Below are 277,391 nucleotides of genomic sequence, written 5' to 3'. Positions count from 1 at the left end.
TCCCTGACATTGGCATGGGGGAAGCTTTCAGGGTCAAACTGGACTTGCATATTCTCCATCCCCTTCAATTCACAGAGCTTTCTACTTTTTTCTTTTTTTCAGAGCAGCCTCTCTTATGAATGATGAGTTTGGTGTGATTGAGAGCTGCCCAGAAGCACAGCCACGCTCTCTTCCTGTGACACAGAGCACATGAATGTAAGGTTTGGAGATCTTGTTTGTGACTTTTTAAAAATGCACTTCTAGTGTTTTGATAAGCCTAAAGCCTTAGTCTACAATCATGTACATGAACTAAATCTTTGAACTCGGAAATCCTCGCTGTTAGCATCTCCACTGTATTTGGAAATTAATCTTGTTAAAGCCTATGATGTTGTGTTTCCTGTATGTCTAAATGTAAAGATGCAACCTGGCCCATTAGACCAGAATGTGGAGCCGAAAAAGAAAGAATGGCTGGGATGAAGCGAATTTCTGCAAGTCTCTGCTCTCTGCACCTGGGTAGGAAGCAACAGACCTGGAGGTAAGTGGAATGTGCACCACTTGAAAATCTGCTATAGGGATCAGTGATACTGGGAACTTTAAAAGAGCTATTGAGCATTTGGATGAGCAGAGGACTTGATAGCTTAATGGTCAGAATGCAGCTCTCTGGAGACTGGCATGCTAGAATGAAGTCCTTTCTAGCTCTGCCTGAAGCTAGTGGGCTGAAGGGAGAACTGCCATCAGTACTAAACGTCCAAGAGGTGCCTCTCTGGCTCTGCTAAACATCTGGGATGCAGGGGCGATAGAAGCACCTGTTGAAACAGTGAAGGAAACACGGGTCTAAGTGCATCCTGATTTCCCTCCCCCTGTAATACTCCTGAGGAATTTTATCTTATGCAGAGAGAAATCTTTGCCCTGCTCCATCAGCTGTTTCCTCCTCCCCTGCCCCCATGAGAGCTCCATCCACTCAAAGGCCAAGTTTAACCCTGAATGACTTACCCAATCCCACAGTGAGGCAGGGGCTGATGTGAAAATAAACCCACTAGAACAGAAGACTTCCAGTTAAATACTTGCTCTTGCTATAAGTATTAGATCACAAGTCCTAACTAAGGCAACATTCTTTCCAGAGCTGCTGATTCAGGGTTGCATAAGTGACAGAAATATAGGAGGTACCAAAAACATACTCTATAAGCTTTCCAATAAAAATAACCAGAAAAGCTATTTTAAACAGCATACAATATCACAAGTACCAGAGAAGCTTTATGCTTCATTGCCATCTTCCACTAAATTTAATTTGAGATATTGATGGCCATGGACAATTACTTCAAAGTCAATTCTCCAAACCATTCATCTTTTTCTCCAGTGTACTCACTGCTTGTCATTTTCTTTTGCCATTCTTATACCTCCAGCTTGCCTGATGGAAGCTGTCTGTGGTTTGTAATGCAAACCAAATGTTCCTTCTATGTTTCATTTTTTTCCCCCAAGCTTTATTTTTCCAGCCTTAAATCTTAAAAGCCCAAACTCGAACTGTCTTCTGCAAACAAAATACATGATCTGAGCTGTAGCCATTTGGTTCAAATTTTTGGTTGGATATTAATCCAAGCATTTACAAGATACAAATAATTTGATGTAGCTCCCAGATTGAATGCAAATGCTCTGCTGTTAACCAGACAGTAGGAAATACAGGACTTTACTAGCAAGAACAAGATGAGTTTTACATTACCAAGTGCTAGCAGCATCCTCTTTTAATCTCGATCTTGCATCCTAATTTAATCTAGATCTTTTGATCTTACTCAGATTCATTGCTGCACAGTGCTATTAGCACTGAAGTATTGCAGATGTCTAGGGTTTCCCCACAGCAGGTAGAGCTAAAGATTTGGAAGTTTTCTAATAAAGAGTAAGAAACTCCCAGAGAGTAGCATTAAAAAATGATAATTAAAAAAACCCTAATGATAAAATAAAAATTTAAAAGGAGGAACTTACAACAGCGAGGCAGACAAACCTGACTCCTGCAGAAGGCTGTTCCTCTTCATAGGCCTGGCAAAAAAAGACACAGTGAATAATTGAAAACACACTCTCCTGGTGCCACGTGACTCAGTTTCAGTAATTGTGCTCAGTACATTGGAACGGAGCTATTGTTTCCTAATTGAGGAAAATGTCAGCAAGGCTAGATAAACAAAAGCAATGGGATGCAGTATTGGGGAAGCTGTTTCCAGCAGGCTCCCAGCTACCCAGACATGGCAGCATTTAAGGATTTTGTGCCATTTGTTTTCACCCATCGCTCTCTGGTCCAAGGTTTGATGGGTTCAGGCATGTTGAACTCACCTGAGGTGAGTTGGGGCAACAGCAGAGTCTGTGCTAATCCAGTGAAGGTTTTCTGTTGGAGGCTGAGATGGCAAGAAAGTTTCTTGTATTTTCAGCTGATATTTTAACATTAAGCTAGTAAGAGTTCTGTAGACAAATTCTGCTCCAGGAGCAAAACATAAGAGGTGCAACTTTTGAATGCCAGGCCCCTGTATTGTTCACCATGAACACAATCTCGTGGATTTCCCAGTTCTTAAATACTTTCCTCTTTATGGGCTAGACTGCAACTTTGTGATCCCACCAGATCAAGGACTCAGAAAATTGTTGTTTATCACACAGATCATGTCAGTCCCCACCTGCTGATCCTCAGTTGTGCTCAGAAAGACAGGTAACAAAATTGCTGCAAAAGCCTGCTTGCTCTCAATGAGTTCATGTGATAACATGCATAGGGTGTTTGTTAGCTTGAAAAACAATCCATAAAAGAAAACATTGTATCTGAAATGGTTAATGTTTGTTTATTGAAATAGTCAGGCCTCTTTCAAGTGTTCTCACAAACCATAAATCTCATGCTTTTCAGGAAAATGTAATCATAAACCTGGCCCTGTCTGGTCATAGAAATGGTCAATATGAAAGTGCTTAGGTACCTGCTGCCCTCTGTGTTCTGTGTCTTGAATGTTCTGGTTTTATTGCTCTGTCACTAACCTTGCAAAGGAGAGAGAGGAATTATGGAAGAGATTTAAAATATTGCATGGAGAGGGGCTCATGTTTGGTCATCCTATGGCTTCTAGGTAAAACATAGACTGTAAAGACAAATATCTCTCCCATGAGAATGATTCCATACTGGGAGAAAAAGGGAACATGAAATCTCTGCTCTGTACAGTGTCTACAAGAATCCCGGAATACTCTGTCCATACAATTTTGTTTTAAACATGTATCGAGAGAATTTGACATAATTTTCCTGACATCTATGTCATTGGGATATTTGTTCCTCAAAGAAATCTTGTCTAAAGGACAGAGGTTTTACCTGACTCACTGGTTAACAAATGACATGGAACATTACCCAACTCTTTCACAAGAACAAAGCTTTGGCACTGAGTAGTGATTAACAATTAGGAAGTAGCTTTGCTGGAAAGGAGGAGAAATAGGGAACTGATTTTTTATTTTGGGGAAGAGTTTGTTACTGTATTTGAAGAGAGAGCACAGTGGCCTTGTACATAAAATGGGGTTTTATATGTAGTGCTAGTACTGTAAAAAAGAAATATCAACAAGGAAGCAAAGCCACAGACTGTTTATCACTTTACTGTCTTTCACTACAACACACACATGTTTTTGTTTAGCAATAGAGAACTCATTCACACAAAATCTCAACAGTCCCTGAGTTCTGATCCAAGCTGATTGAGCTGGAAGCTCAAAAGCATTGGAAAGCTTGCTTTATTTCTTCCCATTGTCACATGCTTTTGCATTTCCTGACTATGGGCTGAATAATGTAGTCCCTAAGCCACTGGGAGTTTTGTTCATTCCAAGTCTGGGCTTCTGCCAGGGCCAGCAGCAGAAACATAAATATCACAAGGAGGGGCTGTTTGTTCATGTTGCTTTACTCTAACCTTTTCAGTTTTTTTCCATCTTCTCTGTACAGTAATTGTTCAGTGCCCAGTGGTGAACAGAAAAGCAGGTTTTTAGAAGCCATGAGGAAAAGGAGAGGGAGAACCTCTACTGTGCCTGCCTCTTGCATTAATGGTATGCTTTGATATTGGATACTATGGTCAATCTTCATTACTTAGCTCAAAGGTATTGTAGCAGGAAAAGGGCAATGAACACTGATCAGAGGCTGGAATTTTGTATTAAAAGATTGAAATTATGTGGACTCCCCTATGTAGAAAGGAACTACATTGATAAAAGTTTATGAGATAATAGGAAATATAAGGCAAATCAGTGTGGTTTCTTTATTTCCTTCTCATGTGAGGTACAGGAAAAGAATGTGGTAAAATAAAGAGTGTTCAAACAAATAAAAGGAAATACTTAAAATCTAAGCCATAATGAATGTGTGGAACAAGAAGGCAGCAGACATCATGAGCACTTCGAAGTTAGCTGTTTTGTCTTTGATTTCAGTCAGAGATTTTACCCCAAGAGGCGAATTGATGAAAATACATGCCTGTAGTTAAAGGGAATAGCATACAGAAGGGGCAGCAACTCCTGCTCCAGAATGAAAGTCAAACAATGCAGATTACAGGTAGAATGATACTCCTGCTATGGGATAGTTACCATAAAATGGAGTAACTCTTATGGTATCGGAGTTAGGATCTACTGGCAGTGAGTAAAGGCATGAGAAGAGCCACTGCACTCAATAGTTATGGCAATTCTTTTCTTTTGCATGACTAAAATCTGGATATGTCTGGAATTATAGCACATACAAAAGCTGATCCCTCTTTTCTCTAAATTATTTTCCACATACACAGGTTTGGGTACTAGAGGACAAATATGCAGACTATTCAGTACTAAATATTTTGCCTGTTGCTACTGGTGATAACCTTTTTCAAAAAGGAATGTATAAATTTAAACAGGACATTAGTACTGGGCAAAGCAGATTTAAGTCATGATGGAACAGCCTCAATCCTGATCTCTACCCAACCCCAAACACTGCTTGTGTTCCTATGAAAGCAAGCCAATAGCTTGGAGTGTTCAAGTTTTTTCCTGTCCTTACATTGTTCAGCAAACTGATAATTTACTTTTGCCTTAAACAGAGCCACAGTTTTCACATTTGCCATGTTCCAGACTACAGTTGTGTTGCAAAGGACAATCCATCCTCTCACTGCTGCTGAGCCAGGCTGGATTAGTCATCTCTGTCTTGGCTTTCATGACTTTCCCACTGCCCTTCCATCCATGAAAACATTGCTACATGGCATGTTGAGTCACCATGTTAGCCCAGCTCATCCAGTATCCTTCTCCAGCAATAACTGATAGCAATTGTTTTAAAGGGATTAATTTAAAAAAATCAAGATAGAGCTTGCTTTTAGGAAGAGTTTCTGAGTACCTTGGTACAGTAGACTGGCACTATGAGGTTTTGTGTATTTATTCCAAAATGCTTGGATATATCATGATATGATATGATATGATATGATATGATATGATATGATAGTCTTGTTTTAGCAGAATTTACAGCTGCCCCATCTTGGATAAGTATTGCATAATGTCAAATTAGGTAAATCTCTTTTTAATACCTTTCATAACTTAGTACCTAATTTATGCCAGGAAGTACGAAGATATTTTTTCCCTTCTACACATGAAATGAATCCTGTGTAATAGAACTGTAATTTATCCATTTCTGGTTCCCATTAAGCTTTTGATTTCAAAAGTATGCACATGCAATGAGTTTCATGTGTTACATATAAATGTACTTCCTTGTAATTGTTTAAAATTTGTTGCCTCTAAGATTTGTTCAGTTCTTGTACTAGGAAAAATATTCTGATCTTCACATCTCAGTGGAATACTTTTGTCATTGATCTCTGTACTGATGTCATCCTCTATCTTCTGCATACTTTTATCTTTTTGTCTTCTGCCCGTCCTTCCAGCCTCACACTGTTTTTATATGTTTGGAACTCTTCCTTTTGCTTCAGATCCTTTTTGAAAAAACTCACTTCCTTTTGTGAACTTTATTACCTGACTATTTTATGATAGTATCCAGCTCTGCAACTTCCTAGACTATTTTCAAGTGAATTGCTTTCCTGTGAAAGTTCCTAGACCGTGTCTTGCCAGAAACATTTGTGTTTCATAACTGGCACTCTCACTCTGTGATTACTAACCTCTCTTGCTGCAGTGCCCCAGAGATGAGCAGTGAAATACTGCCATGCAAGAGGGTCTAATAGTAAGTGTACACCCATAAAAAGTTTTTTTACCTCATCTTGAGAACAAATCCTTGAACTCCATAAAGAATATGTTACTTTATGCATACAATGCTTTGTTTACAAAGTAGACCATGTGATTTACAGAAGTGATTGTGTTAAGAGTGTGTGATTGAAAAAGTCGAGCACTGTGAGTCTAAAATTTGTTGGCTGTAGCCATGGAGAGGTGCATGAGGATAAAATTGTACCCTTTCAGCTAAGTGTTGTGTGCTGTATTTTTATTTTAATATTTTTATAGTGTGTACATAGACTGTGTGGGACATTATGCTGGCCTTTGAGAAACACTAAATATTTATGTCAGCTATGAAGCTGCTAAATATCTAGTGTTGAAGGAAATGTCCATCTCTTTTTTTTAAACCATTGACCAATACACAGTTTATAACTTAATGCAGCACCAGAGTAGTAAAAGCATTATGTGAGCTCTCCTGTATGGAGTCATTAGAATTTAAACAAATATTTTTAAAAGTTATGCCTTTACCTTCTTTCCACATAATGCTCCTTTTTCATCTGGCTTAGTATTTCCTTTAATTTATAGTTCCCTAAACTGTAGGCATACATAAAGGCCCCTTTAGGCTGAATGAAAGGAGAATTATCAATAGCCAAACTATGATTTATAAGGAAAAAACCATAAACGGCAAAAGAAAACTGAATTGACTCTACCTACAAAAATTATTCAATTAATTTCTCTTTATTTTTCATGATTTCAGTTAAAAGGTGTACTTAGACCTGCCCTTTTTTAACCTGCTATTGTGAATTCACATTGGATTTTGTCATATTTGTTGCTGCTGCCTTCTTTACTCCTTGAACAGATGTGAATGAATGGAAGTACTGGAAAGGTGAATATTCTTAGTCCACCTGAGAACCAGTGGCAGAATTTATTCCATATTTCACACTCTGGACCAGGCACCACTTGCTCCAGCAGTCTGATCCCAGGCTCACCAGAGCCAGGGGCTTGTCATCTCTTAGCACTTCACAGGTAACAGGCATGGTCCTCTCTGGGTGGCTGGGTTGGTTGGATTGGGTTGTCTGTGAGGGCTTTTTGAGGGGGAGAAGGTATTGCAGAGTGTTTTGGGGTGTTGTTATGGTTTGGCTTGGGCTTTTTTTGTTGTTTGTTTGGTTTTTTTTTCAGTTAGCTTTGTCAGTGATTGGTGATGAATTACACAACCTCTTCTCTTGGATACTGGTGTCTGAATAAAATGACTTTACCACATTTGTAGAGTTGTCATATTAAGCACAAGGCTTAAGCAGTAGCTATTTCTGAGTATTTGTCATCCCTGGAGCTTGGCAGAGGCAAAGCTACTTAACACAGGCTGCTTCTTAGCTCTGCCTTAGAAAAGGCTTGAGGACCCTTCACATTTCTGCTGCTGTGCCTTATCTCTAAGGTTGTGACAATCAGAATGAAGCTGAGCAGACAGGTTTTGTTTGTGCTGTTGAAGATAACAGTATAAAGTTCCAATGGCAGCTCTCTTTTTTTTTTTTTTTTTGGCAATACTATAACTTTTAACACTGACTTTAGTGGCAGTGCATGCTACATATGTCACTCACCATCATTACAGAAAAATCAGGGTATTTTACAGGTTTCCCATGAGGATACCAGTGTAATATAATCTGGCACATAAATAGGTCCCTGGTAAGGCACAAAAACATGATCTTTCTAGTGCTTCATGGGATCTGGTGGTGATAGATGTGATAAATGATGCTGGGGTCAGTTGCAGCATCCCAGCCAGTCTAGGATTTAGTGTCTGTAGGAGATTACTTTGCTTCCACATTTTGAAATCAGCCTACACCTCCAGAGCAGAGCTTATCTAATGTTAAGATGTTTAGAGCTAGTGGCTGAGAGATCTCAGCTGATTCCTGATATTGGGTTTTGGTTTTTAAACAGAATCAGTTCTCAAGCCCAGTAGTTGTTGTTCTAATTAGCTAGCATGATTAACCTGTTAAAGATAAAATCTTAACCTTTAATTTGTACTGATGAAAATAATTCCTACTCTAGCTAAAACTTGTCTTTAAAAATAAGCACCAAATCTGAATGTAAAAACATTATTACACCAGTCTTGAAAACTTGCTATATACTCAGATTGTTATGCTGCTTAGTTACCATTTCTTTTAAACATCACTGTGTCCTCATTTGCCTTTATTCTGTGTTGGCCCAAAAGAGCTTCACTATTGCTGTTATGGCACAGTAAATAGTTATGATCACTTCCTCAGAATTTTTTATGAACATGAGTAGGAGGACCATGGAGTGAAAGGAATCATGGAAGAGCAGCTATAAACTGGATTGTGGGACAGACTTTGGGCCTCCAGACCCAGGGCTGACTTGTGAGCTGACTCTGTGGAAAGGCTGGAGACACTCAAAGAGCTGCTGTGAAACATGTGCTGAGGTTCTGCACAATCCATCTCCTAGAGCAGCCTTGGTGCACCTGGCCACTGAATGACCCCAACCCTGCAGCACAGATGTGCTCAGGGAAACAAATTTTCAGGTGTTCTTTTCTTATGTATGCTCATTTTTGATCCAGACAATACCTGATAATGATTTCCATAAGAACTGATGCTATATTCTTTGTCTCAGTTGGATTTCCCAAAAGAAGCAGCCCCTTCTGGGATTTAACTCCCAAGTAATTGTCCAAAATCATGTTCCAACACAAAAATATGACCACCAATATTACCCAGGATTTTCTTTCTCTGGTTCTTTCTTTTTTATTTCAACACCTTTTAAACTGATTATAAATGCTGTCTTTTTATTCATTGACTGGATCTTTAAAGACTCAACTCAAATAACACTCAAGAATACCCAGACCTTTGAGGGTTGCATAAGCTGAGGGTTTTTTTCTTATTTCTATCTTAAGGAAAGGACCCTAAATACATAAAATACGTATCAGAAAAGTGTTAAGAGTTTGACAATATCAGTTTAGGCTCAGCATTAATCTTGAGCAGAGAAGTAAACTACCCATAACTGAATCTTACCAACCACATCTAATGGACTATAAAGCAGTAAAAATCTGCCCCAGCTCCTTTTTGACTGAACACTCTAATTGAGTCTGGAGATCTCCTTCCAGCTCTGATGGTGACCCGCTGGTTTGACCCAAGGTTTGCTTTCCTCACTTCTAAATCCTTGTCCTCATCAAAGAAAGAGTGTTATGGCTTTGTGGTCACCTTCTTTTCTGGATGTGTGGGGTGAGAATTTCTCTGATGAAAAGTACTGCAAGATAAATAAGTGTTTGTTGTTTGTTTTTTTAAAGGGATGATGCACAAAATAATTAATAGCTAGAAACATTCTAATTCTTAGAAAACAACAAGAATTTGCTGTTGTCAAGTAATGATATCCTTGCAATCCACCTCCTGTTAAGCAGAATCTACTACATACAAAGCTTATTCCATATGATAAGGCATGCAAGCTCTCTCACAGGGTGCAGTGTGTGCCACACTGTAATACAGAGAGCAGAAATATTATAACAGCAGGAGGCAAATAGAGCAGCAGATCACAGCCCTGGTGCTCTCTGAGAGCCAGGAGATGTAAAAGTAGAGACCTTGCCTGTCAGGTCAGTCCTTCAGCACAAATGGAGGCAATTTGACAGCCCCACAGCTTCCTGCCAGGCTGGTACTGTGGGGGAAGAGGGGAGGGTTTTGTCCCCACTCCACCCTGGCAGCAATCCTGCTCCAAACCCTGCAGTGACTGCGTGCCCCAAGGCTCTGCTGGCCAGGAGCTGGGTGCCAAATCTGGGCTCCCCAATCTGGGCTCCCCAATCTGGGCTCCCCAGTCTGGGCTCCCCAGCTGCACCAAGCAGGCTGCACTGACAGCAGGGCCAGCACAGCACCTACACCCTGTGCTGCACCAGCCTGCACCTCTTTCTGCGGGCTCACACTGCCTCAATCAGTCACTAATGAGGCGAAAAATCACGGATCCTATTAAGTGAACGCTGCATTAATAATGCTGGCAGGGTTTCAAGTCTACAGATGTTATTTATAATACATGACTAAACAAATACGTATTCCCTTTGAGACTCAGACTCAGGAGCAATTTACTGATTTCCTGTATAGGCTAGTTCATACAGAGATTTGAGTAAATACTGCATTTGAATGTCTTGCTTGGATCTATGCTCTGGAACTGTAGTAGACAATCATATTAATGTTCAATTTTAAATTTATTAGAAGATTTATTTTGAGATTATTAGATACTGGCCCTATCTAGTTCTCATGGAGGAATATATTTTTCTGTATTGCTTCTTTAAAGAAAAAGAAAATATTTAAAGAATATAGCCTTCAGTTACACAGCACAGTGGAAATGAGTAGAAAGGTTAAAGAAAATTTTGGAAAAAAAGGGACTTAGCAGAAGCTTAAAAAATGAATTAAAACCCCATATTCTCTCCTTTGAGGAGTTTTGAAATTAATTAACCTTATTTATGAAATTTAATTGCCAATGAGATATTTTGTAGTTTTAAAAATGTTCCTGAGTAATGAATCATTTGATCATTATGTGATTTTGTTTCCTTTCTGGCTCTTATAATATTGCAGGTATACAGGGGCCTTCAAAACTGAAGAAAGCTGTGAACTCACAGAGGTCTCTGGTCCACTCTGCAGGCTTTTACATACATCAAGAGAAAGAGGAAAAATATTTTACAGCAAACCAGAAGTGTCCTAAATTAAGGTACTCCATGAAGAGGATCTTTGTTTAATTCATAATGCTGATCATTGATCAATAATAGTTTGTTTCAAATTTCTCAGACAATTTAAAGACAAAGTGGTGATAACAGTGAATAGACAGACAAAAACGTAATTTGTGACATACCTCTTATCTGCTTATTCTTCTCTTTTAAATTCTGAAATTAAAACCAGTTGAAAATACATACTGACATGCAAAAAGAGCTGACTGCATGATGACTAAATAATGTGCTATAAAAATATCACTTACCATTGACATTGCCAAGTATCTTCTTATTTAAATCTGCTATTATCATGTCTTCTTGGATATGAAATACGCAGCAGAGTCCATTCCCAGTGTGTTAAATACTTGAGAAAATAATAAATGCAGTGTAACTCCACAGTGTTTGGATATTTGACTGTAACTCCTAAGCATTCAAAGTGACTACTCAATATAACAACTTTTCCTCTGCAGAAAATGCCTTGCTATTTGCCAGCAAATCTTTAATGCTTTAGATTGGGTATTTCCAACTACCGCCCTACTTGCTAGGCAGATGTGTATAAAAGAGATGTTATTTCACTGAATCAACCACTGAGATCGTAACCCTTTTCCTGTACCACAAACAGAAATATAAAACCTCAGACTTTCCTTTTGGACTTTTACTGACTTGTGTCTGTTGTAAGAAAGCAAAACACAACTAATCCGAGCGCCAGTGTATGGAAAATGTGTTAAAACGTTTTAGATCATCTCACTGCTTCTCATTCCTACAATTCATTGGTTAACTGGCTCCTTCTGTGTTTATGTAGTTGCATGGTACAAATACAACACCTAAACTTCTCGCCCAAAGTTGAAATGATTCATTTATTACTTTTTACGCCACCCCCAGGAAAAAAAAAAAAAAAAGAAGGAAGAAAGAAAACACACAGTGCTCATTTAACCCAAGTGAGTGAAAACGTCTTTCATAAGGTCTGTAAGGGCTTTGGGAGGTTTTTCTTTGGTGAATAAAGTCTGTGTAGTGGAGTGAAGAGTTTTGTCTGAGGATGGTAGAATTTAGGCTAGAGCAAACAGACAAACTAGGATCCTCTTGCTGTGAGAAAATAAGATAACAGTAAAGGAGGTGCAAATGTTATTTATTCATATGAGATCAGTTGGGATGGAGTCATTGTTTTGAGTGAAGGCAGGATCAAGAGAGGAGGTATTTTTGTGAGTGTAGTGAGTGCCTTGCTCTCTGAAATTGTATCAATATTTATTTAGGTCCTTTGGTGAGGTAATTACCCTAAATAGATAATACATGGCTTTCCCTCTTCTGGGTGCCTATAAATATTAGTTAACTGCATTAATTACAACCACAATGGGAAAAGCACAAGCAGAACAATGTGAGGGCCATATTAAGAAGTGGAAAACAGGAATAAATGAAGACATTTCCTTTGCTTCTTTTTCTGTAATGCAGAGAATGTGGCTATGTGATAAGGCACTCTTCCATAGGATGTACCACCCTGATTTCAGATACTGCCTGTGGATGCAGCCCCTGTGAGACAGAAGGGATTACAGTGGGTAACCCTTGTTCTCCCAACAGCTCTGATGGGACAACTACTCTGCCTTCATTCATCATCCTCTCTAGATGGACATTAGAATTAATCAGGTTCTAGCCCTAACAGCTTGTTTCAGGACCACAGCTGGAATCAGCATGTCTAGACTGATTTATTCCTGGCTCTCAGACCTATGTGCATGCTACTATTCCATATGCTTCCTGTTAAAGGGGTAATAGTGCCATTTCACAGCTTAACTTCAGTATTTCTTTCTTCCTCCCCTTTTTATTCTAATTAGATATTATTTTGCTTATGTGAGAAAATGTCCTGCCCCTGCTCTGAAGCAGGTCAAACTTCCAGACAAACAAAATAAAGTTCACAAAGGAAGCAGTTAAATTTTCTGACTGCCTTCACTGTCACAGAAAATGCTAAACACATTTGTAAGTTATATAAAACTGTGTAAGTTCATATTTTCCTCTCCTGGTTTCACAGCCCAGAACAGCAAAAGGACCTTGTGACATCTCTAGGCTCTCAAGAGTTTAGTAATAAAAATAAAAATAATCCTGGGCAGAAAACAACACTCTACACCCTGCTACTGCTGAGCAAATGAGTTTCCCATTTTCCTCACTTATCCTCAGACTAAACAATGTTAAATTTACAATTCTAACATCTATTTATAGCAGGCACTCTACCCTAAGAACCACAGAGGTTGGTGTATATCATTGTCCTTAATCCACAGGCCAGCTTTCAACTTGGCTTGTCACGTAATTAGCAGAGAAATCTCCTGCCTTAATTAATATCTCAGCAATTTATGCACATTTATGCACTAAGGCATGATAAAGCCCCAAGGTGGGTGGTGTGTGTAGGGGGTGGAAGGGGGTGTTCATCTGCTGTGAATTAACCTCTGATTGAAGTTATTCATGTTTACTGTGAGTGGTAACTGATAACATTAACAGCACCATGGGCTTCTGCTGGGGGTCTGCAGAGTCTGGGAAGTTCCTGTGGGCGCTGCAGGGAGGGAATTCCTGGGGTCTGACTGTCAGGATTACCAGAGCTGTGAAAGCAGCAGAGGGTAATGTGGGGATGTAAGTGCAGGGGCTGAGGGGAAGGAAGGGATTAAAGGAGGACAGAATTCAGTTATGGTGCTAGGCTGAATTTGAGCAAGTGGGTAAGGACTGAACATAAGGTGTTGGGTATAGGCATCAGCTGAGCCAAAGCTGGGTAAGACCCAGCACTGAATTGGGCTCTGCAGTGAGGTTCTGTGACGAGCTGACCCTTTGCATTTTTCTCTAGAGCAGCACAGAAACTACATTCAGGCCTCGTGCTCAAAAGCAGCTCATCCACAGTCTGTATGTCACTTTTTTCAGTACATAGGACAAAGGGACAAATATGCTCCTGCTAACATTTTTTGCAAACTCAAAGACTGAGAAATAGAGAAGTTATTTAGAAAAAAACCCCTTGATTTGAAGAATGTCATAATGTTGATACCCTTTAAATATCTTTCACTTTGTACTTTATCAATGTTCCTAAATCTCATTTAATTTCTTTTTCTAGGTGATTCCCATTTCTTTTCATGTAACGAAAGCAAAATAACCTAATCTTAAAATGAAGAATACTTTGTTGATGTATTTGGTGGCATTGTTGTTCTTTCCAGTACTATTCTTCAATCCATCTTTAATATAGCTTGACATTTTGTTTGCTTTTTTTGACCACTAGTGTGCCCTGAGTAGAAGTTTCCATTAAACTGTCTGCAGTAACGCCTAGATCTTTTTCTTGAGTGATTTTGCAAACCATCAAGTGTATATGAGTAGTTCAAGTTGTTCCTTTTAGTACACATTACCTCATGCTTGCCTACACTGAATTTCAGCTACCATCTTTTTTGGTCGCTTCTTTTAAGCTTTTTTTTGTTTTGTTTGCTCTTGGGGCTTTTTTTAAGTCATGGCTTTTTAAAATGATCACATAATTCCCAATTATGCTGTCTCTGCTACTGAATGCTTCCTTTCCAGATGAGTAGCAAATAGATTAAATCAACCCCATTTTTGGTGTAGGTTTTAGGATCTCTACTTGTTAATATACTTCCCAGTTCAAAATAACCATTGACTTGTATTTTTTAATTTAGTCTTCATAACTTTCTGAGTCATAATATATTTCTTAGTCCTCTGCTATTCTTTACCTTTAGACATTTTATGACATTTAAAATAAACAACTAGGTTATACCCCTAAGATTATATGTTTCTCCATTATTCTAATGTCTGTTTAAAAGAATTTAATCATAATTGGCTGTTAAAACTCTATAGGGACAAGTACAGGCAGAGTAGCTAAAACCAAAGCTAGAGTTTACATAGAGGAGCAGAATGGCAGGACAGAGGAAGTCAAAACCTCAGTTTGCAAGAAGTCTCTTTCAGCCTCTCCAGATCAGTGTGGAATAATCCTCTCACAGCTGAATTCAGAAAAACAGCTCCCAGGTGCTCCTAGTCTACCTACTGAGCTCAAGCCTGCTCTTCTGTGCCCAAATGTCCTCTCTCCATCTTCCCCTCCCTGCCTGCTTGGCCGCAGTGGAACAGCTTGTTCTGCTCTCAAACTGCTCAAGCAAAGAGAAATGGGAGCTGGAGTGGGGTGTGAGGATGGAACTCTTTTCTCCAGCTATCTCCAGGCCACCCACCCTCACTGAGGTCTTGGATGCAGCCTTGAAAATGGATGCATGTGCCAAAAAGCATCAAGGAAGAACAGGATCCTTACTGCTGAATAAAGCATTAAATGAGCACTCCATGTCCAATTCTGGCATCCACTCATTTTAGCACAGATGGCAACAAAGTGGGAAGAGTTCAGAAAACCATTATAAGAAGTCTGAGGACCGTGTTTTGCAGTAAGAGACTAAAGAATTTGTTTTATTTTCTTCCAGCAGATTGTTGCAAGGTGATGTCTTTCCAGTCTGTGTATATACCAGCATGAGGCAGAATTCAGAGCATGGGAACATGAAGGCAGATGCAGTTGAATCACAAATATGGTTACACAGAAGTTCATCATTAAGGTAATTAGAACTTCCTAGAATGTGTATTCTGCTCTATGCAGTTTATCACAGCAGTGATATACTGGTTTTGGAAAAGTGGCTCATCTCACCTCAACATTTAATACCCTCCTAATCAATTTTGGGAGCTACCTTTCTGTTCAGCTCTTTTTTCGAAAGCCTGCTCAGTTCATTCATATTTTGCATTAATGACTGGAAGAATGCAATGCAATTATTGGTAATATCAGGTGAAATTAATTCACCTCACTAATGGTTTGCTTTCTTTACCTAAGGGAAGTTATTAATTGTAAGTTACTATGTGTTGTCCTGATTGTACCCAACATAGAAATGTTACGTAACATAACGAAATGTGAGACTTAAACCCAATACTCTTTTATTCCATAACCAGTGGATTTATCATACCAGTACATTTTTTACAGTAACAGGAACTGTATGAGACAAAGTGTTTTTAACTGTGCAAATGTGAATCCTCTTTGATCTCTAAAATGCTCTTTCAAACAAACTTTTTAGCTTCAATGCACAAGGGAGAAACATATCAATACAAAACTTTGTAGACTGTTTTTGAAGAATATAACTGTGGCTATATTTGTCTACTAAATTGTAATGATCTTTTTTTATTTCTGTGGGGAAAATAACCTAGGTTCACCTGTAGAAGCTTCATATCATATTGGATTCTCCACAGGGAGAGGTAGTTCTGCAAGTTTAAATATATTTTGAAGAGCTTTAGTTTGTCTTCTCTTTCTCTGTAAATTTGATTTCATGATGTGTTTCTAAACTCTTTAAGAACTCCTTTATTGCTTATCATTTCAGTTTCAACTTCATTGTCCCACTCTCAGGAAACTTACCAAACCAATTCTATGTTGAAGAACATAGAATTCCAGGTGATGAATATTCTCTTCATAACAGTTACACAGGAGGACTGTTCTCAATTACACTGCTCATTTGCAAAAATTGCTGACCTACCCTAGCATGATAAAAAGCTGTCTTTGGTAGAATACCTTCAAATATATCTGAAAAATTATTATAGAGCATTTATACCAATTCTGACATATTTTGTTATAACAATAACATGATATTATTGCAAAAAACCTAAGATTATAATAGATTACATGGGCTGACCAAAAATCCTTCACCACTTGTTAGATTTTATGTAGTGCTTAACTTCTAAAACCAAACAGCAAATGGTTGTGTCATGTAAGAGGCCAAATGTGTGGTAGAAATTGACTTTGCCTCAATTCTTTCCGTGATGAATGAACATTCTGTTCTCAGAAATAATTGCTTGGATGAAAAGGTCGCACACATCAACCGTGGAGTGCAATGGTTACTCCCCAAATCCTTGTTAAGCTAATTTCATAGGAAGCAGGAATTTGTGTTGGTGTTTCTGAATGCTGTATAAAGCCCAGTGTTGAGAAGAAACCATTCAGTAGTCTCAAAGTGTGGCACTGTTTAAAATCAGTTAACACTTACAGACAAAATTCCATAACCGCCCAACACGGCACAATTAGTTGATATATGGTTAGATATTAATTAGCAAGGGGCAGATAAAAATGTTGAATTTCAAGTACTTCTGGAAGCACCAAAATTTTCAACAAGCAATGAGAACAATAAGCTATGTTGTATCAGAGGTCATGCATGTGATGCCATACAAGGGTCATGTAACTATTGAGATAGCTACATGGATTCCTTTTAAACAGATTGTAATTTGTTTCTGAAAAACAGATTTGGAGAAAAAATACAAGATCCAGGGAACTTGTGTCTGGATAAATTGATAACTTAATTAAAATTATTAATTTGATTAATTCAACCTGTGGAACTTGGTGCCATTTGAGAGCAAGTATAGGCAGACATATTTTATGGAAAACTTTGGAATGCCAACATACTTAAGAACAATGAAAATTTTTTCTTTGTAATATTTCTTTGTTTTTTCTTATTAGCCCCTAATAAACATCCACAATCTACTTCTTACTACCTTTATGAAATGCCTATGCTCAATAGGGGTAGTGATGCACAGATATAGCAAATGAAGGGAGGGCACATGATAGACACATGAGGAAATGCAGAGCAGAACACCATTACCTGTGGTAGGGAAATGGAAAGAGGTTTGTCTTCCTTTGAAACAGTGACTGGAGATACAAAGCTCAAGCAGAGGGGATTTTTGGTTTGGCTCTGTTTTTACCTCTGCCATGATCACTGAGTTCCAGTGTTGCCATAAAAATAAAAAACAAAGCTAACTACTGCTCCTTACCTGAGCTACAGCAATTTACCATCTATGTAAGAAATGAGCCCAGGCCCATATTTATGATTATTATCTATTAGACATCCTATTTCACAGCAGGGATAAACATGAATTTGTAATGCCATGCAGCTGTGGGTGGCTGTCTAGGTGATTACCATGGCTGACTGCTTTTTTCAAGAGCTTGCCAGGCCAGAGCTAGCTGCATTAAAACTCTAAGATTTGCAGTTTCATACTCAGCCCTTCCCTTTTATCCTGATTGGCTTTCCCTTCCAAGGCACCAAAGCAGGAGGCATTCTTCAGCTGCCTTTCAAGCTGCCATTCTGTCCAAGAATTTGAATGCTGTTGGTTTCAACTGTGCCTGCTTGAGACACTTGAAATGTATTCAACTAATGCCACAGCAACCTGACTAAATTATTAATGTAAGTTACTTTGATTCAAGAACTAAAAATGTTTTATTGTCATAAACATTTCTTACAATATGGTGACTTTTGGCAGAATTCCTGATTTGATCCAAAGTTGGTATTTCAATAAGAAAATCTTAAAAGTAAATTTCAGCTGCCATTTTGGCAGCAAATTCACAAAACACAGTGAAATAAATTGGGAGCTTATCATAGAAATTACGCCAACAAGGTTAAAAGTTGCTTTTGTTTTAATTATGAATAATTGACCACAAAGTGATCTAGGTCCTCTGCTCAGTATGTTCTGGAGAGAATTATCACCCTGACTGGCTTGGAATGAACAAAGAGTGCTGCTCAATATGCTGGGCCATCTTTAGGCAAATTTTTAGTTTCTCTGTAAGACTGTGAGTAGAATCTGAGAAAGCAGAAAGGGGAATGAAAACAGAAAGGAAAAAGGGTGCATGGTGAAACAATAGCTAGAGTGTTATTCTGAATAACAGAATATCAGAATAACACTCTAGCTATTGTTTCATCTCCATGTGATGCCATGGAGCCATCCATAATCAGACCTGAATATGTCCCTGACCACCATAGATTACACTGAAAGAACTAATTACTTCAGGTAGCTTCAAAAGAAACCAGTTAATTCTCTTACATAAGGAAAATTTTTTCTCCTGCATATGCTGTACTGGATGTGATTTCTATGTTAGCATAAAAGTTCCCAGAGTGTGTATGTGTACATAGCAGAAATTCATTTATATTTCTCTAGAAATGTTTATTTTCATGGCACAGTTACATTCACTGGTTATTTTTCAGACTATAATACATCTTGGGTGTTCTGGCTAAACTGATGCTGCCAAAATTGTCAGCAAAAACACCGGAAAAGCTGATGAACCTTAAACTTTTCCCCAAACAACTGTTCAGTTGTTTCTTCAGGATATGGAAGACACAGAAAGTCCAAGCAAGAGGAGAAGTAGGAAACCAGGGAGGAAGCATACAAATTTCTGTCTAACATGGTCTTCAAAAACCTCTGTGTTTGATCTTTTAGACACCCTAAAACCCAGTAATTAGCATTTCAGGAGTTATGAGAGATTTGAATATAAAGGAAAGGTAATTCAAACTTCAGTTCAGTGCTCTGCTTATTCACTAGTTTCTTGCTTTCATTTTGCTTAGGAATTTAGTATCTGTATAAATTGTACCAGTAATGTTTACAGAAACATCTAAATTTGATTTTTGAAAATTATCTTAGACCAAGATCTCTAAGGATATGTGGAACATAATTCTTGGCAATTTTAACATGAAAAAACTGAAGGAACAGTTCTTCAGTCTCTCAGGGCTGGTGTCTCTGTTGCAAATGGGACTTGTGCTAAGAGTTGGTTAGGTATTTTTAACTTGTATGCCATATAATTAAAAAACCTAAATATATGCATAAAAATAAATACTACCATGGATAATTCTTATTCCCCTGTGTGGGTTTGTCAGACCCACAGGGACAGCACTGTGGTTTGTGGGATGTTCTCCTAGCAACTCCTACTAACATCAGAATTACTTGGGCAGCTGAATCTTCATACCCCACACTAAGAGTTTGCTACTTGGCACTACTTTATGTGCAGATTTCATTTGCCCATATCTCTGGTTATTTGCACCAGGGTTACTTCAGTTCCTTGTCATCTTACAAATGCTTTTAATAACAGCTTTATGCTATTACTTTCTGAGCTTCTCTGCTGTAGTTCTTTGCATTTGGAAAAAAATGATGAAGATGAAGACATGGTCCCTGCCTCAAGGAGGCTATAATTAAAACAAGACCAGCATTATAGAAACATATATTCTAGCTGGCCTCTAACTGGATGGTCTGTTTAGTTTTGTTTTGACGTATTGTATGAAGCAGCATTTAACAGATGTTGGGAAATTAGCTCTCTGAGTTTCTTGTATAAACTTAGAGCAGAGATTCATGTGTATGAATTAATTTCATCACTAAATGTGGGCATTAATGTCATCAGGCATTTTTAAATGTTTGGGCCTATTCTGCTGTACTTTGCGTCCTCCTTGCCAGAAAATATAGAAATTTCTCAAGAGAAGGTGGCTTAGTTGTAGCAATACTTTCTAGCACCAAACTGACAATTTTCTTCTGTTGAGTCAATGTTGCCTTGTGCAAGTCCAGCAGTGGGAAAAAAGGGAAGAAAAGTGTCAATTGTTTCATTGCATACCCTCTGCACACAGTGTTGACCAAAAAAATCCCCCAAAACCCCAGACTGGAAGGGTCTCCCTGTGTCTTGCTGCCAAGTTATCCTTCTTCTTGTCAGTAATGTTAATTTATCATGCAAATCCTGCAGTTTATATCCTTATGGCTGCTCATATCCCTGCTGTCACAGCAAGGTGACAGATTTTCCCACTCCTCCTCTTTGCCAGGAGAATGGAGCATTGAGGATTAGATTCCCTTTTACAGCTTCCAGGGCAAAGTCAAACCAGCATTAAGGGGGGAGCTGACAGAGCAAGGCTTGCCCCTCTGTGCTGTGTTCAGGCAAGGTAACAAGGCAGGTAAGGTAGAGAGTGGATACAAGATCTGGGACAAAATCTAAAACAGAATATAGTTAGAAGTGTAGCTGACACAGAGATTTCATAATTTTCTGACACAGAGATTTCATAATTTTCACCTGTATTTAATGTATTTTGCATATCATATCTGTATTTTTTTTTAATTTTGCGGCCTCCTTAGCTTAATTTTCATAGATTGAAGTCTTAAGTGTTTCTAAAACAACAGCTATAGTTTTAAAAGATCATTTCACACCCACCCCACTCAAATTACAACAGACATGCAATATTAATTTAGGGCGAATGGGCACAGATGCTATCAAAATCACCCTCTTACCTGCCAACTCCACCAAATTTTCCAGTGCTTGGATATTTTCTTCCACTGATGTGTAGAATCTTATGGTAATGTTCTCTCTGCCTTTTTCCCCCTTAGATGTTTTAGTCAGTTACTAAACCTGCATATGGCTTCCTCCTCTATCAGCTGTCTGAGCTAAAACAATACTTTGTGACAATCACTGAACAGAAAAGCAGCTCTGAAGACACTGATGTGATTAGGTGTGAGGCCAAGAACTTGTGCTGAGTGCTGAAGAGCACTTTATAACCACAGTAAATCAGTACATTTAGGCTAGACAACATGGCAGAGAAGTGATGTGATGTGAAATATGAGCTGGGGAAGAATGTGCAAGAGAGGGAAGTGAAAAGGCATATTTGAACTGGATTTTCATTTTCCAGCGTTAAGTGTGAGTTAACCAGTCAGCTTTTCTTTGCTGACTCTGAGTTCTCCTCTTTACTTCAATACTGTGATGCTAACACCCAACAGCAGAGCAAAACGTGCAGATATGAGCACTCTCTGTGCCTCAGGCCTGTGAAAAGCTATTGTAACACAGCACTAAATTTGGACTAATGCACCCTGGCCCTCAGCAAGGACTAATAGCTCAGGATCAGCTTCATCCTAACAGCTTTGAGCTGTCTGGGATGGAGGCAAAGTGAGTTTTATCTTCCCACAATGTACTTTGTGGAGCTATCCATATTGGGTGGAATTTGGAAGAAGCATTGAAAGCTTTTTAAACACATACACCTACAAAAAACAAAGCATTGCAAAGGAGGGAAACATCACTGCCCTTATTTCATGATACACAGTATTAGAACAAGAAAAAGCAACATAGTGGTCAGGTTTGGGGTGTGGTTCAGGTTTCCATTGCCTTATCCACCAGAAATATTGTGATTCTAACTAGCAATAGCAGGATTGTTCATACTCTCCACTAATATTCAATCCCATAATTCTTTATAATAAATCCTGTGTTTATCAGCATATGGATAAATTACAAACCCTACATTGCACTCTACACAGCTTGATTTTTTCCTAGTTTAATACCTACCGAATAAAGGTAGGTATAGAATATATATAATATACATATATATATATATATATATATAAAAAATACCTAAATACCTACAGAATAAAAGCAGAATTATGTCAGTCTGTTGTGAAAATGGGAATAATTCTAATTTCTGTAAATTGGCAAAAGCAATAACAGTAGCCCTATAAAAATATGCACTGCTTGTCACACATGAAGTTTAATATCTTTACAGAGAAAGTGAAAGAAGAAGCTCCTAAGTTCCTCTAATTATGCTTTTGTTACAAATTACTTAATGTTCTAATTAATATAAAGTTGATTGAATGCAATACACAACTCCCTGTGTTGCTCTGTCTACCTTTGTGCTTAACTTTATTTTCCAGAAAGATGATATAACATTAATGACATATCCCAGCCTAGAATTCAAGTCTGTTTTAACTCGGTTTCCTTCTGTGGCATTGTTTCAGGGACTCGTTTGGATTTTAACATCTCAGGCTGTTTTACAGACATGGCAGGAATTGTTCTGTTTATACGTTGTGCTGCCATCGTGTGGACAATATTAAGAAGTGCAAAAAGCAGCTTTAAAGAAATTGGGAAACGGGTAAATATCTGTATTTGTTATCGTGAATTAGATTAATTATAAATATATATGACATTATATAAGAGCTATGCAAAAATATGTGGGTTTAACACTGCTAATGGAATCAGGAATATTGATTCAATCCTGTTTATTTTCAGCTCAAGAAATCCTTTGCAATGAGCACGAAGCGATCAAAATACACAAGTCTCCAAGCCACTTTTAATCAGCACCAAATTCCAACATTACCTGCTTTTTTATTCATTTCTGTATCTTTTTATCTCTTTGTTTTTCCTCCTAAGTCTTTGCAAAACTTGTTTTTGTACAGAGTGCACTGCTTTCCTTCCACTCACACGCACAAACACTCACTCAGAACATCAGCCAGCCCAGGCACCCTGCCCACACAGTCCTCATTCCTGCATGAGTTTACACGAAGCTTCCTTTCAGAAATGGTTTTGGTCTAAAGCCTCTTCTTGTTTCCTACATTTGACCCAGAGTTAAAGAGACTTAGAGTGGAAAGAGCTGCATCTAATACCAGTAAAAGTCCAATGGCCAAATTAGAAAAACTACAGTGCATTCCTGCAGTTTAAGTCTTACTAAAATTAAATACCTATGAAACTTTATCTACTAAACTTTAATATCTATAAAATGTAAGTAGACTTAGGTCAATCCATTGTGAAAATGTGCAAATTTTTACCTCTGAATGTTGGATTATGAACAGACCCTCTAGAAAAACATCACAAATCGTGGTAATTATGCTTACATAGAAAATGAAAGGAAAAAGTGAAATAAGTTCCTAAAGATAATTTCCTCTAAAACAGCCCATCTATAACAGGTAAAGGTTTACACACAAAAAATGTGTGATTCTAAAACTGTCCTATGCAGTACAGTCCCTCAAATCAAAGCAGCATGTCACAGCAGCATGTTCCGCCTGCTGCTCTGAGATCCTCTATGCCAGATGCTGCAGTCTGCTGACTTAATTTATACTGAATAAAGGTAAAGCTTTGTAAGCCTTGCCTGTGGGCTTCAAACAGATTATTTGGGAATAGAGCTTAAAAAAATGTTTGGACCAATCCCTTCTTTTGTGAATGTTTAGTGGGGTTGTTTAGGAAAACTTAAGAAGTTTTAATTACCCTTTATAATCACTGAAGATCTTTGGAATCTTTTATAAATGGGTATCAGTGTAGCATTTTACTTGAGTTGTCACTCACTTGTGCAGAAAGAGCCTGCTCTTGTGGTACAGTAGGAGATGAAATAAATATATGTTTAACTAAATAGATATAATGGAATGCCATGCAGTAGAAGATTCTCTGTGATGCTTTTTCAGCTTCTATAGAAAGACAGGTAAATCTATGCAGTAATGACCTCTATTTTTCCAGGTATTTGCATTTTATACTTGGTTGATTTTGTTTTTAAGCAAATGTGAGTTTCAGCTGAAATTTCTACCCTCCAAGGCCTTATTTTTTTTTTTTTCATGTGGATATTCTGCCATCTAATTAGGTACAAAGATAGATTACAATATTCTGGATAAATTTACAGCATATCATATTTGTTTTCTGCTTTGGCTTTTACTATAATGAAACTTGTGGGTGCCTAATTTTCTTTGACAATTTTACCTTACTCTCAAACTTGTTAGAAATTACTATGGATTGAAAAATGCTGTGGGTGAGAGGTAAATGGAACATGTTGATGCATGGAAAATGTTTTTGTAATCTCTAGTCTGTATCACTGTGCTCAAGTTCTTGATTATTTGATATTAAAGTGCTTAGAATACATGGAAAAACATTAAAAACTCAATTTATATCCATGAATTAGAAGATAAACTCTAGGTTAAAAAGTCTCATTTGTGATTTAATAATTGGCAATATTGTGCTAGAAGGAGGGTGGAACAAATTCAACAACCAACTTTCTTTCAGATGAACTTTAAATGTCAAAGTGATATGCGTGTGTTTGGTTTTCAGTGTTTTGGAAACTGTCCACTCACCCTTTTAAGAATTGTGACACTGGTTTGGCTTTGGAAGAATTGGTTAAGTATACTCTGAGAGGCAGTAATTTAATGAAAATCTATTAGGTTTTCTGGATTCTGACAACTTTTGTCATTGGTGAATGTGAAAATGGAAAATGGAGCCTTTCCTGATTTACAATTTTTTCATGTTGCTCATCAAACTTTAAGAGTTTTTTGCCCATTATAACCTTGATGAGTTAATGAGATTATGCAATATTACTAATGACAGACTTTAATTTCCATTTTTAAAATAAACATCTCTAAAACTAAAATATAAACAGAAAGAAACAATAATCAGTCTCATCAACCTCTCCTGGCTGTGGTCTTGAGCTTTTACATCCTCTGCCTTTTCATTAAACTAATTTATGCTCATACCCTTCTGGGAGAGCTTTGGGTCTGTCAGGCATTGTACCATCTCGAGGACCAGGATTTGCTGTAATTATCTCCCAGTAATTCTTATCTTCTTCAACTTTGCGGGCATCAAGATAATTGTGACAAATTACTTCAAATTCTCTTCCAAAACTAGACCTGCAAAGTCAAAAGAGATGGGATAGGCAGGGAGAATTAATATATATACAAATTCAGCAAATCTTCATTACTTGTGAATTGTTTGAGACTTTCTCATTTTTCTCTTGGTATACTCAGAAATATCACCATGCACTTTCAAATACCAGAAACTTAAAAGAAACAAAATAACCCACTTGGTTTCCTATGAATAATTTAGGAATCCAAAATAAATGCCATCTTTCTAGCCCCAGCAGAATAAGGCCCTGATAGAACAACAAAATTTGTAAAAGCTGGTTATGCCCTCATCCTCACTTCTCTCTGACTGAGGAGGATTCTGGCTACTTAACAACTTCTTCAGCCTCAAACTTTCAGACCTTTCATCCTCAAAAACCTTACACAAATCCTCAGTCAGGTCTTGCTAAGAAGTTAATAGGAAACATTGGTGTACTCCTTAGCCTAATCAATATTAATTTAATGCATATGTATTAACTGAATTGAGAGATTAACTTTGTTTTGTTGAGACATTGATTCAGATGGACATAAGCATCTAGAATTTTATGCACTGTGATTTTATTTAGTTCCCTTGTTCTTTACACTTCTTAGTATATAATTTTATTCCTCCAAAATTAGTTCAAACAACTGACATTGTTCAAGATATTCAAAGGGAGAACCACTAAAAAACTAGAGAACACTAAAAGAATGATATGATAATGAAAAAAAATCCAAAAAACAAAGACTGATCCAACTGCCTGCAGCAACCCAGCAGCACGTTACAGCCAATAAGTAAAATAAGGGAAAGGAGAACGGCATTTTCTATTATTTTCCATTTCCTCAGTGTGTTCCTAAAGCACTTCTCTGGTTCCTCACAGTAATTCTTGATGCTGGCCCATCACTGTGCACACCCTGCCCGTTGTAAGTTACTCTTACCACACACAGAAGGTCCTCGGAACAGCTAAGTTGCGGTTGGTGTAGCAATGAGTAATAATAATTTTAGTTTCTGACTGGAAAAAAGAGAGCAAGGGAAGACACTTGACAAACATTTTTAAACCAGAAGTGTGAATAAAGACTGTCTTTAACAATTAGTTAACTTTGACTGTGTTTATTAGTGAGCTTATTCATGTAAATGAGTCTTAGCTCAAGGCTGTGAAGGAGCAATTGTATTTGTGATACTCTGTTGTACACCAGCACTTCAGGGAGGCCAGCAGTCATCTGGTACAGGAAAATAGTGTATTTACAAAAGCTTGAAAACATTTGGAAAATCATCCACTTATTCAGATGCCTTGAGAATTTTATTAGACCTTTAATGTACAGGACCTTTCAGTTAATTGCATCTCCAAATATTGGAAATGGAATTTACTGTCTCAAAAGGCCTGAAAAACAGGTAAGTTATGCACCCCCCAACATTATCATGTCAAGCTTTGAAAATTTCTGATGAGAAAAACTGAACAAGTCAACCTCAAAATGAACAGTAGAAACAAATATTTTTATAAGCAGATTCCTAATTAAAGAAATTGTTCCTTCCTTCTCCCCCTTCCTAAAAGTAGAGGTTAGAACTGGCATAACTCACATAAATATGTGAATAAAATCAACATAACATTTTTTCTTAGTAGTCCACCTGTTTCAATTAAATTTTCATAACATTTCCTACAGTTTTAGTTTCTTACAGGAACTGGACATCCTTCGTGTTCGAGACGCAGTTGTGGATCCAAGGACTTTGCTTGCCAGAAAGTCAAATAGGAAAGCTCACCTGTCAGAAATACTTTCTGAAGGCGAGATTTTTGAGCAAAATCTCTAAATGTTTTGTGGTCACTTGCCAGATAAAACTGTAAAAAAAATATATATATATTAAGGACAGTATTAATGTAAAAGAAACAAGATATGTAATTTTGAAACATATTTTTGAACAAAAGAACTTTTCTCTAGGCTCCTGATAGATCAGTCTTCCCAGCTAAAACTGTGCAGGCAAAACCCATAGGATAAATTCTATACTGCTGATAAACTCATTAAGTAGTTATTCTATATGCAGATTTGTGAATACTAATTTAAAATTGAATTTACATTCCAAATATTTTTATTTCACCAAAGTGATTGTTGAGAAGTTTTTCAGAACTTTTTCAAAGTTGTGGTAATTTATCTTGAGGGCATATGCACGTGTAATGCTTTATTTGCTTTTAATTTGCAGCAGGAAAGAATGTTCCCTTTTAAAATAGAAATAGAAATCTGTTTCCTCAGAATGATGGAAGAGTGCATGAGTTTCTATTCCTACTATAGATTATCTTCATAAGAAAGGAAATCTTCTCATTTTGGAGTTTCACAGAATATTGTGAGTTGGAAGGGACCTACAAAGATCATCAACTCCAACACCGAAGTGAGTTGTTCAAAGTGAAAAAACCCTAAAATCTCCTTGAAGAATTCTTTCATGATTCACAATCTAATTGTGATTTCTTTTTCTTTCCCTTTTAGATTTCCTTTATTCAGTCATTCTGGCTAACAGCCCCCTTGGTCTGCACACCTGACCTCAGGTAAGTAGCATAAACTTTCTTTTTCTTATCTTGACCTATGCACAATTCTGAGCCTGTTCTGTAAAACTAAGAAATTGCACCGGTGTACAGCTTTATATATCTATTCTTAGGGAAGGATTCAATGCACATTATCAGTACATGCTACCACTGCCATTTGTAACTTTGGTGCCTTACCAGTTTGTCAGAAACCCCTCCTTTTGTCCCAAGAAGGAAGTTCTGCCCATATCGAAGTGGTTCACCTACTGCACTTCCATCAACACTGTTAAAATTGTAAAAAGGGAAAAAAGGTACATTCAAATATCAGTTTCACTATTGTTTAGGGGTTTTGTCTGTTTTGGTGTGCAGTTAGATGTTGCTTTGTGACAAAATTTTATGCTGTTTACCTTTTAAAATAGGTAAAATATCTTAACCTAAGGCAGAGCCTTTGACTATCGAGCAGGACCCTGTTCTTTTGTTCTATATATTTGAGAGAGAGAATATGTTGGATTTTTTAGAACCAGAACCATGTCCACTTCATGGAAAGCAAAAGCAAAGACACATATTTCTGCTAGCAGGAGAGTGAATATTAATACTAGTGATATTTGGACATATTTTCTCTGCAACTGGAATAAAAACAGCTGCAAATGTATCATTTTATTACCAAATGATACAGTGAACTTCATACTGTCAAGTTCACCTAAGCTGATTTAGAAGTCCTTGGAATTAATCAGAGTAATATGCAGGATAGAATCAAGCTTAATGCATGATTGAAGACTCTTTCTTAAATAAATTAAATTTACTCATATTCCTTTGTATATTAGCAAACTTCATTGTGCATTTCTCGAAACAAGATACCTAAAGCTAAACTAATAATTGAAAATAACTCCGAATAAAGCAGCAGACCTTACAATACAGAAAGCATTTCGACCTATGGGGTCCACCCTCTTGACGGCACTGAGTCCACGTGAGATCTGCAGGGGCTCGTCCGAGTACAGGGACACTTCCTCCATGTCCACAGCCAGGGTGACATCGCCGCGCAGCTCGGGGTCCCTCTCCTCCGGGGGGGTGCAGTCCGGGTTCACGAGCAGCACGGTGTCTCCAAAGTGAACAAATCCATCAGAGGACACTGACAGCTCTACCTAAATGAGAATTCACGCGGTACTTTACAGAATTGTCCGAACCTAACATCATAAATATTTTAGTATATAAATTCTGTATCATTGTTAGTGCATGAAGAACAATAACAGGAGTTATGCCACTCTGTGGGGGACATGGGGAAGTGGACACAACCCTCTTCAAAAAATTACCTTCTTGAAAATATTCTCTTTAAGCCTGGCTAATCTCTGTACAAAAAGTTGTCCTTTCTCTCTCTTACGGATAAAATCCTTCAGGAGGTCCTGTCGGCAAAGGAGAGAGGAGCAAATATGTTATCCAGCACCCACAATCTCGGCTTTAAAGTGGATTTAGGGAGCCGGGGGGCAGCCCAGAGCAGGGGGGCGGCGGTGTCCGGGGACGGCGGTGCCTGGGGATGGATGGCAGTACCCGGGGATGGATGGCGGTACCTGCTGTGCGATCTCGTCCTCCAGCCAGTTCCCGACGCGGACCCCGAGGCGGTAGGAAGCCATGGCCGGGCCGGGCCGCGTCCGGCGTCGCCATAGCGACCGCACCGCGCCGCGATTGGCCAGCCCGGGGAGGGCGGGGCGGCGATTGGCCAGCCTAGAAAGGGCGGAGCCGCAATTGGCCAGCCCGGAGAGGGCGGGGCGGCGATTGGCCAGCCCGCGCCAGGCAGGGCGGGGCCTGCGCGGCTCTGAAGGCGGAGCGGGGCCGTGAGGGGCAGTGGGGTCATGGAGTGTTTGACAGGGCGCAAGAGCGTTTAGATCGTCCCGTCCCACTGAAAATCCAACACTGCCAGGTCCTCCCAGAGCCATGTCCCGAAGTGCACGCGTCTTTTAAATACCCCCGAGCGTGGTGGCTCCAGCACTGCCCTGGCAGCTCGTTCCAGTGCTGGCCAGTCCTTTCGGTGGAGCAGTTCTCAGTGTGAGCTCCGCCAGGGCAGCCTGAGGCTGTTCGCTCTTGTTCCAGCACTTACCGTGTCGGTCTGTCCGACAGAGCAGTGAGAGCAGCTCAAGCCTTCTCGGGCACTCGCCTTTTACACTACATATTAAACAAAGAGGTGCACCAGTTTAACACAATAAATCAGTTCGTTATCACTGCACTGTGATTGAATCTATGTTGAAATCACCTTAAAATCACCTCATTTCAGCCCTCCCCTGCCGTGGACAGGGAGCCCTTCACCAGAGCAGGGATCTCCAAGCCCCATCCAAGCTGGCCTGGAGCAGCCACAACCTCTCTGAGCAACCTGTGCCGGTGTTTTACCACACTCATTGTGAAAAACTTCTTAATGTTTAGAGGAAGTGAATGTATCAATTGTAAATGTTTTGTTTGTAAATGTTTTGCTTTGTTATTATCTTAGTTTGAAATCTACAAGGCAAGTTAAGCTAAGTGACTATGCCCATGCCCTGTGTTTATTTTCCAGATAGGCTAAGCCTATGATATTCAGAGAAGGTGTAAATCCTTGCACAACACATTTAATCCTTTTACCACTGTCACAGTTTTCGTGCAAGCTTGCTATCATAAAGTTTCAATGCAGGACAACTTACAAAGATGAAAAGAAAATTGTTTTTTGCATGGACAGCTGGGCTACGTCTTATCATCAGGCAGTTTTGACAGTAATTCACGTGAAAACTTGGCACTTTCCTGTTTGTTTTGTAACCCAAGAAGTTATCACTCAAAAAGTTATTTAGCACATCCCAAACTTTCAATGACCAAATTCTATCCATTTTTGTTCAAATAGCACCACTCAGTGTTCAGTTCTAGTAAGTGACACTTCCCTACACCTAGCTCTGTTGCCAGCAATGCTGAAACTGTAATTAGAATAAGGAAGAAACTTCGTTCATCTTAGCTAAATGCCAAAAGACAAACACCTTTTTCTTGTTTCAGAATTAAGCCCCTTCAATCAATATTCAGTAATAAATCATTGTTATAAAATCATCTCTTATGCTTAGCTGTGTCATTAAGAGCAGGTGCACTGTCTTGCTGTAGCATATATAGAATTCACAGCAAGCTTCCATAGTTTTGTAGCCTTTTGCACTGTCTGTATTTATTTACTTACACATTCTGATGCAGAGAAAAGTATCTGTACTACAATGTAGCTGTGTACAAAAATGTCTCCAAGCATCTCTTAGCAGGATTATGCTGAGTATCCTTGTTACCTGGAAGGATTTAATTTCTGATTACATAGTATTTCCTGTAAACAAACAAAAAGAGCTCCCGATAAAGATGTTTGAAAATTGAACATCTTCCCTGCAGGAAAGTTTACAGGCTGTTCAACTCAGCTCAGTTTCCTTACATGCAGATAAAATCTGTGTTTACTCCTAACAGTTGTTTGCTTTATTAAATGGTGTGAAGAAAAGCTGTGCTTGTGAAAGAATTGATCTGTTTTGTGTGTCAAGTTATGCCAGAATACAAACTGACCAGAATTAAAGGTCTATGTGATTTACTATGTACAATAATATTGCGGGCGTTTGTTTTTTGGTTTTTTGGTTGGTTTTTTTTTTAAGTCATTGTTAAATAAAATTTTAGCCAGCTACTTTCAGAGACTGTTCTACTGTCTGGAGTTGCACATATTTTACCCTTTTAATCTTCTCTTTTTGGTTTTTTTTTGTTTTCTTTTTAATGAAAGATAACTAGATTGTTGAGAAGACCCCAAATAGCACATAGAGCTATCTATGCCATTAGTTTACATAAAATGCTGGGCTGGTTAGACTTTTAATTGCCTTAAGCTTGTCAGAAATGTGTGAGTTAGAACATGTTTTAAATACTTGAAATTATAAATGCATTGGTAAATGTCAGTACTACAAATTATCATGTGTGGTCCAGTCTGGCTAAAAGGGCAGGGTCTGAATGGGTGTGAATGTATATTAAGTTCATGAAAAATTAATGTGATCTTACTTAGAGAAGAGCAAAAAATACTAAAACTAAGTCATCAAATCATGCACATGTTGGATGTGAATGTTTTTATTACCTGCCTTTTCTGCCTTGGGAGTGTGGCTATGGGGGTTTTTTCCTGTTTTCTTTTTTCCTTTTGAAATTTGTGAGTATGCCAAATTTGATTAAGAATACAGACTAAATAATATTGCACAGGAGTAAAACGTTCTCTGGGACAATTTGTCTTCTTTCATGTTATTATTTTACACTAGCATTATTCCGACACATGCTATGAATCAGTTTTCTTTGCTGTTATTAGGTTTCTGGCTATTAAAGTGATTAACCTACTTGTTAATAATTTAACTACAGTTTCTTATTCTGACCTGTGCCCCAAACACTCCTCTGTTCACAGAACAAAAGGAATTAAGTAGTTTTTGTCATCTGATTTAAGGATTGTTGTTTTGCCACTTGTGGGGATGCCTCCCCTTTTGGCTGTGAATTCAGTGTGGAGTTTTCCTGTGATGATTTTTGCTGGGAAGCAGTGAACCTGGTCACGGTACATTATTTTGTGAAATGTAGCAATCCATTAAACTGACCTTTCAGTCTGTCGTTTACAAGGAAAAGGAGCAGGATTCCTGTGTGCCGTATTGGCAGTAAGTTTGCTGATACAGGTATACATGAGTGGAAATTTACTCTTTTATCTGGTAAAAGATATCCAAAATGAATATAATTGATAATTTGGTGGTTTATAACCAAAAGATTATGCTAGAGAAGGAAGGAAGGAGAAGGGAATAATTTTCAATGTGTCTAAGACTACTAAGACTAAGACTAGTAGTAGTAGTAGTAATAATAATAATAATAATAATAATAATTATACTTGGCAGTTTGTTTGGATTGAGTTATCCACATCTCCATGGTGTTTTCTACTGGTTTCTAATTTAGATTTGTAGAGAGCATTTCCCTTTAGAGAAATTGTATAATGAATATTTTCTCTTCAAATTAAGCTGTTCCATCATGACTGACTGTGCAAGCTATTTGAAGATTTTCTCCTCTTCCTGGCTGAATTCCATTCAGCAGATGGACTTGAAAGACCACTAGAGTTCTGTATCTCTCAGAAAAATATTGTCATTCCGCAAACAGTAATTTATGAAAAGAATATAGAAATTTTAAAGTATGTCTTCAAGAAATAACACTGTATTTTTCAGAGATCTGTATTAACTCTGAATCAGCTAAAATACTTTCATCAGCAATAAATAGTTCAGTGGGAGCAGAAACACCATTAACAAAGCTCCATTGCTTCTTGCATTTATCTCTTTGCAGGACTGTGCATCATGTATGTCTGCCCTTAGGCAACTTAAAAATGCCTCTTTTCCATGCTGTGGAGTATTTCTTCAAGGTGTCTGACCAGAACAATGAGACTGGCAATGCCATTGGGTGCAAAAAAGTCTCAACTGACTTCTTTTAGGAACTGCTTGTTTGGGACCTGCTTGAAGAGACTTGAGATGTTCACCCACTTCCAAGGTATGGAGTGCATTGCATGTGCTGAGCTGCAGAGTTCTGTCCTCAGAACAGGCACTGACGCAAAATCACTGTGGCTGAGCTGTGGTCCTGCTATAATGGGTGGAAATCAGCTCACTGATCTATTAAAACTTCAGTCTCCATGAATACTCATGCTTGAGATTTTGAAATCTGCTTTCGCTTGGCAATTTTTGCATGTAAAAAGCAATAGCAAGATTATCTGTAGAGAAAAAAAAAAAATAGCCCTGAGCTCCATGACTTAAGCTGACTTTGACTGTGTGGGTTGTTCAGGCAGAAAGTCCTGCCAATGTGGACACACTGCTCCTGAAACTGGAAGGCCACATTTCTGCACGGCCTCTTGTGACCCAGATCATTCTGTCAGTTCCCACTTTAGGGCTATCTATGGATAGTGCTCAGAGTTGTCTTTGCTTCCCTTTTTAGCCTTGCCTGCAGCATTATTCCTCTCCTTTATTGTGAATTGCCTGTTGGATCAATCCTTGCCCTGTGATGTCACTTCACACAAGTGATGTCACTTTCCTCCTTTTGGGTTTTCCTTCCCTGTGAGGACAGTGTTAAAAAAAGAGACCAATCTGTTCCCTTCATTTTCCATGGTGCAAACATACACTCCAGTCTCGAAGCAAAATAATGATGTACACAAATAACACTGGAGATAGAAGTCACCCTATCTTTGAACATTTCCTAAATTTGTTTGCTAGAAACTGTATCCCACTGGCCCCCATGAGAAGCTTATTTGTGGTAATTAAGGTTTAGAGATAAGGAAATTATAGAGATCACAATACTTTGTTCCACATGAATCTGTGTTACATAAAATGAGCTGTCTAGAAACAGGAACAGAAACTGATTTATGTATTTATACCACAAAACATGAATCAGTTAAATATTTCTGGCAGAGCAAAAAGGAACGTGATGAGACTCTTTTGTCCTGAGGGGGAAAGAACATGTGTATTGTAATTGTTTTTAACATTTTCTGCCACCATTCTGCTATTTATGGTTTTGAATTGGCTGACCCTACTCTGGCAGTGTATTTATGTCAGACATCACGGCCTACAGAAAATATTTTATATGTCTGAAGACCCTGGCAACTGTTCTAATTTGAGGCTCAGAAGATTTTAGCATTTCTGTGTAACAATGGGCTTGTAAATTAGTGCTGCTTAGTTGGTGGCTTTTATTTGAGCTGTGGGAGAGAAATTGTTGCAATGTAATGCGGAGGATGCAGCAAATGGATGGAGCACAAATAATGGAATAAATAAGAAAATTGCAAAAATGATCATTGCAATGTACAATAATATTCAAAGTTTATTTGCTAGTCCAAACTTTAAATCTAGACCATTAATTCCATGAACACCTGTTCTGCAGAGAAATAACTTTCTTGCTGAAATAACTTTCAAGTATTAGAAAGAGTCGTCCTGTATGTACTTTTCAGTGGACTGGAATAATACAGAATGGGCCATTTTTAATCTGAATTTTAACAACAAGCAAGTAAAATGGATTAGTGTAAAAGCAAGGGCTGAGCTCTTTACAAAGGAGGCAGAGTATCTGTTCTGTGTGCAGGAACAGTATTTTTGTGCTGCTCCCCTGAGGTCTCTGTGATCACACAGAGCACTGGGGGCCTGTGCTTCTCTCTTAGGGGAGATCCTGGAATTGCACTGGCATCTCTTAGGTATAGGGAACTCTTGGTGAAAGTTCAGAATAAATTGTGTTTAAAATGTGTTATATATGTTCATTAAGGTAATCAAAGAGCAGCTTACCCTTCTCCCTGCTTCTGGCAGCAGAAAGCATTTTCAATAATATATCAGAACTAATTATGAAGATCACCAGACCATAAGCATTGCTATTATTTAAACTTTTGAGAATCCATCTTGGAGGAAGGAAGCAGACACACAAAAGAATGCATAGAATCATCATAATCCATACAATTTGTTCATGTCTTACTCCCTAAGAAAGTTTATGATACTCCCTATCATCTTGATAGGAGTTACTGAGGAGAAAGCAATATCAAATAAATGTCAAGGCTACTAAGCTTTTTAACTAGGGCTTTCACATGGAAAGAGAAACCCCAAATACAACATTTGAGCAATCTTAAGGAGTAGTAGCTGCAGCAAACAAGAAATTAAATAAAAAATTAGTGACATAAAAACTAATGAGTTATATTCAATAAGAGAAAAGCTTAGATAGATTTTCTTCTTGTTGCAGGATACACCACTGATGTAAGTGGACTGATATTTGCATAAGATGATTATCAAAGAGGAAATTCATTTGCATTTATATCTCCATTTTGTGTAGTCTTTTGGCATAAAAAACGGTTCTCTCTCTTAAAAAATCCATGTGGTGATAGAGTTCTCTGTGGAGAACAATCACTAAATCCACACAGAACTTTTTAGTCTCTGTTGATCCTGGCAGCAGTCTTTGGCAAAACTTAAAGCAGCAATGGTGTCTTACAGAAGACTTGCTTGATTTCCCATGATGTAACAGGGTATGTAAATGATTCAGTAGAGTCAGCTTTGAGATAAAAAAATTCTGAATGGACATGGTCATACAGGGACTCAAATTCCAAGGCTTAAGAGTACAAATGTGCAATTAGTATGACAATGCAGGATTTTATGTCAAAATATTAGTGAAAATGTAAAATAAGAAACATCAGGGAACTGGTTACATTAACAAAGAAGTTTCATGTGAAAATTTAGGCCACTTGTATATCATATGACTTAGGAAAACAGAGAATAAAATCAGAAAGGAGAAAGGTGAATCAGCCTTGGGAGACCAGCTAGATCTGAACAGTAGCTATAAGGAGAGAGAAAAGTTTGCCTCTTAGTGGCTAGATGGAGAAGTAGGTGACATTCTCCTGATTCTTTCAGACCTGGAGCATGAAGGGTCAAAACTGACCATTGGGTTCTGGTTGATAAGGAATGCAATGGTGACTTTATGGCAGAGAAGGAATAATAAAATCAGAATATCCTGGGTTGGAAGAGTTCCACTGGGATCATTGAGTCCAGCTCCTGGCCTGCACTCCAGAATCCCACCATGTGCCCAGGGGTGTTGTCCAAGTGCTTCTTGAGCTCTATCAGGCTTGGTGCTGTGACCAGTTCCCTGGCTAGGCTGTTCCAGTGCCCAGCCACCCTCTGGTGGGCTGCCCAGCCACCTTCTCCCCTATATTCAACCTGAGCCTCCCCTGACTCAGCCTCACGCTGCTCCCTCAGGTCTGTCACTGTCACCAGAGAGAAGAGAACAGTGCCTGCCCCTCCTCTGCCCCTTGTGGGGAAGCTGTAGACAGCTGCATTCTAAAGGAGGCTTTAGAATTAACATAATTTTGTTCCTTCTCTTGCTCTCTTGTCTTTCATGGTCCTGCACTCCTCAAATTCCATTTATTTTGCTACCTCTCAAGTTGTTTTCTTCATTTATTTTGGGGTTTTCTTCATTTATTTTGGGATTTTCTTTTCCCAGTCCTCTAGTTCATAGAATCTGTCAGGGCTGCTTGGTCCTTTGGGAATTAATAGGCTCTTCTGATGAGACTCTACTGTTACAGGTATTTTTGCTGATATTAATTCCTGTAGGTACTTTCTGAGTATCATAGATAGTGTTTGTTAATTTATCCATTATTTTTTGTAAGCACCTTTCTCTTTTCTTCTCTTGTGTTTGTTTGTTAAATCCTGAGTAAAAGGTACACCACAATATAATTGAAGGGCAGGGCCTTGATCTGTTCTGCAAGTTACATTGAAAATCCTATGGCTTTTTACATATTTTTTATAACTGTATCTTATTTGGGAGTGCTTTTGTAACACTATTTCTGTAGCAAGCATCTTCTGTTGGCTACATCCTTCCATATTACGGAGTATGAAAGAGTCTAAAAGCAGCAATGATTTGTGGAAATTAGACATGGCCTTTCCCAAGTTGCAGGTACCTGGCATAGTTGTGTGAAGTTTGGCTGGCTTTATTCATAACAAGATTATATGCTTTCCTACTTTCAGTAAAAGTCTTTCTATTATACAGTCCTGCATTGACTTATAATAATGATTTTTAAATCTGTTTTTGTTCCTCAGAAATGTGTGTGAAGCCTTGCCAAGGGATAAAAAAAAAAATGAGAAAGCAAACAAACTGAATAAGCACATATCTACAGAAGAAATGGTTGCAGCTGAGAGTGGCTGATTCTTCTCTCTGTGAAATGTCAAACCAAGTCCTGCAAAACAAATTGTTAGAAATAGCCTTGGCTATTGCAAACTCATAGCCTAAGCTGATCAAAGTGTTGAGCTTCAGTCTGTAAAATCATGAAGGATGATTCTGTTCCCTACTGCAGGAAAATGTGCTGGAAGCCTGGCAATAACTGGTGCTTCTTAATTTTTATTGTATGGCATCTTTTGTGCTGTTATGAATCCTGCACGACCCTAGTTAAATTTGGAAAGCTGGAGGACAGCTTTGCTGCTTTAATAACTTCTGCTGCTCCTGTAAGAGGTTTATATTTGCATGCCAATTTAGCATGCTTAATTTGCTGCTTAGGTTCCCTGTTCTCATTGTTTCACATATCCTGGCATGAACTCATTTAATTTGTTCCTTTGTTAGCCTGTGTCCAGCTGATGAACTGCCAATCCCAGCAAAGGTTATCAAATGTAACAAAAATTGAACTAGATTTTTTTTTCAGGAAATAAAGGAGATATTTGACTGTGATATCCTTCTCACTGTGATGGCAGATAAATGCAACCATAATCTGCTTATAGTGCATAGCTGTGTTTACTTCAAAGAACTGAAAATATCTTAGAAAATATAATCTTATAGTTATTTCTGTGGTCCAGAATGCATCTCTACCAAACTCCAATGAGTGTTCTCTCAGCTTTCATCCAGGAGAAGATGAAAGCTAAGAGACTTGTCCTGTGAGGAAAGGCTGAGAGAATTGGCATTGTTCAGCCTGGAAAAGAGAAGCCTTTCAGGCTCCCCTTCCAACCATTCTATGATTCTGTGATTTTGATGTTTTCAAACTGAGGTTGGGCAGCATAGAGGACCAATTCTGGATTGTCATCTGTACATTATAATGTCAGCTCTTAGAGCTGTAACAACTTCCAGCTCATGCCTCAGAGTTCCTCACATCTTGGAGAAAATCAGAGTGATGGGTACACTGGATAGCGCATGATATGCCTGGGAGACATTTGAAAATATTCACTTTACTGATTTTTGTTGGCAATTATTACAATGATTGTTGAGACAGGCCAGGAAAATTTTCTTGGTTTTGCCAGGTATAATAAATTCACTTTTGTGTTGCCATTTTCAGCACTAGGATTACTTGCAGGCTTGGAAAGAGAAATGAACTTCTGAGAAAAATATTTTAAGGACAGTTTTGTTTGAGTAAAATTCACAATCAGTGAATATTTTAAGACAGGCATTTCAGTGCAGCACGGATAGGTGATATCCAGGGCTGTACAGATTTTTTCTGTTTAACTGGAGTAAGATTGCTTATATGCTTATGACCAGTCATTAGTGCAAAAAGGAAAAAAGGCAATTTAAAGCACTGAAATTAAAAACATCCTTATGGTAGTTCATGTTGTCCAGACTCTTATCTGTAATGTTTTAATGCTTGTCACTAGAAGCAGCTTGTTGGTAGCAGATGGAATTTTTTGGTGGCTTTACCATTCTTTTCAGCAGCAAGTTATTCTCATATATTTCTGTGTTGTCCTAATCCTCAGGCTTTGCCACAGTAGTATCCTGAATACTATATTTGTATTTTTTTTTTAAAGTACTGAGGTGCAGTTTTTACCTCAGCTGTCTGGGCAGCACAAGGATCCAGAGTCAGGGCAGGCACTGGAGGTGATGCTGTGTAGACACGAAGGGTAAAGACAGGAAGTTTGGAGGGGGAAGTTGAAACCTGTAAATGAGATTCAAGGAGGGAATGAAACATGATGAGTGTCAGGCAAAGCAAATGATAATTCCAGCAACCTTGTGGACACAATGGAGAACAAGGCTGGAATTCAGGAAGGAAGAGGAGGCAGTGAGACAGAATGATTTTTTTCAATGTGGTCAACAGCAAATTGTACCTCAGTGCTTTTTTGGTTTTGGTGGTAGATATGCTAAAGTACTCTGACCCTCGGAAATTGATTTGCTCTGCTTGTTACACTGATTATTTCTACAAATTTGCTGCAGGTAGGAAAAGGAAAATGTTTTCCAGTGGCAGTCAGTCCTGCAAATAAGTGTTATGGCACCACAATGTAATTAATGCCAAATGTGTCATCATGCCTTAGTCTGAAAGGAATTTAGAATGGATGCCTGTTTTCTTAATGAACAAAATACCATTTCACCCTAATTAGACTCATTTTTTACTGAGGACAGTGTTTAAGTTGTCTCAGCTATACCTTTCTCTTCGGCATTCCTGCAGTCTGTACCACTGATCCTTTGGCTGATGTAAAACTGTGCATGTGGGAGACATTTAATCTGGGGGCAGGACTAAATCTAGTCCAAAGAGAAAACTTAGAAAAGTACATTGTGTAAGCATAAAGGCCAGAGAATATATTGCTTTGACGTACTGATACATTCCTATTGTGCCCAAATTACTAATGCAGACCTAACATATGTTGACAAACTGACAATTATTCAAATCCATTTTTATCTTTTATTCTGAGAATTACTCCAAACCTGTGCTTTAGTACCTTACAGTAGAAAAGAAACAGCTACTTTTCTTTTTGCAAACTGGATTTATTTTTTAGCAGAAAGTCTCCAGTAGAAAGATTTCTGAATCCTCACCAACCATAGATTCAGAGAAAGACATAGCAAACGTGCCCTAAAATCTTGTACTGGATTGTTTTGTAACCTTACAGCTGGAAATATTTACACTGCAAAGACACAATGGAAGTGTGTCATCCTTCAGATTCCCATACACATCACTCATTCCCCACTCATCATTTTCCTTCACATTTTATGCTGTAAAGGTGATTCATTTACACAGAACAAATGCCACTGGGCAGAAATCAATGTCTGCACAGAAGCTATTTTTAATGCTGTTTAGAATAGCACACAATTTTTCCTGAAATGTGTTCAAAGATCATCATTCATATGACAGAATTGTGTGTTTGCTCATGTAATTTCTGTTGGATATTTTGGATTTCAGAGAAAACAGGAGCTGCTTGAGAGCAAAGAATTGCTAAAATGATAAACACACTACCATTTGAATTTTTGAAAGTGCCCATAAAAACTGACACATCAGTAGTGGATTAACATTAAAAACTCTGGTGTACAACAGGAAGCAGCGTTTAAATCTGGGGAAAACAATAGGCAGTAAGAGCCTTTGTATCTGGGAAGGATTTCCTTGTTTTAAATTTGCTTGTAAACATGGCATGAATTCTGCTGAAACATGTGGGGCAGTTTTAGTGATTTACATGTCTGAGAAATTTCCCTGGTGACAAAAATAGCAGGGATTTTATTTTTAAAACTTAAATAAAATGCTACTCAATCTGATTGCAGGGGGGCACAAAGCCTCTATTTCTACCTACTTTGTTCAGAGCTGTTAAACTGTAATATTCCCAGTCAGATGTTTAACAATGCTTCTCATTTTCAAAGCCAAATGAATCATACAGAGATACCACACCAACAAGGTCTTAGTCTTTCTTATTTCTAATGAAAATGAATTATTCTTTTAAATCTTATTTCCAAATATTCTGGGTGTGTAATCTGTCCTGAGCAAATTTCTGATTTTTAAATCTTAATTCCCTGATTTTCTTCTTGCCATATTTGTAAAAAGAAAATTGACTTGATGTTTTAAATTTTTCAGAATTGATGTTTTGTTACCCTGTGGCACAAACACTTCTAGCCTTTTAAAACTGCTTTGTGCTTCTAAATTAGTTTAAAGAAATTTATTTATTTATTAATGATCAAAGACATTTAATAATGCAGGATTTCTATGATTTTTTTCTAGCTTGGATCGTACCACCTCATACAGCAAGATGTTATACAATATGAAGAAACAATGCTTTGCAACAAGTTCTTGAAATGAATTAATAATCTGGATTTCAAGGTCAGTGGTGCTGTTTGTGCCAAGATGGCTATTGTTGCTTGGCCCTGCTGGCCTCTGCAGGCCAGAAAGGGGCTTTAAAAAAACAGCCAGTTAAGAAACCAAAGTATTGCTTAATGACATACACATGGTGACTGAAGTCATGGTGCTACTGGGGAATTAATCAATTTCTTTAGTCCTCTCATAATTAGGTTTACAGCCTTTAGGGAAGAGCTATGGTTAGGAAGATAGAGAACAAATATTTCAGGGGGGAAAAGGGGGGGTCTAGGGAGAGCCAGCCTTGAAACTCTTTCCAAAATATGGACAAATGAAAAATAGTCATTATTATGTCAACTGAATTAATATCTAAATCTAAATGCCAATCAGGCCTCTCTCTGCAGTCTACATACTATTTTTTTTCCTAGAAATAAGAGCTGGAGGCCATGGAGGCAGCTTCCAGACAGGCATTTCCATGCCACTATTTCCTGGGGAGTGCTAGTTTGCCTAATAGAATCCTAAAGGTCCAAAAAAGTCTGTTTCCATGTTGTGCTTTGACACGGGAGTTCAAAAACCCAGAAAATAATTACATCAAATGCCAAAATTATACACCTAAAGCTGGATATAAAATGATGAGAGGAGTGGTGGATCTTTTACACAGATTCACAGACCAGTTTCAAAGGATTTTGCAAGCCAAGGTAGGACTGATTAGCTCAGGATGCAGCACAGAGCGGGGTGATTTGCCTTGTTCCAGCAGCCCAGGGTCAGCAGCCTTGCAAGCTTGCCAGGCAGTATTTGCTTTTCCCAAATTAGAAGCTGTGTGTGCCAATAGTAGGTTTCCTGGTTAATTCTGAGCTGTAAATTGAGGGAGAGCCAGGTGCCCCGGCCACATCCAGAGTCAGGACAGAGCTTGTGAGTCCAGAGCATCTCCCTGCCCTGAAATTCAGCAGGAGCTGTGAGCCCCTCGTTGCCATGCAAGGGGTACTTGTGACAGTACCCTAGAAAGCAACTCCTCCATTGCAGCATCCTGTATAAGAAGAAAGTTATGATTTTCACAAATCTAGCAGATTTAAATAAAATGGAAAAACAAACCCTCACTATGGGGACGCACTATAATTGCACTATGTGCAATATCAAGACAGGAAAACATATGCCATAGTTAAAAGGATTTTCTCACTTTGAGACCTTATTTCAATTAGGAAAAAAAGCAGGAAATTGATTCTGACACTCTTCTACCATTGGGTTGAAACATCAGGAAAGTTTCTTTTTCAGTTCTTAATAGTCTTTCAGTGCTCATGTGGCAGATGTTCCTCAGCCCAATCAGTGTCAAACACTCCTTGGTTTTGTGCGTGCATGAAGTGATGGCTGACAGCACTGGGGGTATGGAGGGAGTGTTCCATGCTGCACTGGTGCAGGCTGCTGCTAATATTAGAACAGAATGAAAGCTCACTTCCTGGAGGCATCAGCAAGCTTTATTTGCAAATTTTTTTCAGTTGCATCAGACATGTGGAATAAATTATCATAAACTGCTTGTGATTAAATGTAAAGTACCAGGAGGATTTGCAATAGTTAATCCCTTTATTTCTGGAGTCTGTGAAGAGCAAATTAAGCAGAAGACTGATACATAACTGGTTTTCATTAAACCAATGCTCTTATATTATAGAATTGTTTGGTTTAATTATGGAACATAATTTTAGAAATTATAAGCTTTAGAAGTAAGGCAGTCAGCAATGTATACTAGTCTGTAACTGATGTTATTATGCATGAACCACAAGTTTATACTGTGATACTTCTAAAGTGACATTAGAGGTACTAAAACTTGCTTCTACATTTTGTAGTAAACTAGATCTTATTTTTTACCAATCTATTACATTGCTATGGTCAAAAGCAGATTTCCCCCCTAAATTCTGCTGAAAGAAAGTCTTCTATTTCCACATATTTTAATTTCAGCAAACTTTTGGGAGACAGTCTTGCTTTCAAATTAACTAAAATAGATGAGATTTTGACATCTGAAAGGATTTATCTCAGCAAATGTGACTCCATGTTTAAAAAACCCCAAAAATACCTCAAACAATTAAATCAAATTTTGTTAACATGCAAAAGGAATTAACCTCTGGATTGGGAAAGAGTGTGAATAACAAAGAAAGCAAGCAGAGAATAGTAAATGCCTTTGGTTTCTCATTCAGTTCCTCTCTCTTTTTCCTTCTTTTCCCTTTATATATCTACCAAAGGAGCAGTCCCCACTGATGTTTGCGATGTAAATGCAGCCATGTCTGAAGCTCTGGACAAGAGGTGCTGTGAAGAAGGAGTTCTCCTCCTTCAGTGGCAGAACAGGGAGCTCTGGGTTGCTGGAGAGCTCTCTGGGTGCAGAGAGCAGCACAATCCTCCTGGCTGAGCCCGTTCTTTGCCCAGCAAAGACACCAGGTTAAGTGGATTATCTGCAGTTGTTGAGGTAAACCTCAACCTCTAAGCCTGTGGTTTCATCAGGCAAGGTGAGCTGATCTAGTAGTTTACCACTGCTGAAAGGATAATCTTGTTCCTTTGCTCCCAGCTAACACACCAGCACTTTCTGTGTGTTATCTAGCCCTTCAGAGAGTCCACTTCAACCTGTTCACCCTGCAGGACAAGGGCAGGATTTTCTTGAGTTAATAAACAGAATTGTTAATGAAAATAAGTGATTAGTGCTGTGGTTTGGGCAAGTAGCAAGGGTGGGACCATAACAAAGAAGGGAGGAATGGCATAAAAGAGAATGGAAACACACTCTTACCCTTTTTTGGTTTTTTGTTTTTCTCAGGTTCTTGTGAAACTACACCATGAAATACAGCCCTGATTTATCTGAGAAGGTAAATAGAAGCATTTATTTAGGTAACTGGAAATATTTCATTGTTAGAGGCAAAGCAGTAGGTAGTAGAAGAGCATGGAGAGATGTTTGTGTGCTTCTTGTTTGCCCTATTTTTAGCAAACATTCTTTTTAAATATGTGCCGAGTTAATTAGGTAAGGACTTGTCTTCAGCTAAATGGCTTTTTTGTGTGTCACGTGATACCTTTGAAACACTGCTTCTGCATTGAAGGATCAGAAGACTGGAATGGAAAAAGGGGAGACTGTGTGCACACATCCTTCTTGACAAGGGAAAGCAAAGGCATCTCTAAATTAGGTCTGATTGGTCTGATTTTCTTGTGCATGTCTTCTTTTTCCATCTGGAAGTTTCTTTGTTGGAGGAATTTGAGCCATTTCTACATTTGTCCAGGATTTATGGATGTTCAGTAGCTTAGGCAGGGACACTATGCAGTTTGGAGATTCCAGATATGTCCATGTTACATTTTCAGAACAGACACAGAGTGCATTTGCAGTAAGTCAGATGTTTTTTGGGCAGTAGCACAGAAACCTCCTGTGGATCTAATATGAGGAGTCTCGATAATTCCAACACAAACCAGAAGCACTGAAATATTTTATAATAAGCATGTAGTTTTCACTGTCCATGAAATCTTGCAAAGTATGGCAGCCAAGCCCTGCTGTAGGGAATTGTGGGGCTGTAGCATGCAGGAATAGAAAAGAATGGAAACAAAAGTGTAGTATCAGTATGTGCAGTGATCCTGGCCAAAACACAAAACATCTTGCCTTTTGTAAATAGAACTTGCCGGGGCTGTACTGAAGGTTGTGAACATCAATTCCAAGAATGCAACTTTTCCTGGAGGGTAGGAATTTTTTTTTCTGATTTTCTACAAATTTTGCCCAATTGGATGTCCTCTCTGTTCAGCGGGTACACTGCATTCTCAAGCATTGACATGGAGTTCAGTGAGTTTAAACCCTGGGGAACAATATTCCTTCAAGTTTTGGCTGCAGGCTTTCTGTTCCAAAGCACTTCAAACATCCTTCCCCCCAGGACCCACCCTGAGTTACTGCTGGAGGTGGTACGCAATCAGTAGCAGTCTCCTTCAGTCAGATGGGTGTGCTATGAAGCTAAAGACAACATGCAAAGGAAATACTATTCAGAGGTCCGGAGGTCCCAGGGGCTATGACTCAGATTTGGGACAGGGTGCGAGGAATTGCTTTATTTGGTATCTGCTGCCTTCTGCAGCGCCGTGTCATTGTTAAAAGTGAAAGGCTCACGCACCCAACTCTTTTCTCATTGTTTATAAGGGTGAGGTATGTGGATCATACTGCTGTTAAACAAACACAGGCATACAAGGTTTTCCATGTTCTAGGTGTAACTTGGCTAAGGCTGAGGAATCCAGAGCTAAGGCTGCTGTTGCAGACATAATTAACTCCAGCACCATTACGTGTAATGCAGCTATGCAGCTCCATGTGGGCCATCCACTGCCTACCCAGTTCCATGTCACAAGCTCTGGATACTTGTTCAAGTGTATAACTGTATAAATACCTCAACATCTGAACAACTTCTAAGAATGGGGTGTTTACAAGATAAGAAAGCACAGGTGGGTGCCCTAACTGCAACTGTAGCAGCAATTATCAGTGTATGTGGCATGAGAGGAATAATCATAGTAAATTATAATTATAATCCTCTGACCTGGCATTGATTTACAGAAGTGTTGAGGCTGTAGTTTCTGAATGCTTGGTAGAGAATTTTGAGCACTCTAAAACTATTCCTTCAATCAGATACCACATGCTTTAAGTTTTAGGTTATTTAAAAAACTTCTTTGTTTGATTCAGACTTGGGTTAGTTTTATAATGAAGGAGACAAGAGCTCATTAACAAAAAACTGATGCTTGTATACTCTGTGGTTTTACAGCTAGTGGCTGTTATTTGAGGTAAATCACTTATATGAATGCACTAATATCCACCATTGAGCTTGTTGCCCACAGCAAGTTTTGGTACTAAATAAATTCTAACTTTCCTCTGCAGTCAGGACTGAGGTTGCTCATGTCAGCAACCACATGTGTTGCTGTGCTGCTGGTAATTGTGAGGAGTTACTGAACAAACTCAAGGCAGGGACTGTGCATTCAGTTTCTTATATTGCTGTCATGCCCTAATGACCAAAATGGAATACTGGGAATGCTGCATTTAAACCAAGTCTGACAGCAAGGATTAACTGGGACAAGCACTGATTTGAACTTGACTGTGAATGTTTCTGAAATATACAAGCAGGAAAAGGTAAATATTGAATGTGAGGGACATCCTGATCCTTTTATGTGAGCTCACTACTTAGCAGGGAGAGGGAGAAGTTACTTTTGCATTTTATGAATGCCTAAGGATCTGAGCATGCTCTGTCAAGCAGGATACAGAGCAGACTGCAGCTCTGTTCTGTGTCTGTTAAGGAAATGAGCCCCACCTCTGCTAAAATGGGCAAAACATCCTTGGTAAACAGAGCATTGGGCAGAGCTTACACAATTAGCAATTACTCCGTGAACCCAGACTGGCCACTGCCCAACTTCAACTGAACTTTTATCCTCCTACAACATTCTGTTTAGAAACTATTTTTAAACAATAATACTCTCTAGCAACACCCATCCTAGAGGACATCAACTGCTCTGACTGTCATCTCAACTCCTGCTTAAATTGGGGACAGGAGATGCCACCTCTAACAGAAATGATGAAAAGTCAGTGAGCAGTACTTCATGTCTTATATATTTTCATTAATGAAAGGAAACAAATTACTCCCACAATGCGGCGTTGTTACACTCAGTCCTGCTCAAAGCCTTCCTTAGAGTCATTGTGCCAGTGCATTCTTCATGACAGAAAGTGAATGTTGGAAAGCTGTCAGTCAGGGAACCTGAAATCATCTCTGCCCTCGGTTTGGATTTATACTGTGTGCCAGAGACAAGGAGTATTTTGCTGATTCCAGGTTATGCAAGCAAGATTATGCCTTAGTTACCTTTCAACAGTCAATGTCATTTTGTAATTTGACAAAAAATTAGAATCTTTAGTCACCTGCTACTTCTAATAATGTCTTAGAGCACCTCCTGGAAAGTGTTGGCAAAATAATCACTGCTCTGCGACAATTTTTGAGTTCAAATAGACGGGAACTTGCCCAGAATTACTTGAAACAGTATTAACCACTGATGTTTTCCCAAATCAAATATCTCCTTCCTTTCCTACCAGCATATTTAGCTCTCCACAGCTTCTCAGCACTAACTGGCTGGTTACACTCTAAGCATAGTTGTATTGCAGCCATAGTCTCTTTTTGAAAATAGAATTGAAAGCAGCACATGCAAGGAGGAAGTGATGTAGAGAAAACAGGAGGACAGAATTTACTTTTGTTTCATAATCCAATTGCTTTGGACACACTGAATCAATGGGGCTATTCCAGCTCTGAGAATAAGGCCTGCTCATGTGACTACGTGCTTGGAATCCCAAACTCTGCCAATGCATGCTGGCATAACTAAAGAGATTCCTGCCTGTTCTCATAGATGCTGTCAGGCCACAGGGAGGGGTGGCAGCTGGGCAGTGTTCTTGCCCTCAGACACCCAGTCTGGGGTAGCAGAACAAGCAGCCATAAAATTCAGTTTTTGCTGTCCTGTGAGCAGCAGTTGCTGAAGGCTCCAATTCACAGTCTTTTATGGATTTTGACTTAAGCAGCTGAAAAGGCCACTATCCTGCTAGCACTCATTACTCCAGCAAAAATTGTAATAGGAGCCTCCAAACTAATCACAGGGGGTTAAACCCTGCTCTTCAGAGCTGTCAACAGTATGGATCTGTCAAAATCATTGCTTGCATCCAAGGTCAGTGAAGTCAACTAGCCAATGTGTATTTATGTGCATGTACACACATGCTTTTAAATACACTTCTGCCTGTTAACTACGATCTCCTGGTGAGCGTGTGATTCCTCTATGGTTCTGAAATGAAGCTGGTTTTGTCAGCAGTTTGTCAAATCATATACTGTGAGATTTTCCCACCAAGAGGAGCAGTAGCAGAGCAGCACTGTGGGAAAAGTGATTTATTGCACACATGTTATAAGGGAAGTTGCTCTGAAGAATATTTATATTTATGATTTAAATGAGATCATGTGGGGATTTTTCTCAAGAAAGGAGTAAGAAAAATTTAAATGGATGCAGCTCTGTGTTAATGTGAGCAGTGCCCATGACTTTTTGTGGGAATATATGAAAAAAAACTCAGAACTCTCGCTCTGATTTTGAAAAATAATGTAAGAGTTATTTTGGGAGTATAGCATCCAAATTCCTACCCTTTGGGTGTAAAGCAGGCAAATGTCTGGATTTTCGGAATAAAAAATGCTGCCAGTAGATAAATGTTTGGAATTATTTTGACTGCAGCCAGCAAATATATCTCATCACTATGGTTGCAAAAACAAACACCCACCAAAGAACTGTATCTGACACAGGGAAAATAATTAAGGGAAATGGAACAATTTGCAGCTTGTATTAAATTCTTTGCGTTCCCTCACACAAATCAGTAGTTAGAGGGTGAACTGTGACCTTGATGTGAATATTCTGTTTGAGTTCTTGCCATTCTGACAGTAGCAAATAGGGCAAACACTACTTAAAAATAGAAAGGAACTTGAGATGTAGCCTCCTACTCTGAACCATTTTCCATCCCACATTTTTGATAATCGATGTGAATTCAAAAACATAATTTCGGTTTTGAGTCCAAACTGAAAATAATTTGGTTTTTTACCTCTGGTTTGGATGTAAAGACAACAGAACTTCCCAGAAGCACCTTACTGCTAGGAGTTCTGCCAGCTCAAGTTCAGTGGGATCAGTCCATAGTTAAGCAAGCAGTGCAATTCTGTACCACTATAAAAAATAATTTCCTATAAAATATATTAATATGTTTTAAACCCCAAGTGTTTTAATTAAAAAGAAAAACAATAAAAGGAAGAAAACAAAGGCTTGTGTATCCATGGTTAGATAACCATAAAGGAATATAAAATTCATCATAGGTTTTGGTACTTGGGGCACAGCTCACATTGGAATGGCCGATGCCCTTCCACGTTGATGTGTTGTGCAGCTGCTAAACCATCAGCATTTAGAGCCAGCTTGAACATGAAATTTATGCTGTGTTTTTATGAGCGGGGTTGGTATGAGCAGGTTGGTAAGTAGCCATGAAATATTGTTTCTTCCAAGACCTAAGGTGACACTTCTTGGTAGAGCATTCTTGGAGAGAGGAGGAGCCAGAGGAAGACACTGCAGGTACTGTAGAATTAAGTAATACCATGATTCACTTCCAAAATCTTTTTGACATCACCTTACTTAAAAGTAAACTTCCGTTTTTAAATTGCAGTTCATGGATACTCACAAAACTTACAGCAAGTGATTCCAAGCTAGGAAAGGAGTGAGAAAGTTCTACCTTACCTCTTTTTAGGTATTTTGCACAGGAAAATATAATTTACCTATAATTTTAGAAAAGTAAGTCGTCAATCCATTCACCTCCCCCCCTCCCCAGACAGCAGTAGGGTGACATCATATAAAGGGAATGAACACAATGCTGAAAGTGTCCTGCTGGTTTGTATTAGCCTCCCTGATCTGCGCATCCTGTGTAGCACCAGTTCAGCTTTGCCAGTTTGAAAATAGACAGATAGTTTGTGTGAACAAAGAGTGAACCAAGAGTTCACTGTGTGGAGAAGCTTCCCAGCACCCAGCAAACAGAGAGCAAAGCTGTTGGGAGCTTTTCAAAAGTGAATGCACAGTCATTCCTCTTCAGACACAGCACACTTTCTGTACAAACTTAACATGTCCTCCTCCTTCAAAATGCTAACACAGGAATGAGCAGGATGAGGCATACAAGAGGTTATAATTATTATAAGTAGTCTTTCTAAGTGACACCCTTCATCCTGTCAGATGTCAAAATGCTTTCTGAAACAGATGGAGCAACTAACCTGGGAACTAAGGAGCAAGTGGGTCTGTAGGCGAGGAAGGGAAGAATAAATCCTGTTATTTAGAACAAATGGGATAGCATGTTCAGGCCTGATAGCAGAGACTGCTTGCAAAGTTTGGTTTTGTGGGACTTTGATGAGGGTTTTCTGCCGCTCCTGTTACATATGTAAACAGCAAATCCACCTATATCTTATTAATAGTTGTGAAAATTTCATTCTGTGAGGATGGACTTGAGAACCTCTGTGCTGAGAAGGGAGGGTGAGGTGGCATTTCTTCCCTTGATACAAATTCAGACTCTGATACTGCTAGTAACAGCTGTGTGTGTAACTGTGGAGCTGCTAAAGATGAAATTAAAGGAAACTTAAACATTTTTTCCTTCCTGAGTCCAACACTTATACAATCCCTTTTGTCTATTCATTCTGTGTGTGTTAAATTTGTGTATGTTTCAAAGTAGCGAACTTATTTTTAAATGCTGGACAGATGAAAGAAAATTCTGTTTTCCCTTATAGAACCCCTTCTTGAATCCTTTGATAAATTAACTGTGTGAAAACATAATCTTATCCTTAATTTTTAATTCTTTTGTGAAAAGCTTGAGTAACACAGTATTTATGTGTCTATGAGTAAGGAAGGCAACAGCAATTTAATAGTAACTTATTTAGTGTGTATGTTGCTTATATCCACAGTCATCAACTGAAATGGAGGTGATGTTCAGCTGCTGGTGATAATAAAGGTAGTTATATCACTGTAGTTAATCAATGGATGCTTTGAAAATTAAGGTCCTAAGGAAGAGTAGAGAAAAGGAAGGACAACACCAGACAACCTTATGTTTGAACTGGGTATTTGCTGAAAGATCTCAGCCCACAGGTAGGAGGCATATTGAGCAGGTGGCTGACAGAGATGGACAGACAGCTGGTTTTGTCTGTCATGCAGGTGTTTAATTTGGCTGCCTGCAGGTTAGCTATGAGTTGCCAGGTTTTCTGAGGGAATCACCTTGTTTAAGAAGAAGTGGCTCTTGTCCATTCCCATAGTGAGGTTGGTGAATGAGGCTGTGGCTGTTTTCACTTCCTCTCTGCTCATCTCTGACACAATCCAAAACCCCCAATCACCTTCTGCTGGATTTAGATGGGACAGAAAACAGGCTTTGCAGGTATGGCACAGTGAGCTTGCCTTTTATTATATTAGAAACAAAGGATGTAACAAAACCAGATGTTGCTGTGATGTTTAATATTGAAACTACTGTTAATGCTATATCGTTCTTCTGAGAGTTCTTTTTGGTTTGATTTTGATAGACTGACAAACATTAGCTGAGCTCTGTGTGCTTTTATTTGAAATGTTTTTCAGTAGTTCCCAGATGAGCTAGAACTTGATTGTAAGTATTTTGGGATTCGCTGCTGTGAGTTTTGGGGTCAATCCAAAAGCAAAACTGCAGAAATAGCTGTATAACATCAGCAAAGGCAGTTTGCTCCTTTCCAAGTTGTAGTAAGCCATAAAGTAAATGTAATGAGCTGGTAATAGATGTCAACTGAGAATCTTCATGAATGGCGGCAGATACACATGATTAATGTGCTGTCTGCTAGAACAGAGTGTCAAATACAGACTTGTATAAGTAGGTTAAATAAGTTTGCCCTGAGCATAATGTTGTCATCAGTGCACTTTTCCTCTGGTGCTAAGTGTGATTGCAGCCTGACTGATCTGGGAGTGCTGTTAAAGGAAAAGTTCTCCTGTTGCGCTTTTGTTTTGTGATCTGACTGCCCTGTCAAGCAATCATTTGATTACTCTTGCAATTTTTATGTTTCCTGCATGGAATCAGACCTGTAAGAGTCCAGGCAATCTCTCTTAAAGTCAGACATAAATTTCTGATGTTGTAAAAGGAGAGTAGTTGAATGTTGTTCTGACTTTGTTATCTTTAATCAAGAAATATAAATATATGCAGAGTACAATATTTTGATCTTGCTCCACAACAAAAGCTGCATTTCATTACTTTAACTTGTAATATAACTTATAAAGTTTTATAAGTAAACTTATAAACCCTCAAAATGCTAAGAAAAAGCACCAATACTGTTCTTTATGAATGCAGGTTATGCAATCAGCCTCCCGAGCATGGCACTGAAAATGGAATTCCCACTTTGATAGCTGGCTCTGTAGATTTACCCCACTGAAGTTCTTCAGAAGACAAGCATGCTGGAAAATGCACAGTTCTGGGAGAAGGCAAGAAGAACCAGCTTCTCACCACAGTCCAGCAGCCCAGAGAAGTTTGCAAAGGTCAATCACAGCTGAAGCCTCTACTCCTAACCTGAGGTAACCCGTCAAATTCTGCTCCTGAAGGGTCCTTTTGCTGAGTGCCTCTCAATCTGTTTTTGCAGTCATGCCAGAGAACAAGCGGACAGTCAATCAGCTTGTTAACTTCACTTAAAAGAGAAGGTGCAAGCTTTGCTGTCCTCAGTCCTGTGAGGCTGCTCAGGAAGAGACAGTGTGTGTCTCACCCTTCTCCCCTGCGTACTGCAGCTCCCTATAGATTCTAACTGAGCAGCACAAATTACACGTCTGATTGTATCATTACTGGTGTTTTACTGTAGTGACTGGTCTGTTATGCAAGTCTGTGGTTGCACTGGAATCAAAAATCCATATGGCTTGGGGAATACAGGATAGGATAACAATCATTAGCGTAAGGACAGCTCGAACCCTTAGATGTTGAGTTGTCACCAAAAATATTTGGTTTCCCTTTAATATACTACACAGCAGATTGCCTTCTTATTCTAAGTGAAAAACTGATATTGAATTAGAGGACCTTGCTCTATATGAAGGAAACTCAGAATACTTAAAAGAGGGGAACATAAGGGCAGTCATATAGAATGTGAGATATGAAACAAGAGCCAAGTTAAAAAATTATTAGCTCTTTGCCAGCCAAAGAAAACAAGTCTGTGAGACCTAACCTGCCTACTCCTCTCCTAAGGCTCATATACCAGCTCATGGGAGCTCTGCAGTGGAAATGTACATTTAATTCTGATTTGTTTTACTTGGCAATTGTATTCCTCCAACCTTACTGATTTCAACATTCAATATTTTAATGATGGATCTCAGTGAAAAATACCTAAGATCTTAGTCAATCACTCCTGAAAAATAATACAAATATCACTTCCATTTAATGACATATGGAATTATTCCCAATGAGTGATTTAGAAGAACAACCAGAGCTGCACATAGTAATATAAGGTATAGGTAAATAATGTATTTACACAGTGGCAAAAAGATATTTCTTGTTTTGTTCTCTATTCATTCCGGATTATTCTTTCTTAGGCTTTTCTGTGTGAATTTATTCTAAGAGATGTTGAGTGCTTTGGAAAGAAAAAGTTAAGAAAACTGGTCAGTATTTTGGGTCTACTTTGAGAAGCATAAACAACCAAACTAGGTTTACCTAGTTAGTGTATTTAAAAGTAGTAATTTAGAGAGCTAGTACTTACTGAATTTCACCAGCAAATCACAGATTCGATGAGTCCTTGAACAATCCTTAGCAGAAAAATTTAGGACTGGTGTGAGGCATGTCTACATAAAGCTCTGAAGGTGTATTTGGATAGATTTTTCCACAGCTCTTTGAAAGTCTGGCCTCTGTTTTATGAAGTTTGTGATTTTTTTTTTAGTTGTGAGAACAGGAGAAAATTATTTGTTATTTACCTTGCTCCTTCACGTGCCAAACATCTCAAATTGAAGCAATTTCTGTATTGTTGTGACTCATTCAGTCAGAGAAACTTAATGCATTTTACTCACTTGAATATTTTCACCATCACAATACTTTTGTGAACTAGTTAAGTGTTATTAACCCCATTTTACAGCTGAAAAACACAGAAATAAGAGAGATGAGAAATGACACTTTCAAAAATGACCTCTAAAAACCATAAGTGTAAAAATTCAGGAGCCCCTTTTGAATGCAGATATCAGTCATTTTGCCAGTGTGTCCTAAGAAATTTAGCAATTTTGGCAACACATCTTGTGACTTATATTTTAATTTTATTTCACTTCAAAATGAAAACAAATGTATACTTTATTCATCAGCCATCAGATCTGCTAAGAATAAATAATACATTACTGACTTCACCATGCTGGTGAGTGCTGTGCTTCAGCTGTTTATTTAGTAGTGGTGCTATTTATAGAAAGCTCCTTCATGTGATGGTGTTGCCAGTAACACAGATGTCCCTTCAATGCACTCTATTTTAAACAGAGGTGAAAGGCTAAGGAAAAATAGAAAAGAACCCACCTTTAATATTTCAATTTAACAATAACAAGCAGGGTGTGGCCACCCTGAAACTGCAGCTTGTCAAATGCTTGGGAGAAGGGAAGGGTGGGAAAGCTCTCTGCTCACCAGTTCCACAGTCTCGTTAGTAAAAACACATCTGACACCAGTGATTGTGGCCTGAGAGATACAGCGAGAATGGGTGGTGCTTTTAGTAATTGCTGTGGATAAACAGTTTTTGTACCATGTAGAATGTAGCAGTTTTATGAGTGTTAATGTAGTTATATTTTAGAAGCTGTGAATGAAAACTCAAGAATTCTTGGCTGTTTAAAAAAAATGAATCTCTTTATAATACTGATTTTGCCCCCAAGGACACTGTGAGACTCTGCACATAAAGTTTATGCAGAAAGTTTCTTCTTTGTGCTCCATTTGCTGTCTTTAAGCTGGGCACTGGGATATTTTCAGTGTTTAAAATGAGACTTACTGGCTTTAAGTTACAGAAAAGGCTGTTGCTCCTTTTTGACAGTGGTTTAATAGTAAATGAAATTCACGAGAACATGGGAAGGTCAAAGACAGAAAAAATGCCCATTTTACACAGGGATAATCTTCCCTGGAATAACTTGCACTTCGTATCCATTTGGTTTTGAGGTGTTCTTTTGTGTATGTGTGTTCTTGTTTGGGGTTTTTGTTGTGTATTTGTGGTTCGGTTTTGTTTGTTTTTAATTAGAGAGTAACAATCTGAACTTTCTGTGAACTGAAAATTTAAGGCTTAAATAATATGTATTTACCTGGAATCAGCTTAGTAGAAGCTAAGCTAGCTTCATCCTAGCCCTGGAGGAAAAAAATCACATATATTTCCAGCCAGAATAGACTTCCAGTAACCCACAGTTACCCAGAACTTGCTCTCCAACATATGAGGTCACCTGGAACAAGCACTTGAATTTTTAAATTCTCCTTTTATTGGGATTTATTAATTTAGCTCTGATTCGAGAGGAGTTAGAAATGAAGAAAAAAATATGAGTGCTGTGTAGAATCACAGCTAATGTGTTCTGCTATTCCAGAAGACTGTACCAAATAACATCCACTCTGTTTTATCTAACTATGAAGGAATTTTATTCTGAGAAAAGGGAGTATTTTTCAGAGTGTGTAGCATGGTTGAGTGTCTGCCATAAAATAAACTGGTCATTCCTCCAAAAATGCTACAAGCAGGTTGTAGTGAGTCTAGTATCTAGACAGATTTTGTCTGGGTTCATTCAGCACATGGAAAAAATATTTCATCTCATTTTTCCCAAACTGACACCACAAAGCCATTTCATTTATTTTTCCTGACATGTTGTTGTGTTGTTCAATACTGAATGCAGTGTCCCCTGACTTTGGAACAAGCTGGTAGGATTGAGCAAAATTTCCTTTTCACAGGAGGAAAAATGAGATCATAAAAAAGAAAGTTAACTACAGAGCAGTGATTGGGCTCCTTGCACAGAAATGTCAAGCACACCTGAAGCAAATGACTCTGGAAAGGCTTGCTAGCCACATACTGTACAGCTATTTTTGTTGCTTTCTATACCTTAAAGCCTCCTACAATAAATCCTCACCTAGTGAGAATCTAGTGGTAAATTTTTCAACTTGAACAAATTATAATTCTGCTGATGGCACAAAATAACTGTACCTTCCCATCTGGGTCATCTTCTAATCAAAGCAGGAAAAGATCAAACCCCTTTCAGAGATAAGCAGCATGAAAAAACTTTCAAGGAAACCAAATATTACAACTTTTTGCTCCTGCAACTTCCATTTAGGTGGGAGTGGAGGAGGAAGGGAGACCTGGAGCCAGCTCAGAGAAGGCTGTAGTGTTTCTGGAATGAATGGGAAGTGCAGGGGTGTAAAACTGAGCTGCTATCCTAGACAGGAGTCAGGATTTACTTGAACAAGGGAGATCTCTTTCAGAGTTCACTACTGAACTGTGAAGGTAAAAGGAGAACAAGATGCATTACAAAGATGTTCAAAAGGTGCAAAAAGCTTGACTTACTACTATTCTTTTGTGTCTGTGATTCTCTTCAATCTCATATCCATGTTAGCAGCTAGGAAGAACGAAAAAACCTACTTTTACACTGATCCAGTTTGCTTAACACTTTGCTCAAATTGCTGCATAAGCAGCACCTGAGAAAAAAGTAAATCAATGGTGGGAAAATTTGGGAAATGCAATGATGGCAGAGGATCCTGATAAAATGAGAGCAGGAAATCTGCAAGTCCATCATAAATGTGTGACCACCAGAGCATCCCCCCTCCAACAGAGTCTACTTTGAAGGAGTTAGCAAATATTTTATTCTAGGACTATAACTCTTATTGTAGTCAAGGACTACAGCAAAAAGATCACAATTTTCCCAAATTCATAGCTGACAAATCAAAGGTCTTTTCATATAAATCTTATCAGAACTGGGATTGCTGCTTGCTCACAGTGGCTCAGATGAGTGGCAGGGAATTATCAGTTTTCTCTCATGTCTTTTATCATCTTTTGTGAATCAAGATGCCTGCAGATGCTTCAATATCTGGGCCACAAAAAGAGAGTGCCAGTAAAATGTGACCACTTAAGCAGTCCTAGAAAAAGTGAAGGGCAGAGGAGATGGGTGATCCCTCCTAACTGAAATCCTAATTATCATTAATCAGCCATGAGCTAACTGGGAGTCACAGCACATCAGGGGTGCAACCATGGGCCTCAGGAGATCTGAGCTTGTTTCCTGCTTTGTGGCAGATCTCAGTCTCTGAAGCTGGACAAGTGATTTAATCACTGTTGGCCATCTCCAGCAGGGGTGATCAGCTCAGACCTTTTGCCTCTGTTGCCTCTGCAGGCTAAAGGCTCCCAAAATGTGGCAGTCTGTTCCTGCAGTGTAAGCTCTGTACAGCCTGATTAGACAGGGGCCCCTTGCACAGTCGTCTGGCAAACACCATAACACAGTTCATAAATAATCATGTTTTACAATAGCCCTTTTCTTCAGTTCCCAAGGAGAAGACGTAACACATTGTGTTAAAGGAACAACTCTCATCTGGTAATATTAAAAATGTTCTGAACTGCTCTCTAGTCACCTAAGAAGTCAGATGAAGTTGTAAAATGCCTTTCAACAACTTGGTGTGATTTTAACCTGTCTTCAAGTCTGAGCTTGGAAATTCTTCCTTTGAAGAGGGTTCCTTTGAACAACTAAGATATGAAATTAATTTCTCAAAAAGTTCATGGTCTTTCAGGGTTCCAGGTTTTGTTCTGATATTTATCAGTGACTTTTGGCTTGCCAGAGCCTTCTTGGATTGAATTCATAATTTAAGAGGGGAGGATAAAGTCAGCTATTGCACGTATCTTTAATGCAAAGTGAGTTATTGTATGTGCACTGCAAAATGACAGCAATGACTGTCTGAACTATCCAGGCACAGAGAGCTGTTTCTGTCAAATACTTATGGTGTGACTGAACACATGCTCAAAGTAAGATCTTTGTTTAGTAAATATTGAATATTCCCTAGTCCTTTATATCCTGTCGTCATTTCCTTTGTACAGCTTGCAGCTGTACTTTCAAGCCTTGTACAAAAGTAATTGGTTAGGCAGAGTTCAGAAGTGTGTTTAACTATGTAGCAGAGATATTTTTGATGTTTTTTCCTCTTAACAAAATTCATGGATTTCTGTATCCAAACTCTATCCTGCATCCTAACTGGCCTACACCAACATCTGTATATAAAACAGTAGAGTCATTTGTTATCCATTTGTTGAATGTAAATATACTGTAATGCACATATAAATATATAAATAAATACATATATACATAAATATAGATTAAAAATAGGGAACTTGGCTGCCATGTAGTCACTTTGTGGTTTTGGAAAACACAGGCTTTAGGGTGGAGATAGCCATTGTATTGCATTAGCTATTTTCTCACAGTTTGAGAAGCAACAGCTCAGAACATTTGGTCCATACAGTAAAATTGGAAAGCAGTTCCTCCATATAGACCCATGTGTTTCACCAGGCCTCTGAAAAGGGGTGGGTGGAAGGGATGATGGCTAATTCAGAGGTGGTCACAGGTTCCTGTGGGCAAGAATGGGAAAAGAGGGATTTTGTGTAGTGGTGAAGCCCTGCAGGAAGGAACACACACTGAGGAGGGAAGGAGGACTGTTCACCCTCAGTGTTCACAGGACTTGCTCCATGGCAATGCCTCTGTGTGTGTTGGGTTGCAGAACAAACATGGAAACCACAATATTGCAGGGTGGTTTTGTCAGTTTTGAGCTGTGGGCAGAGCACACAGGTTTTGGATTGAAATCTTTGTTTTATTTTCTGCCCAATTCATATTGAAATGGGTTCATTTCTTAGTGATTTTTTTTCTGTTGTGTTGTCCACCCAGCATGTTTCCATTCTCTGAGTTGAATGTGCAGTGACTAACACTGACAGAGTTAATTAATTGAATAGTAAACATCTGTGTTAGGGCTGCTGCCTCTCTCAATTCTCACTCTTTTTAAGCTCTGCCAGAGGACTTGGGCTGTGTAGGGCTGGACAGAAGAGGAGTTTGGATGTTGTTAACATCTCTAAGTTAGGAAATGTATTGAAGGTGTAAGCACCACTCAAGTGTGCTGCTGAACACTTGCAAGGCACCATGATTTAGCTCAGTGGCCTACAGGTGGAAGGCAAACCAGTAATTTCACTTTTTTTGCCTTGTAGAATTCATATGGGCTTCAAAGTCAGGGGATGAAAACCTGAAAATTCTGAAAATATTTAAACTCATTAGTTCCTGAGAGTTGTTCCATAAATAATAACATAAAAGCCACAGAAAAAAAATAATTTAAAAAAACTCCAAACAAACTGACCAGCAACTTAGATGAGGAGGAATTCATGCTCAGTTCTCTGGGAAGACTCCCAGCCTATGAACTGTAATCCTGAACGGATAGTGTTCAGCAGGCAGCATCCTATTTTCCATCCTTACCAACTCCAATTGTTGTGATTCATCCAGAGATGGTTTTTTTCCAGCGTTAAGATAATGGAACAGCAAAATCTTCCATGAATATGAAATTCAGAGCCTCTGACTGAAATTGAAATTATTCTTTTGACAGAGTAGCAAAAGAAAGATGATAAATAACATTATCACACCAAGGGAAGCAATACATTTGCAGTGTCAAGGGTACCAAACCAATGATTAGCATATTCAGTTTCAAATTAACCTCATTATAAGTTGTAACTATAAAATCTCTTTTGAAAAATTACTTCAAAACTGAACCTTACTCCAGACAGATAGCTGGAATTTGACCTCTTTGTAATAGCTTTATTTTTTCCCTTTTTCTTTTAATTCATTATGTTGTCACTAATAAATACAATAATCTGTGTCTTCTGCCAAAATACTTCACAAAATATTATTTGTCTCCCAGGAGAAGTGGAGAGAAGTTTGTTTGTTTGGGGTTTTTTAAAAGTGAATTTAAAAAGAAAAAAAAATTATATAACACGTATTTTATGATTCACCAGTCTGAGGCCATGTTAAGAATTAAGAATTGTTTTATTGGTGTTTCAGTGCCAATTCATTTACATCACCAATTATGTTGCAGGAATAAAACTGCTTCAGGAAGGTTCAGAGCCTGGATCACAGCCCACAGCTTCACAGCCCTATCCCCTGGTGGGAATTTTACACAATCTTCCCCCAGGTGCTGCAGCTGGGTCAGCAGCTCTCCTGAGATGGGGCTCTGAGGGAGCTGCACAGCTTTAGCCCTGCTCACAGACACCATCCAGGGCCCAGGAAGGGAACATCTCTCTATTTTCTTCAGGCAGAATACAAGCAGGAGCAGATCTCTATAATGGCTTTTCTGCTGCACAGTTCCCCAAGGCTGTTGCTCAGCTGGAAGCAAGGGTGGGTGAGTCAGCATTCTGTCCTTAAGGTGTCCTTATTCTGTGCTCTATTTAGGCAATAAAAGTGTTGGGTTTTTCATTCAGATCATGGTATGTGGTGGTGAACATACTGCACTGCTATTTCCAGAATAAAAAGTTGTCAGTGTAGCAAGAGGGGTGGCTCTAGCAGCACAGATTTTGAGGAGTAATTTTTTTCTTTCTTTTCTCAGGACTCTGGATTACGCTCTCTCAGTGTTATCTGGCTCTCTCACCTGTTCCAGCTGCACTAGCAGGGCTGTATTTAGTTTTCAAGGTTCAAGGTTACCTTGAGGTTGGATTCAGACCACGGTCAAGAAATGTAAATATGTGAAAGGCATGTGAGCACGTTTGGGAAATGCCATATGGTGCTCTTCCTCCTCCCCATCCTTGCCAGTGAAAGCCTGCTGACATTTTTGCCTTGAGTTCTCTAGGAAAGAACAGATAAACACCAAGACAAAACTGCAGCCTAGCCAGGCTCAAGCTCAGATGAGACTTTATCCCTCTTCTGAAAACCTTAATCAGGCCAAGCTTACATGGGACTGGTGTTTGCTGACTTACTGTTCCTGCCTGTTCTTTGGGAATCATGGAGAGAAACACATCCCAGTGCTGTCAGAGATGCAGCCAGGCTGCTTTAACCTGTTTGGAGCGGCTCCTGGGGTATGTCTGCATTGCTCAGTACAGACACCTGTTTTGGCTACAAGCAAGGTTCCTCCAGAGCCTGAGCCAGCACAGCTGTGCCAGGGGGGCTTTGCATAAAACTAATTGTCATGTGCTGCTACTTCTGTGTGCCACACTCTGGGCTGCACAGCCCCACTGTCTGCTGCAGGAGAACGGAGGTAACTCTCAAACTGTTCTGCCTTGTGGGGCAAAGCTTTGCTGTCTTCATACATGCTCAGGATTTCTTCTCATTTCAAAGTTTTTAGTCTGTGTAAATGCTTCAGGTTATTTTTGCCTTTCCTTTTGACAAACTAACAAACTCACAGAGACAAACTTACATCTTTCCCACCAGAGAAATCAGCCCATACTGTTGGTGCTGAATTATGGTCATGCAATGAGAAGAGTTGGAGATCTCCCAATATCTTCCTTTCTGATACAAGAGACAGTCATCCAACAGCCAGGTATGATGCAGTGCTCCTGTTCTTGCCCTAGAGATCCTATTGTGGTGATCAAAAAGCCCAGCATTGTGCAGAATTGCCCTGGAAGCCCCAGAGCTTACTGGGAATGGCTGCTCTCAGTCCTTTTCTTCCCCTTTGCACCTCCCTGCTTTCCAGACAGCACCTGCTGCCCACCAAAAGTGGGTTCTGTGGGCTCTGAAGAGGGCAAGATAAATGTTTCAAATCTAATAGAAGTACAGAATTCACAGGGCTATGGCTTTGTGCATCTCCAGGGAATTCAGAGTTGTATTGCAGTGCCCAATTTCCATAGCTGATTGGCTGATTTCAGGGACTCAGTTCCACACCCAAGTGTCCTGTGCAGCATGTGACTGGCTGGATGGTACCCCACATATTGATTTTAATTTGAGGAACTGATCACTCACCTGCAACTTCTAAAAGTTTAAATTTAGTTTGCTATTATTTGGTTTCTCTTGTCTGAAAATTCCCCTGGTAAAAACATTGTGCTTGCTTTTATCTCCTTTCCTGCTTCCTCAGCTGCCTCCAGCCCATTTGAGCTGTACCTCTTGCCACCCTGGTTCAAGTCAGTAAGTCACAGAGCTGACCCAGAATCACCTAAATCAAGGTTAAAACTTCTATCAAAGTTTTTATTTCTAAATTGTAGCCACATTTTCCAAGGTAAAGCTCATCTATTTCTTTTCCTTCATTCTTATCCTTGCTTCTTTTTTCACACTTTCAGGCATAGCTCTCTGAAAGCTGGTTTCAGTGTTGATGTAAAACTTTAACAGTTGGCATTTGGTCTCACTCCCACTCAGCATTTCTTTATTTCTTTAGCTGTGATCCTACAACTGTGTGTGGGCTTGTGTTAGAAACCAGATCACTGAAATGGTACAACATTTATTGAGGCAGGGAGGGAGGGGGGGGAGGAAGAACAAACTTGGTAAATTGACTTCACCAAGGTCTCTTAGAGGCTTCATCTTCCTTTTCTCCCTTCCTCTCTATCTTTGCTCACCTGCCACTTGTAGATCCCATTTCTTGCAATCAGCTCCTCACACCCTGTGTTTACAGACGTTAACAAAGTTAACATCATGTTAACAAAGTTTTCTGGTTTTGTCTTGTGCACCTTTTCACCAGTACAGAGAAAAGTGTATTTGTACTACTGGGGCATGTAGCACACAGAAAACAAGCAGCACATCAGGTTAACCCAGTTGCAGTTCTGTATTGTAAGGAGGGTGTGTTAATGGGGCTTTTCAGGGAAGTCTGTTTGCCTCTGAGTGCTCATGGGGGATGCTGGGTGGTATAATGATAGAATTTTCACATGACCAGAGTTTCATGACATCATTTGTTAGCATATGGAATGCCACAAGGGAGTTCTACTTTATTTAACATAGTAACAATGAACAGCTGGCTGCATTACAGTCCTCTGTGTCAGAGAGGATACAGTCAAAATATATTAGTCTAGTTTAAAACATTCAAATTACTTTTTTGTAGGCTGGCCAGCATGCCCCGTGAGTGAGCAAAAACAAGGAAAAGACAACTCAATAGTGGAAATAAAATGTCAAACATAATGAGAACCTGAGGTCTAAGCAGAAGAAATGTTGCCATGAAAGGTGTTAGAGGGATTTAACCTATTTAAGGGACATGGATTTTAAAGGTATCTAGTTTCCAGGACTGCTCTGTTGTCTACCAGGACTTTTAAGCCAAGAGTTATATATGATACAATGTTGATATCACTATTCTGATAAAATTATGATTTCACTTGCCTGAAAATTCCAGTGTTAAAATGTCAACTATTAGCTCCTTTTGTAGCTGTGTGAGTTTAGCAGGGACATTTGATCATTCCCAGCTCCTGGCATTGCCTTGCTTGCTGGGGTTGTTCTGAAGCACCTCTGCTCCCTTCCCCTGCAGCCACATCAGCATCATTGCAGCTGCAGTGAGGGCACCAGACAGCTCTGACCATTCTCATCCTATAGAGAATTCTAGAACCTTCTGCACATTAGCACTGTGTGGTGTGTCCCAAAAGCTGCCATGTGCAGTTGGAGCCCCTGTAATGGCAAACAGACTGTGAGCTGCTTCTTTCTCTGTGCAGCCTTTATCAAGTTTCCTAGTTTTTCCGAGCTCACCAACTAGACAATTAGGATTAAGCATTCATTTTCTCATGTGTTCTGATAGATGTACAGAATTCTATGATCTATTCTATAGCAAAACAGAAATATTCTGCACAAACCCTCATTCATGTTGGATTTTTAGTGAAGTTTACTCAAGTACATACAGTATTATACAAGTTAATAATAGGAAGAAAGATGTTACTTCTTGACAGTTTGTGGTATTACCCACAGACCTTTTCAGAGTTCTTTGCAAATGCAGGTTTACAAGCTGAAAAGGACATTGTGTTCCCACAGTTGCTATAAAAGATCTTTCTGTAGTATTAAAACATGGGATTGACAGGAAGCTTTCTCTCATGATTGCCCTGATTTTTTGTTGTTTTAAGTATGCATGGTTATACCTTGGCATTGGTATTTTTCTAATAGTTAACAGAATAACACTGCCATTAGCTTTTCTTGCCACTAGGCAGAGTTAGACATATTCAGGAGCTGGTGTCTTTGGGCATTGGTGTTTGCATTGCTTTTTCCCCAGCTCACCTGCTATTCTGCTTTGGATGCAGATGGCCAGAACAAAGAAAGAGTTTCCAGATCTGGCCTTACAAACTGCTGAATGAATAACCACTTGAGGTTTTAGGGCACAATTAAATGTGACTTTGTCATACTTTAATGGCCAGATGAAAGGGGATTCAAAATTGGGAAGGGAAAGAAAGAAGAGCAAAATGCAGCAATAGTCTTGAGGTATCACCCTCAAAGGAGGTTTTCAACAAGATGTCCATGTTTAAGGTTGAACAATTGGATAAAGGACTGAATGATATCTTAGAGAATTTTTTTTTCCTTCAGAAACATTTTTCTGATCTGTCCAAGACATTGAGAGGGAAACACTTTCCTCAGCCCCAAAGTGAAATGAAACAGAATTCATCTTTATACAAATAGAAAGAGAATGACATTGTCTCACATCTTACAGTCACTGATGGGGAAAGTGAGGACTGAAGTGGTCAGGGTGGGTGAAATCTGCTGAAATGCACTTTTGGAAATGGACTGGAAAATACAAAATGCAAAGGCTCTGCCAGTCTGCAGCAAGAAAATTACATTCCAGCTTTTCAAGCAAGAGACGTCGAAACAGAGCTGCTGCTCTTAAACACAGCTCCTTGTGCAGAGGTGTTAAATCAGTTTGTTTACCTACCACAAGCATGACTAGAATCTGTGAGGAGGAAGGTGCCTGCCTCCTGCAGCATCCCAGCTGAGGACACAGGCAGCAGGATGTGCAGGCAGTGCTGGTTAAGGGAGGGATGGAAACAGGGACTTGACTCAGCTCAGTCTTATGATGGGAACAAGTGAATTAGAATAAGAGATGGAGAATTTCATGTTGACTTGAACATTTCAAATCACAGAGAGGACACAAATGTAATAAAAATTTGATATTTGAGGATATTTAGTATGGGGTTTGTGTGACAGAAAATGCTGTAATTAAGACTGCACTATAAAAACAAGTGTGACAAGAGTTATTTTTAAGGTTCTCAAACTCTTTGACAAATTCTCCTTTTAAACTTTCTTGCTTCCCCCAACAGTGGGTAAAAAAAATCATATGATGTAACAAAAAATCATAATTGCAAGCCCTTATAAAGATTGTTTAAATAAAAGTAGAAAATTAAATAAAATATATATTCTGATTCCAGTTTGCATAATTTACCAAAAATAAGTTTAGGCCCCAATGGGAAAAAGTAGCTCCCATGTAGCATTTTCTATGCCTACATTTTTAGAATAAAATGTAGGCATAGAAAATATAAAGAATAAAATATAAAGAATAGCTTGACACACTTGTTGCTTAAAAATATGCATCCTAAATATTTCAGCACTGAAGAGCTAACATGTATTGCTTGATATTTCCCTTTTTGCAATTTAGCATTGCCATTATAAGGCTTTGATGTAGAATATCACTTTAAAAAGTCAGTCACTCTTCACTATTTGGTCAATGCCTGTTTCGCTATGTAGGGATGAAACTAAGCCGTGTTTAATTGATGACTAAGTTTATCTATCTGCATTATTTCTGTAAATTATCCCGGGTGGGCTCTCCTACCTGCTGGGAGGATACTCAGTAGTAGAGCTGTAGTGCTAAATAGCCTGCAAGTAACACATTTTATAAACCAGACTGTATTTAGCCTCTGTGTTTTCATTATAGCTGTTTTCCAGACACCAAAAGCTGAGTTTGTTTTCTTGAAAGAGACTCCACAAGTATAAACTAGAGCTTGACTTTTTATTATTTGTAAATGTTACATGTTTTATTGCTGAAGAGCTTTGTCAAAACTTTTCACAGGACATTGAATTCAGTGCTGGTAAGGGAAAATGATCCATCCTCCCTATGCAGAAAGCATTACATCATGAAGGGATGGAAACAAAGAGCTCCGAGGTACTGGGATAGGCAAACTTCCCTCCACTCACAGGAAATGGGTGAAGCCTTTCTTGAAATTATTATTCAGACATTTTGTGCTGTGAAGGAAATGTCTCCTGATAGCACAAGCTATTGGTTTCCTGTTGTGAACTAACAGTTTTGGCATAACCAAGAATGGACAGGAAGGGCAAATGATTGGGGGTCATTGGAAGAACTTATTTTAATGAAAAGACCAGACCAAGTAAGTGGGAAGAAATTTGGTTTGAAAAAAACCCCGAAATTAAAATGGGAGTGGGGGAAGGGGGAAGAAAAGGGCTCAGATGCTGATTTCTATAGTGGAATTAAACAATAATAACACCAAAAAAATGTCCCCCATGAAATGTTCCCAGGGTTAGCAGGGGGAACTGTGTTGTTGGGCAGGAAGTATTGCAGGGGGAGAAAGCCCTTTGTGTCCTAGCTAATCAAGAGCCTAATTCAACAAATATATATCCGGCTTCGACACTGAGGAAAGCAATTTTTGGAAGGTTTCACAGATGTGGAATTGCTTGGGTTTTTTTTACAAGTAAGACCTTATAAGACAGGCGCTTTCAAGTGTTCTTTTTCAAGCAGGGTGTATAAATAGCAGTGCCAGCAGGTCCCTGCACTGCCTGAGTGCTGGGCCAGCTGAGTGTGAGCAGGAAAAGGCAAAGGGAACACAGGCAAAGGCTTAGATGACATGTTCCTTCCCAGCCTGCTGTGTCAGCAGGGAGGAGGAGGCTTCCCTGGTCCCCACTGAGGTCTTTGGGGACCTGTGTCACCTCCACAGCCTTGCTGAGGCCGTGCCAGGACTGCCCTCACATCTGTGCTGTTGGATCTTCTCTGGAGGGACAGTGCAGAGCTGGTCCCACTCCAGAGCCTTCCTCCTGGGACATCATCACTGCAGCTCCTCTCTAAAGGGGACAGTGCAGAGCTGGTCCTAAATCCAGAACCTTCCTCCTGAAGCATCATCACTGCAGCTCCTCTCTAAAGGGGACAGGGCAGAGCTGGTCCTAAATCCAGAACCTTCCTCCTGAAGCATCATCACTGCAGCTCCTCTCTAAAGGGGACAGGGCAGAGCTGGTCCTAAATCCAGAACCTTCCTCCTGGAGCCTCCCAGGCCTGGAGGATAGAGGGCATGGCAGGGAGCACTCACTGAGCTCTGCCCTGTCACTCACAAGGTTTCACTGTCAGCAGCAAAAAGTAAATCTAAAAATCTCTCCAGTGTTGCAGGCTTCTTTTTAAGATGGCAGCCTAAGTTTCACTTCAAACATTCCAATCATTCTATTTCTAAAAATCAATGAAATCTGCTTGGACTTCTGTGTTATGTACTTTTGGAGCAAGCATTTGCACCCTTGCAAAGATTATTTTGGTTGTATGGAAATTCAGGTTGTAGAAAATGGCTGCCTGGTTCAGAAAAAACATGAAAAGAGTTACTTTGTTTTTGCAGCTTCTTAAAAGGCTGCCTCCAAAGAGTCTTTTATGATGCCAAACCCAAAAGAGTTTATAAAAATGTGTCTGAATTTGTTTTGGGATTTTATTATTATAGAATTTTTAAACCCATATACAACATTTCTGCTTTCTACTGTTAGAAAAATACAAACTTCAGTCACGTTGGAATAATGCTTTTTTTTAACATCTCCTTTTAAATATTTTTGTTTCCATTTAGGACTGCCAGCATTACCATGGAAACCCCCAAAAATAAAGACTTTCCCAGCCTTATGAGAGTACACCTGCAAGAGCAAGAACTGCCTATCAAAAGAGACTTCTTGATTATGGGTGTCACCTAAGGACATTTTGTGAGGTCAGTATGACTTTTTCTCTCAAAATTTATTGAAATTATATTCTTAGCATTGATACAATTTGGTATCTTGCCATGGACCAGTAACAAATGTCTGTTGCTATCCAAGAGTGCTCTTTTTAACATACTATCTCAGTTTCAAGAGAAAAACCAGCTCTTGACAAACTGTGGAGTTGAGTTTGGAAGCCCTGAAATATCAAGATGAAATAAGCACTCATCTCAGTGAGACAAACATGTAAAATGCAAATCTAATAAGCTGTTTTAATATAAATCATTCCACTGGCTTCAGAAGGACTTGGATCAGAGTTACAAAGAGAATTGCAAGAATTCATCTGCTGCTTCCTAGCTGAGAGGTGGAGAATATTTACTAGTGAACATTGGCTACTATCAAAATGGATCTGGTTAGATTTTTCAACACTGCTAATTTTATATAATTTTTTTTATTTACAGAATTAAACAGTTTGAAATTTTACAATTGCAATTAGTTCTGTGCAGTTTTCAAATGAAAAAGTTTTTTAGTTAATTGCAATGGCTTAGCATATATTTTTTCCAAGAAGAAGGCAGCTATGCTGGTAGGACTGAATTTGGATAACCTGACAGTAGCTATGAATAATATCTTAAGACAATGTTCTTGTAATAACAAGCTCTCAAACCAACCAGATATTTCCATTCTTTTGGTGCCTACTCTCTGTTCTTAAGTATATGAATTGCATATTCTGCTTGCCAAATTGTTAAAATTTCCAGTGTATGAAGGCTTTTGATTTGTGTACCTTTCTGCAGTGTAGTGGCAATTTGACAAGCCTGCATCTGCAATGAGCACCACTGGGAAAATAGAGATTTTTTTCTTTTTGTTTGTTTTTCTGTATTAAGGACATTCCAAAACTAATGAAAAACTGAATTTTAAATGAAGCTAGAAATACACCTTTGTGTTATTACCAATAGCCTAGGAAAATCACCTATATATTTTTTGCTGCTGTTTAAGCACATTTATTAGGCATACTAACTTAAATGCACTCAGGTGTTACCAAGATTTGCTTTTCCCTGCTCTTTAATGAGCAAGGTCTTTGGCAGAACTGTTTTTCAGCATAGACAAACCTCAGAAATGCTATCTGCAACATCTCCATGGTATGTCTAACACCAAATGATCCTGTTCTAACCGATGGACACCTTGGGAAATTAGATGCTATTCCACACGAAGAGGAGCATCAGCTCTCCAGGAGTATTGAAGTATTAAACGAAAGAACAAATTCAGTCCTCAAACCAAGTGTTTGCAGTACAGAGCTGAGTCTGGAGAGGGAGGGATTCATTCAAGCAGAACATTTAGCTGTACATGACAAATTAGTGGCATGACTATTGATTGCACTGTCTCTGACTATAATCTCATCAGAATATTATCCTTTTTCAGGATTGGCGCTTCCTGTTGTACAAATGAAAAAATTTCCCAAAGAAGGCTGGTGTTTGTAAGAAGAGATCTTTCCAAAAGTGCAAAGGTACTATCAACAAGATAAAAGGGTACTAAGTAATTTTTGCTGAATTTACCAGCTTTAGGTACTGCACTATGACATTTCTGGATATTTGCAGTCAATAAGGTTTCTGTGTCACAAGATAAATGTTTCATCAACAAATGCAGATTCAAATGTTATACATTCCCACTGCTTCAATTTTTGCTCTAGGCTAAGTAGATGATTATTTAGTGTTGCTACAAGCTGTCATGTTACTTATGCTGCTCACCAAAGAGGTGGTTGTGTTTCAGCATTAGGCAGGGAGCGTTCCTGTGTGTGCATTTGAGCCCAAAAGGACCATTCCAAAAGGTTGTTGCCTATGTTTGTTGATACCCTCTAAGGCTGATTGTTGTTGCAGATGGCAGCAGAAGATGAATTTCCCTGTGAAGGTGGGTAGGAGTGGCAATCAGATGGAACTGGGAAAGGGTTATAAGTGTTTTAAATTCTCCTGTGGCAGAAAGTGTGGAAACTGCAGATAGGTTAAAGAATGATGGGTTACCATGCAGGGTTAATTTTTCAGGAATGAAGCGGAGAAATTATAATGAAATTAATTGTAGTGGAATTTGTAAACTGGCATAAAATTGAGGTCAGTCATTGTAAAATTATTCCTCTTCCTTTGGCTGGATGCTCTGCACAAGCTGCTATTCCCCCTCCTACAGTGCTAAAATCACTTCTTTTCATTTGTGCATGCTTTCTGGAACTGATGAGATTAAAACAGCATAATACCACTTCAACTCAATAGGGAATGATTGCAACTGAAAAGCATTTATTTATTTGATGTGAATCATTCTGTAGCACATTTCAGTTCCATACTTGAGAGGAGGTTTTTTGTCTTTTAAATATTTACTTAAATAGGAGAAGAGACATCCTCTGATGTCCCTGTCCGTGGCACCTTTACTTTGCTAATGCAGGAGACACACACCTCTCATCATAGTGCTGATGTATTGCAAGGGGATATCTAGGATAGTTTCAATTATTCTAGTGTTACCACATCAAATCTTTGCAGTTGTATATGAGGATGCTGATCAGTGTAAAAAAAAAAATCATAACATAAGTATCATAGAAAAGGTTACAAACAAAACAAACCAAAGAGTGGGTTTTGTTGTAATGCCACTATCTGTTTTCTCTATCTTGCTAGTAGTTTTTTAAATGAAACATTAAATAGCCACAGTTTTATCTAAAAATAAAGTAAATGCTTTATGGAGAAAGTTTTGTCCTAATTAAAAGGACAGGTGAATTGTGGGGAGAATGACTTAATATTGTGGTAACCATAATATCTGACTTTTAATTGTATTAAAAAAAGCTTCCCCTTTAATTAAAGCTTTCTTACATTAATGCATAGCTTTGCTTTATTTTTTTTTTAACTTAGTTAACAGTTCAGATAGGATCCTTTTATTCCAATTTACATACATGCCAATCATTCCAGGATGGAACTAACAATTGTATTGTAGCAAGAGCAAAACAGAGTTTGTAGAAAAAGAACATTAAAAAAAAAAAATCTTTTTTTAGGCCAGTTAATATAATTGGAAAGAACAAGCAGGTTTTTGGACTCAAAGTCATTTCTCTGGGTCTGAAAAGGAGTGGCAGAATCTAAGACAGAGACAAGATTAGGTCCAATTCCTCTTAGTTTAATCTAATTATGTTAGTTAGGGCACTTGAGAGATAAGGGTGCTTAGCATGCATGGAGCAAAGCTCCCTCCCAGTTACAGCCATCATACTCTGCTGGGAAAAGTTGTGTTGCAAATTGTACATCAGTTTCCAGAGTCCTCCTGGGGTCCCTAACTGCTGGCACACACCCAGCCACACTGGCAGCACACACAGGCCCTGCAGTGCAGGCTCTGGGGTGGCTCTGCACAAGCCAAGTTCACATCACCATGCCAGGTGTGCACACAGAGCTCCCTGTCCCTGCAGCCTCCTCAGTGACTGTCACACTGCTGGGGAGCTGAGTCCCTGCAGCTCACTGCCTGGGGTTTGGGAGCCCCTCTGCAGTGCCCCCTGAGCTGGTGTGTGGACAAGATTCCAACCAGGCAAATGGGTGGATTATCAATATTCCTTGGAGTCCTTGGCCATCTGGATGTGCTGCTACCACCAGGCTCATTCCTCAGCTTGATGAATGTAATGATTTTGGAAACGGCTGTGGCTGCTCCCAATCATTCTTTTAACAATTTCCATTACCCTGGCCAGTCATTTTCAGGGTCTTGGCCTTTTCCTTCAAAGCTATGTGTCTTTATGTTTCAAGATCTCTGAATAGCTACTTGTACAGGTATGTCCCTTTGTGTCTACTCCTCATCTTGGAGCAAATGCCTTTTGAATGGGCTTGTGACAAAGTGACTCAGGCAAATGCTGCTCTAAATGACCTTCCCACAGACACTGAGTAAAAAAGAGACAAGCATCAGCTCTCCATTTTGCTGGACAGGGCATACAGACGAAGCAAACAGTCAGGTGGAAATTAATGTGAGTTTCATAATGGTGTCAGTAGCAGACCACAGCTTTTCCCTCTGATACAGCACACATAGGGACTCCCCAGACAAGGCTGGCTTCAGCTCCATTTTACTCTGCAGTTCTGTCTATCTTCAGGGTTTTTCAGCCCCAACAGGCATCTTCTTGTGTATTTTAAGCTGAAAGAAAAGTCAGCAAACAAAAACTGAGTCTACACAGGCACCCAGAAACAAAGCTGTCATTATAGGATATACAACTGCTTTTTCTGAAGCATTGCTAAGTCTTATTCTCTCAGATCTGTACACACTGTCCAGTTCACATCTCAGACCAGTGGGGGAAGAGAAAGTTCCCAAACGTGCTTGAAATACTAAAGCAGTCCCAGGAGGAAAAACCTAAACAAACACTGTCCCCCTCACTGAACACACACCCCATCCGCCCCTAACCTAGGCAGCCACTGACACTCTCAGCACTTTCTGCAGCAGCTCTGACTGTTCTGCTCTTCACAAGGCAGGCTTACATTGCTTGTACGGCTTTTTGTCACCCCTGTGCATTGTGTGCCTCAGTTACTGAGCCAGCTGTTCTGATTCTTAGAAGGGCTTTCACAGAAAGGAATTCTGTATAAAAATGCTGCTGCTGCCCTGAGACTAGGTGGTGACTAGTGCTGACTGTTCATTAGGTCACCCCCGGTGACTTGTGGTGCCTGGCACCACTGGTTACACAAGGGGCCAAGCAGCAGAGAGACATTTTGGCAGAATGGCTTCTGAGTGAGAACTTTCCTATTATCAATCTTTACCAGAGTATGTACATATCACTGTAAAGTAGACCAGGCATTTCTAATTACCATTGCTAACTCACAAATGAGTTGCCGAGTTGGCTAGGGTTGGCTAGTCTTAGCCTCTTGACAGAAGTTGTAATAAAAATCGAAAGCTGCACTTGTTTAAAATTATCAGTTATCACCTGAAATAAGAACATTTCAGATGGCATTTCCTTGAATATATGGTTAATATTTTCAAATCTTAGGAAGCATTGCCAGTTCCTACCCAGTTCATACAGCTGCACCAACTCCACATCTTTGGATTCAGTTCAAATCTTGTTTTCAGTATGACAAGAACTTTTGCCAACTCTGTAATTAAGCAACAAGAATAACTCCAGTAATAAGACAGACAAACAAGAATACCTTAGCAAGCAGGTAAAGATCAAAAGCCTTGGCAAGGGCTGGATAAGCTTTCAGCACAAACAGAATCATAGCAAATTAAACAGGTTTGCTTAAATTGTACCTGAGAAGGCCACTCCTAGAAACAGGTCTTGAGCTACAACCTAATTTTTCCTATCCAGGTGGCCCTTGCAGACAACCTGAATCCAGAATATCCAAAAGGGCCATGCTCTCACTTCAGGCCATATCAGCCCTTATCAAAAAGGCCAGAGAACATCTTGTTTAGTTGGCCTCAAACTTAAGGTCTCATCACAAGGACAGATGGGTTGTGGGGAGGTGACTGGGACGGGTAATGCTCAGGGCTTGCTAGCACTGCAGGATAAGGGTCTGATGCTGGGAGTGAACTTTAGTTTTTCTCCAAGTGTACTGACTAGCTCAGCAGTCCCGAATATCCTGGGACTTGATCAGAAATTTAATTCAAAGCAGTAAATTTGTTCTTTAGACTGTGCTCAACTCACAGACTTTCTTTATCCACTGGATCAAGGAAAGCCCCAAAAATTACACATTAAGTATGCACAGTTTCATAGCAAATGCAAATACACACTTTAAATGTCATATGAATGCAGTGGATTGCATTAACAGCATGCTGGTGGCCTACTTAAATAGTAGCATTTTCTTCTCTTCAGTGCATGTGGAATTTATAATAGCCAGCTAACATCAGGAAGCTTTTCATGCTCCAAGGCTGAAATACTTGTATATTATACTTGTATACTGTACTACCCCCAAAGACTAATAGTAAAACAAGATAGGGGAATTCACTCCCTAGAGAGAAGATTCCTCTAGGCTTTAAGGACACATAACTTCCAATTAAAGCTTTACAGAAGAGCTGATATGTGCAGTATGACTGAGGCTCAAGACTACCCCAGTGTGTGTCTGTCTGATGAGGTGCCTGTGGCACTGCTGTAGCATCACAAACATGTACCAGAAAATCCACCCCTGAATGCACTTCATCTCCCTTGGGAATGAAGTTCATCTTTCACAATGCAACATGGTCTTCTAAACAGAAGGAGAAAGAAAAAAACATTTATCATTCTTGTGCCAGGCAGAGTTCAGCTTGAAAGAAACCGGATGAAATGTGTATCATTCATCTGAGGAACAAATCCACACTACAGATTTGTCTGAGAGACAAGTGAATGTGATCCAAAAAAGCTATCCATTTCAGAATGGGAGGCTTGAATTCAGTCCAACCAGAAAATGCATGCTGAGTAGCATCCATTTATTCAGAGTAGTAATGGTTTCTTCTAAGAGCGCATTGCCTTGATCATTGTGTTAAACACTGTATATATAACCAACAAAAATTCCCATCTTTGCAAATGCAGGCTATCTGCCAGTTCCACAAAGGGATTTTTTTTCCTAAATAGCTACTGCATAAGGGCTGTTGCCTGCAGAGCGGGTTCTGTGTGCTCAGCCTACTGTGATCATCAGGTCTGAGGGCACAGTAAATGGAATTCACAAGCCTTTCCAAGTCACCTCCTGTGTAAAGCCCTGAACAGACAGTCCCAGAAGTGAAGCAAGGAACAACTTCCCCCTCCGCCCCTTTGGGCAGCTCTCAGACATGCCTTTAGCAATACCTAAAACAAGAAAAACACCTACAGCCACTTCAGCGGGGCTGGAGGAAACAGAACGGAAATGAGAAACTGATTAGGTGGAGAGCCAGCTTCACATGCACTGAAACTTCCAACTTTTGTTCCTAACGACTTTTTAGAAACTGCTTCAGTTTTGCTAGTATTCCCTTTGAAAAAAAAAAAAAAATCTTGGCCCACGAGCTCTCAGTGCCTACACAGATGAAAGCTGTGAGAGGCCTTAAATGACTTCAGCAGGAAACTACTGGGAAGGGGAGGGGTCTGTTTTCTGACAGTCCCATTACACATTTCTAGGAAAAATCTTTTCAAGTTCTGTGGACGAAAACGAAACAGAATTACAGCACTGCCTCTCTTTTGGAGACAATCAAAACAACACTTTTTTCTGCTCCCATGCTGGAGTGCTGCAAAGTAATTTCATTCTTTTTTTCTCTCTCCTTCTCTCTTTCTCAGGATCTTGGGGTCAGGAATAGCACTTCAGAGTGAAGAAATTGTCAGAACCAACACAATCTAATCTGCTCAAAAAGGACCCACGTTTGTTTCAGGTAAACTTGAGAAATACTTTGTTCTACAGTTGCTTTCATAAATCCTTCTGTCATTTCCCAAACTGTTCAGTGAGCTCAGGAGTTTTCTGTTTAGTAGCAGTGACAAAGCACTCGACTACTGCAGGAAAGCTGAGCAATAACAGACGTCAGCCAACACCACCCCCAGATCACCGGGGTGGAAGGTCATCCTCAAACAGTATTTCCATTTTCCCCTCTTGGTAAATTGCTCTGGGAAAAAAAATCCTCTTTTTTTAGTGTAATGTAGTTAAAAATTAGAAAGTCACCACCACTTACACAAAGCTGGAATTCCTGGCCGTGTTGGGAATTTTAGCTGATGTCTCCACCCAAGCAGTGTGTGGAACCAATGTAATGGCTAACAAAATTCAGAGCTTAAAATGGAGTGATGGTGCAGCTCCAGCTGTTTTTAGAAGTCAGTACAAGAGATCTTAGGAAGCATTAGAGAAGAAATAGAAACAGAGGTGATTTATGGCTTCTAGTCTGATATGTACACTAAGGAATATGTGAGTGACAGTGTAAAAAGCAAGGGAGAAAAGCATCACTGGACAGTATTACACAGTGCCATGCTCAGGACCAAGACAGCCACAAAAAAGTGATGACTGTTGGGACATATCTCATGGGAAGCAGGTGCATTGTTTTTTATCTGTGCTTCTAGAAAAGGCACAGTCCCCAAAGGTGAAGATACACGACAGGCTGGGATAGACAATAGAGCTTTTGTTCTGATGAAGAAGAAAGGTTCACTGTGAGCAGACTTGGCCCAACTGCCCTTAGCAGTTCCTGTTTGGATTTGCTCTACAAATCCCTCAGTTATCACAAGATACAACTCCTTATTTATCAGCTCACCCAAGCCAACTCTGCAAGGGCTTTTTTATTCAATGAGAACTGAGCTGTACTGTTTGACCAAACAAGTTTCCACCTTCTTTCCCAGTCCTAGCATGCAGAGACCCAAAATCACTGGCAGGGCACAATGATGACAAGCATTTACCTTATTACCAAATTGGCAAGGCACAATGATGACAAGCATTTACCTTATTACCAAATATATTTCCATATAGGCCCCTGCTTGTATAGTTCCTCAACTAGCTGCTAGTTCTGACGCAGATTTTTAGCAATGTAATAACTACTTAGTGTTTAATGAGTATTTAGTAGTAATTTGGTAGATCTACTGTCTATCTGGAGATGTTAGACACAAAGGATTTATCCAGTGAAGAGAATCATAGTATAAACTCTGTCCTCACTGAAAACAGAAGCTGATTTGCTGCCAACATCAACGCTTCATATTTGCACAGGGTACTGTGCTGTGTATTTACAAAAATAATTAAATAAATAGATAAGCAATGGAACTATTTGACAAGAACTACAGAGGGGTGAGACATTTAATAAAACACTTCTAGGGCTTTCATCTCAAAAAGCTAATTTAAAAGGTTGCTTAGAAATAATAAAAAAATCAGTGTTTCTTTGAAAAATCAAAATACCTAAACCTCAGGTAATGCAGTTCTTCACTAAGAGTACAAAAACCTCTTCTCAGAACATGTTAACCTGTACATCCCAGTTCCATATTGGCAGGTAGGACTCACTCTGCAAACTAGACCTAACTAGGAACATTTTGCTAAGCACATTCTAAAGGGCTATAATTCCCCCTCTAAAAATGGTCTGAGAATTCTGTACTTTCTGGAGTGGTGAAATTGAAGAGTTTGAAAATAAAATGCTTTGGGCTTACAGGACTCCTCAAACACTACTGCAGATACAGCAGCAATTAAAATGACTAGGTTGAAATTATCATCCATCTGACTTCAGCACAGTGCTAGCTTCTTCCCTTAGAAACAAATTTAACATAATTTCACTCTGTCACTACCCAGGATTCTTTGGTTCTGATATAGTAACTATCACTAAAGCACATTAACAAGCTGAGCACTTTTCTAAAATAAAATTGTAGGACGTCAATGCAAATCAACAGTAAAAATCTATTTTAGAAGGATGTAAGAAGTAAAATAACTTAGTTACAGAGCATCTGAATGAGGAAAAGAAATCTTGTTTTGCAGCCCATTTCTGTAAACTAAAGGAGTTTGCTTTTTCCCCATTAATAAAAAAAAACTGCTATTTTTTGGCATAAATGCCCCAACATTTAACCTGATATTTTTGATAAGTAGATTTTGAAAAGATCAAAATATGAAGGAAGGCTTTCATTAATCATGTAGGATATAAATTTTTTGGCAGGTGAAATTCTTTATATTTTGGAATGAATAGTCCTGAGGTAGAAGGGCTAGTTCAGAGTTATTGAAAGAGAAATGTCCATCTTACCATCTTACAGCATTTTTCCTACAGCTGTACTGTGACCATTCTTTTTGCTCCATTCTCTTGACAGGAGTGATTTTCCTTGGACATCAGTGATTAATGGAAACTCCAGATCACTCCAGTAAAATGCAGTCTCACAAGGAAGAACCTGCAACATCTCAGAGATCACAGTCTTAAAAAGGATCCAAACCCAGTGAGCAACTGCATCTTCCATAAGTGAAACCTGTCCATCTTCTAAAATCATCTCATGGGGAGGAGATGTCCACAGTAACAGCAACCAACTATAACAGCAACCCAGAAAAAGCTATGGCTAAGGTAATACACCTTTGGGAAAAGCTTTTTAAAAAGTACTTTGACTATTTTAAAATAATGTTACTATCAGATAGATTTACTAGATTTTAGAAGTCTTTTTTACTCAAACTTCTTCCTGATCACCACTGTACATTTGCAAAGTATATTTATCATCCAGGAAAAGTCTTCTACAAACCACCATTATTTTCAAAGGAAAAAGGGAAAATACAGCAAAGGCTTCAATGATGTGAGTGAATTATTTCATTCACAAGTGCAACATGTGCTCTCTCTTCTGTAATGACACAGTACAGAAAACAAGAGGTAATTAATGCAATTCCTTTGCCAAATGAGTGGGATCTTATAAAGAATTGGCACATAATTCTGGTTTGAGCTTCCTTGTTTTAAACAAAACCAAACCTAATACAGAACAATATAATGTACTAACATGGTCCTTCGCCATATTTTTCTTTTTCCCCCAATACAAGTGTCTGCAAAGTGCTGGGCCTGTAATCAAAGGACACTCAGTGCCCAAACCAGCAGTGTTGATGCAGCCAGACATTTCTCGGTGCTACAGAACAGCCATGAAAGTGAACCAAAGAAGAACATTTGGTCTTTTGTTGTCTTACATACCAAGAGAGAAAAGCATGGCTCTGCCTCTGTTCTACCCAATGAACAGATGTGGGTTTAATCACATACAAAAGAAAATGCTCACGAGTTTCAGACTGACTTTGATATTTAGGAGTAAAATTACTTTCTCAAAGAAAGTAATTTTCATGTAATTATCTGGAAACTGTCCATAAAAGGAAGATAGGTAAGGAATTGGATAAATACACCAAATAGGGTTTCCTTTGGAGTTATTTTCTTCCACTGGAAAGAAACCTAAGGAAATTTTCATAAACAAAGCACTCATGGCAAGATAAGAAAAGAAGCCTCAGGGTCCAATATCAGAAAGTTATAGGAGATTCTTCAATAAATAGATATTACAGAGCGGTGTAAATTCAGATGCCTCCTCTGTCTTGCTGAACTCAATGCTGCAAATCAACTCAATACACAAGGTTAGCAAACAGCAGGATGAGGTAAAATAGAAACAGAAAATGCCATACAAAAGCCCAAAAGGACACCTTAAGGGCTATAACTTTAAGCTGGCCACTAACCTACTATCCAATTCCCCTGCCTCCCCCCCAGCTCAAATCACCTCATAAATACCTAAAGCAGATTACCCTTCCTTCTGGGGAGCATTTGAGCTCTGCCAAGATGTGTGAAATGCAGATCCAGGGAACACAGATCTGGGGCAACTCTTCAAGACACATTTTGGAAGGATGTCCATGGCATGGAGGTGGTTGGCATTCACATCCAGAGAGAACAGGGGTGTTTCTGATGCCACCAGGATCTGTCTCATGCACGTGGCCTCTGCAGGGATAACGTGCACAAAGGGATCTCTCTCCCACATCTGGGTGCTGCACCAGGAGCAGAGGGTGGAGGGACAGAGATGAAATCTGTGGTTGTGATGTGAAAGCAAGATGCACAATGCTGGCATCTGGCAGCCATAAAACACACATGAGGCAGAGCTGGGCCTTGGGCTGCTGCCAGCCAGGGTGCCTAAAGGATAACAAGAGCTTGGAACCCGTGCAGAAGGGTCAGGATGGCAGAACACAATCATGGCACATGCTGGTACTGCAACTGCAAATTCCCAGCTTCCCAGGGTTTCACTAAGAGTGTACCCAACATCCTAAATTAATTTTAAACCCACAGGCATTCAAAGTTCATCACAAATTATGAGGCCCACAAAACAACCAGACATACACCTCCCAATGAAAATCAGTGGGAGTTAAGCCCCTAAATACTCCAGAAGTTCTGACCAAGTATTTTCCTTTTCCCCCCCTCTTAAAAACCCCAAGTTGTGTCGTCCCTTTGAGCCTCTCTTGCTCATAGCTTTTTAGCTTTTTTCAGTGCTATATTTCACTGTAATTTCTTGGGAGCATCCCAACCTGCAGTGGCCAGGCAGCAGCACCTATCTGGGGTTTCAGAGATAGTGCTGGTGTCTCTGGAGCATGTAGCACTCACTTCAACAACTGCTCTTCAGCCCACTCACGTGTTACCACCTCCATTTACAGGCACAAACTCCTCTAATGCCAGTCACAAGACAAGACAAGATTACAGATCCTGAATGAAACCACATCTAAACTCAGTATTAAGGAAATTTCATGCGGGCAGTTTCACTTACAGACTTTCTTGCAATGCCTAGGACCTATCTGAGTTTCTAAAAAGTGAGTTTTTAATTATGAGCAGAGAAACAATAGCTCACTTCAGCATGAAAAAGAATACACCCATTATTTTTCCATGCTCTGTAATTTAAAAATAGGTCAACTCATTAGCTTTAAAGCTTTCAAAAATACTAAAACTGAAACAGAGGGCTCCGTTTCTTTTTGTTTTTTAAGCCAGACCCAGAGATTGAAGAGTTTTAGACCAATGACTACTTTAGGATGATGAAAGAGGATAAAGTTTTTGAACTATGAATCTAATATAGCCAGAACAGATTGATTTCATAGTAAATTTTTAAACAGAAAGTAAATTTTTAAACATTGACTAAATTTGAAGCATTTAAATAAGACCAGAGCATTAACTGCACACCAATCCAGAAGTGCTGCAGGGCCTATAATTTGTCACTCTGCACATACAGATCAAGATGACTTTTCTCACATTTTTCCATTGTGTGCATGGTCAGAATGCAAACAGGGGCCAAAGTGCACCTGAACAGCCAATTGAGAGACTTCCTATGTGTAATGTGAACCAGACAGAATCAATACATACTGAAAAAATTGACTAGGAAAAGGCAATTTCTTACTCTGTGCTTAAAACCGTAACCCTCAGGGCCAGAATTGCTCTCTTGACATTTTGTAAGTTGACAACAACAGAATTATGGTTAGTGGGACATTGACTCCCAGTGCTTCCCAAGCACCTTCTGCATGACCTGGGGGACACCTGGTGTGCATTCAGGATGAAACACAAGTTCATCAGTGACCAACAGGCTTCAGGGCTGTGTTCTCTATCCCCAGACCAAAGTTCAGCTTCCTGCTGCCCAAACAAAACTGGAGAAAAACTGCTGGTTTAAGATCTTGATAGGTAAGTCAGACCAAAACCCAACTACTCTGAGCCATCTCGTACTTCCAGTCACTTCAGCTGAGAATAATTTGATTTTAAAATTGAATTTAGGCAAGTTGTTAGTAATCACTTTTCAAGTATTTATTTTATTGAGGGAGGGAGGAGAGGAAAAATCAAGCTATTTAGCTTTCCAAGTATTTAACATAAAACGCAGAAGAGCTCCATCTGGCAACCAGCAGGATTTCTAAATAATCTAAATAGTATCTACATAAGAACCAGGCTGTCTATGGAGTGAGACAACTTCAACTTTTACAGCCACAAGAAGTCTTTATTAACATAAAAGGAAATTATAAAGAATTACGTTAGAACAGGAACAAGAGCCTGGCAAGCTGACAAAAGACCCCAGGAATCTCTGCATTAATCTTGAAATGCTGCTTTTGACTTGTTGGAATATAGCATCATACTCTGCATGGTTTTAAAAAAACAAAATAAAAACCCTCTTAGGTTCAAAGGACTCAAGCACAATAAAACCAGCTCCAGGAAAATATTCAGATTAATGAAAATCAATATGTAATTCCTTACTTTGCTACACAAAAAACAACCCTTAATATTTGAACATATTTTGGAAAACATCAGTATTTAATTAAAGTCATGGAAAAAGCCCTTCATGTCCATAGATGTCTGTCTTCATTAAGAAGATGGTTCTGAGTAATGCTGCTAATTATGTAAATTAAATACATTTTTTTGAACTAGTTTTACATATAGAAAATATGGTAATTCTAATTTCCAAGTAAGTAAACACCTCAGAGTATACAGTATTTAATTTTCTGAGTTACTCATGTGTAAGATCTGGCCTTGCACTTCATACCTAGCCCATCCACTTTTTGGATCATTTGTGAATGATCCAAACCTGGTGGTGGTTTGGTGTCATATGGGAAATATTTAACTGGTCCTCCATGCCCCTGTCAAGTTGCCATTGGGATTTTCTGTCAGTTTCTTGGCAAAAAATCAAAGAGCGAAACAGTGGGCCCAAAAAAACATGTTATGGTGATCCTGTGTGGATAGGGCAGCCTTGAAGCTCTGCGTTTTCCGCTATCCCTGGGCTACAGGAAGAGAATTTCTATCTTTATCACTGCCCATCTGGCACCTTTCACAGGCAGCAAGAACAAAGAAGTAAAACGTACTGGCCCCTACCATCTGCTTCTGCTTGTGAAGCCTGGAGAGAGCCCGATAGGGAAGAAAGCAAAGAAAGATAAAACCCAACCCCTTCGTTTCCCACCAAACTGTTCTGGCAGGTACACGTTGTGCCTGGATTGTACATCTCTTGGGGCCACCCCAGAGACCTCTGGTTCCCCACAGCAGCCCAGCTGCTGAGCACAGAGCATCCCAAACCCTCCCAGCCTCCTGCCAGCCCCGAGAGAAAGGCTCTGCTGGCTGAGAGTTCCTTTATTGGATCAGCCGCTGCTTTATCTAGCATAGGAAAATTCCTGTGGGTTTAATAAGAGGTATTGCCCTACAGATTTTCTCTGGTCCCACCTCCTTTCCCATCAGCCACATCCCCTGTTACTGCAAGGCTGCATACACCATGTGTTGGCTGGACCCCTTCTGTCTCTGACAGAAGTTTGGCCAAAAAGAGCAGATTTTCTGCTACTTTGATCATTTCCTGTGGTAAAAAGTGAAGGGAATTATCTGACCCAGGGTCTTTTTTTTTTTTTTTTTTCTTTCTTAGTTTTGAAAAATAACATGGCTTTACATTTGCAAGTTCCCTTAAATAGTGTACTTGCTTTCCAATAGCATTCTGCTGCTGGTTTACTGGTTGCCTTACAGAACTTACTTTTTTTAGAATCAGAAAACACATTGCTCTGATCTCAAACTCAAACTCAGCTGCTGTATTATTACATCAGTAATGACCTTCCCCCTGCTGAAGGAGCAACCACAAGATAGTATCAAATTTACAGACAATACAAAGGTGGCAGCTTCTTCCCAGTTAAAAAATTATTACATTTAAAAAACAAGCTTACTTCTCTTGTGGTGGGGATAGCGTTGTTTTTGGCTACAGATGTGCATTGCATAATGTCTTTAGAAATAAGTTAACCATTTTATTTAATGCACTATTAAGAATGCATTTAACTATGACATATGTGATAGAAGCACCCTAAAACTTTTTTTTTTCCTTCAAGGCTCCACATCAGAAAATCTCCTGCTTGTGTAAGCCCATGATGCAATAGTCACAGTACCTGCTAATTTAAATGGTGAGGAAGATTTGGGAACAGGACCCTAACTATGGTGCCAAGTGAGAATCACTGACCTCAATGGGCCCTGCAAGTGCACCCTGAAAACTCATCCATTTTGTATTTCTTCTGACCCAGAGTGTACAAAGTAAGCAAACAGCACGAATCTACCTACTGAATTACTGTCTTGTGTCAGAACTGATATTCTATAGGAATAAATGCCAAACAAATTATCACCATATACATTATCTTTATAGAATGTGGCACTATAGCCACATACATTTAAAATAGATTCATATATTCACACTTAGTAGTGGGACCCCACTTTTTTCATCTCAGAAAAATGCCACAATGTGCAAGTTGTGCTTGTTGGCATCAAAACTCTGGAAATTTTTTCAACTTTGCTGTGCTAATTACATGAGTAGCCAGATTTTGATAGATACACATTTTGATGATGTGTTAAGCTGAGACCAGGGTGCAGCGTGTGCCTCCCTTTTTGCAAGCTGTACTCTCAAAAGAAATGACAATGTTTTGACCTGTTAAAATTACTGTTGTTTTAAAACGTCACAGGAAGTTACTTTGGTGAATTTACTATTTGTGTATATTTATTTTTTTTATCAGCCTGTTAAAAAATCATGGCCTGGCTACATTTCCCACTTTATTTATAAAACTGAATCTTTCCTGAACTCAGACAGCTCAAAAGCAAAGGGACATCTAAGGCAGTCTGGTTCCTTTCAGTATTAAAAAAAGAAGATACGTACTTATTTTTATATGTATGCATGTACCTCACTTAAAAATATAATAAGAAGGGGGAGAAAGAATCTACAGTAACCTTGTTAAAACAAAAATTGCACTAAACCACTTCAAACAAGATCTTACCACAACAAAAATCAGCGTTATCATCGTTAATAACACAGTGCATTTCATATGCAGAGGTAATAAGGAGGCTGTACTGTGATCCATATAATCTCAATAATGTATAAATGAATCAAAAAGGATCTAATTAGTTCAGCAGCACCAAAAACTACTAAGTAGAAACATCAAAAGAGCCAGCGGGACATTAATTTTTTTTTCAGGATTGTCTGTTTTGTGTCTGGCAGGAGGAGGCCCCACCATGGAGGTGACAGCACCTGGAGCTCAAGGATGCTGCTGTGGTGAGCCCTGCAGCTCCCAGCCCATCCCTGCACGTCCCGCACGGATCCTGCCCCACCGGGATCCGCACGGGAAGGGTGGGGCGGGCTCCTCACCTCCTGTCTGCAGATAGCACATCCTGAACCAACACTGCCCCTTTTCCTCCTTCCACACAGCCCCGGCGGAAAGGAGAACAGCCACCGGCGAGGCGCCTCGGCTCCCACGGACACACGCGAGCGAGGGAGACCAAGGAGAGCTGGGCAGAGACTGCACCCAGCACGGAGCCATGGGACCTCCCTGAGCAGAGACTGCACCCAGCACGGAGCCATGGGACCTCCCTGAGCAGAGACTGCACCCAGCACAGAGAGACTGCACCCAGCACGGAGCCATGGGACCTCCCTGAGCAGAGACTGCACCCAGCACGGAGCCATGGGACCTCCCTGAGCAGAGACTGCACCCAGCACAGAGAGACTGCACCCAGCATGGAGCCATGGAAAGCTGAGCAGAGACTGCACCCAGCACAGAGAGACTGCACCCAGCATGGAGCCATGGGACCTCCCTGAGCAGGGACTGCACCCAGCACGGAGCCATGGGACCTCCCTGGAGATGGCCTTGGCCTCCTGCGAGTCCATCCCGACTCCTGCCCTACTGATGGGAAAAGGTTTGTGTGTGCAGACCTGAGAACCCCTTAGCAAATACCTGTGGAGGCATCCCAGTCAAAGGTAGAACACTGTGTGCATAGATGTACTTATTTTAATAAATAATTAGAATAATAAGAATAATAAATACTTAGAACCTGTGTTCTATGTGGTGAAGTGTGGAAGTGGGAGGACTTCTGTACTTCACCACGTAGCTGTGGGCAGCTGTGCCTCTGCAGCACTCACTGCACGGCAAGAACATCACACCCTGCAGGAGTGCAGCCTGGGCTGATTATGGCAAAGAATTGTTCACACAATTCACTGAAGTCAGAAAAGTTCCATTTAAATATAAACAGAACCTAACCCACAGGTCCACTGTACTTAAGGAATTATTTCTCTCTAACCCTGAAGATATGGATGTAGCTTGTATCTCCTCCAACAGATGTGTCTGTCCACTACCCAGTAATGGTTCACTCCACTTAAGTAAAAGCATCATATGCAAGAGAAACAATAATGCTATAAAACAAAGACCTTTCACTACTCCAGGTCCATTCCACACCCAAAGCCCAAAGGTTTCCTTCTTCAAAGGAATAAACAGGACAGTATTTGTTGAGGTTTAAGCCACAGTAACATTCTAAGGAGCCAACAGCTTTCAACATGGTTTGATCTGCAGACCTATTAAAAAACCCAATTACGCAATGGAGCAGGACAGAGAAACAAAACCTCCTTTCCAGAAGATTTGCTCTTCTATTTAATGCAACAGATCTCACAGGGCCAGGCTGACAACATTCATCACTGCAGCTCTGGGAACTACTGCAGCATGCATGAAGCTCCACTCACACCTCCCAAGGAATTCAACTGGAGGTCGGCTGCACCTCAAAAGTCAGCCATGGTCTGCTGTAATCTACAACATCAAACTCAAACTCCTGTGACAGAAATCTCTACTGAGGAGCTCCAACACAAACCTCTGAAGAATTCAAGTCCACTCCAGCAAACCTTCACAATCCCAAGAAGACATATGGCACACGCCAGGCTAACCAGCAAAGTTTTCTAAGAAATCATACTGAAACTCATAGATTTAACACACAGATGGCCCACAACACCTGCAAGAATTAAAATTCAAAACCTTCTCAAGAGGTAACACCAAATGCTGCTAAAGACAAACAAAGCCAGGCTGTGCCCTGCTGCAGCAATCACCAGTGCTCTGCACAGCAATCCCAGTGTGTGCAGCACTGCCCAGCTGCCCACAGACACAACTGGAGCAGCTCTGTGTGCTAGGGCTAGTACTGGGATAGGAACAGTATTTATGAAAATAAAAGAACTGAATTGAAGCCTCTATGCTGCTGTCTAGAACTTACAGTTACGTTTGTACCACCCATTCCCTGGGGGAAATGACATACAATACAAACAGGCCTAGTTGTTCAATTATTCAAGTATTAAAAGATTCACAGAAAAGCATCTGAGAAACATAACATTTTAATAGATGAAATAAATACTCCAGTACATGCAAGATAAAAACTGACATTGGAAAAAAATTAAAAATCACTTTTGTTATAGTGTAATTTTGTTTGTTTGTTTAAACACTCACAGTAGCTTTTCCCCCAGTTTGGAAATCAACACATGGAAAACATAATCACAACCTCCAGTCCTTCCACTCCTACACACCAAATGCACTTCTAACCTAACACTTGATGCAAAATAAAAAAAGTCATACAAAACAAAAACAAACAAAATAGTAGCTACATCCATCATCTATGTGTTGTTGGGTTTTTTCATTTTTTAAATGAGTTAGAACTGAGGTAACCTTTTTCCTGCACAACCGAACAGCAAAATTTAGAAGGGAAATTTCGGAAGACAAGACAAGACAAACTTTAAAAACCGCACCCAGCGCGATTAAAGCTCTTTTTTTCTCCTTTTTCTAAGATACCCCCACCTCCCCAAATATAAAAAACTTTGAAACAGTTTTACCACTTGTGTGAAGACCTTGTTGAATAAAGGAAAATTTATCTGGAGATACTTGCTTAACTTTAAAGTAAAATAAAAAGAAGCCAAAACTGGCTACCTTTATTAGTACATATAGTTTGAATACGTTCTGCTTCTTCACCACATGAAATCAAAGGATTGGGCTCATCCAAGCAAATTCTTTGGTATACAAAAAAGGGGTGAGGAGGTGGGATATTATTTTCCTTTAGCAATGACTGGGATCTAAACAGAAGATGTGGGGGTTAATTCACAGAATTGGAGTTCACTGGCGGTAAAGTCCTGGGTGAAGATCTTTCTCTTAGTGCCTGAGATAGCAGGTTGCAGCCATCCGAGACGGCGCAAGCTGAGTTCCTCAACCGTTCCCTGTAATCGCTCATTTTGGTGCTACTTTCGGGGTGTTGGGCGATATCCCTGAGGCATTGGGTCAGGAGCACACAAGCAGATACCACGCTCATGGCTCCTCCTAGGATGGCAGTTTGCACAGCTTTGCCCTCTGGATTAATGGTGGCAGCTTTACCCAAAAACTGGGGCTCAGTGGCAAAGCCCACCAGAGCATAGACGGACTGCACCAAAGGTCCACTGAACAAGACGCACCGGTTCCTGGTCAGCTCGCTGGGCGAGGTCTTGACCTCCTTGACACAGGCCAAGAGGGCAGAGGCGCTGGTGCTCATACATTTGACACTGAGTTTGAACTGCTCCTTAGCAAATTTATCCTTGGATTTCTCACTGGCCAGCACGCAGGCGTCTGTCAGGAATTTCAAGTTCTTGGACATGTTCTGAGAAACCTCCAGCAGGAGCTGAGGGCTCATATCTGCCAAAGGGGTGGTCTTCAAGACCCCGCAGCCGTGCTCCACCTCATGCCTACATCGGGTCACCTTGTAGCGATCCACCAAGCCAGGCATGGCCGGCTGGGCCCCCGGAGTCTCCACTGCAGCCAGGTAGGCAGCGTGGGCAGAGCACTCGGTCAGGGAGACCACCAGCTCCCCCATCTCCATCAGGCTTTCTCCCACCTCCCCGAAGCGTCCCATGTTGAGCTGGCTCTGGACGTCATGGGTCAAGATGGAGAGTCCTTTGGTCCTGGCAATGATCGTGTCCCTGCACTTCTCAAAGGACTCACCGAAGACAGACAGGCTCTCGGTGTTCACCGGCCTGGTCTCGCTCGACAGCAGAAGCAGATCGGCCACCAGTTGCATCTTGATCTTGCAGTGGTCGCAGATAGAGATGAGCTTCTTCCTCTGCAGGGAGCTGCTGCTGGGGATGCCGCCGCCGGAGACCTCGCTGCTGGACTTGCCGGAGCCACCGCTAGCCATAGCGCCGGGGGGGCACTCGCATGCCGCTCGCTACCCCGCTGCTGCCGCCTCCGCCGCCGCCCGAGCAGTCCCGACTGAGCCCGGCAGGATCGCTCTGCCTTTTCCGCAACATCATTCCATTAATCGCCGGGAGGCACGAAAAGGCTCTGGGCGCCGGGGCTGCCGCCGCTCGGGGAGCGAGCTCGGCCGGGGCGCCCGCCCCGCTCCGGCGCCAGCCTCCGCTCCTACGGCGCTCCCGCGGCGGGGCGGCGCTCGCCGGGCGCCCCCGGGCCCCGGTCTGGCATCCTTTAGCTACAAATACGGAATTTTTTTTTCTCCTTTCCTTCTCGCACGCTGGCTCGCCTTCCTTCCACCGTCTCGTCCGGCTCGCCGGCTGCGGGATCCTGCGCGAAGTTCCCTTTAGCGGACGCGGTACCTCAGGGACGCTCCTCCGCCGCGCGGAGTTGGGGCAGGGGCGCAGCCCTCCAAGTTGCTACCGCGCCCCCGGCGCCTCCGCTCGGGGAGCGCCCGCCGGGCACAGCTCGCAGGGGCCGGAGGGGCGGCGGCTGCGCACCATGTGCCGCCCCCGGCGCCCGCCGCGGCCCCGGCTCGCAGGAAGCGCCGCGGAGGGTGTGGCCCGCCCGCCCCGCACGGCCCCGCCGCGCACCCGCGGGGAGCCGGCCCGGGAGGGGAGAGGGGCACGGCGGGGAGCCGGGACGCGGGGGAGCGCGGGGGGAAGGAAAAAAAAAATAAAGAAGAAAGAGAGGAGGGGGTAAAAAAAAAAAAGCTCCACCGGATCCGGGTGCTGGGGCGGGCGGGCGGATCCGTTCCCCTTCCTTTGCCGCTGCCTCACTCCTTCCTGCCGCGATCATTCACGCGGCCGCTGCGCGCTCGCTCCCCGCCGCCGCCGTCCATCCCTTGCGCCCCGGGCCCTCCTCGCCGGCTCCCGCGGTGGCGCCGCCGCACCAACTTAGGCTCTTCCCGCAAACAAGGGTGGTGGCCGCGGGCTGCAGCCGCGGATGCTGCGACCCGCCCGGCCTTGCGCTCCTCCTGCCATCTTCCCTGGCTGAGCGGCCAACTCCCAGGGAGAAAAAAAAAAAAAAGAAAAAGGAAAAAAAAAAGAAAAAAAAAAAGAGGGGTAGGAAATCTTCGTTTAAATTCCCTTTCTCAGGCTTTCAGACAAACTACTGGGAAGCGGCGGCTGCGACGGCGCTGCCAGCCAGACGCTGCACGGCTCCGGGGGAGCTCCCCCGCCCCGCTGCCTTTGCTGTAACCTCACTTGAGCCTATCGAAATCTTTTGTGCGGTGTCACCGCCCTTCGTTTAAATCCTGCCCTCCCCCCGCCGCCGCTCCGCGCCTGCCGCCGCTCGCTCCTCCCAGGCGGAGGGGGCAGCAGCGCCGGCACCGCCCGCCCGTCCCCGCCGCTGCCCCGGCCCCGTCCCCGTCCCCGCCGCGCGGGGCTCCGGAGGGGCTCCGCCAGTGCTCACACAGCGGCGGTGCCCGAGGGAGAGGCCGCTGGGAGGAAGGCGAGAGGCAGCCGGACAGCGCGGCCCGGGGCGCACGGAGCAGTCGGATACCGGAGAGCGAGGAGCCGGCCCGGCCCGGCCCGGGTGCCGCTCCCTGCCCCGGGCAGCCCGCCAGGTGAGTGCGGCGTTCCGCTCGGAGCTCCCGGGCCGCGGGCGCTGTCCCGGGCCGGGGGGCAGAGCCCGTTCCTGTGACAGAGCCCCGGGCAGCGCGGCTCGGAGCGCGGGCCCGCCTCGCTCATCCCGCGGGCTCCGGTACCCGGCCCGCCCTGGCCGTGCTGAAACGGGAGCGCTGGAAACGCGGGATGGGGAACTGCCGCAGCTTTCTTTACACTCAAATACTGCTCTCAGCACAGGCCTTGACCCAGGTTTTAAACCAATGAAGACGATTTTGGTCTGTTGCTTTCCCGTTTCTGTCGCTGTTTTTGAACACTGGTTACTGTTTATTAGACTTCAGCAGGGAAAATGTAAACCTACTGACACTGCTGTGTACTGAAAGCTCTACAAAGACTTCCTCTGATCTGTTTCCATTCTGCAGCACACCGAGAACTTTTTGAGATGATTCTTGTCAAAAGCAAGATGTTAGGCTCAGTAAACCTGAGGCACACATCACATTCTGTCCTGTTACACAGTATCTGCATCAATATAATTCTGATTAATCAAAACCCATGGTGAAGCCACATCCTATATTTGTTATGTATTTTGCTGTAGCTTAAGCTGCAGCTAAATAATAACATTATTTTGCACCTTTAAATCAGAATTCTCTTTTTAAGTCAGCTGCCTAATTCTAGACATTTACAATTCATTTAGCATTGGTTACAGATGTTACAGAGCTCCAGAAGTACATTTGTCCCAATTCACAGTTAACATCCTACATTCCTACTGCTGCAGGGGTATAAGTGACCTTGAAATAAATGGAAATTGAACCAGATTCCTCACTTGCAGTTGCAGGTCAGCTCCAGCAATATCCTGGCACAAACAGAGCCCACCAAATGGATTCCATACATTTAAAGAGCTTCAGACAAGTTTATGTGCACATAAACTTGGCCATTAGCTAGAAGAACCTTTGGCCTTCTCATTGTAGAGCAGGATGAACAGAGATGTGAAAGTGGGGGATTAACAGGGTGTACATATTTGGGGGGCAAAGGAAGCCCTTGCCATAAAGTCAGGCTTGAGGAAAGGGGTAGATTCTGGTCTATGGGTGTGTCAAAAATAGGGCAGTTCTCCACCCATCCCTCCTCACAAAAACAGTGTGAGGGAAATTCTGTTTACTTGAGTCAGATTATAGCAGTTTCAAGGAAGGTCATGATTTGGGCCTAAACAATTTTGGCTTACTGCCAGCGACTTGTTTTCAAAAGTATAAATAGGAATGATTTCAGAGTACTCTGAAAAATAAAAATCAATGGGCAGAAGAAGCCAGCTGAACTATATTTCAAAGTATTTCCAGATACATCCTTAAATGAGGTTAGATAGTATGCAGCACAAGGAATGTCTCTCATAAATATTAACCTAGTTTATCTTTAATGAGGATTGACTACATTTAATTAGGGTTTGAAAGATTTCATTTTAGAAAACGTAGGTCTCATCCCTGGCTAGAAGAGGTGTTACATGACCTAATAATCTTTTCCATTTTTAGATGCTGCTGCCTGCCATGATACTCTGTGTGATTTGTGCCATTCCCCAAGGACAAAGGAGAGAGGTCCTTGGTTTGGACAGGTCCTGCAGTTGCCTCCTGCACCAGTCTCCCTCCACAGAAACCCAGCTGGGCCTTAACCAAGGCAGACCAAAGCTCTTAGGAACTGCTACAGTATAAAGCAAATTTTTTTCTAGCTCTGATAACCCATCCACCAGGCTGATCCAGTCTTTATCTGCCCTGTTATTAGCCAGGGGGAAGACTGGTAATTTTTTTCCTGTAGTAGGTGTTGCATGTGGATAGTGTCCAAGCAGGTCTTGCCAAATGCCATTGTCCTCCCATAGTAGCCCTGGGTGTTTAGTATTTCTGCATATTAAATGTTTGGGGAAGAGTGACTTGGCTTTTGCTTTTTGAAAAAATAATGTCCAAAATACTACCTTCATTAGTCATTTTTACCATGCAAGTGGCTTTTCCTGGAGCAGGTCCCTGTGAGATCCATCCTACAGACTGTAGGGTTGCTGCCTAGGTACTCCTGGCCTAGCTGGAGTCCCTCTTAGTCTGTGTTTCCCATGAACGTGCTATTTCATTCTAAAAGGCAGCCTTGGAGGTGGATTCTCCTGGGCTGGTACCTGAGCAAGGTATGTGCTTTAAAGTGCCAGTACATGCATCTCTGTGATTGATGAGGAGACGTGTACCCAGTGATGTTTGGGTGGGTATTTCCTTCAAAAGTCTTCTGCACATCTCTTTCAAGGAGGATGTGTTCATACCCATTTATTTCAGTGCAAAGGTGATGCAAAGGGCCTGGGCAGCTCACTGAATTGGTGTAAAAACTTGGACAATGTGAAAATCAGGTGGCCATGTTTGGCTTTGAAAAGACTTCACTGACAGAGTCTGAATGAATTAACTCTCTGGGGTTCAAACCAGCAGGCATTGTCAGATACAAGGGATTAAAAGGCTTTTTAATGTGGCTTAGTAGTGTACAGAAGATTGGCTTACTTGTATGAGCTCTTCTTTTGTCACATTGATCTTTATTTTGCATTGTGCTTAGTACAACAGAATCTGGAGGCTGAAGTCTTCTTTCCTGAATCGTCTGAAAAGACTTGGCCCTTTTATTGCTTAGTAAAATATTTTATTGTGAAGGAGGAATTGATTTTTGCCAGTGTTGAGTAATAGCTGAAGAATACCAAGTTGTAATAATTTCATGAGCGCTGTATGTGGCCAGGTGGGTGAGAGGAAGTTACTATATGGTGGGTTGTACTTCTTTATATTACTTTCCTGTATAGATGTATTGATCCAACCTAATAGGGAGCTAGCTGATGAAGGAATAAAAGGCAATTCAGTGGTTCCCCTGTGTCAGCTGTATGTGACTAAACCCATGAGGTGGTAATTACAGGAATGATAGCTCCAGTTCTGAGGGATGCAGCTGGTTTGTCAGGCTGTAAACTGAAAATCAGAGGAGGATAAAGTTGGCAGGGACTGATGGAAGAAATACTTCCAATGCCAAGGCAGAGTTTGCAGAAGAGGGTGGATGAAGATGGGCCTTCCTCTGTGCAGCAGTGGAAGTCACACAGAAGGAAAGGCAAGTTTCCAAAAACGACCAGCTTATTGTTCTTGAGATCTATTTTGTCTTAAATGCTTTGGTGCTGAGTAAGTGCTTTGTGGTCAGTGCTTACAGCCATTACTTCATGAGAGATTAAGCTGTGAGGTCTGGGTCTGTCTGGGGTCTGCAGAGGTGGCCATGGTCGATGCACTGGGATGCAACCTGAGAACTGATCTGCCTGTAGCCAAAAACACAGATCTGGAGGAACAGTTAACTAGGCACTTGAGACAGCAAAGTGCAAACACAGTCACAAGTTTTGTTTCTTTTGTCTATGAATAAATAGGTTTTAGGATAGTGGGTGGGCTTTCACATACAGGTTTAATTAATCTGGTGTTCTGATGTGGTGGTTTGTGTTTGTTCTTTTTTTAATATGGCATATTCAAAACCACAGTATCAAAGGTAAGAACAAATTTATTATGTAAACAACATTAATGTAAACATCCCAGTAGTGGGATGCTGGTCAGTTCCTGTTTCTCGGCTGAAAGGTAATACAGCAAAAGAGGTTTTTCTTTTGTTGTCCTTTTATTCATTATTTATTGCACTGTTTTCACCACTTGCTGTATATAATCAATTGGTTGTCCCCTGCTGTTACCATGGATATTTAATACATCAACGTGAAGAAGAGACACATATTTATGAAAAGGAAAATGCAGCTACAAAACTCCTCTTGCACTGAATGGACAGCTGTGCCATATTTTATGTGAATACAGCAAATAATGGCTTTTTGCTCCTTGTTCTTGCCTGCCATCTGCACACACAGACATCCATCCTGCACCTCGTGTGTCTCAGGGCTGGTGCCCAGGAGGTGCCATGCAGCTGCTTGTGTCCCTTCTCCCTCCTGGAGCAGGTGAGAAGGGCCAGAGGCACATTTGCAGCCTTGAAACCCTGGAGCACTCAATGCAAGAATGCCAAATGCTGTTGGTTCCAGTGGTCCAGCACAAACAGCACTCCAAGACCCTCCCTTAGACTCCTACGTCTGGGTTTTTTTGAGATCAAAGGAGAACATGGTATTTTGAACAAAATGTGCAAGGGCCCACCCTTCCTGAACTGCACTTCTGGTTGTATGTTCTGTCCTGCAGCTGAAACACTCTACAGAAGGGTTTGGGTTTCTCCCCTCTCTGCCCTCTTTTAATGTATTGTGAGAGAAGTTTAATAGATGTTTTCACAGGAGCCTCTGGTCCTACACTGCTCTCATTGTGCCTCTCTCTGTGTTCTCTGAGCAGGGCTGCTGGTCATTAACAATTTAAGCTTAGCACCTCTAATTCATCTGAAGTTCATGTAATGTATTACTTACATTAGATGTAGGTGCCAAAACTGACCTGTAAACCTAAAATGAAATTGGGACTACAAAATTAATTTCATTTAGATTCTGAAAATTAGACTATAAATGGAATTCCTGTGGGAGCTGTGTAAATCTTTGACATTGATTTAATGTAATTCTTTCCCTAATAGGGTAACTTTAAATTGTGTAACCAGTACATAGTTTTAACCAGCACAGATTTGTAGCAAATCCTGCATTAAGATGAGTACTAAGAGGAACATGCTGTGGTGTTTCTGAATTTAAGGATCACACTGTATAGTTTTAATGCAGTTGAGTAGACAAGCATCATACCCCTTCCCCAGCCCTGAGCAGGCAGGTAATGACACAAAGCTGTGATGTCATTTATCAGACATCTCCTTCCCATCAATGAATTTTAATTTAAAAAATGCATGTGCACAGGATAACACAAATTCAGGGTAAAGATTTATTTTATGTTCAAAGCTCAAGTCATAATCTGAATTTCAAGGTTAGTACCCAAATTAGAATTTCATGTCGGAATCACCATGGTTAATCCTTAATCTGGGCAAATTTTGAATTAAAGACTTAGTTTTTTTTAATTGGATTCAAGAATTCAAGATCTGACAAGCTGTGGAACAAAAATTTGTGTTCTTTTAATAGATGGCAAGTAAGTGTGCTTGTCTTACGCATGAAATTAAATTGAGGACTGAAATTATTCTGAATTATTCAAATGTTCACGCTCTAGATGACAGCATATTCTGCTTGCTGTGCTACTTTTTATCCAAGACATTTTCTTGCTTTTAAAGATAGCATGTTCAGGTCTGATTCTTCAAGTTTAATTCTGCCTGTGAGTAAATTCAGAGGGTTGGATTACAAATGCACTGTCTGTGCATGAGAGCTCGGGCATTAGATTCTCTCTGCAGGGGAACATTTAAGGTACTTGAGATAATTTGACCTATGAAAACAATAATTTTGAATGTTTTACTGCAAATAACTCATAACAACCTGACATTCTGTAAAATGTATGATAGTGCTTTTAAACAGGGAAGAATATGCTGAATGCTGGGACATCTCAACACTTGCATCCAAAATTGCCGCTGCAAGGCTGCCTTGCACAACACTTAATTCATGTGGGCTTCTATTAAACATCCCTCTGTGCCAGTAGAGTTCTTGAAATTAATTGATTCTGCCAGACACAGCAAATGCTGATAGCAGGCAGCCCTTGCATGTTCATTCTCCCTTCTGCATGCTTAGTGCTGATCTTCTGTCTTAATTGTCTGTATGTCCTTCCAGGAAGGCAGGCGCTGCCTTTTCCTTAATGAAGTCAAGTTCTCTGTTCTTTCTAAGGTTTAATTCCAAGGATTGTCAAGGAACAAGCTTTAAGATTCTACTGCACTGTATTTGCAAAGAAAAGTAAAATGTGACAAATAGGAATCCACTTTAAAATAGAAAATTGCAAATAAAACTCCACCAGCAGCTAAGACTTGAGAGGGCTTTTGGCAGTTAAAAATTCACATTTTTCTCCCAACTCATGAGAAAGAATGGTATGGAAAATACATTTTGCGCAAATATAGTTCCAAAAATGGGAAAAAAGAGATCATTTAAAACTTCATTAACAGAAATTTAGAACATCCTGAATTCTCTCATATTACAGCTTGACCCAGCCCTGCTCAATAATGAAAGCAGTTTACAAGGGAAGGTAGATTTGCCTTTCTGGTAAGATATAACTTTATAATTAAGTATAATACTAATTAAACTTGAGTGTTGCAGAAGCAAAAATGACAGTCACTGCTTGAGACCTTCCCTGGCATGACCAGACGGGACTTTCAGCTACAAGGTAAAGTATTTACCACCTTACCCTCACAATCTACAATGAAAGTAGCCATGTATTCTCTGATATTCTCTATTGCAATCCTAATAGTGTTAGCTGCTAGGACTATAAAAACTGTTAGGAAATGTGAAGATGCTTAAGCTATAAAAAGCATATTGGCATGATTCAGTGGATGCTCTGATCAAAATACACTGTGCTTCAATAAAAGAGAATGCAATTTAATTTGCTGCTGTCGGTGGTGTGTGCTGCATTGTGTTTGTTTCTTGCATGGAAAGAGGAACAGCAGAGGGCAGGGGCTGAGCAGGTGTTTGTCCTGCAGCTGACCCCACGAGCAGCAGACTTGAACGAGTCTTCCCAGACACAGAATTTTGCCTGAACAGAGGTAGTTGCAAAGTCAGAGCCAAGCATGAAAACTATCTCCTTTTCAAATTAAAGCTTTTATTGGCACGACAATGAAATGTATCGTTTTGTTGGTGCAGTGCTGGGTATCCTGAACAACTTGTTCACCTACCAAAGGGAATCAGGTTACTTTTGAGATCCATATCTGAATGTAGTATCAGATATTAAAGAAAGTAAGTTGGGTTAGTTTGTTCTAACAAGAAAAAACAGAATTGAAGAAAATATTTCCTAGTAGAAATTCAAGGAAAACATTTTACACTTCAAGTCCAGCATTCCAAGATAGAATCTTTTTTTTTTCCAGTGAATGTATGCACGCTCCAGTAATAACAAAAGTTAGCAGAAACCTATTTTAGTAAAACCTCATTAATCACAGCAATCTGATATAGTATACCTGATGTTCATTATATTTAATGAGAGATCACCGAGCAAATGTGCTCATTAGTGGCTCTGGTATTGGACAGCTCTGTGAGAAGTACTTGTCTAAACCCTGTTTCAGTTATGTACATTTAACAAGCTCCACGAATAGCTCCGGGCTGCTTCCTGTTCCTCAGGCACTGGCAGCGCATCTGAAATGTTATAAAACACATGGAGGCTGCAGCCCAGGCTGGTTGGTTCTGGGGGTGCTGAAATCTTGGATCACACATCCTCCTCTGCTGTTTCTCCTGGTTCATGTGCTTGGCAAGCTGCTCCTTCAGGTGCTGTGTCTCCCTGGTGTTCTCCCTGCTCACTTCAAGAGTCAGCCAGGCTTTGGAGAGCCCCCCAAACCCACACCTCTGTCTCCTCACTGCTTTTGTTTTCTATGTGCACACCTTGCCCATAAAGGCAGTGGGCTCCTGGTTCATTACACGACCAGAACTGGATCATCTGTGTTTGAAACTAATGATCCTTAAAGTCCCTTCCAAACCAAACCATTCCATAATTACAGCATTCCATGATACAGTAACAGAATTGAGGCTGAAGAGTTCTCAACAGAATTAGTTCCTCTGCTCTGAACCTGGGTCTACCTTCAATGCTGAAATGGAAAAGCAGCCTCTTCACTAATCAGCCTGACTGCATTTAATATCTACGAGCAGCAATAACTGTGGTGCTTCCCTGAATTCCCAAGTTTAAACTTACTGGAATCCAAGGTGAAAGGTAGAAGAGAAGATTGTGCTATTTGTAATTAAAATGCTGCCATGAGGAAAAAATGAAGATTGGAGTGAAATAAGGCTGTGCAGACATCCATGCATGTAATTTGGTTTAGATAATGGAAAAACAGCCTGTACAAAGAAAAACCCATATCTTATACGTTGTTGTGGTGGTCAGATGTTCTGGAGTTGTATTTTAGTAGCAAACAGCATTCATTTTAATAGTTTTCTTTTAGAAACTTTTAATGTTGCTGAGACAGTAGTCAAAATCAGAAGACTCATGCAATGGACCCAGATCAGCAAACCCAGATACTTTTCATCCTGTTTTTCTGTTTGTTTTTTTTTTTTTTTTTTTTTTTTTTTAAAGAAGCAACCACACAGTTTAGAAGCCAGGCCTATCATTTATTTGCTCGTTTAAACCTCTAAGTGCCCAACGTTCACTCGCTGCCCGGGCCCTGCAGGACCGCACCGGGGGCTGCTCCGCCTGGAGCGGGGCTTGGTGCGGGGATAGCGGCACCCGGGGAGGCGGCGGGGGTGGCCGGAGTGCCGTCAGCCCCGGCAGTGCCGTCTGCCCCGGCAGTGCCCGTCAACGCCGGCCGCTCCGGGGACCCGGCCCGGGCCGCGCCCAGCCCAGCCCGATCCGCCTGTCCAGCTCCTCCCCCCGGCCCGATCCTCCTCGCTGCCTTCCAGCTCCTCCTCCCGGGTCGATCAGCCCCGCTGCCCTTCCAGCTCCTCCTCCCGACCCCATCCATCCCATCCCGCTCCATCTCCAGCTCCGCCTCTGGCCCGGCCACGCTGCCCCCGCCCATGAGGGAGGCGGGGCCGCCTTCCCGGCAGCGGCAGAAGATGGCGGCGGCCGCGGGCTGGGCGCTGCTGGCCCTGGCTCTGTGTCTGAGCGCGGTGGCCGCGACCGGCGGCTCCGAGGGGAAGCGGCCGCCCAAGAAGAAGGACATTCGGGACTACAACGACGCGGACATGGCCCGGCTGCTGGAGCAGTGGGAGGTGCGGGAGGCGCCGGGGCCGGCGGTGTCCGCCCGCAGCACGCGGAGGGAGCGCCGCGGTGCCGGGGGGCGGCGGGGCCGGGCCGGGGCAGCTCCGCGGGGCAGCGGCCGCTCTGCCCGGTCCCGGGCAGGGGGGAATCCCCGGGCCTGGTCGGGACCGGGCGGGAGGGAGCCCCGAGCCTGGTGGAGGGTGGCCGGTGCTGTGTTCCTCCCTCCGAGGCTCCGGGTCCGTGTGCGAGGGTTTCAGAGTCGGGCGAGCGGCCCTCAGCCTGCCCTGCCCGGCCGGCCCTGTCCCGCCTTCCCAGAGCCCCAGCACCCAGCACGGTGCTCGGTGTCTGCCAGCAGCCTCGTCTGCCTGGAAAATCTGCTTTTTTCGAAGTATTGAGCGGTACACATTGTGTGACCGAGAAGGAACATTAATTTCACGTTTACAGGGTAGATACGTTGTTTTGGTTTGGTGTTTCTTTCCTATCTTTCCTCATAGTAACAACTTCTAATTCCAGCTCTCTCTCGTCGCCTGCATCCTTATCAGCCCGCTGCCTTAACTTTCCTTGGCGGTTTCCCATCACTCTTTTCTCCATGTGGTTGTCATGCCACTGTTAGGTTCTTTTCACTATGTTTTATTCCATCATCTTCTGATAAATGCCAGAGCACTCCTCACTGTCATTTATTCTTTCCCGTGAGGTTTTTCTCTGGAATATTTTGCAAAAAGCCCTGGAAGAAATAATAGAGAGAAAACTTGTGTTTTATGTAACACCAGTTGCAGCTGTAAGTCAAGGTGAAGTGTGTCTTGTATGTGAATTATAGATAAGGTAAGAGGAAGTATGGATGCCTGCTTTGATCCTGGTTGGCAGGTTATGGACTTGCTTATTCCATGGATTGTTACTCCATATATCCCTTTAGGAAAGGCAGTGCTTAGAAAATTGAGTTAAAATTTGAAATAAATAAAATTAATAAAAGGCTCAAAGTTCACTTTTCTGTTAGTAATATCAGCCAAGAACCCAGCAGGCCCAGCTTCCAAAAAAATCAATGCTTCATATTGCCCAACTTGAACCAAATTTGGCCTTGTAGAAAAAAAAAACCTTAAAAGGTGAGCATCTCTTATTAATGAGATGGCTGAAAGGGAGACTCACGTTAATGCTGTTGTAACTCTTGACTGTGTATTCTGCTCCAGCCCTAGTGGGCAGGTCAGGAGGCTCTGGAGGGTTTTCCCTTTTCAGCTGGAGCAGGTCCCTGATCCAGGTCAGGCTGTGCTGCACAAATGCAGATGGGGCAGAGCAGCTGGGGAGTCACTGCTGGGGCTGGGGTGTCCCTGGGGAGAGGCACACGGAGCAGAGCAGGGACTGAGCTCAACACTTGGGGGTTGTTTGATCTCCTGGGCAGTCAGGACACACAGGGAACGTGGAAGGCTCGAGGGGGTGGTGGAGCAGGAAGGAGAAAGGGCACGAGTGCACTGATGGGGTGGGAAGAGAAACAAAGGGGCCACTGTGAATTCGGGTAAGAGCAGAAACTGCACTTGGGAATGAGGGACACAGGGATGATCTGTACAGAATCAAATGTCATTGCTTTCAACTGAAAGAAATTACTCCAAATTAGTCCAAAACCATTGGAGGATGGTGGTTATGACCTGCTTGGGTTCAGCCACAAGCCTGAGTGTGTGGCTCCTGCAGCTTTCCCAGCAGGAGCAGCCACCTCTGCACAGGGTCTGGTGCTGCCCCTTGCACCCTGTGCATGACTGCCTGCTGATCCAGGAGAGGGATCTGTGGAAAACAGGGAGGGACAAAGAGGCAGAGGAGCTTCAGCAGCTCAGTTGCACAGCTAGAGTTTGAATGAAGCCAGTGAGGGATTTTCCTCGCGCAAAGGGACTCTCCTGAAGCCTGGAGTCCTGGGGAGCTGGACACAGAACTGAGAATCTGGGCTGGAGGACTCAGTTATTGAAGTATCAAGTGCTTTAAATAGTTCATGACTGTTACAAGCTCAGGGTTTCCCAGGCTTGACTCTGATCATTGAACAGGCAAAGCAATTAAGTGAGATATGTTACTAATGTTTTCAAAAATCAAAACACAGGGCATTTATGAGAAATTTCTGAAAATGGGGGCTGAGGAGAGGAGCAAGTGAAGGAATATGCAGTTTTTCCTGTGTCTATGTAATGCTTTTCTTCTGGAACTTCATGTTACTGTTTAAGTAAGTGAGTGTGTCCTGGGGTGACTTTATGGTGCTGAGTTGTATCCCCATTCATCTGTTTAGCCCAGAAATAAGTTTTGCACCCTTAAAGCAAGGTCTGAGAGTGAAGGGAGGAGGAGAAGGAGAAGCAGTGGGTTGTCTGTATTCAAAAACACAGAGATAAGAGCTTCAGCCTTCCTTCTCACAGACAGGAGACAGCTCTCCTTTGCTCTCAGTTAGTTTTTAGCTAGCTGGGGCAGAGAAGTTTTTTTTTGGTTTTTCTTTTTCTTCAAACTGATTGGCATTGCTGTGGACTGAAAACACTGGAGCTCAGGCCTGTGACCACCAGGGCCTGGGACACTGCATTCCAGTGCAGGAGGGACTGAGAGGAGACTGAGCTCAGCCACACCCCACAGAAAGGACTTTCTGATCTTGCCATCTCTTAGAACATGGAGAGGTTTTATTGTTTAATATTATTAATTTTTATGCTTGTGAGTACTTTGATTCTTAAATAAAGGAGTTTAGTTCCACTTTTCTCCAAGGAAATCTTTTCCTGAACCAGTAGAGAGAGGGGCTGCTTGAATCTGCTTTCTAGAGGGACCCCTTTGGAAGTTTCCTCCCAAGTTTCCCTAAACCAGGACAGTCTGCTAGACTTTTCAAAGCAAAAGCTTACACTTTTCCTTCACTTTTTTCCTTTTAGATAGCTTTAAGCACAGCTGCATGACATTTTGTACAGGAAATAAGAAAATAAATGCCATCTAGGGGAGCTCTTGGCATCTTCTGATAATATTTCCATTCAAAGCAAAAGAATACAACTTCAGGAGCATTTAGTTGAATAGTTAGGAAAAAAATAGGTAATACATGTTAGTAGCTCATGTTGTCACTAAATCCAAAGTCAGTTTCTGTATTTCACACAGAGTATTTGGAAATGTTTCTGCCTTTTTCTTTCAGAACTGTGGAATAGAGCAAAGCTGGCTTGTTCTAGTAAAACCAGACTTAAGCTTCTTTTAATTGTGGAGAATTTTTTTCAGTCAATCACATGAGATTTTGTATTTTCACTGTACTTTACCAATCTGACCATTCTCTGGCCTCCTGTAAGATAATGTTCCCACTTAATGAGGGCAGAGACTTTCTTGGGCTCTCCTTTCCTCCCAGTTCACTCATTTCAGAAATTTCAAGGCATGTGAACTACTTGAAGCATGTTTCAGTCTTGCAAAATTGAAATCAAGACATAATTAGTAAGGAAAGAAAGGATAAAATTTAAGCCTCCTACAGCTTCTGTTCTCTAGTGCATAAACTTTAAAGTTTGCTGTTACAGAAATCAGGTTCTGGCTTCATGTGAGTTGTCACCATATTCAGCTCAGAGTTGTGAGCTGTTTTAAGGGGCAGCAGTTTGAGTGTGCCTTTCCAAATATTTAAATGGCTGTCAGCCTCAGCAGAGGCATACAAGGTTGATTTTTTTCTTTTTTGTGGGAGTGATTTACTCTGGGTGATTATGTTGTCAGGCTGGGAGCTGCATCTGTGCATTAGAAAAGTCATGAAACCTTTAATCAAAGTCTTTCTGTGGCATAAGCACAGAGAAGATCTGAATTCTTGTGGGTTTAATTGTTTAAAGACAGAAAGTAAGGGAACTTAAATTCTCAAGCAATCACATGATTCCCAGAACTGAGTTTTGACTTCTGAAAGCAGCATCAGATGAATGTTTTTTCATGTATGTGTGTATGAGGCTTTTTATTGCAACTTTCCCATTTCATCTTGCATGCATAATAAATATTTGTGAAACTGAAGAAAAAATGCCATTTTATGAGTTTCATAGATGGAATTGTATTGAAATAGCCTTAAGGCTGAAATATTTCTCAGTATGTGATAAAATGAGATTCCACCTGTCAGTATGAAAATGTGCATCATTTTCAGGGGAGGGTTATAAATGGAAAGAGCACTCTTGGTGAATATCTTGAAACAACAGTCACTATTTCTTTTGGTTTCACAATCTCCATCATTCAGCTAAAAAATATTTTATCAAAGCACAGTTATTCTCTAAACAAAGAGAAATTAAAAAAAAAATAGACCCAAAATATATTTGTGGAACAGTTGAGTTTAAAGCTTTCTTGTCATTTTCGAAACAGAAAGATGATGACATTGAAGAGGGAGATCTCCCTGAACACAAGAGGCCTCCAGCACCAATAGATTTCTCAAAAATAGATCCAGGCAAGCCTGAAAGCATCCTGAAGCTGACAAAGAAGGGGAAGACTTTGATGATGTTTGTCACAGTGTCAGGAGATCCAACAGAAAAGGAGACAGAAGAAATCACCAGCCTGTGGCAGGGCAGCCTCTTCAACGCAAACTACGACGTGCAAAGGTGAGCTGTGCACAAGGATAAAGTTCTTGCCTTTGCAGAACCCTTTCTTTCTTCCTGAAAACCTTTTCAGCTGTTCATCCTTTGCTGCTCTCCATCTCCATAATTCATTACTGTTTCTGTTTCTTTGTCAGTTGTGACAAAATTTGTGGTGTGATGCAGAAACCTCTTCAATGCTTGTGCACTGTGTGTGTGTGTATAGCCCCAATTCTTTTTATCTCACCATGGCTCAGCTGTTTATCAGTTCTAGCTGCAGTAGTTTGCCTCTATGTGCTTGATGGGAAACATCACACTCTGAAGACTTGTCACCACAAAAGGCTTTTTGTTCCCCTGTTAAAAAATGAGACTCTTTTTCTCTCTGAGAGAGCATCATTTTGAAACAGAAGAATGTTGTGCTCTTTATTGAGGCTGAGAAGGGTTGCAATAAGTGTATAAAGCAAATTTAATCATTAGTGGATTTTACATAGTGCTAAATTTGTTCTAAATTTGTTCCCTTATTCTTACTTTCTTGGTTACTTATTGATAGACTTCATACATTTTATTCTTAAATGTCATAGAAGATTGTTCTCTTGTCCCCATCCCCAGGCAACAACTAGACCAGCTTCTTGCTCTTAAACATATGCCTTAGTCATGGAGGCTCTCTGAGCAAATGCTGAAGTGTTTGAAAAGCACAGAGTTAACAGAAAAAAATTGGATTTTTCCTGTAGGTTTATTGTTGGCTCCAATCGAGCCATCTTCATGCTGCGGGATGGTGGCTATGCCTGGGAGATCAAAGACTTCCTGATCAGTCAGGAAAGGTGTGCAGATGTTACTCTGGAAGGTCAGGTTTATCCTGGCAAAGGAGCAGACGGAAGTGAGAAAGTGAAAAACAAAACAAAACCTGAAAAAGCAAAGAAGAAAAAAGACACAGAGAAAAAATCCAACGGCGTCAAAGAGGACAACCGAGCAACTAACCAGAGAGAGGAGCTATGACAGCCACGGTGCCCAGACTGAATCCTGCTCTGCTGCTCCTCGAAGGGAATCTGCTGATGAGTCCTGGCTTTTGGGGAGGAAGGAAGCAGAGACTACTGAAATTTAAATTTATGTTGAAATTCACCAGTTTACTCATTGCTGTCGGCCATTTGTTTAGTTACAGGAAAGGTAATGCTTCATGGCAGCAATTGACTGCTTTAGTTTGTAATTTTTTTATGCTTTTGTTGTTGTTTAAAACTAGCATACAAATCTGTGTGTCTAACATCACAAACTTAATTTAAGTGGCAAAGAAGAATTATGGTCTCTGAATACACTGATGTTCATCTGTAGTAGCTGTGCCCATCTTGGGTGTGCAAATCATGGATTCACAGCTGCTGAGAGCCAAGTGCAGTGTGAAAAGATTCTTTTGGATGATGGTTTGATGGTCATAGTTGGCACAAAACTGCCCAAAGTAGCAAAGAAAAGTGGCCAAAGATGCCTGAAATTACAGGGTTTAGGACATGTTTGGTTAGAATGCCTGTTTCTTTAAAATAAACTCAACCCATGTGTCCCAGGAAATCTGTGCTTAGCAGTGTGATGGATGCTAGGTAGGAACTCTGCTCATGCACTCCAGATCTGTTCAGGAGGGACACTCTGTGCCCTGCAGAGGTGAATGGAACTGTAGCACCTGCACGAGCAGTGTCAGGGTGAAAAGTGAAGAGGAATCCAGGGCACTCAGGCTGCTCCTGCTGCTGAAGGGCTGTGCCTGTGCAAGCACCTGTTCCTGTGCCCCATTACTCAGGCAGTGAGCTGGAAGAAAAACATTCTAGCTCTGAAGTTAATTTGGTTTACTGATTTAATGGTTTGTTTAAATATTTGAAAAAGCTCTAGCACAGAGTTAAACTTTGAGTCAGACATATTACTTACTGATGCTGATCTGGTTAGATTTTGGTGGGTTTTTTTCTTGGTACAGATTCCTGACTGACTTGATTGATTGTAAATGACCATTTGATTCAAATACTATGAAGTATGAGGCAATACTTTGTATAATTGGGGAGGTTTTATTATTACTCAGATGCTATTCAGTCAAATGCTTTGCTTAGAATTGTTTCCCTTCTGCCTTACTACCAGTTAGGGACAAAAGGCACCGAGTAGTGTGGTCCACATCATTTTGCAGAGGATGAGCACAGTACCAGCTGTCTTCATTCAATACTGGTATGGTGTTACTTTTTTTTTTAAGGTGCTAAAATCCAAGTGTCTTGGATAAAAAGTCCTAATTGAACCATAATGGTTGATCTTGTGGAATACTTCAGTATCAAAAGTATGAAACTGTAACTGAGTCCTTGTTCTAAAATAAAAGATGTCACTAAACTTACTTGTTTTGAGGAGTAGTAAAACCTTTTAAATAGATCTGCATTTGGTTATGTATTCAAGAGGCAGACTAGCTCATCTTTGGTTTCTGTATCTAAGGACTAAATGATGTTGATGAAGGTTCTAGTTGATTCATTTTATTTAATTTTAATTATATCTGTATGAATTTAGATTAAAGAAACCTTTGCAGCTACACTTCATTAAACAGGTCTGTACCTGTTTGAGTGGAAAATTAACTTTTTTTTCTTCAGGATTAACTATTACCTTTTCTATTCTACTAATGCAGATGTGCAGCAGAGTTGAGAAGAGTCTCAGTGATACTTGGATAGTCGAGCTGTGCAGTCCAATTTTTGTGCATAACTAATTTATCATCTGGATTAGCACCACCTTTTATAAACAATACTGCTTCTCATCTCAAGGAAAGAACAGAGGTCAGATGAAACTATAAAAATAAAATATTAATGACTTTTTGCTTTTCAAAGGTATGGTATAGAGGTGACAGTTCAGATTTTGATCAGAAATACGTGGAAGTGCAGTTTTGTATTCCTCCTAATGTTATTTCCTTTTTGATCAGGTTGGGTTTCAGACTGTTGGAGAAACAATTACTACACTATAGCTATAGCCCAGCTTTTGAGTACAGGTACTTCAGTCATTCATAAACCTACATTTACAGTAGATTGGGTCTTTCCCCTTTGTAGTTAAAAGGGGCTTTGTTGAAATTGAACCAGCCAATTGACTTTTTTTTTTTGGTTGGTTGTTTCTGGGTCAGTTTCCCATGCCAAATGCAGGTGGGTCTTGTGCCACAAAGCTTAATCAAATTTCAAAGTGTTTGGGTGGTTTTTTTCATTTGTTTTTTTTTTTAGGTTTTCATCTGTGTGATGACAGTTGCTTTTTGATATAAAACACAAAATGCTGCCTTCACAAAATAAATTTATTTTACTCTTCCATTTTTCTTCTCTCTTTTTCATGCTTTACACTAAACAAATACTGAAATATACCAGTAAGTGTAATATGGCAGTCTGGCTGCTTTACCCCATCCAGTCTTTCTCTGCTATCACAGTTCATTACTCAACAGCAACCTGAATTGCCTTTTAAAACTGATAAAGTCTTTGAGAGAGTTGCACTTGTCCTGGGACAGCATTACATAATTAAATATTTGGTGATGAGTTAAGAAGCCCAAACCCTATCACACACATGAATACATATATATATATATTTATATATATATATATCTAAATTAATATCCTCAAAAAGTTACATAAGTCCAGAAATATTCCATGGACTTATGTAACAGGAATGTTCCATCTCCTTCACCTCAGGAGATGAAGTCTTCTTTGGAGGCTTATCAGGCTTTCAATAACAGATTTTTTGGTTCCACATACAGGACATTGAGATACCTCCTTTAAAACAAATTTCAACCTGTAGGGTGGTAATTATAGCTCTTATTATTTTCTTTTTATTTTCCAGTTCTATACAGAGGTACATGGAAAATCATCTGTTTTCATGACAGTGAAACATCTGCTGCCTTTCTCCTCCCAGCATAGTGGCTTCTCTGTTCTAGTGCTAGAACTAACTTTTCTGAGTTACTGTTAAATTTTTAACCCAGCTGTCCTACTCAGAAAAAACAGTTTGTCAGTGATGCTACACAGGATGTGGTTGCACTTTGTGAAGAATTTCCTATGGACAATCAATTTTTTATGTAATAAAATACTGGAAAAAATATTCTGAGTTTTGTTGATTTGGGTTTTTCTTCAAACTGCTCTGACACAAACTACAACAGGATTTCTGATCTTAACTTAGAGGTGTCAAAGCACTTCTCTGAACAGTCAGGTCAGCCCTGACTTCTAAGAGAATCTACTTTTCTGTCACTGTTCCTGAGCTCTTTCAGTTTTGTCCCAAAAAGGAAATCATAAATTAAAACACCATTTTGTAAAGCTATGGAAAAACCTACTTTTATCTGATATTTGGCTACTGTTCTCCATGCGTTGCTGGTAAGACTTTCCATTCTTTTACATGTGGCTCATTTCCTTTTTGAATCAGGGAGTAACACTGCCTTTTCCAGAGCTTTTATTTTAAATTACATTGGATATTTATAGAAATTCAAAGAACTTAGTGACTAAATAGAGGGGATGCCTCTGGTTTTAAAATGCCTAATTCATTGGTACTGTCATGTTTTTCTTTATTAAGATTGCCATCCTACTAGGTCCATCATACCCTGCTATTTGGTAGTTCTTATTCGAAGATATTGAATGAAATGAATATTTTATCTTAGAGTGGATAAAATGAATTATTTTTGAATATCACTATTTTTTATCTTTTATACTGTACCCCTTTAACAGTACAAATCCCATTGAATTCAGGTAGTACCAAATTGCCAGAAAGGAAAAGAAGAAAAATCACTCCACTTGGATTTTTGGATGATGGTATTTTTTCTCCTGCAGCAGTCAGGTGGTGGAGGGGGTTGGACACTGTGGCTCTGGAGCAGTTTTTGATTAGCATTTAAAAAGCTGCTGTAACACACAACAATCAGGAATTGCACAGTGCCAGCCTTTAGCCAGGGACAGATGGGAAATGCTTTGTTCCTTTTTGGTGTGATGCTACTCAACAGATCAGTGCTGATACTGGCTGGGTTGCCAGTGGCATTATATCAGTGTGATAGGAAAACCAGATATGTTAAACATCATTTAAATTAACAGTAATAATGGTAATAATTATTTTTAATAGGTATTTTATTTATTTATTTATTTATTCATTTATTCATTTATTTTTTATTATTACATAGACATTGGTATTTTGGGAGGGGACAGTTAGAGCTTCAGTCTTTTCCCCATTTTATGGACAAAGGCTACAACTTCTCAGAAACAGAACTTTTTTTCTTTCTTCCTCCAGAATTGTGTTTCTGTTGAAGTGGGACAAGAGACATCTTTGTTTTTTGCAGAAGAGCAACTGCAATGCTCTAATTCATGGAGTTTAGAACCCAAACTTTTTTCCCCTTAGATAATTTATTGGTACCTCTAAAAGAAACTGTGGGCCTGTTTCTACTGCCTGTAACATCTGCTGCTTTTAAAGGTTTTTTAATCAGGTTTTTTAATCAGTTGTGTCTGAACAGAGGCTGGACTTTGGTGTTGGCACCCTGCCCACCAGTTCTGTGGGAGGCACTGACCAGAGCACCGAGCGCTCATTAAATCATTAATATTTAAATTAGTTGGCTGCCTTAATTGGTGGCAGAGTTACATGTCATCAGGGCTCTGTGTGCATTGGAAAGAGGTGAACAGCAGGGCCCTGGAATTTGCTTTGCAAGGTGCAAGGATTGAACAGCACCATGAAGTGACCTGGATCTTACTATAACCTATAGTTTGTATAGATATAAACTATATATATATTTTATATATATATATATATAGTTTATATTATATATAAAATATATATATATATAATTTATATATAATAAGGTTTTCTCTCTAGTAAGGAAGACTGAATTGTACACGAATAATTGTAGTGCAAGATTGAAAACAAGGTCATGGTTGAGCTCTTGCTGAGTGAATATAAAAATAAACAAAAAGGTTTAGTAGTTATATTTATGTGACAATTGCTATTATTTCTGAGATTCATGCCTGAAGACCATCTTGTATATTTGGGATTCTTTTTAACTTGTCCTTCCTGCAACTTCATTTCATTCAACTTCTTTTTGCAAAAACTTTAGAAATGAGTCCGTTTTCATCCCCTCATCTAAAATGATATTTCAGAAGTGTCCAAAATAGTACATATGTGAAATTACATGAGACTTTTATATGAGTACTTTATTATTCATCCTGCCAGTTGTATCCACAGCCATACCCTGTGCCTTGCCAACCCTTGACAGTCAGCTGCTGCCTTTCAGGTGCTGTACAGCATATTAATCACTGGGTGGACTTTAGATAATTGCACTTATAATAGGATGCAGTTGCCAGGACCTTAATGGAAGCACAGACATGCAAATGCTTCCGCATTTCAGACAGCAGTTGAGCACAAGATCTTGAAAAAACAACTGTCTTGCCTTTAATGTGGGTACCAGTTAGTTTGTTGTGAACTAATGAGCTGTGCAACCTAATGAGGGCAAGACCACTTTCCTTTTTATCACCACTCCTCTCAGCCTCTGTTCCCACATAACATCAGAATTTAAGCCATATTGCTCAGTGCTCAGATAACCCAACTAAGGCCTGAAATTATTTCAGCCGTGTTGTTAATTCTGGCAGCAGTGATAAGCCAGGACAGCTTTACTTTCTGGGATGAGAAAATCAACTTTAGATTTGTAATCAGAGCAGTTTGTGTTCAAGAGACAGAGCTGTAGCACATGAATACTGGAGCTTTCTACAGGAAAGCAGAAATAAATGAGCTGCATTTATTTCCTTAGGTGTTGCTATCAGCTGGCAGGCCCTTTGCTTTCAGGCGAGGTGTCTGTGCTTTAAGAAACATTATCCTGTACTAATCCTACACCAACCCAGGAGGAGAGGAGATGGGGTTATGGTGGGGCTGGTAATTTCATTGTGATCTCACATTACACCTCTGGCAAAGGAAGAGAGAGAATTATTTGTAGGGGGCTTCCTCCTGAGCAATTTCCTGTTGAATCCTGTCACTGTTCCCTTATCACAGGCCCCTGCCCATGTCCTGACAGTGCTGACACACTCCAGCTGAGCCTTACACTGTGAAATTGTGAATAGATCCGTTTGCAAAGCGCTGCAGCTCTCGCTGCCGTTTTGTCAAGGTTATTATTGCCTTGTTGTTGAGGTTATTCAGTGAGGTACGGGCTGGGTTCAGCTCTGCACTGAGGGAGCGGCACAGGGAGCAGCTCCTGGAGGGTTTCTGTGAAGGAGGAAAGGTGTGGCTGCAGCCCTGCTTTGTGCACATGCCTCCCCATCCTGTGCTCAGAAGGGGAGTGGCAGAACAGCCCCTGAGAGAGCTCTGGGATCCAGGCGGAGAAAGCCGGGACACAGTGATGGGCCGGCTGCTCCCAAAGGCCGCAAGCGCTGCATAAACCGCGCTAAATCTGGGGACAGGGACAGACAGACATTGCTGTGCTCCACAGCGCTGGGGAGAATAACCAAAGCTCTGTGAGGCAGCGGAGGGAGCATCCCTACACCCTGCAGATGGCAGCAGGAGCGGTGACAGCTCCGTTTGGCCCTTGGTGCCCGGGAGAGGCTCGCAGGAACATCAGGGCTCGGTCGGGACCGGGAGCGCCGGGAGCCGAGACCGGCCGGGGCCAGCAGAGGGCGCCCGCGCACAGGGAACGGCCTGCTCCGGCTAAAAATATAGAAAAATTATTAATATAATATAATATAATATAATATAATATAATATAATATAATATAATATAATATAATATAATATAATATAATATAATATAATAATATATAATATAATATAATAATATATAATAATATATTTTATAATTATATACATGATATTATACTCTATTATATATTATATATAAATATTATATAACATATAAATAATAATATATAAAATATGTATTTTATATATTACATAATGTAATTATGCATAATATTATATTTAATATATTATATATTATGATATTTTACTTAATATATAATATATATTATATATTATAATATATAATATAATATAATATAATATAATATAATATAATATAATATAATATAATACTATATTATATTATATTTATGATCTTTTATATAATATAATAAATTATAATATATTATAAAGTGGCATTTCTGGACATGGTTTAGCAGTGGACCTTGGAATGTTTGGTTATGACTGTTGGACTCAACGACCTTAGGGGTCTTTTCCAAGATAAACTATTCCATTCTCTTCTAGTCTATAATATTCTTTTAATAATTTATATTCTCTTTATAATGTAATCTAAATATTAAATCATGTTATAGTTTATGAAAAAAATTGTATTTTTATGTTTTTTGATCTTAGGTAACAGATCTAGTCAGCCATCCCTGGTCCCAAACGCACAGATACATATGCACACACACACACAGGGCAGCAGTGATTTCTCCCTGTGTCCTGGCAGAAGTTGAGGTGGAGGGAACCCTCTTCAAATCTCCTTTTGAGTCCCTAGAGTTGGGTGCATTTACATTTTCCTGGCCTGTCACCCCACTGTGCCCCAAATACAGGCCTTTTCATGGCTGCAATATCCCCCTTCCCATTCCCATCTCCTTCCCTTCCCGTCCCCCTCTCTCAGATCCTGCAGCTGTGACCAAGCAGTGAAAGGTGCTGTGGTCTGTGTGGACTGGCCAACAAATGCACACAGGGACTGCTTGGCCCCTTGGGTTTGTCTTTTGAAATAAGTAGGGAGACAAAAATAAAATAAGAAATTTGCACGGAATATTTATTTTGATAAACATTGTGTACTCCAAACAACTACGTGTTATTTCAGTTGTAAGCCACAATCTTTTGGAAACGACGTCCCAAGAGCTCTTGTCATCATAAACCCGACAGTCAATGCACCACCACGGTCTGTGGACATAGAGAGCTTTCAAGTGCAAAGCAGATTATCAGAAAAGACACATTGCCAACCTCCTTAACAAACTGGACAATGCTCAACTCCAGTAAAAATGCTTCATATGTCTGCAATTTAGTTGTCTTAGTGCCATTGTAATAAATTAATAGAAAATATATCTTTTTTTTTTTTTCATTGGAAAGTCTATAAGAAAATGTACAAACATCTAACTCCGAAAAAGGACCAGCTGTTTCGGTGACAGGTAAAACAAGCAACTGAACAGAGGCAATAAAACCCAAACATCCAAACAAACAGAGACAAACAAACAAAATGCAATCAAAAAAAACCCCACTCCACCAATGGCAACTGTGCAGGCAAACATGGAAACATCTGCAGTAATAAGACCTTACAGAGAGGGTCACTGCAGCACGTGCAGGGGATGAGAATTGGGGAATTCACTGGTCAGAGTGTGCACTGCAGCTTCTAGAACTGCCAGAGACTGAGCAGGAGTCACTTGGCACAGAGCTCTTGTGACTGGGGATGGCAGCAGGCTCCATTCTGTCTCCACAGGACGCAAGGATGTCACCTCTCACCAGGAGCCCTGGGCATTTCCCTGCACACAGCCAGGATGCTCTACTGGCTGTGTGATTGATTCCCTGCAGGAATTCACAGCAGAGGGCCCTCCCCAGCTCCAAAACAGGCCCCACCTGCCAGGCTCAGCATCACAGCACAAGCTGCTGAAGTTTTCTCTCTTAATAAGGCGAGATCTTTTTAGGAAAGGAAAAGAAAAATGTTTTTCCTAGAGCCAAGTCTTATGCTTTCACCCTGAGAAGTCCCAAAACAGCAAAATCAGAAGCTACACTTCAGCACAAAGGAAACAAGCTGAACAAAGCAGTCCAGGGGACAGACCCACCTGGTGGGATGCTCCTGGGTGTTTACACTCTTAAGAAAAAGGGCAGGAGAGGGATAATAGCCATGGCCAGTGGAGCACTGCAGAGGGCAACCCCAGCACAAAGCAAACCCCACTCCAGGCACATCCCAAGCCTGGCTGTCCTGCCCATCCTCTGCTAAGTGTTTATGAAGGAAATATTCCTGCTTTGGTCCATCTTCTGGAAGCAAATGTGTTCCACCAAAACTGCTGCAATCAACAGCACTGGCTCAGGGCAGGGAAAAGGTTCAGACAACCCAAACTGACAGACCCAGGGGAATTCCTGTTAGTCTCTTCCCTTGACTTCATGGATCTGGCACTGCTGTGGCCATCGTGGGACATCAGATAAACGTTTTGGATGATCACGGTTGAAACACCAGTGAGACTGACTCTTTCATGGAATAACTTACAAAATCCCCAAACTATCATAAGAATTTTCAGGAATAAACAACCCAGCTCATTTGCCTTTTACAAATGTTGCCCATTCACTCTGCAAACAGCACAAATGCCTAAGGAGCATTCATTACCAGACTCTTGTTGGGAAGCTGGGAGGGAGCACTTGGCTCTTTTTTTTTTTTTTTCTTTGTTAAATACAATACACATGACATACAGTGAATTCAAAACAATTTTGTAGTAAGACTGAAAAGAACATTTCCAGTTTCAAAACCCAGGAGAGGCTTGAGTGGAATGTAACCTACAGTATATTTAAATTTTGTTCATGCTTGCTTTAACAATCAGAGCAACTTATCTAAAGCAGTATCTGCACAGCCTTTGGAATGACAAACAAAATCCTTGCTTTTTAGTCTAATTTCAAGGTAGCATTTTTGATACTGTGGGGAAAAAGAAAAATCTAATTAATAAACAAAGCAGCCATCAGCAACTGGAATAATTTATGTGGCAGTGGTGACAGGCAGAGATAAAGTGGGGAAATAAACCCAAGTCTTACTGGCAAGATTGACATTCTTTAAAAGCTTGTCATGATGTCTTTCACACTTCCCCCCTGCCCTCCGATTTCTAAGAACAGCCACAGCCTCCAGAAACGCCTGTGTGATATTTTGGGGCAACTGACAGAAATATCACTGAACACCAGAAACGCTTCAGTATTTTACAAGATAATTTTAACATTCCACCTTCAAGAGATGCCCCTGTAAAGTCCTGATCCACTCTGATCTGCCATCATTACCCAGGTCTTTGTTTGAAGCAGGGGGAAAGGGTGTACAAGACATCCAACTAGTGCATTAGGATTCCCACTTTAATTCTTCAGCCACCTGGAAAGATCTCATCCAGATCTCATGTAACCCTCACGGGAGGACCAGGACACAATATCTTAAGCCTGAAGACAGGACCAGAAAGTAAAACACAGCAGAGCAGTCTGATCCTGTTCCCTCTGATGTCCTGGGAAAGGCAAGGGCAGCTCACCCTATTTGATGCTGAATAAGATGAGTCCCAGTATTCCTAGTCAAAAATTGGAAGCCTTGAATTGGGATGGCATTAGCTGGCAACCATAAACTGATTCTGGATGTTGTAATACAGAGGGAAAGGCTGAATGGGAAAGGCTGAGAAAATACATGTGCTAATTAACATTGCTCTCCTTCTAGCCTGCAGCTGTTTGTTGAAGGAAAATTTCATATTTGCACAGCCACTATTAAAACACCTTGATCCATAGGAAAAACGCAGTTTTCTGAGGAAGCAGGAATAGGTGGTTCCATCAGTCTCTGCTGGCATGTTTTGTCCACTCCTTCTGTCATTTCTTCCCCAGCTATGTGCCGTGGGCTGCATGTACAACACACACCCCAAAAGAGCTTGATCCAACCTCACAGAAGCTTATGGGGAAGTGCTTACTGTCCAGTTACACTTCCCAGCATCCAGGAAATCACTCAAACCCGATTGTCAACCAGTCTTTGAACTGACATCCCATGTCTACGCGAGCAGCTAGTTGCACTACAGAAAAGGAAAAGTCAATTTAGAGGATGGTGGAAGCAACAACCCTTGATGGTCTTCAGAGAGGATGGTGGAAGAAACAATCCTTGATGGTCTTCAGACCAAGAGCTCCCCTTCAAGAGGCAGCACCAGGATCAGTCTGTGCCAGGAGCAGGGCCTGCAGGAACAGCCCAGGCCTCGCTCAGTGCCCCCTGAGCCAGCCCGGCCTGGCCAGCCCCGAGCACACGCCGGTCACACATGTGGCTCTTCTTCGTCACGTGTGGCCACTCTACTACTTACAGTGAGATTTCTTTTTCAACAGCAACAACAACAACAAAATGCTACACTGGCGATGCAGGCGGGCGAGGCCTGCGCAGAGCGGTCAGTCGTCTGTCCGTCCATCCATCCCACAGGGCGGTGCTGACAGCCAGCAGGCACAGCAGGGTGTCCTCATAACTTCATTTTCTTCACCACAGGAATGGGCAGCGCTTGGTAGATTTTAGCTGAGTCCTCGCTGGTGGCCAGCCTCACCCAGACGGGGCGGAAGCCGCCTTTGAAGCCCACAAAAGCCATTTTTTCTGCAAATCAGAGCAAACATATTTGGAGTGTGCCAGAAACCCACCTGTGTGCATTGCCACACCTCATGGCTGGAGGGCTGAAGGTGCACAGAAGCCACGTGTGTCACACACACACACAGATGGAATCATCCCTAAAGCTCCTAGAGCTGATTGCAGCAATGTGCACGTGGAGCTGTATTCTAATGCAGTATGTGATGCTCTGAAATCAACATGCTTTGTGCCATCAAGTCAGAATGTTTCAAGAGAAAATCAGCTAAAAACAAGTTCAAACAAGTAAAAAAATCCTGGTTTGGGGCATAGTGGGTGAAAAGGCTCAATATTTTTATTATTAAAAGGTCTTTTTATCTAAACTTAATCTGGAAAATCAAATCCCCTAAATTATTTACTTCTAAGAAAAGCTGCCAGTGTGTTTTTTCTATTTACAGTTTTAAATGGAGCATGTTAACCAAAGCTGCAGTGGATGCAACCTTTCTGAATAAATTAATTACTGGTTCCAGGATGTTTGAGCACATGCTGATAGAAACAAGCTAGGCAAAGTTTAGAAGCAGAAAAACGGTCCCTTTTCTGGAATAATGGGAGGTTAGAAATGAGTGTTTAAAAGCTGGTTACCTTTTAACCTAAAACCCTCTCCTGCTCCAAGTTTCTCCAGTACTTTAGTCCATGGTCCTCTTGAAATGAATCTTCCTTTAGATGTCACCAGCACTATGGAGCTGAAGGAAACAAAGAGGTGTGTAAATGGGTGAAGAGTCAGAACACCTTCCTCTCTTGTTTGTCCTGAGCACTGGTAAATCCTGCCTCTGTGTGGCTTCAGTTTTAATGCTTCTCAATGCTTTCCAACAGTTTGGTCATAGATTATTTTTCCAGTCATGCAAAACCCATTAGAAAGCAGACAAAAGTAATTTTTTTTTTTATTTTTAAACCTGGCTTTCTAGGATGATTTAAATATTTCCAACCTGCAGTTCCATCCTGCTTTGCTCAGAGAAACCCATCTTCTCCCTGGGATGCCCTTAGCAAGTCTCAAGAGATTTCTTGTTCTTTCATTAGCAGATTAAACCTGAATAAATTCACTTCCCTGAGATTTTTGTTGACCTTACTTTTTTGTTCCCTTCAGTGTGCTTCTCTTTAAAAAGTTTGTTAATATTATTACTACTATTTCTGATCAGGAACTGGACTTAGCCAGAATTGGGAGTTTTGTAAAGCAGGATGATGGCCTCTCTGAAAAGACTACTTATTTTTTATATAAAAAAAAGTGAAAAATTACCATGCTTCCCTGAAGTAACTATGTGATGTGATTTTTGAAACCTCTAGAATTATTTAAGACAACAGAAACACATTTGCCTGCACCTGCATGGCACTCTGCTCAAGCTTCCCCCAAGTCTCTAGAGTAAATGCCAGAACAATATCCTGTCAATCTGCCCACAGCTATTTCAGATCATTTGTCAACAAAGCACTCATATTTTTAATAAATCAGATTTCCAAACAGATTTAATAACAATTAAATATATTCACTTCCCACGAGCACTCCACAAGCTAATGTGGGAACAACCCCTTTGGTTACTGGGGTTTCTGATGTGGTTCCAATTCTCCCTCCAGCAGAAGAAGCCATTGTCCTCCAAGATGCAGGAACATCTCTTGGCTACTTAAAACTTATTTCCAAAACTCTTCATTTCTGGCTGCCCATACTTAAAATACAAACTAATCCAGCCTTTTGGCCTGGGCAGGGAATGTGCAAAGGGGAATGTATTTTATTAGTAGAATTACCTGCAATTTGAGAAAGTATACATGCAGTAAAAAAATGCAAGCTGTGTGCATGTGTATGGATCAGTGCTTTGTGAATTTAATTCTGCAATTTGTCTATAACCCACAACATAAATGTAGCTCTGCAGTTTATTAATCACATGCAGCCCTGCACATTATCTAGGGCTCAATCAGTCCCTGAATCAAAGAGTGCATCCTGCTGCTGCCTGCATGCCCTGCACACATTTGGGCTCTTTTGGAGCCATCAGGCACAAAAATACACTGGGTGTATTGCTCTGCTGTTGGGTGATAAAATCCAACATGTGCCCATGTTGGGTGATAAAATCCAAGAAAAAGATGAGTGTTATGCAGCATTCTTGTACATTGCACCTCAGTGAGAACAGATTATTTACTCACTGATCTTTGATGTTGTTGACATAATTCTCTATCTGTGCTGGGATTCCTTGTAGGATGGAGTTTTTGAATGTCACTCGATCAACAACTTTTCCATGGTGTCCATCAATCACTACCAGCTGGATTCCCTCTTCAGTGAGGAAAAACCTGACACCATCAACCTGGGCAGGGGGAAAAACATTCTTCATCTCTCACAGCAAAACAATTGCAAAAAACCACCTGTAAGAAGCACTGACATTGTTGAGTCACAGGACTGCTCTTTGCCTCAAAGGGCAGAATTCCAGCTCTCTGAGATCTGCTATCCTGCCTATCAGGAGAAGATACACCCCTTTTTTATTTCCCCCAAAATGCAAAGCAGAAATTACCCGAATTCAACTCTCCATGGTAACTTTATAAGTAATTTTTCCATGAAGATTAAGCAAGTGGTATAGAACTGCACCCCATTAATTTCATTGAGAGGATTTGCTCACCTCAATGTATGCAAAGTCATCCCTCAGGTGGAAGTACTGTTTCTTGTAAGTTTCTATTTTCACCTCAATTAGGTGGTCCTTGGTCTTCTATTTGCAAAAAAACAAACAAAAAAAAGCCAGCAGATTTTCTATGTGAGAATGTCCATTACCTGAATGCTGCATTTTAATTGAAAACATTTCAAACCCTGAAATTCAATCAACAAGGAAGCTACATAATAAGCACTGACCTGCCAAATTAAATTGCTAATGAAACTGGGCACAATGGTAACCTCTCTGCTCATCCTGTCACCAGTTAAGCTGTTTCACTGAATGGCAGAGTGATTCTTACTTTGCAGAACTGACACATAATTCTCCAAGGCTTTGCTGTGTATTCCTGTTTCAAAGGCAATGAGTGAAAAAACCCAAATAACAGATAAATACCCCACTTCCTCCCCCAGAACAAGACTGGATACTGGAGACTGTGTTATGCATTATATAAATGAGAATAATTCAGCTTTACTGTTCAGTCCCCTGTGTGTCACTGCTGTCCTTACAGCTTGGAGGAGCTGGAGGCTCCAAAATCACATTCACTGGACCAATCTGTCTTCCAGCCCATCAGTTTTCACCCTGTGCTTTCAAGAACAGCACATCACATCAGAGCCCCAAAAGAACAAGCACAGAGCTTGCAGTGGCTCTCCACACATTGCAAAAATCTGTTTCATATTATTTCACCTGCCTGAAACATTCCAGAAAATCAGGCACAGCATATGCCGACCCTGGCACAAAGTTTTTCTAAATCTGTGGGCTCAATATATGCCAGATTTACATGAGCAGTGATTATGTGATAAGAAATCAGCTGTTTTACCAGTTGTGCACTGGAGAGCTTCTTTGGCATTGGCACTTCCACTATTGGTGTCTCAATGTACTTGGGGTAGGCTGTGGCCTCACAGTCGCTGACACCAGCTGTCTTTGGGATCACAGCTTTGATTCTTATTCTCTCACAGCCCTTTACAGAGCAGAAAGCAAACTTCTCCTTCTCATTTTGAGCTTTGAGTTTCAGAAACAGCAACCTGCAGGCAGGAAAAAAAAATCCAAAACATCCTTCAAATATTTTGTGCAAAAACATACTGTTTTGGTGGACTCTTTCCTATAGTTTGCAATAATTTGCATTGCAGCCCTTGGCCCTGTGTTTTATAGTGCCCAACATCTCACATGCAAATAAAAGGGAACACTCATCCCAGAAATGGTTTAGGGAGCTCATGGAAAGTGAAACAGAAAAATCAGAGAGCACCTGAACACCTTCTGAGCTCTATTCTATAGTGACACACATATATAGAAATACATGTTTTGTATTTTAGGTCTTTAGGTCTTTCTTTCTTTCCCATTATTTTAATCCTTTAAAATAACAGGCTTTGCACTTAGTTCCTGTGCATCCCTGTCATGGTGTTTATAAATAGTTGTTCAAAACAATAAGGGCTGTGCATGTCTTCAGTTAAGTTTTGTGGTCAGCACTTTGCTTTTGTCTTTTTTTTTTTTTTTTTCCCTATTCTAATTTGTATTCCCTTGGAAAAGCATTTCCCAGAGTAATTGGCAGTGCAGCAGAGGCTGTGAATGACTGGCAGGCCTGGGAGTCCCAGGAAAATTAAACACTGGTCACATTCCCAGAAAACCTTCCTGGTTTGGTTCAATCCCCACTAGTGGCATCAGGCAAACAGCTCCCAGCTCCAGCAGCATTCCCAAAGCAGCAATGTCCAAACCAGCCAGGCCTGCAGTCTTACCCAGTGTCCTCATCCCAGTAGTAGTACCCTTTGGTAGGGTATCTGTGCTCCAGTTTCTCCATTTGAGAGGTTCTGTAGAAGGTCCCAGTTTTGTATGTTTTCTTCAAGAGACGGTTGTGGATGTCTGAGAGAATGGAAAATGTTGTCCCTTTAGGATAGCAAAACCCTACTTGGATCCAGTCATTCCTAAAAATAGCAAAGACCCACATTGTAACAAGTTATAACATAACTATTATTTTCCTGGGCATGCTAGAAGCCAAACTAAATAATTTACAATAAGTTTTTTTTCCTGTCCAGTTAAAATTTTCATGGTTTAGAATGGATTAATGCAAAACAAATTAGAGATAACCATGGGTTAGTTAAGCAATGTAGGGCTGATCTGCTCCTGAATGCTACACCTGTGACTTCCATGCACCAGGAATGAATTAGCTCTGAACCTCCAAAAATGAACTGAGTTATCTTACAGAGCTTCCTGGGGGAGGAAACAGGAACCTGAGATGGCTCATGAAAAGATGAACTGAATGGACTTCCTGGAACAGGCATGTTCCTTCTGGAAGAGCTCATGAGGTGATGACCTCACCCATTAGAAATGTGCAGTTACACGATTGTGCTGGAATGCTGGGACTCAGTTCACTCACTTGTTGAAGTTGATGAGCCATATGGCCAGCTCTTCAGGGGCTGTCTTGTCCCAGTGGATGGTGTAGCCTTTCCTCAGAGTTACAACTGGCTGATACTGCTGGTAATGAGTGCTTTTGCTCAAAGCCCCTTCCAAGTAGAGAGGGTGATTGTGGTAGTCATTTTTTATTATTTTCATTTTCAGGTTGGCTGGCTTGTAGGCTTGGATGTATATCTGGATGGAAAAAATAAACCAACCAAACAAAAAGAGAGATCACCAAGGGTTTAATGAACTACAGTGAAAGGTTCAGATACTCAATAGATGTGAGCTGGAGCATGTCCTGTGTGCTGGGCAGGAACCTGTGGGCTGTGCACTTATGTTCAATTTCTTAGGCTTCCCTTTCAACAAAGCAAACTGTTTTCAGGAAAAAAAAAAAGGCTCATTTCCTCATCCACTGAGTTCAAGTGCATGTGCCAGAGGCTGCAGCAGGGCTGAGATATTCCACAGCACCCTGCAACCCTCAGCAGCAGGACAGTATCTGCCTCAGACATCTGACTTGTGCTGAACAAGGATCCTTCTGTCTGGCTTTCAGAAGCCTGAAACCCAGCTCAGTGGTTAGAAATTGGCTGTAGGGGCACTGCACACAAAAAATCCCCAACTGTTGCAACACACAAGACAAATCCGGGCCCTCTCAGCAGAGGAAAGTGAGGGGTCTCATGGCAGCAGCACTCAGGGCTCCTGTGGTGGGAAGAATGGTTTGGTAGTCACACACAGGATGAAAGACCATGAAAGCTGAAGTCTAATTTCAACTCATCAGCACATTTCCCATAACACTGTGGGCAACACTTCCTTCCATAAATCAGGGAAAAATAACCAGCTGACGGCCCATGGATTTATGAATATTAATCTGTGAATGCCCACAGAGCTCTCAGGAGGCTTCAGGCAGAAGTTGCTGGAGCTGTCAGCAGCCAAGGCCAAGGTTTCAGAAAATACACCACAGTATTTCCTATGTTCAAAGCCACCTGTGCAGACATGCTGATAAACAAACACTGAGCACTCTGAAGAAAGTCCATTTCTACAGGTAAAGCTTTAAAGTGCCAACAAATTTTTAAACAAACCAAGGTGATAATGACACTGCAAGGTGAGCAGCCTTACCTGTGCAAAGTGCCCACTGCAGATGGAGCCTCTCCAGTCAGGCACATCAATGCAATCAGGATGCTTGATTAACCAGTTATCCTCTTTGATCAGGTATGAGCCTGGGTATTCTGACACAGAACCATCCACATCATGAAAAACTGATGTTTTGTCACCATCCATATCCAGATCATTGAACCACGGGCCAGGTTCTCCAAAGAAGACTCTTGAGGTAATCTAAACAAAACAGTGGAACAAATTTGCATCTCCAGAAAGGAATTAATCACTTAGAGTACAAGAAAAGGATGCCCTTGGTCACTACAGTGGCTCAAATTACCCATTTTCTGACTTAAAAGGTGTGTTTGATTTGTTAGGCAGAGCAGACACACATTTCCCTGCTGACCATGGGGGAAAGGCTAAATAAAAATCACAATTTCTACCTCACCACTGGGAAGGTTTATTTGAAAATTCTAGACAAAGGTTCAGGACTCAGGGCAATTTCGCAAGAGCCACTTCACTCATTGTTTGCTAACACAGCTTCAAAGTTCCAGGCTATGTGAAGTCATACCAATGTGGGAAACAGCCCTGGGAAATGGCTGCTCAGGCAACTTCTGACTGATATTTTTATCCAGCATAAATAAATGTAATGTCACCAGCCTGCCTTGTGCAATGTGAGAGTGACCAACCAACACTTTTAGGGGAATTTTGCCTTTCCCATCATATTTGGCACTGGTCAGCACTTTTCTTGACCTGTGAGCAAGCCTGCTAATTTTTTGAAAATTAGGCAACACAAATCATTCCAGCCCAACCACTTTATTTATTTATTTGTTTGTAATGTTTGGCAGCTGGATTTAACAGCTGCTAAAGGTGAACCTCAGTGAAACAGTTAGCATGTATTTGTGCAGGCAAATACAGAAATAACTCAAAAGAACAGGCCCCGGGACGGGCTCAGACCAGCACCCAGAGGTTCATACTGTAATTCAAAATTTGGCAAACTCCTTTTGGCTGGACTCTGCTTTCATTTATGTCTACAGAACTGGAGTCTGGAATTACCCTGGTGTGCAGGGCTGCAGAATTATCCTGCATCAGTTCAGTTTCACTGGCTGTTCCCCAAAATCAGTATTTTCTGCTTCTAGGTCAGTCTGGCCTTTCAGAACAGACTTCCTTCTGTTGCTTTAATATTATACCACTGTCGAAAATAAAGAGGGGCTGATTCTTCAGTTTCTGAGCCGTACAGAAATGGAAATTATTTTCACTTCACTGTTGCTATGAGGTTTTTTTTTTAAACAATCCCTGCATCTGTTTTGCTGCAAACCTAATGGATACATTTGGATCTTCTTGTTATTGCACCCATCATATTTAATTGTTGTTAAGCTTCTGGCAAAGACAATGGGCAAGATTTTCTGCTTTTTGCCCACAGCTCTATCTCCAAGGCAGGGAGGGCTGTCTGGGAGGGTGTCAGGACCCAGGACATTCCTCTGGCTATCCAGGACAGCCAAGATACCTGCCAGGGGGCTCAGAAGCCCTGGCACAGAGCCCCAAACACCTGTGGTTTTGATTATAACCCATGGAGCAAATTACCAACCTTAGATGAAGATCAGCAAGCCACAACAGTTTAGGTAGAATATTAGTGAAGTTATCATGGGGTGGAAAGTAGATTTTGGGGTTTTGGTATGGGGGTTCAGGAGGCAAGATGGAGGGAACTGGGCGTATCCAGCCTTTCTCCTTCTCCTTCTTGGCCTCCATCTTCTGCTGTGATGTTGGCACTTACAGATTGGTTTAGAGTAGAAGCTCACTGTCTAACATAGGTGATAGGTATTGGAAAGTAATTGTAAACATTGTATATGTAGTTTTTAGTATAAAGACATAACACCACCCCGGGGGCAGGCAGAGTGCCTCTGACTTTCCTGCTGGATGGACCTCGGCAGGACAGGAGAAAATTTTTGATAGATAAGATACAATAAACAACCTTGAGACAGAGAAATTAAGAGCTATGACTCCTTCTTCAAGCGCCGGGCTGGGAAAAGAGACTTTTAACAATCTCGGGGTCATTCTGACAAGCTAACCATCCCGACAGGAGGGGACTCACGGGCACATCCTCGAAGCGGATGGCGGTGACGTTGTTGTTGGGGCAGCTCTGCCAGGCGTTGTTGAGGCGGAAGGCGAGCGCGCTCGTGTGCCGCCCGTCCAGCGCCGCGAACTTGCGGAACGTGCAGTTCTGGACGTTGATGGGCCCGTCGTAGAACTGGATCCCTCGGATGGGGAAATCCCTGGAATGCATTCAGAGAGACTTGGTCATGGCACATTAGCATCAGGAGATGTGTTCTAGACACGCACAGTCCCACAGAGCTTTCAATTCTTGCAGGCCGTAGGATGACTCCTAAGTTCCTGCTTTGGAAGAGAAGGGATTTCCCTTCTTTTCAGCTCTCTTATCCTTGCAAGTTCAGCTCAAGTTCTCTCGTGTTGAACAGATCATCTTTATTTAGCCTGCACTTCTCCAGGGAAGGAAGTAACAGCAATGCCAAAGGACTGAGCTAAAGATGAATAAATTCGTGTTTGCCATCAGAAATGAGTTCTGCAGCAGTGAAACCTGAAACTCAGCAGAGCTATGCAGACTCCTTGGGCTGAGTAATGGCGGGGCTAAAAGAAGTCCCACCACATCTTTCAAAGGGATTTGGAAAGAAGCATTGCAAATCAAGTGCAATTAAAAAAAAAGTTTTTGAAAATGAGGAAAAGTCCTACAATCTATAGAGCTAAGAAGAGGTGAGGAGCAGATTAATCTTTATCAGCCTTTTCTGATATCAGCTGCAAGGTAAAGAAGACACCATCTTCTTGCCAATTAAATGAACAAGATGCTTAAGGTCTTTAAGAGATAAGACATTTCAAATTTCACTTATGACAAATAAATTTGGTCCCTTCCTCGTATGATCCCTTAGAGAATTCCTGCCTGCTCCAGTGCATTTGTTCTGAGTTTCTGCATACAACATACAAGATGAGATATGTCCACATATGTATAAAGGATATTAGGAGAGTCATAGCAGAATGGGTTTTCATTATTGGTATAGTTTATAATAAGTCTCCAGCATCACTGCTGAGAACAAAATTGAGGCCTGCAATATGGCAGAAAAGCATCAGTTGAGCTGTTTGCTCACTGTGGGGCTACTGTTAGGATAACTGTGTTTTTAGGAAGCAAAAGCATTGCATTTGCAAACCAATCTGTAGGACTAAGGTCTAGGAGGAGGCCACACATGAAGTTTACTGGCCATTTCAAAACTGCTAACAAAGGCATCAAATTAATTTGCAGGAGAAAAAGTAATAACAGCACTGAGCACACACATGATCACATGCAAGCCTAGGAAGGGACTTCTGTGAGCCTTCCTGGCAGCTGATGGAGCTCAGCTCACTGCTCAGCACTGCTGATCACACGTCCAGAGGTGCCCTGCTAGCACAGAGTACTCTTGCTGTCCTCTCAAATCCCCTTGCAAAGGAAGGAAAGAGGAGCTTGATCTGTCTTGGCAGCCTGCAAGGATGTACCTGCCAGCAGCAGCTGCACAGTGAGGACTCTGGGATTGGGAAACATGAAATTAAATCCTTTCTGTGTAATGGTTATTAAACTGAGCAGTGCTGGGGAAACCACACTGGGCTGGATTTGTGAGTGAGTGCTTTGATGTGCTGAGCAGAACTTACGGGCCGATGGGCAGGGTCCTGCCCCGGTGATCCAGGCCCCCAGGCCCCCAGATCTCATTGTCCATGGTCTCCGTGCCCAGGTTTCCACTCTCACCCACAAACAGGCTGTTCTTGATCTCCTGCTTGGAGCCATCATCGTGAGGGAAGGTGCCACCGCTGGGAAGAAAGGGCTGGAGGTGAAAGGGCTGCTGACAGCCAGCCCTGTGCCCTGCCACACATCCCTGTCACCCATCCCTGCCATCCAGACCTGCCACACAGCCCTGTCACCCAGCCCTGCCAACCATCCCTGCCACACATCCCTGTCACCCATCGCTGCCACCCAGACCTGCCACACAGCCCTGCCACACAGCCCTGTGCCCAGCCCTGCCACCCTTACCTTGCCAAGGTCAGCCCAATGCCATTGTCAGCAAACCTGCCAAGAGAAGACACATGCTTCAGAAGAGATTTGGGGTCGCTTTGGTTTGTCATGTCAAACTATAACAAGCAAACTAGTGGGGAATAGCAGGGATTAATTACTATACAGTGCTCTGGGGGACTTGGGTTTTTCCAGACTTGTTCCCATTCCAGTTTTAGACGATCTCTTCTGGCACATCCTGCAGAATTTGCAGATCACATGAAGCAGCAGACACACACCTGACTGCTCCAGCTGGGGTTAAGATGGTGATTACTAGCCATAGTTTACTTGCCTGATAAAGCTTTAGCCCTTTGTCTAATGAGCACACGCTTTTCTCTGGTAGATAAAACAATCATGCTTATCTCCTACTCCAACCAGATTTTTTTATTTAATGGTGCTTTGCCTTACAAACTGTGTTTCCCTGTCTTCATGTTTCACAAACTGCCTCCATAAAAGAGCTTTGCAAGGTGATAAAAAAAGAGCAGCTTGGCTTCTCTTTGCTCAACAGGAATACAGAGATCAGAGCTTCCTCATTAAAAATAATAACAAAAAATTTAGAATATCTTTCTATTTTGCTGAAATTTCAGCATAAGATAAATCACAGATGTTGGTCCTTGACTGCTGCTTAGAGGAATGCCACTATGAACGGATAGTTCAAGTCAGTCTTGATGGTGTCTTCACACCAGCATCACCTCCCACGTCTGTCACTGATGCTGGCAGTGGTTGGGAGCAGATCCCTCCCTGTGCTGCTGTCTGTAGGTGGCAGCCCTTCCCACCCTATGGCCTCCTCGCTTCCCTGCAGGCCACATTAACGCTGGCCCTGTTAATGGCACACATAAATTAGATTCTAGCCATAGAAAAGGAAATGGCTCTGGCTATAAAGGCAATTACAGTTTGATGGCCGCTTCCTCCAATTCACACACACTCAGAGATTTGCTGCTGGAAACTCATAAAGCACTTGGTGTTTTAGCACCCTGGCAAAGGATATTCAGCAATGCAAATGTCCCAGTGACCCGAGGGGGATCTGTGAGGACAACACTTGCTGGCTCTGGAGCTGGTGGATTCTTGTGGCTCATAAGAAACACAAACTGCACTGCTCAATATGACATTTGTGAGTGTTCTGCTACAGCCCCATTCTCACCAGGTCTCTGCTGCCAGCTTATCCCATGGCTGCTTTAGGAGGTTTGGGTCACTCCAAGGTAAGGCAGCTCTGGCTGGGAATTGGACACCAGATATCAGCGTGGCAGCCATTCCCACCAGGGTTATCACAATACCCCTCCTAAAGGGGCTTTTTCCTTCTTCTCCTCTTTGCTAGGATTGATATCAGGGGCCTGGCTCAGAAACAGAAACTGCAGCAAATCATATGTTTTCAAGTGCAAAAAAAATATCAGCTCTGGCCAGGGCAGGAAATGGCCTTCAAAGAGCACAACACACACTTGCCCAGACTCTTCCTTGCTGCTGGGATGCATAGTTTTATGTCTGCTCCATCAGTACCTGCTTATTCAGCATTACTGAACCACATAAAACTGATCTGTGACCAGGCTGAGCCAGGAAAGGTGGTGCATTTCACTGTTTTCTTTTCAAAGCACTTCATCTTTAATATTTAAAAAAATAGGTTTTATTTTTAGTTATTTGCATCTGTGTGTGTGTATTGTGACGATTTATTGCTGATCAGCATCACAAAGAGAAACAACCTGAGGCATCCTCAGCTCAGACAAAGCAAGTTTTGTTTGTGTAAAATAATGCCTGTGGTGGCTTAACATTTCATCTTCTTTTCAGTCCTGGCCATATGAAAGGTGCAAAGTGATATAAATAGTCTGAACCACAGCTATGCTCGCCATAAACACCAGACTGAACTCTGAGAGATGAAATAAGGCAAAACTCACTGGCAGTTGTCCAGCCACACATCTCCACCTCGCAGCCAGGCCCCGTGATCCTGATTCTTGTAGGCAATGAAGCCCTCAATTATTGCAGGTTCCCTGGGCTTCAGAGGATCAGCATCCTTGTGGGGGCTGTACCTGCAAGCAGAGGGAGAGAGGAAAGGTTGGTTGGAGAGGGAAGGTGGCCTTGCTGCCTGAACATCTGCTTTATGGTAACTCAGGAACAGCTTTGGGACCACTCTCCATCCACGTAGCGTGTCTGCTCAAGCTGTGGTGGCCAGGCCCAGCTGCCAAGGGAAGGAAGGTCCAGGCAAGGCAGTTGTAAAGACCTGCTCCAAGTTTCCTTTCACCATTCCGGTGTTGTATTGCTGATATATTGCTGAAAGCATGGAAAGTTTATTATTGCTCCCAGAAGTTCCAGATATATTTATTTTTAATCTCTTACTGCTATCCTTTAGCATGTGCCTGTTATTTAGATAAATATCCTTTTGTTTTCCCTTTTGAGCATTCTTATCTCCTAACTCTGGCTATAGTGTGGCCATGAGTACCACTGCCAAATTTTTCTTGCTGTGGAAAGGAATTTGAAAATCTTGGAGAGGGGCTGAGAGTATGTCCTTCACTACTCCCACTACACAGGACACACGTACAAGATTTAGTGACCCTGAAGTTCTCAGTATGATGAAATATTGGCCTGATTTGGTGAAAAAAAGCAGACAGAAGCAGAAACTGCAGCAATGTGTGCCCTCAGTTGCTCCCTGAGAGCCACTGCTTGGGCCGCAGGATCTGAGCAAGGTGATGCTGAGCTTGGCTGTCATTTCCCCTGTCCTGAGGCTTCTTTCTGCTGTTGGAGGAGCATCCTCCATCACACTGCACAGCTTAGAAAACCTGACAGATGAGTATCCAACTCAGTGCCAGCAATGGATGGTCCAGAGATTAAAATTCATTCCTCACCATGGATAGCGAGGCCAAGCTGTCAAATTGCTAACAGATATTCAATAGCACTTTGCTTTGCTTAATAAGCCATCATATCAATCTAAAACTGAGCATCAGGCTGATAGGGTTCCAATAAATGAATATTGCTTTGGCAGCTTCATCACTGTGAATTTACTTTCAGAGACAGATTTAGTATCAGCTCTTGTGAATTCCCCAGGCATTGTTAAGTACAGATATTTTGAGATGGATTCCAATTTCATTCACATCCATGATAACTACAGGGTCCAGAATTTGACTTGGACATTTAATGCTGTTACTGAATGCAGAATAATCTCTCCAATTCTGTCACTGTCCAGCCTAGCTCACAGTTTGCTCCAGCCAGCCCAACTTCAGTCATTTATTCAGTTCAGTCTTGTCACGTGAAAGGTGGAAAATGTAATAAATAATCTGAGCTGCAGTTTGTGCTGCTGGGTAATCCCCGAGCACAACCACGAGTGCATTATGAATTGTTTGCCTTCCAAGGGCCATTCCTGCCCTTGTATGGCAAGGGGAGAAATTGCCTTTTCTAACCACTAACTGCGCCTGTGGCAGCAGGCAGCTCCCCAAGGCACGTGTTCAGCTGCTTGGAAAAGCAGCATCAGACTCCCAAGAGCAGGCTGCTCTTAAATTATTTTTTTAGCAGCTACTTTTACCATTGAATTAATCACTTCAATTAACTGAGCATTTGAATAATGTAAATAACATTCCCTTTTGAACATCTTTTAGCATCAGCTGCTAGCTAGGTTGATGTGGATAACTGATATCTGAGCTCCTGGCTGGGCTCCCCTGGGAAGGAAGATGGATCCCACCCCAGTAATGCTTACTACAGTGGTCTGGGTAACCCACACCCCAGAGATGAGAAGGAGATAGAGTTGTCATTCTCCCTTGCTGAGCAGAGGCTTTCAACAGGTTTCTCCTCTTTACATGGTTTCTTCTGTCAAGAAATGCAGTTGTGGGGGAATGTAGGTTAGGGTGCAACTGGAGGCAATTGGTCTGTTAGGAAAGAAACTATGAAATTTGAGAATATTTAAGTCCTTTTACATGTCTGGGGGTTGGTAACTAAGAGCCAGACTCAACCTCTGATGAGATATAAGGGTGCAAGTGCAGCCCTTTCATCAGCCTCCTCTGGGGCCAGCTCTGGGGAGGGAGTGGGTTCTCAGAAGCCACCAGACCACACTAGGTCTGCTGATATGATCCAGTCTACAGAGATGTTTCCATTATTTCTAAATTACTCCATTAGACCACAGAGAGGCTGTGCACAGCAGCAGAAATGGAGAATAGCTCTGTGTATTTAATTGTGATTGTTACTGCAGTGTCAAATTTGGAACTGGACTGAAATGTAAAATCAAAGCATGGCATAAGCGCTCCCTGTTCAAGCAGGTTCTAAAAGAATGAACAAAATTAATAGCATTCCCAAGGAATACTGAAATTTCTTAGTTCTAAGAAACTCTTGCAGGAACTCCTGCCCAGAGGGACTGCTGACCAGGCAGTGAATTTTCTTCCTTATCTAAAAAATTCAAAAATCAATGGAACACCCTACAGCAGATGTGATATCCAAGCCAGCTCAGCTCAGAGCTAAAGAACAAGGATGAACCCAGAAGGGTGTGGGTGTTGAGGGTCCCTTATAAAGGAGAATGGAGAGATGAAGTCAGAAATGGCAAGGGGTATCTAAGTGAAGACCCTTTCCTCAAAAAGAGCCATTCCAAAGGCATTGCAATGATCCCTGTGAGCTTGCCTGGGGCAAATTCACAGTTTTCAGTCAGTGTTTTAGAGAAGTCTTTTCCAAATAAAGCTATGCAAAACACTTTACCTCCCAGAAATCAGTGTCAGGATAGGTCTCTTGTCCTTGGCAGAGGCTGGGGTGGTTTTAACACCATTATCGATGATCATTCCAGCCTAAAGGAAAACAGAAATGCAATTATCACAGTATATAAATTTTACAGCTCTTTCCATCTCCAGACTCTACTCCCAATTGTTCTAAGCCAAAGTCACCCCCATGATGCTAAGAACAGCTTCTGTCAATAGCATGCGAAACAGAGGGCTGCCAGGACTACCCAGACTTTCATATAACCCCCAAAATTGCTGCAAATTTCCAAAGCTGCACTTTTCTCATAATTGCATGTATTCCCACACACCTAAACTTCAGCTTCAGTCTAAAACCCTCAGTAACACAACATGGCACGCTAAGGAGCAAATCAGCAGAGACAGTGATTAGACACAGCGGCCGTGTTTATCCCTCCAGAAGCTGTTCAGGTAATTGCCAGCATTGGCAGCTGAGGTGCATCATTAGACAGGCTGCCAGCAGATGCTCCTGGAGGCAGTATTTCAGGAGCACAGAGGCAGGGAAGCAGCCTGAGCAGAGGGGAGAGCCGCTCTGGATGCCCAAGTGCCAAGCAGAGCAGGTGCCAGCTGGCCGCGAGCACTCCCGCGAGCTGCCTTATCTGAGCCACAAACAAGCAGAGCTGCAGAGCTCCAAGGGAACAGAAGGCACAGGCACTAATAGCTTGTGGAGCTGGAGGGAGGGATGGGGTTTGATTTGAGGGCAGCATTCCCATTGCTGCAGACTCACCCGGTAGTTGGAGTGCGCGCGGTTGTTGGAGAATTTCCCCATGGGCATGTGCTCTGAGTAGCCAGGGGAGTACATGCCTGCCGAGGGGCCTGTGGGCACGTGGTGCAGCACAAACCAAAAGCCTGTTTCCTGAGAGAGAGAAGGGACAGCTGAGACTTTGCTGACAAGAACATAGGCCCGGGGATTTCAGGACAAACCACAGCCATTGATCCATGTAACGCTCTATGGAAGAGTTTAACGCACACAAAGAATTTAACGCACATGAAGAGTTTAACACACATGAACTTGCTCTTACATTGTAACCCATGTAAGAGTTTAACGCACATGAAGAGTTTAACGCACATGAAGATGCAAGAACATTGTATCCCATGTAAGAGTTTAACGCAAATGAACATCGATATTCACCCTTCTGATCTTCAGGATGCCTCAGGTTAAGTTTTGGCATCAATACTGGAGCATAAGCGAGACTTTCCAAACTTAAAAATCAAATAATTTTTGTTTAGTTGCCTAAAAATTTAATAAGGAGCCCTAATACAGGTACCCAAGATTTGAAAGTTTTGGAAAGACCACACCTCTCTGTTTTCTTGTTTTTATGTCTTCTCAGGACAATAAGGGCTCCTGATGTGACCAAAAATGTCTGTGGAATTAGCATTAGGGCTGCCTGAAATTTCAGAGCACCATTACTGTACTGCAATCAACAACATAATTGCTAAAGGCTTCTCTGAGACTCCACAGTCACATTTATTTAATTTATTCAGGCTGCACACTGTGGAATTTTGTTAAATCTAGCTCTAGAAACAGCAAGTGACAAGAAGTTTGGTGCAAAAGTAAAACCATTCTTTTTATTGGTGGCACCAGCCACATTAATGTGTGTCTCCATCAAGCAAATTTAAAATGCCTGTGTCACAAAAGCAGGTTTTATTCCAGTGAGAGCCTCCCTCTGCCTTGTGGGACTGTCACTGGCCTGGGCTGTTACCAAATAAGAAACTTGTGCACTCACTTCAGATCCAGCAGCTGCACAGTTTATAAGGTTGTTGTGTGGGTTGGCTATCCAGAAGGTTGACACAGCACTGCAGGTCAGAAAAACAAAGAATGACATGAAAATGACACTTTGAGCACATACCAGAGTCACCCATAAACTCCCCCAGTGCAGACAGGGCTGATACCTCCCCAGATAAGGGGCCTTGCCCAGGGGCAAGAGGAATGTGTTTTTTCCTTCTCTTCTCATACCTCATGTCCTCTGTGGTTTGATAGAGAACATGGTCTTATCTTTTAAAACACCACATATTAAATGAGGAATTTCAACTGCAATTCCAAGCCTGCTATGAAGCTGTCAGATGTCAATCATGGTTTATGATAAGGTAAATATGTTGTTGCACAAGTCACAGAAAAGAACTTTGCCCCCACATAAGCCCTTGGGTTCATTAGAGACTTGTTTAATCAAGGAAACCAATGAATTGCCCACCAAGTGTTCCCCCATATCTGCCTGTTCCAAGAGCTGCTGGGATTGATTAACTTGATTTGCTCCCGCCCTCCTGCACATTTCTTTTGGGACAAAAGCATTCCATTTGTCTAGTGCACATAAAAGACTCTCAACTGAAAGATTCCTGTCGCAGACATTTTTTCACAGAAATCCTTTCTTTCAGATTTCTGCATTTTCTGGGAAGCTGAGGGCCCCAGAAGAAGAATGTAAACAATTGTTATCAGCTGCTGTGGAATGTAACAGGGACACCTTGATTGGCTCATGTTTGTATGTTTATAATTGAGGGCCAATCACAAGAGCAAGCCAGGGGACCGAGTCCCTGGGCACAACTTTGTTTGGGATTCTTTTTTTTCTATTCTTGGCTTAGCAAGCATCTGCAACTTCTCTCTTTATTCTATTTAGTATAGTCATAATGTATTTTATATCATATATCAATAAATCCAGCCTTCTGATCAAGCAACAAGATTCACCGTCTCTCTCTCACCAGCAGCGACCCACTCAGGCGCAGTAACATCTGGTGACCCCTCGTGTCAGAGCAAAAATTAATTTGATAAGACCAGAGGAGCAAAATTGCTGCACTGGGTAAAAATCCTGTATGTGTAGCATTTGATGGTTGCTTTGAAGCGACCACAGAAGTGGATTCAAGCCAGGAGCTGAAGAACTGTCTGATTTGGACAGAGTTCACAGCCAAGGCTAACCACAACAGAACCTTCTTCTGGAAAACCTTCAGGAAAGATGATGGAAAAGAGCAGCAGACCTGTGGAGCTGGCCAGAGCAAGCTGGACTCTTTCAAAAGGTACTGTGGGCTTTTCTATCCCTGATGAACCAGCCCTTCGTAGCTTGTGGCTGTTTGTATGGCAGACACATGCCTTGCCAGAAGAGATTCAATTCTCCCCTTCAGAGGAGAAACTTATAGCCCTCTGGAACCATTGGTCTAGAGAAGATGGTTGCTTTTTGTCAGAAACAGATCTCTATAAATTCTTTAGATGGGCAAAGCTTTTTGGGTTCTTTACTGATGTCCTGTACGCTTTAGATGCTTTTGTCTGGGAGTGCATGGACTCCATTTTCCAGTTCGTCTGGAGCCAGGGACGTGTCCTGCCTTCTATCTACCCAGCATTTATACAGCTTTTCCCACTTCTGAAACGCAGAACAGCTTGTTTCCAATGGATTTCTAATTGTTATGGCCAGGCACCGTTTCCCCCCTCCTTGGCAGAAGACCCGGTGGGTGATGACTTTGGGCTTTTCCCCCCGCCCTGCTTCGCGGCGGGGGGGGCTGAAACTTCGCTGGGCGAAGAAGTTTTTTTCACTCTTGCTCCGGAGCATGCTCAGATGGAGTTTTCTCCTTCCCCCCCTTCTCTCTCTCCGGGGGGATGGGAGTGGCCGCTCAAGCCAGCGCCGGCCTCTCAGACTCCGCCTTCAGCCATGGGGGCGGCACCGGTCTCTGATGTTTCTCCGGTCCTGCCAGAGCCGTCACTCCAGGAGATCCCGTCTCCGCCTCTCCAGGCTGTCCCGCCCGCGGTTTCACCGGCCTCCCCGCCCCCTGAGCTGTTGCTAGGCAACGACGAGGATGCGTCTCCAGCTTCCGGCTCAGCGTCGGAGAAGGCAGAAGAGACAGCACTTCCTGTGCTTGAGCTGTTGCTAAGCAACAGCGATGCTCCGCCGCTTCTCCCGGCTCCACTGTTGCCTGTGCCGTGCCTGCCGCCGCTTCCTTCGGCCTCCTCACCGCCTCAAGCCAAGACAGTCCTTGTTCAGGACGATGTTGGAGACGGCCCCGAATCCGCGGGACCCTCGGGACCCTCGGGGCGGCCCGCGGCGGATCCCACGCTCAGCGCGGTTCCCTCCCCAGTTCCGGCCCCCCCCTCGCCGCTCGGACTGGCCGCTCCAGCGGCTCTGGCGTTGTCGGAGGCTCTGTCCTCCGTGTCGGCGTCAGAGACTGCCATGGCACCGGCGGCTGGTTCGAGCCCGGACCGTCCCGGACCGGCTGCCCCAGCAGCTGCCCCGGCCGGGGGTCTCTCCTTCGGTGGAGCGGGGGCTGCCCGCCAGCTGACTCTTGCGGCAGCCCGGCTGCCGGCTTTCAAGCTCGGTGGTTTGGGGGGTGGTGTTTCGGTTGCTGTCCCATGGAGGCTGCCGCCTCTCCTGCGTCCTAGTGGCATGGGGGGGCAGGTGCATCCCGAGAGCCCTGCCTCTGATCCCCAGCCCGAAGGGGATGGGGATGGTGATGCCACGGGGCGGATGAGAGACAAACCCGATGCAGTGCAGGGGAAGATGGCACAGCTGGAGGAGACCATAGCTGGTTTGCTGTGGGAAACAAACATCTCCAGACCCCAGATGGGATTGCTGGGGAAGGCTTCTATTTCCTCACTGCTGGCATGCCTCAGTGGTTTTGGGGAAAGGAAGCGTCTCACTACCCGTGCTGCCATTGTGCTGGCAGCAGGGTTCAGGCCTGCGGGAATGCAGAGCCTGCCTTATGGGTTTGGCCTGGGCCATTGGGCTGAGAAAGTTTCTGGGCCAGGGCCAGCATTTGGCCTCCTGATGTTTCTGGGGGTTGTGGTCTATCCGACAGGCCCTGGTCCCCCCTTTGTGAGCCAGTTTTGGGGTTCCTGGTCCAGCATGGGCCAGGGCCCCCAGGGCCTTTCCTTCTCTGGCACTGCTCTGCTCGGCTTCTGCTCTTTTGCTCTTCAATCAAAAAAAAAAAAAAAAAAAAAAAAAAAAAAAAAAAAAAAAAAAAAAAATTTAAATTAAATAAAAAAGATTGAAAATAGCGGGCAGCAGCTCTGAAGCATTGAAGGGCCAGAAAGGACATTCCACAAACTGTTTAAAATTGTGTTATGACTGTCAATGGTTTTTTGATAACTATTGATAGGATTCCTTTTGCAGCAAGTTTGTTTTCAGGACCGAAAAGGACTCTCAGATGTCCAAAAGAAACAACTTCAGCTGATGGACTGTTCCTGAAACTCAGCTGCATGGACTTGAATTCTCTTTGCATTGTTTTTTGCATTTTCTTAGATTATAGGATTGTTTTAGTGATTTGTTAGTATTGTATATTTTACAGGTGAAGAAATTTCCTGTTCATTCCACATCAGCATTTTTTTTATTTTATACAATTTAGAAAGGTGAGATGTCGCAGACATTTTTTCACAGAAATCCTTTCTTTCAGATTTCTGCATTTTCTGGGAAGCTGAGGGCCCCAGAAGAAGAATGTAAACAATTGTTATCAGCTGCTGTGGAATGTAACAGGGACACCTTGATTGGCTCATGTTTGTATGTTTATAATTGAGGGCCAATCACAAGAGCAAGCCAGGGGACCGAGTCCCTGGGCACAACTTTGTTTGGGATTCTTTTTTTTCTATTCTTGGCTTAGCAAGCATCTGCAACTTCTCTCTTTATTCTATTTAGTATAGTCATAATGTATTTTATATCATATATCAATAAATCCAGCCTTCTGATCAAGCAACAAGATTCACCGTCTCTCTCTCACCAGCAGCGACCCACTCAGGCGCAGTAACAGATTCCCATCAAGGAGGACAGATCAATCCATCCATCACTGTCCATCCTGTGACATACAGAATTTGTTAACCAACAGGCATCCAGCACTTACAGCCAGCAGACTGGCCCCTAAATCTGCTGGGTGATATTTGCCCTTCTGCAGGATATGAACCTGTGGAACCTTTATGTCTATTTTTTTCTTGCCTGAAGGACTTCTTAGGGGCTTTAGGCCAACTGATTTTGCTGATGCACTTCCGTTTGTCTGACTTTATCATCAAAACAGCAAAATTTTTCTATTTTGGGGGTGGGACTGGCCTAGAAATAAACAAATTTGGATTATTTATAGACCACCTCCTGCTGTGTAGGCAAGGGCAAGGACAGTATTTCCACAGCGACCTGCCTTTCAGCCTAATCTGTTCTTCAGAGCCACATGGATTAGGCAGGTTACAGTGTCATTTGGCACAATCCTTTGTTTGAATTCCGAGCAGCAGCTCCCTGCCTGCCTCTCCCAAGCTGATGGAGCCACAGCTGGTGCTCATCCCCTGTCTCTGCACTGGGATTAGTGTTGGTGTTCTCATGCACTTCCAGGCTGGATGAGCCCAGTGCAAAACAAGCTGAGCTGTTTTTTCTGACCAGATCTTGAATTCTTTTATAAAGGAAGACAGGGCAGATCAAAGTACCATAACACCTTTCCATTAGAAAGCACTCATACATGCAACAGTGTTCAAAATTACACAAAAAATATGTCCCTACGACTAATAAACAAATTATCAGTGGAAAATGAGCACATTGGCTAATTAACCCTTATTTTAAGAATAGGGACATTAGGTGTATTTTATAAACAAACGCAGATGTGAAAAAGAGCATTGCATGAATTCCTCTCTCTCCCAGGCCAAACTAAAAAGTTAAAAATATCTCAGTTTGAACAAAACCTCAGCTTGTTCTGAGGACAAAATGGGTAATACTGAAATCTTTTCAAAATCAGCTGCCATTTGAGATGAGCACGAATGTCAGAACATGGCCCACTCTGAACTCAGCAACTTTTTGCTAAGCCATCAGCAAAATGATGGTTCAAGACTCTACAAAGCACAGGCAGGGCTTGCACACTTTGAAAGAAAGATTTAGGTAGCAACCATCTTAATGGACTTTATGAAAAAAGTTAAAAGTAAAAAGTTAGCCCTAGGTCTGTAGGCATCTGAATAGCACAAGGATAAAGACCCCAAGGAAACTGCTCTCCCAAATTTGGGACAAAGAGCCCAGACCCCTACAGACATCTACATAATCCCATACACAGAATGCTGTCTGTTATGGCTAAGTCCTGCAAGGAGAGGGAGATGGAGGAGATGGAGATGGAGATGGAGATGGAGATGGAGATGGAGAGAAGAGAAGAGAAGAGAAGAGAAGAGAAGAGAAGAGAAGAGAAGAGAAGAGAAGAGAAGAGAAGAGAGAAGGCTCCCACTCACCTGCAGTCCTGCCTGGGCTTAGGGATGTAGCCTGGGTAAGCTCCCTCAGTGATCAGCTTGCACATCCTGCTGTCGCGGTCGGAGGGGAGCAGGGTGCTGGGCTTCACCAGCAGCCCCAGGCAGTGCTCAAATGTATTGCGCTCCTCTGGTCCATCCTCCGTAAAGAAACAATGGCCTAGGGCGTCATAACCCACCACATCCTTCACCTGCATGAACAAAACAAGGGTCAGTGTTGAGGTTTTATGCTCAGCCACTGCACAATTAGAACAAACTTAGTGTGATGGCACGTAGGAGCCTCAGTTCCCTTTTGAACTCAAGATCTAGAACCAAAACCAAAAGCAAGATTCCTCTCAGCCCTTCAGAGCTTATAGTCAAAGCAATAACTCTAACACTTAATTAGAATTTGTCATCACCTAGGAAATGCTCATTCCATTCCTTTGTTTGCCTGAGAAATCAGAGACTGTCTTAGCATGAGGCTGGAAAAAACACAAGGTGGGGGATGAGGAGAGGAATTAGATGTTCAAATCACATCTGGGCTCATTCATCTTCATGTGGAGTTACATGGGCAGCTACATAAAATGCAGCTCAAAAATGCAGCTGAGATGAAAAATATTTTTCCAGGCTATCAGAGAGGCAGAAATTTGTTTTCCAGACAGGCTGGCTTGCTTTATTTTTAATGTGATCTTTTTCTTCAAGCTGTTGACAGAAGCTTTGCTTGACCCTGAGACAAATCAGCTGGTGTTAATCAGTGCTGCTCTGGTTTTGGTTTGGATGCTGGTAACATCAGGACACTGCTGGTTGGGCAGAACAACAGTGTTGTTCTGAATATCTGAGAGCAGGAATGTGAGCTTGAAGCCTAAGGATGGGACAGGATGGGAAGCAGCAAATCAGTTGTCAGTGGATATATCTGGGATATAGAAAATTAATGTCAGGTCTCCATCGACCAGGGCAAGGTCTGGATCTCCTGGGCTCTTTCCTTGCTGCTCCCATCAGTCACCACTCATCAATCACCTTGGACTCAGGAAACCTCCCCAACAAAGGTTAATCTGCCACAGAAGTGTTCCTCTAAAGGCTTCTGATGGAACAGTAATTGTCAGGGGACAAGGGACAGCATTAACCCTGATAGAAGCCCTGTTCATCATGGTGTCACTTGGAGAGACCAAGTACATGGGCATCCAAGTGCTTGAATTGCTTTTGTAAACAGGCTTGAGACTTCTTTGTCACCTTCACACCTCATTCCTGGGGCAAGGAGCACCAATTTCAAATAAAATCCCAGTATTAGTGTTGAAATGATTACAAATATGTTTTCACACGAGAACAAACACTTTGCTTGCCAAATCTATTACTGGCTTACAACCATACAGACTTCTATTATGTAGCATCCATGTTGCAGTGTAAATACTCAAATCTCTGAGCACAAGTCATCACAGCCAATTAAACACTGCTAAAATGACCTGCAAAAATGGTACATTCCATTAAGCTACCTCACTGAAATTCACTGTTAACTTCCCATTCTAATAAATTATATATTTTGCAAGGTTTAGCCTTCTTTATTTAGGTGTAAAACATATATACTAAAGAAGAATTACCTATCCCAGCCTTGTTACGACAAAAGTTTACAGGACAGAACATTTCAAGAGAATGAGTAACACTCAGAAGAAGGTTTCCAACATGTAGAGGAAGTCTTTTAACCACAGAGATATCAGAATTCCATAGAAACTGCCACCAAATCCTATCAGCTTTCTCTCACAGGACAGTAATACCAAAAAGGCACATAAGCAATGGTGTTGGGACATTTAGATGATGGAGGCAGTTTCCCTAGAGAAATGTTTGCCACTTGAGCCATTTATCTTTCCAGCTGGCACAACATTGCACCAGGACAGGGGCATGGAACACTGCAGTGACCAGACTCAGCAGGGGCCAAGCATGGGATGCTATCCCAGGGAATCACATCTCCCAGAGCAGTGAGAGAGAACAGAGCAGGGTGAGAGGCTCAGAGCCAATGCCTGTTGCTCTCCTAACTCATCCCTGAAAGCCCACGGAACAAGAGGGAGTTAGAGCCAGGGATCTGGTCCCTTAGGCATTTGTCACCTTCTCTTTGATTGATTATTTCCCCACAGGCCATCTCTCAGTCACCTCTGACTTATTTCATGCACAAGCCCACTGCTGAAATGCTTGCATAGCAAACAAGATGCTTGTTCCAGAATCACTCTTCTAATGTATTTAATTTTTTCTCTGATTAAAACCTTGCTAATAGTCCATAATCTTACATTAACCATGAGCAATTTAGAGCCAGATAATGCCCTTTCTGGCAAAACAATTGTTGTGAAGCATAGCTGGGTTAGTAAAAGCAGACACCACTGAAGCTGTTAGATAGCACAACCTCTTATTCCATGCAGTACAGGTCTCCCCTGGATCCTGCCAGACTTTACTGACCCCCATTTAGTTTCCTTCCCCAGTGGCTGCTTCTACTTTAGCTTGAACACAGGGATCCAATGGAGAATGGGAATCAGAGCAAAGTTCTATCCCTGGGATTGCAGTGGTGTAACTAGGTGGTTTTTTGGCCAATATATTGCAGAAAACATTGGGTAACTATTGCATTTTAAAACAATAATTATGGTGAGAAACTAATTTCTACAGACAAGGACTCTCTGTGCCTCTCAGCTAATATGAATTTACAGGCAAGTGCAACCCATCAATGAGGAGAGCTAATGTTGAGACAGAGACTTCTAACAGACTGTGCAGACACGCAGAAAAATACCTGTCATCAGAAATAACTGGATACTCTTTTCTCCTAGACTTTTCAGAATCTATGAGTATCTCTGAAGTGACATGAGAAAAGTGACAGCAAAGCAAGCAGGAGAAATTGTATGTAAATTACCTGCCTCCTTTAATGACAGTATAAAACAACTGATGCCCCTCTCCCATTTATTAAAAACATTTTCACAGGGGCTCTGCAACACTCATGCAAGAAGCAGCTCTGAAATCAAGAGCTCAATGTTAAGGACATCATTCAGTGCTGTGCTATGCTGAGGTTTAATAATCCAGCTAGAATTTTTATGGCTATTCCCAAAATGTGCACATCATTAAGGCAAATCTTCCCTCAGCAAAGTACACTTTGGATCTACCTGATCTCAGAGGGAATGGATGTGACCTGGGGAAAGACAGAGCTCATCTCTGTTTTCATGAGTGGTGTTCCTGCATGTAGAAACAGCTGGTGCTGCCCAAGTAAAAAGACAATAGGCAGCTGGGAAATGTGTACAATAACTACTGCAGTCATCAGAAACCCATGTGGGTGTCTTTGAATATATCTGGGGGAGAAGGAAGAGGAAAGGAAGGAAATGAGAGTCAGAAAACAGATGAGGAGATTGTGCTGGGATCACCTGATGGATCAAGGTGTGGAGCTGCTGACTGCAGATGTGTATCAGAGCCATGGAACAATACCTAAGTGATGCAACATTTGGAGCACATTTTCTGTGATGCAACTGAACAAACTTGATCAGATTGCTTTAATTCACTGAGGCTTTCTTTTCAGCCATCAGCAATAATGATGAGGTTAAAAAAACCCAAAACAAGTAAAGCTAAATCTTCATATTCACACATTTTGAGAAACTAAAATCAAGAAGGATTATATTGACTAAATAATGTCCTAAATTACAAGATTTCTCTTGGGTGCCTTGTCACAGAGGCAAAGTATGATCATTTAGGGAATTGTGGTTGTTCAATAACAGCAAGAGAATCAGGTCACTTTCATCAGTTATATCAGCCTGTCTAAATTTCACTTTGCCACCTCAGCTGGAAAAGTTTGAGCACATAGACTCCTATGTCACAGATCCCCCATGGCACAGTTGTTGCCCAGAGAAAGCACAAGGGACAAAACTATTTCCAAATTCTCTGCATGAACCCATCCCTCTGACTGACAAGAAAAATGCCAGGCTCTGGGTATTTGGTTTGGCACAAACCAACTCTGCACATTCATTGTGAACCAAGCCCCTCTACTGGCAGCTTCAGACTGGGCAAATGCCACATGACCCTGAGTGACTTATATAATTTATACAGTGAAATGTCTCTCCATTTCAGAAGCATGTTCATGGTAGGTTTTCAAGATCACGTTATAAACTTAGAAGGACAGAGGTCAAACCCAAAACCTCAGATTCATAAATAGCAGATAAAAGCTGGTTTGCTTCTGGAACTGCAATTTAAGTGCCCTTTGTTCAACTTCTGTGCATTTTAATTATCCTGGGACTCTCCCTTCAAGTGTTGGCACTTCCAGAGGTATGAACTCCTAATGCACAGTCACCATCCAGGTTACAACTGCCAATTATGTTTCCACTTAAAATTCTGTTATATATAGCAGCAGGGCTCTTGACAGTACAAATTCTCCTCTTCAGGGCTTGGATATACTTTTTTCTTTTGGAATACACTGCTATTTCACTGAATGAGTGAGAGTCCTTTGCCTAGAGAAATCCTGCACCTTTAAGATTTGCTTCTTGAAGATCATCCAGTCCCTCTGGACTCTTCTGCCCTCTCAAGGCACTCTGTCAACCAGGTTCCCAAACAGGCCAAACTCTGCCCTCTGGAATTCCAGGGCAGCAGTTCTGCTGATGCCCCTCCTTACTTCTCCAAGAATAGAAAACTGCTGTAATTTTGTGATCACCATGCCTAAGACAGCCTCTAATCATCACATCACCCACAAGTCCCTTTCTGCTCACAACCAACAGGTCCAGCATGCTTACCCCAAAAACAAAGGCACCCCTAGATTTGGGGAGAATCTGAACATGTTCTTGATATCTCTGGTGTGCTGTGACTTGTCTGGTATCCATCAGTCATTCTAGAGATTTATCCTAAAGGATTTCTTGTTATGGAGTGCAACTCTAGCAAATCACAGCTCTGTGAGTGCTTAATGCTACGACTGGCATTGCAAGCCCAAACCTTTATTACAGGAAAGATGAGGCACACACTTAAAGCTTCTGATTATCCTCTTTAAATAGCAAACTCCACGTCTGCAGAAAGATCCAACCACTCATTAGGGATGGGCTGGTCTGCAGTGCCCAGACAAATGCTCTGCCCACTCTGAGTCACACACAGCCCCCAGTGCCACACTGGCAGGCTGGGATACTCCTTGTGTATCCAGGGTGGGAAGAGTCAGGCTTTGGCTTTAACAATAAAACACATCACTCTGCAATAATTAAGCTGCATTCATGCTATGAGGAAGTTTTTTCCCTGCTGTCTTCATCTCAAAGGCAGACACTGGAACTTCTTACCAGTAAACCATTGGATCCATGGATTGTGACACAGCGGGAGAAGGTGTGGTGGATGGAGGTGTCCTTCACATAGGTTGGAGGGTTGTAGCCCCCCTTCTCATCCACGTCTCCAGCCATATGGAAATGAATGGGGTAATGCCCCATTGTCTGCTGCCCCATGTACTTCAGTTCCAGGCCTTCAATGTGGGTAGCCTTAAAATCAAGACCAATCTGGAGAACAAAAGAACAGTCAACAAACACAAAAAATCTGTTGAGGGCAAGGAGAGGGAACACAGGCATAGAAAGGGCTGCATTGTATCTGCTGAAGGATTTACTGTGTGGAGGAGAGTGTGGGGCTGCAGGGTGAGGGAGAGAGGGCCATGGTGGCTAAGGAGACCAGAGCTGCTCTTTGATTTCCCCACTGCTGCCTCAGACACATTTAATTGTAGAAGGAAAGCAATTTATATTTATCATTTTCCATGTGTTTTAGCCAGCTGGGTTCAAATCAAACTTCTTGGGCTAAGTGCCACAAAAATCTAGGGAAAACTGGAATTGGAATGTGGAGAATTTATCTCAGGTATATTGATCACCAGCCTCAATGTCTGCAGGGGCATGACACACACTTCAAAGCTGAAGGACAGGCAGCAGCCAGAGGGTGGATCTGCTGTACTGTGGAGAGAGCTTGTTTGCTCAATGGCTGATGAGGAATTTTTCCCTTCCTGCGTCTCGCCTCCCTTGTTATGTGAAGGCGTGGCTGGAAGGAGCAAAGGACAAAGCCAAGGGCTCCAGGCTCACCTTGATGTGTCCCCCGAAGGTGTCGAAGTCAAAGAAGGAGCAGAGCTTGCTGCTGTACTCGTAGCACTGCTGCTCCATCTCTCCCATCACCAGCACGTTGCGGCTCAGCAGCCCCACCTCTGCCCTCATGTCCACGCCGTCCACCACCTCGCCCATGTGCAGGTACGTGGCCTTCCCTAAAGGAACCAGATCCACTCTCAGGTTACTCTGCCTCTGCTGCTGCCTTCCCTGGGCTTCCTGTGGTGGGGCTTATGAAAGGAGCAACCGAGTCAGCACAAAGTGCTGGCTGACACCTCAAAGGAGGGAAGGCTGGAGCACAGGTCACACCAAGGCTTGGTGGGATGTTTGCAATGGAGGAAGTGGGATTTTTGGTCTTGGGTTGCTTCATTTGTCCAGGGGGTTAAACCAACAGTCTGTTAGACAAAACACATTTCCTACCTTGAAAAGGAACTGTGGATTACAAGCAGCAGTGTATGAACATCCAGTGCAAAAAAGCCCTGATGATGCAGCTGCTGGAAAGTCTAAATCACCAAGGTTAGCACAGCATTTCCCACAGTGAGACATGGGGAGCTGCTCAAACCCCACAGCACTGCTCTTGGGCAAGTATCAGCCAGATCCTGCTAACACCATGGCTGGTGATGCCAGTAAGGAGCAGAGTGGGCAGAAAGCCCTGTAGGAATTGTGACAATCAGCCCCTCACCAAGTCTGTGGGCTGTAAAACCTCCAACTCCCTGGCCTCCCAAACCTCTCCATTTTAGATCTACCCTCACATCTCCAACTTGCTCCCAAGGCTTCGTCCTGCCCTACTGCAGTCAGAGTCAATGGGATCTTCCATCTACCCCAAGCCATGCCTTTCTTTGCCAAGCAAAGCTGTTAATAACATCTTCCACACACACCCTCCTCCATGGAGGGGTTAAAAGCACAGAAAAATTTCCCTGGCCTGACTACAAAGGGGGGAAGTCCAGGCAGTAGGGATGTCTAGAAAGCAAAGTATCTCTTTGCTGTAACTTCATTCAAACATATTCCTACTACCTCCTTCCTTCTGCAGGTTTTTGCAAGAAAAGTCAGCTGGGAAAAGGTTCACCTTACTGACTCCATTCTGTATTATTCCAGTAAAAATAAGTAATAAACTCTTTAAGTAAACACTGAACTTTGAGGAATGCTACACTTGCATGTATTTAATTTCCATTGAATCGTTCAAATCCTTAATTAGAAACAAATGGCAAGCCTGAAGCCTGGCTATCCCTGCACAGCACTTTATGCTTCAGCAGAAGTGCCAAGTCAAGGGGAGGAATTTGAACACTGAACCAATATTATTTTTAACCAAAATATGATGCTATGAATGTATGAAAAAGATAAGCAAACACCATTCACTCCCTCCTCTCCTGAAGCTGGAAGCAGTGTAATTTGATGGCAATACTGGGGTTTGGGAAGGGTGAGTGCTCCAACCTGCTCTCCCACTGCTGCCTTGTGGGACAGGGTTCACACCACAATGTGCCTTCTGCCTGTGCACCTCTGCCTCCAAAACCATCTCATCTTGTGAAAAACACTCTGTTAACTAGGGGAGTAGTGGTGGCCAAAGAGCTGCCTGCTCATCTCAGAAATGAAGGGCTGCAAGGGACCCTGGATTTGCACCTCAACCACTTTTTCAATTGTCTCCATAGAAAGAACTGAACTTCCCCATGCCCGTGTTGTTGCCCTGCAGCCAGTGAGCCTCATCAGGTGTGTGGCCAAAACCAGACTTAACCCACCCAAAAAACAGCAGCTTTGCTTCCTTTATCCATATACATGAAAAAGCCACTGCAGTGAGTTCCCTCCACATGAGGATACCCCATGCTGGAGTCTTGAGTGAGTCTGCAAAGGAGCACAGCCTTCTCCTTATGGATCCTTTTTTAAGCTGTTATTTTTCTGTTTTCCCCAGAGCTGACCTCTCCTTGATTTACTGAAATGCAGGAAGGATTTTAGATAATCATAAGAACATACTATTTGAAGCCACATCTCCAGGATTTGTGGCAGTGAAATTAGATAGGCAGTTTTGTTATTCCTGTGCTGAGCTCTAGAATAATAAATGTCATGCTTGCATGTATTTAATTTAATTTAACACCAGTCCAGACATGCAAAACAGGGTAAGCACTGACAGGAATGTTAAATACGGACTAACCAGTTTCTAAATATATCTTCTTGGGTGCATGTTTTTCACTCCATGCTTTTGCTGATTTGACACGTTTGGAGATAAAAGGAGAGACGGAAAGCAATCCCCTTCCAGAGTAAAAGCGGATTTTGAATAATAGGTCCTTTAATAGAGTTCTGAAAAACAAACCACTTCTCAAGGCAGACAGAAATTCAAGCTCCCTGCAGCAACAGGGCTGAAAGGAGCTTTAGGGAGACAGACTGGCACGGGAGCCCTTGTGTGCTGTAAATGAGTGCTGGGAACCTGCACTACAGCATGGGGCACTTCCCATGGGACCTGGAGCACTGTGAGGGGCATTTACACACACGTGGCACTGCCTGGGGCATGTCTGGTGGTGGGCAGGGAGAAAACCCACAGAAGAGTCTGCTCAGGGAGTTCACACCATCTCACTCTGCAGCAGAGCCACAAGTTTGGAGTTTGGCTGCTGCTCCCAGCTGGCACATGGGGCCTTCCCAGAGAGCAGCCAGGAGATCTGAGATCTGACCAAGGGCAAACCCCAGCCAGGGGTTTGCAAACGGGCCCTGAAGTGGTTTGATGCTAAAAAGGCAACCCTGTGCTTTGAAAGTGGGAGGGATGTGTTGCTGCTTCAGCATCAAAGGCAGGGCTGTGATTTCCCAATCACCACCAAGCCCTGAGGCCACTGATTCACCTTCTCCTGCTTTGGGTGAGGGTTTGCTGCACCCCTCATGGCCAGAGACTGCCCTGCCAGCCTTGTGCCATACTGTAATCTAAACCAAACACAGCCTTGCAGTGGCACAGATCAGAGACTGCCCTGCCAGCCTTGTGCCATGCTGTAATCTAAACCGAACACAGCCTTGCAGTGGCACAGATCACATCTCCCCACCACAGAGCCACAGGAAAAGCAGCCTGGCTGTGCTGCTGCATGTGTCAGAGCACTGCCTCCAGTCAGCACAACGTCAATTCACAGGGAGAATTTCCTTCATACGTGGGCTTGCCTGGTGGAAGTCTCGATTCAGCAAAATATGAGCACATTCCTGTGCTCATTACTCAAGGCAGTGACTATTGAAGTCAGTTGTTGGTAAGGATAAGGTAATTATTAAAAGGAAATGTACATTAAAATAAACATAAGATGATCCATTCAGCAAGGGCATGCTTATGTCAACAAAGCAATTCAAAGCAAGTGGTACAAAGGAAAACCTGCCACATGTGAAGCCAGCCATAAAACCTGGGTCTTGGGCCTTATCAAACCTGGGAAGGGTGGGATTTTGAAACTATTTCAACTGCTGCAAATGTGGAAGAGTGCTCAGATCTGGTGGGTTAGATCTCTCAGAAAACCCTCCCAGGTACACTCATGCATTCCTAAATCCCTTGGCTCTAAATGGCTCAAACTGCTAAATCTCCCTTTGAGAAGTGAAACCAGCACTTGAAGGTCTGGATTTGGTGAAGATAAGTAATGCTGGGATTCTCCTGGAGTATTTTTTTTCTTTTAAAGTGTCTTTTCTTTTCCTTTGGGCTCTCTAGGGATAAGACCCAGTACCTCATGGTCTTTTGATGTTTCCTAATCAAGTTTTTAAGGCAAATTCCAAACACAATTTGTCTGCTCAACCCATAATCCAGTGACAGTGAATCCTTCAAGGCATCTTTAATGTCAGTTCAACTCATTGCAGATGCCAGCCCAGATCTGACAGATTTATCATTTTTGCCGAGCACTTGTCATCAGTGGTGGTAATGCCCCTATGGCTTATATTTAATAACAAACAAATGTTCATGCTGGCAGCTTTCAGATCCTCATTATTCTGAATTATCTTGCTGGGGTTTGCTGTTGCATCCCTAAGCCACAGGGCTGTAACTCAGCATGGTTGGGGTGAGCTGGCTGGCTCCTTGAGCCACACAGCACAACCTGATGTCCTAATCAGCAAATATTCCTCCAATTCACAACTTTTACATAGAAAATTAAGTTTTCAGCAAATAGACATAACAGCAGTCAGGCACAAACTCTACCCTTATGAACATCTATGTAAACCTGAATTAGATTCTGTCAGCTCAGCTCCCAGGCAATGCCCCAAGGTAGAAGGAGCTCTGAAGGACTGTTGGAAATGAGAATTTCACAAGATTCCCTGCCCTGCCCTCAAGCACCAGGGTTGCCTTAAAAAAAGAGCTTTTGTCAAGTTCCAGCCAAAATTATGCCAACTTCTGAACAGAACACCCTAAATCTCTAAAAATATCTGAATTTTGATAGTGGAGTGAATTTTCCCATCCTGACAGCACCAGATAAATGCTGACACAGGCTGTGAATTTGTGGGACAACTACATATTTATTCTTTTAATTCAAAGTTCTCTGTATGAACAAGATCACAGTAAACTCCTTATCTCTCCAATATTTGCAACCCAATAAGCAGGATTGAAGAGATGTGTGCTTGAATTCATAGGTTCCCCAGCATGTGGGATAATTGGAGTAATTATGCCAGGCACGAACAGTTTTTTCATCCTTTATCAAGAGCATATAGGAGCACAAAAGAGCACTTCATCATTTCTGTTCCATGGTGAAACTTATCAGCATTAGTAGAAACTTCATACAGAGCAACCAAGATGAAGATAAGACTTGTTTCCCAGAGAAACTAGACAAAATACTTGATCTTTCCTACTATCCAGTTCTATCATAACAACACAACCCTTCCTTCCTTCCTCCCTCCCTTTGCCCTGCACTGTTGTCCCTCCCCAAACCTTGTGAAGTTGGGAGATCAAACACTTTTAATCTGTTCCCACAGTGAAAATAATCTAGGCACAAAAAATGACGAGCAAAAAAAAAAAAAAAAAAAGAGTTAAAGAAAGCAAGTGTAGGGAAAAGCTCCATTTAAGGGAGTGAGCATTTGGGAGCAGGACCTGCAGACCTGGGTCCTCATGCAAACCACACTCACCCATGGGAGACACAGTCTGTACATTAGGGCAGTTACTCCAGCAAAAAGTGCAAAAGATTAGAGCCTGTGGGCCCTCCCTCACTTTCTGCACTGAGATTTGCAGATGTCCATAGTTAAATAACTAAATCCTCCCAGAACCTGATGGCAACTGAGTATTAACTCCCTTAAGTTCTTGTGAAAAGCTCTAATCAATCCATTTCTAGGCAGTAAAGAAAGTCTGAGTTTCAGCAGGAAGTATCAAATATAAATAGGACATGAGCTAACTAATGAGTTTGACTTTTTTGGCACAATATGCTAAACCATGTCTATTAAAATACCATTGAATTATGAGAGCATAAATTATATTAAACCTTGGTATGCCAAGTGGCTGCCACACCAAACTGGCTGTCCACAAAGCAGAGGTTTTCTGCCTTTTTTTATAACAAAGAGACACCCAAGTAGTTCAGATCTGACATTTACGTTTCATTTTAAAAATAAATAAAAAGGAGAAAAATAAAGATTAAAAGGGAAATAAATCATCATGGGTAGGAATGGTTTTATCATTTGTCTTTCAAAGGGCAAATTTTTGGAGTTCTCAGCTGCTAAACTAAACCTCTTAGGAAAATTAAGCCTTCTCACTTATTACAAATGACACCCCCTCTGAGATCCTGTGTATAAATGTATATGTGGAAGGCTTTTCTCAGGAGGAACAAAGCAATCTTGCCTACCTCCACAGCAAAAGGCAGGCAGACATTTATGATTAATGTTATTCTACACCCAATTACACCTGTGCTAAGAGCAGGGGCCATTAGTGATCCTTATTCTGGCTAATTACCTGCCATGGCACAGGGCAGGGGATGAAGAGGCACCATGGCCAGGCACAGCAGCTCAGGGACCTCCTGGCCCCAAAGGCAGGGGACATCTCAGCCTTGCCAGCTTGTATTTCATCTAGACTGAACCTGGATTCAGGCAGATAACTTTGTTTTCTAGTGTGAATGTGTTTTTGTTACAAGAAAGTTGGAAGTGATTTTTATAATTGGACTAAATTTTGCCTGGATTTATAAATCAGTGAAATCCCATTGACGTCAGTAGAGTTGCCTGGATATAAGAGAGGAGAGACTTTGGCCCTGGTATTCATGTCATTTGTGGTAATAAAAGGAATGTCCTAATTCTCCTAAAGAGAAATTGGAGACCAAGAGCACAATTGCTTTAACAAGTGTTTCCACTGCTTCTTTGCTTGAAATTCGTATGAACTTTTTTGTTGTTTTTAACCCATTATTTGTTTCCTTAAACTAACCTAGCTGCCACTGTTGCAGAAGATGAATGCAACTACATGAATTCCACAGATCCATCAGATTATGGGAAGCCCAGGACTCCTACACCATCCTTATTTTCACTGGCAATCTTCCAAGACCATCTTCATGATGTGACTTGTATCATACCAGTCTGAGTCCAACAGCTCAAAAGTTGCTCAAGAAAAATATTCAGCTTGGAAATGCATCTTCTTTGAAAGCACTAGACATTTGAAGTCATAAGACCATGATACATTCAGACTGTGAATAACATTTTTCTTGGCCTAATGCACATCTCCAACAATGATGGCCAAAGCTCTATGGGGAGGCAGCTGCCAAAGGAAGTGTGCTGGTACCTGCCAGAAGAGGTTGCATCAGAGATAATGCTCAAGTGGTTCATTTCAGAGAACCAAGTGAACTCCCTGGTGCATTGGATGTTCCAAGTGCCCCCATGGTTTCTCAGAAAGGTCTTACTGTAAATGCAGCAAGACCTCTGCCTAGAGCAACAGCCAGTGTGCAAGCAAAGATAAAGTCACAGGCATGATTTACCAGCAGGCAGATGCTGCCTCTGAAAGACAGACTCATCTACTACAGACTTTTACACTGTAAAATAATATTTGCTTTTGTAAATTACAGTAGCAAAATAGTCCTCATCTATTCAGATAAGGGGCAGTTCATGTGCTATTTCCATGCTCTGCTTATCAGTGTGCCAAAACAAGGTTCTAGAAGGGAAAGACAACTTCACAGACTCAAGTGAAGATTTAATCTCACACTCTGGATTTCAGTTTTATGCTTGTGCTGGTAATAGTCTGTGCTTCATCATAGTTATGCTTCTTAATTGGATTCTGTGTTCAGAGGCCATTCTACAGCTATTGGACTACAAAATCCATTAATCAAAAGCAATTTGTTTTGCATTTGAGCTGGTCACCTACAAGAGGAAAATGCTGGGGCTCTGCAAAGGCTCCCACTCCTCCTTCTCAGGCTGGCCCTGGCAGCACCCTGCGCTCCATCTCCCCAGGGCAGAGGCTCAGGAAAACTCACTGCCTGCCAGAAATGTTTGGTTAATACATCACCTCTAAGCAATACTCTCTGGAGACACAGTGAACGGGAAACAGTAGCTTCAGCAGTACAAAACAGTATTTCTAAAATGTAAGATTACAGTTCTTGTTAAATAGAACTTAGGAAAGCAGCCAGCTGGAAATTACTTCATAGCCTTACAGTGTCTCACAGGCTGCTCCTGCCCTAGCTCCCTCTTCCCATCAGCTGTGCTCATCTGCTTTCTAGGAAGTGGTGTTTCAAATGAAGTTATTGCAAATCTCACATTCATAACCTGTATCTGTTCCTCTTAAGTGAATTCACCCACTCAATAGCACACTTGGGGACAAAAATTGAGTCAGCTATGAAAAGAGAAGGCAGAAAGGAACCAAAATCAAATTAGATTGTTATCAAGCATGAAAGTTATGTATCCCAAAAGCATCTAACAACCAGCCATCAAATCCGGGTGTCTTTCAACATTTTTCAGTTTTTCTTGGAGCTATCTCAGTGCAAATGACAGAATTTGTGAACGGCAACGCCAGGGTGATAAGACAAAGCAGCTCACCTGCTACCTTGACCTGGGTGGGCTTGCAGGTTCTGCAGGGCAGCACCTGGAACTCCTCAGCCTGGTACATGGAGTAGTCAGTGCTGGCCACCACCAGCCTGTCCCCAGGGCTCCAGGAGCTCACATCATCCGCCAGGTTCAGGATCGTGCTGTTCACGTTGGTGTCCACAGTCACCGTCAGCTTCGGTTTCACTGAAAACCCAAAATACATGGTGGGCAATTCAGTCAATCTCATCAGAAAAAGCTTGTTCTTTTCTTTTTTCCCCCCACCCCTCCTTGGAGCGCCACCAAAAATTATTATTTTCGCATGTTAAAAAGAAAAAAAAAGTTAACTCCTTCAAACATGTTTTTTACTGGCTTTGGCTTGGCAAGCGAGAAAACAGGAAAGTACTTTTCTTCAGTTGCAGGCAGGTGGATTTTCCACTAATGCCAGGATAAATTTAAATGTAGCTCTTAGTGGCTCATTCTCACCACACCCACTTAGCAGCAGCTCCTGTGGGCGTTGGGTGCTGTTGTTTACAACAGCAGCCAAGTGGCCTCTAACCTAATGATGGTTTTTTCCAGCAAAACAACACATTTGCCACCCTTCTTTTCCTGCCAGCACCAAATATCCTAGTCTGATATTTGGATATCCTATCCATTAGACCTGTCTAATGACCAGGGTAAGGACAGGAGTGTTGGAATGATTAACTACAAAATGACAGTTTCAAACCCTGTTGTCTTCACAGGTTCTGATTGACTAATCCTACGTCATCCCAAAATGTTTTTGAAAAAGACAAGGAATTTACAGGAAAGAACTTGTCAAACTTTTCTCACAGCCTTGCTGGGTATTTGAAAAACCACCCTGCTGCTTCTGTTAGTGCTCAGGAACTTTTCCTGAGATAAATCCTCAGCTATTCTATCTGAATTCGTGTCCATAGCCCAGCTCAAAGCTTCAGCTTGGAAAAATTACAGAAGTAGTTGTGACACCAAGAAAGAGCCAGTCGTGAGGGATTTCTGCTGTTCTCTGTTCTGGCTTTCAGCGATGGGGCACGTACCAGATTTGCCACACAGGAACCTGACTCTGTAGTTGTGGCAGCCCTCTCCTGTCTGGTCCTTGCCGTGGCACAGGAATTGGTAATCGTGGCCGCCCTTGTAGAAAACCTCCGTGGTTAAATCTGCTCCATCAAGAGTCATTGCCTGGAAAAGGGATGGAAATACAACTCAGGTGCTGCTGTGAGGTGAAGGGATTTGCCCAAAACATCTGAGCCATCAGAAGAGGCCTTTGCTTTGTTTTGGGTGGTGGCACAAGCACTGCCTAGCAAACCCCTGTGTCTGTGCCCTTCAGGCAGCACTTCCAGCTGCTGCTCAACACAGCTCCTGCTGAGGTGCACGCCTTTTCCTGTGTCTGTGTGAGACCATGGGCTGTTTGGGAGGAGTTTGGGAGCTTCACAAACAGCTGCCTTGGTGCCCTGGATTTTCTCTTGCCACTGGTTTGAGGGCAGATGGAAACGTTGAACACAGATGCTTGCACCCAGATGAACCCATGGCTTCAAGCCTCTGCCCTGCTCTCATTCCATTGCTTGTGGCTGGGCTCTGGATGAACCTTGCAGAGGAGAGGGGCCAGGGGTTTCATTTCTCCATTGCATGGATCAGTCCCTCAAAAAAAAAAACCCAGGGTGCTGCAACACTGCTGCCTGTTCCAAAAGAAACAAGGGGAAAGTGGCCTTTCCTCACAGGCAAGTACCAGCTTGCTGTAGAGCTGCCTTGAGGAGTTGTTATCTTCTCAAGGCTGTATCATGCCAAGAAGCAGTGAGATATGAAACCTCTCTGCTGTTCCTGCTGGGGCAACGTCTCAGGGTCATGTCAAATTCCACATTCTGTCTCCAGAGCTTGCATTTCTCTCGACCCTTTCACAAAAATGTGTTGCATTGCATGGGGCAATCCAAATACCGCGTGCATTTTGGCAAGGCACCAGGAGAAAAGCCATCTTTCCATGAAGGGGCTGATCCTGATTCTCTCACTCATGCAGGCTTTCCTTATTAATGAATCCACCCCTGCTGCCATGTGTGGAATTAGCACCGTCAGCTGGAGGAATGTGCCTCTGGCTGTGCTGTTCTGCTGTTATTATCATCACCATATCTTCAATTTTCTCCCATGTTCCAGAGCTGGGCCAGGCCAGCTGCTATAAATCAGTGCAGCTTTGTAAAAGCAATGAGCAGCACCAGATTACAGTACCTAAGGATTTGCCCTAAGATCTGCAGGATAAACTGAAAAATGTCTCGCTTTTAATATACATGGAGGGAAAAAAGAAAAAAACAACTTATTTCACAGAAGAGGGGAAAAAAAAGGTTTGTTTCTAGAGCAGAAGAATATCTTCTTTCTGTTTTAACACACATTCTAGAAGGGGATGTATCATAAACATCTGAACCCTGTTTTGAACTAAATTGTCACTTCTAATACACGTATATGGAAGCAGAAATGAATGTGGATTTGGTAAGACCTGGCAGAAAATTATAGGGCAGTTTTTTCCTTTCTGTTCAAGAGAGATCCTTTATTACATCTAGCCCTGGAAACTTTCACTCATACAGTCAGCATTCCCATTTACTTCAATAGCCACATTCTTGTGAATAAGAACAACTCCACTGGCTCAGAGCACACAGGAACCTTGGGCTCAGCCTCACACAGATGTGAAGGATTTTATTGTCTTTTCCTAGGCAATGCTTCTGCTATAGGTAGACATAAAAAGTATATGGTGAACATATACAAAAAGACCCTTCATTTCTTGCTAGGCTTTTTCGTCCTTAAAGAGGTTTTTTGCAATATCACAAAAGGTATCTCAGCATGCTGGCCTGATGGCATAATTATAATGCTTAGCTCCAAACAGAATTCAAATTTCTTTCCACAGAGATAAAACAATTGGTTCCAAGAAATGGCTGAAAGCTCACCAATAATTTTGACCACCTGCTACAGCTGGTAGTTACACCATCTTGTTGCATTTTGTGATTAATTTTTTAGGTAGTGTCCATTCCAGGACCATTTAAAACCTTTGAAATTTTCACGTGCTTGCTCCTTTTAATCTTCCAGCAGGGAACCACATATTTCATGATAGCATCTGTCCTGTCCATGACCCATCTGTACACCTTTTCATGCCAGGAGCTGGAATTTACTGAAAGGAGCTCAATTCTACCAAATTTGTCCCAGAACAATACGAGACCGTATACAATATCTTGTTGGTTATGTATTAGAGTGGTAAAATAATGGGTGTATTTTATTTAGAAACAAAAATTACTGACAAGCACAATTATTTTGGGAGTTCAGTGCCAGTGCAAAGAAGACTTGCCCCTCTGAAGCGAGTGGTTAGCCTGCCTACCTGGATGTCAACGGGCTGCCTGCAGATTTTGTCAGGATGAGCAGCTTTGAAGTCAGACAGCTTCTCCATGTCCTTAGATCTCGCTTTGTCAGGCTTCTCAAACCACTCTGTCCATTCTACATCTGGAGACAAGTGCAAACAAGTATAGACATTTGAAAGTCAAGCTTAATGAGCGCAGCAAAAATGCACGAAGCATAAATGCGATCTCGGATATCGTTCGCAAGTTTCTTCACTGATGATCTGATTCATGCCTCTTCCTGCCAGTCTGTCAGCCACTTTTAATGATGCTGTGAAGTGCAACCAGCCAGGGGAGAGCAGAGTTATTAAAAGTTTCATAATTGGCGTGTGCACTGTAAGCATTATTAATAGATACAGATTTTGGATCCGTGTCTGCCTTAGCTGCCTCCTCTGATCCTCAGGTCCAGTTCACCAGCTACTGTGTGTTGTCTGAAACATGGACATGATGACTGTGCAGGGAAAAGAAGAGGTTGTGTGTGATCTCTGAGACCAAAGGAGATGGAACTTCATACCCAGTGCAGAAAAGGAAAAAGGATCCCAGTTATTCAGAGGGTCCTAGAGACAACTGGGGGAAGAATCTGTGAGCGTTCATTTATTGGCTAAGTGATGACATAAATAGCAGCTAGCCAGGCCACTCTTCCCAAATGGAAAAGGATTGCAGGAAAAAGGACAATTCACCCTATTTGTCAGCTGCCTAGCACCAAGTGAAATAACCCACAGACCCCTCACCTTGAACCCACTCGCTCGTTGAAGAGACGTTAAAATGTTCTCCATTCTCAGCTTTGAAGAGTTTGAATACTTTGGCCACAGCTGAACCTTTGTGACCTGTTAAAAAACAAAAACATTAGTAAAATCATTGAAATCAATTGGAAAAATCATTGAGTGCAATTGATAAGAGTAAGAACTGAAAATATTCGTCTCTGTGCTTATTTGCTTACTTTGACTACATTATTCAAAATCAGCCCTGCACAAATTCCAAAAACATTTACTAATCTTGCAATGAAGCTTCAGACACTTTTGTAACTGCATGGATGATGAAAAAGAAAAACTTTCAAAAATCAAGATAGGATAAAGTCCACAATTATTTGTCATATATCACTATTTTAATTTAATGTTGTAGTAAGCTATGTTATTCATGTCATGAGAAGACAGAGACTCAACAGTGTTCACAGGAGGACTTGAGGCTACTGATTCAGGATACACTGATTATATTTTCAGCTGGTGTGAGTGAACTGGATCTGTTCCACAGATTTGTGTCTTAAGAGAGGCAGTGTCTGTGCTCAGTGAAGTTACATGGATTTACACTGATGCAGGATCTCACCTTTTATCTAGAGGTTTGATAACCTAAGCTATCCCTCACTCAGCTGCTTCAGATGCATTAGTGGGAAGAAGCAATATATAAAGAGAGCATTCAATTAAATGTGTCAAAGCACCAATTGCTCATAGCTTTGATGTAATGCAGCAGGAAGTAAAAACACCATTGACCAAATTAATCTCAGCTATAACTCCAGTAACTCCCAGATATCATGTCAAGACAGAATTTTGTGCATTAAATACCTTGATATTCGATGTGGTCTTCAACAGAAGAGGAGGGATTTCCTTTAATGGTAATAAAACTCCAGGGGTGCCTGGAAAATGAAAATGAGAAATGATCAAGTAATGTCAAGTATGAGATGGATATTTCTTATAGCCCAACGTTCCTAAATTTCTCAGAGGCACCACATCCAAAACAGTCTCATTAGTGTCACAGGCAGAGTAGTTAAAATTATCTTAACACTCCATATTTCTTCAGTAAATATCAGTAAATATATCAGAAGAGAAGCAAATTTGAAGACAAATCCCCACTTAAAACATGCCTGTAACAAGTGTGTTTGTTTTTTAAATGAATGTTTGAAAAAACTTGTGTATGACAGACCCAAGAGACACTGGCAACTCCTTGGGGAGCCTGAAAATAAATCCTCTGTGTGTGAGTACATGTGTATACATTGAAGAATATGAAAAGAAGCCACTTCTGCTTAAATAAATTTAGGTCATGCTGAAACCTTGTATATGGCAATTGTCTTTGGAATGACCCATGAGAATTTCTAATAGACAGACTGGCTGGCAAAGGATAGTAAAAATTCTTAGAAAGTCTCTGCGTATCTGGTTTCCTTCTTTGAATATTGAACATTGAACAAGGATAAAGGTTTACAGCTCTGAATTGTCTATTCAAACCTGATCCCAAGTCAGAATTCAGTTCATCATCATCTGATGGTTTTTGATCAAGACGGTTCAGCAGCTATCAGCCACCCTGGAGGATGAGAGAACAATGGAGACAGGGACTAAAGTGCCTCCCAGCCTTGGGGCTGAACCCAATTAGGAGGGGTCAGGGGCAATTTTTATCTTCAAAGTAGAGGTAGTTCAGGCATATCTGCTCTTAATGAGTAAGAGAATAAAAAATATGCTTTTAGGGTGGTGGGAAGACTGCCCTGAATTACCAAAAACTCCCATGGATTAGGTCATGTCTCTATAGTTATAAACATCTGGTCATTTCAACTGCATCAGGAGTCTTGCAGGTCACTTTACATTGGTGCAAGTGAAGTTCCAAGCCAGAGTGGTTTGGAACTCCAGAATAAAACACATACAGACATTGACAGGGAGCCACTAAAACACACCCAAACCACGAGCTGGGCTTTGCTGGGCTTTGCTGCTCTGGGGGCAGCAGGGGCAGGCTCGGGGTAAGCTCTGGGGCAGCCCAGGCTGTGCCATGGCCCTGGTGGACATTGCTCAAGGGACACTGTCCCAGCAGCATCCTCAGCCCCAGCCCTGGCCAGGCTGGGTGGGAGCTGCCAGCAACACTGCCTCGGGAGCTGCCAGCCAGCCAGATGCTCCTGCTGGAAAATCTGCCTTTGTGCCAATTGCTGAAGGCACTGACAGGCTGTGATCTCCATCCAGGGAGAGAAGGGGGATGGGAGCAGGAAGGACACTTTATCACTCAGCACTCAGGATAGACGTTTTGTTATTATTATTATTATTATTATTTTGGTAAACAAAATTTGAAACAAATGACAAAATATTATGATGCCTTAAAAAAATCTCAAAAAAATTTTTAAAGAATAAGGAGTTATTCACTTCTGCAGCTCAAGGTTTGGCCCCATTTCATGTGTTAAAATACTTGTTTCTCCCTGTTATTTTGCCACTAAAAATAGTTTTAAAGTCGTTCAACCCCGACACATAAGGACACATGCAATCTGTTTGGGCTGTATGAAATGAAGCGACCAGGAAATCCAGAGCCAAGCAGGAGATATTTATGTGGAATTCCAAAGAGAATAACTATGTCATCAAGTGCAAAAAGGCTTTCTCTTCATTTATTAGTAAAAGGGGGAAAAAATGGCTCACACTGAAAGAGTAAACACACTTTTCAGAAGGAAAACAATAGGAGAGGAATGCAAGATTTTCCTTTCATTCCTGATGAATGTTCTGGACTCAGCAAACAGGGATTAAAAGAGATTCCAGGAGCACAGAAACATTGCTGAATAAATCAGCATTGTGCATCGGCTCTGCTACAGCAAGGGGGAGTTGCACAACTTTACAATCTGGTTGAACACTGAGCGAGAGGAGATGGAGAGGAATTTGCCCATTAACCCCCACCAGCACCCCCTCCAAAAACCAACACAATCTATGACTGAATCGCACTCTCCTTCTCCCAGGGATGCCCATGGCCTGCCCCAGCCATCCTCAGGAGCTGGGAAGATTTGACAGCCAGAATTCAGCAGGAGCAGCCAGCAAACCCCAGTGCTGGGCAGGGAGTGCTGACAGGAGTGTTAGAAATAAAAATCCATCTGCTCTGCTCAGTCGGAGCCTGCCATGGCCACAGAGGGTGAAATGTGTACGCACGTGTGTAATTTTCTCATTCTGAACAATTTTTTCTAAGGTACTAAAAAAAAATTTCCAAAAGCACCTGTCAAGTGCATACATCCTAATTCATAGTTATAGATGTACCTGAAATGTAAACCACTGTATCTCAGTCTTGATACACTGAAGGGAAAGTTCAATTTGCTTTAGAGGAAAAGCCTGGATACACCTAAAGCTGCCTGTGTTCCACTGTGCCATCAAACTGCCTTTGTAAGTCTGGCCCCAGCTGCCATCCAGACAATGTGGTTTTTGAGAATTGATGAACTTAAAACTCTGAGAACACTCCTAAAAATATGCTCTTTTAAATAATGCACCAGATATTTTTCCCCACACCAGTATGCTGGTGGAAGACAGTGTTGGCCAATTACTACTTCATTATTTATCCACATGTCTCTATAATTCATGGAATGCAATTTTGTGGTATTTCAGATAGCAGCATGGCAAGGATTAGCCTTTTGACTGCAAACAATAGCAACACTGAAAGTCACACTTCCATGGATGAATTTGTGCAGTATTTCCATTATAAACATTGATGGCAAAATGATGAGAAGCTTGCATTAAAACATCACAGCAGCCTAAAAAAACCAAGTGCAATTTACTTTTATAAACATATGCAAAAACCATCAATGCCTTCCTGTAGCATCATTGGGGAAAAAAAGTATAATGTTCAAAATTCATATTCTGTTTCTTTAATTCCAGCATTTGAAAAAACACCCAGCAGGCTACTGGGCTCTAATATGGGGTCTCGATTTGAGAGCAAGAATTGCACTGATGGAGAGAGCCTGGTTTTGGCCATTTCTGTCCTCCTTGTTGATTCTTTGAAATGTGTTGTCTGGTGCCCAGGAGCCCCTGTAACTTTTGACACAACCTCTTCATCACCCACCCCAGATCTTGCTCCATCTGTGTGTGCCCAGCTGACAGATGTCTCTTTCCATAAACTCCTGTATTGAAACACCTCTCCCTACAAGGCAGATTCTGTGTGTGTGTGTGTTCTGCAGACACTCTCTTAGTGCCTCATAAAAAAAAGCCTACATAAATTCAGATAAACACAAAAAATATAATGGCTACAGTTGGGTAAATAGCAAATATTCTCAACAGTCTGTGTGCCAACACAGACACTGTTTTGGCCACAGAAGTGTTTACAGTCCACACCATAAATCCATGTTTGCTGAATTTCTGTGCTGCACAAGTCCCCAGACCTGTACTGGACAAGCAGAGGAATGTGCTGTATGTGTGTCTGTATGTAGCCAGGGCTACACAGCAATTATTGTACCCTCCTTAATGCTCAGCCCATCTAATCCTCTGTGTGTGTGTTAATATGCCTCTTAAATCTTTGGAGGATGGCTTGAAAATAAATTGGATAAGCAACCTGTGGGAACAATGTCTTGGAAAACCATCTTTTTTTAATGTGAATCATATGCTATTCCTCAATCTGCTAATAAAAATACCCAATATAGACTCTGAGTGCATCTGAAACTATCCAATTAACTGCTAAAACTGCACATTGAGATGTTTCCCTCTTTTTTTTTTATTTTTTTTTTCCCATGTGAAAGAACTTTGTGACTTTGAAAGAGTGGAACTATTTGGACATCTCAGGAACATAATAAAGCCTCTGTGCTGGGAGAACTGGCAGGACTGGCACATACCTAAACCCAAGGTGGAGGAAATGCTTGCTGCCCAGTTTGGTCATTGCTTTCCTGGCCAAGTCATCCAAGTTTCTGGATCCTTCATCATTCACTGCGACCGACAGGATCATGCCATTTGCAACTCTGCCCAGATACTGAGCCAGGCGGACGCTTTCCTCTTTTGCTCTGTAGGTATCAAACCTGAAACGATCAAAAACACCCATAAACATTTACTGCAGCAATCACCACACCTTTATGTACTGAAAAGCAAGTGCTGTAAAGAAAGTACTCTTTTGTATTGTTCACTGTAATGTTACCCTGCTGCAAAAGCACTTGTCTGGCAGGGTGTCTGTAAAACCAAATTGATTAAACCCTAATTGACAAACTGCAAGGTATAAAACTGCTCACTCTATGGTCTAGGAGGAATTGTACAGACAGGCAACTGCATCCATTTGAACAAGATGCTGAAACATGTGTATTAGAGCTTGCTGAGATGCTGTCCCCAGCCTGCTCCCCCAGATCCTCACACCCAGGCAGCCAGAGGGTCACTCACCGATCGGAATGGACAACTGCCCCTGTCCTTGGGTCAATGACGTGGACAATGACACCCCGGTGGCCCCAGCTCCTCTCGAAGTAATAGCCACCTTCTTCCATGCCACCAGGATGGAGAGTCTTGTTTAGGAAAGTCCAGGAGAGCTTTTTCTTTCCATGGATCTCAAGGGTGCCGCCTTTGCTGACTCCAAGGTACTTCTGCCCAAAGTAAGGATCTGGCTGGCTGCCGTCATCCGCTCTGGAGCAGGAAGGGAGGAAAGCGACCGGGTTTGGGTTTGTTCTGAGTCAAGGAACCTTCTCCTTGTGCTGCCATGACCCAAGGAGAGAAGGCTCAAAGTTTGCTGTGCATTTCTTTCAGGTATTCCAAGAATCAGGAGCTACCCCCATTGTTCAGAAATAAATTATATTAAAAAATAGTAGCAGCTACCAAGGACTAAAAGCAATCTGGAACATGGCTTATACATGCTATATTCATTATATCCAAGCCAGAGGAGGCCTGGAGCCCAGACTGAATGGCATATCTGTGTTTTTGAATTCTGGAGGCAGGCAAGACCCTAACCAGGAGCTAAGAGGTCCAGTGGTTGTTAAATATTAATTTAGCATCCTTGAAATTTTAAGAGATCCTATACCAATCTGCAAGACAAATGTATTGTCCTTCAGCTCACAATTCCCATACAGAAAGAAAGGAGGTTTAGAGAGGAGAACTTTCAGACAAAAACAACTCCTCAGGTTTTAAGCCTATTCTGGAAAATCAGTTTGAGTTGTGGGAAGGTGCATACTGATTCTCTAGCATGCCCAAACATCCCAGTAGAACAGAAAAAATCCCAAACCTGCATCAATTTTGTGGGCCATTTAAATTGTTTAAAAAGCTACTGAACTTTCCACAGAGCACTGATGATAAGTATACATGAGAACATGCAATTTTAAGGAACATTTTCATTCCCTGATGTGGAAGAGAGATGCCAGAAGGTTCTAAAGTTGTATTTTATCATGCGTACATACCGCCCATATAGGATGATAGCCACATTGCCTTGGTAAGGGCACAGCTCACTGCCAATGTGCAGCTGTCCATCATTTTCGATGAGGATGTGTCTTGTACGCAGAATGATGGGCTGCACATCATCTTTGATCACCAGTTTTCCTAAATAGAGAAGGTTATGACATTTGCTTTATCACCTAGCAGCTCATGTGAGGTTGTGGTATCATTGTGCTAAACTGACATCTCAGTTTCTGAAATTTTTCTCTTCATACACCGCAAAACAGCTCTCAATGCAATTCCTGAAAACATTGGTTTTTATTCAGTCGAGGTCTTGAAGAGTGCAAATAAAATTTACATTGAAGAGGACCAATTCAAAACTGAGAAATCTAGAGTTAGGATGGATGAAAGCTATTCATGCCAGCAGCACTATGGCTCTGTCCTTGGAGACAAAGAGGGACATAAGCATCTGCCCCATCCTGAGGCTCTGATAACACAACTACTGCAGTATGATGCTATCAGGCCAGTGCTTTGGTAAAAAAATTGTTTTTGAAGCAGTTTGCAGAAGTAGAACTGATCATTACACTGAGCTACTTGTGTAAATTCTCCAGACAGGACAGAAATTAGGCCGGTTACAATGGCTAAAGAATCTCAGCACTTCAGCTACCACCCAGCCCTGTACTGAGGTGTGTTTGCCCAGTCACCACCCCCTTCTCTCTCCCAGCACGATCCCCAGTGATTTAAGCAGTCCCAGTGGAGAGCAGAGTGCAGGCAGCCTTGGAGCAGCAGGTTTTACCTCCGTCAGTGATGTGGATGGAGTGCACAGTCGCAGAAGAAGAGAGCAGCACCTTCCTGCCATTGCGGATTTCAACGCGGTTCTGTTCATTGTGCCCTGGGTTCCACACTTCCAACTCAGGCTCTCTGTCAGGACAGGTGACAGCAGCTTCTGCTGGGCAAACATGGAGAGAGAGGACAGTCAGTGTTTGTTTGGAGGGGGACAGGAACCTGGGCATCTTTACAGTATCATTCAGCTTCAGCCTCTGGCTGACTCCCTGGAGCACAGCAGTGCCTCAGTGCACCAGGGCACATGTGGGTCACCACCAAAAGAAAACAAACAACAGCTTAAACTGATGGTTTTCTGTTTTCTGGAAGAATGGAAAAACCCAATGCAAAGGAGCCTTGCAGGGAATGCAGTTTCTAGAAAACTACTGAAAAGGCACTTTCATTGAGCCCTTCCTGCAGTGACATGTAGCTCTGTTCACACCATTAGACACAAAGCCCAGGGAAGGTGTTGATAAGAGGATAAAACTACTACCTTTAAAAATGCCCCCCAAAACCTGCTTTGTTTAATATAAAAATGTTAAAATATGTTTTACATTATATATTTTCATTTGAGATAAAAAGAGAGATCAAACTAACATGGAAACACCAAGTACGAAGCAATTACCAGTACATCCAGTAACAGAGCAGCAGGAACCTCACAAGTGTGTGTCTGGGTTTGTGAGCTTTTCCAGGCAGAAGCAATAAGGATCCATTCACTTTGGGATCACACATCTGCAGTCTCCACACACCAATTTGATGATGGGCTGCCATGACGTGCTAGTCTGAACAGCTCTCATACCACATGCAAGAGTCTCATGTTGCAACTATTTATTTCAGATAAAATATTTCCCTGGTACAACCTCAGTTGATATGTGAGCCTCTAATCAACAAATATGGTATGTCTTACTGTAATCAACAAAGCTGTGAGTGAGAGTCTCAAGTGTGATGCATATTTTCTGAGGGTAGAACCCTTTCTAATCCCTGGAAGCTGAGGTCAGTGGAAGTTTGAACAATGAGCCCTTTGCCTTCAGAAAGGGCTGGGAGTTCTCACCAGCTCTACAATTTTTATCCCTTAAAACAAAAACACCATGGAGAAAAGTACAGGACCAATAAATCAGTGATGATGGGCATGGGATAAACACCTTGACCTCAGCAGGGTTATGTCTCTGGAACTTGGTATGGTAAATTGGGTGGGTTTTGACCCACAGGGACTAAAGCCAACAGGTAATGGAAAGGACAGTGATGTGAATCCAGGCAAGGAAACATTTCCTGCTACTGGTGCAGTCAACAGGCAGCTGTTTTGTGCTGCCACTGTGGAACTTGAAGGACATCTGTAATTCCACTGCAACAAAATCAAAATCTGTCCATCTGCATTCAGCTTCCCCTCACATTCCTCCACCAGCTTCATACCTTAAGATAACAATAGAGTTGGACCAGTCATGGCTTTAAAGACTCCAGAGCCCCAATAAATATCAATTTTCAAGGTGACTGAGGGATGTTTCCTGTGGGCTGCATAGACCTGTCTCTCTGCAAACTTTTCCCATATACATGAAGAAAATCAGAGAGGGACAATAATCTACCAGGCAGCAAGTCAGATAAACATTCAGGAGCGTATTCTGATACCACTGTGCCAGCTGGAAGCTGGAATTGCATTAATAATGTCAGAGGCACTCCCTCTGATTTACAGTAATTGAGAAAAATGAGGAGGTGTTTCTGGGTTCCTACCAGAAGCCACACAGAATTAATAAAAGTTAGAAAAGATAAATATTTCAGACAGGGAATGGGGCTTGCATTGTAAATAGATGTTCAAATATAACTGCAATACACACGAACTTTTTTTTTAAAGGATCTGTTATTTCCCTTAGAATAAGGATAGTAGAAAAAATTTGCTCTTGATGAGAAGTGATATAAACCAAGAGAATCAATTCAAATGTAAAGGTATAATTTATCAATTATACCTTAATTAACCAATTCAAATGTAAAGGATAAAAATCTTGTTCATTTTTCCATTTACTTGGCTATGCTGCTATGCAAGCAGCTTCCTGCAGTCTCAAAAGATGACTTGTGCCCCCAAACTCATTATTTTGAAACAGAGAGGCACACAGGGAAGCCAAAGGGGAAATCAAGAGGAATTCAGGCTGGTGTTTGGGATGACAAACAGCAAAAGCCAACAAACCAGAAGCAGAGGACCCAAATTCCCAATTTCATTAACCAATTTGTAGCAGGAACTTTGCACATCACCAGCATCTGCTGTGCCAACGGCACCATCAGGCTGAGCATCTTCTGCCAGCTGGTCCAGTTACCTTGACAGCTTGATTACTGCCTTCATTTTCATTTTTTAAATAAAAGTGCAAATTCTGCCCAGCACAAGGAATTAACTGAATGTTTGCTTCTTGACCAAAAGGGCCTGAGCATGACAATGAGAGGTTGCTGCATGCAGCTGCAGTGTTTGGGGCAGGACATATGGGCTCTTTGTTCCAGACGAATACAAACCTCCAAACTAGCTGGATATAGAATATGTAAATCAAGCTCCCCTTTCCCCCTTCCCTAAAATGCTTAGTGAAAAAACAGCTTGGAGGAGACAAAACCCAAGGGACAGGGATGTCCCAGGTCAGAGATTTTTGCTCTCCACATCTGGGCTGGAGGAATGCAGCAGAATGCTTGCCTTCACCTCCCTCAGCCACAGCTATTAGACCTGAGGTTTCTCTTGCTATTTCTTTGTGGCAGTTTGTTGGGTTTGTGTTTGGTTTAAGGATATGTGGCAGAGTCTAAGGCATTGGTGAGGGTATTTTCACCTGCTCAGAAATTTCAGTCTTTGCCGCTCCAGCTGCCCTTGACTGAGCAAATTGGCACACCAGGAAACTGCTTTTCTCCTGAGTTTTTTCACTCTTCCCTTGACTCTTTTTATACAAAGAGTGGAAAACTGATCAATTTAAACCTATTAAAAATAGCATTACGAACCATACCCTTTTTCCCCATGACAAGAAAACTTACCTGTGCTTACTGAAGAGACTATAAACAGGAAAAACCCCAAACTTCCAGCCAGACACTTGGAGGTAGGTAGAGCCATTCTTCAGGATGTTCAATTCTCTGTATGAATAACTGTGAAAAAAGAATATCAAGAAAATGTCACTTTTTTTTTTTTTTTTCTCAGCTTATTCACTGCACAAAAAAATGGAAAAAAGAAAGAAGAGGTTAAATCCAGTTTTATGCCAGACCACCTCCACGCCTGCTCAGCTCAATGGCTGAAAACACTGAAAACACCTTTGCACTGATTCAGGACCAGCCTGAGCAGAGCAAGGAGCCATGGGCAGCTCCTCACCCTTTGTTTGGTTTAGGATCAACCCACTCGGGAATCCAAATAGACGCTGAGAGAGCAGCCACCAGCTGTAACCAAAAACGCCTCAGGAATGTGGCATAAACACATCCAGTGTCAGGGCTCTCTGGGGCTGCATATTCACATGTGCTAGAAAGTAATGAAACACAACAGAGAAGGCGTTTGCAGAGTGACAAATTTTCCTGGAGTAACCTTTCAGTGGCACCTCTCTCCCCCCCGAAATACCCACGCATTTTTAGCAGTGGTGCTCTGTGTAACCCCCAGATAAACTGTACTCACACTTCCAACCTGAAGCATGCAGTTTCTTAGATTTCAGATCTAAGAAAATATTGCCTGTTTAGTGTGCCAGCTCAGAATTTTCTTGCAAAAACCAAAAGCTGCTTTTGAAACCAGTCTACCTAATGTTGTTTTTGTTTCTTCCGTAGCCAACCCCCAGCAAAAACAAACAAGCAGTGTCATGAAAGTCAAAGTTAGAATTAATGTGATTCTCTGTGGTCTCCAGTGATTGATTCTGCAGCTCTGCCCCGGGCTCATGACAATTTATTGACATGTGTATTCACAGGGAGGCAAGGACACCCACTTCTGTATTCATAAGGCACTGTTTAAAATTCACATGTAGTCCTTGGAGTCTTTAGGTTTTATCATATAAGTCAGTGTCTGAGGTATATCAAAGACATTTATTTGTAGCTGTCATGTCACATCCCACTGCTGAAACTGGATAAATGTGTGCATCACACAGTTTAGTTCAACACAAAAAAAGAACACTGAAAAACATTTCCAGGGTACCCCAATTCCTTTAGGGCAAAAACAAATGTTGTTTTCCATGTCACTTGTTAGTATAAGCTAAACAACAACAAAAACACAAGAAAAGGAATGGAAGAAGCCAGGATTTATTCTGGAGCAAATTTTGTAATGTTTATGTAAAACACATTGGTACTGTTCATAAAGGTGCCACAGCTCAAAGTACAATGGCAGGTTCAAAACACATGTAATCCAATGATTGCAGTAAAAACAGCTCTAGGACCAGATTTTACCGGAAATATTTTGCCAGGGAAATGTTTGTTTGCTTTGGTATAGTGTATTTGACAGCCCTGAGCTCTGGAAGCAGCATAGACTCAGGGCTTGGTGGAGTCTATCAGGTGCTGAAATGCTGTTAGAGAGCAGTGGAAGGGAGGAATGCACTTAGCAGTGCTATAACTTTGAATAATGCACATTATCAGAGCAGCGCCGTCGCCATGGAATTCATGCCAGAGCCAGGCTGCACGTGTCTGACATTTTAACAGCATCAACCATCAGCTTTGGATAAGCCAGAGCTCTTTCAAAGAAACATTATTAGAGGTACACCCAAAGTACAGCAGTCATCATTAAAATGCCAGGATTTATTAGTGATTATTGCACTATAGCCTGATCTGCAGACCCAGTCATTAGGCTCTGCTGGAATGACTGAGGAAGAACTAAACAAGAGGCAATACCACAGGATGGTCATTGCAGATAAACAGCATTTCTCACAGTGTGGACACAACTGTGTGTTAGTGCTCCATAAAGCCAGATTCCCACCAGTGAGGTTTTGGTCATAAAATAGATGATATAAGGTTTCACAGGAATAAAAAGAAGGGATTGCTTTTTTGACAGTGGCATGCATTTGCTCTCCTACTGCTGCGTAGGTAGCAAAGAAATGTTTTTGTTCTGGCTCATTAAAAGCTCAAAGGAGTTTTTTGAAACCTTACCTCTGACACAGACCTGTAGCAAACTAGTAGGAAACTACATCAAGAAATTTCTCAGGCTTTGCTTTCTTTAGAGCCAGGAACTGCACAGTACTCACCATCAGGTTGTGGAAAATGGCTTCTGATTTTATATCCTTTGTTGCTCACCAGGGACTGCTTCCCTGATTGCATCCATCTTCATCAGCAGAGCTCAAAACAAGCAATCAGACACTGGGAAGACATGTCATTTTCAGAGGCATCAGCTGTGTGCCAGGGCTCTGATGTTTTCACAGTGTCTGATCTGCCCCAGTCCACAGAATATCCTGCTTATTCTGTGACTGAGGCAGGGTGTTTGATTCCGAGTTCATTGCAGTGTTAGTATGAACTGGCACTTGCCTTGGAAAGGCTGGGAGCCAAGAGGGCCAAGAGGATCTGACTCCTCTGATTCAGCTCTGACTAACAGCGGGCTGGAAAAATGCTGCTCCGAGGATAATCTCAGGAATTTTCCTTCCAAACCTCTCCATTCAGCATCTTTCCCAAATACTGGGAGCAAGCATGTCTGGTTTGATTGTTCAGTATGAGAGGAGGAAGAGATAGTGACTGCCTGGTCCCTGAGGAGCAGGAGCAGGCTCAGGAGCAGATATCTCCTGCCAGGCAGCGCTTCCCTGGCTCAGCACTGGGAGCCCAGGGGATACAACCACACATCCTTGAGCAGGCTCCAGCTCTGATGTAACCACCGGTGTCAAGCAATCTCCCTGCAGGCTCTCAGGGCCATGCAAGTGGCTGCTTGAGCCTCACATCTCCAGCCTTCCTCAAATACCATCTGGGACTTCTCTCTTGGGCGAGAAAAGCTTTTCTATCTAGCCACTAAAAGCTGCCTGGCAATGGCAAGTGGGACTCATATCCTTGGGTCTGGCAAGGCTGACTCTCTGAAATGATTCCCAGCTGCTGAACCTTTCCAAAAAAGTGAACAATAGCAGCAGACAATGCTAAAAGTAGATGCAGGAAACCATCAGTCCTCAGCTGGCTGCTACCAGGTGTCAGCAGCGATGCTGTACTGGAAAGCACACTGCAGAGAGGAATCCCTTCCACCACCCTGCCCATGGAGGCAACACACTGAGGACAATTATGAGAAAAAAAACGGTGAAGAAAAGCTCTGAGGAAGCTGGATCCTCACATAGTGGGGTCACACAGACACCCTGAATCTGAAGGGTCAGAGCAGAGCTTTGGGTCATTCAGAAACACACACCGTGACTCGCCCCCTTGCACAACTCTGAACCAACCACCCAAACCTGGAAACAAAATTTTTTAAAGTTTCTCCCAATACTGGGAGAAGTACTGGTTTCTCCCAATACTGGTTTAGAAGTGCTTTTTAAGACTGACCTGACACTCTTTGGAGGATGCACCTTCAGCATCTGCTGGAGGCTGCTCCTTCCAGTATGTCAAGCAGGACATAAAGGGATCATTCACAAACCATTAAAAAATGAGGCAAGGACTGGAAAAAAGCAGCAGCTACCTGATCTCTCCAGAAAAAGATGTCAAACAGGGGCAGCAAATCATGTGGCTCTTGTTGCTGCTACTGCCCAGTGAAAGAGACCACCAAGCTGCATGGGGGCAAAGCAGGGATCCAGCACCATCCCCAGAGAACAGGGAATGCTCACAGGGAAATCAGCGTTTTACCTGATGGGGAGTGAACTCCCAGCAGACACTGAAGTGCCCCAGGGGCCCCTCTGCAAGGGAGATGCTCCCAGAGACCCTGAGGGGTCAGTGCCAGGACCCTGGTGCACCAAGCCCAGAGCACTGATGCTGAGGCTGCAGCAGTTTCTGGTCTGAAGCCTTGCACCATCTTTCCTCATGCATATGCAGGGAGGCCAACATCGATTTGGAAGCTGCTCCCGAGAGAGGGAGGAGCTGCTGAATTAACGCCTCTGCTCCCTCCTTGCTGACACTGCATGGCAGCAGGTCCCCTCGCCCTGCTCACGGATTTTTGCATTTCAGCCCCAGCTGGGAAGATGGATTTGAGGTGCACGTTTGCTTTTCTGACCTGAGAACATGCCAGCCCTTGCTACAGTGACATACAGAGGGGATTTTCACACACCCAGCCACAGGCACAGCTAAAGCCTTCAGAAAATAAACACAGGAATTTCTGGGGATTGCTAATGGAAATGCTGTTCAGTCCCAGAGCATGGCAGAGCAAAGCTGCCTCTGCTCCACATCTTTTTCTTCTGCCTGCCACCCACACATCAGCTGCTCGTTTTTACTAGCAAGAGGAGGAGGATTAAACTTAGGAACAGACTTTAATTCTCAATGAATCAATACTGGAGTCAAAAGCAACATTCTGACTGTTTTCCCAGTGAACCTTGGTTTCTTATAAATTTATCTAATAACTTTCCCAACAAGAAGGTTCTGCTCACATATTCTGTATAAACATCGCTGCAAATTCCTTGGTCCCTAATGTCCATAAAAATAGATTCTGAATGAGGAGCAGGAGTTAGAGGAAATTTTTACAATGAATAAATTAAAGAAAAAGAAGGTGTTGACTAATTTGTTGTAATATTCATAAGCTATTTTGAGACAGAAATAAAAGGGGAAAAGTAAAGCTATACTTTTTTTGAAGAATTTACTTTTTTTAAAGCTATACTTTTCTGAAGAATTTACTTTTTTTTTTTTCTCAGAGGCTTACAGACTTTGAAGAGGAAAGGAAGCAATTTTTGGCTCTGTTTAAACAAAAATCATTTGCAATTCCCATCACTCCACCCATCAGAGGCTGACTGAGTCCCAGTTTCACATGCTTTCGAAGCGCTCAGCATTTCACTGAATTAAACCCTCCTCCAGCACATGAAGTTTGGAGGAGTGGGAAGCTGAGCCCCGTTTGCTGAGGCTCAGGGTGCACTGGCTCTGCTGCGCCTGCTGCCAGCCAAGCTTGTGCTGCCAGGGGATGCCAGAAATGCAGAAATGCTCTGGGGATGACCTGCATGGCCACACACCCTGAATGCTGGGATGTGCTGGACACACCTGGATTAGCTGTGAGTCCACGAGGACACACACACAGTCCCTGTGGACTCCAGCACAGTGTTTGGATATCCTCAGGAAACCCCAGGAGGAACAGGGCAGCTTCCTTCCAACACAACAGCCATGCAGCACTTACCCCACAGCTTCATTCACACGGGCTCCTGGTGTGTGCCAAGTTAGCAGCAGCCTCTGAACACATCCCCTTGGATGTCCCTGCAGTCCCTGGAGGAACAGTACCCTCTGCAGAGTGTCCCTGGTCACAGGGCTGTGTCCCTCCCAAGGTGAGGAAAGCGAGTGCTGTGGCTGGAGAGGATCACAGCATCCTGAATCCTCTTCAAACTGCTGCTTTTAACTACCCAAATAACTGCATCAGGATGTAAATATTTTTCTTTTTGCTTTTGTGGTACTTCAGTGTTTGCATCTGGCTCGCCACGACTCCACGCCTTCCTCTCCAGGACATTTGCCATTTGCTCTCCTTCTGGGGCGGGAGGAGGAATAGAGATTTTTCAGAGGTTTAGGCACATTCCTCTCCTTCCTTCACCAGGCTCTTCCTTTGCCAATTGTTTAGTCTCAGCCTGGGGTTAGAGCTCTGCAAAGTTTTATTGGGATCCAGGGTCTGGACATGTCACAGATTATCAAATAAATCTCCCAGAAGCTAAAAGCTTTCTCTGTGAGTACTTGTTCCAGTGCTGGGCTTATGCTTATGAGCCAAAAACATCTTGCTTTTTTCCCCCTGTGCAGCATCAGAAATCACAACAATTAGCTATTAATAGGAGTTCCAAAGGACTTCAGGGATCTCCCTAGAGGGTCAGTTCCAGCTGCTCAGGCTATTGTACCAATTCTCATCCCCATGATGTCCTTTCATCATGATTAATCTTACCTTTACTGAGCAGCATCCCTGATTTCTTCACACTCTCTGGCAAGCCAGGCAAACCCAACTCTCACCTCCCCCACCTGGTGTGGGGATGGAGCCACGGTTTCCTTTTCTGCCTGTAAACCCTCTGGCTGTCCTCTCAGAACACATCCCAGGGCCACGGCAGAATGGGTGTGATGGAGGCAAGTGTCCCATCCCCACTCAGAGGCACAAGTCAGCTGGCCAGCACATGGATGCCAGAGCAATCACTCACCAGGGAGCAGAAGTCTGGCCAACAAAACTCTAACCTTTCCCTGCAGCAACTTGTTTGGCCATTTCTGAGAATGCCAGAGAAACAACAGGACATCAGTTACACAACCTTCACCCACCTGTTTGAGCAGCCCTTGTTATTCAATGATGATCTGAAATCACCTGTCCCTTCACTATTGTCACCAAGCATCATGTTCAAACCCAAGTGACTCTTTCATCATTTCAGGGTCACCTTGTGCCTAGCTGCAGTCAGTGAGGCCATCAGTTTTTTCTCACTTTGCATATAAATCTCTTATTTTTGTTTCTACTTCAAACAGCTGCAGCATAAACATAAAGCAAAGAGAATTAACCAATAATACTGACAATATTTCAGTCCTCAATGGGAGCCAAAAGTCAACACAAGCATTGCCTGAAAGGAACACAAAACTTTAAGCAGCACATACTTCATCCTGGGTCTTATTCCTGTAGGGCCTTAATTAAGTGCTCACATCAGCTACACAAACATCATTTGAATAGTCATTAGCTTCAGACAGAAACACATTTGTAACTCCTTGTGCTCTGTGCTCAGTTTAATTAGAAGACATTGCCATGAGGTCACTGCACACTGACCAAGCAGACGTTGCCGAGTTCACCTAAGATGCCACAGCAGATGGACACCTTTTTCAAAAAGCAGACATTAATAGATAAAAGCAGGAATGGAGAATTCCCCACCTTTGTTTAAGTTCATTTTTCCCTGGAATTGCTAAATTTCCATACCAGATTTCATTTGCAGTCCCACAGTTACCACAGAGCAGATCTTGCCTTTAAAACTTACCTTTGGTACCAAATCACAGATATGTTGGAACACTTCCTCCAGGGAAGGGCAGCCCACAGACTGCTCCTGTTCTTCTCTGTAAGGCACTGATAGAAAAATAAAGCTCTACCACAGAGGGCCAGGTGAGAATATATTTATTGGTTATAAAAATACAAGCAAACACATCGGTTTGGTACAATCCAGTAAGAGCAGCAGGTTTTGGTGGTGGTGCTGCTGGGCTCTGTCTGGCTGGTGCTCCCCAGCAGTGCCCCAGGGCACCCCAGCCTTTGCAGGGATGTGCTCCAAGCAGGTCTGAGAAAAAGCAAATTTTAGTGGCTCAACAGTATTATCAGGACACTGATATTCTTACAGCTTCAAGGGAACATAATGATGAAGAGAAGCAGCTCTCTGATAACCAGCATGATTAAAGACTTTAATCCAGGATGGTTTGGCTTGTCCTTTATAGCCAACCCTGGCAAAACTCCCTGAAAAACAGACACAAGGAGAGGAGTGACCCTCTGGGTGTGGCAGTTCACTCACCAGCAGCACAGCTTGGGATCCCTCCACACATCATGGACCTTTCTTGGCCCTTCTTTCATTTCTTGAATTAAAATTACAGAACATACAGGAGAGAGAAAGTGGATGGAAGTGGGAATGAGCCTCACTGAAACTGTAAACTTGCTGCCTCATGGATCTGCTGGTATTTCAACAAGCTAAGCCAGGTACCCAGATGTCAGTTAGCAAAAATATTGTTTTACTCTGTATTTTTAAATAACACTGTTACTTCTACTTATTTGACTACCTGAAAACTGTTAGACACTTTGAATCCTTCTTTTATTAGTTTGCATCTGTTTCATCCTGTTATGCCTTGACTATCCCTCATGTCAGCTCTGCTCTGGTCCTCTGCTGTCCCAAAGTACAAAGGCATTATGTATTCTTCCATTTTAATAATAATGTCTTGTGTTTATATTATGTTTTTCATTGCAAAGACTCCCAAGGCTATTTGCAGCTGGCTGGATTGAGACTATTCCTGTAAACACTCCTAATTTAAATAAAGTTTTGCAAAACCAGGAAACAAGACCCTAAATCCTGATCCCGCTGGGGTCAAGAGGATTGGGGGTTTTTTTTCCATTATCCTTGGCAGAAGCAATATGTGCTTGGGAGAAATGCTCCAGCCTGCCCTGAAATGCAGTCCTGGAGCTGTGAAGTCAAAATACTCCAAATACCTTAAGCAGCAGGAGGAGGCTCATGAGCAGAACATGATTCCCCAGACTGGAAACCAGGGCAGGCACACGGGTGAGCACCCCTGCCCTTAGGAAAGGCAAAGCAGGGGCAGCTTGGGATCAGCCAGCAGCAGCTCAGCCCCACTGCCAGCACCAGCGTGCCACCAACGTGGCAGGGACAGGACAAAACCCCAGCCAGTGTCCCCAGGGTGGTGCTGGCCCTGCCTGAGCCAAGCTCCCAAAACAGGCAAGAGGGTGGCACAGGTGGTTCAGGGAACAAAGTTCGGCAAAACAAACAAGCAAACAACAAAAAAAGATTCCTTTTTAATAAAAAAATTCCTTTCAAAAGTATTCAGGGCTTTGATGAAAGAATGAAACAAGAATGTTTCAGGATAAAAACAAAAAAGAAAACATCGAATTTTTGCTTTTCAAAGGATGAAAGAAGGAGCAGCTTCTCACGAATCAAACATGAATCAAAATGAAATCACTGCCCCTGCTGCAAAGACTGTGTTGTCCTCCCCTGGAATGGTCATAGCAATGAACTTTGAAATTTCAGCCAGAAATTGATATGAATTTCAGTAAAGCAGTGGGGGGAAAGTCCCCAACCCCCTGCAACCAGCTCTCCTACCTCCATCCCAAAAAACAAAAAGCTGGAAACACAGTCAATTTTCCATCTGATCTCTGAAATCTGCATCAAGTTAGGTGGCTGTTTTCTTGATTTCCTTATCACTGACATTATTCATCCAAACCTGGACTCAATAGCCACTAGTTTTCCAGCAGGAAACCCAGCATGGATTTTCTGGACCAATGATACCAATGGACTTCCTGCAGCAATACAAGGTAAAATTACAATAAGGACTCTCCCAATCTATTGATTTCACCATCCTTCTATCCAAAACAATAAATAGCTCTTATTTCACTGCAGACTGCTTTCTTTTTCATCAACTTTTCGGGTTATGATTGTTTTTCCTCACAAAGAATTGGAACTTTCAAGATGGAATCTTTATCAAATGATTCTCTCTTTTTTTTTTTTTTTGTTAGAAAATCAAGCTCCCTTTAGGATAGAAAATTTGCAGCATGCAACATCTCACTGGCAAAGTGGAGTCAAAACCCTGAGATAACTCTCCTCTTTCTCACCACCCCTAAGCCAAGAGGTTTTCACTGGGTTACACTGGCATATTGTGGTGGGAAGGATATTGATAAGCACTGTACATTTTTGGATGGGATACACAGGATTAATTCTTCTGGGCTTTCCAAACTAATTAAAAGCCAAAGAAACATGGAAAGCAATAAAAAGCCAAAGAAACATGATAGAATAATTACATTTACCTCCCTTGTGGAAGATAATAGGCTTTGCTGAAGCTAACCTGACAAAAACTGACATTTCAGACGTGCCCAGCAGGCCTGTGATATTTCTAGAGCACACAAGGATAAGTGATCTGAAAAGAAGAACAGTAATTACTGCATGATTGCAAAATATTCCTTCATTAAGGATCTTCAAGACCTTTACGCTCCAATACTGAAAAGTAGGTAGGAGCATGCTTGACTGTAAGAACACCTAAATCCCCTTAATTTCAATCCCATGAAAGCTCTCCCAAGTTTAAGCTTCCATTTAAATGGTCCTAGATTAAACCTGTGCTTCACATGGAATCAAAACAAGCCCAAATGACTGTGAGTGCATCCCTGATTTATGGGAGTGCTGAAACTCTGAAACCATCTACATCCTGGCCCTGATTCTCAATCAATCATCAATCTTTGGTCCTCACAGATGTCCTTTCAGCCCCCAGTGAGTTGTTCCTGCAGGGAATGGAGTGGTTACATTTAGCTGAATGCCTCACTGCAAAATCTTACCAGGAAAGCAAAGTGAATGTACAGACATTGCATGGGTCTGTGTCCCTTCATGCACATCTGATACCTGCACACACTCATGGGCAAAAATGCAGGTGCAATAACTCAGCAGCATTCAAATCTCTGGCCATGAACTGCTCAGAAATGCCTTGGACTGAAAATCTGTTTTCTGGCTACTTGACCTGCTCCTGCCAGAAGCCAAGAATATATCTGTCCATCTCTGTTGTTCCATGTTTGTGTGGCAGCAGAAAAACCACAAGGAATGTGGGACAGACACAAACAGGGATGGTCCAGGCCATGGCCAGGGCCCAGACAAGGCGGGAGAGCCAGCAGGCAGGCAGGAGCAGTCACTGGCTCACCCAAGAAAATCACACTGGAAAATCTGGCACACCTATGGTTTTCATCTGTCACAGGAGACAAAAACAATCAGCAAGAATAAACAGAAATGGACTTGTTTCCAAAATGGAAAACTGAATCACTGGCTGCCAGGAAGTGGCTGGGCATGGGGATGGGTGCAAGTGTCATTGCAAGGATCTTATCTCTCCATGCTGGAAAATGACTGGCTTATTTAGAAGAAATTGCCAGTTTTCTAGAAAACCTGTTTGTGTCTGCTCTAATCTGTACAATCCTGGGAGAGAAATACTGCTCCTCCTATCTGGCTGATGCTTGGGATTTGTGCATTTTAATTTGTGCCAGATTTCCTCAGAGCACAGGTTTGGTTATGAAATGACATCATTTTCCTTTCTTTGTCTATCAGCCACAGGTTGCTACAAGAAGTGGAGTCTCAGCAGTTTTCTTACCTCTCTTTTATGGATGTCTGAACATTTTCAGTTACTGCAAGGGCAGGGTTTCACAGGTAACTGTGTCAAAGTGCTGCCTACCATGACTGCTCCTGAACATGCATCCCTCACCATGAAGAATATCCCAGTGCTGGTGAGCACTGTGCCATTTACCTGCAGTGAGAAAAGCAGAGGTGGGTTATATACAAGCAGGCTGAGGAGCCTTGCTCTGTGATCCTGCTCCTCCACAAGGGAGTTACAAGCCAGGAAAATATCTACATTTTAAAAATACCTATAATTTTAAATGTATCATTGGCACAGATGAAGTGACATCATTGATTGTTGGTCAGTGGAAGGAGGAAGAGAAACCCCTTCTCAAAGGGGTACAAAACCATGAGCAATGAGGTCACCAGCATCTTCTGTGGATTAGACAAATATAGGAAACCAAGAATCCTGAGAGTAAAACGCTTAGTTCAGCCTTAACGCAGTTTCCTTTCATGTGGGGAAAATTACTGTCACGGGGAAAAGCAGATTTGCCCATGGAGCAAGGGAGAGGTGCTGAGACAGCAGACAGAGGAATAGAAATTACAAATGCTTTTTTTGTTGTTTTCCCTGAAAATGTAAATATCCAAACCAAACTATTCCTTCTTGGAAGGCCTGTTCCAGTGCCTTGAAACTGTAGCAGAAATAGCTCTTGCTCTTCTCCTACAGGAAGAACTCCTTCCCCAGGTTACACATCTCAAGATGTGCCATGGTATTTACTTTTAGAAAGCCAGGTGCTCTCTGAGCAGCCTGGCACTGGTGTATCCTCCCAACATCTTGGGGACAGCCCATGCTGAGAGAACAGAACCTCCACCAAGGAGAGCAACAGCACAGCAAGGTCAGGCTGTCACAACACTGAACCCAGGATACACAAGACTGCAGTGCACAGTTTCCCAAAGCCTGCAGGCACCAGGAAGTTCACATCCCATCAATCTGAAGCATGCATGTCTCCAGGGAATATAAGGCCAGGCTAAATGTGGGAGCCAAGTGTTAAAAAGTGACTTCTGCAAGATGTCAGAGGATGCTGAGTGCTATATGGGGTCACGGGTAAGGGAAACATGAATATCCAGGCCATGGGTGGGACCTGGGGCAGGGCACACCACAGCCAGCTCACTCAGCCCTTGAGGAAGCTTGGATCAGAAATTTAAAACATCTCTGACTTTTGCATTTCGTTCAGCAACACAAGAACAAAATGTGTCCTCCTTCGTTTTCCAAATGTTCTGTGCCTTTCAAGGTTTAGGGTAAGAATCCCCCTTTAGGCACTACCCTTTACCATTTGCCTATACCAGCCTTTACCTCAGCTAGGAGTACGTGTGTTGAAATTAAAACTTCCTTAGAAAAACAACACTTTGCATCAAAGCCTCAGAAAAGACAAAGAAGCTTTGAGGATTCCCCACCTGTGCTGTGAGTGCTGCACACACAGGTGTCTGTGCTTCACCACGGGCAGGATGCTGCCTCCACTAGCACCTGCTTGCTAATGGCTTGGAATACATTTTTGACTAGCAAGAAACCTTGGCTGCTCATATTCCTTAAGGATGCTGTACCAGCTTTGCTTGGCATTTGTTAGCATTAATTATAATTCAGTAGCACGCAGGCGTGTAAGCCTTGGCAGTGTCCTTGCAAGAATTATTTCAGTCACCCTTCTCTGTCTAGACAGATATAAGGGACAACCTGACAGTTCCAAACCTCTTTAGTAGTGAAATATAGTTATTTTTATCTTTTAGTGCAATGCCAGCAGAGATAATCAGAAAAACAAACTTGTTTTTTCCCCCACATCTTTTGTAAACAATGTCTTCTAGTTTGCTTTTTCCTCCCCTTCCTCTACATTAGAGCAGTGGTGTTAATTCCTCTTCTGAGGTGATAAAAAGCCTTTTTTTTTTCCTAAGAACTCAAATCCTCATCTGAATAGAATAGGAACTCCTAGTGACTTTAATTGAGTTAATTGTAAGGGAGAACAATGTATTTGTCCTTTCTAAGGGAACTTCCCGTTTCCTTCTGCCAAGGCTCAGCAAGATTCTGCAGTGACTTTCCTTGGAGATAAAGCTTCCCCTATTTAACCACTGCTTCAAATCCAGTAAGACACAAAATACCTTAATGAATGCAGATGTAAAGTGGTTTTGTATGTCTGCCCTGCCAAGAGACTGGATCTGGATCCTTATGTTCTCAGCTGAGGGTGTGCTGCTGATAGCAACCTGAAATTACACCAGAGACAGCCTTAAAATTGCCTTGTTAACTGGTTTTCATCAGCAAAACCACACTGGCTATCAATGCCCAGATATACATGATCCCACAAGTAAGAATCCTTTACTCAAATTGTGATCCTGATTCACATTTAAGTGTTCATTATCAGTATTTATAAAAGGGTTGTTGCAGTGTGAGGGATCCTCTGATAAACACTCTGGCTTGAAGTTGAGCATGGATTTCACACATTTTGCCTGGCCATAAAATCAAGTGCAGATCTATACAAGCCTGAGACATTTCTGCAGGATTTACAGTGGGGTGAATTTACAGTAAATGAGCAGAAAAGCTGCCTGTAGTTTCTCAGTTATTCCTGTTAACCAGAATTACTTGCTGATTTGAAACACAGCAGCAATGTCTTTGGAATTCAAAGCTCATCTAAAATAAGCCCTCCCAAGAGTCCTTTCTGGTTTAAAAGAAAGGAATGAGGGGGAGAGGTGCCGTGAATGTGCACCCAGGTGGTCACCATGCCCCCAGGCCTGGTGATATCCACCAGAGGAGCAGCAGCTGTGCTGAGGCTGTTGTGCAGGGGGACTCAGGTTTGCTTGGAGTTACCAGCACCAGCTCAGCCCAAACCATGCATGACAGAAGCTCCAGGGCAGCCAGGGCTTCTGGCCTTTGGAGCTCATTTTTATTTCTAACTGTTCCAAGTATGCGTTCAATCCTGTCCATTCTGCAATTCAGGCTGAGGAAATTGTATAAACAGCTCAGTTCAGCTCCAGGATCAAAAAGATACATGAGTCTTACAGGGATTCTTCCTTCTACCTCTTTTAAAACTAAATATTTGTTTCTATTTGTCTGGAAGAGAGACTGAGTAAGCTTGGTTCCTTTCCAAGGATCCAACATGTGGGGTTAAAAAAAGAAGGGGAAACATCCCACTCATCATGAAATAGTCTAAAAAACAACAACAGGAAAAGAAAAAAGCCAATCCCGTAACTTCTGGACTCTGAAAGGCTAAAAAAATCACTGCTGAGCTGAAGAGAGAAGCAAAGTGCTGATACTGCCAGAATTGAGTCAGGTTAGACCCATCAGTCTGCATGTGCCAGCTCCAGATGGCTGCTGGCAGCTCAAGGCTCTCCCCCCACATGTGTGACCATTTTCCTGCTATTTAGTAGTAAACAACATGTTTACAGAATTTGGGCAACCTTTTTTTTTTTTTTTTTAAAAAAAAAAAAAGGAGATTTAATTACCAAATTGGTGTTTCACAATTCCTGTGATGAGAGAGACCTGGCCACCATCAAGGAGCCTGGTGAGCAGGGAAGGCATTCCGGGATTCGATTGCTCATGTGTTATGGTTGAATGAATAAATATATCCCATCTTATTTTCAAATCTGGCATTTGTGGACTGATCCCTGAAGTAGCTGCTTAGTCAGGTGAAGCATCATGGGACTCATGGTTAAACCACAAAACACTTTTTTTCCTGCCTAACTATTTTAGCTGACTGAGAAACACAGTTTCGTAATATGTTTTTTTAACCAAAGGTGTCCTCAAGCCTCACAAAGACACTGCAAGAGTTTCAGGAGTCTTCATGCCTCCAAAATAAGTGCTTTGGTGTTCACCTTTTTTCACAAAATCTGATTTTTAGAATGGGATGATTTTAGAAATCTCTTTTTGTGGACATATGAGGAGGTTGAAGCTTCACAAACTGTGTCATGGCCCTCTGGGGTACAATGGGTTTAAACAAATATTTACACCATGCTGCAATGTAAGCAGCAGGGATGCACAAGGAGCCCAGTCCAGCCTAGAAATCAGCTCTTTTCTAAGCAGCACTGCCAATCTCAGTGGGTACAGACACAGACACAGACCCAGGTACTCCAGCCTGGAAACCTTTTTTGGCTTGAAATCAGGGAGGAGATCATGCAAGGCAGACAGACCTGAATTTTACCTGTGAGAAAGAGAAAGGAGGTGCTGGGGTAAGAAAAAGACCCCATGGGTTTGCTGCCCAGCCAGGGCACAGCAGGGCTCAGCCCTGTTGGGTGGAAGAGCCACTCACCAGTTCCATGTGCTGGGCACTGTCCCTGTCCCCTGCTGGGACACCTGCCACAACCTGGACACAGCTTCCCTGGGATGGCAGGGGGTGACACACAGCCAGTGTCCCCTGGGATGGCAGGGGGTGACACACAGCCACTGTCCCCTGGGATAACAGAGGGTCACACACAGCCAGTGTCCCCTGGGATAACAGAGGGTGACACACAGCCAGTGTCCCCTGGGATAACAGAGGGTGACACACAGCCAGTGTCCCCTGGGAAGGCAGAGGGTCACACACAGCCAGTGTCCCCTGGGATAACAGAGGGTGACACACAGCCAGTCTCCTCTGCTGGCAAAAAGGGCAGGCAGGGGCAAAGGGAAAAAATGCACTTAAGGGCTTAAGTACAGAGAGATGGTCTGCAGCCAAGAGTACAGACTTCAGGGGAAAACAAAGAAATGTCCTCTGAGGTTCTCTTTCTGCTCTAAAAAAAACCACGACAAATCCTCCAAGCCAAAGAAAATCAGATTTTTTTTTGCTTTGTCTGGAAACAACGGCTGCTTATTACAGAGGTCTGATCCAGGGACCCCAGGTGACCTCTGAGAACTTTGAGTCAGGTGCCAGCATGGCTTAAAACCCGGGATTTTCTCTTCCTTGCCCTGTAAGGCTGAGGTACAGCCAGTCACATACCCGCTCTGTCTCAGTGCTGCAGGAGAGGGAACCAGCATCCAGCAGACATTTCTCCTGGGGCACAGATTCAGGAATTAGAAAAGTAATCTCCAACTTGAACCAGAGCCACAGCCTAAAGAGACCTGCTTCCTCCACTTTACAGTGAAGTTTATTATTATGGTTTCCATTTTCTCCCTGGCTGTTTCTTCAATGTCAGTTTAGAATAAATAAGGATAAAGTTAAATCATCTTTTAACTCCTGTTTCCCCAAATTTCGGCTTACGCATTTACAATAAAATTGCCCCTATGTCTTTCCTTCATCCTGTGGTTCCTATTTCCACCCTCTTTCAGATAAAAAAAAGGCTCCAAACTAGAAACCTTTGGTACAAGCCTCAGAGGCAAAGCTACAGAAACACCAAGATAATCAGCTTTTTGGGGTTTTGGGGTTTTTTCTCCTTTTTCCCCTCTTAAGTGGCTCAGCATGTAACACCAAGGTGCCTGAACCATGGTTTGCTTTCCTTGTGTCACCAAAACCTTCCAAGATTTAAATGTGTTCTTTGAGCTATCTGCATTCCTGGTAAAAATGGAAAATATAAATTTGGCTTAGAGAAAGGAAGCACCACCTTCATCATCTGCCTCTCTGCATTCTGCAAAGCTCAGAATTTTTCCAGAGGATTCCCTGAAGTGACCCACCACCCATCCCTGCCTGCAGAGCAATAAATGAGGGGAAACCAGTTCATTGTGCTGAAATCAGGGGTCTGCATGCCTGCACCTTTACTCTGTTTTACACATGGACAGCAATAAAGGAAAGCTATTTTGGCCTTTTTCTGTTTTTTTCATCAAAACAAAACAAAGCTATCTACAGGATGGGAGAGGAGACAGGCTGTTCTAAAATAATAAATCAAAGCTACACAAAGACCCATCAGCTTAAGCCAGATACTGCCCTCTAGATTTTAACCAGCTCCAGCTGTGTCATAACACAGCACAGCTCAAAAAGGGATATATTTTCAGATGATCTGGCCTCTGACTAGAGGAAATGAAAGAAATGCACCAGAGCCATATTCATGGAATATTTTTAGGATGGAGTCCCAGGACATTTGGCTGTTACATAAGGGTGATTTGCATTGCTTTAGCACATTTCACCCCCTGAAGTCAGCGTCACAAAAAGAGCTCGTCACTCCCCCAGATGCTGGGAACCAGCTTTGGTGCTGTGCTACACTGGCTGCCACCCCCTGAGGAAGGAGAAGGGCATTAGGAAAGGAAACTAGAGGGTGAGAGAATTTTAAAGAATGGAAAAAACCCACAGCTGTGACCATCCTGAGCTGCCAGGTCATTTGGGAATAGGAGTGCTACAGTCCAGGGTGCAGGTGAGGAGGCTGAAGGAAGCAATGAAATCAATCACACCAGCATTGAGAAGATCAAATGAAAAACACCTCATCCGGAATTTGTGGAGGAAGAGATGGAAATAAACACTGTCCCACCACAAAGGGCTTGGGAAGAGCTGAGAGAAAGCAAAGGTTTTAGAACTTATCCTCTATGTAAACATTAGAAAGATTGAGGAGGTTATTTTCTCTTTAAATTAGTGGTATTTAACAGTTTCCTATTCAGTTCTGCCCTTCAGTTCTGTTTCTTCTGCTTGCACAAAACCCACAGTGAACCCAGGAGCAACAATCGGGCATGGGCTGGATGGAGCATGGAGTCCAAAGTGAAATGGATGCATGTGTATCTTCATCTGCCCTGGCCAGAAATGGAAACACTGAATTCATGGGAGACCCCAAACTACAAATTCAAAGCAATCTCAGAGCCCTGCCTGAAGGCTGGGGGAACATACACAGCTTTAGATGCTTTTGTGCTTAAAAACCAGCACAAACAAAGGACACAAACACACTTAAAACACAAGGGATAGAAATCAGACTTGATAAATAAAATGCCAGCAGAACATTTTATTTATCACCCAGGACCAGTTTTTGGTCTTCTACCTTCATTCTTAGGAGTTCCTTGCAAGAAAAACAAATTAAAATATTTTTAGGTAGAAAGTCTAACTTTCCAGTTTAAATAAAAGTCATACTAAAATGTGTAGAAAACGAACCTAAGCTATTTAAAGTATTTGCACCCCAAAACTAAGTAATTGTGTTCACAACCTTCTCTAGTGCAAAGGTTCATTTCATTTTATAGATAAGGAACATTCTTTTTTTTTTTTCATTCATGTTCCAAATCAGGCCAACATTTTTTATGTTTTTACCAAAAAATTTGGAGTTTGAAGGAGGAATCCTTAATATAACACACAAAAAGCCAGTGTTTAGTGGGTCCCAACTATTTCAAACATTACTTTGAAAATTTTTGAGGATCTGCTGACACCAGACTGTATAAAACCTTTTCTGCCCCTCTGTTACTGTCATTCAACAATCCCCACAGTGCACTTCATGCATTTTTACCGTTGAGTTTATCCTGCTTATTTTCTTTTGGAAATGGATGGATGAAACAAACCCAAGAAGTCTTTGGGATTTTTTTTTTCACCAAGATATTGGCATTTGCAGTTCTGGCTCTTTCAGGTAAAGCAAAAACCTCAGACAAAGTGTTGAGAAAGTTCTGTTTTGGCAATGAGCAGCCTTCCTGGGATAAGCAAAAGCATTAAAAGGACAAGGGAAAGGCAAAAAAGCAGGAGATGTTTCCTGTTCTGTAACATGTGGCAGATAGAGATCTGCACGTACACACATCCATACCTCATTTACAGCCCTCAGAACACTCCTCCAGTTCAACCCTGAACTCTCAGGAGCAAAGACACCAGAGAAATGTGATCAGAAATGTGATCAAGCAGCAAAGCAAGGGAGACTGCCCTGAGTGGGGGGATGTAAAGCCAGTCACGTAACTTGGAGATGAGATTTGGCTGGAATAAAGACACAAAAAGTGCAAGTCTGGGGCTCTGACTGCCTGGGAGAGGATGAATAACACTTGTTCAATGTTGTGAGCAGCACACAATATTGGCTACATCAGGTGCAGTGTGAGTCCTGGGCAAATGGGTTTCATCCATTTGGGGTTTCTGGTTATCCTGGAGTTCAATCCTGGCTGTATTTTAGTAAAGGGGACCTCTAAGCTGATGAATGTTTTTCTAGAAAACGGCCCCAGCATGTTTATTGACGTGGTGTGTCACACAGCTGATGAACATGGAAGGGCACAGTCCAAATCCTGACCTCACTGATGAAAATCTGGGGTAAACTAACGAGGGAATGCCATGGAGTACAACTGAAAATTACATCTTTTTTTCCTTGGGCTTGAAAAAACAAGAGAGTTCCATCCAGTGAGTCAGTCTCCCCCAACTGTTATTACTCCTATTTAAAAACAACCCCTCTGACATTTTGGTCAACATCTACGTGAGCTGAACTTTCAAAGGGAGTGAGAGAATTGGGAATTTCAAACTTTCTTGTTCATAATATGGGAACTAAAGAGAAATCCCCACATGCTGCTTTGGTAAGTTTGTCTCTCACAGACTGAAGTTTAAACTTCAAAGGACCATAGAAAACGCACAGCCCCTGTTTGGCCTCCAAACCCATCCCAAGAATAAATCACAGGAGGTCAGTGCTTCTTGCTCTCACTCAGGATACAGCTGGTTTTTCTCTCACAAAAGTTCTCCCAACAACTTGCCCAGCACTTGGCAGAATCTCCTCTGGCACAAAACCTGCTTTCAGGACAGGCACCTCATCCTCAGCCTGGCGAGGAAGGAGGAGTGAGAGCTGCCCACACATCTCCCTGGTGCTGGGAGGAGCAGGGCAAGGGCTGAAGGGACCTGCCCATGGCTCTGCCCCTTTCTCCCTGCTCAAGCTGTTTTCCTTAAGCCCCCATTCCCCACCAGCTCCCTGCAGCTGTCACTCACTCCTCTTTCCTTAGATTTTGGCTTTTTTTTTTTTTTTTTAAGTTTTCTGCCTTCAGCTCAAGCCCAGTAAACACATGCAACCCTCACAATGGTAAATATAGATATTGAATGAACACCCAGCCAATTTTCCCAGGGCCTTGTTAGCCTCTTCTGGAGGACTCCTTTTTGCAGGGATTGTAGCAATTCAGGTGGGTGTTTAAGTAACTAGAGTCAGGTGTATTGGGATTTAAATGCCTTTCCTAAATACTGCTATTTAGGAAATGCTATTAAAAATTCAAAACCATAGGCCATATCTTAATACAAATTAATTTTTTTTTTTATCCACATCTCCTTAGGCAAAAAGAATGGATTTTGGTTTTGTGAAGCTCCACAAATTACAGGAGGGATCCTGCCCTGAGGTACAGATCTGCTGATCCTCATGAAACCAAGGTCTGACTCAGACAGCTTTTGGCTTGCAGACAAATGTATTCAAGCAAAAATAAGAACTTCCTGCATTTAAGCACAGTACATCATTTTATCATCTCTGTTCCCACCCTACATGTTTCATGGAGGAATCCCATGCCAGTTCAGTTCCTATCTCTTTAAAGTCTTCCCAAGCTCTCTATCACAGGCTATTGTTTATTTTGCATTTTCCTGCTGCTGTGCCTTGGATGCACATCAGATGCTCCCTCAAGACCCCCAAGCCCCACTCCCTGGGCCAGGAGAAGGGTGAAAGCAGGGAAAACCCCTCAGGTTTCATAAGCCAGGCTGCAAAGTGCCAAGCAGCCTGGTTTGCCACAGCACCTGGGGCTGTCGGATGCTCAGATTGCTCTAAGTCCTGCTGTAATGTGACCATCTCAGGAAGGATGTGTCTCCTCAGAGTCACCTTGGTAATCCCTTGGTAATTCAGAGGGCAGAGACCAGCAAGGGAGCAGGCAAGGAGGGAAAATCTCAGGGCTTTAGGATCACTTGGAGATGGCAATGCCAGCACAGGCTTCACCCAACTGCACTGAGTGCTGCAATCTGCAGCCTGGTGTTCTGGCAAGTGCTCTAGCTTCTTTCCAATTATAAAAACAAATGTATATAAATCTTGTGGCTTTCATACATGGGTTGATCTGTGGGTAGTTTAAGGGATTTAAATAGGCAGGAGAGAATTCAAATAGATCTGCTGACTTCTGTGTTGTGAGGATGATTAACTCTGAATCACAGATGTTATCAGGAGGGGCAGGTTATGAAACCCAAGTAGCACTTTACTTTACTATTATTATTGGAAGTAGTGGTGGTGTTCCTTGTATTGCATCCAGATCTAGGGGATGGAGGGGTCAGAACTCGTGCATGTACAAGAACAAGAAAGCATTCACAGCTTTAAACTGTGAGCTCTGCTTTGAAATACTAATTATGCCTTCCTGAGCATTTATCAATCTGGGAAGCAAGAGGAAAAGCTAATCTGAAAAAGAAACAATTTAGGAAATATCTCTAAACTGGGCAAGACTGCAACAAGCACATTCTAGCCTTGTCTTGTTATCTTTGTTTTTCTCCAGACGTTATCACTGCTAAGGAATTTAATCGCAAAAATGACAAGTAGCTGAAAGTATGAATCAGACTGGCACTGAATAATCAGCCATAGGAAAAGATCTACCTACACAGCCTTGGCAAATACAAATATAATGAGTCCCCCAGAGCCTGAGTGCAGACTTGGGCTGTGGAAGTTTCCCTGCACTGAAATCTCCATCTCTGGATGGGTTGCAGCCTCCTGGAGGCTTTGTGTCACCCAAAGTCAAAAAGGTCCAGGATATTTAAAGAAAAGCTAAGACACAAGCTCATTCTGGGCTCTTGAATTTTCAGACAATAAAGATTGTTCACTGGTGAACATGATAACAAGCCCCTGCACAGGTTTTTAGCCCATGAAATAGAGGAGCTGAGCAGTGAACCTGTGCCCATCCCTGCACAAACAGCACAGCAGGAACAGGCTGAACACGTGCCTGGGCACTCACATGGGCATCTGCCCTCTTGTTTGCTGTTGACACAAAATTTGTCCCTCCCCTCCCTGATTTCTTTTATGAGTCTCTCTTAAGGATCCAACTGCTTCATCAAGAGCACTGTGCACCTCACTGTACACCTCCAGGCACTTTTCCCTGGATTCTCCCTGTCAAACCACAGCAGAGAGCCCCAACAAGGGAGAACCCTTCCCTCTGAGCCTCAGCAGAGCACGTGTGAAGGTATTTCCCTGTTCTCATTAAAAGCAAGGAATGCTTCATCCAACTGCCACTGCTTTCAGGCTGCCCCAACAACATGACTTATTACACTATACTTCAGATATGTGCTTTGAGGAGATATAATTCTTATCTTTAGATGTGCTGATAGCACAAGGAAGCCTGGCTGACTTACTGAACAGCCCTGTGCCTTTGATAATAGTATTTGCCTTTGCTTAGAAAATTTGCACAGGCACAATGCCTGGGTCATTAAATAGAAGGATTAAATTTCTGACTTTGATTGCTGTATGAAATACCAATCTTTGCACTGCTCTCTAGCACCCAAAAGAAGGCACAACCAATTAATGTTTTGCATCCTCTCCTCCAGGCTTACCAGTCTCTCCTCCATCTTGTAACAAGCCTGATGTTCTCTATGGACCTTTGTGCTTCAGGACAATAATTTTGAGGAAAGCCCTTAATAAGTCTTACAGATAATTCTCAATCTTCTGTGAAGCGGAAAAAAATACCAACACCCCCCTCCCACCAAAAAAAACCTCACAGCCAACACTGCCCCCCAAAATTAAAAAAAAAAAAAAAAAAAAAAAAAAAAAAGAAAGCAAACCAAATCAACCACCCAAGTAAAGGAAAAATACAAACAGCTTGGAGAGGGTGGAGTCATGGAAACCACTCCAACAAAAAGACAAAACCCTTGGAGATCTGAAGCCGCATAAAGGTTTTGCAGACACTTTTTCTGCCCTGAAAGAAACCCCCAGCAGATCTGGACTGATTCTGGAGCACACTTCATTGCTGGGCATTAAAATTCCAGCCTGTGCTCTCCTGTTCACTTGCCAAAACACTCAGAGTTCCTTGCCCTGCACATCCCTTTGCAGAAGCATCAATGCCCATCCTCCTGCTCATCCTCACACGGAAACTCCCAGGCATGAGACAGACAACTCTTATCTGCAGCTTCATCAGGAATTTCTGCTGAGCCTGCAATGTTCCCCAGCAGCCTGAAAACACAACCTGCAGGTCTCCACCAGGGCTTTGTGTTTGCCCATCAGTCAGTGAGAGACAGATTCCTCTGAGAGACATAAACCAGTCCCTCTCTCCCTGGGAACAACACTGGCAGGCATGGAGCAACCTCTCTGCAGCGTGTGGAGACACTGGAATTCTAGTTTGATGGAGGTGAAGAAAGTGCAGGATCACTCTAAAGTTGGTTTGAATCACTCTAAAGTTGGTTTGAATCAGTGGGAGTGAGGCACAAGTACTGCAGGGGGGAGGGAAGGAAGGAATTTAGGAAGGAAGGAATTTAGGAAGGAATTTAGGAAGGAAGAAATTTAGGAAGGAATTTAGGAAGGAAGGAATTTAGGAATTTAGGAAGGAATTTAGGAAGGAAGGAATTTAGGAAGGAAGGAATTTAGGAAGGAATTTAGAAATTTAGGAACTTAGGAATTTAGGAAGGAAGGAAGGAATTTAGGAAGGAATTTAGGAATTCAGGAATTCAGGAATTCAGGAAGGAAGGAAGGGTGGGCACAACAGAAGGATTAAGATAAGGTTCTGCTGGCTATGCTGTAGCTGGTGTCCTCCTCCTGATCAAACCCACCCCAGCAGTGGCTCTGAGCTCACTGGACGAGATTCCCAGCTCTCAGTGCTGCCAATTTCAGCTGAGTCATGTGAATTCATCCCCAGCAGCTCCTGCCCACCCCAGGAATCTGGGTGTTCCAGCCTTCCAACAGATGTCTGCACTGGCACAAGATCTGCTGGGTCTTTCTGCCATGCCTCAGATGCAGGGAAAGTGTTAATCATGCAAGTATCCAACATTTATGAAATCCAAATCCTGGTACATATCTTAAATAAATTAAATAAATAATTAATTAAATAAATTCCTTTTTTCCCCCTCTGGCCTTCCTTTAGCCAGCCCAGTGCAGATCACTTTGGAAGTGTGAGGGCAGCCTGCAAAGGCAGCATCCTGGACACAGCCATCCATCAGCTTACAGTGACAGGACTGAAAACACTTGAACTGATCACTCAGGTTATTTCTGAAATTATTAACCCTAGAAGATTGCTGTTAAAGTTCATCCAAATGTGATTTCATTTGCATCTCATGTTTGGCACTGATGCTACTATTTTAAGAGAACATTTTTTGGAGGTTATGCAGTATTTTGAATTTTAAAAGAACAGATAAAACATCAAGCCACTTGAGACAGGTAAAAGTCTGGTTTTCTATCTCTGATTACTCTGGGCTCCACAATCTGAGATTTCTTTCATTCCAGAAATCATTGTAATACAATTCTTAGTAGGGGTCATACATGAAATTGCTTAGGCAGGCACTTACTTTCCTTCAAACTCCAAAACCCACTTTTTCTCCTTAATTCCTTCACCCTTCCACAGAAATCTCATTTTTCAATATTTTTCCATGCAGTCTGGAGATTTCACTGTTGCATCAGCCTTAAGTCTCACACCAGTGAGCATCCAACATACTTGAGGTGAAGACAGAGCAGCCACTCAATTCATTCCCAATTATTTCTTAGGAAGATGCCCCAAATGAAATAAAGTCAAATTGTGGTTTTCCTTTGTTACAGTTTATTTCTTGCTTGTGATTCTTCAAAACAGCTACCTTGCCAACAATTTCTGGATCAGAAAACTCTACAAACCTTTGCCCAGCTCAAATAACTGGTTTCGTACAAGACAAAAGGAACCATAACCACATTGTGGTTTTCAATAGTAAAATGTAGTTAAATGCATGCTTGAACAAGAGCTAAGGCTGAACTTTACCAAAGCCCTGCCTTCAAATTTAAATTCATGCCTGAAGATTGTGGGCCAAAGCTTTGGCAAGTGTGAGCTGGCCATCAGTGACCTGGCAGAGGATTTAGCTCTGCAATTGCAAGGAGAGAGCTCACCATTTAAGACAGATAATAATTGCAAAACTCAGGTTGTCCATGAGCAATTAATAGCTTTTCCTCTTCCTTAAAGTGCACAAAGATGTATTAATACAGATGAAAGTGATTTAATTCTGACAATTGCCCTGTGACAGGAGCGTCCAGACACTGATCATGCAGGATCACTCATGGCGCTACAGCTACTACAGGTTTAAATCAAGAGCCCCAGGTGTGTGTCACTCTGGAATGGGCATGGATAAAGAGGAAACACTGCCCTTCCCAGGTGCATTCCCATGGCCCTTCATAATGGCATCAAAGGACAAGATCTTTAGATTTTTTTCACTCCAAAGTTCAGGGGAACTTAACAGAGCTCAAGCTTTGGCCAAAGCTCTCCTACCCCAAGCCCCAGCAGGGACACTCTGCCAGAGGAGCAGTGATGGGTGTGGGGTTTGCATCATACTGGAGGGACCTGGGAGCCCTCCAGGGTTTCCAGCAGAACGTGCTGCTTCACATCCCCAGTGCCTCTGCTTTTTTCATGCCAACTATCTCAAACCTGCTCTGGCAACCTGAGCCTCTGTTGTGTGTAATCAGGTCAGGTTTCACTTGCAAACCTCTGGTTCTTTACCACAGTGTGTTTTTAACAATAACTGAGGGCTCAGACAAGCTGCAGAAGCCAAGGTGATGGCCAGGCTTTTTGTGGTGCTCATCCCTTGCATCATCTCCTCTGTGCTCCATGGCAATGCCCACCCCTGCTGATCTCTCTCCTAACTGGAACCAGTGCAAAGCACAAGTGATTTCACTAAAGTAAGAACAGCACTAAAAACCATAAATGAAATCAAGCAAAATGAAGAAAATTGCAAGGGAAAAAGCAGCATCTAAAATGGATATTCCTCATCTTTATACAATGCTAAGAAAAGAAAACATGGGAAATAAATACTGCACAGCCTGCAATCTTGCTGTGCTGAGATCTAACATTTTAAACCTTTAGTAAGAAAAACACAATAATTCCAGTGCTGTTTGGATTACAGAAGATGCAAAGTTTTGTGCACATTCTGATGCATTTCTGCACTTTATATATATGGGAGATAAATTATGTGAGCAGTGACTAGTACAAATAAATGAACCAGAGCCAGAGCTCTTCTGGAGGGATTTCAGGGACAGCAGGCCAGGACTGACTTGGATTCTATTTCAAAACTTTCTGGAAAGAGAAACCTCTCTGCACATCAGAAAAGCTGGACTAGAGTGAAAGCAGAAGCATCTCTGTGCATCAGTTAGTGTCAAACTATAAAACGTTGCTTCCACATGCTCAGAAATTGCTGAGACCATCAAAAGATCACTTATGAATATTTTGAGAAAATAATAAAACTTTGCAAAACAGAACATTTTCTATCAACAGAGGGCAGTACCTGTTGAAGTTGTTGGGGTCCAGGATGACATTTTCTGCCATTCCAGTGGAGGATTTAATCGTGCTGGAGCAGGACAACAGGCTGGCACTGCTGGCACTCCCTGCAGCCACACGGGATGGGAAGGGAATGCTGCTCTGGCAGGGGACAAGGTCAGGATCCTGGGGCATCTGGCCTGGATGTAAAGCTGAGAGTGAAAGGAAAATGACAAACACATCCAGTAAACCAGCCAGGCACAGCCTAACATGTGCATTTGATCATCGCTGCCTGTAAATGGTTTCTGCCAATGAGGAGTTCAGAACATTTGGAAAGTCACTGAAATGTTTCCAGTTCAAGTAAAAAGGTAAACCAGAAATAGCATCTGCAGCCATCCACGGGGACACCATGAAGTGAGATATGAGATGTACAGTGCCATAAAAATGTTCACTATTCAAAATCTGTAGGGAGAAGGGTAATCAAGGAAGCATCACAAAGTAACTCTTTTTTTTATGAATTCGAATAACTGCACTTTAAAACAGACTTATTCCATTGAAAATACAGAAAACTGAAGTTATTTCAATGGGCTTTGGACTAGACCCAGTTATCTAATAGAATCCACATCTTTGCTCTCAAGTAGCAGACTAGGCTGAAATTCTGGGGGCTAAAACTTGATGTCCTGACTGTATGACTTTATAGACTAAATACCAAAGTCCAAGGCTTCAGCAAAGCTCTTCTTGCAGAGACCAAGAGCTGCTTCTGACCTGTAGCTCAACTCTACAGAAAAATTACAAATCCACACTCCAGCTTTGTGCTTTTTCTGCCCTACCATTACTCAAAGGCAAATTTCTGTGGCAAACATTGCTTTTAAGGCTGAATTTATGACACTGCCCTGCTTTCCCCCACGTGAAATTCCAGTGCAAAAGGAGGATGCACAGCTAGTCATACAAAATCTGTCCCTGCACGCAGGGCTGTTTCAGGCAGCTTGTCATCTTCCCTGAAGGGTTTCAGATGCACAAAGGACAGATGAGGACATCTATAATCCTGCTGCCTTCACTCTCCTACAGTGTAGAATGACACTCTTTGCATCAAGAACTTGAAACATCCAACATTGAAATCCATGGTAGCTCACAAATGTCTAAGCTTCCACATGAGCACCCATCCATCAAAATTATTTTTAAACTGAATTTGTGCCTTTGAGGTAGATCTAAATGGAAGCAGTATTTTTTAATCAGATTTTGATTTCTCAAGGATACAAGTGCAGCCAAGACTAGCAGAGAGGTTAAGATTCCATCTATCAGGATATCTGCCTGCTAATGCAGGGCACTCACATCTCCAGATCTGCTTATCCTCCTCTTGTCTGCAGAAACTGAAAGCTCTGCAAAACCAGACTATCTCTCATTGGTTTGTATGTGAGTTTATTTTAGTTATGGATTCAAGTGAGTTCAGTCCTGGTTCCAGTTTCATGCTCAGAAGGATCTTGCCTGCTCCTGTGTTGATTTTGAGCTCTTAAGGATCTCCAATAGATGGACCACATTTGCCTACCCCTCCTCCCATCCCTGGATCCAGCAGCCTCGTGCTGAATGCTTAAATTAAACATTTGGGTCTCATGCCAAAGGAACAGTCCAAAAGTGGTTGTGAAAGTTTCTCAGATATTCAGTCCACTCCTCCTCTCACACCCTTACACTCCAATGATGAGAAGCTATTCTGAGTGGTGTCTGCAGATACTGGAAGATTAAAGTGGATCCCAGAATGACATTAACATAAATTTTTCATGATGCCTGAAACTATTGATCAAGTAATTCACTCCAAACAACATCTCTGGGCAGTAATGCATTTCCTCATTCTTGATGGATCAAGAAAGACTAAATTATTTTACAGTCTGATAAAAAAAGCCTTTTTATCTATGAAACCAAGAAGAAAAATCTATTTTGCATTCACATTCAAACCATGGTTGGAAAGCCAATAAAACACAACACAATACCCCTCATTTCAATCTCACTTGGCTCCATCAGGATGAGGTTGGAGCAGGGGCTCCATCAGATACATTCAGACCTGAAGTCCCATCAGTGTATTAATTGTTCTCACTCCAAACAGCATTTTCTAATGAAAACCAGTTGGAATGAACACTTATATTGCACTCACTACAAAATTAAATGCACCAATGAAAAGCCAAGAAAGGAAGGAGATGCACTCAATGGGTCCCAAAGATTCCTAGATTACAGGTTACCAAGAAGAAAAGATTCCTATGTGCTTTAAGCTATTTGTGTAAAGATTAAAAAAAAATGGAGTGAGAGAGCTATGCATGGCTTAAGCTGCTTGCTATTATGAATGAGCCCAAAGGAAGTGCTGGAATAGTTTACAGAATGCTTCAATAAGATGATGAGGAAAGGAGGTCAGAGATTTATTGGTAGCACTTTCCTCCAGTCACAGGACCAAGTCACAGGTCTGACATTAAGGATAATGATCACAGATGTTTGGAGAATGAAATGGTCATAACTGGAACAAAGAAAATGCCACATAGGCATTATAGAAACATTGCAAATTTACTTGTAAATGACTTGTAGAGTGTCATTTGGTGTCCTGCAGTGACAGTGGCCACTGAGTGAATGCTCTCCAGAAGTACAAAACAGCAAGAGTGTGATTTTCAGTCCCATACTGTTTTGCCCTTGTGGAGCACCAAGTCAACAGGAATGGAAAATTCATCCTCGTTCTAGAATGAAAAATCCACCTTCCTTAGAACCACCTCCATAATTTTTGGTTACTTCTATCAAATTTTTTAAAAGCAAATAGGTCACAAAGAGACTTTAAAATAAGAGAAATGGTGACAGATTAATGTGGTAGGAGAAGAAGAGCTGGTTAAAACATTATAAAATGTGAGCCTTCTAATTACTTGGGTGGTATAATGGACATAGTTGTCATTTTAGCTGCTCGACACTTCATGCTGAAGAGATGTGTCAGATTCACCCATGCTTACATGGCAATTTTCCCAAGTAGATTGTGAAACTGAGAAAATAAGTTCTTTACAATTCAGGGGGATCTGCTATTCAGCTGGAGAGCGAGTATGAAGATAAGCAGCATGCTAAGTATTGGAATGACAATCTTGATTTCTGAGAAAAGGTTTTCTTGCTTTCTTGTTTCATTACTCTTGCTTTTGTCCTGTCATGCTGTCAGCTGTCATGTTGGGGCAAAAAACCTTAAAAATGAGAAGATCAAAACATACCTTCTCCCTTCTCCCTTTCTGGTTGACTGACTGCTCAAAAAATGTTAACATCTCAGGGAAAAACATTTTCTCGATGAAATTTCCAAGTGAAGGCTTTAAAATTCTTACAGAAAGAAAAAAAAATGTAGCTTTCTTTCTCTAAGACATGCTGGGATGTCACTGGCATCAGGAAAACTACTTTGATTTTCAACTGATGTGCATCAGAGATCCAAACTAAACCTCTTTATCCAAATAGAGACACCAAGAACTGAAAAACATCTCACAGGCTTTTCCTTCTTCCCAGTGTGATAATCCTCAAGCACCACAGATATCCTGGGACAGATATCCTGCAGTTTCCTGTGGCTGGAAAGCCACTGCTCACCTCACTGCCTGCTGCATCTCTTGCTTGCTTTACATTTAAGAGCATCAGTACCAAAGGCAGGCACAGAGGCACTGAGCCCACAGAACCAGCTGAAGATGTGAAAGCCAGAGAGGAAGGATCAGCACAAGTGCAAACATTCACTGCAAGAACAGAGTTAACAAAAATGGAATCATTTCTACTTCAGCCAACAGCAATGGAGTGACTGAGTGAACAGGTGTAAAATCAACAGCATTTCCTACAGTATTTTAGAATTGCAAGGCATCAATTATTTTTTTTTTTAATTCAGAACTGGCACTAATTTGGCTGTGTGGCAGCCTCTTATGACTGTCTAACACCTTTTTAAGCTTCTTAAAGAAAACAGCACATACTGCCAAAAACTCTGCTTATTTTAATAAAGACTAATACCAAGAAAGAGAAGTTTCAGCCTCCCTGATGTGCTGCTGTGAAACCAGCAGGCAAACAGTGAATGCACAGTTTCAACTGCCCAGGCGGAACCAAGGCACTTGTCTTACAATTTATATAAAAATCAGAAAAGGTTTAGGAGTCTCATTTACATTGTAACAAGTACTGCAGGTGTCAAGGAGTCTCCAGTTGTGTGCCACTGGAAATCTCACACACCTGCATGGGGAGAACTATGAAGACTCTCTCTACATTTTTCTTTCTTTATTGGCCTTTACAACAGCTGGGAATCAGGTTAATGGGATGAAGTCTGAGTGACTCAGAGACTGCCAGAAGATGTGGTGCTGACAGCTCTTGTGATTCCCCTGTGACTTCCCCTCTATTTAGTGTTCCTCCTTTAAATAAACCTTGCTTTATTTACATTACAACATGAGAGTTTCAGCTGTCATTAAAGAGCAAAGGGGTTGGTCCTGTTTGGACAACAACAACCCCACAGACTGCAGAACCAAACAGGGAGGACTAGAAGACCTGGTGGTTCCTGCTTAGTGAATTTCATGATGTTAAGGTGGTCCCCAAACCAAACTAAGGCCTTTCTGAGTGCTCCCTGCTGAAGGAAGCCCTTTCACCACAGAGAAAATGAGATTTGATGCTCCTTAGAGGCACTGAGGAGGCAGCACCATGAATCCACCACAGAGGGTGGGAATGTCAGCCTGAGCTGCCAGATTAGAACACCCCCAGGAAAGCCCATGTCCAGGATTTCTGGATCCAGAAACACTGCCAGAGGAATTGTTTTTCCCCAGGCATTCCCTTCCTTGGGCGAATTACATCCAGGAGAAGAGGAGCATGAAATGGGACTGAAAGAAACCAAGCAGAAAGGAATTAACTGTACTCCAGGCACTTAGCTCAGAAAGGATTTGCCTGCAATGCTAGCTGAAGGACTTGGATCTGAGTTTTCCATGCCAAGTAGCCCATCCCTGGAGTGACTGTCTTGGGCTGCATTCAGCAGGAACACAGGAGTCACTATTTCCTTCAGCTGAAGGGATATTTTCACCTGCTTGCACTAGGGGAGAATACAAGTTCTTGTCTGCCAGAGCTACTTGAAAAAGAGCAGAAAAACAGATTTTGTAATAAAGTTGTTGAGATCAAAGCAAACCATCTTTCTCCATAATTGGATTCACTCTTTTGGGCTTTTGCTCTGAAGTATGACACTCAGAATTTAGCAGACAAACAAGCCACCAGTCAGAAAGGGTGCTGAGAATCACAGTGAGGATGAAGTATTCTAAGAGTTATCCTCTTCAAATTAATCAAACCCTGCAGCACGAGACCAATTTCTTCTACCCTGCACATACATATATTTCCCTCCCCAAAAGCCATAAAGTGAAGCATTTAATCTGACCTTTACTCATCCTGCTGGATGCTTTTTAGTTGAAAAATGCTGGTAAGTAATGGATCCCAGAGAAGTAAATGTTTATGCTTGCCTAAACCTAGCCAAGGAAATTTTCTATGGTGGAAAAACTGCCTCACCATGGAGAGTGCCATAACCAGGAGGATATTAATAGAAATAAAAATATAAATGCCTACTTGTTTGCAACTCTGAATTTAACTGTTAGGTTGCCAGAGCAGGGACAATTATTTCTCCAGAGACACAGAGCCAAATAAAGTGCCAAGGACAAAACCCTGTTTCAAAGGGACTATTTCATAGGAGCCCAATCCTGTTTCTGCCCAGCCAAAACACACCAGGGTTTTTAATTCCAGTGTTTAGATACTTAAATAGCAGCTCCTGCTCTCTGCTGTGCAGCTAAAGCAAATGCATCCAACTCTTTTAGCTTAGGGAGACATGAATACTCTGTGTTTGACTGTGGCATTCACTGCTGGCAAGGGAATGTCAAGGATGGCAAGGCCATCTCTGAGCCTGTGATTTCTGCATGGGAAATGAGGAATTGGTGTGAGTTTGCATCTCAAGCACCCTGAAAACAAGGAGGATGTACCAGAGAAGAAACACTTTCCATGACGGAAACCTGGTTCACCAGAACAATCCACTAGATCCCCAATGATGGAGTGGACAAATGCCTGGAACAAGAAAACACCAAACTTTCCCCAACTGGATTTCAACTTGCAGCAGAATTATACAAAATTTACTGTTCACCCTTGGTGTGAGAAGCAGAATGCCTGGTGCAGGCTGGGCTGCCCCATTACCTGTGAGATTCCCAGGAGAGATCACCCCACTCCAGCAGGGTCTGCTCTGCCTCTGGGGGTGTCTGGATGCCCTCACCCAGCCATCCACACATGTAAGATGCACATTTCCATTGCCATTGTTTCCAAACCACTGGCCTGGTCTGCCAAAAAACACTTCCAGTCCAACCTAGAGGAGAAAACAAGGTGAAAAATCACTGCTTAGCTCAAAGTAAGGATTCAGCTTTGCAAAACTCTGTTTTGACAATGATAGAGTTGGAACCAGGAGGCTCCATTGTCTGAGCAGGGTTTTTGGTTTGCCTCTTCTCTTTAGAAAATATGCCAGCCATGTTGGTTCTCCCTCTCATTTCTTAATCCCAGGAGATACTTTCACAAAAATTAGATTTTGGTTCTTTGAAGTGCACTCACACCATCATGTGTTGTTTGAAATCACACAGCAATAAACTGAACAGTGGCAAAAGAAGAGGATGACTGAAAGTGTAGGAAAATACTGGATGATTACGAAATTTACTGAGGAATATCACTGCTGTTAATAAAGAAAAAAAAAACTAGCTATTTGGGGAATTTTCTCATATCTTTTCAATGTCCCTTTTAAGTGGTTCTGTCAGTGCCATTTTTTTTTTTATAATTGTTCTTCCTAAACCCCCATAAAACTTATAAAAGTTTTAAATTCTCAGAATTGGCTCTCATGAACATTCTAATATATCCCATTATTTTTTTTAATTTTTTTTTTTAGGAAAGAGAAATAACAGGAAGAAGCATTATCCTCATTGTGCATAGCTCTGCTCTCAAGATTCTTCAGCAGCTAAGTAAAAATATCTGCCCTGATATGAAAATACATCAAAACAAGGAAACTGCAGATGTTCAGCAAAAGAAGCGTGGAATATTTTAATGTCTGCAGATGAAATTATTACAGGGTGTGAAGATTAAGTTCCGAAGTAATCAAGAAAATAATTACTCCAGGTCAAGCACTCTGAATGAATCTGCTGGCAATGAATATCAAAGCAGACAGCATAAATAACCACAGGAAAGTGCCAACCCAAAGGAGTGTCATTTGTTCCATTTACCCCAACTCATTTTAATTGGACTGTGCACATGAATAAGAATCGGGGTCAGCAGGATTAGGCTGAAAGTTTATTAAGGGCTTTAAAGGCTTTGTTTTAACAATAATAAACAGAAGGGCTTAGGAGAATAGGAGGGTTATTGTGACTCTGAGTTGGATGGGAAGTCCATCACTTTAAAAAAACCCAAACCCTGCAGCAACAACTACTTGCAGAATAAAAGTCTTAATGCCTTTAAAATGAAATTAAACCTAGAACCATTTTCTGCCACCTTCTTGTCTAAGTATGAATCTCATAAACAAATACCTGAGGCAGTCTCCTTTAAAGGAGGCTCAAACACTTGGAAGTTTAAGGTGCATTTCTGGGGTTTTTAAAATATTTTCTCGCTGCACCACAGGAAGTTTTCACCCAAAAGTCTACTTGGCCTTGGCCTAGGAGGATCCCAAAACTTATTGTGGGGGTTTTTTTCCTTCATTTTAATTTATGAAAGATGAGATATTAAAAAATATAAACACCTTGCAGCAGCCCAAAACTCCTTTACAAACACTCAGTGATGGCACTTCTGGAGTTGCACATGAGAACAGGCCCTGCACTGGGGAGGAGAACAAAGCCAGCTGCACTTCAAACCAAAGCAAGGCACAGCCAGTACCTCCTACACTTGATCAGCACTCTCAGTGTTTCCATCCAGCAGCAGACACTTTGGGTGCTAATTTTATTCCTATCTCTAACATTCTCCTCTAAAAAGTCTGAAAGTCAGAATTAAAGTGGAAATTTTAATAAGCAGTGTCACTTGTTGTGCAAGCCTCAAGGTTACCTTACTTTGGTACACTGTGGGACAGGAGTGCTACTGAGTTTGCAATTACAGCTGTGGCAGTGGTTTTTTATAACTTTTCCTAAGTGAGCACATAGGAACAGAGACTCTGCTCCTCAGGTTTGTTCACACGGAGCTAGGAATGAGCTAGAAGAAGGTGCAGAGACAGGTCATGTCTGGATACCACACTGCTATTCAGACACCTAATTTTCACTAGGTGTGGCCACCTCTGAGAGACACATATAAAGGATACTTGAGTTACCTGTCTGAAGCCTGACAGAGTTTGTAATCTCTTAAGAATGTGCTAACTCAACCTGTCCAAAGGCAGCACACCTAGCACAGCTGCAGGGAACCCTGATGACTGCACTTTCTATGTCAAAAAACAATAAGGGGCTGGAGATCATCGTAATAATTAGTGACTTCTTGTAACACTCAAGGGTTTGCACAAGCTGCCAACAAAAGACATCTCACTATAATTTTAATAAAACCATTTTCATCCAGCAGGAATCTTCCTCTCATTTTCCCTCCAAGGTCTCTGCCCCCATGGCTTTTCCTCTGCTGGAGTGATGCAAACCCTCTCCCTGCCAAGTCCCTTTGGTCTGGAGTCTCTTTAGGGCTGGGACTGGTTTTTTTCTCCTCTCTATTTCAGGAAATAACAGACTTGAACTAACTGTCTGCTTTTCTTTTTCCTATCATGAGCTGTTTGCAAATGTGTGCTTTGACACAGAAACCCAGCACTGAAACAACACAGGCTAAACACAGCAAAGTCAACAAGAGGAGGTGCCCATCTCCCAGCTAGGCTGGCCTGCAGTCCCATGGAAGCTGCCAGTCCATAGCCAGGGGTCAGAGCAGCCCCTGTGAGCTCTCCTGGGCACCACAAACCCACCCAACACAGCCCACTGGAGTTTCTTTGGCAGCAATAACTCCTGAGATGAGGTAGGGTTGGCACAGGTATGGGATAGGATGGAATCCCCCCCGATCTCCTGGCTGCAGGGACAAAGTGACCAGAGGGACGTCCAGCAGTGGGTGTGAGCCGGGGCAATTTGGGAGTCCTGCACCTGTTGCAGGTGGTTGTTCCTGCTCCTCACCTCACTCAGAGGGACAGAGGGGTGAATGGGTGTCTGGTTTGTGACTAAAAAGAGAAATGTCAGCTCTTCTCAAGCAGTGGTGCCCCAGTGTGTGGGCATGGCTTGGTTCTGGGCTGGGGCACCTTCCTTGGGCTCTCCACATCCTGCTGACTGACAGAGATACAGGAGACCAGAACCATCAGTGATCCCTCTGCTGGGCCACAGCCAACTGCTGCTTCACTGCTCTGGAATAACTTTTTGAAAGCACTCTTCTCAAAACTAACCAGCCCAGCAATAATATTGCAATGGATAAATGCATGGATAATATGTGGGATTCAGCTTTGTCAATGGATAGACAATTAGAATCCTTTGTGTGGAGTGTGATGTTTAGGTCTTCTGTTCTGCTTCACTGTTATTTTTATGCTGGAATTAAACAAGACCTGACTGGCTTTATTATTTTGTTGTCTAACCAATCTGCTGATTAGTCTGATTAATTACACAATTATCCTTCAGCATGACTAATAGTTTTGTCATCACTGTACAAGTTGCAGTAATGCTTAATTTCTTCTTAAAGGACAACAGTAAAATGATTGTACTTTAGGGAATTAGTACTTAGCCATCCTTTAAAAACTAATAAAATGGCTAATAAAACTAAGAAGCCTGGAGATGGAAAATTAATTAAAATGGTTGACAGGCTCTATCTTAACTAGGCAAAGATATATTACCCCGTAGAGCAATGAGCAACAACAACAAAAAAATAAACTGTGTGTGATCCTACAAGTATAAAATCAGATGTAGCACATCTGGATTCAATCCAGATGAAATAGAATCAAAGTGAAAATTGCTGAGATGCAAGTACTTACAAACATCTATGGCAAAGTGCCAGCTTCAGAAGCTGATATTTTCTTGGAAACTTACAAATAATAATTAATTATTATTAATAAATAAATTATTAAGTAATTTTGAGATCATGTCATTAGGGTTTGTTTGGGGTTTTTTGTTTCTGGGGTTTTTTTTTTGTAATAGGCTTACACTGCACTGGTTTAATTTGCTTTGCAGAATTATTTAGGAAATGTTCTGACCATTTTTACTTTGAAAATCTTATATCCTAAAGGTGTTGCAGTACTGAACTGCCTCTCAAACAGACAATGCTGCATATCCAGCAGGCTCATTGGCCTCAGATGTTGTGACTGTATTAAAGAGTTGCATTTTCAGCCATTCAAGGTATAATCAACCCTTTGCCAATATGTATAGATGTCACCTATCTGGAACCATTCTGGTGGACAATCCTACAGCCTTTATGGAGGAAATTTTCCACTCTCTTCCACTTCACTGATCAAACATTTTTTCCCTAAGCTCCTCTCCCCCGTTCCATGTTGATTTTCTTGTTAATGTTCCCCATGACCATCTTATAACCATTTCCCCAAGGGAACATGTGAAGAAGGAACTGCAAATTACCCCTTACTCTTGTTCCAAAGGTCCATAAAGCATCCAAGGCAATTAGGATCTTCTCACCAAAATGCACAGAGACCATGTTTTTTACTTAGAGGAGCAATCAAGTGACTGCAATCAACACCATCCTTTCATGAAATACCCCCTGGTTGTTGGTCTAAAGTGCACCAGAGAGGGGACAGAAACTCTCTACTTGCCAGAGAGAGTGATATTGGTCAGTCTCAGAGCAATGGAAATTTTCCTCAAGGTAAAGCCAAACCTCAGGTCAAAGTTACTGCAGTTCATGGACATCCCAACAGCTATGGACCTCGTCTGAAAAAAGCTCAGGGGGTCCTGAATCCTGGAGAGAGCCAGGCGCAATCCATCATTTCCAAAGCCAAGTGTGCAGGGTCATGAACCCTACAGGAATCCAGGACAAGGACTGGAATTGCTCAGCATCCTCCAGCTGCTGCCAAGGCAGAGATGCAGAGCCCCATTCTGTTGTCACAGCTCAGGGGAAGTCCCTGTTGTGCACAACAGGAATTTCACAGCTGATCTCAGAAACTGGGTCAGGGCTTTGCTTCTCAGTGCATTTGCCATTTCTGTAGAATTGTTTTGCAGCTTATTGGCTCCTGATATCTTCTGTGTGACCCTCTCAGCCTCTGAGACCAGGTCCCTACCAGGTCTTCAGCAGCTGGCAATGCTGCACTACCTGACTTGTGTTCTGGGTGTTCTGATTACAAGGTGAAACCTTTCTCCAATGCAGGTTTCTTTGTGTATGTCTGCCCAGGCATAGGATATCAAATTTTACTTGCTTATAAATAATCTGCATTGCTTAGAAGAAAAGGGTTTCAAAATTAATCGATGGCATTGCACCAATGTAACACACACCTCTGCCTGGAAATCCTGCTCTAGGCTAGATCTCTCACCACTGCTAAAAACTTCGAAACCTATCACACTTAACAGCAAACATTTCTGCTTCTCTCACACTTTTGTCCATCAGGATCTGTGACACTTTGTTCTGGGGGCTGATCTTTCATGGGGGATTTTTCGTGAAGAACCTTTCAGTATCTGTCCTGCCATCCTGACAGACCCATCACAAATCTGGAATCCATGGACAGAGAATGTCCTGGGAGATTCAAACGCAAGCACCTTGATGCTGCACCACTGAAGCACCATACAAGAGCCATTTGGCACCAGTCAGATTCCCTAATCCATTCTCCACTGACTAATACACCAAGGAGAAAACTAAATCAAACACATTCAGTCAAGAATGCTCTCAAGCTGCTGGCCTGCAGAGTGAGTTTATTTGGATGCTTATTATTTCTGGCCTGAGCAATAATTTAAGCACCTGGTACAAATTACTCATTGGTAGCCACATTAATTCCTGGGGCTTTTCTTCTACCTTAAGCTAACGCCAAGAAGAAATGGCAGAAGAATAACTCACTTGTTTCTGGGCAGTGTTCTGTGTTCTCCATTTGCCCCTTTTCCCCAGTAGCTCTTTTGGCCTCTCTGGGAGCCAAAGTTGCTGCTTTCTCCAACAAAAATGGAATATGTAACCTCCAGGCTGGAGCTGCTGTCTGTTGGGAAAGTCCCATCACTGCAAGCAAAGACACACCATGTAAATATGCAGCACAGCACACCAATTAATTAACACTTTTAATTGCACCCCAGACACAATAGAATTTGTGTCTTTAATTTGGAAAAAGGTGCATGCAGCTCTATAAGAGCCTGCTTTAAAGTATGTTTAGAAACCAGTTAGTCTCTAAACCAAGTTAGTGACAAGGCAGCTTTGTGCTTGAACATCAGGACCTCCTGTCCAGGAGCTCCTGTTCAGCAGGAAATGTTCAGCAATTATCATGTATTCCCCAGGCATGCTGAAGCAAAGAGAATGAAAGGCTAAATTTCCCCTTGTATTTATGGCTGCCCAGGGAAGGGTTGATGTGGTCCAGAGGGGAAATGGAAGCTTTTCTCCTGTCTTACACTAATTAACAGGGGAATGTCTCAATTTCCATTCTTGAGCATGTTACACTGGGGGAAAAAATGGATAGAAGACGCATTTTAAGAAATTACCTTGCCAGAGTGAATCCAATTCCATTGTTTGAAAACCTGGGACAGAGGAAAGACAAGGGTGTAAATGATGAGGAATGTCTGCAGTGAATTTGGCCTACAGACCTACTTATGCCTGTTAGGGGGGAATGATAAAACAGTAACCTACCCTGAGCTGCAGAAGATAATGTCACCATCCCTGGTCCAGGCCCTGTGGTGATTTTTTTTTAAGAGCATTAAGACCATCAATCATGGCAGAAACTTGAGGCTTTTCAGGATCAGCATCTTGATGTGGGCAAACCTGAAGAAAGAATCTTGGTTAATGCACCACAAGGGACACAAGAATCAACTTCAGACAGAGGCTGTAATGCCCTGTAGATATTTTTGTCTTCCAGTTATTGGCATGATAGGTCTAAAGAGGTGATATGTCCTGAATCAGAGTCAGGATATTAGCCTGGTTACAATTTTGAGCTTTGGTGTAAAGCAGAAAACAAGAAACATTCATAAGGATGAAATTCTGGCCCAGGTGAAGGAGCAGGTGATTTCTCACTAGACACCAATGGGCCCAGAGCTGCTCTTTAATTTGATTCAATGTGATTTAGAGGCATAGAAAACATTTTTCCCAAGGCACTCAGATCCTTTTGTGGATGTCCCTAGAGGGCTCATTGAGAATCCCTCTGTTGATGTTGGAAAATCAATTAGCCACTTTCAGGAATCTCATTCAGCAAAGCTAACAGAGTAATTGGAGCTGCTCTCCTTGCATGGACAGCCCAAATCCCCAAATGCTTCTGTGGCTGCTGAAAGCCAAAAGCTTCTCCCTGGGAACTGGGTGCACCTAAATTGCTAACAGGGTGCATCCAAATTGCTATTTCTTGCCACAGTGGCTGTTAGTGGTAGATTTGTGCTGTGTTTGGGGAGAAATGGCCATTACTTTTTCTGAGTCTGCCCTCACCTCCTGCCTCTCCCAGCTGAGGTACAAAGGCACATTTCCCCTTGGTGCACAAGGGGGTGGCCCTGGCAGGGAAGTGTCACAAGGGACACACAGCCATCCTTTCCTTCCAGCCTTATGGGAACATCCTATTGATAGGGTATGATGGAGGAGAGAAAAAGCCAAGGCTTGACCAGGAGCAGCTGATTTCTTTCAGCTTCCTCACACGGACCCAAACTGGCTTTAATTTACCTGCTTCCTCTCTGCAGGAGGCAGCTGACCAAAACCTTTGAGGCTATTTATTTTCCTCATTAATCCCAGGCCAGTCTCAGCAGCCTCTCACATCACCTTTCAGATGTAAGCTCTCCTAAGCAATTAGTGATAAATATTAGAGTTTACAAACCCACTAATGCACTAATGGGATCTGGATCCCCTTCCACATGCTTCACTGCTTAGTCCTCACAACCCCAAGTGCATGGGTGTCCTTTTTGGCCAGCAATAACACAAACAGTCCAGTGCATGCCTATGGAATTGTTGCCTCTGCACATCAGAGAAAGCTTGTGTGTTTTTTTCAGAGGCTCCAGCCGTAATGAGGCATTAATGACCTGCTAAATGCAGTGCAGGAGCCAAGATGCAGTACAACTATCCAAAACACCGAGCCATGCAGCGTGTGCTCACCTGGCATCATCCACAGTGAGATCCTCCCTGGGATCTTCAGGCTCTGGTTGTCTTTACTCCTTTTCCAATAAACAACCCAGCCTGGAAATGCACACGCCTCCAATTACTTGAACAGGGACCAAAGATGATGGATTTTATCAATGGCTGTGGGCAGGCAGAGCGTGCAGGCACAGGAGCAGCAGCAGCCAGGGCTCTCCCTTCCCTCTGGGGCTCCTGGCACGGCTCAGCAGGACACGAGCGCAGGATGTAGCACGCTGAATTCGGGACACAATGCCAGATGTTATCCATCAGCATCTTGGGCTCTCTTCTGACCCAAGCAAGGCTCTGAACTCCCACTCTCCCTCCCTCGCAGAAAGCAATGAGGGGCCCTGCCAAGCTCTTGATAACTTTTTGGAAAAAGAGTGTTGTTAAGAATTAAAGCTTTAAATAACGAGTGACGAGTCCCCCGGCAGGCCAAAGAGAACATGAGCTGCTGCAGCCAACTCACAGGCTTTGGGCTACAGCAGCATGGACCAAGAGGTAAAACATACAAAGCACAGCAAACAAAACCAATTTTTATGGAGAATATTGAAAAATAAGTTTAAAATGCTTTTTATGCCTTACAGATCATGTTTTCACATCAACAATATGTTTGGGGGAAAGTGTTTTTCTTGGAACTACCCTTGGATTTTTGGTCTCATTTTCCAGAGGTGATGAGCAGTTGTTGGCACAAATGACTTTCCCTCATCCCCTTAGATCCTGGCATCACTGTGGTCAACAGCAGTGCTGAGAGTGCTGCCTGTCTGTCCTGAAATCTCACTTAGAGTAGGTGTGCCCATAGCCTGGGACATTCCATCTAACACAGCCACACAACTGAAGCTCCTGGAATGGGACTTGCACTCCCCTCAGCTCCCTTTTCAATATTTAGAACCAACAGGGCCCCCAGAAGTTGATTGAGTGTTCAAATGATACAGTGTTCAAAAAAAAAATCAAAATGTGAGACACCCGCAAGCATCACAGAGCAGCGCACACAGTCAGTGCCATGCTATTATACTGACAGAGACATAAAAAACATCACTTGCCTTGAAACTGGAGTGGGCTCTGCTGTAGGGGATGTGTGCACCCTGTCCCACTGGATATTTTCCATCAGATTGTCTGGTGAGGACCCAGGGGAAGAGGCACCATATCCCAACATCCTAAAATACAGAGGGAGGTGTGAGGAATGGGGCACTGCCATCAGTGATACAGGCTGCCCTGGATGCAGCTTTCCACACTGTGCTGGCCAGATTTCCAGCCTGAGCCTGCCCAACTTGTGGCTCCTGGGGGACACCAGCAGCCACAGCTCCTGCACCTCCCGGCTCGGCCTTTGCCATGCACAGTGCGTCCCCAGAGCACACACAAGGGTTTTAAAATGCATTTATTGTGGGTGAAATTCAGGTGGTTTATTATAAAACAGTGAGGTCTGTACAGGTATATAAAGCACAAACATATTTTGGGTAAATATAAGAGATAATAATGATAGAGTATGTATTCACATATAGAAATATAAAATTTAATGGTTATTTATTTATTTATTTAATAGTTAATTAGTTAATAGTTAATAATTTAACTACTAACTACAAATAAAAATCAATATTTTCTAAGAGATATCACACACTACTTCCAGGCATAATTGTAAGAGAAATCAGTGGAGAAGTGTAGGCAAATATTTGTTATTAACAGAGACAAAGGGTGCAGAAATGCATATCTAAATTCTATGTCTTAGTAAAAACTTATTCCTCCTGACATCAATAAATAAGTGTAGAGTATTTGGGAAGTGGAGGCAAAGCACAGCTCTGCCATTAAATGGTTTTACCTGAGCAGCAGCCACTGCATTCTCTATTAAGTTGTTGTTTGGATTTGCAATCCAGAACGTGCTGACAGCCCTGAAAAATCAAAATCAAAATGATCCTAAGCAGTTACAAAACAGGAAGGGATACATTTTCATAGCACTGCCCTGGACTTGAGCCACAACTCTCCTATTGACTTTAAAACTCCACACAACCTTTTAATGACACTCTTTGAGGAAAATAAACCATCTAGTAATGTCAGACATGGTCATTTATGGAGCCACATGCTGAACCTATTGTGAATTATATGGGAGCATTAACACAAAATCCAAACTCTGTTCAATGCAGCTGAAGGAAATCCAAGGGTTGAGGGTTTTTTTTTAAAGTCAAGAAGATTTGGAAAATGTCTGAAAATGAAACTTCTGGTCTGTTTTTTGAAACTTTAGGGTCAATGGCAGGAGTTAGGGATTCTCTATGAATTTATGAAGCTTCTACATGAACAAACAACCCAAATATCCTTGCAAGACACAAGTGGCCCATTAAGAAGAAGATTAGGGAGATATAATGCTGATGTTTGTCCCAGTAAGGAGTTTTTCTTCAGAGGGAAGCTCAGTAGTGGTACACACAAAGCCAAATATAACTATAAAAACATTTTCTTCTGTTGTCTTACTTCATTGGATAGCATCTTTTGCAAGTAATTAATAAAGATCATGTATAAAAACACTGCTAACCCTCTATCACTGAGAAGTGCCTCCATCAGCCCTGGGGCTGACTGGAGCTACAAGCATTGTGCATCACTGTGCACTGATCTTAAAACTACTCTGAGGAAGATTACATGCATAATTAAGGGAAAATTGCAAAATACTGGATTTAATAATACCCTCAGCTCTCAGAGAGAATATTTGATTCAGTGTCATGGAGTAAATATCAAAGACGCATAAAGATAAGTGTGTCTCACATGATAAACCAACAAATCAGCATGGCTAATCTAGAAATTTTTATGACTGCAACATTTCCAAAATTAAATAAGATATTCTTTAAAATGCACCATGCAAAGTCATTTATATTAACAAGATTCACTTTCTCAGAAGGTGCAGGGCCACTTCTTTCCTGTAATGATCATTGTGGGTAGAGATGGTATTTTACTATTTCAGTCTATTTAATATTAATTGACATGCCCAGGGATATTGCATTAAACCCTAATTTGACCAAAAGGGCTTAGCACAAGCCTCCTTTGATGTACAGTCTTATGAAGATAAATTCAGAAATCCTTCTTTTTAATGTAAATACTAAATCAGGCTAGTTAAAATACCAGCTATTTGTTACTAAATCTTCCAGAAACCTTAACTTTGTACTCAAATGATCCCTGTCAGCATTTACATTCCCTCTTCAGGCATGCAAAATTCCTGTTGACGTCAGCGATGTCTGTGCAAGACTGCAAGATTAACTAATATTAACCTGCTTGGTTATTTTTGTGTACAGAGGGATACTTGAAATAAATCCATTTCGAGGAATCATATCCTGTAATTTCCCCTTGATGGGCTGCAACTCTACACAACATCTGGAGTCACAAACGCTACGGTCCCCATAGGTACGGCTCTGCTGGATTTCATTGTTTTCCTGGCAGTCACCCCTCAAACTTGTCATCTGCTGCCTTTGTTTCTGCCTCGGTGAGGTGTCCTAAAGAGAGTTAAACATGAGGCACAACAAATTGAGGCACACAGGTACCCAGCTCCCCCTGAGTGAGAGTTGGAAATGCAGCAGGACCCTACAGAGGGGTGCAGCAGCACCTTGGAGTGAGCCGCAGGTTGGGTAACAGAGAGCTGACACTGAGCGTGTCCCTCCCAGCCAGCTGGGGCTTGGAATCACAAACTGGAAATGGATTTAGACAAAAAATGCAAGCGTGCCTGCCAGCCTGCTAAGATCAGTGAGCCTGGCCGCTTCCAGCCTCCCAAATGATGGGCAGGGCAGGAGGAGGCCATGGAAGAGTAACTCAGGACAGAAAAGCGCAGCAACAAACTGCTCATTGTTTTAAAGAGCATTTCACTTGTAGGGTTTCATTCTTCTGCATTTAGCTGCAGTTTGGCTAATTGTGCTTCAAAGGGCTGCATGAAAAGCCAGACTTGTACCCAAAACCAGATTTTAGCTTCAATTAATATGACCAGTCCCAGCTTCAGGCTTGCAGGGCAGCCCTGCAAAGTCACACACACACAACTGCAGAGATCACTCTCGAGAGATCACTCTCGTGACCAGGACTAATGTGAGTTAAAGATCACTTCTATTAGCACTCAGACATAAGGGTCCATGCCATCACAACAAAACCCCAAAAACTGATCAATTCCAGCATATCACTGATAGGAAACCCAAGCCTGGAAAGGCACCCACCTGCAGCACTGTCACAGTGGCATTTTACTGTGTGTGCCAGCATGAGACACTGTCCCCAGCAGCAGCGCTTCATGCTGGCACACGAACCACTGAGGCCAACACCAGATGATCAAGGCACCACTAAACACTGAATTATAAATAGTCCAGCAACACAATATTGGTGACCCTTCTGCCCTGCAGCGTTGGCCAGGACAGGCTGCACACGCCTGACATGTGCCCAGCCCTGGCACAGCCCAGCCTGCTCCCAGCTCCCCAGGAACCCCAGCTGCTGCTGGCCTGCCAAGCCTGGCACAGAGCAGCAGATGGAGAAGGGGACTGCAGACATGACCCACACACTGGAGCACAAACCACTCTGGCAATGTGCATCTGAAATTACATGCTCTAAAACCTCAAAATGGGAGGGGGGGAACCCTCCTCTCTGGTTCACTCTGCCTCAAGGGCTGGAATTTCATGATCTGATGCTGAAGCAGGTGCCTGTCTGCGTTATTTAACTGCCTTGCTCTGGTACACATGCTGCTCTCTGGAACTGCAAATTATTTTAAATTCTTTTAAAAGCAAAGCTGCTTATTACATTTTAACTACTCTTCATTTAAATGACTACAGATCAAAGCCACGTGAGTCTTTCAAAGAATCACATATTTAATCTTTACTATAAAATCTTCTCACTGATTCAAGTATTCCAAGCCCTCAGGGCCACATGACCAGGGCTGGATCTCACTTGGATTATTGATTGCTCAATTGTACCCCACACATGCAGATAAACCCTTGAGTATCTACTCTGTTCTGATAAAGAGCAAGGCCATGCATCATTCTTCTAAGGACCATTATTAGCATAAGGCTTTTTTTTTTTTTTTCATCCCAGACACATTACTTCAATTCCAGAGCTTTAATACCCAAGCAGAAGAAAGCAAGTTAAACTACATCCCCACATACCGGACAAGCCTCCTGTCAAGCTAAGGACTCTGTACACAGAATTAGGCTCTACAGACAGAAAATCACAAATATGGGAAGGCAATCAAAAATTGTCAGTGATATGAACAACACAAATCAAGTTTAGGATACATGAACAATGCTCCTGTGTTGTACAGGTCCTGTATTGCATTTTCATTAATACATTCTTTCAAGGGGCCCTTTCACATCTCTATTTTGTGTCTTACAAAGATTTTTCAGTCCTTACAGGACTGAGGAAAAGTTGCCAGGAAAAACACAGGAGGTCAGGGAGTGTCAGCCTGAGCACCCACCCAGTGAATGAGGAAATGCTCACTGACACCAAAATATCACTCAGGGTCCTGCAGAGCACACAGCAGCTGGACACGTTGGGACTGGAGCAGGAATCTCTCTTTTCCAGCTGGGACATGTATGGTTTTGTTGTGACCTTTTTTCTAGGTTCAGAATGCCCTTGTGAGGATCTAGGTCAAAGCCAAGCTCCTGAGGACTTTCCTGGCACTGAAGGGACCATTTGGGTCTGTTCTGTTCATATTTCATTCCCTTTGTCAAATGAGCATTCTGGGATATATTTCACATTACCCTGACTTGAACAAGCCCTGTCTTTTTTATCTCATTGCAAATTAAAGGTCCATTGCTTCAGTCAGCTCCATTTATACTTCACTGCTTTAATTTTAGATGAAAGTTCCCATTATCACAAACTGTCCAGAATTACCATGGCAAAGATTTCCCTGTATCTGATCACTCTATATCTGATCTGATCATATTAATTAGGCTGTGCTGAGAACCTGACATTTATTTCAAACAACTGCACCAGCAGAGGAACAGTCCTAACTCAAACAGAGGTGAAGTCAGGACATTTCTTGGGGAAAATATGCCTTATTTCAATATTCTGATTTATCTTTGTGTCACAGATGGCTCTTGCTATTTAGTCCTGGCTATGCAAAGAACTGAACTTGCTACTAATAAAATAGGTGTCTTACCAGAAGGCCATGAGAAGCAGTGGTGATAGCCAGGTTATTGAGGTGCATTGGATGCTCACACCCTCCTCTCTCATCCACATGTATCAATGTGTCCTCCTCTCTCATCCACATCCAGGTTATTGAGGTGCATTGGATGCTCATATCCTCCTCTCTCATCCACATCCTCAGCCAGGTGAAAATGCACAGGATAACTGCCCAGGACTTTTTGCCCCATGTTTTTCAGTTCCACTCCTGACATGCGAACAGAGCTAAAATTCCTTAGGATCTGTTGAGACAAATGCAGACCCAGGCGAGGCATTACAATAGAAACACACACGAAAAGAAAAACAGGTTTGGGCTTTTTTCCTCTCTCATTAGGCAATACTCCAGCAGAGTGAAGGATGGTCCCAGGAGGAAGTGTGAGCTCCCTGCTTGCACCCAGAGCAGCTCGGGGCCTGCAGAGCCGTGTGCCAGCAGCTGCACACCTCGGGCAGGGGCTGCCAGGGAGCAGCTGCCAGGCAGCATGTGCAGAGTTCAGCAGGGGCAGTGACAGACACGGTGCTCCTGCCAACTGCAGAGAGGGGGAGCGTTTGCCACCAGGCTCCGTTTCCTGGCAGCTCCTGCTGCCGAGTGATTTCAGCCCAGACCTGCGCAGCTCCTCGGTTCCCACCGCCTGGCGCAGGAGAAACTTTGCACAGAGCCCCTGCAGGAGCAGAGCTGCACCCAGGACACGTGAGACAACTGAGAGGCAAAGCACAGCAGGGTGAGAGCCAGCACTGCTGTGAGCCAGGGAGGCAGCAGGTTTGCTCTGCAGGAGCCACAGTTCCTTCAGTGACATCTCAAGAGCCAGCTCTGCATGGGCCCTACTGACAGCAGGGCTGCCAAAGGATCCCCTCCAAGGGAATCCCCTTGTTTTTGAGACATAGTGAGGAAAATGTCTCATTGCAAGTCTAGTTTTTCAAGACAGGCCAACAAATTCCCCCCTTTTTTACAGACAAATATACTTTTTCTCATACATACAATGGTAATTTGATGCTTTATATCACTTTTTTACAAACTAGGAAAGGAACTATCTGAAACCACCTACAATCAAAAGTATTAAAAATTACTCACTTTAATGTGCCCTCCGAGTGTATCAAAAAACTGGTGTAAATATTGTCCATAACAGGAATCTTGCATTTCCTCTTGAATAAGTATATTTCTGGTCAGAAAACCTCTGCTCTCATATAAACATCATCTATGACTTCTCCAATGTGAAGACAAAGTGGGCTGCCTGTGGAAACCAGAAATGTTTTTAGTCAGGATGAACACAGCATCTTTATTATTGAATTGTTCTGGCCAAGTGCACACCCTTTCTTTAAGCAATCACCAGGTCTGGGGACATGCCTGTTCTGAGTATCTGATCCCAGAGGCTGCTACAAAGGACTCCTGCCTCTGGTAAAACTTTCAAGCCCCAAAATAAAATTAGGGCCTTCGGCTCTCATATGTGCTCTTGTGTTTATGGGACAAAAACTACTTAAAAAGACAAATAAATGTAGAATGTAAAAGACAAGAAAAAATATATTTTATAAATAAATATTTCATACCATCAATTTTTACTTGACCTTTTTCCCTTGGGCAAGGAAGGAGATTAAACTCTTCAGCCTGATGCATAAAATAATCTGTGCTGGCAGTGGCAATACCAGGTCACCAAGTAACCAACTTGTAACCTCATCCACCAGATGAAGAATTATTCCTTGGACACTTCCACTTTAAATCCACTATGAGGCACACCTGAAAAATGAAGCAATCAATTATTTTTACAGCTGCACGTGGCAGAATAACGCAATTAGATGAAGAGCATGCTGATTTAATTTTGATCTAGATAACCCTTTGCATGATAGAAGTGCTCTAGCCATTAAATATATTAGTGCTATCTCTTTGTAGAAAGCTAAAACTTTACTTTGACAGAGTACTTCTGTTAGCTCGGTCAACATCCACATGAGCCAAAGACTATGGTATGATTATCATACCATAGCATACCATTGTTCAGATTCACAGCAGCCACACTGAAAAGCAGAGCAAAGCAACAGAAGAAAAGCAATTTTCGGGGAAGACTGAACCTTTTATCCATCCACTGAAAGCAGAAACAGTAAACAGGTGCTGTCCTGTGTGAGGAAATCTCTTTGGGCGATGGCTAACACTGTTCCATTCCCATGATACTCCTGCTTATCTTCTGCTCTGGAAAGCTGATCCCCACCAGCGCCCAGGACTGCCTGAAGGAGACAGGGAAGGAGCAAACCGGTGACATTCCGAGCCCTCCACCCCGCAGAGAACTTGGGCAGGAGGGAGCGTGCAGCATGGCACAGCTTCCTTCTCTCTGGCACGGGTGGCCCGATGCATATTCATCCTCCCGGGGCACCCTCCACATCGCATCCCCCCGGGTCCCCTCCGCATCCCCCCGTGTCCCCTCCGGCCCCCGCCCGTCCGGGCCCCGCTCCGCCCCGGGTCGGGCCGAGCCCCCGGCGTTGCGGAGCTGTCCATGGTGGCTCCGCTCCCGCCCCCGCCTCACCTGTAGCGCGGGCGGACGGTGCCGCTGCTGCCCAGGCGGTCCCGCAACAGCAGCGGCCGCGTCTCCGGTGTGAGGCTGCGGGCGGCCGAGTGTCCCAGGGCTGCCGGCACCATCCTGCCGGGGCTGCGGGGCCAGGAAAGCGCCGAGCCCGGCCGCGGGGGGCTGTGGAAGCGCCCCCGCCTGCAGCCGTGCCGTGCCGTGCCGTGCCGCCGTCCAGGCTGAGCCCGCTGCTGCCCCAGCGCCTCTCGGCGGAGTCGGTGCCGGCCGGGATGCAGAGTCCTGTCCGGGAGGGCCCGGGAGCGGCAGTGCCGGCCGTGCGGCCCCGGGATGCCGCGGCGATTCACGCACACCAACTTCTGCCCGCAGCCCTCCGTGGCCGCCCCCTCGGTGGCCCGTGAGCCGCAGGGGCGGCGCTCCGAGGGCAGCGCTCCGGGCCGGTGCGCCGCTCCCGCCGTCGCGGATGAGGACGCAGCGGGCTGTAGGTGATGGGCGGCCCGTGGGGGCGGTCGGCGATCACCGGGACATCCCCGCAGCACCGAGCTCGGCTTACCTCGGTGGCGGATGACGAGGGAGCGAAGGCGGCGGAGCCCTCGGGGCGCACGGCGGGCCCACGGGCGGCCCGGCAGGTGTCGGAGCGGGGTGGCCACAGGCGAGGTGCGGGCGGCGTCCGGGCAGGCCCTGCAAGAAACGGGCGGCGGCAGCGGCGGCGGGGCCGGCGGGGCGAGGGGCGCGGAGGGCGCGGTACCGACCTGATGCTGCGGCCGAGAGCTGCTCCAGGGCGCGTCCCGCGGCGGCACCGGCACCGGGACCGGCTCCGGGTCCGGCGGAAGGGCAGGAGGAGCCGCGGCTCCCCGGGGCTCCCCCGGTCGGCGCATCCCGAGCGGTCCCGCAGCCGCTACCTACAGCCCGGGGCGGCCGCAACACGTGCGCCGCGACTTTGCACGGAGCCGCCAAAAGAACGTTTTGCTCTGGATGTGTTTTGCTTTCGTTGTTTTTGGATTTTTTCCTCCTTTTCCCCCTTCACTTAACGTCGCAACGGCGAAAGCAGAGCCCCGTCCCCTCTCGGTACAGCCCGGAGCGGCGAGCAGCGCGCAGCGGCGCGGACAGAGGGAGCCGGAGCGGCGCAAACCCAGCTGCCGCTCGACGAGCGGCTCCAAACTTCTCTGCACACACTTACCTGTCCCGACAGCGCCCACCGCGGACTCTGCCCGCAGCCGGTCGGAGCCGCCGCACCGGGCAGGGCAGGCAGGCGCAGGCAGCTCCCGCTCCGCAGCTCCGGCTGCCTCCCCTCCGCCTCCCTTTTTATATCCATCTCCCAACCGCTGGCGGTGCCCGCACTGTTTACAGCGGCTCAGCCGCTGGCTCCTCCCAGCCGGGGACGTTCCCTCCAGGCTGGACGTATATCTACGAGCGGCGCCTGATGCCCCGCTGCAGCACGGAAAGGCTTTCCCAGCTCCGGGGGCAGCGGGCTCCTTGCCGGGCTCCCCCCGGGTCTGTGCGGAGCCCGGCCGGGCTCAACAGCCCCGTGCAGAGAGCGCGGCTGGGTGCCGCGACAGGGCTGAGGAGCACCCGTCCGATGTCCTAACCCGGGGCTTGGCATGCCTTGGTCCTTCTTGGGAGGCAGCTGACCCCTCTGGCACCTTCCCTTGGAGTGTTTCACACTCTGCTGTCCTGTGTCTGGCAGATCTGTGGATGATGCTGTAACCCAGCAGCTGCAAAAGCTCCCCTGACAGTGAGTGAGCAGAGAGGTGTTGGCCACTTCACCACCCATCAACCTGTACTGAGTCTGCAGGGAGAGGAAGAGGCTTAGAAACTGCTCCGACAAGACACAGACACAAACCCCATGTCCTGGCACTGCCTCCCTGGCTTGGAAGGCTCCAGCCCCAGTGGCCATGGCACTTGTCACACCTGGCACCTATCTCACCTGGCACTGACCATCACACACTGCCTTGTTTTCCATGAACCCCAACATCAGGTTTTTCATATGAAATGCTCTGAAATAAAGCACAACTGAGCTTCTGGGTGACACATAAACACAGGTATCTGCTTTACTGCAGCCACAGCAGAGTTGTAATACCTCACCTCCACTCCAGGGCCCTACAGCCCGGGAGGACCAGCCAGAAGCGGGGAGGCAAAGGCTGCAGCCACTGCTGCTGCCCAGGGCCAAAGGCAAGGAGGTGCAGAGCCACAGGTGCTGTCGGTCTCAGAGACATTTGTGTGCCATCATCTGGTCAAACTGTTCCAATCTGTCACCTCTGAAATTTATTCTGGTGCAGGATTTCTTCTGACAGAGGGCACAAAGACGCCATAGTCATGTTAATAAGGAGCAAGTGCTGTCAGGCAAAATATGGGAACAGACTGGAAGCAGAGGGGGTGGGTGAGGGGCACAGCCGTGCCCCCTGCTCCAGGCAGCAGCTCCAGTGAGGGAGCAACACTCACTTGTGCTAAACAAAACCCATCCACTCCCTTATACCCAGTCCTGGGACCCAGAGAATTGCTGAACCTGAAGATAAACATCCAGCCCAGAAAAACAAATCCAGATAACACTCCCTTGTTTCAATACTCCACAAACACAGGGAAATGCTAGAGCTGCCACCTTTGCTACCAGCTGTTCATCTGTCATTCAGTGCTGGCACTTCTATTCCTGTCTCAAATAGCTTTTGTCATTTTCCTTCCAAAAAAGCAGCATTAGTCAGCGTTGTGCCTCCCCCTTATCTGAAAATGACACATATGAATGCAGGTCATGGGAACACAGAGCTGTTACCAGAAGTATAGGAGGTTTCACTCCATTTTTAAGAAAAATTTATCTACTGGTGGAAGTTTCAGGCAAGACAAGACAAGTAAGAGTATTTTGTCTTAAAACACACTAAATTCTCTGAACTGAATGCTGGTAGAAGTGCAAAATTCTAAGAGGACCTGAACCTTTTAAAACTGCCAGGCCTCTAGAAATCTCATACATTGTTATTTAAAGTATTTACTTCATGAAAAAGATTCCACATACTTGCAAGCTAAATAAGAGATATCAACTAATCCAATCAATTAATCTAACATGATAATAGCTGAGGTAAGTGGAAAGCACTTAGTGAGTGCTAAGCTTTGTGCAGGCCTTACAGAACAATCAGCAAAGCCAAAGTCACTCCTGCTTACCTGGGACTTTTCCTGAAAAAGCAACCAAAATCTTGAAGGTGTGAGTACTGTTTAAATCCATTAAAGACATTTTCTCTTTTGTAGCCAGAAATAGACTAGTTCAAATTTTTTTTTGAGAGAGAGAATTACTCTCAGATAAAAGATTTCAGTGCCATTTCACCCCATATTAAGTTTTCCCTGGCCTGAGGAAGAAAATTTCAGAATAAAAGGGACTGAAAATATCACCCTGTTTTCTAAAAATTGCTGTCTCTTTTTAAGGTAAACATAGAAGCCCCCATTACTATGTGTAGAGTGGTGCTTGGCAGCTAAACTCTTTCCCTTTCACTCTTTAGATTCCATTTTTCCAAGCTGATTTCTGTTTTGCAGCAGCACTGGGATGAAATTTACCCCGCAGCCCTCTGTTGCAGGATGCATCCACAGCGTGAGAACACTCCCGAGCAACCTCACACCTGCAAATGAGAAATCATGACTAACGCTCACTGCCTCCGACACATGCTTGGTGAAACTTTTCCTCACAGAAATAACCAACCTGATCCCTCCTCCGAGTGCTGCTGTGGGTTATAAACTGTGCTTACCCTCCTAACAAACAAAAATGGGTCATTTTCTGTAATGGGCTGCCAGGGACGAGACGACCTCTGCCATCCTGTGTCTTGGCACGTCACAGTGCTTGTGATGCTTTGCCTACAAACACAGCTGGAGCGTTCAATAGCAAATATCGATGGCTGAGATTTCCGTGGTAAGGCCAGGGCAGATAACCAAGCCAATCTGAGTCAGTGGTGTGCGGGAATTCACTCGCAGGGCACGGACATCCCTGCCCAGGGACTCAGCTCTGGCACACAAGTGCAGGGAGGCTCCTCCTGTGTGACTTTTTCCCGGGCACACTCCCTCGCTGGGCGGTTTCCTGTTTCCTTCGAGAAAGGAAGGAGGAACGGAGGCAGCATCCCCTGGGCAGCACCCCGTTCCCACGGAGCGCTGGGGGCGCCGCGGGATAACTCCGGCAGCGGGAGACTCGCCGTAGGTGTGAGAACCCGGAGCCCCCAGGGACACGGACACGGGGGGACACACGGGGGGGACACACGGGAGGACACGGGCGCCGACCGTCCCTGCAGAGCCGCGGGCGGCCGGGAGGCGGCGCCCTTGCACAGCCGCTGCCCCGCGGCCCGGCCGGAGCCCGCGCGGCCACCGCGACCCTGCCCATCCTGCGCTGGTACTGCCCATCCTGCGCTGGTACTGCCCATCCTCTATCGATCCTGCCCATCCTCTATCGATCCTGCCCATCCTGCGCTGGTACTGCCCATCCTGCACTGGTACTGCCCATCCTCTATCGATCCTGCCCATCCTGCGCTGGTACTGCCCATCCTGCAGGGTACTGCCCATCCTGCACTGGTACTGCCCATCCTCTATCGATCCTGCCCATCCTGCAGGGTACTGCCCATCCTGCACTGGTACTGCCCATCCTCTATCGATCCTGCCCATCCTGCAGGGTACTGCCCATCCTGCACTGGTACTGCCCATCCTCTATCGATCCTGCCCATCCTGCGCTGGTACTGCCCATCCTGCAGGGTACTGCCCATCCTCTATCGATCCTGCCCATCCTCTATCGATCCTGCCCATCCTGCAGGGTACTGCCCATCCTGCGCTGGTACTGCCCATCCTCTATCGATCCTGCCCATCCTGCAGGGTACTGCCCATCCTGCACTGGTACTGCCCATCCTCTATCGATCCTGCCCATCCTTCACTGATCCTGCCCATCCTGCAGCAGTCCTGCCCATCATCCAGTGGTCCTGTCCATCCTTCCCTGATCCTGCCAAGCCCAGCTGTCTCTCAGCCCAGGCACTGAGTGCAGTTCCTGGCACAGCACAGCACCCACCCAAACCAGGCTGCACCCAGCAATGCCCACCCCTCACCTGCCCTGCTGTTCCTGTCAGCCAGCACCAGAAAGTGTTTGGGATACCAAACCCACATCTCCTCATTGTGTACCTACCATTTTGTTCCTTTTTGAGCTTTATTGGCATTTTTCTTGGTTTAATCATTTGCTTCTGGATCAGAGAGAAAGCCCTGGACAGCTGGCATTGAGACAACACTCCATATTCCCAAGGAGCTGGAGCATTTTGTATAGCAAGAACAGCTTCACCTTATGCTGGATCACCTTGAGGGCACTGATGTGAATTTTGAGCAGGTTGGCATTTTGATCACAGCTGCAAAACCAAGAGAGATTCCAGGCCAAGCTAGGTCCAAAGGTATCCATTAAAATACATCTGAAGGGTTTAAGGAATACTTCACTGGACAAGGGCTTTTTAAGGAATACTTCACTGGCCCAGGGTCTGACTTAGCAAACTTCTGCTGTGATAACTCAAGAGAGAGCTGCTTCTGACCAGGCTGGAGGGTTTGCAAGGGCCCACAGTCACAGGAAGGGTTTTCTTACTGGGCAACAGTCTCTCATATCCATGTCCCACAGAGAACTTCTGTGATTCGGGCTATGTTCTGAAATAATTATAAATACAGTGAACCTATTACACATAAACAATAAAGAATCCCAGAGAGTTTGTTTCCTCAAAATATATGTGTATAAAACTACATTTATGGATTTCTGCTGCAGTCCTGACTACAGATCACTGCACCACTTTGACAAACACTGAATATTTCCCCAGGCCAAATCAAGAGATGTATGATAAATAGGTTTTAGGTAATAAAATGTAACAATGGTTATATATAATTCTTCATTTAAAGTACTCTTTTCTTTAATGCTCAGGAAAACTATCTTCGTTATTCGTACAAACCCTGAAAGACTGCACAGATTCCCGCCCCCCCCCCCCCCCCAAAAAAAAAAAAAACAATCCCAAAAGAAAATTTATTATTCCATATTAACTTTCTGGAAAAAAAATTAAAAAGTTGTTCAAGTTGTTATTCTTGTTAAAGACTTTTTTATATTTGATCAAGGAAGGAAACTTTTACATTTGCACTTTTGGTCCAGTCCCAGCACAGACTCTGTTTTTCCAACAGATGTAGTTGGGTTTAAAGGCTCCATTTTGCTTTCTAGCTGCTCTTTCACTCTGCCTGCTGATTAAAGCCATTAATCTGATGTACCCAGGTGAAGCTGTGGCTGCTCAAAGGCCACAGCAACTTCATCCTGTTGATTAAAAGGTGCTGTAAGGGACAACTGGAACTCTATGGAGATTACATTTTCTTCTAAAGCAGTGCCCCTATCCAGCTCTCATTCCTCCAGGCCAAGCCCAAAGGTTCAATTTACACTCTGGGAATGGATCAATAAAGCAATTACATGCAACATAAGTAGGCTGGGACTTCACGATAAGTAGGGCTGCAAACACAAAAGAAAGCTCTGATAATTAAAAGGGACAAGGAACCCAAAACTCAGCGGCATACTGCCAAGAGTGTTTGAAATGGTGAATGTTTTAATGTAACTGCATCCTACTGAAGGCTGGAGGTCATGTCCTGGGAGCCCTGGAATGTGCCTGAAGCCTTCCCTTTAATTTCTAAGCAGACAACAAAAATTTTTAGACTGTTTTTCTATTTCCTAGAGGGGCATCCCAGATCAGCATGTTTGAGAAGCTTTAGGTTTGTTATTTATTTGATTCAAGATTAAAGTTATCAACTTCAAGTAGTTGTGACTTAGGGTCCAGAGGCTTGATTGCCAATTGTAATTGTATTAGTTAAGCATTCTATTGATATGTTGGAATTCCATGTATCAAAATGCACATTCATGGCTATAACTTATCCCTGGAATATAACAGTGTATTACTTAGCTTAGTCCTAGCAGTTATATTTTACCATACAGAGGAAGACATTAGGCACTGCTGCCGTCCCACTGGTCCTGGTCTGAGGCAAAGATCCAAAGGGCAGATCCAAAGCATTCCTAATGGCACTGCTGCAGCAGAGTCACTTGAAATGTAAGTGATGTTAAATGTTTTAGCAGCTCTGCAAGTTCCAGGAACAAACTGCCATGAAAAACGTCATTTAGGATAAGCAAAACTATGGATCGATGTCTTCTTGGTTTAAAGCAGCTCTTAAACTAATAAGGCCTAGAAACAAAAGGAGAAAATAAAGCAAAGACCCACTGCATGCAGTCACCTCCAGAGGCACAGCAAACCAAGCCACCTATGTTTGCCTTGAGGTCCAAGTGTAATCCAGAGGCGTGTGCTCCTTCCGCTGCTGCTCCCGACAGAGCAAGGCTGGGATCCAGCGGCTCCGCGCTCCTCCTGTCCCGGGCTGGCAGCAGGGGCGGCTGCGGGAGCCGCTCCGGGCCCGGGCACGCCCCGAGGGGCTCGGACCGCCGGGGCTGCGGCGGCGCCCTCGCCCTCCGCCCACCACCATCATCATCACCATCACCACCATCACCATCATCAGCACCATCACCATCACCACCATCATCAGCACCATACCATCACCACCATCACCATCACCACCATCACCATCCGCAGGAGCAGCAACGGGGCGGCCCCGCCGAGCCCTCCCCGCCCCGCTGGAGCAGCCTGGCCGGGCGCAGCGCAGCCCGAGCGCCGCTGGGCGCGGAGCCGGGGATCCCCCGGACACAACCAGGGCACGGCCCGGGACAGCGGGGATGCTCCGGCCTCCGGAGCGAGGGAAGCGCGGCCGCGTCCCACGCGGGGACAGCCAGCACACGGCTTCACTCCAGAAAGAGATGCAATGCGCTCCCAGCCCCCGGCGCCCCCGAGGAAACCCAGACCAAAGCACCTTCACCCTTCCGGGAACCAGAAGGTAATTTATAATTGACCTTCTAATGGTGTAGGGGTCTTCTTGGAGTTTCTTTTTTTAAAGACAGCAGGCATGTTACTCTTACACTTTCTGCAAAATTAATTTGATTACTGCAGAAACTCATCTGCAAAACGGCAGAGTCAAGGGAGAAGGGCTCACTCTCCTGCTGCAAGGACCAGCTCCTGCTTTTTACTGTGGTACCCAAGCTATGAGACCCAAATACAACCTCTGCTTTGAAGTTCACACCCATCTGACCTCAGTATTACCACTGGACTTGGAAAGCAACACGGACCCAGCAGGGAGTTTCTGTGCCTGACCTCATTCCCAACAGTGGAGTGCCCACCATCAAAGAGCCACCCCACCCTTACCCAGTGCTGAAGCACAAACGACTGCATTGGAGCTAAATTTCAGAGCTACAATGTTTGGAGAGTTCCACATAGGACATAGAGAAATTAGTTAAATGGGCTTAACTGAGATCATTACTTTGCTTTCACAGGAATAGACCTGGGGAAGAAAGTGTTTTCCAAGTGAGAACAATCAAGTTTTCCAGCTGAACGAATAACCAGAGGAAGCAAGTACATTGGGTCTCTACTTCTATGTTTAGCACCATTTAGAAAAAGCAAATGCAATACAGAGTTCATAGATGTGTACAATGCTAAGCATAAATACAGGTTTGGGTATTTGGGGTTCCAGGGTCAGCACCCCAAGCAGAGCTGGCACAAGTTACAGGAGTGACATGGAAGGACGAGGAACAAAACCGCAGCAGAGGCGACACAAGTAACAGGCCTCCAGGTGAGCACAAGTTAAATTTGTATCAGTTACATAAATTTTAGAATGATACATATCAGAGTCCTTGAAAAACCACACCTTTGAAGCTGTAACAAATATTCTCCTCTGGCTTTTCCAAAGCACAAACACAGGACAACTACTGAGAGTGAACAGATGTAGCACATCTTACCTTTCTGCAAACAAGCTGCACATCACCTGTGGCTGCACTACACGAACAAAAATGGTCAGTCACACAGGAAAAATGGACACAGCATCCCCATCAACAATGAAATGTTAGTGATCACTCACACCTTTGGGAGACCTGTTGCATAATTTATCCAGGCACACAGAGCCATTTTTACAGTGACACCTCTAAAATATGCATAACAAGTTCTTGTAAAGGCTCACATTATACATTTAAATTACAGCATGTTAGCAATTTGCTGGAACAGACTATTTTTTAAGCCCAAATTTTTTTTTCATAACCTCACATCATTCCCTTTCCTATAGTTTAAAAATTAAAATATTTTAAAAATTTTTAAAACATCTTTTTCTTTAAAATAATGAGGACCTGAAATTCAGTCATGGATGAAACTGCATCTTCATGACCTGGCCACACTTTTTCAACTAATAGCTCCAAGGTTGACCAGCAGTCTTTTGAAATGCTTGAAACTTTGATACAAGTTTATAATACAAAGCAGCTCACTATCAGCATTTATTTTGTGCAGAGCATACATCAGAAAAAAACAGAATTCATTTAAGAACTACTGGATGAGAATAGGGCTACGAGGAAAATTATTTAAGGGAAGAAACAGGTAAACAAATTACTGAATTAAAAGAGAGGAAAGAAGATCTATACCAGTGGATCAATGATGGGTCATTAACATTTTAATTAAGAGCAAAACATCTGTGTTAGTTTAATGCAGATCAACTTCACAAACCAAACCAGACAATGCAGAAGCCAGAAGACTGAGGCCCCTCAGAGAATTAGTTAAGAAGGAATTCAGGCAAATAAAAGATAGTACAAGTGGAAATCCATGTTCAGCCAGGACATTGTGAGCTGCAGCTGCAGAGAGCATGGGACATAAAAAACCATACTGAATTCATATTCAGGGTTCTCATTAACAGAGCAATACTGGCAAAAAACAAAGCAAATGCAAAGACAAGTCACAAAATTACTTCAGAAGTTGGAAAAGTATTAATCAAAAAAACAATTTATAGGGAACAGGTTAGAAATAGCAGTTTGTTAAAGGGTAGCTACAGACAGTCACAAGGAGAAGAAACATTGCAGGCTGAGGTTTCAGAGCAACACAAAGTTCAATGTGGGTACCAAAAACCAGAGCTAATTAGGTAAAAATCCCCAGGTCACTACAGGGACAGGCTGACCCTTTCAACATTACCTTGAATACCTGTACCACACACAGCAGCTTGGTTTCACAGGGCTACAGTCCCAGGAACAACACATGTAGGAATGGAAGAAAACCACTGTGGATTTGTGAAGGTACAATAAACATATATAAAATCAGACAAATATCTGAATATTTATTTAAAATACAGGAGGGAAGTGCTGAGCTTGAGGTGGGGATTAGGCAGAACCTGACAATTTTGGCTGGCAAAGTCACCATGAGAACTGCTGGAGTCCCAGCTGCTTGGGACAGTTAAAAGTCACAACTAGACAACACTGATGCCCAAATCCAGTCTAAGGATCCTGGTGATGTGGCCCAGGATGCATGTCCTCATTTCACTGCAAGAGAAAATACAAGTTTTTCCTCTTTTGCAGTAATAGGGCCAAGGCAACAATCAAAGACAATGCACACTTGCACTGAAAATTAACTGCAGGCCTGTTGTAGGAATTCATAACAACTATGTTCAAATATTTCTTCCAGGCAATGAATCATGATTTTTCATCTCTTAGAACCAGCTGAACACCATTTAAACATAACCTCTTGCACATTGGATTTACATACCCAGCTTACTCTATCAAGTAATGTTTTTACACTTTCCTCATGTATGAAAATTATGCACCAAATAAGATTCCAAACTTGAGCAAGCTCTAATCCATGCATCCTTTATTCCATTACAATCACTGTGTTGCTCTCTAGCAACAGGACACAAACTGCAATCAATCGCAATCAATTTATACAACAATCTGAGGCTTACAGTACATTTAAGGCCTTTAAATTTGGAAAAATTAGACCTATCCTAGCAGTGTAACAATTTTTAAGTGTTTTGCATTTCTGATGCATAATCTGTGCGATTCCAGTGTCAAAGAATCAAATTACTCCTAAACTAAAAAGATCAGCTCAATGAAAATTTAGTTACATAATTCATCAAAACATAAATGTGTAAATTCTATTTTTTTTTTCTTGTCCTGGAAACTTTATAAAACTTTAATAGCAAAATAATATAGGGATAAAAACATATTTTAACAAAATGTATTCAATCATATACAAACCAGAATTTTGCAGTTTATTGTAACTAGACTTAAATTAAAACTACCAATTAAGAATCTATGCACAATGTAAATTCAAATATGTACAGTACTTTTAAAAAGTCTACAGGAATGCTTTACAGAAGGAAATGTCTGTTATGGCTATTATTCAGACAATCTGAATATTAAAATGAGTTTTCTAGTAGTAAATTTACACATTTATTTTTAAACAAAAGCAGTTTTGTCCCTAGATCCTTTAAGAATATTCCAGTTATGTTTATACAACTAATGGAGAGGTCGTTACAGAGTTTAGCCCCATATAGTAGTTTGTTTATTTTCAGGTAAAAGTATATTTAAATAATTTACTTGGGAAGATCAGTAAGTTAACAAAAGAACACTAGAAGGGAGGAGGGGGAACTTCATCACAATAACTTTCCAGTTACAATACCACAGCTAGAAACTTCACAGAGAAAGTACTCCCTTAGATTGAACCCATGATTGTTCAGAACAAGCTGTAGCTCATAACAGTTGTGTTCTCCACTCCGAGAACACAATGGGGAAAAAGTCTTTGTAGGACAGAATTATAAATGATCTGAAGTGAGACAGAGAAAAACTGATCTTCGATTAATACAGCACTAGGTAAAAAGTGTCCCCATAAGCAGCTAGGATTCCCACTTCCTTCAGGGCAATGAAGCTAAAAATTGTTGGAATTACAGTAGTTGACCATATTTGTGTGCATTAGTAGAATCATTTCCAGATAGAAAAGACAAATTTCATCAGATGTTTGATTAGAACACCCTCAAGACAGGGTATTTCTTCATAGTATAAAGCTATTACAGCTATCCAGTTAAAGCATGTGCAAAACCAGGTAATTTCTTCCGTTCACAGTAACTGAGGTAAAATCAGGTAGGCTTCTTCAGGAGTTGGGAAGTTCATGAGATATGAACTGTTTTAGTCTCTCTAAGTACTGTGCATAAAGCTCTATGTCATTATGCCCAGCCCCTTCCACCCAGAGGGGCTCTACTGCTCGTGGACACCGCTCGTACATGGCCAGGCCGTGGGAGAAATCGATCACCTCGTCCTCGGTACCGTGGATGACCAGCACAGGAGAGGTCACTTTAGAGATCTTGTCAATGCTGGGGGGAGGAAAAGAAAGACACATCTCAGTTTGAGGCTTTCAGTTTCACATCATTAGAGAAAGCAAGCTTAAGTGTTGACAAACAACCCAGTTACCACAGGATATTTTTAAATGGCTGCAGACCACTGGAATTGTGCACAAGTGAAATGGGAACAAGGCTCATTCCCAAACCACAGGTGTGAAAAAGGAGCTTGCACTGCCACCACCACCAGCCCACCAGTGCTAACAGCAACAAGTTTGAGTGGGCAGCATGCAAATAAAGTTTGGCACCCAAAAATCACCCACCAAAAGAGTTACTGTATCTATCACACAAAGCACTGTGAGGCAAGTAAGATTCCATGGGACATTCTGCAAGCATGGACTCTTCTCATATGACACATTATCACATTCCAATTTAACAGCTTAGGAACTAATTAAATACATTCCAGTCATAAGATTTCATTAACAACAACAACAAAAAAGGCTTTGGCTCATGGAGCTTAAACCTGTCTTTGAACCCCCAAATCAGGCAGATTCAGCTAAAGGAAAACAATCTGTTCTATTGATTGTTTAAGTTCAATCAATGAAATAGAAAACTGTGGGAGAAGAGCAATACACAGGGATATTTAACTGCAAACCACAGAAATCACACAGGATTTTCCTTTATGTAACCAGCCTCCTAGCCAGCTGTGACTGCAAAGAGGCTTTAGAGTAACATTTTTCCTTTTGTCCAGCTACCTTTAGCAGACCAATATAGCTCGAGACTACCTGTCACAGGAAAATGGCTTCTGAGGGAACAGAAGAGTGACAAAGGCACCTTCCCACTGAAGGGGTCAGGCCAGAAAACCCCAATTATGAAGCATCCTGGTAGCACATGAACTTGCAAGCAGTGAGGAGCAGCTTTCTCTGACTCTCCTCACACAGGCCCCAGCTTTTATTTCCAGCCAGCCATTTCATGCTGGTAATTACCAATGACTCCAAATCTGTGTAGAGACACCACGTGCTAATGAACTCTCAGCTTCCTACCTGCTCCACTTCCATCAACAAATGCAGAAATGTGGAGAAATGAGTGCTGGTACGGCTCAATTTTATGGGAGGATAAATCTATTTTTTTATGGTAGCAAATAAAAGGTGTTTGGAATCTCCTGCTCTTGAAGAAAAAGAAGGCATGCAATTTTGGCATGACCATTGATTTTAGAAAATGATCAAGACTGCTTAAAAGTATTTTAAAAATACAGATGCCAGCATACCCTGACTTAAAAACAGGTTCAAAAAAGTTTTATGAAAATATAAAGCTAAGTAAAAAGATGTAAACCGAAGCACTAAGCCTCACACTTACAAACCTCAACATTCAGCATTCTAGAGAACTGCCATTGGTACTGAGTGTAAACAGATTTCTGTCTCTGTCTCTATAGCTGTCAAAAAAACCCTCCAGGTTTCATGCCATTTAAGGTACTATTTAAAATTAAAATGCAGCCTTATTTCACTTTTCTTGTGTGGAACTTGAGCTGTGTGCAACTACACTGAATAAAAAAAAATCTCAACATAAAAGAGGCATCAGAATAATGCAGATTTTGTTTTTCCCCATAATTTTAATCTAAAAATTAGTATCATAGTCAAATGTAAATACCTTATGATCAATATGCTGCATAAACTGAAGTTTTAAGCCCATGAAAGGTCTGGTATAAAAGATCTATCAGCTAAAACAGCTACAGAGATATTTATGCATAATTTTTGTGGCTAGACACTAAGTTCTCATTTATTGTAGGAAATCCCTTTCACTTCAGTATTCATATAATGAAACAATTTTTTTCACATATATTCACAGACCATTAAGCCAGATAATATTTATATTTTGCAGAAAACTGGAAGGCATCCCATTGCCAAGTCAGCGACTCATAAAGCAGTATTTAAACTGCACATTAGCCTTACTTAGTATTCTCAGCCACACAGCTCTGCAGCTAGAAAAATCTACAGAGACCAAATTCTCATGGTGTCCCAACATAAAATGCACATAATAGCAACTCACTGTAGGTGCACACAGAACTATTTTGTTTCCCACTGTGAAGACAGACAGTTGAGCTGCACACACTCATAAAGAGCACTGCTGTTTATTTTCACTGCTCCCAGTACCAGGGAAGTCAGACTGACAGCAATGAACAGCTCAGTAGGGCAAGAACAAAATACTCAAGTGCTACAGCACATCTGCTGTCACTGTTCCCCTTCCCACTTTTCTTTTTAAAGCTGTTGTTTGATTTGGCTTGTAACAGCTAATCACTGTTACTTCTGTAATCAGAGCTATGTTTTAAGGCTTTGTTTTTTCCTCTCTTGCAGAAGCATTTGTAAATATTGGATTTCAGGTTTGAGAATGATGAATGAGCTGGAGTATAAGTGCTTCAAATTCAGTCTACACCTTCAACAAGTTAATTAATTAACTAATAATATGTTTGAAAGGATTCTAAACATGGGAACTGTGAGGGCCACTATTACTTCATCACCATTCTTTCTAGCTGTTCTGGCTTATGGATTTTTACCTATGGCCTCCCACAGCTGCTAATTTTAATCTGTTGTAACCAAAATAAGACAGAAATAGGAAATGCAATAAATATTCCTTACTATACTTATCACAACCATGACTTAGTGAAGTAAAGCCAAGTTTTGACCAAGACTTCAGTGAGTGTCTGTTTTATCTTCTCCCTTCCATGGACCACTAAGATTTTTACTTGTGCTTCCCCCTGTCCTGCTATAGAGACACTGGCTTCCCCTCTCATATTCTTCCACAACTTCAACTGGATCAAATGAGAAGTTCTAAAAGATTCCCAGAAAATCTGCTGCTCCCATGACCTCTACTATTCCCAAACAGTTGGGTACTCCAGGTCTGTTGCAATTGCTTTCCTGTGAAAACTAGACTATAAAAGCAAATGTTTTATCTTAAAACCAGTTGTATATAATTTTCTAGAGCTTCTTAAAACAAGCTTAATATCTTCTAAAAGATGAGACAGGGACTTTGTTTTGGTCACAAAATCAGGATCCTACAAGATCCCCCCCTGCAGGGAGGACCAAATATAAGTCTCAGTATCTACCCACACCACCAGTCCTTTTTAAACACCATGGTGAGCAGAGAACCCCCCTTGCAGCAGTGACACATACCTTGGGAAAGCATCAAAGCAGTAGGTTTTCCTGGTGTCAGGAAAAGCCACCCTTAAGCCAGACATCAGGGGAGAATGGAGGATCACAGCTGCACACTCGTACCGAGATGCCAGGTCTACTGTGGGGACAGTACCAATGCTCTGGCCATACAGGATAATGTTCTCAGGACTGACACCATACCTGCAGAGAAAAGCAAGATTCATTTAAAACAAAAAAGCCAAAACACAACATATTTCACACCCATTGAATACAGAAAAGAACACATTTCTAGTAGAAAATGATTTGTGTAAAAGATGTCTTTTTGACAGTCTGCACCATCTACAGTGCTGTAGTCACCGCTGTGACAATGAAAAGCAAACCCTACTATACCCATGTACACCTGGAAGGTTTCAATTTCCTTACAAAGCTTGCAAGGTGTATAGCAGGCCTGGAGGATACTCAACTTTCATGCAGCTAAATGATTTGGTATGTGCCAAAAGAGACAGTAGAAGAAAGATCAATTAATAATTAAAATTAAGAATAATCCAGTACTAATCGTCCAATTACAGGCTGTCAGGACTGCCTTGTTTCATGATGAAGTATAACTAGACTGGATTGTGGCCTCTGTGAAACTGAAATTTTCTTAATATTTTTATACTGCTGAGCAGAAGGGTGCTTTTGGCATCTACTGTTATATGAATAAGCAACTGTATAAAAATATCTCTCAGGAGTAAAATTTTATCCTCTTGGTAACCAAGCAGCAGCTGATGCTGGCAGTCTGTCACCACAGCCACAGGCTGATGTTTTTAAAGAGATGTTGTGCAGCTTTTTTAGCAGATATTTTTCTGCCTTAGTGTTAGACATGGTCCAGCACACAGCAGGGCCTGGCTGACTCGGTTAACAGGACCTTGGAACAAAATCTTGGCATCACAGACTTGGTTCCAGCTGCTGGGTGGGGAGGGCTGGAGGCATGCACCCCAAAGGCACCACATGCATCCAGCCCATCTGCCAGCTGTTGCATCATATTAAACACAGGCAGAAATGCAACAGCATCAGGGATATACAAGAAAACAGGACTGGAACATGATCACCCACATGGCATTTCAGTGGGCATGGAATGATATTAATGCTGGTAGGTTTTGCAATGCCACCCTAAACAGCAGTATCATTATAAATGTGAAGTTTCCTTTCTAAAAGGTTTACAGTATAAGCAGAATGTGGAAACAGATGTTTGAATGAGAATCACAGGATAACAGGAAAGCATAGAGTGACAAGAGAATTCAACACATCCAATTGCCTTAGTATGGCAAATTTCTCCAACACTGATCAGCTTTAGACTCACTCCTTTTGATGTTATTTTGTTTCTGAAAACATCTCATATTGTAGGGGGAGAAACTTGCTGTTGTGGCAATAGGTACTCCAGAGAAAAAGCTGTTTCACAGTATGCCAGGTAAAGTCAGATACAGTCTATAGCATCATTTAAAAAGCCCAGAGATACATCTAGATTTAAAGTAGCCCTTCATCACTACAACTATTCCAACTCCACAGAAAGGAAGTGTGACAATCTGGACAAAATGAATAATTGTAAAAGGGTATTAAGACACTGAGTTAGTGCACTCTTAGCCTGTCATTATAGCAAATGTCTTCTGCTCCACAATCCTACTGACTAACAACTAAAAGAATCTCTGGGGCTGTTTTATTTAGGGACAGTTCCCCTTTACAAGACAGAAGAGTTACTGTAACAGATTTATCTTTTAAAGCCCTTTACCATTAGGTCATCACTCAGCAAGTGAGACATGGAGCTTACAGCAAACATCAGCAGAAACTGCTACATGTAATATTTATTTATCCTGAGGCCAAAGGACACAGGACAACTCATGAGCAAAGGCCATGAATAATTGAGCTGGGCAAGGTCCTCAGGGCTGAGGGTTTGGCTCCATGACGCTCTCTGTTCTCACAAACACTGCCCAGTGGTGACTCAGCAAGCCCAGGTACAAACCCACCTGGGGGCTTTATCTTTAAAACACAGTTCTTAAAGCAGAGGCTGGGTGCCTCCCTCACTCTCTGCAAACTTCCTTGTGTTAGATCCTTGCACAACAGGGGCAGTGATACAGAAAGTGAAAGAGAAGAGGGGAAGGGCAGATATGGGTAAGAAGGCAGCAATGAAAGGGAAACTGGGTGACACAGAAAAAGGGAAAGAATATGGTAAAAAAAACCCAAAGACACTCTGGAAAGGAGGAATCCTGTTACAGTCTGCTCTCCTATTAAGGAAGAAAGTCTTTCCACCAGCTAAACAGCAGCCCCTAAAAATAACTTCCTTGAAACACACAAGCTTTGGTCTCTGTGGAAACAGAGCTCCATCCGAAGGAACAGGAGAGCCAAGGAAAATTTCTGGATATGCTTGGGCACTTCTCCTGTGGAGCCCCATCAGAGAGTTCTAAACAAGCAGGGCAACACAGCAATGTGGAAACCAGCCTTCAGCAAAGCCAAAGCAGGAAACAGCTCAGTTACCATGGGCATATGAAAAACCCTGCTTTGACAAAGGAAGAAAAAAGAGAAGAAAAAAGGGCAGGCATGTTTTTTTTCCAGAAGGGAACTCCATTACTGAAACTGCAGCTACTGCTGTATAAATCATGCAAGCATTTCTGCTTCCCCTTTCCCATGAACACAAGTGGGAAAGCTCGAAGTTCTCCAGCCTATTCCAGTCTCAATACATGGTGTGGCTTACACATTCCAGTTACCTTCACAAGCAGTAAGTTCCCCATACCTAGAGCTTCAGTCCAGGTCTAGCCAAGGCCCCAAACATCCCACAGTCTGTAATAACAGTAGTTTGGGGTTGGGTTTTTTTTTTTTTTCCCTGTGTTTCTGCCTCAGTAAATACAAATGAGGTTTACCAGCATTTCTGGTCTCCCCATGCTAGCATGAACTACGTGCACAGAAGCTGGTTATTAAGAATCCACACTCCAGACTCTTCTACTTATTCAGAGTAATAAGAGACCTCAGTCATGCCAGCAGATCCCCTGCTTGGCTGTATGGCTGTGGCTCAGGCCATGTCCCTCCTCATTTTCCTCATACAACAGCAATGATGGCATCAACTGCCATGCAAAGTACCTCAGACTTCCTGGATGACAGCACTATGTGCAAACCATGTATTATCTCAAAGCATCTTTAATTATGAGCCTAAGATCCTGAATCCCTGCTCCCCCCAGGGCTCCAGCTTTGAGCCATAGAGCTGGAAAGTCTACCATTGCTATTTTTACTCTCTCCTTGCTCAGTGCAGAGTGCCAGTGGAATGCTGTTGCAGGGACTCCAGAGTGTCACAGCTGAAACCCTGCAATGTTCACAGCCAAAGCTGCCAGTCCTCAAAAGTGCCAAGTACATATTCATTAGTGAGGCCAGTCCTTTTGCCAGGCTGACTGAATCCATGAAGTCAGCCTCACCTTGTATTTTCAGTTTGAATTTTTATGACATTTGCTGTCCCTTTACCCCTTACCTGAAGAGGAAAGCAGAGAGAGCAGCCTGTATTCAGTAACAGCAATAAATCAGTTTTCAGGAACTGTCCACGCAGGGAATTTTGATGACACAAACCCCACTCCATAACACTGTGAGACTTACTGTTTAACTGCTGCTAAACTCAGGCAGGGGCTGCTGGGCGAGTTCTTCCTTACAACACAAAATACATAAATTTACAAGGCCAGGAAAATGAGGTAACCAGCTCCTGCATTCTCACAAGGGGACTGAGTCTGAAACTGGGCACTCCCTTCTCCAGCAAACACTAATTAAATAAATCATTTTCAAAACACAAAGAAAATCCAGCATACATCAGGAATAACACAAATCATGCCCCAGTTTGGAGGAAATAGTGACTGCTAGAGTAGCTTTACTAGAACATACACGTACTCAGCTCTTCATAACCTGTTCAAGTCTGGTTCTTCCTGTTTGCACAAACCCATTTTTCACAAAATACTATTTATCACCTTTTCAAAATGCAGTATCTCTAAGTTTAATAATCCAGAGAAATTTAGATCATTAGCTAAGAACCACAGATAGGTATTTTCTAGCATCATTATACATTTCCATAAGGTATCCACATATATTTTCAGAAATAAGTGGCTATTTAATCCTGTATGAATCTAAAAAATCCAATTTTGGGGGTAGAAAGGAAAACAAAAATCTTCAATTAGGTAAGTCACACAGCAGATTGTATATATTAAGTATGATTTTATGCTGTGTGACTTTTACACTAAAATAAATCAACACTAGCAACTTAGTCAATAATGATCATTGCAAGAAATTTACAATATCAGATCAAACACTGCATTTTGCATTGTGCTTCAGCAAGTACCACTCCAGCATGTCAGCCAAAATATTAGAGAAATTACAGCAGATTTTCAGTCTAAATGCCAACATGAAATTGAGAGGAAGGCATTAGATTAAGGATTTTTTGAGTTAACCGTTACAACTGTCAAATGAGAAAAATCAGATTTCAGGATTCATAGGAAACCCTGGCACACAAAAAGTGTCCCTGTGCCAGTTTCTCCAGTTTCCTTGAATTCACACAAACACAGGTCTAAAATTCTTCACTGTTTTACTGACACTGACACTTTAAATCATGAGATTTCCTCCTTCTCTACCTTGTTCCTCTCCAGACCTACAAGTGCTATGCAATTCAAGTTATGGTACACCATACTATGTTATTTCACATTTTCATGAGCTAAGAGCCAAAACTGGGTTGTACTCTGGCTTATGAAGCTGCAAAAGAGAGAGACCAATTTTTCTGGCCTATGTCCCAGCACACTGTCACAGGAGCAGACGAGCAATTCCACAAATGTGTTCACTCTCAAAATAATTTAAATGGCTGGCAGAGAAATTTAATCAAGGACTCTACCACAGTTTTATATCACTGTTAGTTTTACTACCACACCAGAGAGTCATTTGATTATGCCATGGAGAAACCCCAGTGCTAACCAATATAAGCTGATAGTGGGATAACAGAATGAACCTTTGACTCCTGGAAATGCCCTCTTACAGGCAATTCTGGATGTTATTAGCAAATATCACACTCCTACAGGCTTGCTGGACTCTGTGACTGCAGCACTAATCCAGTGATGTACCAGCTCCTCTCTTCATATCAATAATAAATGGATCAAGTAGAAGCAACTTCTAGGCACTTCTGAAGATGATCATTTGCCCTGCAGTAACTTAATTATACCAAAGCATAAAATCACTGCAGCTGGTTCTTGATTACAGTCCTGTGACAATCAGTGATCTGTTATCAAACACTGAGAACTGTGCTCACAGTTCAACCAAGTCCTGACAAGGATATTGAGTATCACTGGGAGCTCAAGCATCCATGACAAAAGCAGGGATCTACACACTGCTGACTGGTGAAGCCACTGCAAGCTTGCCCTGAACAGTCAGGGCAGGTAAATGGTATTTCATGGCATTCTCTAGTACAAACTGTAATGAGATTACATTTTAAATTAACTGAATTATGCTAATCTGCACTGAGTGGCTTTGGAGTGACAGTTGGATGACTTTTTTTTTTTTAATCCAAATAATACTAGTTTGTCTAAGAATTGTTCCTTTGTGAAATCCAGCTTTAAGTCCCCTTTTGTTCATCTGCCTCAAACATGGGCTCCTGAAGTTGTCATGTTTCAAAGTGGGAAACATCTTCTCTGACTAAAGTAAAACTGCTCAGGACTCAGAGCAAACCAAGTGCTCTCAAACAGTAAATCCACACCTCCTTTTTTACCCCCAGCTTCACCCTTACCAGGAAGTTCCTTTTCCCCCAGGCAAAAAATAGGCAATCTGTGTTTGCACATCTATTTATGTTCTTAAGGAACTAACAAGTAAAACCTCCTTTGTTTTCTCTTGTACTGAGGACTCAACTGTATTTATAACATGACTTTTCTCCACCACAATAACCCAGGATACTGATTTTGGTGTTTGGTTTATGATAGATTGCTCATTTGTCTAGGACATGAACTAGCAGTTTTATGTATAAACAACAAACACCATTGCTTCTGCCTGACTGGGGGTTTTTTGGTTTTTTTTGTTTGGTTTTTTTATTTCCCTAGATAGCAGGGAAGTAGGAAATAAAGTTTTCATTAAATGTGCACTGAAATTTAAGCAGAAACTTGTGCCATGGGCATGCTGATGTAACAGAATAACTTAGCCACTACAAGCATTAATTCTTTCATATTGAGTGAAAGCAAGAAGGCCACTGACAAGCAAAAAGGACTCTTGTAAAACATCCAAGAAAAATGAGCAATGATGTGGCTCAGGCATCTGTTGAACTCCCACCTTCACCATTGCACTGCTGTATGACAAAATGAGAACACTCCAAACTTAGTGCACACTCATGCAATGAGAGGGAGTGAGCACCTTCCTAAATTAATTCCTAAATAACCACTTCAAAATGTTGGGGGTTGTTTTATTTCTCTAATCACAGGGGCAAATACAGACCAAACCCACTGAAAGTTGAAATACAAGAAGTGAATGGAAATAGGACCTAAATACATGGATATATTCAAACAAAATCCCCATTGGCCCCATTTTCTTTGCTTTAGCTCCCTTAAAACCAACTGGAGTTCTGCAGACAGCACTGGCACAAGATTATAGTTTTGAATTTGAACAAACATGGGAGCTCATAGTTTTCCTGCTTCTTCCAAAGTGCCTTCTTAGGCCAATCTTGATTGACACCATTTAGTCCCATGACACAACAGGTAAATGGCATATAAAATTAATTTTTTACTCCAATTATTTTAAAAATAGAGCACTGGAGTTAACTTTAATGAATGCAAAAGTATTTTGCATTTAATTAAGATGCTCTGTAACAAATAAACCTGGAATACAGAAAAGACTGGAAACTTTTGCTGGCTACTGAGCTTTATGACCACAGCATAAATAATTCACAAATACTCAGTCAGCTACTTCTACTATATACTCTTTACTGCAAACAGCGTACAAAACCTATACAGTCATTCTCTGTAGTACATTTAAATAAACTGAGACAGCAGAAAAAATTCAGCTATTTTCATAGAGCTGCTCAGTCTATAGTATCTTCTGAATAAATCCACAATCTTCACCCTCAGTGTCAATCTCATCTCTGTCCTGCTGGGGTATTTTTACTGCAACTGCACACACACAGCCTATGCTCTAATACAGCAGGGTTAAGATAGATGACTACTCCTCACAACACTTGATGTGTCATTAAAACTCCAATCATCTTTTAACTGTTGCAAAAAGGCTGCAAGGATACATGCAAAGGATACTTTTGGGTATCCTACACTCAAAACCTGAAAAACAAGGTAAACTACTCCCTATAATTGTGCACCTAGTAAGGGTTGTTATGAAAAACAACGAAGATTTTATGATATCCACGTACATAACACATTATCTTTAAATGTAAAGACTTCAGTTAAAACAGGTAAGTGCCAACTAACACAGAAACTGATTCACTAGAAGACACTAAGTAAACCTGAGTGCAAATACTAATACTGGTTTTGCATTGCCACAGGTTTTGTGCTTTCATGGCTGTTTCTTCAATTTCAGTTACTTCCACACTGGAGAGCCCTGCCTTGTTCCTGAGGCTGAAATTGCACAGTGAGCCAATGCATTTTGGCCACCTCCCAAGCCCATCTCATCACCCTCCTCACCAACCTTGGCTCAGCACTGGGAAACTGAGGGTTTACAAGCCTGGAGGAAAAAAACCCTGCAGATTTCCACAGTTCTCAAATCATTTTTGTTCAGGAGCACTGTCTTCTTCTGGTACTTCCATCTGTTTATTGAAGCCCCTGTGGCACCTGTCTCCAGCACTGCTCTTGCCAGGACTCCTCACATCCAACACAACTCCTTGATTTATTTCCCTTGCCCCTACACACCTGAAGCTCCACACTGAGGTGAGGCCACCCTGCTGTGGCACTAATTGCCATGAGCTGCACCTAGGCAAGGCTCAAGCCTCTGACTCATGAGCTGGGATTACTCCTGGCAGGAGCTTTTGACCAGAGCTGCTGCTGCCTGTTCCACCCATCTCTGATATTTCTCCCCTTCCAGCAGCTACAGCCCAGCTGCCCACAAAGCAGGGAATAACTGCTCCAGTGCACAAACCAGGACAGGGAAGACAAAAAGAAATTTCTCCAGTTAAGTTTCCTTTCAATGTATCAGGCTGTAGTATCTGAAAATAGCTATCAATGTACAAGCACAGAATGAAACAAGAGTAAACCTAGACTGTAATGGATCAAACTGCAAAGCTCACCAAAAATGTCTCACCAGAAGGTTTGCACAGCTGGTTAGTCACACACACTGTAACTTCATAAAAAAAGATATTCCTGACCTAAGGATCTTAAACTAGAAGTAAATCTCTAAATTTGGCTGAAGGCAGTTAGTTGTCTGGATGCTATAGCAGCATTAAATGGTTTTCTCATGCAATTAATGCTTTGGAGACTAATATTTGGAAGATTAGGCGAAAAAAAATCAAAGTAGAGCACTCAGAAATTGATATCTGTAGAACTTGGCCCTTGAACTGCTCGATAATGAATCCCACCACTCTTTGAATTCAAATATTTTCTTTTGTGTGTGGGGTTTCTGTTTTGTGGTTTGTCTGTTGTTTGTGCTTTTTTCCATTCTTGCCTTCCTTTTGCATGCTCTTTTATCTGTTTATTGTAATTTTGTTTATGCTTCAGTCTCTAAGTAAAAGCATTTCCCTTACAGGTTTTACTAAGATCTTCACATACTCAAATATTAGCAGCATTAAATTACTTGGTTTTGCTATGATTATTTGATATAGCTGATAAGCCATTAAATGTGAAATATGCGGCACTGATACAGCATTTTCCTTACATCACTTACAGACAACTGTAGCTGTATATAAAACACAAGCTGGTAAAAAAAACAAGATCCAAGTGTTACCTCCATAATGCTGACAGAGGAGAACAAAGAAAAAATTGAACAGTCTACACAAACAGCAGGTGCTCGTATCCAAAATCCTATTACAGCCGACATTTTCACACTGTTCTTCAAAGACCCCTGCAAATCTCAATGCTGTCTCTCCCACAGAGCAGCAGAGCTGGAGTCCAAGAGGATTACACAGGAGCTGGAATGGATAAGGCCTTGCAGGAATGCAAAGCAGACAAAGTGGATGCAGCATTTCTGCCATGCAGAAGCATTAGTGTGGCTCAGGCAGTGATTTGAGTCTCCAAGAGAAAAGAGATGAGATCAGAAAGGCAGGATGGAGAACAAGAATGCAGAGAGGTCCTGATACAAAAGTGATCCATCACAGCAAACTGGTCCAATGTTCCTAAAAAGAATCAACAGCAGATGAAGGCATCTGTCCCCAGAACATGAGTCTTTTAGCAGCCAGCATTGTATGAAGGTGACTCAGCTGGCAGCAGAATTTCTCTCTCCTTTATAGACTTACACTAATATGCTCAAGCACTGTAGAAGAACCAAGTTATTAGGTAAGAATGAGCTCCTCTCAAAGAAATGCAGTAACTCACACACTGAGGGCTCTGTAGAGAAGCCCAGTGCAGAGGTGTCCCAGTTTGTGTTATCCAGGAGGCCATATATCCCACTTGGAGAGCCCTCTTTCAATTCCCTGGAAACATTTTGTGTTTCTCTGAGTTACTCTAACCATTTCCACAGCCTTGAAGAAAGACAGTATTTTCTTTTGATTTAACAATCAAAACAATAGGCTCTTCCTCTGCAATGACATGTCTCGTGAATCATAAATAGGGAAAAATCCTACTTGGATAAATGACACTGTAACCTCTATTTTTCCCCACCCCATGGTAAGTGGAGAAAACACATACCAATTTTTTATTTGCTCAAAACACTGAGCTTTGTCACAGTGTGAATCTGCATATGTTTAAACATCTGCTTTCAAAAAGTGCCAAATTCACAGCCTTGCAGAAAAACATAACTCTCCTGATGCATCTCTCCTGTCTCTCTCAATTATCCATTTTCAAGTGGATTCATTAAATATTCTAGCAAATACCAAGAATGATAAGTGGCAAATGGAAGATGACAGTCATTTCATGAAAGCAATTTATTACCTGAAAAGATTCATCCAGTATCTTTTCAGAGACAAGAAAACCTCAGTGTTCTGGCTTTTTCTGTGCCGTTTTTATATTGGCACTCTTGACTTTTAAATCAGACTCATCTATTCCTTTCTTCCCAAGCATCCTCATCTTGCACATGTTCCTTTAATGAACTTTTAGCACAATCAATGTTCAACCCCCAGTAACAGTCAATATAAACCTAAGATGATTAAAAAAATATATAGCAATCACCAGGATTAACAGTACCATATGTTTTAGAACAGCAGACCACAGATAACTAGTTCAGAGCTTAAAAATCAAATTTCCTAGCCACAGCCTTTATCACCACAAACCCAGGGGCTAAATCCCTCTTCCCTTCTCTCAGTAAATACTACTTAGAATTCTGTACAATAAAATCTAGCACAGAGTCAGTTTCTCCTGTGTACTTCTGTTTGGTTGAAGTGCTTATAAAACCTGCCTTGTGCTCACTAAGAAACTGAAATGATAGCACAAAAAAAAGTAATTTTTTACAGAAACATACACTTGCATTTAATGATACGTAGAAACATCAAGCATCAGTAAACTTAACCTGTCTTAAAGCAACAAATGTTATTCTAAAAAATGGGAAGAGTACATCTGTACATCCAGAAAAGTACTGACTTTTGAAACTTAGATGATAAAATGCAGTCCTGAAACCAGGTGATATGTACTTGTTCAGCTTATCCAGCTGTCTTATCCGGGATCATCGGAGTCTATGGAGTAAAAGACATTTTGCCCAGATTGTGTAAATCAAAAGGTTTCAAAAATGATCAAACAGCACACTTGGAGACTTCATTTTCTGCCAACACACCTAGTTAACAGGGCCAATTGCTTTTGTAATTTTTTAGTGACAGATTTCTTGCTAGTCAATACTTTTTCCTCTCAAAACAGGATGCTTACCAAGCAATTACCAGCTATGCCACAAGAAGCAGAAGTACCTTGAAGTGGATCAAGGACAATTGTTAATGTAATCACTTAAAGTCATTATTTCAGCTGATGCTAAAGGTAGAAACTGATCTGCAGCTGCATCTTTGAAATCTAAAAGAATAAAAAAGAGAAGAGCAGCTTCTGGAAGTTATTCATGCCCCTATTTGCCTCTGTCTCTGATGCAGTCCTTGTAAAGCATGTAGGCTCCCTGCCTGACTGCATGCAGGATCACCACAGAGCAACTGGTTATGCAGGAAAAAATGTTAGCAATTCCTGTCCATGCCACACCAGCACTTCACTGCCTCCCAATAAACCAGCACAGCATAAAGAAGTCTTGTACTGCTGGGGTTTCTATTTTTGAAATAAAAGATAACAGCACAGTGCTTGGAAAAGAAGTGTATTAATGTCTGTGTTACTACTCAAGTTGGCATTTGGCCATGTAGGTTTTCTGCAGTTCACCATTTCACAACATGGACACTTTCAGTTACAAGCTACTACTCCTTACTCCCCCAAAACACATTTTTCCTATTTAGCTCTGCACAGTTCCATTTTACAGTTCCAACATATAGTGTTTCCCTTTCTCCCTAATACCATAAAGCTTCCAAGAGAGAGACAAAATAGGAATATGAAATGAGAATTCACAAAAATTTTTAAGAAGGAAGTCTGGTCAGTTCTACAGTGAAGAACAGGAAAGAACATAGTTCACATGGCCCAGAAACACCAGGAATATTTGAAAAATGAAAAACAGAGTAACAGATAACAAACAATACCTGCTAAATCCTCCTCTGCCCCTCAAAATTCCAGTACCTAAATGAGCTAAGTTTAAGCTAACACCGCTACCTTTATTTCAAATTAACATGCTAATTAATGTACTAAAAAAAGAAAAATAGAAAATTATTGTGAAAGTCAAGAAAGAGAATAATAATCTTTAGTGCAATTTCTCCTGCTGTTGAAATGCAACAAATTTAGAACTATATCCACGTAAGAAATAGCCACGATACTTAGGCTTTATGTTCTCTATTATGAATATTAGAGTGGATTTTTGGTTGGAAAGAGTAATTTCCTGAAATAATTGGAAGGTGCCAGATCCTATTTGTGTCAATAGTGTCTGTTCAATGCTCTACACAAAATGATCTACAGATCTTAGATGAGTTGACAGAAGGACATCCAATTTGGAAGGGTGGGATATCTGGCACCAGATTCCTTCATCTCAGGATAAAAAAGAACACAATAAATTAAGGAGGCTTTACAACCCACTCGTTCTCTACAAAACTCTATGAACATTTGGGATTTATGACAATATTATCTTTCAAAATCTATCGAAAATTCAGATCCAAATTATCTTCAAGTACGTTCCATCACCTTCATTTTTTATTAATGCAAACACAAATCAGAGCAATTTCTTTTTCTAAAAGCCAACTTTGTGCCTCGTATTCCTTTACAGACAGTCCTTTCTACATTATCAGATTGATTTTTAGTATAAATTTCAAAGAGAGGATAAAGAACTAATTGTACTGGGCCTATGTACAGCAGTCTTTAGAAGTGAACATCACATTACATGAGTAATTAGCAAGGGTTCAGGGGAGAGGGCAGACGGTTTTGCTATCAGAGAAATAGAGGTTGGAAGCTGGCAGAGACAGAGCAAATCAAGACCTTGTAGGCACACTGGACAGGCTTAAGGTTGAAACCCCACTTGATATCTTAAACTGCTGCAGTGACTCCTGAGAGGGTGCTGCTCACATCAGAAAGTGCTGCCTGCAACACATGGTTAACTACCAGTGTATTTATTAACCAGCGTGAGCAAAGGTTACACCTTCATAAACCCCTACGCATAAAAATAGCAAAACTGCAGCTGAAACATTACCCCACCTCTTCCCACAACGCTGGTACTTTTACAGTTTGTTAAACTTGATGAGATGCTCGCACCCAGACTGAAACAGTAACTTTTTCTGTAACATTAACATACATTAAAGCCCATGCTTTATCAGAAAAAGACAAGCTTTTTGCAGTAGGGAGCTACCAAAATATACTACAAACAAAATGTGTAATACAACTTAAATACCCAAGTTGAGCTACATTTCAGTCTTAGTGGAAGAAGGAAACTGACTGGCTCTTGAGTAGCTGCCTCAAGGTAAGAATTGTCCAGGGAACGCCTCCAAAGTAAATATTATATGAAATTAGCTACTTCTTTCAAAAATAATCCAAAACAACACTTAAAACATACAAACACCTCTGTGAGAAATTAAGTTCTAAACAACAAATAGCATGCTGGAAAAAACTTTTGTAAATTTGCCCTGGAGAACATGCTCCAAATCCAAGAGTATTTTCTTGAAAGATGCCACTTTCCCCAGGCTGTCCTACAGCTAAAATCCCACTTAAACAAATTCATCAGATGTTGGGGAAGACTACACAGAGTTGGGACAATGATTAAGTTCTGCCCAAACTATTCCAATGCTTAAGGCAGCAAATCAACCTCTCAAACTTTCCTTTAAAGTATAAGTGGTTCTATACACCATTTTGGTTATAAAGTGCTCAACAGAAGTTCACTTTTTATTGTTGTTGGCTTTTATATGTTGCATATTATTAAGGCTTGCAATATGTAGTGTAATAGACAAAATATCTTGTTTAATTTATTATAAAGAACTATTAAAATGCATGGAATAATGCCAAAATAATCTGAACTTAATCTCATTTTATCTGCACACTGGGAAAAAACCAGCTGGTTTTGCTTCTTTGCTGATGTTGAACACCATTTTCCAGCTCTGTAAGGACATTCACATAGCAAAGCTCACTAGAAGTTAGGAGGAATAGTTAGAAAGATTCTCTAATCTAGCAAAACCCATTGTAAATAACCTTATTAAAAGAGAAATATTTCAAGTCATACTATTTAAAGGTGCTTTCCTGAGAAAAGTGTTGAAGTTGGACTCAGACCTTCCAGATTTGTTGGCTCCCATTCTCCATTACTCCACTGTTGTTCTGCTGCACACAGAAAGAAATGGCCATGTCATAACACAAAGTTAAAATTAACTGGTCTAACATACTGGGATGTTAAGAAACTTGGCAGTATTCTGTAAAAAAATAATAACAAAGAAGAGTATCTTAGAGCTTCTGGCTGGCACTGCTATGCCTTGAGAAGGATCACTTGTCAGACACTGAGCTATGCAGCTCAGTTAGCAGCATGCCTTGGCTGATAAATAAGGCTCCTATGAGTCAAAGTTCTTAAAGTAACATTTCTATATGTAAGCAGGATTTTTAATAAGGCACAGTAAAACTAATCTTCCTAAGAACATAGCTCAAACTGTCTAATGTTAAATCAATTCCTAATCAACAGCTGAAAATAGAATTTTCATCTTGAAGGTACACCTAGAAAGAACTTCAAGAGACTGTACCAATAAATAATATTAATGTCAGAAAAGCAGACAAAAAGTTCTTCTGACAAATTTGCAATACAAAATAAAAACTAGAGGCAATACTTTGAGATTACCTCTCATTTAAATTTTTCCCTCTAGACTTTGAGACAAGTATACTAACTTAAAACCTCATCTTCCACATCAACATCATTCTTCATTTGTTAACCCGCATGGAATTCCCCTTTTTGAAAGTTGAGAGGATACAGATTTATTTGATGATTATGGGGATTTTCCCAAAGACATGCATGTGCTTATCAAGAGACATGAAACCAAGGGTGGGAAGGTGTGTGGGCACTGAGCCAGATTCTGCTGTTTAATCCGATTTTGTGCCTTTGTATTATTTGATCTCATAGTCAGCAAATCCAACCACAATGTTTAATTCTAACAGGAGAACCTTTGTTCTGTAGAGCTAACATAGTGGTTAAAAATATAAAGATATGGATACAGATAATGCCAGTATAACTCTGTCATTATACAACTGACCTATGCCTGCACCTTTCTGTGATTGTTTGTGGGCAGCAGAGCTTAATGTGCAAATAACAGTAACCCATTTTTCTCAAATTAGCCCTTGGAATAAAGAATGCAAAGATGTTCCTCTGTCCTTAAGCTGACACTGTGCACTATTCATCCATCCCATTCTACATTCTTAGCCTTCTGTTAAAAGCATCTTTATTCCACTGTGTTCATACAGCATTTCCTGGGTTTACAACCCCACATTTCCCATTGCTCCCAAAACCTGACACACTGAAAAAAACCACTGCCAGCAAGCCACTCAGTTTTAGTCAGGAATGAAATTGAGCTTCATCATCAGATGTCAGGCTGAGCATGCAAGACCAATGTAAGTCATTCATCTAAAAACTGGAAAGCAGGGCAGTCAAGATGAAGCAGCAGCAAATGGGTCACTGCAACATTCAATTCACCAGTGCTCATCTGCAGCAATCTCAATTATCCACCACCAACTGACACAGGAGACACAGGGAGATGCTGTCTGTTGGTTTGGTTTTGTATTTTAGGCCATACAAACCCAAGCTTTAAGAGTCAGACAAAACCAATTCTTAATCACTTCATTTCAGACAGACACCTAAGAGCCATCAGCACTCAAGATTGTAAAAGTATTTTTTCCCTAGATTCAGTTCCTCAACTATACAGAGGTGGCTTTAATTCCTCTCAAGTTCAGTGACAACTGAAGCATCTCCTAATCCACAGGAAAAGATTTCTGATCTTCTTAGGGGCTACTTGGAAAAGCAAGCCTATATGTACACAAGCATGTTAGGTACAACACATCTGCACCTTGTTTTATGACTCATTTCAATTGCTTCCAATGCAGCCTTGTAATTAATTTGCATTTGTGAGGGAGGGCAGAAAGGATTCTTAGTTATTCATTAAATTTATTATCAGCTTTGAGAAAAACAACATTATTTGTTCATTTTCTTTACTAGTGCTGCATAATGTTGAGACTGTTGGCCTTTAAACCAACAGAGAATACAACTGTGGAACTCAGAAGTAGGTTTGGGGCAGGGATGAAAGTCAGTATCATCACACTGGCACATCACAGTACAAGGAAATAGGGAATTCAGACTTTAGTCCCAGCAGTGAGACTCTAAACAGCCAATACTTGGCACTGCCCTTGTACTAGTCTATCTCCACATGAGGAAACATCACAGGACTGAAATACCCCAGAAAACTGAAAAGGACCTGCTTTCTTCATTCAGTCTGGACACAGAAATATCCATTTGCTGTCAGTTTTTCCCACAAAGCCAGTTGCCAGCAGATAACCACTTGCATACCCTGAAATGGTTTCCACCTATCCATTCCCCCAGCTACCTACAGTCCTGGGCAGCACTGCTACTTTTTTTTTTGCTTTTGCTCTTTTTACTTATGTTCAAAAGTAATGAACCAGTGTAAACTTAGCCCAGCACTCCAGAAAGAACGTTTCTAAGTAGAAGAGTAACATAGAGTAAAGGGTGAATTCTGGAGAGTTTTTTGGTTTTGAGGTTGTCGTGGACTGGAGGCTGACCCTGGCTTCAGAGCAAAGCCACTGAGGATCAGAGTCCAGCTTGAACTCCCCTGTCAAGAACAAACTGAACAAATCCAAGAGCTACCAGCAACATGCACAGATCAAACAGCCATGGCAGAGCAACCACCAGCTCAGCCTGCAAAGGTGACATTCTGTACCTAGAGAGAAAGAGAAAAAGCTGCCTTTCCTCTGCACTCCATGTAATTTAGTGCTAAAAAGCAGACAGTTACTGCAGCATGGAGGGTTTAACAAGATGTTCCTCTAGGAATCTTTTATGTTCAATGCTCTGATGATGTTGAGAACCAGGTCCTACAACCTTTGTACCAATATCTCCAGTTCAGGCAGTTGAATTTCAGGACTATCCACACTGAGGAGAGCATGTACTGCTAGCCAAAGGTTCTTTGGCAGCTTATTTTTCTTCCCAAATAACACCAGTTGCAAAACATTCTTGACAGCAAAAAGTTTCCTTTTTTTTTTCTCCTTTTTAAACAAGCTTTGATCTTGTAATCCTGACAGAAAAAGGGAAATATTTAACAAAACTACTTTTACTTCAGTGACTAGAAGACGTAACACAACACCAAAGCTCAGTAAACATTTTGAATAACTTTGAACATCAGAGCACCTGTTTTGAACAGTTGTTGGTATTTGTCCCAGGGACACTCATCATCTGAATTAATCTCTGCTCATTGCATAGACAACAACAGCAGAGGATTGTGCATGCATCTATTTTTGCTCCAAGTCATATGCAGCCTTTCTTGAAGAACTGACCATGGCAGGAAAAGTTTTAGAGGATAGTAGCTTTAAACAATCCTTTGGAGACATTGTAACAACATTATTGAAAAGAACAATCTACCAGTTGATACTCCATGAAGAAAGAAAACTCTGTTACTCCAGGACTATTAATGGTGACTCTGCCAAGCACTGCCTTTTGACATGTCAGGATTTAGTTGGTAACTTTTGATAAAAATCTTTAAGCATCCAATCTAGAGAACTTGGCTTAGATCATGCACAAAAATATGGTGCTAGTGAAACAAGATTCTGTTGCAAAGAAAATTAAAGAAGAAATTGACTATTTTGATTAGGAAAGGCAAAAACACCCTGAAGCTGCTATTCACCTGGAAAGCTGTAAGCACCTCATCACATCAGAATGGAGACAAACTAAACTGACACAACCTCAGAAGATTAGTTATCACTCTGGCCTAATCCAATTAGGTGTGTTCCTGATTTTACTCAATGTAAGACTTCTCCACTAGCTCCTACACAGGAAACAGCAATAATCTCCTGATAATCAGCACCACAAATAATAAAATTCCTGCATAATTACAAGTTTGTGCATTTTTTAACATTAAATTTGGCAAAATAATTTTTAAAACTACTTAAACATTTTGTCTGCTAACCAGTGATCAAAGGCCTGTGGATTTTACTACACCATTTCACAATTCAATTCCTTTCATCACACCATATTGACCAAGAAGCATAGGGAAACTAAAAGTGAACCAATGCTCTCCTATGGATTGAAAGACAAATTCAAATGCACCTTTTTGAGAATTAAGGACCTTAACATTACAGTATCATCTATCATTTATTAAAAGCTTAAAAAAATACTAGTTTATATTGTGCACCATGAAAAACGAATTAAGCTCTATCTTGTTAAATGCAACAAGAACAGCTCTTCTAAGCTATTTATTAATTACATTTTCTTCACCTCCTTTCAGGATCCAAAAGATGGACTAACAGGTTCTGCTCTGAGAGTTTACTACAGAAACAGAGGGAGTGGGGCAGCAGAGCCTTCTTTCTTTTCACTGGGACTTTAAAATACTTCACCAACCTTCTTTAAATTTTTAGGGAACATACAAATAGATTTTAATATAAATAGCATGTGATTGACAAAGCAGCCATGGCTTTGTGCTTGAGCACTGAACCGAAGCCCTACATGTGCATCCTGTTTTTAAGTACTGTACATTGTCTTAATGTAAAAGTGTTAGAAAGTTCAACCTTCCCATGTGGGATTCAGGAAAAGGGGGGAAGAGGAGGACAATCAAGTCATTTTGCACAGATGTTGCATTAAGACAATCAGATATTAGGATAAGAGACACAGCTGAACAAAAAGCAGCAACTTAAAACCATGTGGACAATAAGACAGTCTGATATACATTCTCTTCAATTTGGTTCTGATTTTGAAACAAACAACAAAATCAGCCCAATCTGCCTAAAATAAAACACTTACAAAAAATATCTGTAACAATAAGACAGAAAATTCTTTCTGAGAAACATTAAGATACTAGATGGAAATTTGTAAATCAAGTGGAAAAAAATACATATAAAAGACCAAATTAACCACTGATCAATACTTGATAGTGGAATGAAAACAACCAATGCTACAATTACAGCCTCTGAAGAAAAATCTATAAAAACACATTCTAAGGGAACAAAACTATAGGTCAACATCTTTACTGGGCTGAAAGACAGAATTCAAAATTAGTAAAATTATCCTTTGAGATAAGAGTTTATTCATGAGAAGAAATACTAAATTCCTTTAAATTAAGGAAAATAAATTTCCTTTACAAAGACTAAAAGAATGGAGAATAGTTGAGACTGATTTTGCAAAGACGGGCTGATAATTGAAACTGAACACAAGAATTCCATGATTTTGTTTTTTCATCCACTGTTTTCAGATAGCTTTATAATCATTTGTTATGCAAGGTTTGATTCCTAAACGTGTATGTGATAGCAAGATCCTTGTTTCAGGACCTTGAAAGAATACAGTCACAATCTGCAGCCATGATGGCAAAACAGATGCCTTGAAAGGCTGACCTAGAACAGAGGCTAGACAGAGCTAAAGGATAAAGCAGGTATTTATTAAAAGGCCTTAGTGGATACACCTGGGGCAGTACAAGCCCCAAAATGGTCACAAAATGGACAACTGGTCACAAGGTCTCACACTTTCCTAAGTTTTGGTCCATTTGCATATTGGAGTTAATTGTCCAATGATAGCCCCAGATTATGAAGCTCCATCCTCAATGTTTTTCTCTCTTCAATTCACCGTTGTTTATACTTTTTGGGCCTGGAGCTTGTAACAGTTGTCCTTGATCTCAAGATGGAAAAGGATTGTTTTGACTACACACCCTGTGAAGCGAACTTGCTAACACTTAATATGAAGCTCAGAGTTACACACTAAAGCAGCACAGAATGTGAAAAATATGAAAGCTAACACTTAAAGCATCACTGCCAGCTCACCATCATTTCTAGAATTTGACAGCTTTCTCCAAGCACAGGGTTAATCCCCACCTTCCTCAAGGCAACTTGCAAAACATGCAGGTAAATTAATGCCTGCTAGGTATCAGTGGTACTTCAGAGGCACAATTTAAAAGGAAGAGTCTCAGACTTCCAACATTTTAATGATTCTTTTCTGCTGCCAGGTGGAACGTCTGGTGGATTCAGAAGAGCAACAGCTTCCCACGGAACTTAGCACAGATGACTAAATGCTTTTGATGGCACAGTGAACCTCTATTTTAAGACTTCACTTTTAACTTTGCATTACAGTTCACTACCATATGACTGGAGGCAAACGCCAGGAATTTGCATTAAGAATGAAAGCATACACAATCTCCTGGAGCTACTGAGGAACTGCTGCAGCAGGAATGCTATAACATGACATTTTACCTCAAGAGGCATACTTGGATTTCTGCTGCAGAATATTTCACTAATTGTGAGCCACTTGGATTGAGGACTAGCAAATGATCAGTCTTGTAAAGTTCACACTGTTACTTGGAGAATTCATCAGCAGAAAGGCTGATGAAAGGTTTCACTCATACCTGTTAAAAACACAGTCATCTGTTAATAGAATTTATTAACTTCCTATTGAAGCTTACACTTTACAGTGACCAACTTCTTTACTAGGCACCTAAAATACTGTAATCTTAAAATCACAGAATTGTTAACATTGGAAAAGATTTCAAAGAGCCGTGAGTCCAACCATGAACCCAGCACCACTATATTCCCCATGTGCCACATTCACATGCCCTTTGAACTGTTCCAAGGGTGGTGATCCCACTGCTTCCCTGGGCACCCAATTCCAATGGCTTTTGGCTCCTAAAAACCTAACCAATGCTAACTACTCTAATTGTACCCTCAAGGTACACTAAAATATGGAATTAACAAACATGGCAAAGTAAGACCTGGGAAATTTCAACCTCTCAATTAAAGGTGGAAAGCAGAGCCTAGATTTTGTATAAACCACTCAAGGGACGCTAACAGAAAACTACAAACCTGTCCAGTCACACATTTATTGAAGATCCTCTAAAAGCAAGTTGGGCATGTGGTGGCATCATCTACTGGGTCAGGTTTCTTTAAAGATTTAAGTGAAGGAACCCCTTGTTTCTGGGCCCATGTAGAACATAACCATATACTAAATGCCTGTCAGCACAGAAGAAGCACCTCCAGGCAGATGTGAAAGCACTTTTTCAGACCTTGAGAAGGTTTAAATGAAACAATATCATCAACTAAACATCAAGTGAAAGAGACTAAATACACATTAAGGAAAAGAGAAGGACCACCATTACCTAGGTTTGGTTTAGACATAGCACTTTTCCTCCCTTGAATCTTATTTACATCACCCATATGTGTTGTAGTGGCACTTAATAATTTATTATGCATACGCCATATCAAAATCACTTCTTTACATAAGACCATGTTATTTATATTCAAGGAAACAAATCTTTTTTAAAGTCCTGGAAAACAAGCCCAGAATCTGGTTTGCTCACCAAGCAGACAGAACATGCTATGGAAGGGTAACTTCTCCCTACACCTTTCTCCCCCCGCTCTTTGCTTGACTTAGGCAGAGCAATGTCAAAAGGCATTTGGACTCCACAACTAACCAATCCCTGGATTCTTGCAAAGCCAATTATCTAAATTAGTAACAACTCCTGTCACTATTTCTGAAGCTGGCACGTATCCCCAAGATAGACATTAAATACGCATTTCATGCAAGCCAAGTTTGTCTGTGAATGCCAGAGCCAAGAACTAAAAACGTTCATCGCTCTTTTCTCTTGGCCTACTACAATTTAAGCTTTTTAAAGCTCTTTCTTTCAGGACATGTTCTGTGAGGTCATACTTTAAGAACCACTTATGCAACAGCAAAAGGAGCTCATGGTTTCTGTGGACAGAAGTGGGAGGCCCAGGGACGGCCATCAGTCATAGCAAGGAGCCAGAGGCAGCAGTTCTGCTCCGGATTTTCTAGAAGCCAAGGGCTCACTGTTTCCACTCACCACGCTGCCTCTTGCCAGAGCCTTCTCACTGTTGCTCCATCCCTTTGGATGCCACATACCTTGGCATCTCCTGGCAGAAACCTCAGCTCTCCTTCCAGATGTCAACACTTTTTCCTTCCAGCCCACTACCACAAGCATTGGATAGCGTTGTTTGGAAGCCAAAAGAGAAAGACTTCTATGTTGCAGGAGCTTGCATGAAATGCCAAACACGTCACACAACACCAGCAGTTTCCTGGTAAGCCCTAGCCAAGGCTACTGCCAAATTCAGGCAGAGCTTTGGCTCACCTGGGTTACCTCTAAGTGTAGACAGTGGCAGGCAAGTCTCGAACAACAGGTATGGCTCTCTGCAAGCTCAAACTGCAACCAATATGTCCTACTCAAGATGGAGATTTTCAATGGTGAAGCAATGGCTAACACAAATTACAACCGAATAATCCTCTAAATCTAGAAAAAGCCAAAGGGTGGAGGTTTGCCCATCGTTTTAGCAAATGAAGCCATCCAGTAAATGACACTGTAGCTGTTCACGGAACATCTGGTCAGGCCACCAAAGTAACTGAAACCATTTACAAACCCTTCCCCTCCACTCAGCAAGGTTAACCGTGCAGACTTATTAGGATTAAAGGGAGATACAGAAATACCTTGTCCCCAGTATCCATTTACCTTGTCCTGAGGGCCTGCCAGGCTGCATCAATGTCTGCATACAGGTTTTTCTCAGAGGGCTTGCCGGTGCTCACCCCATAGCCAGAGTAGTCATAGGAGAAGACGTTGCAGTTGATGCGGGAGCCAAGGCCAATGTAGAAGCTGCACATCTGGCCCAGGTCCACAGCATTACCGTGCGAGAAGAGCAGCGTGTAACGGCCAGTGGGGGCACAGCGAACGAACATGCAGCCCAGGCGGTTATCTCGGGCCGTGCGGGAGAAGAACACTTCCACGGCATCCAGTTCCCGCTGGGAATACTGCCAGTCGGCCCGCTCGCTCAGGTGCAGGCTGCAGGTGCCCGATCCCGTGGGGGTGCCCGCCCCGGCCGCCGCCCCGGGCTCCTGCTGCTGCTCGGGCTGCAGCACGGTGTACGTGGGCTCCGGGGGCAGGAAGGCCAGCTTGGCAGCGATGCGGCTGGGGCAGGGCGGGCAGCAGAACAGCCAGCACAGCTCGCCCAGAGAGAAACCGTTCATTCTGGGGCCTTGTTCTGGCATCAGAGACGCCGGAGAAAAGCTAAACCTCTCCTGGAAAAGAAGTCACACGGAACCGACCCAGAGCCCTCCTCCGGCGCGACCTGCCGCCTTCCTGCGAGGCCACCAGCTGCCCTCCCAGAACGCAAACAATGGCAACCTTGGAAGAACTACAGTTCGGCAACAGCAATGCAGCTCTTCAAAGCCTGGAAACTGCTTATACAAACCAAAAACACAACCCCACGAAACACAGATGGGCTACAACCAGCCCTCAACCCCCCCGCCGCAACTAACGCTACAGCAAATGCAACTCTCTAAAACCCGACCCTAGACCCCCCTCACCGCACGTGAGCCACACGTACACATTTACAAAATGAATTCCCCGATACCACGGCTCAGAGCGGCGCCCCGGCCCCCCGCAGGGAACATGCAGGATCCAGGGAAGCACCTTCCCGCACACAGCGCACCACGCGCGGCCCCACCCGCTCCGCCCCGGCCCCCGGGACGCCCCGCGAGGCAGCGAGGGGCCCCCGCAGCGCCACCGCCCCCGGCCCGGCCCCGGCAGCGTCCGAAGGAGGAGGAAAATGAGAAGGAAGAGCAGCACGAGGAGCAGGATGAGGAGGGTCGCAGGGGAAGGGGAAGGCAAGGTCGAGGCTCAGCCGCGCGCGGCCGCGGGCAGGGCCATGCCGGCTGCGGCGCGCAGGCAGGAGCGGGCAGCGGCCATGTCCCGGCTCCCCCTCCGCGCCGCCGCAGCGCTTCCGGGTTACGGGAGCGGAGCGGCGCCGCCGCAGGTGCCGGGCCGCGCCCGCAGCGGCGCCACTTGGGCGGGGCGCCGGGAGGTGCGGGAGGTGCGGGAGCGGGTCCCGCAGCGCCGGCCGGGATACGGGAGCCACCGCCGGGCCCTTTAAGGGACCCCCCCCAAACCCCTCCGCCGGCTGCCCACCCTTGCGCGTGCGCGGCGGGCCGGGGGCGAGGGGCGGTGCGCGCAGGGGCCGTTTGGCGCCCTCTGAGGGGTCCGTGAGGGGACTCCCGGCTCGGGTCACCCTGAGGGGTCCGTGAGGGGAGCTCCGGCTCGGGTCACCCTGAGCGCTCACACCGGGACAGTGCCAGCCCTCAGAGGCGGGTGAGGGGCTCCCCATGGCCCTGAGCATCACTCCTCGATTCGCCCAAGCTGTGCAGCAATGCCAATGGAGCTGTTCCTCCTCGGTGCCCGGCGCTCCGCTGCCCGACTGCCCAGCGAGCTGTGCCTCCAAAGCTTAAAAGCTTTGGAGGATCTCTGGATTTGCCAGCAGTTTCAAGAGATACCACGGAAAGCTTAAAACGGTGCAATTGCAGAAGCCTCATTTCCTTAGAAAATGAGGGTAATGATCCGTATCCCAAATAATTCATTGAATAAATTAGCAAATTGCTTAGAGCATATGGCAGACCCCATGGATAAGTGGTACTGCATCTCCAACGCGTGCTTCGACCATGAGAGCAGAGCGTAAAGACTGTGGGCAAATTTATGTGTAACATTCTGTTGGTAACACAGGGTATAACTACAGCCCTTAATTAACTAGCATTGCATGCTTACTGAAAAAAAAAAAAAAAAGTCACATAGCCAAAGTGAAAATATAAGGAAAATTACACCTGTGCAACTGCACTAACCCTGCAATTCTTATGCTTCCAACCAGTGTCCTGACTTGAGACGTGGTGAGCGTGTTCATCCCTTTGTGTTGCTCTCCTACTGTTGGCCATTACCTAAGTGCTACCTACGAGGAACAAAGTTTCAAAAATTCAGGGACTGGGGTCATTTAATAAGTTACAAACCTGAGGTGCCCTTTCCTTTCATTTTCATTGGGTAACACTTGCAAACTCTAAGAAAACTCAGTTCAAAACCAGTGTACAGAAAGTACACGTGGTTTTGGTCATGTGTGATACTCCTTTGTCTTTGGAACTGGAACGTCAAAAACGATCTCCGCCCCCATCCACAGCAGTCTTTAGTTTTGCTAACAATGGGAATTTTAGAAATGCTAAAATCAGCCAGCAATAATTGTACCTATGCTGACTGTTAAGTGAGAAAATGAGAGAAATGTGTTATCTCCATCCAGCTTGAACTTGTGGCCTCTGGCATGGAGAGGCTGTTCCTCCAGAGAACAGAGAATACCCAGTTAATTACATGTGTCCCAGGCATGTCCCACTGGGAGGGTGACAGGGTCCAGAGATCAGGCAGGGTAATAAAACGTGTCCCACCTACTTGATGCTGAGTTCCTTTGCATGGCAGAGACAGCCAAGGCACCCTGTATGGGTCAGGGAATGATGAAAAATACTCCTACTCCACAAACTGTGATAGGAAAACAGAATAGATAAATGAGGGACCCTGTGAAATTCCTTGAGGATGACAAACACCCTCAAGCTTCACCTCAGCTGTTGCAAGAGACACTATTGATAATCTGTGGGAAGACTGATACAACCCTGAGAAAAGCCTGACTGTAGCCTGAGAAGTGATTTGGCAGAGGAGAGCTGTGAAGAGCCTGTCTAGTGCTGCCTCTACGTGTCCCTCTCCCTGCACACACACTGAAACTAAGATAAGAGCTGGAATCTGGGCATCAGCACCAATTGAAACCAACCTTCCTCAGAACCCTTCCAAAGGCTGTGTGACTCGCCCAGAGCCAGACAGCAGAAGTTGTTATATTGTGAGTAGATTGCTACTCCAAAGAATAGGCAATTAAAAGGACAATATTTCCCATGTGCCACCCTGGCCCTTCCTTAGGTCATGCTTGCAGTAGTGAAATTAGAGATGTAAAGTGTCCTCTTTGAATCAAAGGGGAAGTGTTATGAATGTGCTCCTTGCGCTAATAGGGCTGTCTAAACCACATTTACTATCAGCCTTTAAGTAATTTTTGACGGACCAAGAAAGATGCCTCAGGTGAGGAGGGAAGATCTTCAAATAGCTCCCGCAAAAGGCAAATACAATGAACAGAACACACTGTGGTTGGTTATGTCTTGATTATTTCCATGTCCTGTAGCCTCACCATGCCTGTTGCAAGGGCAGAGCACTTCGCACCACACTTCCTTTTCCTGAACACGGGATAGACAAAAGAATAGGCCAGAAGACAGTGAGACTGTAGCCAAAGAAGACACCTGGCAGCAGCTCTGTGAAAATTATGTATCCTAAACATTAACTATGCCTGACTTCCTGCTGCTGCTGGCAGACTGTGAGGCTGTCACAGCTGGATAAACACTCCCCATACCTGCACACCTGCAACTACCATCAGCTTCAGGACTGGTTACAAACACCAGGCTCAGACTAGGAAGTTCCTCAAAGCATTTCTTCCTATTTCCTGGAGACAAATTACTGCTCATGTAATTTAGTAACTGTGTATCCCAGGCCTGTTCCAGGATATGTTAAAGCAGTGGCAGAACTGACAAGCAATGGCTCTGTCAGCTGAAACAAAAGGCAGGAGATCACACTGAAATCTGTCAAACTCAGGTGCAGGGCAAATAATGAACCACTATTAATGAGCACACGTGGCTGTGTTCTCATCAGCCACATTACTGTCAAGTTCTTTGCAGTTTCTGGAAAAAGGTGTGCTTGAAGGAAGTATTTAAAATAGAAAAATTAATTTGCTTTGGGAATGGAAGACCATCCCAAACACAAGGGAACCAAATGTAGTGGGAGGTGGTGTGTCTGGAAAAGAATGAATGGGCAACAGAAGGTGGCATCAAGAACTTACTGGAGACATATCACTCTGGTGCCAGTGAGATCATAGAATCAGAGAGTCATCTAGGGTGTAAAAGACCTTCAAGATCACAGAGTCCAACCATTAACCTAGGACTGCCAAGTCCGTCCCTAAAACTTGTCCCTTAATGCCACGTCTACACATCTACCAAATACCTGCAAGGATGGTGACTGAACCACTCCCCTGTCCCAGTGCTTGACAACCCAACCCCAGTGAATAAATTTTTTCTAATATCCAATCTGAACCTCTTCTGGAGCAACTTGAGGCCATTTCCTTGTCCTATCATTTGTTAGTTGAAAGAAGAGGCCAACCCCCACCCAGCTACAGCCTCCTGTCAGATAGCTGTAGAGAACAATAAGGTGACTCCTGAGCCTCCTTTTCTCCAGGCTCTGGTCTCTGTATAGCCAAAACTTGAAGATATAACACCTAAATTTATCACCCAGGGTAAGCAAGCTAAATAGCCTTTGGTAGATGGCTCATACTAATGTTTTTTCTGTTGGGTGTATCCTTCCCTACACTGTGCCAGCGGAAAGAACTTGGATTACTTATTTCTCTTTCTGCACCTGAGCGAGACTGTAGCAATTTTCTGCCACATAAACCCGTGTAGCATTAAACTTACAGGTCTATATGGCCAAAAAATGTATCAATTGCTTTACCAGAATGAATAAAGAAAAGGTTAAAATAGAAAACTCATGGAGCTTGAATGATCAATTTCTTCAGAAATATGAGTCTAAGACAAATGACACTCTTCAGGGTTTAAAATAGCTTTCTTCTAGGTCTGCAGGGTTTTAGTCAAGACTCAGCTATCCTCAGATTTGCTGTGAATACAGTATGAGAAGAATGTGGAAAGGAAAACAAAGATGTACAAGCATCAAAACTTATGGGAGGGATGGTGGGGGAAGGGAGAAGCGGCAGCTATGTGATAATATACAATGAGGGTTTAGAGTCTTGATTTGCAGTGACTGCACTTTATGCCTGTCACTGGCAAATTGACATTTTAAAGATATGTTCTTGACTGCTTTTTCATGTCAGTATCTTTGTTCAGGCTATATCTAGGCTGATGAAAGGAATTTCAATTAAGGATGAAAACTTTTCCATACTGTATTGAAATGCACAGGGTGGGAGCAGAGGGAGAATGGAGCAATGAAAGCTCTGTAGAGAGTTCTTTAAGGCATCTTGCTGACACAGGACAAGATAGTTTAGGAATGCCTGGGGCAGTGCACTCTGCAGTGGTTTACTGAGCCTTTACAAAGAAACAGTGTGCATTCACCTTAGTGCCTACTGCCTGAGGCCATATATCATTCAAACCAGGGACTAAGGGTTTAATAAATCCCAATCTAGTTTAGTCCTCAAGGGAATAGCAGTCTGGAGTCATTCAGGAGTGGCAGGGAGGGTGGCCACATAATGTGGCAGGAAAAGGCTGATTTTCACCCTGTGTATGTAAGCAGTATCCTGGGAAATGAAAGGAGTTATAAATCTGCATAGTGAACGCCTTAGGGAAAAGAAGTGTGACAAACAGTAAGACATGGATATGAAGACAGCTCATGAGACACAGAGAAAAAAAAAAAAAAAAGAAGAGAAAGACAATAGGAGAGTTGGGAGGGGGAAAGGAATATTAATTGTACAAAACCATATCAAACCCACTTTATCCACCTACCTTGCAATTGCTTAATATTTGGGGTGAAATACAAACTAGCTCCCACTGGGCACTTTCACAGAGATGTATTTCTCTTTGCATGTTTGTCCTTGTCCACCATTTTTCCAGCCTATGTCATGGTGAGAATTTTTAGTTGCTGATATATCCAGAATGCTCACCCAGCCCTTGCAGCTGGGCTCCAGCTGTCATGGTGCCCTTCAGAGAGCAGCTGATCCACACTCCACTCCCACCCGTGCATTCAGAGTGGGTAAAAAGTGCATTCCAAAGGCTCCTGAGGACCTCTACGTGTACCTGTCAGCAGTGCCTTCATTCAGGCCTGAGTCTGGGCATTGAGGCGTTACTGCTCACCTAAATCTGGACAGAGGCAGAGCTCTGTGTCACTGTGGCCAGACCCATAATCAAGCTATCAATTAAAAGTCAATTTGTGTATGTCTACAGCATTTCAGAGTCATTAATGTGACTGAGGCATAGACATACATTTAATTCACTACAATAATTCAGCTATTAAGATGATCTATCAGCAAGAGCCAGAATGGCTGTTCACATGGTTTACCCATGTCCAGTTAGTCAGGGCTTAGGCTGTCATATATGAAATCCTGATCTGAGCATTTGCATACAACTGCCAAATCCCATGTATGTTACAGGAACTGAAGTGGAAAACTGCCAAATTCTCTGAATAATGTGGGAGCTCTGATGGTATATCACACTATTCCCTGGAAAAAATTTAAAACTAGACCAACTTGTTTTTGTGTTTCTTCACTTTCCAGAAATCATCAGAAAACATATGCTTCATTTCATCATAAACCTCCAAGGCATTTTCAAGGTCAGTGGAGATGGAGTTCAGGCTCCCATTCATGAGTACTGGTCATGTAATTAAAATAGAAAAACATATTTTGGCTTCTGCATGCTACTGTGTATCAGAAATCAGCAATGCTTTCTTGGAGTATGTGGGCTCTTCCAACTGCATGTCAGTCTTCATATCCAAAGTCTGAACCATATTCTTCAGCTGGAATAAACTTATGATAATCAGCTTCAATTCAATTTTTAAAAAGCACAAGCACAGAAGGGTCAATGGTGATTATTTAAAATCTGTGGAGGTCTATCAATTTTTTTTTTTTTTTGACGTCGCTTAAATTTGGGCTTCTGAAATCTTACAAACCAAAACCACCATTAGTCTGAGACCATTCCTGGACTTCCTGAGAGATGTAAATTGGAAAAGTAGGTCATATGTTTTCACCTGAAACATGCATTTGAGACTGACAACCAGACAGTCCAACTCTCAAGCATTACCTACTCCTCCCTTCCTTCTCTTTAAGCTCTTATCTCCCCTATTCTCCCTAGAAATCCTGGATAAAGCCTGCTGTTCTGTTAACATGCTTTTATCAGTGCATGAGGAAGCAGAAAACTGAACTGTGGAATACATTCCCTCCTTGGTGGTGCTGCTGGGAGTTACTTTGCCAGTCACTAGACCTTGGTGGCACTTTCTGCCTTCTATGGCAACAACAGCACAGCACCAAGAACTGCTGCCTGTCCCAAGCGTGATCCTTCATTTTGTGGCACTCATCTGGAATGCTCCACCCTGATGTTCTGAAAGCAAATAGAGGAAACTTTGAACAGATACCCTGTCACAGTGAATCTGGAGGGAAGAGGTGAAGTGACCAAAACTGCTGCAGTAAACCAGTGTATTCTCCACATGCAGCACTGGCAGAGTGGACTGGGGCCTGTGGAAGCAGCAGGGTTAGAGACAGATGAGCAGAGATGCTCCTCTCTGTGAAAAGAGTGGTAGGAGGCAGCAGAAATGACACATTCTGGCTTCAGTCCTCACCAACTGCCTACAACTATTACCATTACTTAAAACCAAATATTTTTCCTTTTAGCTCAAGGACAAATTCTGAGAAGTGAAGAAGAGGAGACAGTGAGCTGAGAGTCCTCTGTGCTGTCTCAGAGTAATTTTGTGGGCAAACTCAATTTCTCCACATTGCCTTTTAGTCACTGTGGTTTCAAAAGGTCAGACCCTGATGTTAATTGTCTAGGGGGAAATTTCCTAGAAAAGCTTGGTCCCTAATGTCTAAAAAAGCAGCACAATTACATCCAACATCCCCCAATCAACATTAAGAATAATTTCTTTTCCTCTTCACTGCAGTTATTTACATATTTATCATTGCCTCTGTTCTGTAATTTCTTCAGATTGTTGCAGTTCTTTCTACTTTTTCCTTCTTCAATTTCTGAGTAATTCTTCTTCTTCATCTCTCTCAAGCTGACCCACAACTATTCTCAAATGCTGCAGGCTGAATATGGTACCCAACTGTGGCCTTACTCATGGTGAGTAGAATAGTAGGATGAGCTCATAGCTTGCAGACTGCACTTTCACTGATCTACCCTAGTATGATATTTGCCTTTTTTTTTTTCAAGTGCTGCATGACACTGCTGTTTCCCATTGAGCCTGCAGTTCTCTCTCCCTCACCTTTCCAGCTAACTCCTGCTTGCTCTGTTGGCTCTTTACTCCATTTCTTTGCAATTGATTATTCCTACCAACACACAGACCATGGCAGTTGTCCTTATCAGGTTGTAGTTACCCGTTTCTAACACAATCAACACCTGCAGAGCTACAAACAAACACAGTGCTGAGCACAGACCCTTGGTCAGGTCACCCCAGCCTTTTTAGGAAGCACTTAATATTCTTATTTTCAGACCCCTTCTTGTCTACAGAGAACAAGTGCTGCCATGGCTGGTGGCCAGGCAGGATGACTGAGAAGGTTTCCCTGGGAGCTCCTTACGCTGCAACTACTGTGGGGCAAAGTGCCAGCCTTAGCCCAACCCACATCCCATGAGACAGCCCTCTGCTCCTGAGCTTTGAAACATGACAGGCAGGAGCAATCTCACATTCCTCCAAAGAGAACATTTATTTTATTTTTGACTCACAGTACCTGAAAATAAAAATCAAACCATAAAAACTATTTACCGTCTGATGAAAAAATAACTGTTTTCCCTTTTTTTGCTGAACCTGTGATGCAACATCTGCTGATATATATGGGGTACTTCAGGGTATATGTGCTTACTCAAAAGACAGTTTTTTCCTGAAGTGCATAAAGATTTCCACAGATTTGTCCCCCATCTTCCAAAATCTCACACTGGTTTATATGCGATTATCAGACACATGTGAGTGCTGGCAATACAGAACAAGCCTCGTTGTTCTTCATACCTTTGTCTGACAGGGGTGTTAAAAGAGATGTGCTGCTAATCACTTTGACTGCAGGAGTCCGGGTATGTAAGTACAAAGAGACTCATTACTTACTGGTGAAACAGCAGCAATGAAATCCAGTGCCAGTGACGTGGAGGCTAGACCCACAAAGAGAAAATCCAAGTTACTGTGATAGCAGATTGATGTTAAGTAAGTAATTACAGAAGGAAAAATGAATGAAAAAGGAAACAGATGTAAAACAGCTTATTAGTTATTTTGTATCTTCTTGCCAAACATATCTTGTTACAGTTCTGCTACTGCTGCTTTTAAATCTCTGCTAAACAAAATGTATCAGATATGGAGAGCTATGACATTTTCCTTCAGGGCTACAATCCCGGTGGTTCTGCCAAACTCAGCTTATTGCATGAACCTGCCCGGGTAAATAGTTAATGAGGTAACAACAACTACATTTATAAGAAAGAAAAAAAGGTAGATGGTCGTTCCTTTTGGTTGAAGTCTTTAGGTTTTAAGAATTAACACCGAGGCACTGATAAAATACATGGTAATTTCCTGAGGAAAGATTAGAGGCTTGTGCTGAAGATAAAACCCCCACAGCATATGTTTCCCTGCCTGGGCTTTCATGTATTAATCTCTATGGATTGATGGTGTAATTAGAACAATTCTGTGACAGTCACAATTTGATGAGCACCATCCCATAGCTAAGCACACATTCCTTACTCTCCCAAGACACAGAAATCTGAATATCACACTGTTTTCACCAGTGTCAAAAAGAGTTTGGTGCTCATGTTTGTCAGCAGGTACTAAAGGATTCCACAAATGCCATAAGAGATGATGCCTCACAACCCTCCAGAGCTGTGACCAAGCTGACAGATCTTTGTGCACTGCTTATCAAGAGATGGCTCTTCCTTCCCACAGCTCTCAGCCTGGTTCACATCAGCAAGACTTCCAGAGTCTGCACTGATGACAGAGCTGCATCCTTGTGTGGGCTCTGATTTCTGCAGTGAAGGAACTGTCACGAGGTGGTCCAACACTGGCTCATTGCTCTGTGTATCTGCTGGTCCAACAATCTCTTTTTAGTCTGACCAAGGCCATTCTTGGCTGGCAGGACAAGTATTGCAGAGCTGGAAAGCAGAGGAGGAAGGTCTGACAAGTTCAGGAAGACAGGAGAACTTGCCTTGTGAAACGCAGCGTTTTCCCCTTCCTGCACATTGGTCACTCAGGGAGAACAGAGGGAAAAAACCTTTTGTCTGAGTCATTCACACTATACCAAGAAAAGCACTTGGAACTGTACTCCAGGGAGTAGCATTACACTAGGATATCAGAGTACTTGGGTGAAGTCAGGTTCTTTCATTTTACAGCAAATATCACGACCTGAACACTGTTGTCCATTTCCAGGCATTTTGGTGATTCAGCCAGGGAGGTGTCTGTGTTCACAAATTGCAATAACGTCTATATTTCGAAAGGGAAACGGATACAATGCATTGCTTTAGTTCCACTGAAATGAGATTTTTTTTTTCCTTACAGAAATTGGATGAATTTTAGCTCTGATTAAGTACTTAATCTGGTGCTTAACTTGAAACAGTTCAGTTTCCATTGACATGAATAAAATTGTCCACATCCAGCTAAGTAACTTTCCTGTTTTCTAGACTGTGTTCTTTTAGAACTGAACATTAGCTTAGTAAATACTAGTCTAAGCGTAACTGTTGTCTGATCTAAAAAGAAAGGGTGTTTAAAAGGTAGATCCTTTGGCTTCTGTAATTTTTGGTTTTTTTAAGAGAAAGCTTCCTGCCTCCCACTTTGGGCCAAAATGCAATTTTTTGAGGTATGGAATTCCACTCTCACAGTTCAAATTTCAACAGTGATGGCAACATTTGCAGTTTTGTTTGCTGTAATTTCTAACAGAAGGATTACTTCTCCCTCTTGGATACATTTGTTTCTTGTAGCACTTGATGCAGTGCATCCATTTGGCAATAAAGCCCTCATTGGGGAATTACAGTCTGTTGGGTTTTTTTCTGTCTGAAGTTTCTCATACAGAGTAAGTCCCAAGTTAAATTTATCTGAACCAACATAAGCATGATTCGCACAGATATTAAGGCACCAGTCCCTCCTTTTCCTCACAACACCTCCCAGGCATTCCTCCTACAGAAACCAATCATGACTCTGGTGAAATTGGGGTGAAAATGCAGCTTCACATGTCACCAAAAAGGCTCCTCAGTTAAGAACGAGCTGAGGTAACCTCCTGCTGAAGCCTCAGTGTACATGATGGACAGTGACCCACTTCTCCAGCTTGGGAGGCTTGGCCAGTCTTCACAGAAATCAGTGAAACCAGGTCAATTAACCACAGTGAAAGAACTGGTCAAAGGAACAAACAGGATGGAAAGGGGATAAAGTGATAAAGGAGCTAAACACAGCTTGAGCTGAAATGTTCAGGGACCACAATTCATGTGGTCAGAGGATAAAGGTGAAGTTCAATGACAAGGTTCCCTGGATCCTCTTTTTTCCCCATCTGTGCGTTCTTTAGTGTGACCCAGTTTCCCCTTGGCCGTTGGCACTGGGGAGAGCGTGGTCCGTTCTGAGCAGGGTTTTATTTCTAACCCCACTGCACTGAAAGGAGGATCCCAATTTACACTGACAAGGTAACTGGGCCCTTGGGGTTAGATGGGGGCTCAACACCCCCTTCCTCTTCCCAGCAGCAAATAGCTCAGCAGGAAAATGGTAAAACAATTGGCTGGGCTGACAGATGTTCAGTCTGAGTTCAGATGATGCAGGAAAGCCTGGATCTGCAGATGTTGATAGTTTTCTGATTGAAAATCCTTCACTGACATACAGATAGATTAAAAAAATAATTCTCTAAAAGCACAGCAAAACCTTGATTTATGTATGCACACAGAAGAGTTGTCACCAGATTTGATATGCATTTCCTTCCCCAGAATCCCACCGACTGTGCAGGGCAGAGTGCAGCCTGTCCTCCACTGTCAGGGAAATGCTGGGATCTCATTACAGCTCTCAGGTCGGGGCATGGGGGCACTGCCTGTCAGTCCCTTCTTCAGCACCCTGACAGGAACTGCACTGCTGAAACCCAAAGATGATTGAAATGTTAATTGCTTCCAGGACAGTGTCAGCAGCCTTGCCTGGCTGAGAGAAAAGCCCCAGGGCATTTACCTGAAGGCAGACGAGGATCCTCCTTATGCCAGGTCAAAGCAGACCAACTCCATTAATTTCAGCCAAGTTTGGGCTTTTTCCCCTGGAAGAGTGAGAGCTCAGAATCTGTTCTCAGTTCATTAGTACAGCTTAACGTGGAGAAACCAACTCTGCAAGATGAGAAGTTAGCCATGAAATACACTGTTATACACCAGAATTACTCTGCTATGCTCAGGTTCTGGGAGAGGCAGAATCCCAGCAGATCATTAGCAGGGGGCAATGAAGAAGTCCTTGGGCAAAATTTTCCATTGCTCCCAGTAATTGCCTTTTAAGCAACTGGGAATTTTTAGGTGAAAGGTCTTGTACAACTAGAATGAGCAGTTAGAGACTGAATTTTTCTGACTCATCAGAAATCAGAACCATGGAGACCCCAAATACTCATGGTTTTGCTAATGCTAACAGAGCAGCACAGACCTTCAGAGACTGCTTACCTTCATTTTGTTTTATGTTGTACATCCAATAGACAAATCACACTAGCTTATTCCAAAGACATATTTTCTTACACACAGATGGTATTCGAAAACAACTCTGTATATAAATTGTCCAAATACACAATAAATTAGTTTTCTGTGCAATCCTCCCAACAGGAAGCGACGCATGTCCAGTGACTAAAACCAATATTATTACTTGGTTAAATAGAGCAATGCATCCTGTTGTTGTGAAGGATCAGCTTTGATTGAAAAGGGCTGTTTTTGCAGCTTCAAATAATTCAAAACACTTTTTTTTTTTTTTGAAAAAGAAAAAAGAAAGTATAAAAAAGTTTTATTCACTTCTGAGCAGCAGCTCTTGGCATATTTCCTTACAGAAGACACTGTTGTGTCCGGCTATTACTCAACCACTAACATTAGAGACATTAAAGTTGCAGGAAACACAGTTCATCTTTTGCGTAGTTAGAAAGGAGTTGGCTTCCCAATTACCCTGGAAACTGGACTTGCTGTTGGGCAAAAAACCACAATTCACAGCGGAAAATAACAGTTGATATATGAATATCTACCTAAAGGCTAATCAGCAAAACAAACAATACACGAGGAAGATGACCCACATGACGTGGTTTGGAGGAAATTAGTAATCAGTATTCTCTAGCTTCCTTTTGTTTTAAAACAATCACTGCTCCTCACCAGTTTAGATAAGAATGGGTTAATACCATCTGTTGAGGATAAGAAATCAAGATGTTTTCAAGGGCCAAGCTGTATTTTACAATTGCCTGCTGTTGACCATGTGCCTGTCGACTTCCAAGGATCAGTGCTCCAGGCTAGTCCGTAATTCCAGATGTTACTCCACATCATGTGGTGCTAAGGGTCCTAGCAAGCATTGAAAGAAAGACATGAGAAACTGAGGGCAGAGTTTGATCAGGCTGGTGCATGGTCCCAACATATCTTCTGTGGATATGGATTCAATGAGCACACCTTTAAAGTTTTCTTTTCTCTCACTTCACAGTATTTAGGGAGGATAACCAGCTAAACAGTGCAGTGAGATAAACCTCTCAGGATCTGAGGTAACTGCAGTGACTCTGATTTCCAGCTTAATTACACCAAGAGCACTGGTTCCTCTGCAGCCAGCTGTGTGACGCAGAGGCAATAAAGGGAATGTTTGCCTCCTTCTCCATTGAGAATCCACGCACACAGCATTCCAGGAACCAACTACTATAGGACATGCTTACCAAACAAACCAAAAAAATGCCATGAGTCCGTGACCCACTGATGTCAATGGAAGTTTTTGATGTTCATTTCACCTTGGCCAATGGTTTTCCTGTTCCCAGGCCACAGGCAAGACAGGACAGAGTGAAGTTGGTGCTTGGAGCTTCCTGGATGGTGTGACTTCTCCTTCAAGGTGGTTAACTCCTGTTCTCAAAAAAATAAACCTGCTCTGAGGCTGATAGCCCCTTTGCCTCTTACATTTTAATTAGTTTCTAAAGTCTACCAAATAAGCTTGAGTGCAGATGTCCATTTAAGATTTAACTAGTACATTGTATTTACAGCTTTCTGGCCAAAAAAAGACCCAGACTCACCAGTGTTTCACCCCAGGCTTCGCCAGGTGAACACATAAGCTCTGGTGGCTTTAGGCAACTTTTCCCTATGTCCACTATAGTGCATGTGGCTCACGCTGAACTGGAAACTGCTGCCAAAACAGTCCATTTTGATATGTAAACCAGAAGAAAGGTCACTGTGCTGAGGAGCAGACAGGCACCAAGACCAGTGACGTGTGCAGGAGCTGGAAAAAGCATCAACCTCTGCGGGTGAACACGATGACAAGGCAGTCTGGAGCTGGGCCGCTTTGGCCAGTCTCACCCTCCATCCCGTACACTGCTCTGGGCTACCTGGTATGGACAATCTGAGCAAAGAGCAACTCTGGCACAAATTTAGGGGTTGTCAGCTGCTGGCTTTTGTTTTTATGCTTTTTAAAATTTAACTGTTTCAGTGAAAGAAAGAGACTAACCAAACAAAGAAAGAATCCTTAATCCAAACGCTAAAACTCTGTTTTAAAACTTTGAGAAAAACGCTACTTTCTTCCCAACCCCCACCCCAGGAAATGACTCAGTTCTAGAGAAACATCCAAAACCAAAAAATCAGCTTGTCTGTTAGTGTAAAAATCAATTAAGAAACCCTAAAACATGATATGAGCAGCTGGCTTGGCTGAATGTGTCTCCTAGCTGTGGTCTTCCCTTGTCTTGCCTGCTTCTCCTTTGGCCTCCTACCCCACAGCTGTATCTGCTCTGTTCCCTCTCCTTCCAAGTGCTACTTCTTCTAACAAATCGGTGCTACTGAGTCACAAAAGGGCCAGGCTCCTGCTCTTTCACCTCATCTCCTGCTGTCAGAAGCTCCTGTGGAGCTGCCTCTCTGAGCTCTCCTCCTCCTTCCTCAGCCACAGCCCCCGGCACTGGACCCAAAGTCATCTCAGTCCTGCAGGAGCTCAGGACAGAGGCAGGGCTGCTGCCAGCAGACTACTGGGAACAGGATCTTCTTCCCTGAGGCCATGATTTGCCTGTCCCAGCAGCAGGCTGTGTTAAGCAACTCCTTGCTGGTTGTACTCCATGGACATATCCTTTAAGCCCTGTGATTTTCATGGTCTGATAAACAATGCAAATATTTTCTGCGATCATTACCCACCCAACATTTTCAGCCTTCGCCATCCATCAGCCCCACACAAGCCTGAGCAGGATCACATCATTCCCTATGGATCACCATGCTCCCATACCGGGCTGTTGCTGGCTGTGCAGGGATAGCTGTGTGTAACTCATGGAGCCAGCACTGCTCCACATGGCTCCCTTGGGAAGGGGCTGCCCTGGCCCAAAGGAGACCCCTGGGAGCAGGCTGGGCCCATGCCAAGTTTGGCAGCTGCCCCAGCAGCACATCAGGGTAATGGTCAGGGGTAGTGTGCTCGTAGCAAAGTGAGTGTGCATCTGGTGAGGATCACAGGGCTGACTTCATTTCCTTCCTGCTGGCTCCCTTGCTGTGCTCTGCCTGGCCATTTGGCCCAGGCCTGGCTCTTATCCAGTACCTAGTTTCATCAGGGCAGAGTCACAGATAGCACTGGCTTCCCAAGGTGTGGGACAGCTACTAATCACTCCAGTGAGCTTTTGTGAGAATATTTTCTTTCTCAGGAGCCACCAGGTCTCCCCAATGGCATCTGGAGAACATCCAGAGCTGATGGAGCAGTGAACAGGCGCTTCCCTGTTATACCTGCCTGAACTGGCGACCACAACCAGTAAAACAGAGAGGAAGATTTCCAGTCCCTTGGCCCATGAGACTCTCTTAAAAGCTGGAGACAGGAAACATTATCTGTAAAGCACTGATCAGTATTTGTATTGCAGTGGCTCTGGAGGCTCCCACTGACATCCTGCTCCTGTTATTCTGGGCACAGCCACCAGATTGAAAACAGTCCTGGCTGCAAAGCCTTTGCAGTTGAACTCACCTGTGTGAATAAACCAGACCTGCCCTACCAACAGACCTGCAGCTAAGGGCTTGGCTCTTCCTTTATGGCCAGGACCACCAGTGATCTTGGACCCTGCCCAGCCTATTCCAAGCCCACTGTACCCATCCCCAACCTGGAGGATGCTGAGTATCTGGAAGGACAGCAGCAAAGCTGAAGAAAATGCAGTCACTTTCAGGCCTCCTTTTCCTCCCCAGTAGCTCCTCATTTGATGGATGTTTTCACTCTTAACCCTAACCTTTAGCAATTCCCACAGGTAACAATGTGAGACAAACACCAGAGCTGGGAGAGAGACAAGGACCTTGACTCAAGGTCACAGCAGGCAGGTCCACAGCACAGCAAAGAGCTGTATCAGGCCATCTGAAACTCAACCCTGTGCCCAGTCAGCTGAGCAGCACCACCTCCCATGCTTTTTCTCCTTATGTTTAAATGACAGAAAAATTGTTTCATCAAAGTAATTTCCTGAGGTTTGGAATAAAAAGCTTCCAAACGGTGCAGACCTGCCTACCTGGAACAGAGTGCTTCTTGTTCTTGAATGGTAAAGATGAACTTAATTGCCAGGAAATGGAAACTGTGCTTTAATATCTTGGCGAAAGCATCTATGATGAAGACCTGTTTGCTCTGCTGGACTTGCAGTGTTAATAACACACATGTGTCTGCTGCACTCTGTGCCATCAGGAGTCAGCAGGAACTGGATGACCTGCGTGGTGTTGGATCAATCATTAATCAAAACCCAGCTGAGCCCAGGACGGTGCAGTGAGGAGTTGGCTGGGACAGGCAGAGGGATGTGCAGAGGGATGTGCAGAAGGATTTGCACAGGGATGTGCAGAGGGATGTGCAGAAGGATTTGCACAGGGATGTGCAGAGGGATGTGAAGAAGGGTATACAGAGAGATGTGCACAGGGATGTGCAGAGGCTCTCCCCAAACCAAACGCTGCCTTCCATCCCTGCAGGCAGCATCAGTGTGAGGCAGATCCTGCACACACACAGACCTGGGCCTGCCTGGATCTGGCATCCTCCTCTGGACTGAAGGAGGACACCAGGGCAGAAATACCTGACCTTGGGATCAGTCAAGTGCATGCATCTTAATTAATAAATGTAAGTGCTTATCAGTCCCTCATTAGTAAAGATTATTCTCCAATGTCTGCAGCACTTGCAAAACCTGGAACTGGCTGGGTTTGTTCCTCCCTTATTCTTCCCAGGAGGTATACGTGCAGTCAGCACTATTTAACCAATCCCAGGAAGAGATGAGCTTTCCTGAAAGGAAATCAGTGTTTCATCTCCACCCAGAAAAATCAGCAGGACTGGATAAAACCCACAGTCCTGCACCCAGGGGCACAGCTAGTGAGCAAGGCTTGTACAAGCACTTTTGGTCCAGATGAAAGGCTCATGAAAAAAGACTTAAGCCTGTGAGTTTCCGTACTTCCAGTGTGAAACAGAGGACTCCCAGTCTGGTTCTGCTCCCCCTGATCTCTTTCTTTCCCCTTGGCTTCCTGCCATTGTCTTTGGCAGAGCTAGGATGGCTGTGGGAGCCCAGGGAAAGGGGGAGTTTTCTTCTCTTGCCCATCAGAGCAATTATTTGTAGCCCTTTTAGGTATTTTCCAGCTCAAGTGGAGCTCAAGTGTCCATATACACACAGACATATGTGTACACGTTTATACATGCACGCACACCTATTTTAGATATATATTCCTGCTTGTGCACACATTTTTATGGTGACCTTGGTCCATCAGAAAGTGTGTCAGACTCATTTCTGCCACGCTCATGTAATTCCATCAGCAAGCATTTAGCTCCCAACGTTTTTCCTGCAAAATGATGACGCAGAAGGACAGGATGAACACACCATGGGACCGTACCCAGCCCACTGCTGCCTTACACACTGACACCACAACATGGAACTGGGGGGCAATGGGTGGCCAAACTGGTTTGATGGTTGTGTAACACAGCTTGTCACAGCTCAGCTCCTAACATCTGTCCCCATCCAGGAAGGACTTTGAACATCTACATGACTTTTGCAACAGTTGGCCTTTAGGCCAGGGTCTGGGCTCATCAGGGCTTTGCTTGGTGCACCTGAGTGCCCTGAAGCAGCTTTCAGCACCCTCCCTCCCCTTCTGGCAAATCCTCGAAGAAGTTCAGCCCCTGGAAGCTGTTTCATTTTGTGGCAGCAGCTCCAGTCTCCTCCACTGCCTGTACACCCCATGTTTTCATGTCACAGACACATGTCCTTCCTCTTCTATTGCTTGGGACATGCTGGGTGCTGGAGCAGGTCCCTGTAACTGTAGATTTTTATGCTGCTGAGGTTGGTTTTTCCTCCCTTTCCCATTCCTGGGACAGGCCAAGGCACCTGGATTTCATTACTTTTGGTGCTCTGCTCTGGATGTGCAAAAGCAAATTCTAGTTTGAGAAGAACTTTTTTGCTTTTCACATCTTGCTTTGAAGAAACTACTGTTTAAAGAAAAATGTTTTCCCATCCAATGTCATCACCAGTAATGCTGAAAGGCTGCTTTCAGCCTGATGGAAAGTGGCCTCAGGGAGACCTCAACACCTGCTAAAATCCTGCCCTGAGCTGAGGCCTCTGCAAAACTCCTCCACCACAGTCCTCGTCAGCAGAATTCAGAGCCAGTCCATCACCTCGGACAGCTTACAAGGCATCTCCTCCTCCAGCCCCGTGTGAGAAACTCAGGTCTGAGGGACCCACCTGCAGCCTCACACAGCTGCCAACAGCTGCCTGCTCAGGACAGGGCTGCTGGAGCATCTCCTGGTGAGCCCAGCAGGATCCCATCTCACCTGCTCTATGAAGGGCTCCATTCCCATGCTCAGCTCCTCACTCCTGGTGTGGGAGAGACTCAGAGCTGCCCACCCAGGGAGCAGAACACCTCTGCTGGTGCACTAAGGCCAGGCAAGAGGTTAATCCCCCTCATTGCTATCACTGTCAGCTCAAATCTCTGTACATGGGGCAGGTACCACACTCAACACATCCACAGAGGCATTTTCTCACCCACTGGGTGGGGTCACCCCCTGGAGAGAAATCCAGCCCAGAGAGGGCTGGGGATGGGAAAGGGAAGGGCAAGGAAGAAGGGGGAAATCGTGGAAGCAATGGTCCCAGCAGGAAACTCTGATAAGAAATAAGTCATGAGAACTCCCTAGCCATGATTTGCTCTGTGAGAAATATCCGCTCTCGGCATTGCCAACCCGGGCGTTTTCTTTAACATCCAACACTCAAACTTTCTTCCTGCCTGTACCAGGCATTCCTGCTTCATTAGAACACCTGGAATTTCTGAATCACCTGTGATTTCTCTCCCTGTGACAGAGTGCCTTTTGATTTCTATTATCCACTGCCCAACATGATAGCATGAGTGGGGATTGCAGGGTCCAACACAAGCCCCCTTGAACAAAGAATAAAGTAATTCCTTATCAATGCTCAGAACCCCAGCCTGAGATGAGCTGTGCTTTTTGCAGTGCAGAGTCCAGCCCCAGAAAACCTCTGTGGACCTTGAAGACTGTCAGCCAAGTTTGCTGCAGGTGACACAGCAGGTGAACGTTCCTCTTTCCTGTTGTCACCGTGCAGTCAGCAGCACAGGAACAGTGCTGGATCTCCAGCCCTGCATGGGTCCACCTCCCTGGGGAACCTGGCTCTGCATGTAACTGCTGGAGAGGAGCAGAGAAAGTGCCACTGATAAACACTGCAGAAACAATGTGACACATATGTGAAAGCAAAGCTGAGAGCCAGAGGCTGCTCCTGTGGCGAAAGCATTCCCATCCTGTAGAGCAGAGTGTGGAGCAGTGGGATCAGGGAAATGCTGTCACTTAGCAACTGCATTAACACAAGAACCAGAACCAAACTGAGGTGAGAAATGTCACTATTCTTTTGGTGCAGCTGTGCCCACATGCTGGAGCAAAGGGAAGGGATTTGAGGCCTGGCATGCTGGTGCCACCTACACAGCCAAGAGAAGGGTCCTTAACAGTGAACAAGCGAGTGAGGACAGCAGTGGTGCTCCTCTTAACATGTGAGTCCCACTACAAACTGAAACATTTTGCCAGAGGAATCAGCTCATTCAGGTTCTGAGGCACTCCACTTACCCAAACCCACTGCTTTTTATCTTCAGAGTGGTAGTAAGTGGCAACCCATTCTGCTTTTTCTAACAAAACCCAGCAAAAATTCATTGTATTGGATGCTGCTACAACTGTGTTTGGGAGGATGGGTCACATTAAATACATCCCTTGTTCTTCTGTACCCTGCAATGCACAGACAGAAAAGAGGCATTTTAATGAAAGAATAAAGATCACTTGTTGGGTGGCTGGCCATGTCCTACACCAGGCAAATTTCGTCCTGTCATAATACAGACAGAATGAGAAAACACAACACTGAGCATGGGTGCTCAGATTCATTAACTGACAGATTTGATTATTACAGCAATATATTTTTAAGCAGGGGTGGATGGTCATCAGCTGAGGAAATCTCCTAAGGTGAAAAGAGGGGCCTTTCCTACCTGCCATATGGACACCAACACATCTGTCCTCAGAAGCAGCTCTCAAGTCAGGAACCAGGCTGGAAAGCAGAGTCTGGTAGAGAGGAAGAGAATCACTCTTCCAGGGAAAATGAACTTGGTCATGTCACCCATAGCCCCAAACAGCAACATTTTCTGTAAAACTTTTGTTTTTCATTTCCTTACTTTTTGTTTGGGAAAATATCATCCTAGAGGAGGGATTTAGGATTTGTGCTTACAAATAAAATAGACTATAACTTGCCTAATGGGAGCAGTTCAGTTTTACACGGTTGTCTCTTGACATGTTTACACAGCTGGCCAGATACCATTAAAACATATTTTCTCAGGAGGCAGTGTGGTCTAGTGGAATGAGCACGGGCCTAGCAGTCAGGAACTCCCACGTTGCAATTTTGGGTCACCAGTGGTTTGGTTTGGTCCACAGAACCATCTAACCCCTGTGCATGTCAGTGTCCCAAAATGACACCTCATTTGGGAGTGTGGTGCTGAAGATCCACATGGGGATCTCTGGGAGAGGATCAGAGCCCTGATGTGGCACCCAGAGTGAGAAACACACAATTAAAGACTCTGGAGGGATGGATTGGAGATGCTTCTGCATCCTCACCTCTGGTGGGTTTGGCTTAGGCAGTCCCTGAGACAGAAATGATGGACATGGTCCTGTGCAGGCTGTCCTGATCCAAACTGAGATCATCCATGAGCATCCATCCAAGAGCACTCATCCATGAGCACTCTTCCCAGCAATGAGCACAACCTTGGACAGATCCCCAGAGCTTTGCAGATCCTTAGTGAAGTGAAAAAGTCAACAAGCAGCAGAGCTAACTTTTAGCTCAGGAATATGAATGGCTAAAAACCATCACTTTCCAAAAACCCGATGAGCCCATCAAATACTACATCTGAACAGGAGCTTGCACAACAATAGGATTTTAACTACCATGGAATGACTGGTTATAGTTCTAGATCAGGTGGTTAAAAATCAAATAAAACCTAAATTGATGTAACTGATAGTTCAATGATACTGAACTAGGGCCTACACTGTGACACCACTGAACTTACAGCCTTCCTTCTTAGATTCCTTCCATCCAGGATACTTTTGCCACAGCATCAAGGTGACAGGGTAGCCTTCACATCTGTCCTACAAACTGCATGGACATCAATTCATAGTTCTGGGTGGTGATAATGGAATTAATCCTATGGGAAAACATTTTAGCTGGTAGCTAAATTGTGATCTTACCCATTAAGGATCCTTCTTGTTTAATTCTCCCACTGGTCACATCTGGCCACTGCTGTGTTTGTGCTTGACTGCTGTTAAAAAGGGTTTTATTTGATGGGATATTGGAGATTCTCCAGCAAAACAATGTTCCAAATCAGGCAACAGCTATTGTGCTACATCAAGATGGTCTCTCCTTTCTCAGTGTCTCAGGGCCTGTAATAAGTTGCTTGCAGAATTCAGGGACTGGCTATGCTGACAGACTCTCTCTGGGCTTTTGTCAGCAACCTCCGGGGACTTTTGTCAACAGCTTGAGTCATTTTAGAGAAGAACTGGTCTGCTCTTTAAAGGATGGGTGTGAGAACAGCTCAGCAGGAAGGTCTGACAGGTGATGTGGCACAGAGCACTTTCTCAGGGCTCCTGGACATGGGGAAAGGATGAGTCAGGGGGTGAGGAGGTGGTCACAGCCTGAGGCTCATGGCCATGGATGTTCAGTCCTGGCCAGCTCTGCCTGTCTGAGGAGGCCACATGGACCTTTCAACTGGCTCAGGGTCAGTGGCCAAGTCTGATCTTTGTGCTTCTCCGACCCTGTGGCTGTTCTGAGGGCTGGAGCTGACCCCACTGAATGCCAGGAGCACTGAAGGTGCAGCACCACATGGACATTCAAGGGAAAGCAGGGCTCTCCCCAGCGTGACACCTGGCCAACCAAGGCTTGTCCAGCCAAGGATGGAGACAGCAGGATCTTTTCTCACAAACTCTCTGATAGAAGATGTCCAACTTGCCCCTCCTGCACACTCACAGCTGTGCCTGCAAAGCCCTGCTGTGACCTGTGTGATTCAGCAACCAGACCTTCTCCTCCTCCACTGCCCAGCTCCGAGTCTGGTGAGGAAACAGAGGAAGCTGGGAACCATTTCAGTGGCATTTCTGGGCACAGGTGAGGAAAGTACCACTTTTACCTCAATTTCATAGGTGACAGGGAATCAACAGATCTGACAAGCGGCATTCAGTTTCTCAAAGAAACATTTTCTCTTTTGGACGGCAGACTTAAACAGCAAAGAAATTTGTGCCTTCAGGGTATCTTTAACCCAATTTTAGAACCTCCTGGAAGTCAAAGCTATTAATGGACTTGTTGCTGGAAGCTCAGCTCCAGTGTTTTAAATGCTCCTGATGGGAGAACAAGCACAAAACCAAGAGGAAAACAGGAATCTGTTATCTGATATTCCCGCCCCTGCTCATAAAGTTCTCTTTTTCAATGCTGGAGTCTTGGCTGGTGTTAAAGAGAGTCTTGTAAAATTGCCTTGACACCTTATCAACATTAGTACAAAAATCCACCCACCCTTCATGACACGGTGGTGCAAGGGACAAAATGGGGATTTTACAAACCTGTCAAAGGAAATCTGCTTCCAGGACTCGACAGTTCTGTAATGAAGCGTTGTGTATCTATAGTGATCTATAATTATCAAACACTACCTTTCACTGAATTCAGATTTTTGCCTTTTAGTAGCCTTATTTATATAATTGACACTTGCTTCAGTGGGTTTGCTCCAGTATTTCATTACCAGCTGATATATCCAGGTCAGCCTTGGCAGGTTATTGCAGAACCCCACTCCCTCAGCAGGATCTGAAAATTTAGGTCAATTCACATAACTTTGATGAACCTCTAGAGCTAAAATGATTAAAGTGACAACTTCCATTGATTCCCTGCTGAGGTCTCTGACCTTAAATCACAGAGGTCACAAAAAATATGTGAAGAATCTAAATAAACTCCTATTCAGAACTCCATTAGATTAAGCATCTCTGTGCAGTGGGGGGGGATCAATATGGCTTAAAGGAAGTGCACAATGCTTTATAGTTTCTCAATAATTAAAACTTCTCATAGGAATTTCACAAATTTCACTGAATACTTTTTTTTTCTCAGCCTCACCAAATGCAGTTTTTAAACAGACAAATGCAAAGATAAGCATTTCAAGTTCCTAAGCATCAATTCTGCAAATTTTTCATGAAACTGTAACCATCTACTTTCAGGGTTTCATAGATTAAAATTGTTCAGTCAGAGGGCTTGGTAGTTTTCCGTGCCATTTCAGAATGGATGTAAACATTCAGTGCTTGAGCTTTGTGGGTACAATGACAAAAATCCCTTCCTACATCACCAAATAAATCATCAGGCAGGAACTTCTCCTGACTACACAGGACAACCATGATGACGCATGGGCTTGGTATTGAAGAGGCCATGACTCCTTGACACTGCACAAAATCACTGTTCCAGCCCAGCCTTTCTTTCACCATAGCATCATTTTTTCCATTTTGGAACAGAAGCTGAGCAGTCACACACTGGAGAGCACTGGGAGGAGGCCCAGGAATGCAATCCCACCTCTGCAAGCTGTGCCAAGGGGACACTGTGGGGAGGTGACAAGTTGGTGTTTCCAGGTACCTCTTATGCAGGTGAGCTCCATGTCACTCCCATTTCCCAGAGCAGAGCATGCTGCAGCAAGCGGACTCCATCTGTCCCCACATCCAGGGACCAGCCTGAATTACCTCAACCAGCTCCAAATTTTCAGAGTACTCTGCAGTTTCTTGGTGCCTGGAAAAGGCAGCAGCAGGTAACATAAGAAGGAGAGGACACATCCACTAACAGTCTCATTTAAAAATTAAATATAATTTAAATCAGCAGCAGCAGCACTGTACAGTGTTGCCTCCTGATGACTTTTGCTCCAGATTATGTGAACCAGAAACAATGGAACATTTGTTTGAGCATGATTTACATGAAGGAAGTAATCCCACAGCATTTACAATACCTCTGTGAGTCAGGCTTTGGTGTCCTTGGTCTGTCACATCCAGGAGGTGCTGAGGAGAGAGGAGGGCTGCTCCTGGGACAATTCCACTGGACAAACTCCTCCATTGAATGGGCAGTATTATCACCCAGCCTTTGCCCCCTGCCACATGCCCTGCAGTGATTGCAATGGGTTGTGTTTACAAGTGCCAGGGCAGCGTCTTCTCTTTGTGTTCATGTAGCAAATTGGAGGCCTCACACAACAAAGCAAACAGCTACTCAGGTCTTCAAAGTCCTTGCTCCTCAGTGGCAATGGGCTGGCAGGCCAGTAATTCCAGTGCTAAATGGAAAATAACTATCCTGTGATTTTATTTTGTAGCTGAAGCCGCTTCCCCATCAGGGCCACACAGAGACCTGCACTGAGCTCCCAGGGCAGGGTCACTAGCCCCAGCACAGCCAGGGATGGGCAGCGACTGGGGAGGCTCTGAGAGACACCCAAAACATGTTTGGGATGACAGAGTGCACCAAAGTAGCTCAACCTTGCACTGCTTCTTGTTTTCAAAAACGTTCCAAGTATTTAAAACTTCATCTTCCAAACTGGAAAGAGGTGCTTGCTATTTTTAACAGGCAGCAGCAGGACACCAAAGTGTTGGGGGATCTCTAACAAGGGGTGTGCGACTGGGGAAAGCTCCAAATCCACAATGGGGCTGTCCTCTGTCCCCAGGCTCTGTCTGCACAGCTGTCACTGCAGTGGTGTGGGTACAGCCCTTACACTTCTGTGTGCAAAAGCCATGGCAATGCATTTCTGCACTTCTGCACTGTCCAGGGTGAGCCTAGCAGTGACATTTTTTTCAACTGGGTCCCAAATGGCACATTTTGTATATCAGTATTTAGTGCCAGTCTATAATTAGAAGATAATTTTTTCCAGAGCTAATGAAAAGATGCCCTAGCAACCCCTGGATATGATCCCAAGTCCATTAATACAGCTCAAGTGATTCCATTTCATTTTATGTGGGACAGACCACAAAGTTTGAAGAGAGATGCTGCCAAGTATTTTCAAGCAGGAATATGCTGAAACTTGGTAAAAAAGGATGGAAGAATTCATCCTGTATCTGTCCCTGTTATATACAACTTGGAGAGAAACGGGGAAAATTAATGAGTA

General features: G+C 42.6%; 5 protein-coding genes and 1 long non-coding RNA gene across 7 annotated transcripts; 1 reads left to right on the top strand and 5 right to left on the bottom strand.

The window, feature by feature from the left end:
- Window positions 1-24,484: 24,484 nt before the first annotated feature.
- Window positions 24,485-29,117, bottom strand: CFAP161 (cilia and flagella associated protein 161). Of its 2 annotated transcripts, XM_054272812.1 has the most exons (7): window positions 29,049-29,117; window positions 28,794-28,883; window positions 28,390-28,625; window positions 27,682-27,766; window positions 26,650-26,808; window positions 25,913-25,986; window positions 24,485-25,006 (listed from the first exon to the last, which is right to left on the bottom strand). In XM_054272812.1, exons 1-7 carry the CDS (start codon window positions 29,109-29,111, stop codon window positions 24,832-24,834), a joined length of 882 nt encoding a protein of 293 aa, XP_054128787.1. In that variant the 5' UTR covers window positions 29,112-29,117; the 3' UTR covers window positions 24,485-24,831. The 2 variants fall into 2 exon arrangements, with proteins under 2 accessions (XP_054128787.1, XP_054128788.1); XM_054272813.1 differs by lacking the exon at window positions 25,913-25,986 and having other exon boundaries at window positions 24,926-25,006.
- Window positions 29,118-85,735: 56,618 nt separating this feature from the next.
- Window positions 85,736-87,745, bottom strand: TLNRD1 (talin rod domain containing 1). Its single transcript, XM_054272732.1, has one exon. It carries the CDS (start codon window positions 87,566-87,568, stop codon window positions 86,501-86,503), a length of 1,068 nt encoding a protein of 355 aa, XP_054128707.1. The 5' UTR covers window positions 87,569-87,745; the 3' UTR covers window positions 85,736-86,500.
- A 10,001-nt stretch (window positions 87,746-97,746) lies between these two features.
- MESD (mesoderm development LRP chaperone) lies at window positions 97,747-103,525 on the top strand. Its single transcript, XM_054272621.1, has 3 exons — window positions 97,747-97,941; window positions 102,230-102,462; window positions 103,167-103,525. The coding sequence occupies exons 1-3, from the start codon at window positions 97,747-97,749 to the stop codon at window positions 103,429-103,431; spliced, it is 693 nt and encodes a 230-aa protein (XP_054128596.1). The 3' UTR covers window positions 103,432-103,525.
- A 10,971-nt stretch (window positions 103,526-114,496) lies between these two features.
- On the bottom strand, window positions 114,497-203,632 carry CEMIP (cell migration inducing hyaluronidase 1). The gene is made up of 35 exons (XM_054272701.1): window positions 203,608-203,632; window positions 202,982-203,134; window positions 197,168-197,333; window positions 191,016-191,199; window positions 177,907-178,008; window positions 175,796-175,948; window positions 174,477-174,586; window positions 164,951-165,058; window positions 161,931-162,083; window positions 161,161-161,299; window positions 160,160-160,396; window positions 159,628-159,807; window positions 155,645-155,715; window positions 154,817-154,912; window positions 154,070-154,191; window positions 151,755-151,896; window positions 150,718-150,909; window positions 142,777-142,952; window positions 142,003-142,212; window positions 136,739-136,944; window positions 131,307-131,376; window positions 130,307-130,435; window positions 129,548-129,633; window positions 126,772-126,903; window positions 124,868-124,903; window positions 124,492-124,647; window positions 122,894-123,074; window positions 120,826-121,041; window positions 119,693-119,904; window positions 119,055-119,240; window positions 118,142-118,346; window positions 117,298-117,384; window positions 116,831-116,988; window positions 115,286-115,386; window positions 114,497-114,676 (listed from the first exon to the last, which is right to left on the bottom strand). Exons 8-35 carry the CDS (start codon window positions 165,024-165,026, stop codon window positions 114,549-114,551), a joined length of 4,083 nt encoding a protein of 1,360 aa, XP_054128676.1. The 5' UTR covers window positions 165,027-165,058; window positions 174,477-174,586; window positions 175,796-175,948; window positions 177,907-178,008; window positions 191,016-191,199; window positions 197,168-197,333; window positions 202,982-203,134; window positions 203,608-203,632; the 3' UTR covers window positions 114,497-114,548.
- A 2,624-nt stretch (window positions 203,633-206,256) lies between these two features.
- LOC128934814 (uncharacterized) lies at window positions 206,257-213,447 on the bottom strand. The gene is made up of 6 exons (XR_008482887.1): window positions 213,392-213,447; window positions 212,876-213,062; window positions 212,403-212,562; window positions 211,311-211,575; window positions 207,024-207,093; window positions 206,257-206,364 (listed from the first exon to the last, which is right to left on the bottom strand). It is a non-coding gene; the product is annotated as an uncharacterized LOC128934814 (long non-coding RNA).
- An 11,094-nt stretch (window positions 213,448-224,541) lies between these two features.
- ABHD17C (abhydrolase domain containing 17C, depalmitoylase) lies at window positions 224,542-252,766 on the bottom strand. Its single transcript, XM_054272844.1, has 3 exons — window positions 251,527-252,766; window positions 229,188-229,367; window positions 224,542-226,056 (listed from the first exon to the last, which is right to left on the bottom strand). The coding sequence occupies exons 1-3, from the start codon at window positions 252,057-252,059 to the stop codon at window positions 225,837-225,839; spliced, it is 933 nt and encodes a 310-aa protein (XP_054128819.1). The 5' UTR covers window positions 252,060-252,766; the 3' UTR covers window positions 224,542-225,836.
- Between the last annotated feature and the right edge of the window lie 24,625 nt (window positions 252,767-277,391).

The sequence above is a fragment of the Melozone crissalis genome, unplaced genomic scaffold (genome assembly GCF_028551555.1).
Source record: "Melozone crissalis strain CALT ecotype California unplaced genomic scaffold, PUWL_Pcris_2 ptg000014l_1, whole genome shotgun sequence".
NCBI classification, from domain to species: domain Eukaryota; kingdom Metazoa; phylum Chordata; class Aves; order Passeriformes; family Passerellidae; genus Melozone; species Melozone crissalis.
Note: the sequence above shows the minus strand (reverse complement) of the source record. Positions and strands in the feature narration are given on the sequence as shown.

Excerpts from the sequence above, each read along its gene's own strand:
- ABHD17C (XM_054272844.1), bottom strand. The coding sequence starts at position 252,059 with ATGCCAGAACAAGGCCCCAGAATGAACGGTTTCTCTCTGGGCGAGCTG. Across the intron at positions 229,368-251,526 it reads TGGCAGGCCCTCAGGACAAG|GTATGGTGTCAGTCCTGAGA; the intron begins GTAAATGGATAC and ends TTTTCTCTGCAG. Across the intron at positions 226,057-229,187 it reads TGCTTTGATGCTTTCCCAAG|CATTGACAAGATCTCTAAAG; the intron begins GTATGTGTCACT and ends TCCTCCCCCCAG.
- CEMIP (XM_054272701.1), bottom strand. The coding sequence starts at position 165,026 with ATGGCTCTACCTACCTCCAAGTGTCTGGCTGGAAGTTTGGGGTTTTTC. Across the intron at positions 154,192-154,816 it reads AACGAGCGAGTGGGTTCAAG|ATGTAGAATGGACAGAGTGG; the intron begins GTGAGGGGTCTG and ends ACTTGTCTCCAG. Across the intron at positions 116,989-117,297 it reads ATGACTTTGCATACATTGAG|GTTGATGGTGTCAGGTTTTT; the intron begins GTGAGCAAATCC and ends CCCCCTGCCCAG.
- CFAP161 (XM_054272812.1), bottom strand. The coding sequence starts at position 29,111 with ATGGCTTCCTACCGCCTCGGGGTCCGCGTCGGGAACTGGCTGGAGGAC. Across the intron at positions 25,987-26,649 it reads ACGAAGGATGTCCAGTTCCT|TCAGAAACTAAAATTATTAT; the intron begins GTAAGAAACTAA and ends TCTTTTTTCCAG. Across the intron at positions 25,007-25,912 it reads CCGAGGACCTTCTGTGTGTG|GTCTAGTTTTGGAAGAGAAT; the intron begins GTAAGAGTAACT and ends TTGACTTTGCAG.
- MESD (XM_054272621.1), top strand. The coding sequence starts at position 97,747 with ATGAGGGAGGCGGGGCCGCCTTCCCGGCAGCGGCAGAAGATGGCGGCG. Across the intron at positions 97,942-102,229 it reads GGCTGCTGGAGCAGTGGGAG|AAAGATGATGACATTGAAGA; the intron begins GTGCGGGAGGCG and ends TTTTCGAAACAG. Across the intron at positions 102,463-103,166 it reads GCAAACTACGACGTGCAAAG|GTTTATTGTTGGCTCCAATC; the intron begins GTGAGCTGTGCA and ends TTTTTCCTGTAG.
- TLNRD1 (XM_054272732.1), bottom strand. The coding sequence starts at position 87,568 with ATGGCTAGCGGTGGCTCCGGCAAGTCCAGCAGCGAGGTCTCCGGCGGC.